A 223,407-nucleotide genomic window follows, 5' to 3' on the forward strand; every position below is an offset into this window, starting at 1 on the left:
TTTTTATTTCCTCCTTGATTTCATCTCGGACCCACTGGTTATTGAGCATGAGGCTGTTTAACTTCCAGGTGTTAAAGTGTTTCTTCTGAGTCCCTTTGGAGTTCACAAATAATTTCAGAGCCTTGTGGTCAGCGAAGGTAGTCTGCAAAATTTCTATCCTCTTGATCTTATGGAGGTATGTTTTATGTGCCAGCATGTAGTCTATCCTGGAGAATGTCCCATGTACATTGGAGAAGAATGTGTATCCAGGTTTCTGGGGATGGAGTGTCCTATATATATCCACTAGGCCTCTTTCTTCCATTTCTCTCCTCAGGTCTAGTATATTCTTGTTGGGTTTCAGTCTGGTTGACCTGTCAAGTGTTGACAAAGCCGTGTTAAGGTCCCCCACAATTATTGTGTTGTTGTTGATGTTATTTTTCAGATTTGTCAACAGTTGTATTAAATATTTTGCTGGCCCCTCATTCGGTGCATATATGTTTAGGAGAGTGAATTCTTCCTGCTCTACGTACCCCTTGATTAATATAAAATGTCCGTCTTTGTCCCTTACAACCTTCCTGAGTATAAAGTTTGCATTATCTGATATTAGTATGGCCACTCCAGCTTTTTTATGGGTGTTGTTTGCTTGGATAACTTTTCTCCAGCCTTTTATTTTGAGTCTATGTTTGTTCTGACTATTCAGGTGCGTTTCTTGTAGGCAGCAGAAGGTTGGATTGAGTTTTTTGATCCATTTAGCCACTCTGTGTCTCTTCACTGGTGCATTTAGTCCATTGACGTTGAGAGAAAGAATTGTCCTGGGATTTAACGCCATCTTTATTTCAAAATTTGGTGTGTCTTTTGGGTAGTCTTGTCTTAGATTAGGTCTTTCAGTTTTTCTCTTAAGACTGGTTTTGTGTCTGTGAAGTTTCTGAGCTGTTTTTTGTCTGTGAAACCATGTATTCTTCCATCAAACCGGAAAGTGAGTTTTGCTGGGTATAGTATTCTGGGTGAAGCATTCATTTCATTCAGTCTTGTCACAATATCCCACCACTGCTTTCTGGCATTGAGCGTTTCTGGTGACAGGTCTGCTGTAAATCTCAGGGAAGCTTGCTTGAACATGATTTCCCCTTTTGATCTTGCTGTTTTCAGAATTCTGTCTCTATCTGTGGGATTTGTCATTGTGACTAGGATGTGTCTTGGGGTGGTTTTTCTGGGGTCTCTTTTGGTTGGTACTCTTCGGGCATGCAGGATTTGATCACATATATTCTTTAGCTCTGGAAGTTTCTCTTTAATGATGTTCTTGACCATTGATTCTTCCTGGAAATTTTCTTCCTGGGTCTCTGGGACTCCAATGATTCTTAAGTTGTTTCTGTTGATCTTATCATAGACTTCTATTTTCATCTGTTCCCATTCTTTGACTAATTTTTCCATTGTCTGCTCATTTGCTTTAAGTTTTTTGTCCAATCTCTCCTGCTGTATGGAATTGTTATGTATCTCATCTTCCACAGCACCAAGTCTATTCTCAGCTTCTGATACCCTGTCCCAGAGCTTATCCATTTTGTCATTCACTTCGTTTACTGACTTTTTCAGTCCTGTTAGTTGACATGTTATTTCAGTTTGGAGTTTTGTCATTTCTGCCTTCATATTTTCTTGGTTCTTATTAGTGTTCTGTTCAACTCGATCCATGGTTTCTTGGAGTCTGTTGAGCACCTTCCATATTGCTAGTCTAAAGTCCTTATCTGAGAGGTTGATTAGTTGTTCAGTCATTATCTGGTCCTCAGAATTGTCATCTTCATTCTCTATGTCTGATGCTGGCCTGCGTTGTTTCCCCATTGTCACACTTGTATTGTGGGTTTTTCTACGTGTTGTGGTGGTATTCATTGTCTATATGATGTAGGCAGCACACTCCTCTGGCTCCTCCCTTTCTGGATGGGCTGACTTGCCTCTAAGGGAGGGGAGTCCTCCGTGGATGAAGCCTCACACTGGGTCAAATCTTAGGCCCGAGCATGCAACAGAGAAGACAGTCCAGAGAGAAATGTTTGCTTCTGTGATATAGCGCCGTTCTTAGTGTGATTTTTCCTTCTTGTTGCAATGGAGTTCTTTCCTTAGAAAGAGTGCACGGCCGCGTAGCGAAGCGGAGCGGCCGTGCTCCTCTGAGCCTCTTTTTGCCCCACTCGCAAGAGTTTCACGCAAGAGGACAGTAGACAGACATAGACAGGTCACACTCACAGTCTTTCACAGCTGAGCCCCACTGGGCTGGTGTACTTTCGCGGATTTTCCCCGCCTGGTGTCACACACAGGGAGCCAGCTTTTGCAACAGAGCATATATTTTCATTCAGGGCTCCGGGAGCACTATGGGACCCTGATGGGTTTCTTAGCACAGCTTCACAGAAATGTCAGGCCCACACTGCTCACCACTGGGAGATGGGAACACATATTTGGTAATGTAATTAGGCCTTTTACCCTGAACATTGGCATAATGATTTGGCTTAGGCCTCAGAAGAATGGGCATCTCTCACACACACCTGAACAATGGATACCATCTATGGAAACAACCACAATTGTCTATAACATTACCAGGATCCAAGCCTCTACCAGGGAAGACCTAACACTGCTTTGGCATTGACTTACTCCAAAGAGTGCTCCCAACACCTAGACTACTCAGCAACAGTCTGCATGCAGGGCAGATCGCTCTGCATTTAATGGTAGGCTGAAACTAGAGGATGCTCCACATCAGCCTGACATCGATGAAAGAAATGCACAGAATCCAGAGTCTTTAAATATAAGAATCTGATACCAACAATAGCTAAAGTGTGAAAAAGTTTCACCGGGACCTTGAGAATGACTCGAGTTGGAAGGACTGGTATGCCTGGAACCCAGAGTCTGTCTTATGCCAATAAACTTCTGGGGTGAGGCCTTTTTGTAAATCAGGTCAAGGAATTTTTTTTCCATTTTTCCCATTTTTCTGGACCTATGCAAACAATGGCGATTGCCACTACCACACCTTTACTATATTTTTTTTTTACTCTTATCCTTTAAGAAAAAAAAATACAACTAACTGAACTTAAAAACAAATAACTGTAGTAGAATGCCTGTCTCGAATACAGATAGGGGATAGGAAGGGGGGAGGGGGTAATGTTACACTGGTGAAGGGGGGTGTTCTGGTTATGACTGTAACCCAACTATGATCATGTTACTTAAATAAAAATATATTAAAAAGCAAAACAAAACAAAAAACTTAGAAGATAAATGCTTTTATAAAGCACAACATGCCCACACACAAAAAAGACGTGTTTGTTTTTTATTCCTAAGGTTGTATTACAAAGATGAGGCTGCAAAAACATAAATGTAGGGACCAAAGCATTAGTATAGCAGCAGGTAGTGTTTGCCTTGTATGCGATCAACTTGCGTTTGATCCCTGACATTCCATATGGTCCCTGAGCACTACCAGGAGTGATTCCTGAGAGCAGAGCCAGGAGTATCCCCTGAGCACTGTCAGGTGTGTCCAAATCAAAAAATTAAAATAAAATAAAATAAAGTAAAATACAACTTAAGCAAATAGCAATAGCTCATTCTGTTCATCAAAAATGGTGGAGTTTTGTTTTCTGGAGTATGAGATGACAGATAGGATGACAGACAGGGGCACCAGTGAGCATTTCCCACCCTGTGGTGGGAAACCTTATGGTGTTTGGGGGGTCCTTGTGGATCTGTACTCAGTGGATTCTCCTGGAGCTATCCAGGGATTGAATAGTGGGTCAGGTGCTAGCAAGGCAGCACCTTCATCCCTGTGTGATCTTTTCAGCCTTGCAAATGTGTCTCTTATAATCATATTCCCCATTGGCTCTTATCCCACCTTCCAATCTTCAAAAATATTCCCCATGTACTGTGTGTTTAATGCTGAACCATATTCAATGAAGGATGTAAGGGAAAATCAAAGAGGACTGAGAAGCTGCCTGGAGTTTATCAGGCCCCAGGGCTCCCCTCTTGCACTTGGAGAAGAGCCAGAACTCAGCTCTCTGAGAAAATTCCAGAAGCGTATCAGACCACTTTCTCCTGCTGACCCACTTTCCACAATTTTCCCCTAATTTTTTTCTACTCACCCCTCTCTAAGTCACTCATCTCAGGCTGAGAGTACAATGGTTTATTCACAAAGCAAATACACCATCTTTTCTGGTTGCCAGCACCTGACAAAATTTGGTTTTCTCCCACCAACTCTTGAATTTTGGCTTTCAGGAGGCCAGCTGAACTTGGGTTTGGTAACACAAATACCCATTATATCAAGTATAAGAACATATTGAAATACTTTGGCTACACTAATAGCATTATGCTGTGATGCCACAACAATGAACATGTAAATGAGCCCAAAGAAAGGTGTTCTCTCTTTTTGTTCATTTCATTTGATCTTTATGACAAATTAAAGTTTAAAATTTTATTTAGGCACCATGGTTTGCAATACTATTAATGGCAGGGTCTCCTTCAATACTGCACCCTCCACTACAGTACCCACTTTCCTCCACTATTGTCCGGTGTTCCTCTGTATTGAGCCCACTCCCATTCCCTACCAAGGTGAGCTTTGGGTATCATTAAAGGTCATCAGAGTGTAATACTAAGATGTCTTAGGCTCAAAGTACTTGTCTAAGTTAAATAGAAAATTAATTGTAGAATTTGGTCCTGATACTTTTTTTCCCAGCAATTTCCCCATCAAATGATGTTGCCTCCTGGGTCAACCTTCCCATATTGGTTGGCTGTTTTTTGAGCCAAGGCAAGCATTCAAAGAGCAAAGTATACAAGAGCAATTCAAGAGGAAGCCTCCCAAAATAGTAGTCCCAACTCCAACAAAATTATAATAAACCCTTTTTAAGGTATCTGATTGATTCATTAAATCTTTTAAAGATTTTCAAATATATTAAATCTTTGGCTTTCTAGAGACTTAATAGGATCCTGGGGCCTTCAGCAGAATTGAACTGAAAATCTTAGGGAAATAGGAATTGGGAGAACTTGAAAGCATAAAGACATTGGTAGAAAGCTATAGGACAATTACATCTCAGCATGGTTGCCTGGAAGGAGCATTCACTAAGTCAGTGTATGAACTCATCTCAAATCATAGTCAGATGATCTAACTTTGGCAAGCTTTGAAGATTTTCTAATCGGAATCTGTAACTATATTTAGAATGGCATACACTAATGCTATCTCAGGAGATTAATAATAATAATGATGATAAATATTCTGGGATTATCACTAGCAGCTAGATGTAAGGAATAAATGTAAATATGGGCTGAAAATAAAAAATTTAACGTGTTTCCTTGAGTTTTTCTTTACTTAGTAAACAATTAACTTACTGGGCTCACTGTAGGTGGAATCTTTAAAGTTTTATTTAAGGATGAAATGCTTTTTGTTGGTGGTGGTGGTGGTGGTGGGGTAAGGTGGGGGTCCTACATCTATGTTGGGATTGGAAACTACTCCTGGCTTGGTGTTCAGGGGCTAGTCACAGCAGTGCTTACTGTGACCATGTGGTGACAGGAACTAAACTCAAGGCCTTACACACACAAAGAAAATGATATTTGCTCCACTGAAACATCTTCCTTGTCCTGAATAAAATACTTTTTTTTTTTTTTGTTTTTGTTTTTTTGGGTCACACCCGGCGGTGCTCAGGGGTTACTCCTGGCTGTCTGCTCAGAAATGGCTCCTGGCAGGCACGGGGGACCATATGGGACACCAGGATTCAAACCAACCACCTTTGGTCCTGGATTGGCTGCTTGCAAGGCAAACGCCGCTGTGCTATCTCTCCGGGCCCTGAATGAAATACTTTTAAAGCTACTGTGAGACACTGAATCAGGCTTCTGCAAAGTGTTACTCGGGCAGTGAAGAGACATGCAAAATATGACAGTTCCTGACCTTGATGAAAATTCAATCTAACTTAATAGGCAAAACATAAAGATTCTGAGGCTGCAATGAAATCAGAAGTAGTATCTTCTCACTCAATTTTTTTTTTGTTCAAATGCAGTCTCTCAAAATTGAGCCCTCCTTCTGAGCAACAACGAGCTTGCTCCACTTCCAGATCATCCTTCTAGCCCTTACTCCTTTCGAGCATTCATCACAACCTAAAACTAAATTGTTTAATTATGCTACACATCTTCTAGATATAAAAATAAACTTAGTTTTCATCTTTACTGTATTTTTAGCACCAAAAACAATGTTGGGCATAAGTATTTGCTCACTAAAAATTGTTAACATTATTATTGTTAACATTAAAATGAATAAAGTACACATATTAATCAACTGATAATGAACTGAGAAAACTTGGTAAGTATATTATTTCCCATATTTTCCTATAAGACATTCCTAGGCACCTGCCAAAACTTTTCCCTGGAGATTTTTATTCAATAAGTCTGGAATAGGGCCCAGGAATAACAATTTTTTTAACAAATATTGCATATAATACTTTTATTTATTACCTGGGGAGGAGTCTTGTCCCACATTTGGCTGTGCTCAGAGGTTACTCTTTTTTTTTTTGGGGGGGGGGGGTGTCACACCGGCAGCACTCGGGTAGTTACTCCTGGATTTATGCTCAGAAATCACTCCTGGCAGGTTTGGGGGACCATATGGGATGCCGGGGTTTGAACCACTGTCCTTCTGCGTCTAAGGCAAACGCCTTACCGCTGTGCTATCTCTCCGGCCCCATTCTCAGAGGTTACTCTTGGTGGCTCTGCACTTACAGGGTCACTACTGACTGTGCTCCAGGGACCATATGTAGTACTAAGAATTTAATCAGGATTGGCACGTGTAAGGCAAGTTTCCAAACCCTGGTACTACTTCCATGGTCCAGATGATTCTTTTTAAAAACAAATTTGGGGCCTAGAGAGATATTACAGGACACTTGTCTTGGATACAATGGACCAATTCAATCCCATGTACCACACATGTACCAAGCACTACTAGAAATGATTCTTGAGCACAGAGCCAGGAGTAAACCCTGTGGCTCAAAACAAACAGAAAATGTGGGCCTCTTAAGCAGTGCTCAGGGAGATAGTGGTAGAGTTCAAGGATGTGGTAATGCTTGAACCGTGTGCTGCCATGGTCCACCAGAATCACCCTGGCAGTGCTCAGAGGTCTTCAGGCCTCCAGAAAATTCTTAGGAGACCACATGTTATTGGAGCTCAAATCTAGATGGATGCAGATAAGGCATTACCTCTAACCACTGTACTATCTGCCTGCACCATCGTGGGGGATTCTTTTGATGACAAAGTTTGGGATACACAGGATTGCTACAGGAAATAATGATGGGTTGAGAGAACAGTAAGGGATGAAAGCAGGTTGCAGAGATTCTATGCATAGAATCATCTGGAAAAGTTAAAAAACATACAAACACAGACACTCCACATCAATGAAACTATGTAATGGGGCTCATGCTTTGGCTCCATTTTAAAGTTCACTGGGTGATTCATATGAAGAGCCAAGACTACAAATTCTTTAAGATCTGCAGAAATACATTTTTATCAAAACACAGAGCACACTGTCAGGCCATGCTCCAGTATCTAGCTTCCTGATACTTTGTTTAGTTTTGACTTTAATAATATGCTAAATTTATTTCACAATTATATGTTTTGTGTTTCTTTTTGGATTATATATCCTGCAGTGCTCAGGACTTACTCCTAGCTTTGTGCTCATGGATCAGTCCTAGTGGTGCTCAGGGGAACAATGTGTAGTGCTGTGGATAGAACTGGCACTGGCCAGGTGCAAGGTAAGTGTCTTAACCCTGGTACCTCACAAGTAGATTGTTTCCCATTTCTAGGTTTCTGACTATCGTTGTTCCATCATAACATTCCTTACATACTTTAAATCAGCAAACGATAGGGTGCTTTTTATTTTATTTTATTGTTTTGACCACACTCGGTGATGCTCAGGGGTTACTCCTGGCTATGCATTCAGAAATCACTCCTGGCTTGGGGGACCATATGGGACGCCTAGAAATTGAACCACACTCTGTCCTGGGTCAGCTGCATGCAAGTCAAATGCCCTACCGCTGTCCCATCACTCTGGTCCCAGGTTCTATCTTTAAAAACTAAACAAGAGGGCCCGGAGGGATAGCACAGTGGCGTTTGCCTTGCAAGCAGCCGATCCAGGACCAAAGGTGGTTGGTTCAAATCCCGGTGTCCCATATGGTCCCCCGTGCCTGCCAGGAGCTCTTTCTGAGCAGACAGCCAGGAGTAACTCCTGAGCACTGCCGGGTGTGGCCCAAAAAACTAAAAACAAAAACAAAACAAAAAAAAAACTAAACAAGATAATACATTTGAGGTCACACCTGGCTCTGTGCTCAGGGCTCACTCCTGAAGGGCTAACGGGCCATATGTGGTATTGGGAATGGAACCTGGGTCAGTCGGGTGCAAGGCGTAGCTGGAGATTTAGAGAGAAAGACGAACCTTGAACTTACTCCTCCTAAAACATCATTCTTCCCTGAGGATCAAGCAGTAACTGTGCTCCAGTTACAAGGATGTCTGCCTTGCACCATTGATTTAATGTCTTCCTTACAAAAACCTAGAAAGGAGGAATGTTGGCAGCTTCTCTTGCAGACACGGGTTAGAATTGAGGAAGGGCCACCAAGATTTTGTAACTCAGAAGCAACGGAGCCAAGGTGCAGCCTAGGAACAATGCCCAACTCTGCAGTGACCCACTAAGGCAGAATCTGCTGAGAAAATTCTGGGGACTCTCCTGCAGGACAATGGCTTTAAGCATTGCTGAAATGGCTCCAGAGCAGCTGGGGTAGGTGGTCTCTGGAAAAAGGACAGGCTAGGGTGATGAACTTGTAGTTGAAGAATATGGGAGACAGTTACAGTCCCTGAAAGCTTGGCCCATGCACTAGGCTGACCATTGGGTTGCTGCAGATAGGAAAGTGGCCACAAATGGAGAATGTAAACCCTTCTGGGGTAAACATACCTTAATCCATCCTTTTGTCCTCTGAGGCACTGAGATGTTAATCTAAGTGGCTTCTGACAGAAAGGAGGGTCAATTTTAGACAGTGAGGCCCATCTGTGTTTGCATAACCACATTAAAACGTCTCCCATTCTCACTTGTACATACCTTGGCTACCTGCCTTTTCCCTTTTTTTTTTTTGGGAGGGGAGGGGTAAGAGTTAACATTTTCTTAACTCAGGGGTCCTCAAACTTTTTAAACAGGGGGCCAATTCACTGTCCCTCAGACAGTTGGAAGACCAGTCTATAGTTGGTTTGTTTTTTAAAAGAAATTATGAACAAATTTCTATGCACTCTGCACATATCTTATTTTGAAGTAAAAAAACAAAATGGGAACAAATAAAATATTTAAAATAAAGAATAGGGGCGAGAGATAGCACAGCATTAAGGCATTTGCCTTGCACACAGTTGATCCAGAATGGATGATGGTTCGATTTTCGGCATCCCACATAGTCCCCCATGCCTGCCAGGAGTGATTTCTGAGCGCAGAGCCAAGAGTAATTCCTGAGTGCTACCAGGTGTGAACCAAACCCAAATAAAATAAAATAAAATAAAATAAAATAAAGAACAAGTAAAGTTAAATCAACAAACTTACCAGTATTTCAGTGGGAACTATGGGCCAGCTTTTGATGAACTATAGCTTGAGGACCTATTTCTGAGACTGAGAGACAGAGAGGAGGGGAGTTGGAAGTGTGGCACACATCCCACACATGCACATTGCAGGCCCAGAACAAGTTGGATGCTAGCAGGATAAGAGACAGCGAAAATACTCAGCAGGCCAGATAAACGTCCTTAGTGAATCACATCTGGCCCACAGGCTATAGTTTGAGGACCCCTGTCTTAAAGCTTTCCAGTTCCATCACCAGATTTCTTTGGGAGCCATTTTTTTTACATGAAGAAACATTGTTTGGGGCCTTCCCTACTTTTTCCTCTCATTTCATGAAGCTGGTGAGGAGGCAACAACAAAGAGAAATGCAGAGTTCAGATAGTTACAGCTCACCCCTCAGCCGTAAACTCATCTCTGTTTTAAGGATGGGACCCAAGCTCCTATCCCAGCCAAAGTGTGAGATGTCATGAACTTTGAGGTGACGTGTTAGCCTTGAAAACAGAAACTACCTAGCTTTGATAAACACCACTACTTATACTGGAGTTTCAAATGTTTACATCTGCTGTTTCTACTTTAAAGACCCTGGTAAGCAACTTCGTGAACTTGACAGAGGTTCAAGGAATTTAGATATTACTCTTGCTTACACGTGGGGCTTCAGACAGTGGTGAGTTGGTTTGATTAGGCCTAGTATTTTGTTCCTTTTAAAAAGGTGGTGAAAGGGAGACAGACCCAAGAACCACGATTGTTTAACAAGAAACATACCATATTCTGGGTTTCCTACATTTAAGAAGGCATGAGATAAGCAAAAATATAAGGAAATATGGGACTGAATGTGGGCTCCCTTGCCCTGCAGGAAAACCACAAATGTGGGTTAATTTCTCGGAGGGAATATGGGTTTATAACATATAAACAAAGAACACACACAGACAAAGGAAATGAGAAAACTAGTGAGAATCAGCTGGCAGATCATTATATATCATTCATGGTGGGGGAACAAAGAGCAGTAAAAAAAGTGTAGAGCAAAATACTTTGTTTGAACTACTTCTCAAGGCTTGTGGTTACACAAATAACAGCATAAGTTTTTTTTCCTAAGATTCCTCACGTCGCTACGTAATAAGCAATGATCCCCTAAAATAACTCCTCCTAGCACCTGGCTACATAGATAACAAATATCGCTTCTCCCAACCTACTGGATGTGTCTAGAATATGTTCTGTCTAAAATATGTTTTTCTCCCAAGGCTACTGGGTCAGTGTTCCCTTTGGCTTGGATGTGTCTAGAATAGGCCCTGTCTAAAATATGTTTTTCTCTCAAGGTTACTGGCCTCAGTGTTCCCCTTGGCTTGTCACAATGCCTCACATAGCCTTTTAGATTGACCTTAGTAAAGGCAGGCTGCACCCTTGTTCAGGCCTCATGAGAGACTGCTAGAGACTGTTAGGTTTCAGGCATCTGCTAGAGACTTACTAGGCCTTAGCTCCCCACAACTGAAGAGACAGTACAGCAAGTAGGTTACTTGTCTTGCACACAGAAGATCCAGGTTCAATTCTTGGCATCTAATATGGCTTCCAGAGCCCTACCAGAAGTAATCTCCAAGTGCAGAGCCAGGAGTCAGATCTGATGGGTGTCCCCATCATCAAAAGGGAGACATATGTCAAACTTGCATGAACCCTGATGAGCACCTTAGTGGAGCGTGTGAGCCATGCAACTGTGGATGTATGTATGCTTCTGGTCATCATAACAATAACAACAGCACAGGCTGTTTTGAAGTAAAAACATATGGGAACAAACAAAGTATTTAAAATAAAGAACAGGGGCCAGAGAGATAGCACAGCAATAGGGCATTTGCTTTGCACTCAGCCAATTCAGGATAGATGGTGGTTTGAATTCCGGCATCCCAAATGGTCCCCCATGCCTGCCAGGAGTGGTTTCTGAGCGCATAGAAGGTAGGTCGTTTGCTTTGCACACGGCAAAGGTTTAATCTCCAGCATCCTATATGGTCCCAGCGCCTGCCAAGCATGGTTTCTGAGGACAGAGCCACGAATAACCCCTGAGCACTGCTGGGTGGGTATGGCCCTAAAGCAAAGCAAAACAAAACAAACAAAAAAAAATAGTAGCAATAGCAGCAAAAATGGGAAGGGCAGAAAAATTAAAAAGAAGACAACTACTATCACACCAATGGATCAACTTCATCACTTTTTCACAAATCTCTGTAGAGACTCCCAGCAGCCAAAAAAAATCCAGGCATGCCAGTTTTGTGACTGACATCTCCAGGGACAGTTGGAGCTTGGGCGGGGCATCTCCACTCACGCCTCTGTCCTTTCAGAAGTCCCTGCAGCCACGCATATGTCACTGTATGAGCTCACCAGCCCATTTCCACAGATCCTCAATGTCCTGGAAACCCCCATAATTTTAGTACTCTTTTCCCAGAAGGAATACATCAAATTAGATGAGAAATGATCATAGAAGACACATACCAACCAACCACAGAAAACTCAATTAGCAATACAAAACTTAGTAAACCCTCAGACAATGGCATAACAACCCCATATATAGATATGCCAATTTTCACAAATTTTCTTTTAATGAAGCTTTTTTTCCCAACAAATCCATGAACATTTAATTGTATAATAGCATACCTGCTAAGGGGCAGACTTCAGGGAGGTTGGGAAATGGTGAAAAGGGAAGAGGGAATGTTACACTGGATGGGTTTGGTATTGAAACATTAAATGCCATAATAACTTTTATGAACAACTCTGTAAACCACAGTGTTTAAAATAAAAATTGTGCTTAAAATAAAATTAATTAAAAACAACACCACCAATCACCACAACAAAACCAATGGGCTAGTTCTTCCTCCCAATTGAATTTGGGCAGCATCTCAGATAGATTTATTTGTAGTAACTGGAACTCTCTTGGGAGAGAGCAGATCTTTCAAGATAGCAGCATGTTCAGGCAGAAACTTACCAGTCAGGCTCCTGAATTCCATTTGCACTGCTGTACATCTCCATCAGTCTCTGGGTGAGCCAACATAGATGTCCTGAGAGTATAGTGGAGGGAGTCAGTAAGGACATCATAACTTAGGATTGTCTGCGCTGCACGAATCATTGAACATATTTGTACTCAGGCATATCCTCTGGTAGGAAGAGAGGAGCTCTAAGGTATTTCACTACATGAATGTTGTAGCCAGATGTTCAGGTTTGAATTTTGTTTGGCTTTTGGCCAAGTTACTTCATCCTGTACCATAGTTTCCTCATCTTTGATATGAGGTAATATTTCCACTGTAAAAGTGAGTGAATGAAGAGACCTTACAACATTCCTAGTATGAATTAAGTGCTCAATTAATATTAGCTTTTTCCTTACTCCTCTCAAGCTCTCAGGTTTATGGGGGGAGGGTCGTGGGGCCACACTCAGTGGTGCTCAGGGCCCTCTCCTGACTCAGCCCAAGGGTCAATCCAAGGTGCCTTTTATAGGACTTGAACCAACTGCGTACAAGGCAAACATCTATCTACTGCTATACTGTCCCTCCAGCTCAACAAATAGTTTTCTAACTGGCTGTCTGAAAATCTTCAGTGGCCTGTGCTTCCACACAGAGGTGTGTATTTTCTTCTCTCAGCTAAGCAAAAGAATCCTACTTCCCTGGGCAGTGACTGATTTGGAAACAAAGAAGGATATTGCTTGCCAATTAGATGTAATTTCCTTAGGGGAGGGAATGATATCCAGGGGTTTCTTCCTGAAAAGTGACTGGAAAATTTTTCTGGTGACATTTCTATGTGAACACCTAATTCCTGAGCCATCTTAGCACTGTAACAGAGCTAGAAGCTGGAAATTATACTGAATTAATCTTTTTTTTCCAACTCTAAAGCCCTTCTTTCTGGTCTTGTTTTAAGAAATAAATATTCTTATTGGTTTTGTTTGGGCCACACCTTGAAGTTCTCAGGAACTCCTCCTGGTTCAGTGCTTAGGGCTGCCCCTTAATGGGCAGGGTGGGAGGGTATGTGCCAGGGATTAAACCTGGTTTCCTGCATGAACTCAATCTACCAAATTATTACTCCAATCATATCTTCACTATTAAAACAATTTGTGAACCTGTCTGTTTGTGCTACACCCAGCTGTGTTCAGTGTTTCCTCCAAGTTCTGTGCTCAGAGATCACTCCTTGAAGGTTATTGGGGAGTTGATTGCATATAGTACCAGGGATTGAATCCAGGTTGGCTGAATGCAAGGCACTCACTGTATTATTGCTTCTGCCTTCTGTTAATTCTATATTGTGTGCTCGATAGTGAGTGGACATGAATCATGAAATCAATTGATATTTCTTGAACATTTTCTAATCTGAAGTATTTTATAGAAAATCAAAGTATAAAACCCTGTACCAGATATAGAAAAGTCTTGTAGCTAAAGAACCTGGGTGAGAAAAGTGATGGAAAGGGAAGTTATTACTGTCAAGTAGTCAATACCAACTGTTTGGATGGGAGCTGCAAAGCTGCACAGGAAGTCATTTATGAGGGGAGGATTCCAAGAAGAAGGAAAACGCATATGGACAAAGTAGGAAACACTAGGTAGGGGAGCATCTCAGGCAAAATGTAGACTACTGTATGAGAGAATTATGGGTTTCATTCACTTTCTAGGGGTGCCTTAATGAAATACCACAACTTCCATGGCTGAGGCCACAGAAAGGCAGATCCATAGATATCGATGCAAGACCAGGGACGGCAGCGTGGATTTTCGGCTGAGGACTCTTCTCCCTTGGTTTCTAGGAAACTGCCTTTTCTCTATGTCCTCAAAAGATCATTTTTCTGATCATGTGCATCCTAGAGATCTCTTTGTGGGTCCCAATTTCTTCATATAAAGACCACAGTGAGATAGGGCAAGGTTCAACTCTACAGAACTGTTTGCATGTGATTGTTGCCCTTTACACAGCCTGTCTTTAAATCACCAAACTCTGAGGTATTGGGAGGTTAAAGCTTTAATGTATGAATTTTGTAGTGACATAATTCAGCACACAATGGAGGGAGTTTAAGAGTTAAGGTTAGCAATGATTAACAAATGAGGCTGAAGTAACTTTAGGATGACTAAGGATGTTGACTTGGATGTTAGCCTTTGTGCTTACTCTTAAAACTGTGTGTGTGTGTGTGGGGGGGGTAACCTAGATCTTTAAGAAATTTGGGGATGAAGGGATAGTATAGGGACAAAGACACCTGCCTTTCACACTGCTGACACTGCTTCCAACTCTATACTACCTAGGGTCCACCCAGCACTGCCTGGAATGATCTCTGAGCAGAGTCAGGAGTAAGCCCTGAGCACAGCTAACTGGGTGTGGCCCCAAAACAACTACAAAAAGTATAGTAATTTGGCACCATGTATAACATACTTGTGTAAGTGGAAAAGAACTGGAGTGAGAGAAATGGGATAGGATTACTACTACACAGTTTAGACTTGGGCTGAACTCAGAAGAAGAGAGAAAATGAAAGAGAGAAAAAACTGGGTATAGAAAATCCTGGGGGTGTTCAAGAAGTTTTCTAGGTAGCAGAAAGTTACTAGGTAGAAGTTATCAGGTCGAATCAGCATTAGTATATATTATTGAAGGTTTATTCTACATCATAGAATCTGAAGCTTGATGTTTTCACTTAAAACCCAGAGTAGGCAAAACTTTCATCCACCATTTGAAATCACCCATCTTATCAGGAGGGTGTGTGGTAAGGGGCTCTGGGCCCCAGCCCTGGCTGGGGCAAACCCTTTGGTTGCTCTGTTTTGGTGATTCTAGCTGGTAATAAAATTTTTTAAGTAGACTTGGAAAAATAAAATTTACTAAGATGAGCAATAGGTTGGGAGCTAGAACATCATTTGGGGCATACATGTGAGGCATGTTCCCAACATGTTGGGATTAATCCCCAACACCTGGTGATCCTCAGCAGCTCTGGGTGCAGCCCTGGATGCTCTCTGTGTTGAGGTAGACCAGAGATTCCCTGAGACTGCATCCTCAGGTCCTGCCATACGTAAGTCTAGTTAACTAAGAATTGCCAGTTTGGGGGCCCCAGAACCTCCTGATAACCATTTTGAAACTATAAAAATAATCCGAGCAATAAATTAAAATTTGGATTACAAAATACCTTTTACTATAACTTATAATGTATGCTTGAACATACTTGAAAAGTAAACTAGACAAATTCTGATTTTTGAAAAGTAAACTAAACAAATTCTGATTTTTCTGTCAAACTAAACAAATTCTGATTTTTCTGTCAGTTTTTTTTTTTTAGGACCTTCACCTATTCAAGTGTTTCATCACTTAACTATATCCACAAATCTAAAATGTCTTAAATTACAAGAGAAAGGCATGTTGTTTTATTGTAAAATTTAAAAAAGTTCATTTTTGTAGGACTACTCATAAAATCTAGGGGTAAATCCTGGTGATACTTGGACAAACAAACCAAACAGATCAATGCTGAATTCCAGTGTCAGTTCTCAGGCTGTATGTCTTTATACATAGTTTTATAGGGGCTACCCCTAACAGTGCACAGGGGTCTGAACCAATGATGTTTATTTGTATCTTGTTTTCCCTAAGAGAACACTGTACTTTACGTAAAGTACAGATGTGGCACTACATACGTATGTGTATTTATCTGTGTGTATAGTGGTATAATGCTAAACCCCCAAATTCTATTACGATGGAAACTAATAAGTGGGGAGAAAAGGTAGAATTGTGACTTTAAAATTTGACATTCTATTGGTAAAAAAAAAAGCCAGAGTCAATATGGTTTATGTCCAAAATGCATTTATTTTAATGATAAAAAATTATTAATACAACAGTTGAAGTTACCTTTTTCCAACAATAAACAAAACATGCTGCATGCACCACCAGTGGCTAACACTTATATAAGTCATATTGGACAGACTATACCAGTAGAAATGGTTTCTACTGCCAACATTTGTTGTTGTCTTTTTAGTTCATTGATATTTATTAGTTTGGCATTGAGAAATGTAATTGGAAAGCAATGCAATAATGAATTAGTTCTCCATTGCAATTAGTACATCATTGTAACAGTCATTAAAACATTTATTATTAAAGCAGGTACTGCTAACATTTCATTAAAACATTTATTATTAAAGCAGGTACTGCTAACATTTCATATAATACTTTAGTTCTGTGCAGCCTAGTGAAGCAGACATTCATGAAGTCTCCAAATGAAAGAAACACAAACTGCAGTACTGGTATTAATGTGTTAAACAATAACCAAAAAAGTTTTATGGTCAAGTAGGTCTAGCATACATAGAAGAAAATTATGAATGTTGGTTAACAATGTGAGAAAACACTAACTATCAAGAAATGAGGATGCTAGAATGGTAGTTCATCACATTCCACATAGGACTTCCAATACTTATCCATTATATGATGTGGGAGAAATTCCTGATCGCTGTTGAGTAATATTTCATTGAATTGTAGATAATGTGGAATGCTTTGCATTGATTCTCTGGAAACTCCTGTTCAAAGAAATATATCATATTAAAACTACCTTTTACAATTTGTGATGACAATTTATTTGTTGTATATTCTAGACCTGCGTGGCGAACCTATGGCACGCGCACCAGCGATGGAGCTGGCACACAGGAAGGTCCGCAATTAAGATTTGCGGTACGTGCCACATAGTTTTTAGATACTAAAATCTTGTTATTAAGGTTTAATTGACATGCTGGCACTTCTGAGGAAATTCTTTGGTTTTGTGCGGCAGTTTGGGCACTCGGGCTCAAAAAGATTAGCCATCACTGCTCTAGAGATTGAATCCAGACTTACTGCATGCAAAACTAGCACTGCAGCCCCTTCAGTAACCTCTCTGGTTCCAAATTGTAGACTGTAAGGGTTCTAAGAAACAAACGGTAATCTAAAACTATTGAGTTTAGGGACATGGTTGGAAAATTAAGAATCTCTCCTGTGGTTTCTCACCTGGATTCATGCTGCAGAATTCTGGGCTTTCTTTTGTTGTTTCAGAGCTTTAATAGCAGAGTTGTGCTCTTTGCCACACCCTCCCAGGATGGCCTGTATGTATGACTGACCTACTACTACTCCCTCTCTAGGCTTCAGTTCCCCTCTTGTCCAGCAACCAAAGATAATATTGATAACAATGAGCAATCTTCTGTAATCTTATATTGTGTGCCAATATTGTCACATTAGTTCAGTCCTTTTTAATACATTAATCCTCATACAGGAGCTAACAAAGAAGAGAATCCACGCAATTAGGAAACAGATGCACATTTTATTTCCTTCATTTCATAATTGTTGGTTGTGTTCAATATATACTGAACTTAGCAGGCTGTAAGAATAAAAGCAATTAAGTATTTAAAAAATGGAGGCAACTACTTTTTACTTTATTTGTTTTCTTTTCAGTTTTGGACTAAAAAATGAAGAAAAAAAAAGTCCCTACCAATCCAGTGAACTCTTACTTAAACCCCAACCTTCCCAACAATCTTTGGGTCAATGAGGAGAAATGGAAATAATCTGAGAGAGCTGTGAGAAGGACGCACTTAAAAGTGTCGCCTCACCAGGTTGATGTCCAGCATAGTAGGGAGCTTCTCCTCAGCACAGCTGGATATGCCTCCCCCAAACAAGATTTGTCTCTAAGTTTAAAATTCTCATATCTGGGTGTTTGTTTTTAACCTCCATTTTAGTCCTGATATTCATGTAGGTGGGCAGGGAGCTAAGAGAGAATGAAACAGCAATATTCATCATCACATGTAAAATGCTTAAGCTGGATAGCCTTTATATGACTGTATTCTGGATTAACTAGTGATTATTACACACGTGGGTGGGGTGATAGCAGTAGGGCATTTGCCTTGCACGTGGCCAACCCCAGATGAACCCCAGTTTGATTCCCAGGATCCCATATGGTCCCCCAAGCCTGCCAGGAGTGATTTCTGAGCGCAGAGCCAGAAGTAACCCTTGAGAACCACCAGGTGTAATCCAAAAACAAAAAACAGAAAACAAAAAAAAAGAAAGGAAGGAAGGAAGGAAGGAAGGAAGGAAGGAAGGAAGGAAGGAAGGAAGGAAGGAAGGAAGGAAGGAAGGAAGGAAGGAAGGTAGCAGAGCCAGAAGTAACCCTTGAGAACCACCAGGTGTAATCCAAAAACAAAAAACAGAAAACAAAAAAAAAGAAAGGAAGGAAGGAAGGAAGGAAGGAAGGAAGGAAGGAAGGAAGGAAGGAAGGAAGGAAGGAAGGAAGGAAGGTAGGTAGGTACACATAGACACTGTTCAGCTCCCCGTTCTCATTGTGGAGAGGAGCAGAGTAGAACAAGGCTCTCTTCCAGCTCATTCAGCAGAAGGTCCAGTTCAGCTTACAAGGCTCAGCTCACACTGAGCTTTCAAGACTAACAAAGTGAGGACGACCAGGATTTACAGAACAGGAGGGAACTTTTGAGACTCAAGAGGGAAAAATTGGAACCCTGAGAAGCAGTAACCTACTTCCATTTTTGGCTAAGTGAACAGCATCCTTGTGATGCTATCCCTGTAGTTGTGGCAAAGACATTCTCCATCACGAACTGTAGACCACCAATCGCCCTCATGGTTTAGCTGGGGAGTGGAAAGCCTTCAATTTCAGTTCTATTTGAGGCAGATGCCCTAGGCAAAATCAGTGACCTTCTGAGATATACAAGCAAAACTTCTGATAAGGAACATCTATACAGCCCCATGCAGCTAAGAAAATGGTTAATGACACAGGTGGCTTGTCTCTGGAAAGAACCACACAGGCAAGGAATCATCCTGCTCATGTGGAAGTAGAGAAACATACATCTCCCATAAGAAGTATCAACAGATATTAAATTATGCACCAATTTACTGAAACTGTATTGTTAGATTCCTTACTGGGCGAAAGAAGGTGCCCCTGCAACCATTCAAGTTGTTGACTTGTCTAAATTAGCACTTCAAAGTGAAATATAGTTACTAATTAGCTAATTACTTAGATTAATACTAATTTTAACTTTTACCCTTCTTTTCCCTCTGATTTAAAAGATTTTCCTTAATAGAAGAGTAAAATTAGTAAGGTTTGTTATTTAACTGATGGTTCCCTTTAAAAACCTCACTAACCTATCTATAAATGTTTCTCATTGTTCCCCCTCAGATCCCTGGTGCTTAGTTCGTCTCTGTAAAATGTGACCAAGACGTGTGACTCTACAGAGTTCACGTCTAACCAAAATATTACTGAATTCAAACTCGCAGAACTTATTCTAACAAATAAAGCTTTTACATTTCACTAGGATTTCAATACAAAACATTTCTTTTTATTTTTGTTTTTTGAGTCACACCCACAGCGCTCAGGTGTTACTCCTGGCTAAGAGCTCAGAAATCGTCCCCAGCAGGCTCAGGGGACCATATGGGATGCCGGGATTCAGACCACTGTCCTTATGTGTGCAAGGCAAACACCTTACCCCTATGCTATCTCTCTGGCCCCAGTATAAAACATTTCTGACTCTGATAATAAACATAAACATGCTTATGCATACATCCTCATTCTGAATAATCTGAAATATGATTCTAATCAAAGACAAATGACTAACAACAATTTTAAAATTTTATAAAATACATTTGCTCTATTTTGTTTTGTTTTTCAGGCCACACCCAGTGATGCTCAGGAGTTAACCCTGGCTATGTGCTCAGAAATGGCTCCTGGCTTGGGGGACCATATGGGATGCTGGGGGATCGAACCGCTGCAGTCCATCCTAGGCTAGTGATTATAAGGCAGACGCCTTGCCTCTATCACCACCACTCTGGCCCCACATTTGCTCTATTTATTCTATTATAAAATACATATGCTCTAGTTATTCTGGGGGTGATTTTCTATTATGGTTATTTATATGTAAATTTTATGCCTTTTAAAAATAAAAGGATCCTAATGTATGGTGTAAAGTATCCTGGAGTATCCTAAACTATGGTGGTAAAGCATTATAAAATTTAGTATTTCAGTTATTAAGCAAGTTGATATAGATATATTGTTAATATTAAAGCTGCATAGTAAAATTTAATAAAATTAAGAAACATTACACATACAGCTTAAAACTACTTAGGTCCTTACTCTTTGGAAAATTGAAATTGAATAAATGTCTCCTTATAGTGAACTGGGTTTGAAGTACTTGATTTTAGATGTAAAGTGCCCCTATTTTTTCTCTTTGTTATATACACATAAATTCTGGAGTTCAAATAAAAGAACCTCCCAAGTGGCATAACACAGGTAAATATGGCAGAGAACCTGGTGCTGGTGCTCAACAAAAACTTTGCTTGCTTTTTTCTTTTTCTCTTAGTAGATTCATCCTCTATGAGTTAGGTCCAAGGAATAATGATTAGAATACTTGGATGAAAAACTTACTAGTGAAAAGAGAAAATAACCAAGAGCATACACCCTCTTCAAGAGCAGGCACATCTTCCTCAGATGTCTAATGGTCCAGGAGTTGGAGAGATATACCACAGGTATGGTGTTTGACTTGTATTAGGAGACATGAATTCAATCCCTAACATCCCATATGGTCCCCCAAGTACTGCTAGGAGTGATTCCTGAGTACACAGCCAGGAGTTAACTCCTCAGCATCACCAGCTGTGCCTTTCCTCTCAAATCCCAACAAACCAATAACAATAATAAATGTATGATTAAATTTATTTGATATATTCCCAACAGGCAAATCCATACAAAATTAGAGTGGCTTCCAGGGGCTGAGAAGAATATAATAGGTGGGGTAGGGACAACTGCTGAATGGGTACACAGTTTCTTTAGAGGATGAAATACATTGGAACTGCATAGAGGGTACCCATACAATTCTATGAATGTATGGGGGTCTTTGTCTACTACTTCACTGACTTATGCTGGAGCACAGTTGTAGGAAGATTGAAAACTGGGTCATAACTGCTGGTCTAGACCTGTATTGCAGACCAAGTACTAGAGTATAGTGTGAAAAGGAGATTGTGGTATAAATGCTACAAAATTGTTCTCATTAATTGTATGCTATGCAAATTTCAAGTCAATGAAAAACAAAACAAAAAAAAAAAAAACAAAGATAAATAAAGCCTTTTTTAGTAGGTCTGGATACCCCAATCCCTGAGAAAGGGTATCAATCTGCACATACCTGGAAGACAAAGCTGGTGCTGCTGAGCTTCAGAGTCTGCATCTGGCAGCGTGGGCACTTCATCAGAAATGTACTTTATAAGTTCCTTCCCCAGGTATGTTACCTGTACATAATGAGGCACAGAATATAGAAATTATGCACTGGTGGAGGATCCAATTGGTAAAGTTTACATTGGTATTGCAAATTAAAATTCTTAGGTTCAAAACAACTCTGAACAACCTTGTAAATCATGGTTCTTTGATAAAATTTAAAGTGAAAATAATACATTTTAAGTCAGAACACATCAATGTAGAATTTTATGACTATTAAAATGATTTTAAGACATTTTAAGGTTAGAGTAAAACACATTAAATACAGAAAAATCATTGGGGCCGGAGAGATAGCATGGAGGTAAGGCATTTGCCTTGCATGCAAAAAGACAGTGGTTCAAATCCCAGCATCCTATATGGTCCCCCAAGCCTGCCAGGAGCGATTTCTGAGCGTAAAGTCAGGAATGACCCCTGAGCGCTGTCTGTCGGGTGTGACCGAAACCAAAAAAAAAAAAAAAAAAAGAAAGAAAGAAAAAGAAAAATCATACATTTTATAAGAAGCAAATACACCTGTCTCTTGAAAGTTTGAATTCTTCAAGTCAGTACTGATTGTTATATTGTGAAGTGGCAGATTATATATAACCCATGACCAAATCTGGCTTGCCAGCGCTTTTTCTTTTCCTTTTTGTTTTTGTTTTTGAGTCACGCCAGCAGTGCTCAGAGGTTACACCTGGATCTACACTCAGAAATCACCCCTGGCAGGCTTGGGGGACCATATGGGATGCCAGGATTCGAACCACCGTCCTTCTGCATGCAAGACAAATGCTTTACCTCCATGCTATCTCTTCGGCCCGTTTTTTTTTTTAAAGGAAGTAAACTTTCATTAGAACACAGTGGTATTCACTTGCTTACTATTCCTACTATTGTATATAACAGAACTTAACTGCTGTGATAACTAATGCATATCCAGAAAGTTCAAAATATTTGTGTCTGGTCTTCTATAGAAAACATATTGATACTTTTTGTATACCTTTAGTCATCCACTTAGTTATTCAATAACCATCAATCTTTGAAATTTAAAAAGATGAAAGTTTCATTAAAAACTAAGCCTTAAGATTTATTTTTATTTTTATTTGCCAGGTCCATTTTTTTTTTCCAGTTTTCTTTTCTTTTTTATCTCTTGCTCCTTTTCTTGGTAGTTGTCACCAAATTTTTTCTCCCCTTTTTCTTATCCTTTTTTTATCTTCAATGATGGTGGAATAAATGCTCAATCTACAACAAGCTGTAAAGTGGAGAACAGTTGCACTAGCATTCTGGGGGGTAGAGGAGGGAGATATGGGATGCATACTGGGAACAGGGGCGGAGGGAGGACAGCACTGGTGGTGGGAATGCCCCTCATTCATTGTCACTATGTACCATAAATGATGTAGTGAAATATTTGTAATGCACTTTGGTCACAATAAAAATTAAAAAAAAAACTAAGCCTTAAATGGTACTTTTCAAAAAGTCAGACATTTAACTGATTATATTAACAATATTTTAGGTCTATGCATACAAGCTTTCTTGGAGTTTTTTTGTTCATGAACTTAGATATTAATTATCAGTCTAATAGGCCAGAGGTTAGAAATACCTACAACAAGCAGGTTGATGCCGGAGTATTGCCAGAAATGTTCTGGACCCAAGGGTCTTAGAGTTTCTTCTCTTAGTTCTAGAGCAGTATAATAATATACCCCCCAGAAATTAGGTTCACGATGGCTATAAAGTCTCAGATCTCAGCACCCCTCCCTCCAGAATGTTTCCTATGACCTCTAAGTTCAAGATTTCTGATACAGGCAAGTTATGTATCAAATTTTCTACTTCTATTAATATATAAGCTAACTGAAGACAAGGTCTGTGGGGTTCATTTTTGTACCAGCAGCATTTTTATAGTGTGCCTAGTAATGCTGAGAAGATGAATATCATGACTCTTAAATTCTTAAATTCCCTGTGCATCAGGTATGTACTCATAAAATAAATATAGCTTATGAAGTTGTTGTATTGGAAGATATAAAAAATGAAAAGTGGGCTGAAGAGATGGTAATTACAGTAGGGCTCTTGTCCTGCATGCTACTGGCCCAGATTTGATTCTTGGTATCCCATATGGCCCCATAAGTACCACCAAGAGTGATCCATGAGCACAGAGCCAGGAGTAAGCCCTGACTACCTATCCAAAACCTATAAATATATGAAACACTCGGCATATTTTCTGGAGCACCCTAAGTGCTCAATAAAAGCTTACCAAATTTGGGTACAGCTGGTAGGGCATTCACCTTTCATGGGACTAACCTAGGCTTGATCCGGGCATTTAATGTGGTCTTCCAAGTACCATCAGGAGTGATCCCTGAGTGCAGAGCCAGAAGTAACACCTGAGCACTGTTGAGTATGGTCCAAAATCAAAACCTTATTACATTGAACAAAATAGTAAGGTTTATGGGATCTGAAAGATAGAGGTATTCTTTGAGTCAATTCTATGACCAAATAGAGCTTTAAGAATGGAAATGGAAGAGATTTAGCTTTCCCAGTGTGGTGAATGCTCATTTTCCATGGCAGGAGAGGAAGCCCCCTGAACACCAGGGAGGTAGGCTCTGTCAGGATATCTGCAGGTGGCTCTATGCTTACTTTCCTAAAAGGTAGAACTGCAGGGGTGTTCATTCTAAATCACTGAGGCCTTATAACATCCTAATCCCTGATCCCTTATAACACAAAGCTCTTATTTCTCAGAAACTAGTCTCTGAGCTAATTTTTTAATAATTTATCCTATTTATAGTGAGATGTGAGAGGAGTATGTCAACAGGTCTGGAAGGGATGATTTCAGTCAGTCATAATCCTGAAAATGTAGTTAATGAGCCAAATAAATCATCAATGGAAATTAAATTATATATAGTTTCTGAAGAAATAAAGTCCAGTATTCATTATTATTCATTCTAGTAATTATCAGACCTTATGCTCTAACAAATTAATCAAGAAATACAAAACATAACCTTCCTGGAATATTGAAGAAGTTCAGAATTTGTTTCCCTGTTGGGGCTCCATTATATTTGAAAGTATTAATCCACTTTAATATGTCTTCAGAAAAACAATTTGTTGTTATTATAAATGGAAATCTCACAGATGATCAAGTGATTGTTCTGATTCCATTTCAAGTTTAAGAAGTCTCAAGCACTTTTCAGTATCCCAAGGAGAAGAAAAAAGAAAGTATAATTGTTGTTTTTAATTTTAGGTAGGCCAAAAAAAAGTGGATATGGAATAATAAAACAAAAAACCTGTGGGTGATCTTTTCAAGTTAATTGTAACAAAAACACATTGATAAAAAAAAAACATTTCTTAAATGTATTTCAAGGAATTCAAAAGACATGGTAGAAAAAGGCACTATACAATGTAATCATTATAAAAGTGAAGCTAACCTGAGGTATAATGAATCTGGGGAAATGAGACTGCAAATGAAGTTTATCTTCATCCTATCCCCCTCCTCCCAATCCCAAACCTTATGCCTCCCCTTCCCTACAATCATCTCCTCCTGTGTAAAATCCTAGTATCACAGAAAAGACATGTGGAGGTTGTGACTGACTGCCTGAATAAGACAGGTCATCGCTTGGGAACAATGAGCTCTACCAGGGCCGGCGAGGTGGCGCTAGAGGTAAGATGTCTGCCTTGCAAGCGCTAGCCAAGGAAAGATCGCGACCGCGGTTCGATCCCCCCGGCATCCCATAGGGTCCCTCCAAGCCAGGGCCAATTTCTGTGCACTTAGCCAGGAGTAACCCCTGAGCATCAAATGGGTGTGGCCCAAAAAACAGAAAAAAAAAAAAAAGAAAGAAAAACCAATGAGCTCTATTCTACCACTTTTATTATATTCTGACCTCAAATTTCTCTATTTTGATATTCTTTTTGTCTTTGTTTTGGGGCCACAGTGCACAGGAGTTATTCCTGGCTCTGTGCTCAGGAGTGCAGGCTCAAAGGATCATAAGGGGTGGCAGATGTAGGACACAGGTTGGCATACATGTAAGGCAGGCAGGCGCCCTATCCACGTACTATCACTCGAGCCCTCTACCTTGATATTCTTAACCCTGGTGGAGGGAGTAATTTTTCAAAAGTATGAGGATGGAATGGTAGAGAAACAGTAATACTAAGTCCAAATAGGTGAATGAATTAACTTGGGTGGGATTCACATGGGAATTATATTTACACAAGAGATCTATCAGTATTGTGTCAATGCTCATGCTGGGTGTCTCCTCATCTATATAAATTCAGTTGTGCATATTCACAAAATATGAACTAGCACTGCCATTATGATTTTCATGATTCAGATGAGTCATAAAAAAGTAACCCTTCCCTGTACAAACAGAAAAGTTTTTGCTACATAGTGACTGTCTTAAATTGCCAAGGCCTCAGATTGTATGATGTATCTTCTTTTATAGTTCAAGGCAAACTGCTTCCAATGAAAGAAATGTGATAAATGTGAAAAACAGCAAAGAGGAACCCAGAACATTAGGTTCTAAACCATGTTTTAGCATATGCTGATCTTGATGATAAATAAGTCACTTAACTTCCAGTAACCCTTCTTCCATATCCAGAGACAGATGACAGAAGCCTTCTTTACAGAAGTGGTGCCACACAACACAGGGAAAACACATGTGTGCTGTGAAAATCTTGATTCTCTTAAGTTGGAGCTATCTTTATAGATCTTATAGCACACTTCTTATTTTACACAGGTTCAGAAAGGTAAAATCACTAGATTGACTTAGAGCAGTGATTCTGCTGTAGCTATTGTTTTGTTTTGGTTTTGGAACACACCTGGCGGTGTTCAGGCCTTACTTGTGCTCAGGGATCACTCCAAATTCTTAAATAAATACATGCTGGCCAACTGGTTCTAAAACATATCTAACATAGGTTAAAAACTACTGCCCAGGTTCATACAACTTATCAAGCATGAAAGCAGGAATTATCCTGAGTATGATTCCGACCTAGAGATCACACTGTCACATCAAGATGACACATTAACAAGGGTCAATCAATAGGAGACTGCAGAAACAGGAGGAGTGAGGCCATGGGCGAGAGCATCAGGATTCCCTTGGCAGAGCTGTGCAGCAGTTCAGCTGGTTGGGTTAGGAGATGTGAGTCATATCTGAGTCTCGTGTTGCTGTCACTCTATCTGATGCAGGGCAAGACCTAGTTTCCTGTCATAACTTAGTAACTGCCAAGTTCTACTGACTTCATAGTTCTACCACTCACCATTCTCAAGAATTAATATATTCACATTTAGCATCTAGCAAAAAAAAAACAAAAAACAAAAAACAAAAAACAAAAAAACCTCTCCAACTAGTAAAAAGGGGCTGTGAATACAGGAAGCACCCCAGGACAAAGGAGGCAGAGGTTTTTATAATAAAAATTTTTAATGACTGAGATATTGTAAAGAAACTCATGAGGTAGTGTTTGTCAGCCTAGGGTATTTACTAGAAGTACAGAAGTCTGCATTTCAAGCTTTGTGCTTTAAATAGCAGTTTAAAATATTAAACTATTTATTTTTAGAAGAAATTTTTCTTTAAAAATCTAAGCATTTACCCTCCCATTAACAATAACACAAAACACAGTATCAAAAAGGAAAGATAAGAGAGTGAGAGAGAGGAGCAAACTGCCTGCTGCAGAACCAGGCAGGGGTGGGTGGGAAACGGGAGACATCAGTGGAGGGAAGGGTGCACTGGTGAAAGGTGGTGTACATTCAATGAATGAAACCCAACAATGAATAATTTTGTAATCATGGTGCTTAAATAGAGCAAGTAATAAAAAAAAAAACCAACAACAATGAAGCTTTTTAGATAACCTATATGAACATCTTACAATCAAGAATTACCCTGATTTTATTATCACATTTGCCTTCAGGAGTACATAGATGCTAGAGTTTGATTCTAACTGAAAGGCTAATGAGGAAGAGCCAAAGTAATGCTATGTAATTATGTACACAGCAAATGGGCCAAATAATGTCAGCTATTCAAATACATTAATTCCAGCAGAGAAAAAGAGTGGGAGCTTTGAGAGTCATCTGGGGCACACTGCAGGGGAGCACTGAGATCAAAAGAACCTGAGCTACAGCAATCAGTACCATATTCATGCAAGGAACACAGATTGTTTCAGCAACATGATATAATCTATCATAAGCCTTAGGAACATTATAGTAAAAAGGGTTTCACTGGTAACATTTTTTTAATAATAATTTTTATTGTCATCAAAAAGTGAGTAACAAATCTTTCCCAGTAACATTACACTGGTAAAATTTTAAGTACCAAAGTGCAAATATGATTTCTAAATCCACACAAAAAAAATCAGACTAATTGGTAAACTGAAAGTAGATAGTGACTTTAAGAGTCAGAAATGAAACAAACAAATCAAACATTAGAACAAAAGACAGTGAATAAATGGTAAAGAAAATATAAAATATATTGAAGTCCTGCAAGCCTCCGGTGTGCCTGGGTCTGGGGTGACCCTGCGCATTCCTACAGCGCTTGCTAGAACAAAATGGAAAGATTTGAGACCTTGTCCTACTTCCTCCAGGGCAAGGTTATAGAAATTTAAGACAATTGCGAAAAAAAAAAAAAAAGGCAAAAAAACAAACAAAAAAAATGTATTGAAGTGAAAAGACTGAAACACAGTTTGGGAAGAACCTGTTATAAATATCTTGAAGACCAGAATGTAGAGTTTGGGGACCCAAGCCAGGAACAGAAAGATGGAGGGTTAAGCTGGAACAAAAGACTTGGAACAAAAGAAGAAAGGGGCTGGTCTTCCCATAAGTAGGACTCCAGGGTTCAGTGCAAAGGGAAGTGGAAGTGGGTGGGTCTCTGATGAGTCACACCTTTCTGGGTCTGTCATTAAAACACTGTTGGTAAAGGGACAACCTGAACATTACAGGTAGAGCCTCACAGGACCTCAAAGATGTCAGTCATGAACTGTTTCCAAAATGGTGAGCTTTTAGCTCAGAAGTCAGAACAGCCAGAAAGCTATTAAGTATGAGAAGTCTGAATGAAAAATACTCCTTTGTGGTCAGCAGTGATTGATGGGTCAGGTGATGCTCAAACATAAAAAAGTATGTTTATTGTGGCTATGGGTTTTGGGCCCTTAGTCGTTTTATTTCTAGGAAAGATTTGGCTTTATTAATCTAATAGCTATTAACACATTTACTAAGTCATCAGCACACCAGTGAGGAGTAGGAGGGAGAGAAATAGGCAATCTGCTACAGGGAATTCCAAAAGGAGTGTGTGAGAAAGTCAGCAGCTATCACACAAAAGGGGTACCGGGATAAAATCTGGTAAATAAAACTTTCCAGACTTCCTTCAAAGAGCAAATAATTTTACAACTTAAAGACTATGCTTCATTTGAATATGAAGTTAAAGATAAATTGAAAGACTACCTAACCTACCTTACTCCAAGCATAATTCCAGGTCACATAACTGTTGCTGCCTAGAAGATCCTTGAGCCAGGTGACCGGATTTTGGTAAATCTGACCACTTTCTACTTTAATTTTTCCACTCATTAAAATACTGGCTTTGTGAATACTCTCCTAATATAAAAAAAAGGAAACAAAAATTAGGATTAAAAGATAGCTGAAGAATACAAATAATGCTCTGGCTGCCAAGTACAGGGAGCAAGTTTACTTGAACAGCCTAATACAACTGCAAACTAGACATTTGAATCAGTGGTTTGAAAGATGCCAAACATCAAACAACATAGTATAGTGATCCCTAAGAGGTGAGAAATCAATGAGATGCCATTTCTAATTTTTCCTGTTCACTGCTTTGGGAGAGCTTCTGAGTCACAGTGCTGTGGGAAGGAATCCAGGCAAAACTGATGGACTCCAAGTGGAAGAGACAGAGCTCAAAGTCTAAGGAGACAAGGAAATTACCCATAGTACAGGGGTAAAGGAAAATAAAAAACAATGAGAGAATTTTTCAGGTCTTCATGGGGCCCTCTCTAAGTATTAGTGGAGTTATGACTTGATAATGAGTATGAGGAAAATTACCCAGGGCCAAGGAAGACACACAAAAGGATCAATAGTCAGAGCACCAGACATTCTTAAAGGATGGAGAAGTGGCTATCACTCTAGTAACCCAGAGAAGCTTGGAAACTGATGGAAGATTAGAGAAGATAGAAGTGTGATGTTTCAGTAGAGGAAAATAATTAGCTCTATACTCAACCCTGCTCAAAAACACCATAACAAATTTCAGAAGCAAGACCCAAAAGGCTCGAACTGTTTGCAAGTTTCTTAATTATCCTAGAACAAATTTATAGGAATACAAAAAATATTTAAAACTCAATATATAATATTTACAATGTCTGGAATCCAGTAAGAAAAAAAAAACAACAAAATATCAGAACTGGAAATAAGCAAAATACAACCCACATGGATAAGATGAATCAACCAATTGAAAAAGTGAGAATGATAAAGATGTTAAGAATCAGCACTGAGGGCCTGGAGAGATAGCACAGCAGCGTTTGCCTTGCAAGCAGCAGATCCAGGACCAAAGGTGGTTGGTTCAAATCCCAGTGTCCCATATGGTCCCCAGTGCCTGCCAGGAGCTATTTCTGAGCAGACAGCCAGGAGTAACCCCTGAGCACCGCTAGGTGTGGCCCAAAAACAAAAAAAAAAAAAAAAAAAAAAAAAAAAAAAGAAAAGCAGCACTAAGTATTGTTAATATGTCCCAAATGTTCAACAGTTATTTGGTGACAGAGAGCAAAGGCCCAAATTAAATGAGAATCATGAGTGAGATGAGAAATATTCTCAATGGCTTCAGCAATAGAAGTACACAAAAAAAGAAGCAAAATAATAATAATTAATAATAATGACTAACAAGTCATTAATGACTCTGGAATAACCTCAAGCAATACAGTATAGATTTAACTAGTGCTTAAAAAGGTGGTGGTGGGAGCCAAGAAGCCAGTCTGGAGGTTAAGACCTGGTTTACTCTGGGGCATCCCATGATCGTCTGAGGTCCTCAGAGGCCCTTGAGTAGTACTGGATGTGTCCAGGTGGTTCCCGGCATCATATGCTCTTAGCAGAACTGTAACACCTTGGTCCCAGTCACTGAAACACTCAGACCAGTAGGAGTGGCTTTTGGCCACCTAAGCACTGTTCGGAAGGTCAAAACATTTAATTAAAGTAAAAGGAGGGAAGTGAATAAAAATATAATGACAGGAAGTTTTCCTAATTTGAGAAAATTATACACCCAAGATACACCTGAGATCCATAAAGTTCAACCACTTCTAAGCAAAAGAACAGAGAAAAATAGTAAACTTGGTGTTACCAATATTGTTTAAAGCCAGAAAATGATAACTGAAATATATCCATAAGGGGTATCTAAACAGACATTGTTTAGAAAGGAACCAAATTAAAGACAATAATAATACAGGCCTGGAAAGTGAGCTCAATGCACTAAGCACTTGCTCTGCATGCAGGAGGTCCAGGTTCCATCTCTGACACCACATGGTCCCCCAGCACATCCAGAACTAACCCCTAAACATAGAGCTGGGAAATAGCCTCTAAGAATCCTGGGGTGTGGCCCAAACAAAAGAGAAGGAGATGCACTTCTTGTTGGTAATGTCACAACCTAGAATCCATTATAGCAAAAGAATCTTTCCAAAATAAAAATACAATAAAAATTTTCAGACATGCAAAAGTCAAAAGGATTCAGCAGAATTCCAAGACAATATATGTTCATTATTCTCCAGACAAGGAAAATCATAACAAATTGTAGCGATGACAAATAAAGAAATAACTATCTGGAAAAATAATTTCCCATGCAAAAGTATATATATATATATATATATATATATATACTTTATATATATACATATATATATATATAAAATACAAAGGTCAAGCCTGAAGAAATTTAAAAAATGATTATTTTGAAGTTTTATAGTATAGATATAGCATGTTATTAAAGTTTGATAATGAGAAAATAAAAATATCTATTATAAACTCTAAAGCAACAGCTAAGAAAATAAAGGCTACAACATTAAACAAAGATAATACAGTAGGTGAGAAAAAGAACAAACAGCAAGAGAACTGAGAACCAAAAGCAAGACCACATGATAAATTTAAACTGAATGCCACCATTTTATGACCAATTTCTGTCCTGGAACTTCACTATGAGGGCCTACTTACAAGAGAAAACTGTTAAACATGTTTTTTTGTTTGTTTGTTTGTTTGTTTGTTTGTTTTTGAGCCACACACAGAAGTGTCACATATTACTCCTGGCTCTGTGCTCAGGAATCACTCCTGGCAGTGCTGGGGATCATATGTGGTGCTGAAGATTGAACCTGGTTTGGTCAAGTGCAAAACAAATGCCCTACCTGCTGTATTATATTGCTCCTGTCCTATTAAACCTCCTTTTAAAAAAAAAGTCTTCAGAATTGATCAGAAGGGAAAATATCTATTCAACAAAATATATAAACATGTTTAAAAGAAATTGAGCCTTTAGTGAATCTGAAGTGAGACTACTTCCTCCCTCATCCCAGTTCTGGGAGACGGGGAGTCTACTCAAGACTGCTGCAGTCACTGGGCCAGCTCCCAGGTACAGGGTATTTTCATGGAAGGGAGAGGAAGTCAGTATTTCTCATCCTGTCCTCAGTTCTCTTTAGCTGAATCTAACTGAACCACGAGTAGAAGCCCCTTTTATGCCTAAGTCCTCATTTGTACCTACAGGTAGGACTCCACTCATTCTGTTCTAAATAGACTTATCAGAAGAGGCAGGCTGAAAGGTACAAAATCTCCTCCCATAAAATACTCAGCTTTTCTCTCATTTGTCTTGTTCAGAAGTTCCATATGTCCATCTCCAGACTGTGGGCATGGCTGAGATAGTTTTCCCTAGAAAAATCCTTCAAAAAGCATCTAATACTACTAACCCCATGACTTCACTTGCAACAGAACTCAGAGAAATTCAAACTCAAGGGTTCAAACTAGGAAAAGGCACTGGAAGATGGTGCCAGAGCAACATCGCAGGAGGAATGCCATTTGCCTGACATCCCAGGTGGTCTCCTGAGCACTATCAGGAGTGATCCCTGAGTACTGATCCAGGACTAACCCTTGAGCATTGCCAGGTATGGCCCCAAACAAACAAACAACAACAAAGACCCCTGGAAAAAAGGGTAAAATTAATTGCTGGCAATACAGGCTCCTGTAAACTACAGGTACTCAAAAGAGTTGGTGAAAGACATCATCGAAAACATCCCTATTGTCAGAACAAATTTCAAGCACTGTTTGAGAGCCTAGCTTCTTAAAACAGCAATAGTGAAAGGCTTCTGAATGTGCAACCACAAAAAATAATTTCAAAATCAATGACATAATAAAACTGAGGTACTTCTGGAAGCCTAGCCCATATTGTGATTTTCTGAGCTAAAAGGGGCTGTGAATGGGACAAGTTTAATAAATCCTGATTTAAAGAACCTTGCCTTCAAAGATGCAATATTTGAATGAATTAGTCTACAGAAGAATTTAAATTACAAAAATTTTGGTACCAAAACCAAAATTGTTCTTTAAATAGTCCCTGATGCCCTATCATCAAATAATTCTATAGTTGAACTACAAAGGAGCTCATGACCAACATATCAAGGCAACTCTAGAAAGATAATATAGTGTCTAACAAGAGAATGGTCATACCCCCTTCAAAAACCCAAGCAAACACCATTTTGCTCATTACAGTCATTATGTGGAACTAATATTTACTGATATGTAAAATTCACATGATTTTGGAGAGGAATAGAATACCTGAGTCTTGAATTCTAGGATGTTCTTCCCTGGGTTAATTTTCCCTAGTAAAATGAGATCCTTTATCTGCATACACTTCTTTTTTGGAACTGTGCTGTACTTTGAAGACTTTCTGCTGGTGTGGAGAGTGTCAGACACAGACAAGCAGCAGTCCTGGTTGTCATTTGCATGGGGAGCAGCAAAAGCTAATTTCTGATGTGGTTTCATTATCTGATGTCTGGCCTTACTGCCAAAGAGAGCAAATGTTTGTGCCTGGGATTCTGATGACCCCTGACATGGTTGCTGGGAAACAATTTTCCTGCTTCCATTTTTTGGATCACGATTGCACAAAGTCTGATCTGAGAAGGTAGTTGATGGAAAGGGCTTGTTTGTGGTTTGTGAAATATTTAATGTGCCATTTTCTGTGGAAGGACTAAAGGAGTCAGGCCCTTTGGCTATAGTTTCATTATTATAGTTATCCTGTGAATATTCTTCTAGAGTAATAGAAGTACAAGGTTTGGAGAATAACTTTGTGCCATCTGACTGTCCACATTCTGATGACCCAGCTAAGGAATATGTATTAACATTTGGTTTAGCATTCATCTCATTTACAGAAATGTCTTCCCTTCTTGTCTCTGCAACTGAATATGTGTTGGTATCCTGGCTGTTATTCCATATGTCCAAAGACAACCTTGTACCTTGTGAAGTTCCACAAATAGGACTGACAGGAAAAAGTACCCGTGACTGAGAAGGCACAGCATTTCCCAGACTAGTACACTCTTGACTACTCTTGCATCTAGAGATTTTGGAGGTGGGTGGCTGCTTCTTCAAATTAAGACCCACATTCTTATAGTTTTGAATTTTCAGGCTTATTTCTTCCTGGTTTTTGACTACAATTAAAAGTTTCTTTTGTCTTGTGGCCAAGTTAGCCAGTTGTTCTCTCAGGACTCCATGTTTAAATGATTCTATAGACACCCTACAAAAAGAAAGAAAAAAAAATACAGCAGAAAACATTTATAGCAATCATTTAGATTTTAAAGGTATGGTGTTTTCATTTCTACAGTTCAAAAAACACAAATTTGAAAATCTGGGTCCCTGAAACTCAGGAACTTTACAAATTTACTTTCTTCTGAGAAGATGAACTTTAAATAATGTACTTTTGCCTTTTTAGAGGACATAATAGCCTGTCTATTCATTCATATACCTATCACTAATCATAGCTATTAATCAACCCTAAAAGACAGACAATACTTAGATTATCTATCAAAATAGTATCAATGGATCCGCTAGTTGAAAAATATGAACTGATGGTCGATGAAGAAAACTATTCTTTGGAGTTCACTTCTCTGTAATAGCAGAAAAGTGTAACAAAAAATAAAATTTGGGAGTAAGCTTCACTCAAATTCTCTTAGTATACTGAAATGAATTTGTACTTAATCACCCCATATTTAATTATTAAAAGGCCACTCACTTAATATTGAGAGGACAATAGAAACTTATGATATTTGTTCACAAAAAAAAGATAAGGATAAATGGTAGTATTTACAGCTAAAATTTAGGAAAATTATTTTTAAATAAATTGAATGTAAAATAGATACAACTGATTATAATAAAATATAAAAGTGAATAAAAAATAGAGAGCATAGGGCTGGAGCAATAGTGCAGTGGCAAGGTGTTTGCCTTGCACATGGCTGACCCAGGACGGGCCTGGGTTTGATCCCTGGCATCTCATATGGTCCTCCAAGCCAGGAGCAATTTCTGAGTGTCACTGGGTGTGTCCCGCCCCCCCCCCCCCCAAAAAAAACCCCAAATATAGAGAGCATATGGGGCAGGAGTTTAATACAGTAGGTAAGGTACTTGACTTGCATACAGCCAGCCAAGGTTTGGTCTCTGGCAAACCAGTACTGTTTTCTGATGCAGAGCCAGAAGTAAGTCCTGAGCACTACTGGCTGTGCCCACCCCACCCCCCAAAAAAAGAATACAGGGCATATATATGCAAATATATAATTTCCAGTGAAAAACAATAAAAATTATACCCAAACAGGGAAAATATCCATTATATCTTTCTCAAAAATGTTTTAAAAAGAGGTATATATCCAATTACAACAATTCCTTAAGCACCTGAGAGTTTAAAAGTACACAGAAATATGAACTATCAAATTAAATATTTTAAGCCAACACTTCTGAAAGCACAAAGAAGAGTGTCTGCTTCTATGGTTCCCTCCCCCAACTCCTCTTGCTCATTGTTGTCAGCACCTATTGCTATTGTGATGCCCAGTGGTAGAAGACCCAGCTGTGCTGCTCAACTGGGGTCACATAACACACAGATGGCTGCACACCTGGTGCAGGGCTCAACAAGGTTTGACTTCCTTTAGCTGCAGTCCCTGCATACTTGCATGCTCTCTAGGGCTCACAGAGACATGGTCATGGTGGCACTGGGGGTTGCTGCAATGTTCAAATATGTGCTTGCAAGAGATTATAATTCCTAAATGTGGTGCTTGTATACCATTTTAGTTATGGTGCTCTCTACAGGGGTGTCACATCTCTTCTTGGGATGCTTACAGATGCCAGGTATGGTGTGACCAAAACCACAAATAGCTGAGCTCCCAGCCTTACACAACTGAGCTGCTATTCAGCACCCATGGGACACCAGGGACTTGGACTCTTGACCATAGCTTGCAAGGCACTATGCTGTTTTCTTGAAGACCTGGAAAACTTTTAATGTAATAAAACGAGTTTACTAAGAGAGTAGGTGTGGCATTTAATTCATGATCAAAAAGGTTTTCATAATATTATTCTATTTTGTTTTGGGACATACCTGGCAGTGTTCAGGGATCACTCCTGGCAGGTTTCAGAAAACTATGTGATCCCAGGGATCAAACCAAGTCAATTGCATACAAAGCAGATGCCCACTGTACTATTACTCTGGCGATTTCTAAAATTTCTGGCCATAGACAAGTTTTTATATTTATATGACCTTTTCTGAATATTTAAAGTAGTAAAGAGCCATATCTCTCTGGATTGAGGAGGTAACAGATTAGATGACCTCACAAAGTCAAATTTTGTTTCTAAACATTTGTTCTTTTAAGATATTCTAAACTAAAAAGGTAGGTAATAATAATAAATTCTGAAAAAAAAATAGAATTTTTTCACTCACCTGTATTTTTTGGCTATATCATCCCTTTCTGCCTTTTGTTTTGCATCCACACTATCCATAACTTCTTTTATTGCTGACATCTTTTCAATGTAGTCCACTAGGAACAATTGTCATAAAAATAAAAGTCAGGGACTGGAGTGGTGACACAAGTGGTAAGGCATCTGCCTTGTCTGCGCTAGCCTAGGATGGATCACAGTTCGATCCCCCAGCATCCCTGATGGTCCCCCAAGCCAGGAGGAATTTCTGAGCGCATAGCTAGGAGTAACCCCTGAATGTCATTGGGTGTGGCCCATAAGATAAAGTAAAATAAAGTCAGTTGATAATAAAGCAAGTATTACATTCAGACACAGAAGACATTCACACCTCACCATGATTTAAAAAAAAGTCAGCCTAGAAGCCAGAGACATAGCATGGAGGTAAGGCATTTGCCTTGCATGCAGAATGACGGTGGTTCGAATCCCGGCATCCCATATGGTCCCCCGTGCCTTCCAGGGGCGATTTCTGAGTGCAGAGCCAGGAGTAACCCCTGAGCAAAGCCGGGTGTGACTCAAAAGCCAAAAAAAAAACACAAAAACAAACAAAAAAAATCATAATAAAAAAATAAAAAAGTCAGCCTATACACTTCTCCAGCTATCAGTGATCCAGATATACAGGATTATTTAACTGTGTCCTATGGAGATAACCTGAAGTGTAGATATTAAGAACATGACAACAATAAAAAATATAATTTATATATATATATCACTAATTTCTGTGAACTGAGAAGAGTTTCATAACTTAATCATCTTTCTGATCTGTGAAATAATTTTTTGTTGTTGTTGGTTTTGGGCCATACCTGGCAATGTTCAGGGCATACTCCTGACTCTGCACTCAGGGATCACTTCTGGCAGGTTCTGGAGACTATAAAAAATGCTGGGTATATAACTTGGGTTGGCTATTTGCAAGACAAGCACTCTACCCAATTGTATTATCACACTGAACTCAAAATGATAATTTCTTGGCCTTACTAGTAGAACCATTGTCAGTTACACCCAGGCATGCTCAAACTTGAAGATATATCTAGAGCAAGGCATCCAGTACTATGAATTCCCTAGATACTGCCAGGCTTGCTTCAATCTGAATATCTAACCCTTGTCCAGACCCTTATGGAGAACTAGATATAGTACTAAGGAGTTGGAGAAACTCACAATGTAAGATCAAGACCACAACCCAGGGTGGTACACAAAACTTACTTTCCAAGCATGCCTGAGAGTCTGGGTTTAATCCCTCAGCATATGAAAAACAAGACAAAAGATCACAACCTGGAAAAGAACTCCAAAAAAGAACACAACTGTGCAAGTTAGACAGAAAGGCTTCAAACAATCCTAATGATGCTCAATAAAATGAGAATATTCAAAGAGAAATTCAACAGAGAACATATAAGAAAATTCCATATAGAAACTTAAAAACTAGAGATCACGATAGCTGAACTAAAAATACAATGGAGGAGAATCAACAGTAGAAAATAAAGTGTGCCTACTGGGAAGGTAACTGTCTAAATCTAAAATGTCTAAATCTAAAACTATCTAAATCAGAATGCCTCAATAGCTAATAAAAATTTAATTAAAAAATAAATAAAAGAAGAGTAAAATAAAATTTTAAAAAGGGTGTTCAAATTGAATTAGTGAGCTTAAAGGTAAAGCACTGAAAACCCATCCAAAAGATCAGCAAAGGAAGAAAAAATTAACAATAATGAAACATATAAGCTGTATGGGAAACTATCAAGAGGAAAACCATTTATATCATAGGAACAGCCTTAGGAAAAAATATGCTGTTAACAATTTTACTGAGTTTTAATTATGTAAAATATGTATTTTTCAAAAAGAAGACAAAACACCAAAATGTGTCGTGGAAGAGCAATTACAACATAGAAATAACATTTATAATATTTTTAAGATTCAAAATCTTACGTTATTTTTATTTATTTAAGCACCACAATTACAAACATGTTCGTAGTTGGGTTTCAGTCATGAAAAAGTGCAACCTTCCCACCATGAATGCACCAAATTCCTTCCTCCCCCACGCCCTCCTCTCTTGAGATAGGCCTTCTATTTCTCTGATTCACTACCATTATCATGATAGTTGTTGGTGTAGTTATTTCTCTAACTATGCTCACCAATCTTTGTGGTAAACTTCATATCAGGGGCTGCTCTTTTTAACCCTCATATCTATCGTCTCTGGGTATTATTACCATACTGTCTTTTATTTTTCTTAAATCCCACAGATGAGTGAGACTATTCTATGTCTATCTCTCTCCCTCTGACTTATTTCACTCAGCATAAAAGTTTCCATGTCCATTCATGTATAGGAAAATTTCATGACTTCATTTTTCCTGGCAGCTAAATAGTATTCCATTGTGCATATGTACCACAGTTTCTTTAGCCTCTCATCTATTGTTGGGCATCTGAGTTGTTTCCAGATTCTGGCTATCATAAATTGCATTGCAATGAACATAGGCATGCAAAGGGCAATTCTGTATTGTGTTTTTGTGTTCTTAGGGTATGTACTCCTAGGAGTGGTACAGCTGTATCATATTGGAATTTCTAGTTTCTTTTTTATTAAGAATATACATATTATTTTCCAGAAAGGCTGGACTAGATGGCATTCCCACCAGTAGTGAATGACAATTCCTTTCTCCTGACATCCCCGCTAGCATTGTTCTTAGTGATGTGTGCCAGTCTCTGTAGCAATAGATGGTACCTCATTGTTGTTCTGATTTGCATCTCCCTGATGATTAGTGATGTGGAGCATTTTTCATGTGCCTTTTAGCCATGTGTATTTCTTCTCTCCATTTTTGATGGTGTTAGATGTTTGATGTTTTGTTTCTTTCTTAAGTTCTGTCAAGTACCTTACATATTTTAAAAAACTCATCTTAGATAATTTAAAATGTTATCTTCAGGGGCAGTGGGGCTTTTGCTTTGCATGTGGCTGACCCATTAGGGAGGGCCGGAGAGACAGCATGAAGGTAAGGCCTTTGACTCACATGCAGAAGGTCAGTGGTTCGATCCCCAGTGTCCCATATGGTCCCCCAAGCCAGGACCAGGAGTGATTTCTGGGCACATTGACAGGAGCAACCTCCTGATCATCACTGAGTGTGGCCCAAAAAAAACAAAAGAAAAAATTCATTCTCAGGGCCAGAGCAATAGGGTGCTTGCTTGCCTTGTACATAGCCAAACTGGGTCTGATCCTCCTCACCACACATTTTCTCCAGATCCCACCAGAAATTATTCCTGAGAGCATAAACAGGAGTAACTCTTGAGCACTGCCTGGTTTGGACAAAGATAAATTCCTTATCATTTTCAGGTTACTTTTTGCCCTGAAAATCATAACCCAAGAAAACATAGACATCTAGCAATTGTAAATATTCATCAAAGTTTTGAGAAATTGAGACTCTAAGATCAGGAATCAGGGTCTAGCTAATTTACTATTTTGAAGAACTAGTTGTCTGGAAACAGGAAGGTATCAATGCAGTAAGATTGGGGAGTTAAGAGAACCTGCTAAACTTGTACCACCACTGAACATGCATCTTCTATTTTTTTTTGTTTTTGTTTGTTTTGGGGTCATACCCTGCATCGCTCAGGGGTTACTCCTGGCTCTATGCTCAGAAATCACTCCTGGCAGGCTCAGGGGATCTATGGGACAATGGGATATAAACTACTGACCTTCTGCATGTGAGGCAAACGCCTTACTTCCATGCTATCTCGCCAGTCCTTCATCTTCTATTTTTTAAGGAATACCAGTCTGGGTGAAATTGGAAGACCTAAATGGCAGCATAATCTCACTTTAGTCATATCTAATGCTTTCTGTCACATCTTCATCTAAACAACACCAGATATAGCTTATTTCTAATCCAGATTCTACACTTCTCTCAAATTAATTTAGACCGAGACTACTCCTTAAGTCTGGAAGTATTTTCTGCTTGTTTGGGGTGACACCTGGCAGCAATCAGGCATCAGTCTTGGCTCTGTGCTCAGAAATTACTCCTGGCAAGCTTGGGGGACCATGTAAGATGCCGGGGATCAAACCCAGGTTGGCTGTGTTCCCTACTCAATGTGCTATCAATCTGACCCTAGAAATATCTATATCAACAATAAACTACTGGCTTGCACCACTAATTTCTAAGAATCATTCCTAACATTTTAAATTTACTCACTTAAAAAGATAAAGGATCAGACCATCAAGGGTGGCTATAGGTGGCCGGCAGAGTTTGGACTTAAAAAATGGCAGTTTGAGTAAAGCTGAGGTACATGAACCCAGCCACAGCTGCCTGTCAATTGTGTGTAGAGTCTGGGGGAAAAATGCCCCAGTTTGAATCGAGCTGAGGTATGTGAGACTAGAAAGAGCACAACTACTACACTCTGAGGCTGTGCATTTCTTCCAGTCAAGGAGCTGCATCACAAAACATAATAACAGTACCATTCAACAAAGGTCACAATGGGAAAATACACAGAACCCAACCATATCTTGTGACTGAAGATGCTAGTTCTGGAGACCCAACCAACACCATCCACTACATAACCTCTCTTATCAGGACTTCAGAGAGAATATGTTAAGGATGTTCAAAAAAACTTAAAAAAAAAAAGGAATGGACAGCCTATAAGAATCAAGAGGGTATGAGAATAAAAATAAGAAAAATTCAACAGAAATATCAGCACTGAAAAACATGGGAAATGAAATGAAAGCCTCACTGGAAAAACTCACCAGCAGAGTAATGGCTGCTGATGACAGAATCAGATGTAGAAGATGAGCTGCACAACATCTCCATAGAACAGAAAAGGCTAGAAAGACAGAATCCAAGACAAAGAGCCAGTGGAGCACTGCTGCTCCATTCCACCCTAGGGCTCGCAAACTCCTCCTAGTCAAGGAACATCAGCACAAGACATAGAAAATATCACACTACAACCACAACAATGGGAAAACAACACAGGCTTCCACCATGATGAGAGAATGAAAATGGTAGTTCCAATAACCCCAAAACTACCAAACACCTATTTAGCCACTCAGCTAAGACTTTAGAGAAGACATATGGAGGATGTAGAGTAGGACCAAGTAGAATTCATTCTGGAGATGCAAGGATGGTTCAATATACACAAATCAATCAACATAATACACCAGATCAAAAAAAGAAAAATAAAAACCATATGATCATATCAATAGATACAGACAGAGAGCATTTGATAAGTCCCAACATCATTTATAATAAAATAATTTTTTTTATTGCCTAGCGGTAGGGTGTTTGCCTTTCACAGGGCTGATCCAGGATGAACCTTGGTTCAATCCCTGGAATCTCATATGGTCCCCCAAGCCAGGAGCAATTTCTGAGTGCACAGTCAGGAGTAACCCCTGAGCATCACAAGGTGTGGCCCAAAAAAACAAACAAACAAAAAAAAACAAAAAAAAAGAAATCTCAACAAGATAGGAATGAAAGGAACTTTTCTAAAAATAATCAAGGCCATTTACCACAAGCTATGGCAAATATTATACTCAATGGACATAAACTGAAAGCCTTTCTCTAAAATCTGCCACAAGACAATGCTGTCCCTCTTGCCACTCCTTTTCAACATAGTACTGGAAGTGCCTGCCATAGCAATCAAGCAAAAAAAAAAAAAAAAAAAAAAAAGATATCCAGGGCATCCAATTAGAAAAGAAGTCAAGCCAATATAGGATTCCGTAATGCCGCAAAACATGTCTCAAACTCAACTATCACCTGTTGTCTTCAAATACCCTTGTTTTCTTTTTAAAACATAAAAGGGTCACATGTATCTCTTTTTTATATCTCAGATGTATTCCCTTAACATCTATAACTCTTTTCAAATATCCTCATATAGAGACAATTTTGCCCACTAGATTAGTTATTTGATTGTTTGATTTTCCCCCTGTGAGATCTGTTTTATAAGCAATACTGGTATAAGAGTAACTCTGTATAGATTTCACGTTTATACCAAGTTACGGGAAATGTTGGACTTTATTCTTCGGCCCCCAGATGCACCAACAATATCTTGTGGCATTGCTTCTCTTTTGCATAGGCACATTAAAATGGGAAAATAATACATATGCAAACAAGTTCTTATCTAATAGAGATGGGAACACAAATTTGGTAATGTAATTAGGCCTTTTACCCTGAACATTGCCATAATGATTTGAATGGGCATCTCCCACACACACCTGAACAATGGATATCATCTATGGAAACAACCACAATTGTCTTTAACATTACCAGGATCCAAGCCTCTACCAGAGAAGATCTACCACTGCTTTGCATTGACTCACTCCAGAGTGCTCCCAACACCCAGGCAACTCAGCAACAGTCTGCATGCAGGGCAGATTGCTCTGCATTTAATGATATGCTGAAACTAGAGGATGCTCCACATCAGCCTGACATCGATGAAAGAAATACACAGAATCCAGAGTCTTTAAATTTAAGAACCTGATACCAACAATAGCTAAAGTGTGAAAGTTTCACCGGGACCTTGAGAATGACTGGAGTTAGATAGACTGGTATGCCTGGAACACAGAGTCTGTCTTATGCCAATAAACTTCTGAGGTGAGGTCTTTTTGTAATCAGGTCAAGGACTTTTTTTCCATTTTCTCCATTTTTCTGGAACTATGCAAACATTGGCGATTGCCACTATCACACCTTTACTGTCTGTCTTATGCCAATAAACTTCTGAGGTGAGGCCTTTTTGTAATCAGGTCAAGGACTTTTTTTCCATTTTCTCTATTTTTCTGGAACTATGCAAACATTGGCGATTGCCACTATCACACCTTTACTGTATTTTTTTTACTCTTATCCTTTAAGGAAAAAATACAACTTACTGAACTTAAAAACAAATTACTGTAGTAGAATGCCTGTCTCGAATACAGGCAGGGGATGGGAAGGGGGGAGGGGGTAATGTTGCACTGGTGAAGGGGGGTGTTCTGGTTATGACTGTAACCCAAATATGATTATATTACTTAAATAAAAAAATATATTAAAAAAAGAAAAAAATTAGAAAAAAAAAGAAAAAAGTCAAGCTCTCATTGTTTGCAAGATGACATGATACTATATTTAGAAAACCCAAAAGACTACCAAAAAGCTTCTAGAAACAATAGATTCATACAGCAAAGTGGTAGACTACAAAATTAACATGCGAAAATCTATGGCCTTCTTTTTTTTCCATTTTTTAAAATTTTATTTAAAGGAAATATATCACATAGTTGACACATTTGATCATAATACATTTGTTTCAGAAAGAACAAAGGCAAAATTATTTAAAAAATTTTTTTAAAAATTAACAAGATGAAAGAGGAAGAAAAGGTTCAGTAGCAAGTATATTTTTGAAAATCAATGAATCACCAATTAACTCATTAAATGCCTAGCAGAAGGTTTAATAAGCTTTACTACTTTTTTTTTTAAGGATAAGAGTTAAAGAAGTACAGCAAAAACACTGTTAGAGTGGCAATTGTTGTTTGCAAAGGCACAGCAAAATATAGGGGACAGGGAAAGGAAAAGCTTTGATCTAAATACAAGACCTTATCCCTGAAGTTTTCTGGCATAAGATCATTTCTAGGTTCCAGGCATACTAGGTTGTCCAACCCAAATCATTGTATGTAGTGCCAATAAACCTTTTTTTTTTTTCTTCTACCCGGTCGCTGTTGTTGGTATCAGATTTCTGTAAAGATCCTGAAATTTGTGCATATCCTACATCGAAGTCAGTATGATGTGGAGTGTCCTCTAGTTTCATCTCACAATTAGAGGGCAATGTGGATAGCCCTGCCCTGAAAGCAGATTGTTGTTGTTATGTCTTCTCAGCATTACGGGACCTCTCTTTGGAGTACGTCTATGGAGGGGGGCATCGGTAGTGTCTTCTGTGGTAGAGGATTGCTCCCAGGTGATATTATAGACAACTGTGGTTGTTTCGTAGATGGCATCCTGGTTCAGGGGTGAATGGACAATGCCCAATCTTCTGAAGCCTGAGCCAGGTCATTATGACAATGTTCAGGCTGTAAGATCCCACTGCATTACAAAATTTGTGTGTTCCTATCTCTATTACATAAGAACTTGCCTGTATGTATAGTATTTTCCCAATCAATGGCCTTCTTATACACAAATAATAGAGAAGAAAATGACATTTAAAAAAAATATCACTCACAATAGCACCACAGAAATTCAAATACCTTGAAGTCAATTTACCTAAAGAGGTGAAAGACCTATACAAAACAAACAAACAAACAAACAACAACCTATAAAACACTGCATCATTAAATAAAAGAGGACACAAGGAAATGGAGACATATATCCTGTTCGTGGATTATGCCGAGTAACATTATTAAAATGGCAATACTCCCCAAAGCAATATACATATTAATGCAATCCCTCTCAGGATATTCACAGAAATATATTTCAAATAAGTGAATCCCCACCCAACCCCCCGCCTGTATTCTAGACAGGCTTTCTATTTCCCTCGTACATTCTCATTATTAGGATAGTTCGAAATGTAGTTATTTCTCTAAACTCATCCCTGTTTGTGGTGAGCTTCATGAGGTGAGCTGTTACTTCCAGCTCTTTTCCTTTTGTGTCTGAAAGTTGTTATTGCAAGAAAGTCTTTCATTTTTCTTAAAACCCATAGATGAGTGAGACCATTCCGCATCTTTCTCTATCTCCCTGACTTATTTCACTCAGCATAATAGATTCCATGTACATCCATGTATAGGAAAATTTCATGACTTCATCTCTCCTGACAGCTGCATAATATTCCATTGTGTATATGTACCACAATTTCTTTAGCCATTCATCTGTTGAAGGGTATCTTGGCTGTTTCCAGAGTCTCGCTATGGTAAATAGTGCTGCAATGAATATAGGTGTAAGGAAGGGATTTTTGTATTATATTTTTGTGTTCCTAGGGTATATTCCTAGGAGTGGTATAGCTGGGTCGTATGGGAGCTCGATTTCCAGTTTTTGGAGGAATCTCCACATTGCTTTCCATAAAGGTTGAACTAGATGGCATTCCCACCAGCAGTGGATAAGAGTTCCTTTTTCTCCACATCCCCGCCAACACTGCTTGTTCTCATTCTTTGTGATGTGTGCCAATCTCTGGGGTGTGAGGTGGTACCTCATAGTTGTTTTGATTTGCATCTTCCTGATGATTAGTGATATGGAGCATTTTTTCATGTGCCTTTTGGCCATTTGTATTTCATCTTTGTCAAAGTGTCTGTCCATTTCTTCTCCCCATTTTTTATGGGATTAGATGTTTTTTTCTTGTAAATTTCTGTCAGTGCCTTGTATCTTTTGGATATTAGCCCCTTGTCTGATGGGTATTGAGGGAATAGTTTCTCCCACTCAGTGGGGGGCTCTTGTATCCTGGGTGCTATTTCTTTTGAGGTGCAGAGCTTCTCAGTTCAATATATTCCCATCTGTTAATTTCTGCTTTCACTTGCTTGGAGAGTGCAGTTAAAGAACTGATATTAGATCTGAAACTATAAAGTATACAGAAGAAAACAGAGGTAAAACACTCCATGACATTGAAACTAAAGTCATCTTCAAGGAAGAAACACTATTGTCCAAACAAGTGGAAGCAGAGATCAACAAATTAAACTGAGAAGCTTCTGCACTTCAAAGGAAATAATGACTAGCGTAAAAAGCTCATCCACAAAATTAAAGAAACTATTTACCCAATACCCATCAGATAAGAAGTTACTAACTAAGATATACAATGCATTGACAGAACTTTAAAAATCTAGCCCCATCAATATATGGGGAGAAGAAATGAACAGACATTTCTGCAAATAAATAACAGATGACCAAAAGGCACATGAAAAAATGCTACACATCACTAATCATCAGTGAGATGCAAAACAACAATGGAATATCATCTCACAACACAGAGAATGGTATAAATCACAAAAAACAACTGTTGCTGGTGTGGATACGGGGAGAAAGGGACTCTCATTCATTGTGCTGGTGGGAATGCCTAATCCAGCCTTTCTGGAAAATAATATGGATATTCTCCCCCCCCCCCAAAAAAAAAACCCCAACAACTAGAAATTGAGCTCCCATATGACACAGCTGTACCACTCCTAGGGATATATACTCTAGGAACACAAAAACACAATACAGAAATGCCCTCTGTACTCCTCTGTTCATTGCACCACTATTTACAATAGCCTGAATCTGGAAGCAACCCAGGTGTCCGACAACATATAAGGGGCTAAAGAAACTATGGTACATCTACACAATGGAAAACTATGCGGCTGTTAGAAAAAAATAAAGTGGGGGCCGGAGAGATAGCATGGGGGTAGGGCATTTGCCTTGCATGTGGAAGGACGGCAGTTAGAATCCCGGCATCCCATATGGTCCCCCAAGCCTGCCAGGAGTGATTTCTGAGCGTAGAGCCAGGAGTAATCCGTGAGCACTGCCTGATGTGACCCCAAAACAAAAATAAAACAAATAAAATAATGAAATTTGCTTATATATGGATGGACATGGAGCTTATTATGTTGAGTGTAATGAGTTAGAAAGAGAGGGATAAATATAGAATAATCTCTTACTCATCTGTGATCCCTCAGATATAAGGAAAATAAAAGACTGGAGATGATGTCTGAGGATAATAGAGATAAGGATTAGGAGGACCAGTTCATGGTAGGACCAGTTCATGTACTTGCCACAAAGAGTGGCGAGTACAGTTACAGTAGAGAAGTGCCAACTATGAAAAGTGCCCACTCTTAACAGTTGAAACTTATCTCTCTAGACAAAACTGGGTGCTGAAAGGAGCTAAAATGACATGCATGGCATCTTTTCATTAACAGCAGTGCAGTCCATAACTTCAAAAAATAAAAGAGTAAAAAGAGAGTGAGTGAAGTAAAATGCCTGTCCCAGAAGTAGGTGGGAGAGAAAATGGTATCAGGGAGAATGAGAGAAAAATTGGGGACATTGGTGGCAGGAAATATATACTGGTGAAGGTTGTTGTACATTGTATCACTGTAGCTCAATCATGAACAACTTTGTAGGCAAAAACCTTGTAACCATGCTGTTTAAACAAAAAGAAGTAAAAAAAAAAAGATAAAGGGCTTGGGGGAGGGTTTAAGGAGCATACAAGATCCCCAGTTTGACAGTTGATATATATGACCCACTGAGCACTGCCAGATGTAGTTCTTCAGGTTCCTGAGCCTCTCAAGTTAGTCCTAGTGGTCCTCAGCACTGCAAAGTTCAATCAGCACCATACCCTAGGTACTTACATTTCAATAAGCATCACTAGTAGTGGCTTCCTTCACACTGTGGGAGCCTCCTCCCCGGCCCCCAAAAAAGAAAAAGAGAGAATAGAAAACCTGTATAACCTTTGTGGGCTTTGAAATAAACAAGTACTTTAAGAGGAAAATAAATTAACAATGACCTTGGATGTCTGAAATAAAATTTTACTACAAAGTCCAATTACCTGCATCTTCAGGGGTTTTTATTTCAAACTTTAATAAATTTTCTTGCTTTTCTTCTATATCTTGTAGGACAGCACTGATTGTATGATGCTATCAGGTAAAAAATATTTTCAAACTTTATTATAAGAGGTTAGATGTTTCTATGACACACTGTATAGTAAAAGAAAATATTTCTAAAAATGTTAATTTCCCTTTATGCAAAATTTCATACATGCCTCATTTAACTATAATGAGATAAACGTTGCATATTTAAAAATAAATATGTATTGATTTATGTAGTAGATCTACTGCTGGAAAATATGAAGTAAGAATAGTTACCATGTAAATAACTATATTTACCATATAAATAATTTCTCACTGATTTCTGTTACTGATACATGTAACAAAACCTTAGACATAACATTTAGAGATCACACACATTATATTTAGTAACTTTATGCCTATGTGAATATAGTTGCAAACTATTAAACTAATTGTATAATTTTATATATGAAAACATCACTCTTTCAAACTCACCAAAGGGAAATAAGACTGCCTCTTTTATATCTTTGTCAATAATAAGTTTTCTGCCTGGAATGTGTTCAATTAATTCTGCACAGGTTCATACTTTGTGGAATTCTAGTATAAAATCAAACAGCCTGAATGTGAACCTACCTCTACCGCACCAAAGCTGGACAACTCTAGCAAGTTACTTCTTCTCTTCTTGCCTGACACCAGTAATATGTAAAATGCTTATGACAATATAGCACAGAATAAGGCTCTACAAATATTCCTAATTATTATACAAACCTTTATTAATCAAATCCAGATTGATATTATACTCTCAGAATTACTTGATCATACTGAGATATTATCAACAATCAATACAGATTAATACTTAATTTGTTAAATGTCTTAATACTCAATTTAGTATTAAGATAAAATGTCTCATATCATAATTCAAAATAATTATGTGGTAGAATCATGGCTTTTATCTATGTACATAGTTTCTATACTGCTGGATATAATTATTGCTTAATAAAGAGCAGTTGCTTGTATGCAACTGAACCCATTTCAATTTCAACAATGAATATGTTCCCTTGAGTACAATCAGGAGTGAATCCTGAACACAGAGCCAAAAGTACTTCTGGGTGTGGCCCAATAATCGCTGGTTAGCAATAAATGTTAACAGATGGATTGATTCATTATCTATACTATTATTATATATATAATATATATACTATACTATTATATACTATAATTCATTATCTATACTATATATATAGTCCCAATACATATTAAGTTTTTTAATGTGTAGGTTTGTGCAGCCAGGGTAATAGCACAGCAGTAGAGCATTTGCTTTGTTTGCGGCCAACCCAGGTCCAATCCCTGGAATCCCATACAGTCCCCTTGAACCTGCCAGGAATAATTTCTGAGTACATAGCCAGGAGTCACCCCCCAGTACTGTGTGTTGCTTAAAAACAAAAAAAGTGCAGATTTTAAACTATGTTTAAACTTTTAAACTATGTTTTATCTGAAATATGGAAACACATACAATAAACCCATCCTATTTGTGGAAAAGCAACATCACTACTTCTTTTACCTTATACATCAAAGTGAAACTACTATAAAATATCAATATGCCAAACAAGTGAAATTAATTTTTTTAGGGTGAATGACAATGGTTAATAAATCAAACTAAGGTCAGAATTTGTGCCCTGGCTCGGCATCTATCTCCAGATTAAAGAAAAGAAAACCTTTCTTGGTAATAACAGTCCCTTTTGTTCATGTCAATATAGCTAGTCCCTGGTCTCAGATACCATGAAATACACCTTTCATTTCATACCAGTTCCACATTCCACCAACAAGTCACCAGCATAAGGTACAGCAAAAGTACTTCATGACAGCCTGTTGGCAAAAGACATAACCTAGAATATCTCTGGAACAGTTAGCTTATTTTGCCTCTGACAGCTTGTTTGCAATTTTATTTTATGATATAGCATAGTGTTATTATGTAGTGTTATGTGATCTCTAAATTGGGATTAAGAATTTTTTAAGCCTCTCTTAATGTAACTAAGACAATAATGACAAATTTTTAGATTTTTCTTTTTCTTTCTTTCTTTCTTTCTCTTTTTGGGTGGTGGGTGAGTGCTGAGAATCCAAACCTAGGATTTAACGCATACAGGGAGAAAGTACTACACCCTGGTCCTGAAGGTGGTGGCAGTGGTGGTGGTGGTGATAGTAGTAGTAGTAGTAGTAGTAGTAGTTGTAGTAGTAGTAGTTGTAGTAGTAGTAGTAGTAGTAGTAGTAGTAGTAGTAGTAGTAGTTGTAGTAGTAGTAACAATAATAATAAGCCACAAACAAGGGAACTCTGAGAGGGCAGAGAATACCATCTAAGTATTTAGTGAATGCCAATATCAGTATTGCTGCTACTTCTATAGTAATATATCTACCTGGCCACTAGGAAGATTGTCTCCAAGGTCTCCTTTGTATGAGTTATAGGCAGCACCAAACTGAAACCATCTTATTTCCTTTGTATCTGGTCACAGAATCATCCCTCATCCATTTGATTTAAAATTTACAACAGTCAAAAGCAATTTACATCTAGCAAAAACAAAATTTAATTATGTTTAAGTCCTCATTTCTCTTGAGTTTTCCTTTTCAAAAAGTTGGTTTTCCTATTTCATCCTTTCTCCTTCTGTTAGCTCTATCTATATACTTTATTACTGAAAAACATTTGAAATTCAATGAGAGAATGCATGCCTTGAATTTATGAGATGCTGGGCTCAATTTGTCACCCTTCTCTTCCTGCAAAAACCCATTAGAAACATTTGAACAATAAACCTTTTCTTTTTTTTTTTCTTTTGGTTTTTGGGTCATACCGCAGTGCTCAGGGGTTACTCCTGGCTCCATGCTCAGAAATAGCTCCTGGCAGGCTCGGGGGACCATATGGGATGCTGGGATTTGAACCACCATCCTTCTGCACCTAAGGCAAACGCCTTACCACTCTGCTATCTCTCCAGCCCCAATAAACCTTTTCTAAAAAATATATATATATATATAAACCAACCAACCAATTAGAAGGAGCCATATGGAATGACTGAACCTGGATAGACCATATGTAAGGCAAACACCCTACTGCTGTGCTATTGTTCCTGCCCACAATTTACTGGTTTTCAAAATGAAGCTCTCAGAGGCTTATTGAGGATTTGGGACAAACAAAAGCTAGATATTTAATGTCCACACAGAAAAGTAGATACAGGGATATAATTCTGTGGTACCCAGTAAAAAACAAACATACAAAAACAAAATAACAAAGAATGGAGTCCTGCACAAAGAAGTGGGTGCTTTGTAAGTTACTATGAAAACTCTATTTGTCATCTACCCAAAGTTTTGGTTAGAAAATTATAAAGCCATACCAAAGTCGCACACATGTACATAAATAATTAAATGTTCACTATTTGTATGCTTTGGGAATTTAAACTGAAAAGAAATCAGACAAGAACTGGGTACTGAAAGGAGGTAACGTTATGTCCATGATACCCCCTTCAGTAACCACATTGCAAACCAGTTTATAAAAAGGGAACAAAGGGAAGAGCGAAAAGGAGGAGGGAAGAGAGAGGGATAGTGAGGCAGAGAGAGGCAGAGAGCTAGAGCAGCAGAAAGGGGAGTAAAAAAATATCTGCCCCAAAGGCAAGCAGGCAGGCAGGAGGGGAGGAAGCAAACTGGGACACTGCTGGAGGGAAATGTGCACCAGTGAAGGGATGGGTGTTAGACATTGTACAATTGAAACTCAGTCATGAACAACTTTGTAACTGTATCTCACAATGATTCAAAAAAAATTTTTAAATAAAAATATAAAACAGGAAATCAGCATTGAAACTTAAAAACCTCTAGGGATCCAGCAGAGGAAAATACTAAATACAAAATCAAGGCACAGCAAAATTCCCAGAGTTGGGCCCGAGTGATAGTGCAGAGGCAAGGATATAAATATTTGCTATACGCAATAGACCAGGGTTCAATCCCTGGTACCACCTATTGTTCATTGCCCCCTCCCCCCAAGCATCACCAGGAGTGATCCCTGAGCACAGAGATAGGAGTAAGCTCTAAGAGCTGCTGGTGTGGTTCAAAAACACAAGCTCATAATAAAATATTTTCAGAGTAAACAATCTTTTCTTAGAGTAAATCATCTTCCATAAAATGAGATTATAATAAAGATTATAAATCCAAAATATTTAAAAAGATATCACTTTGATCTTATTGAATTCTATAAGGCAACATTAAAATGTTATTGTTTTATTATTATCATTATTGTTATTGTTATTATTTGGATATTGGGATTCAAACTCAGAATTTCATATGTGAAGCAGGCACCTTGAGATATATTATTAAACCACTTTTTAAAAGTTAGGAAAAATAACATGGACTTACTAGCAAAAAACAGTAATGGAAATTAAACACAGTGTATGGGTCAACAGTTTTTCACTTTGTAGATCTCCAAATGCTTAAAATTAAGAGCAATCTACCAATAAGCAATTGGCTAGGCCTCAGAATAATATTAACTAAGCTGAAGAATGGAAAAATTTTAACTTCACTCACCACAGGATGGATTTCTTCTGTCTGTCCTTGGTGTGTTAGAAAGGGTGGATCAATAGTCTTGTGGTCATCACAAAAATACTGCTTATGTCTTTTTGTCCGAACTAAAGGAATTTGAAGTTTGAAAATAAAATTAAAAACATAATTAAAATGTATAACAACTTAGTTTATATCAATTGTAATGGTGAAAGGAATAGAAATAGTCTACAATTATAAAATACCAATTTGTCAACACCTCAGTTTTACTATCAATTGATTATAGTTAACATTTACTGATTTCTCACAACATTCCAAGAATCAAACTCTTATCCCTGGGTCATCTTATTCATCACATGAACCCTGTGCAACAATTTATATTCATTTACAGAAAAGGAAATGAAGCTTCAAAAGATTTAAAAAAATGGTCTAATGTCACACTGCTAGTATTGAAAACAGATTGGAAATAATTCACTCTGTCTGCAAAGTTCTCTCTATAATCCTACTGAGATTATTCTCATTCTTTTTTTTGCCATGTAATTTTTCATCATACTTTCATCCTTTTTATGTGTGGAGTATCTAACAATACCTCTCTTGTGACTGTATTTGTATTTTTCTCATTGTCTAAAACATTAAAAATTTTGTAGATATATTTATTAATCTTTTAAAAAAACTTTGCTCATTTTTACCCCCTGCTGTACCAGGGATCAAATTGGGGTTGGCAACATGCAAGGCAAGCACTTTAATACCTTTACTCTCTCTGGCGCAGGTAATTTGTTTTATTTTATTATTTAGAGGAAGGCTTCTTCAGGATATTCTTTTTTTTTTTTTTTTTTTTCTTTTGGAGGTGACAGGCCACACCAGGCTGCACTCAAGGGTTACTCCTGGCTCTGTGCTCAGAAATCGCTCCTGGTAGGTTCACGGGACCATGTGGGATACCGGAGATCAAACATGGGTCCATCCTGGGTTGGCTGCGTGCAAGGCAAATGCCTTACACCTGTGCTATCACTCCGGCCCCATTTCTTCAAGTTATTCATTAATCTTTTGGGACAGAGAAAGGAGCCCCTTCTGCCATGTTGGTGTTGTTTTCTAATTATTTAATGCAATATAAAATTTATCTAAATGTGAAAATTAGCTAGTATAGTTTAGCTGTATATTCTCTAAATATCCTTTCACTATATTTACATATATTATTCATATACTTTGTTAACAAATATTAGAATATTAGAGTCTTTAAAAGTTGGCATCAATTCTGATTTTGCTTAATCATTACTAAAATCTTAGTTGTAGAGATATTAAAGTAATGTTTTCCTTTCCGGTCCCAGGACAACTAATCTGTATAAGTTTAATACACATTTATCTAAGTCCCAATGTTAGGAAAATTAAAGTTTGTTTATTAAATAATTGAGATTAATTCCATTATGTAGTTACAATTCAACAAGATTATAAAATTTATAAATCACACAAAGCTTGGAAATGCTAATATATAAAAATAAACGCTTTTGAAAAGTTTAATAAACTTAAAGTATCTATCCAGTTATAAAATTACTTACATCATAAATATAGATATTTAGTTTTTCTGAGCAGAAGGATATACCTATTTATAATAGGTATCAATACTGGCATACATACCAGTGTCCACAGAATTACTTTCATCTCTGTCATCAGTCTCAATAGCACCATAAGATTTTCGTGGTTCTTTCATTGTCTTATCACCTGTTTCATCCAAAGCAGCCTTACGTTTTTTATTATTTGTTCTGTGTTTCAGTAGAATATCAGCTGCCTAAAGGTATTTTACAAAATAATTACTATTATTACTGGTACCAAGGATCACACATGCCAGGGAAGTATTACTGCTGAGTTATATCCCAGGCCCCAAAGTATCTACTTTTTTTTTTTTTAGATTTTGGGTCACACCCATCTGTGCTCTGTGGTTACTCCTGGATGTGCACTCAGAAATCACTCCTGGAGGGTCTTGGGAGACCAGATGGGATGCTTAGGATGGAACCCGAGTTGAGGCGTGCAAGGCAACCACTATGCTGGTGCTCTGGTTTCAAAAAGTATCTGCTCTGTAGACAATTAGGATGATAAAAATTCTGCTTTCGTTACAAGAACAACTAACTACCAATAATCAAAAGTTACTCCAAAAATAGTTTTCAAAGAAAGTCTGACTAAGAAAACCTTTATTAAATTTGATGTAACAGCTGTAAACTGAACCACTGATTAGGCCTAATTTGTCCTCACAGACTAGATACAAAGACATGAAATAACTAGGTATGGCCCCTGTTCATTAAAATAAACAGGTATGACTTATATGCAGGATTTAGTCTATCTCTTTAACAGTCTTTAGTCTACTCCAAAGATACTAGACATTAATGTTAAGAAGAAAATAACAATAATTTCATAACTAAATGACAATCATCAGACACAATTGAATACAGTTGTATTTGGGCTATAATTTAGGTATATTAGTAGTTCAGAAGATTTCTCGTGGAAGCCTGGGAACCCAATATCTATATAATAATGTCTATGGAAATTACATGAGACAGTTCAATGGGTAGTGATAACATTTCATACTCAGCTGCTTAGGTCACACCCAGCAGCACTCAGGGGTTACTCATCGTTCTAAGCTCAGAAATCGCTCCTGGCAGGCTTGGGGGACCATATGGGATGCTGGGATTCGAATCACTGACCTTCTGCATGCAAGGCAACGCCTTACCTCCATACTCTCTCTCTGGCCCCAACATTCCCAAAATATAAAAGACAAAAGAAAACTTGAAAGTCATCTATTCTTAGGCCATATTTCTAATAATGTAAGAGGAAAAAATATAAAGTTTATGGAAAGGGAAGTTTAAGTGATTCCTAAAAGTTTATTTTTAAGAATTACAAAGTTATGAGGCCAGAGTGAGGACACACAGCGGGTGCAGAGTTTGCTTTGCATGTGACTGACCCAGGTTCAATCCCCAGCATATGGTCACCTGAGCCTGCCAGGAATAATTTCTGAGTACAGAACCAGGAATCACTCCTAAACATGAAAGGTATGGCCCCCAAACTAATAACAATTACAAAGTTAGAGTTATTTATGACTGAAAAATTCTTAAAATTTTCTTATTCTATGAATAATGACTGTTTGGCTTTTGTGTTAAAAACAGGCTTTTCCTGAGCATGTCGGGAATAACCAAACCCATTAAAAAAAATGGGGTCTGGTGGTATGAAAGGCACTCTCATCCACTGCTGGTGGGAATGCCCCCTAGTCCAACCCCTATGAAGAACAGTCTGGAGAGTGCTCAAGGAACTCAGAATTGAGCTGCCATTTGACCCAGCAATTGCTCTCCTGGGTATCTACTCCCAAGCTGGAAGGACATTCATCCCCAAATATGTGTGCACCCCACTATTTATCGCAGCACTCAGTATAATAGCCAAGTCCTGGAACCAACCTCGATGCCCAACAATAGATGAGTGGATCATTAAGATGTGGTATCTATACACAATGGAATACTACATGGCAGTAAGAAATGATTCAATCAGACTTTGCAGCAACATGGATCGACCTTGAACATATTATGTTAAACGAAGTAAGTCAGAAGATGAAAGATAAACACAGAATGATAGCACTATTCTGAATCAACTAGAAACTACACCATATATACAACTAATATTCAAAGATCAAATAACAGGACTTAACAGGGTAGAAACTCCGAACACTGAAATACTACACGTATACTGGGCAAAAGTGCCCAGAACACATGAAAGAGGAACATCATAAACTCTTGACCATACATTAAACCATAAAGAAACCAACATCTGCAGAAACAGCAGCGTAGAGTGAACAGGTATGTAATCAGCCTGATACTGCAAAGGCTCATAATAACCTCTTAGGGATCTTATACAAGATTAGAGGTAAAGAATACCACGGGAAATCACTGACTACAACTGAAGTATTTCAAAATAATAGGTATTAATGCCTTAAGCTTAATATATTCAAAATAACCTCTCAGCTTTTCTGTTCACAGGTGTTCTTGGATACAAAGGATGGACAACCTAAGATGGCATCTCAGAGCTAAGCCACACAAGATACCATACCCAGGTTGCGTTACAAAATTGTCCGGACAAAACTTTTTTTTTTTTTTTTGTTTTTTGGGCCACACCCGGTAACGCTCAGGGGTTACTCCTGGCTATGTGCTCAGAAGTTGCTCCTGGCTTGGGGGACCATATGGGACACCGGGGGATCGAACCGCGGTCCGTCCAAGGCTAGCGCAGGCAAGGCAGGCACCTTACCTTAGCGCCACCGCCCAGCCCCCGGACAAAACTTTTTAACACACCCTTTATCTCTAGGGCATACCTTCTTTTAGGACCTGAAGCATGTGACCAGCCAGACCACCAAAGCAGCAACGGTGACCTGCAGACTTATACTAAGGGGCCCACTCATCGTACATATTCAAGCAAAATGACATGCACCCGCTCTTTTCACCTCTCTTCTCACTACTCTCTTCCTTTTATTTTTTATTCCCTATTTAATCTTATTTTCCCCTTTCTTCCTTTCTGCCCCTTCCAAATACTCTCCCCTATACCCCTTCCAGGAATCCCACTACCCCTTCATCCCTCAATCCCATCCAGATTTTCCAATTTATTAAAACTCTTCACCCTCAGTTCTTAATCTATTAGGCATCAAGACTGACCTCCTACCCCAATGAACCAGTACCCAGCATCTGAGCGAAAGGACATCCACTCAAACCCACACCTCTTCCCCGGCAGGAAAAGACAACCAACACCCGTACTGACTCATGCTGTGTGACTCTCCTACCAATTTATCCTAACTGTTGTGGACTGTATATGGACTGTTGCTGGATACCAGACTTAGCCCTAAAAGAACTCCCATTGCAAGAACTTTACACAAGACCACCCCTCAAATCTTTTACCAATCTCAGGAAGGGCAGGGTGTGCGATGAAAAGGTGCCTGGGAACCCACACCCCACAAGAAAATCTCAAAAGGCAATGGGGAAACATATACTTCCATCATAAGTATAAGACCTGCTAATACGCATGTATATGGAAATGTAAGAAAATACTATGCCTGTAATGTTTAAGGAGTTATGTAAGTTTTATGGCTTTAGATTGCCTTGTGTACTGTTAAGAAATATTATAATGTGTTACAATCTGGGGACTTGAGGGACAAAGTAATTGTACATGGATTCTGTCTTATTTATCTTAATGTTCTTTGGCTGAAATTTCAAAGTTAAGATATCAGCAAGGGGACTTCTGAGAATTATGTTATGGGTGATTGTCCTTCCACTGTAACTTTACCTTGTCCTCTTTCTTTGCACCCTTGTTCTCATAATTAAAAATAAAAATTAAAAAAAAAGACCTGTGTAACACTAGCTCTTTATTTTTTATTTTATTTTACTTACAATCATTTTTCACTATACATATGTGAGCAAATATATATTTTTTATTTCTATTTTTATGTTTTTTGGGTGTGTGACTTGTTTCTCTGTTCTTTTCACCCCCAAATGCACCGGCAATATAATGAAGCACCATTTCTTCCTGCAAAGGCACACTAAAAAAGGGGAAATCCCACGAATATAAACAAGCTCTTATCTACTAGAGATAAGAACTCATACTTATTTACAATACAGGGGAATCTCCCACCTTGAAAATATGTCATGTAGACCCATCTTAGACGCCAGGAGATTATACACCAACCATCCAGACTTCAATCCTGAACCCCAGACAGAATCAACACAGTTCTTCACAACAGCTACAGGAACCAAAGACCACCTGGGACATCCTGAATACTACTCGATCTCCAACATGTGCCAGTTCTAATATGAGATCCCGACAACGAGGAAATTGGGAACAAATGGACATAAGAACAGGTTATCCTACCTTACCAACTAATGATAAAACAAAATTGGAAGACTTACCACACTATGGGCTGTGCAAAAGCCAAGAACGTGATCTACTGATGACTGGCTGATAGAACCATGACCGGGCAGTATGTATTCTGGGACCAACAAGAAAGCCCTAGTCTAGGGTCTGGTCTACGTCCTGGATAACAAATATGACCTCCAATGCCAGAATCCTGACTGAGGCAATTGCAACTGAACGGGTCTTCTGGAATCATAATGAAAGACGATATCCCAGACTCCATCCGAGCTTCAGCGCAAGGGCCAAGACTACTAACCACAGAAGACAGATTAAAATGACATCGAGGAAACAGTACTTCTAAAATCACAAAGAAAGTCATCATCATAAGTTCCACTCCTTGACCTGTGCACAGACTGAGACCCCTAGATTTAGAGGTCTGTCTTTATCATCCAGATCAGAGCAGAAGTCTCCCATACGGCACAAAAACACCAAGGGGAGAGTAAATGAACGTGAAAGGAGTCTATAGATAATCCCATGACAATATATTCCAAGGGTAGGGAAACCCTGTATCTCTTAGGCCAAGGGAATTCCCGTTTCGGATGACCCCAACATTTACTGTGCCTATGCAGGGAGTGGGGAGAGACAAAAAACACTAAATAATCCTTTTTTTTTTTAATTTTTTATTATTTTTTTATCTAGTTTTGATCGAATTCTTTGTTTTGGGGTAAATATTGAAGTAGTTGTCCATTTTTAATTATATATTTACTTTTTCTTTCTTCTTTTCTCTTCTTCCTTCTTGTGCCTTGTCATATTTCCTATCTCAAGACCATAGCAACTATGTGGTGCGTATTTTTATGGCTGCAGTGCTCACTGAATATTTTATTTGATTCCTCTTTTTGAACTGCTGTGGTGTTTCACCACCTTCTTTTCCCCATCGTCCCTCAAACCAAGGATGAGAGCCTCTAGAATGACTCTGCTCATAGTCGGCATAGTTGATTTTTATCCCATTATATTATCTTTCTCTTCCTCAAACAAATCCACATAACTTGATCTTTCTAGTTCCACCTCCCAACTAGAGGGGGCAATAATGGAGGCACCAAGACCAAACAGTTATAAGCCTACTAAGTAATTAACTAGACACAGAGGGGACTACGCATTCTAGCAGCCTCTGGGGGGAAGAGTGGAGGATATGGGAGGCAGGATGGGAGTGGTTGTGGGAGGACAATTCAGTGGTGGAAATTCCCCTGATTCAATGTAAATATGTACCTGGAATATTACTGTGAACGATATGTAAGCCACTACAATTAAAATAAAAATTATGTTAAAAATGGGGTCTGGTCACAGAAACTGGATTTATAATAAACTTTTATTTGGAGGTTTTGGGGGAGGCTTTTGGACCATTCCTGGTGATGTTCGGGGTTTACTCCTGAATCAGAACTCAGGAATTCCTCCTGGTGGTGCTTGGAGGACCATAATGGATGCCAAGTTGGCTGCATGCAAGTCAAATACCCTACCTGCTGGACTATGCTCTGGCCTTTAACTTCATTCGAAAATCTTATATTGCCTGTTATTTACTATATATTGGGGTATTTGATTAATAGTCACTCAAAGTCCAAGTTCTGTCCCTTTCTGTGTTGTTCTTTCTTAGATCCTATATAACCGACATCATCTTCTATTTGTCTTCATCCTCTGGTTTCATTCATTTTGCAATATTATTTCAAGTTCCATTCCAGGTGCTGGTAAAACATGGTCTATTCTTTATTTTAATAGCTGAATAATATTTCACTGTATATACAGATAACCTGTCATAACGATTTTGGATTATTCCCGTATCTGTGAGTATACAAATAGATACATATACACACGTTTGTTATTGTACCTTTTACATACATTTCCAAGTATTCAGGGAGTCATGTGGTACTCAGGGCCTCACAGTGTAATGTGTTCTACCACTTTAAGTCACATCCCTGGATTTTCATATTCTGGGCTACTGTAAATATGCAGTATGTACTTAGGTGTGCTTATATTATTTTCTATTTAAATGTTTTATTCTTCACATACCTAGGAGAGGAACTGCTGGATCAGTGGCAGAGGAGGGTTTCCTTCTATGCACCCTGCTAGTACTTGTCTCTGTCCTTTTTTGAAATAGATTAATCTCACAGGAATATAGTGGTATCTCATTGTTGTTTTATTATTGGATTGGTGGGAGGTGCTAACAAGCATTGCTAAGGAGACTGAGGAATCTCACCTTGGTCAACCAACCTAGTAGTTCAAAGAGGATGAGGATGTGAAACTGCTTGGGCCCTGCAGTGCCAGGGATTATCGAGGTCACCCCAGGGGTGCTTGGGAATTTCAGAGATGATCAGGGACCGTGTAGTTAGTGCTAGGAAAGAACTAGACTCATGCATCCTAACTGCTATACTTTCTCCTCACCATTAACTGTTTTAATTTGCACTTTTTTGAGAAAATTAGCATTTTTTCCATGTGATGGTAAACCATCTGTATGTCTCCTTTGGTGAACACTCTCCTTAGACTTCAGGGTTTGCTTTATTTTTTTTTCCAGTGCTGAGGATTGCACCCAGGGGTGCCCTTACATTACGAGGCAAGTGCTCATTGCTATCTCATTACAAGTCCCTGTTGTTCTGAATTTCTTCTGTATCATACATATTAGCCTTCTGTCAGATATATGCTGTAAGAATTATTTTCTCTTGTTCTGTATGATATCTTTTTGCTTTATTAATAGTTTATTTGCCTTTTCAGTTTGAGATCATTTCATTTGTTTGCATCTCACTTGCCACTGAGAGTCAATCTCTGAAGACAACATAAAAATCAATTATCAGGTAGAAGTATAATATAGTGGACAGAGTGCTTGTCTTACAAGTGGCTGATCTGGGTTTGATTCCAAACATCCCGTATTGATCTCTGAGCACCACCAGGAGCGATTCCTGAATGCAGACTCAGGAGCAAATCCTAAGCATTACCAGGTGTGGCCTCAAAACCAAATTTAAAAAGCAAACAATGGGCGGAAGTGTCGGGGAGGAGGGTCGGTAAAAAAAAAAAAAAAAGCAAACAATGACCATCAAGTGTTTTCTATATATTTTTTCATGCTTTTGTGGTTTTGTGGTTCAAGGTCGAACATCTAGATTTTTACTACATTTTGAGTTAACTTGGTTTTGTGCCCAAAATATGGTCTATCCTTGAGAATGTTCCATGTGTGCTTGAGAAGAATGTGTTTTCAGTTTTCTGGAAGTAGAGAATGCTAAAAATATCTATTAAGTCCATCTGATCCAACTTCTTATTTCAGGGTGTTCTTTCTTTGCTGACTTTCTGGCTGGATGATCTTGTTGTTCTTCCTGTTTATGGTCTTTTCCCAGGCTAATTTATAGTTAGTTGCTTTGTATATTTTGATGCTCCTTCATTAGGTGCATATCTGTTAATTAGAAAAAACTGCAGATGGATCAATGTCCTAATCTAAGGACATAAATTCCTCCTTGTCTCTTGATGAAGTTTTTTGTTAGAACTCTATGTTAACTGATATAACAGTCCCTGTCTTGTTAAAGCTACCATGTGCCTGCATGATTGTTTTAGTCTTTTTCCTTTTTTTTTTTCTTTTTCCGTTTTTAAAAAAAAAAACTTTTTTTCTTTAAACATCTTGATTACAAATATGATTGTGTTAGGCTTCAGTCATGTAAAGAACACTCCCCCCCTTCACCAGTGCAACATTCCCAACACCAATGTCCCAAATCTCCCTCTATCCCACCCCACCCCCTCCTGTACTCTAGACAGGCTTTCCAGTTCCCTCATTCATTCACATGACTATGGTAGTTCTCAGCGTAGTTATTTCTATAACTGCACTCACCCCTCTTTGTGGTGAGCTTCATGAAGTGAGATGGAATTTCCAGCCCTCCTCTCACTGTCTCTGAGGATTGTTGCAAAAATGACTTTTATTTTTCTTAAAACTCATAGATGAGTGAGACTATTCTGTGTGTGTCTCTCTCTCCGACTTATTTCACTCAGCATGATAGACTCCATGTACATCCATGTATAGGAAAATTTTATGACTTCATCTCCCCTGACGGCTGCATAATATTCCATTGTGTATATGTACCACAGTTTCTTAAGCCATTCATCTGTTGAAGGGCATCTTGGTTGTTTCCAGAGCATGGCTATTGTGAATAGTGCTGCAATAAATATAGGTGTGAGGAAGGGGTTTTTGTACTGTATTCTTGTGTCCCTAGGAGTGGAATAGGTCGAATGGGAGCTCAATTTCCAATTTTTGGAGGAATCTCCATATCAGTTTCCGTAGACGTTAGACTAGACGGCATTCCCACCAGCAGTGGATAAAAGTTCCTTTCTCTCCACATCCCTGCCAGCACTGATTGTTCTCATTCTTTGTGATGTGTGCCAATCTCTGTGGTGTGAGATGGTATCTCATTATTGTTTTGATTTGCATCTCCCTGATGGTCAGTGATGAGGAGCATTTTTTCATTGCCTTTTGGCCATTTGTATTTCTTTTTTATCAAAGTGTCTATTCATTTCTTCTTCCCATTTTTTGATGGGATTAGATTTTTTTTCTTGTAAAGTTCTGTCAGTGCCCTGTATATTTTGGATATTAGCCCCTTATCTAATGGGTATTGGGTGAATAGTTTCTCCCACACGGTGGGTGGCTCTTGTATTCTGGGCACTATTTCTTTTGAGGTGCAGAAGCTTCTCAGCTTAATGTATTCCCATCTGTTTATCTCTGCTTCCACTTGTTTGGAAAGTGCAGTTTCCTCCTTGAAGAAGCCTTTAGTTTAAATGTCATGGAGTGTTTTACCTACGTGTTGTTCTATATACCTTATGGTATCAGGCCTTTTTATACACCAATAATGATAGGGAAGAGATGGACATCAAGAAGGCAATCCCATTCACATTAGTGCCACACAAACTCAAATATCTTGGAGTCAACTTGACCAAAGACGTGAAGGACCTATACAAAGAAAACTATAAAGTCCTGCTCCAAGAAATAAGAGAGGACACAGAGAAATGGAAACACATACCCTGCTCATGGATTAGCAGGATTAACATCATTAAAATGGCAATACTTCCCAAAGCATTGTACAGATTTAATGTGATCCCTCTAAAGATACCCATGACATTCTTCAAAGAAGTGGATAAAACACTTATAAAGTTCATCTAAAACAATAAACACCCTCGAATAGCTAAAGCAATCATTGGGAAAAAGAATATGGGAGGAATTACTTTCCCCAACTTTAAACTGTACTACAAAGCGATAGTTATCAAAACAGCATGGTATTGGAATAAAGACAGACCCTCAGATCAGTGGAATAGGCTTGAATGCTCAGAAAATGTTCCCCAGACATACAATCACCTAATTTTTGACAAAGGAGCAAGAAATCCTAAGTGGAGCAGGGAAAACCTCCTTAACAAGTGGTGCTGGCAGCACTGGTTAGCTACTTGCAAAAAAGCATAAACAGACCCCCAGTTAACATCATGTACAAAGGTAAAATCCAAATGGATTGAAGGTCTTTTTCCTTTTCTTGAGAGAATTTCTTTTTTTTCTTAAATAATATCTTTAAGTGCCATGATTATAAACATGATTATAGTTGGGTTTCAGTGATAAAAAGAATACCCCCCTTCACCAGTGCAATATTCCCATCACCAGTGCCACCCATTTCCCACCTTCCCCACCCCTGGCCTGTATTTGACAAAGGCATTCTACTTCTCTCACTCATTAACAGTTATCATGTTAGTTGTTAGTGTGGTTATCTCTCTCACTGCACTCTTTGTGATGAGCTTCATATCATGAGCTGGTCCTTCCAGCCCTCATCTCTATTGTCTCTGGGCATTATTACAATAATGTCTTTTATTTTTCTTAAAATCCATAGATGAGACTATTCTGCATCTATTTCTCTCTGTCTTATTTCACTCAGCATAATAGTTTCCATATCCATTCATGTAAAGGGAAATTTCATGACTTCATCTCTCCTGACGGCTGCATAATGTTCCATTGTGTATATGTACCACGGTTCCTTTAGCCATTCATCTGTTGAAGGGCATCTGGATTGTTCCAGAATCTGACTATTGTAAATAGAGCTGCGATGAATATAGGTGTGAGGAAGACATTTTGTATTGTGTTTTTGTGTTCCTAGGTTATATCCCTAGGAGTGGTATAGCTTGATCATATGGGAGCTCAATTTCCAGGTTTTTGAGGAATCTCCATATTGTTTTTCACAAGGGCTGGACTAGATGGCATTCCCACCAGCAGTGAATAAGAGTTCCTTTCTCCCCACATCCCTGCCAGCCCTGCTTGTTCTCATTCTTTGTGACTGTTCCAATCTCTGTGGTGTGAGGTGGTATTTCATAGTTGTTTTGATTTTCATCTCCCTGATAATTAATGATGTAGAACATTTTTTCATGTGCCTTTTAGCCATTTGTATTTCTTCTTTGACAAAATGTCTGTTCATTTCTTCTCCCCATTTTTTGATAGGGTTAGATATTTTTTCTTGTAAAGTTCCATCAGTGCCTTGTATATCTTGGATATTAGCCCATTATCTGATGGGTATTGGGTGAATAGTTTCTCCCACACAGTGGGTGGCTCTTGTATCCTATTCACTATTTCCTTTGAGGTGCAGAAGCTTCTCAGCCTAATATATTCCCATTTGTTAATCTCTGCTTCCACTTGTTTGGAGAGTGCTATTTTCTCCTTGAAGAAGCCTTTAGTCTCAATGTCATGCAGTGTTTTACCTACATGCTGTTCTATATACCTTATGGTTTCGGGTCTGATATCAAGGTCTTTACTCCATTTGGATTTTACCTTTGTGCATGGTGTATATCCTTTATTCTTTGAATCTATGTTTATCACTGGAGCTCAAGTGGGTTTCCTGTAGATGGCAGTTTAGATTCAGTTTTCTGATTCATCCCCACTCCTGTCTTTTGACTGGTAAATTTACTGGCCTACTGAAATATAATGAGGTCATCAATGATCTATCCCAACTACTGTCTTTTGACTGGTGAATTTACTGGTCTACTGAAATATAAAGAGGTCATCATTGCCATTTTCTCTGTGGGTTCTGGGTGTCACTCTAATCTAACACTGCTACTTTGTATTTTCCTAATTCTCTTCCCTTATATTTTGATATCCAAAAGCAGGCCCATAGTTCCCATTGAAATACTGTTAAGTTTGTGGGTTTCATTTTATTTGTTATTCATTTTAAATACGGCATTTGTTCTTGTTTTATTTACTTTAAAATAAGATATGTGCAGTGTGTATAGGAATTTGTTCATAGTTTTTTTTTAAAGACTATAGGCCAGCTCTCAAACTTTTTCAGAAACAGTGAACTGGCTCACTGTTTAAATAAGCTGAGAACCCCTGGCTTAGTATATCATTGTCCTCATGGCTAAAATTATCATGTCACTATTGATGGGATAATGTCTGGATCAGGAAAAAAAATGTTTAAATCTCAGTATTTCTTTTCCTTTTTTGTTTTTTTTTTTTTTTTTTGATTTTTGGATCATACCTGGCAGCGTTCAGGGGTTCCTCCTGGCTCTACACTCAGAAATCTCTCCTAGCAGGCTCGGGGGACCATATGTGATGCCAGGATTCAAACCACCAACCTTCTGCATGCAAGGCAAATGCTTTACCTCCATGCTATCTCTCCAGCCCCCTTTTTTCCTCTTTTTTAAATATGGAACGCTTCACAATTTTGCGTGTCATTCTTGTGCAGGGCCATGCTAATATTCTCTGTATGGTTCCAATTTTAGTATATGTGCTGCCAAAGAGAGCACAAATCTCAGTATTTCTGTGCGAAGGCTTTCTTATACTTTTTTGTAAGAGGACACACAGAGCTTTTTCTCTAAGCAACAAAAATATAGCAAAACTTAAAAATATAGACACATTGAATGTTTCTGTTCTGAAAAGCTCCTCAGAAGCTTCATGTCCAATATTTGTATTGGAAGCATGCCATGTTTATGCCCTCTGTCTAATAATTACATATGGAGATTCCAAACTCATGAAGCATATGCTTATATTAGAAGTTTAAGCACATCTAATAATGAGGGAAAGTTTTATATAAATATAGGGCATTATTTTACCAATTTAACTCATGGATTCCAGTGAAAGAAGATCTTCGAGCACTTTATCTGGATCAATAGGTCTCAGGCCCCTGTGTTAACTCTTTTTAAAAACAACACTGCATTTAGATTATAGATCAAACATATACATAAAGTTTTTAGAATGAAAATGACTAAATTGGGGCTGGAATGATAGAACAGTGGGTATGGAGTTTGCTTTGCACGGGGCCAAACAGGGCTTGATCCTTGGCATCCTTTATGGTCTCCTGAGGCTGCTGAAATGATTTTGGAGTGCAGAACCAAAAGTAACTCCTGAGTACTGCCAGGTGTGGCCCAAAAACAGCAACAAAATCAAACAAACAAAAAAGACTAAATACAACTATCTTTCATTATATTTTCCTGGTAGTATTGTCTGAAGGCACACAAGACGCCCTTTAATTCACAGTTAATTTTTCTACCAGGATCTCAAAAGGACCTTTCCCCCAAATTTTTGAAAGATAGCAAAAATTTCTCCTAGGACTTCTATTAACTCATATCCAAATTCCCATAATTTTTCTTTTTGAAGCTAACTGTTTTGTGTTTGTTTCTAATTTATCAGTTAATTCATAGGTGCTTCAAACATTTCTCCAATGTTGTATAAATATAAGGCATCAGAAATAATGCATCTGTGCCTTTTTTTATTTTATTTCTTTTTGCATCTGTGCCTTTTGATGTGATATCAGTTCACAATATATTTTCAGTTTATTATTAATTATTTATAGCATCAGTGACCAGTGGCAAATTGACCAATAATCAAGAGAAAGCTGCTGATTTTTTGACTGATTGGAAAGATATCATGTTAATGAACAGGGAGAGATGTTTGATGAATTAAATTTTGTAAGTAATCATGAATAAAAGGTGTCATATTTTAAAGATTAACTTTTTTCAGAGCAATATGGTCATTTTAAAAGATGGGGAAATGATTAAAGAGTTTCCTCAGTTAATATAAACAGTCTAAAATTAGCCATACTACTCTTAGAACTCAATATTTACGTAGCTTCCATTTGAACTTATCTATAAACTTAAACTTAGAACTCATGGGACTAGAGCAGGGGTCCTCAAACTTTTTAGACAGGGGACCAGTTCACTGTCCCTCAGTCCATTGAAGGGCTGGACTATAGTTTTTTAAAAAAAAAACTATATGTTTATAGTTTTAAACAATAGCTGTCTGTGGTCTGTAGTTTGAGGACCCCTGCTGGACCAAGACTGAGAGGAGTCGAGAGACAGAGAGCTGGGGAGTTGGAGAGTGCATGCACATCCCACACATATGCACTGCAGACCTGGGACAAGTCGGCTGCTAAGCAGGACAGGCCCTGGCAGCAAAAACACCAAAATGCTAGATAAATGTTTCTTGGTGGGTCGCATGTGGCCCAAGAGCCATAGTTTAAGGACCCCTGTATTAAGTTATGTAAATACTTTGAACAAATTTCCAAATTAGAACTGGTAACTTCCTATAATATCTTTTAATATTTCATTTTTCAGATATGGTCCCCAACTAAATTTTTGAATTATGAAATCCTGGCCTTTAAGTGGTTTCATTTTAGGTAGCCTTTTACTGTGCAGTTAGTAAATCACTTTAATGAATCCTCATGTTTGCTTTCTTTCACTTCATGAACCACATTAATCCAGAGACTAAATTTATATATATATATATATATGTATATATATATATGTATATATATATGTATATATGTATTTATATAAATGTGAAGGAATCTGGGTGGACAGGGGAGGAAAAATATATATATGTGTACATATGTATATACATATTTTTTAGTTGTATTCAGAAGTGCTCAGGGGTTCCTCTGCTGGTTCTGTGCTCAGGGATCACTCCTGGCAGGGCTCAGTGGATCATATAAGGTGCTGGGAATAGTCCTTAGGTAGGGCACATACAAGGCAAATGCCCTGCCTGCTACACTATTATTCCAGCCCTTCATTTAAATATCTTAAGACCAAATAACTTCCTTACTCAAATGAAGTCACATTATGAGTCTGGGAGATAGACCATACTTTGCTGAACTATATCCTGAATTCAATCTCCATATTTCTATATTTAATATGGCATGGTGCCCAGATTTCTGCCAGTTATAGCTGGGGGACCCCCAGTCCCACTGAGCATGAGCCGTAGCAGTTCTGGACTGAAGCAGTGGACTGTCAGGCCTGCATCACTAGGAGTGAGGAGACTGAGCACTCTGTAGGAGAAGACCCACCAATAAACCACACATTATCCAGTCATGTTACTTTTCTTACCATTTATATCGCTCTTCTCTGCAAATCCTAATAATAATATTCTTTCAAATGAGCATATTTGGCTTAAAAACAGCTTATACATAATTGTACAAAACTGAATAAAATCACTAGGCTTTAAATATAGGTTTTAAATATAAATCTGATCACTTTTTTGACCTTTTGGCTAAAATCAAATATCAAGATAGGGAACTGGGGATAACTCCGTGGTAGTTATAAGTGCCTGATGGGCCAAAAACTGTCTGACATATGCTGAGTATGAAACTGGCAACACTACTATTAGTGGAGACTGGCATGACAGTTCCAAACATGACTTCCAGCACAATTCAGTGAGGTATATACCAACCAAGGACATAACTCCTGGTAAGTGTTGTAACCAAAGAGTGCATAAACACTACAACGAATGAGCAAGAGCACCATGGCTAAATCTATGGGCACCATAATAAAGTATGTGGTCCTGGCAAGCTCCACAACCAAGAGTCCAAGCACCAATAATTTTTTACTAATGTAAAATGCCCAGTCAGGACAAGAACAGTATAAACTACAAAGAGTGAGAAAGACGAACCTTTTTATTATCGTTGTTGTTGCTGCTGTTGTTGTTGTTACTATTATTGTTATTATTATCATTTAAGTATTGTTTTGTTTCTGGGCCAGCAGTGCTCAGGGGTTAATCCTAGCTCTGTGCTCAGGAATCAGTCCTTGGGCTTAGAGGACCATATGGAATGCTAGGGATCAAACCTAGGTTGGCCACATGCAAGGAAAATGCCCTAGTCACTATATTATTGATCCAGCCCAACATACTGTTATTTTTTGCTTGTTTTTAGACTATACCCAGAAATTCTCAGGGGGTAATTTCTAGCTCTGTGCTCAGGGATTACTCTTGTTGATGCTCAGGAGACCCATATGGGGTGCCAGAGATCAAACCAGATCAGCTGCAAGGCAAGTGCTTCAGCTCCTATACTATGTCTCCAGTCCCAGGAAAGAGAGACAAATGAAATGCCTGGTTGGCTGCGATCTGCAAGAGAATTTGCTAGGTCTCCTGAGCATCTCAGGATAGCGCCCACCCCACAACAACTGCAAAACAAAGAAAGTGAGGCCGACAGATGTTAGCCAGATAGGCAGGGATTTTAAAAATATGAATCCTGATTCATTTATTGCTGTTAGCTTACCAATTTTTCAAAGCAGGTAATTATTCTTGAACTTTATTTGATCTAGTTTTGGGGGTTTTTTTGTTTTGTTTTGTTTGGTTTTGGTTTTTGGGTCACACAGCAGCGCTCAGGGGTTAATCCTGGCTCCACACTCAGAAATTGCTCTTGGCAGGCTCAAGGAACCATATGGTATGCCAGGATTCAAACCAATGACCTTCTGCATGAAAGGCAAACACCTTACCTCCATGCTATCTCTCCAGCCCTATTTGATCTAGTTTAACAAGATAAAGTTTCTTCCAAGGTCTGAGTTTTAAAACTCATCTAAACAAAAAGCTGAGCTTTAAAATCGAAAGAATTTTAAGCTCTATATTTGAAGTATGTTATTAAAGTAATGACCTTAATGATTCTTCTCTTGTGATACTTTTTTTACATTTTCATGATTAAGAAAAATAAAGGTGAAAAAGATAACAAATCCCTAGAAAAATCATTTGTTATGAATAATAATCATAATAATAATTTTTTTTTTTTTGCTTTTTGGGGCCTCACCCAGTTACGCTCAGGGATTACTCCTGGCTATGCACTCAGAAATTGCTCCTGGATGAGGGACCATATGGGACGCCAGGGGATCGAACCATCCTAGGTTAGCGCATGCAAGGCAAACACCCTACTGCTTGCGCCATCACTCTGGCCCCTAAAGCAGGAGAATTTTTTAAAAATCTAATGTAACTTTATCATTCACTAGACTTTTATAAAATATGAACCTCAAAAAAACTGATTTTTGAGTTTTCTCATCAACTGTCAAAAGGCCAATTGAAATGGACATCAGATTTACAGCCTTTACTTACTTGAGTCCTTTCGTTTTAATGACTTACATAATTATATGATGAATAGAGAAATAAATTTATTTTTCAACCTCGGTACAACATAATCTCACTTGTAACAATTTCAAGTTGCTAGTTTTTTTTCTAATATAATTTTTATTTTGATCATAGTGGCTTACATATTGTTGACAATAATATTTTAGGTACATATTTACATAAAATCAGGGGGGATTCCCATCCCCAAATTGTCCTCCCTACACCTGTTTTTGTCCTACCTCCCATTTCCTCTTCCCTCACCCCCAGGGCGGCTAGAATATGTGGTCCCCTCTCTATCTAACCTACTACTTAGTAGTCTTGCATCTGTTTGGTCTTGATGCCTTCCTTATTTCCCCCTCTAAGTGGAGGCAGGGCTAGCTAGTTCAAGTTGCGTGGTTTTGCCTGAAAAAGAGAAAATAAACTGGGGTAAGAGTCTAAAACCCTAAAAATGGGCAGAATCCTTCTAGAGGCTCTCATCATCGATTTGGGAAATGAAGGAGGAAAAGAAGGTGAAACACTCCACCAGTACCAAAAGAAGTGTCAAATATCCAGTGAGGACTCCAGCTATATCGATAAGCACCACAAAAAAACAGATAAAAAAACAAAACAAACAAAAAACAAACAAAAACAAACAAACAAAAAAACACACGCCGTGGTCTTGAAATAAGAAACATGGCGTAGCTAGTTTTAAGAACACACTTTCGTTTTCATTTTAAAATATTTTCACATTCTTCTTTCATTTTTCCAAGATAAAAACTAGTATTGTAATTGGTATACCATACCTTTAAATGATTGTTTGCAACAGCACCAGGTAAAGGCAGAATTCTATCTACATTTTCACAATTAACATTAGCACCAGCTTTTAACAACTCTTCAGTTCCATCTTTGATTCCCTCATTCACTGCCTCATGAAGTGGTGTTGAACCTATAGACAATAAAAAAGAAATGACAAAACAAGCTGCTGCTTACAAATCAACATTCATACAATATATTCATAAGTTTGTTTGCACTCATGAAATTAATAGTATATTGGTTGAAGTACATTCAAAGATTTGAAGAAGAAATATTATAAAATTTGAAAAAATTTTTATTTCTGAAAACAAACTGAACTCATCAAAAAATTGTTATACAAGTATTAAAAGACTTACAATATAACAGGGCTATGGGGAAAGAGCAAAAGTAAAGCAGGTAAGGACTTGTTTTACATTCAGCCAACCCAGTTTAATATATGGCATCCCCTCTGTATGCCAGGAGTGATCTATGAGTTCAGAGCCAGGAGTAAGTCCTGACCATGGACAGGTGTGGCAAAAACAAACAAACAAAAAATACACAATAGGAACTGTCACTGCATCAGATGTTAATCATCAATTTATTTCAATGTAGTTATTTAAAGAATAAAATCAGGTGATTTTTTTAATCTTGCATTTTTAAATCTTGCATTATCACATTCTTTATTAAATGGCATATGATTGAATCAGTCTTTGAGGCTTTCCTTTGACATTTCTCATACAAGATTATTTTGTTCTTGAGTAAAATGTTGGATTAATATTACTTTCCTCTGTGTTGTTTGGCTTTGAGCCACACCCAGTGTTGCTTTAGGGCCAAAACAGCTCTTCAGACTTAACCTGGGTCTTGCAATGCAGAGCATACTCTTGGTTTGATGAACTATCGTTTTGGCCCCAACAATGAAGGTTTAAAATAAAAATACAGAAATGGAGAAAAAAAAAAGAAGAATCAGGTAAATGGGAAATGTTTTTACTTCTCTCTAAAGTTAATCAACGACATTAATAACATTAATAACATAATGGCCTAAATAAGTTCTTATTTCCATCTCTTACACGCCCTTTAAATGTTCCCAAAAGAATATTAGAAACTGTTGCAAAGGAAGAGATTATTTTAGCAAGTGACGGGAGCCAAAATAAGCCTTACTATTCAACTAAAAATATTATCCAGGTTACAAGAGACAATTCAAAGTTAGCAGTTACATATTAGCCAGAACCAAAATCAAGGATGAAATATGCATTTCAGGGTTCAAATTATAAAGGCAATTAAAATTGAAAGAATCCAAACCTGCATTATCTTTTAAATTCACAGCTGCTCCAGATTCTATTAAAGCTTTCACCAGAGACAAATTTCCTCTTCTGGCAACTGAATGAAGCTGGCTTTCCCCTGTGGCATTCTGCTTATTGACCCCAGCTGTTTTCATTTCTGTAAATTTGCCAAGCAAAACTTTTCTGCCAAATGCTGATTATTATACTGAGAATATACACAACTCCTCAAAGTATCTTATATAGGATGCACTATACAAAAACATATCGATTAATAATGAATTATTGTCTGTACAGCACCTAAGTATATCACTTCAAATTGATTATAGTAGATGAGTGATTCTACATATGCTTAGTTAAAACAAACTTGCTTCAATTCAATGTTCATTTCACTTTTAGTAGTCCTTAGTAATGAGTAATGTTTTTTTAAAGCCTAGCTTACATCACATTATATTATATTTTGGGTATACGACAACTAAAACAAAATTCATTTATATTACCTTCCCCCTCCCTCTTTTCCTTCCTTCCTTCATTCCTCCCTTCTTTCCTCCTTTCTTTCTTTCCTCCCCCTTCCCTCCCTCCCTCCCTCCCTTCCTTCCACCCTTCTTTCCTTCCTTCCTCCCTCCCTTCCCTCTTTCCCTTCCTTCCTCCCTTCTTTCCTTCCTTCCTCCCCCTTCACTCCCTCCCTTCCTTCTTTCCTTTTCTTTTTTTTCCTTCCATCCATTGCTCCACTGGTATTTAGGGACTTCTCCCTAACCCTCCCTCCATCCCTCCCTTACTCTCTTTCCTCCTTCCCTCCCTAAGCAGTGAAAAAAAGAAAAAGGAAAAAAAAAGGAAAAAATTCATTTATATTAAGAGAAGATGGTCACAATAATTCTAGCTAAATTACATCAACCCATTAATAACAAATTATTTTTATCTTCTGAAGACAGTTATCATTTACATATTAATTGTGAGAGGGAGCTAGCCTCACTCAGTGGTGTTCAATGCTTGGTCAGAGGTCATTTCCAGTGGTTCTAGGAATAGAACCAGGGTCAGCATCTTTACTACTGGCATCCAGCCTGTGATGAGGATTTTTTTATTAAAAAAAAAACTCTTTGGGGGCCAATGCACAGCAGGTAGCACATTTGCCTTGCACATAGCCTACAGGGTTTGATCTCCAGCATCCCATATGGTCCCTTGAACCTACCAGGAGTGATTCCTGAGCTCAAAGTCAGGCATAACTCCTGAACACCACTGGATGTATGCCCCACTCCCAAATATATATTTTTTTTTTTAAAAAAAAAAGTGCTTGAAGCAAATTTTAAAGAGGAAAAAATTTTGGAGGGTTTATACCCAGTGGTACTCATGGGCTATTCCTGACTGCACTCAAAAATTATTCCTGGTGGTGTTCAGGGGACCATATGGAATGCTCGGGATAGTACCCAAGTCAGTCTCATGCAAAAAGGAAATCTTTAAAGGGAAATTCTTTAAGGGACAATACAGTTTTATTTTCAGTTTTTAAAAATTTTCATTATTGGTTCTTCTAATTTCCAATCCTACCAACAAAACATAAAAGTTCCCTTTTTCTTCACATTGTCAATATCACTTATTTCTTGTTGCTATCTTTATATTTCTTGTCTTTATCTCACAATAACCTATTGTTCTGTATTTTCTGGAGAGTTATTCTAGCAGACATGAGGTGACTTCTCATTGGGTTTTTAGATCTGCATTATCTGATTAGTGGTATTAAGATTTTCTTAATACAATTTTTGATTTTATCTAAATCTTCTTTCTTGATATCACTGGGTGTTTTCCAAATGCCAAAAACAAAACTTTGATCAAATATTTAAAGCTTTTTTTAATACTCTCAATTTTTTTCTTCATAAAAAATTCAGTATTATTATCCAGATTCTTTTAAAAAATCTTTTATATGGAACTCAAATTAGAGACTTCAGTTGCAGCTAAAATATAACAAAATAATCATATATTTTTCTATTTCTTGTCGCAAACATGCTAAATGATAGTAAAAGAGTTTTTTTTTTTTTTTTTTTTTTGGTTTTTGGGCCACACCCGGTAATGCTCAGGGGTTACTCCTGGCTATGCGCTCAGAAGTCGCTCCTGGCTTGGGGGACCATATGGGACGCCGGGGGATCGAACTGCGGTCCGTCCGAGGCTAGCGCAGGCAAGGCAGGCACCTTACCTTTAGCGCCACCGCCCGGCCCCAGTAAAAGAGTTTTTTAAAGTATGCAAAGAAACTTGGAGAATAAGTAATGGAAGGTAAAGACTGTAGGAGAGCTAGCTAACTGATATGATGAAGTGAATATTCTAACCTACTAACCTATGTGCCTGCATAAAGAACTTGAGAGAGACCATCCGAATTCAGTCATTCAACATCAAGAACTATGAAAGGCAGCATGTGAGCAACAGAGCTGGAAACAGTCACTCTCTATGTAGATGGTTGGGACTTAAAATTTCCTTAACTGATCCTGGATATCTGTAAAAAAGTCTTCTGGTCAATGGTCACAGTCCTAAACCAGGAGTTTGGTATTTATTTTCTCTAAAAATCTGCAGCAGGTAAAGTCCACAACAAGATGTAAGGGAAATAAATTGGGGAAATGAAACAAAAAAAAATCATTAAATCACTAGCTGTCAAAGTCAACTCCTAGATAACCACTATCAGAATGCTCTGAGAAACATGTTAGAAATGCAAATTCTCTGACCTACCCCAAGCACATGTCTAAGGGCAGCATTACTGCCAATCCTGAAGAGCAAACTTTAAGATGGCTTCTTAGTAACTTGGTACTTCTATCATCTGTTGTTCTGATCATTTTCTTTAATCAATAAAACTTCATGTGGGTATTTTACTTCATGAATTAGGTTTTTAAAAATTAACATTTTCTCTTCTAGGAAGCTTGACTACATTTAGCTCATTTTGATGGAGCAAGTGGCTACATTGGAAACATGCAACAGCATGACCCTCAAGAAGCTTAACTCTGCCAGAAACCACATGAGCCTCAAAGCAAATACTTCCTTTCTTCACCCTTCAGGTGAGATTCATATTGGTCAACACCCTCATTTGATGCTATTTTTCTTGGGGTTGGGGGACCCATACCCAGCATTGCTCAGGGCTTAGTCCTGATATTGTGCTCCAGGAGCAGTCACTCCTGGAAGTGCCTATTAGACCAAACCTGGGTCAGACACATGCAGGACAAGTACCTTACCTACTGTACTCTCTCAGTTATCTTATCACAATCTCTGACATACTTTTAAGTATAAAACCCAGATTATAGGAGTTGGCTAAATCATGCCCAATCCTGATAGTTAATGTACCCACTGAAACAGTCTGTGAACAGCCTTTCCGAGTGATTATGGTGTGCTACATAGGCCCCTTTTCCTACCTTACTTCCTAATGCCATCAGCCAGGCATAGAATTCAACAGAAAAGAAAAAAAAGGTAAAGGATTCTTAACTAAAATATAGTTTATTTGGATAGGTGAATAATAAGGATGATGAATAGATTCATGATTATCTTACACTGACATACAAAACCAATGTTTTTAGAAATAGGAGCTGCCAAATTCTTTAATGAATAACAATATATCTATGCCATATTAAGTGATATGATATACACAAAAGAAATGTATTTTAAATAAAATATTCAGGCTTGCAGACCTATTGATTACAATTTGAATCAAAAGTCTTAATTAATAATTGTTACTGTGAATGAGTACTTCTCATTTCACTCCAGATGTGTTTGTAGCAAAGACAAAAGCACATTATAAACATTTGTAAGAGAAAATTATTCAACATAACTGTCATAAATTCAGCATTCAGCTGAAATTTTAAAATAAAAAAATCAGACAGAAACTGTAAAAGCAGCAAACAGTACTCAAACTAAGCTCACACAAGAGTTCATGAAGTCTATTTAATTCAAGCAAAGCATTATAATGTATTAATGTGTAATTCACCTATACTCTATTTAATAAATAGTAAGACTATCAAGAATAGTATTATTCTTGATTATAATGCTATTTGGGACATTGGTGATGGGAATGTTCTTTACATGACTGAAACCCAACTACAATCATATTTTTAATCAAAGTGTTTAAATAAAGATATTAATAAAAAATATTTTATTCCTTTGTATGTAATGTTTTTTACTTTAAGGAAGCTTTTCCTTCTCTTCATAATCTGAACTTTCATAATGAGATGCTTATTCATTCTTCATAATTCTTGATTATTAATATACTTATTTAAATAATGTATATACTTACATATATAATTTATGTATTATATATAATTTATATATTTATATAATCTTTATATATTATTAATATAAAGTTTCTGGCCTTTGTTTTTTGCATTATTTTTTAAATTCTTTTTTTTTTGTTTTTGGGTCACATCCAGCAGTGCTCGCTCCTGGCAGGCTCGGGGGACCATATGGGATGCCAGGATTCTAACCACCATCATTCTGCATACAAGGCAAATGCCTTACCTCCATGCTAGCTCTCTGGCCCCAAATTATTTCTTCTATTTTCATTTTTTTGTCTGTATATTCCAGAACAATGTTCCGATATTCTTTTCTCCAGTTTTCCCTTTTTTTTTCTCTTGATAAGAGCCTAGTAAAATTTTAAGGATTGTACTCTAGATAAAAAGAGGCAAAAAGACACCCTACTTCTGCTTCAAGCAATTTATAATTTCTTAGGGGGGTAATAGCCATTTAAAATATATATGAAAACAAAAGTAAGTGCTACAGAGGAAACATATTTCCTATGGCAATTAGAAACAACTTATCACAAACTGAATGGTTTAACAAAAGAAAAATCTGTTACTATCTCAAGTAATAATATTTCGGTCACATTTGGTACCAGAAGTCCAAAACCAAGTTGTCAGAAAGGCTCTACCCTTTGGAAAACCTGAAGAAGAAACCTCCCTAGTCTTTTCTTTGTTGGGTCAAACCGGGTACAAACATAACAAGAATATATCTGAAGATTGATAGACTTTGAAATGATGCTTTAGAGTAAAACCAATTAATTGTTTGATTATGATGATAACTTAATTCATTAATAAAGCTAATTAATTAAGCTAACTAATGTAGATGAAACTATTTTTTTAGTGAATGACCAAATAAACCATATATCTGAAAGTTCAAAATTTCCCTAAGTACAGTTGGGTTGAATCATGTAAATATTTACCTGTACAAATAAAGGAATACAAACCTTGACTGCAGATATCTTTAAAATGATTTTGGTTTGGGCTGAAATTCTGACCATTTTTGTGTTCTTGAACATAACAAGTAGGCATGTGAATTTCTAAACCTGTTCTTACTTCTTCCACCTCACAATTTCTTACAGTGATTTTATTTTCTATTATATTATTAGTTGATTCCTTATCTGAAAAAAGAACATTTTGCCATGTCAATGTTCCTTACTAGTTACATTAATAGAAAAACATCTAATTATACAAGTGTCCCAAGTTTCTGTTACCATTTTGATTATTTCAAGGAAATGGAAACCTTCATAAATTTCTTTAAAAAAAAAAAAACAACATTTTAGGGGCCCAGAGTGATAGCCCAGTGGGTAAGGCATTTACCTTGCTCACGCCTGACCTGGGTTCAATCCCCTGCATACCATATGGTTCCCTGAGCCTGCTAGGAGTGATTTCTGGGCGCAGAGTCAGGAGAAACCCCTTGAGTGCCACCAGGTGTGATTCTCTCCCCCCAAAAAAGACATTTTATTTAAGTGTGTACATAATCTATGGGAATGTAGTGAACTGAAACTGGTGGAGTTAATGTTTTACAGCTGTGATGGTGATATCATTAACTCTTCTGTTGCAGAGTACTTTATAAAGTGACATATTAAGAAAAAAACAAGGGTCAGAAAATAGCATAGGACCTGGTTTGATCTCCAAACCCGCAGGCTCCCAGAGCAATGCATGCTCTCCACCAGGTATGGCCTTGGTGGTCCCTGGCATCTTGGAGCTGAAGCAGAACATCCTTGGGCTCTAGGAAAGATCCATTGGGTCCAGCTGGATAAGTAGTGCCAAGAGTGGCCTCTGTATCTCTGGGACATTGCTTGAAGCCTACTTCTCCCCAAAGGAGAAACTGAAAAATTTATAAAAATATTGTTTAACTATCTTCTGTCCATAAGAGTTTAACAAACACCCTTGATATTCATGATTTGAATGTTAATCATTATTATTCAATGAACAGTACCTCCAAATTATAGTCATATATTTTCACTGTTGTCAGCTTTAGACTGAGTAGAACTCTGTTATTAGTCTGAGTGGAAAAAAATTTGGGGTGGAGGCCACACCCAGTGGTGCTCAGGGATTACTCTTGGCGGGCTCAGGGGACTATATGAGATGCCAGGGATGGAACCTAGGTCTGCCACATGCAAGGCAAGCACCCTACCCACTGTGCTATCACTCAGTCTGTAAGTGGAAATTTCTATAAAATAAATAAGTATATAGAAAACGTATACAAATGCAGCAATACTACCAATACCTGTTTTGTGAGACGCTTTCCTCTCTTCTCTTTGACTAAATTGGGAGATGTTGGCTGAATCTTTATTCGTATAGTCAGTGGAATGAAATTTTATATTGTGCATGACTGCACTCTCTGGAAGGTCTTGTTTCCTTTGTTCACCTGTCATTGTTGCTTTTTCTTGAACTGTATGCAACGGCGTATTTGAAGAATCTGGATTTTGGCTTTTGTCAGAGATACTTCTTTCAGTCTCTCTGTACTGATCCAATCTTTCTGTAACACGTGCATCTATTTGATTCATTAAAGGAGCTGGCCATGTGGGACTATCCTGACTCTTTTCAAGTAGCTCCACCTGACTAGGTAACTCTGAAATTTCCTGTGTTGACAGTGTTCTTGTATGATCAAAGGAAGTATGCTCAAGATTGCTATGTGAGTGATGAAAAGAAGTTTCGTACATGCATTGGTCATAACTTGTGACATGTTGTCCAGAAACTATTGTATTGTCTGAGTCAGAAAAATGAACAGCTTCCTGTTGTGAGAGTATGGTTAAGGTATCTTCTTTAAACTCATTTCCTTGTGAAAAATGATCTTCAGAAAGTAAACGTGACTGAAAATCCATTTCACCTCTGTATGTCATATTCTCTTCATAATCACAGTGGGTTTTGCCATCTACAGAACTCATTACCGTTTTAGATACTACAATCTTCTGAGAAGTGCAGTGATCAAACTCATCATTCAGTTTTTTCTCTATAAAAACTCGGAAAGAATTTTCCCATTTATTAATGCTCACACCTTTTTGCTTCAAGATGGTGCCTTCACAAGACTTAGAAGAACTATTTTGTTCTTGTTCTTTGTGACTATGAGATGGCTGTTCTGTAGTAACAAATGGCAACTCAACTTCTTTATGTAAAGAAAGTCCTGAGAAAGAAATAGCTTCGGTTTGGTTAGTGGATAGTAACTCCAACATTTTTATTTCTTGACTATTAGATGAACTCAGGTCCTTGTTATATGTCTCTTGGGTAATTGAGTAAGCCTCAATAGTGTTACCGAAGTCACTTTTTGGTCTTGATAGAGCTGGGCTGGTTGGTATACAAGACTCTTCAGGAAAATTTTCTAAGTTTTGAGGACTTTGTTGTTGAGCAATAACCAACCTCCTTATTTTGCCATGAGAAGAGACTGCTACAGTCTTTCTTGGAAGGTCTTCTTGGATCATATCATCCAACTGAGTTTGATTATGTTGTATTTTTCTTATTCCTTTATCTTTATTTGAGCTATGCTCTTTGACATAATGGAGACTCTCTTTCCTGAGTCCTGTAGAATTAGTCTGGCTAAGAATTAAATGCTTATGCTTAGATTTACCATGTCTTCTATTTTTAGAACCTTTTTGGCAATCCTCATATACATCATCTTCATTTATAAGTAAGTATTCTTTGCTTTCTCTATCTATATTAACATGTTCTGGATTCTCTCTTTTGGAATTACCATCAGAAGTAAATCCAGTGCATTTTCTGGAATGGAATTTGGTTTTCTATAGAAACAAAATTTATAGTTAGCTTTAATTTTTAGTTGCAGTGTAGGATCATTGTATTTCTGAAATACGAACACTCATGTAAATCAGGTGGCCAAATTTTTAAATTAAGAAAATTTTAAGAGTAAAACTTTTTAGTTGTAATTCTGTCAATTCATTATTGTTGATGAATGATGTTTTTCATTCAGTTTTATAACTTTTTCTAGCTCAGGACTTACTGATAGATATATATTATATACACATTATATATAAAATATAAAAATATAAAAATACATTTTTCTGTTTCATAAAAAAACAAACAAGGCAAATGCAATAAATTTAGTATGCACACTGACATTTTTTGCTGGATACTCTAATTCTCTTTCGCTATATGAGTACTGTTAATTCACAAAACATAATAAAAATTTATTTGATGTTTTTACTTTTAAAATAATTAAATAATAATTTTATTAAAAGAAAGAACACTTTAGGGACCAGGAAGGTGGCGCTAGAAGTAAGGTGTCTGCCTTGCAAGCGCTAGCGTAGGACGGACTTTGGTTCGATCCCCCGGCGTCCCATATGGTCCCCCCAAGCCAGGGGCGATTTCTGAGCGCATAGCCAGAAGTAACCCCTGAGCGTCAAACGGGTGTGCCCCCCCAAAAAAAAAGAACACTTTAGTAAGCACTCCCTTCTCCCAGTTGTTACACAGATAGAACATTAGAAGTTTCTTCCTCTACTATCTTTGATATACTATAAGTAGGGCAGAAGGAAATATCTAAAAATAAGAAGACAAATGCTCCCAAAATAAAGATTTTATAGGTGGATGAGATTTAAACAGATACCTGCTTCCTTTCACTTAGCACAATCCAAACACCAGACGAAGAGTAGGTGCCCCCAGGTAAAGTTTGAAGGCATTAAGATATCTTTAACTATTGATGTGAATGATAAACTTCACAGTACCAAAAGAGGAGGGTTATATCAGGTTTATACCAATATATTAAAGTAACCACATATGTATGCTACTTTTACTCAACTGCTTCATCCCAGAACCCTGAGATTCTTATTTCAAAGAATCTAAAAAGATGAATATTTTAGAAATCTTTCTTTCCCATCAAATAGTATATAAAATAAACAGTGATTACTCTCTATGAAAATGTTATTTGTAAAACTAGAGGCATACCTTGTCATGCTGCATATCTTCTACATTGACTGGCATAATTCTATTCTGGGCTGTGAAGAGAAAGAAAATAAAATAAAACCTGTTGTCAAACTGGAGACATAAAACTTATAAGAAGCCATGCATTTGATAAAATTAAGAAAGCATAGTCTATTAAAATTGACACATGTTCCTATAAACTATAAACTCATATATATTAAAAGCCAGATACTATTTGAGCTGAAATATTTAGGAAAGAAAAAAATACCCAACAAAATAATACTAAGGAAGGGCACTAAACTCAGTGTTGCTTTATGTTTCCTGTAGATAAACCCAGATATAAAGCTACTTGCGAGCCACTTTCATAGGGTAAAATTTTTTCAATGAATTGAATTTTCATAATTTATTGTGTCTGTTTAATAAACTTCTAGTTTGAATGCTTCATCCTCTGAAAACATAGAGTCTACTAGTACTGCAAGTAGGTCACTTGCACACAGCCAACTGGATTCACAACACAGAGTACTAACCACTATACGATCATGGCTGCCAACCTGGATTCAATCTCTAGCACCCCATAAAGTTCCCTGAGCCCCACCAGGAGTGATCCCTTAGTGCAGAGCTTGGAGTAAGTACTGAGCACCATTGGCTTGCACCCCAAACAAAATATAGAGTGTAGATTCCCTTCAGGGGTCTCAAACTCAATTTACCTGGGGGCTGCAGGAGGCAAAGTCGGGGTAATCCTTGAGTGCAAAGTCAGTATAAGCCTTGAACATTGGGGGGGGGGGGTGACCCAAACAACTAAAACAAAACAAAAATAGATTCCTCTAGGGCAGGGCCACAGAATGTTGTACGGAGGACCACAAATGGCCCGTGGGCCGCAAGTTTGAGACCCCTACGCTTAAATACATTATGAGCCAAATTAAGAAAAAAGTTTAACATGAATATAAGTGAGGAAAAATAACAAGTTATTTTTTGGGTTTTATTTTGTGGTATCAATAAGATTATAGTGCTCATGAGGTGTGGCATTATTCACCTCCATCAGTAATAGGAGGTACAGAGACCGTCCCTCACTCAAACAAAGGGGCTGGGAGCACAGAATCTGGAGTACCACACAAGAGTTCCAGGCCTGACTTACTAATTTGCCAGCTGAGTGACTCTACTTACCTTTCTCAATGTCTTTGCCTCAGATTCTCCAAATTAAGGTGGGAACAGTGCTTTCATTTAGAATTTAGTCCCATAAAAACTCATGAAGATTATAGTCAGATTATCTATGTAAGGGAGTTAGAGAAGCTCTTGGCTCATAGAAAAGTTATGCATTTTTATTACTGTCATTATTACAGAAAATATTGGACACGTATTCTCTGAACTTTGGTATTTAAATAAAAGAACATAAAATATATGTGACACAAACCACCATAATAAGAATATTTATAAAAATAAACTGTAAGCTGGGAAGAGCAGTAGCAAAAAATTTGGAAGCAATAAGAAAATATACTTTATAACTGAGTATCTCATGGTGATTAAAATTTTAATTAAAATAATTTTAAGGGGTTTTGTTTCCTCTTAATCTTAAGGTTCTACATGCTTTAGTATCCTTTGGGGTAAAAGCAACACAAATTCTGAGGTGATAAATTTTGATGAAGTGTATTATTTTCATTCTATTACTCTGAAATCCTGTCATGTCCAGGCACTATGTAGAAGTATTTAATAGATATAAGCTCTAATACTCACAATAAAATTTCATAGATGTATAGACAGACAAGTAGTTATTATAATTCCAATTAAATAGATGAGAAAATTAAAGACTATAAAGTTAGTGTACAGATGTTATTTTACACTATAGTAGGTAAGTTTTACTCTAAGACACAAAGGCAGCAAACATTTTGCAAAAGGAAAACTATCAGTGCCATGGTTAAAAGCTCTCTGTCCAACAGGAGTTTAAAACTATAAATGTCTTTGGAAGTGGGGAGGCACACATGATTTACTCAGTACTTATTCCTTGCTTTGTCATCAGGCATCACACTTGGGGGTGAGAGGGCTCAGGGAACTATATGGGATGCCAACGATCAAATCTGGGTCAATTTTGTTCTAGGAAAATGTCCTGGATACTGGAATATTGCTCTGACTGCAGAGAATTCTTATTTTGACTTGGGGCTACACCTGGTAATACTCAGAGGTTACTCTTGGCTTTGTACTCAGGAATTTCTCCTGGCAGGTTCCAGCGACCATTTGGTGTGTCTGGGATCAAACCTGGTCAGCTGTGTATAAGGCAAACACCCTACTCAATATTCTATTGCTCTGGCCCCTAGACAACCTTTGCTTAAGTAGAATAATCATGATGGAATTTGAAAGTTCAAATCTAAATGTTTAAACTATCTGGTAAAGGAACTGGAACAATAGAATATTGCACAAGTGGTATGGCGTTTGCCTTGCACGCGGCTAGCCTAGCACGGACTGCAGTTCAATCCCCCTCCACCCAAGCCAGGAACAATTTCTGAGCATATAGCCAGGAGTAACCGCTGAGCATCACTGGGTGTGGCCCAAAAACAAACAAAACCAAAAAAACCAACCTATTTGGTGAAGCAATATATACAATACAGACCAGTTTTTATTTTATTTTATTTTGGTTTTGGGGTCACACCCAGGAACGTTCAGGGGTTACTCCTGGCTTTATGCTCATAAATCACTCCAGGCAGGCTCAGGGGACTATATAGGATGCCGGGATTCAAATCACCAACCTTCTGCATGCAAGGCAAATGCCATGTCTCCATGCTATCTCTCTGGCCCCTTTATTTTTTAAATAATTTCTTTATTTAAACACCGTGATTACAAACATGATTGTAGTTGGGTTTCAGTTATAACAAGAACATCCCCCTTCACCCATGCAACCTTCCCATCACCAATGCTCCCATCTCTTCCCTTCCCCACCCTGTGCCTGAATTCAAGACAGACTTTCTACATCCCTCACTCACTGACATTGTTATGATAATTCTCAGTATAGTTATTTCTCTAACTGTACTCACCACTCTCACAAAGGAAGAGTGGAACCTAAATTCTAAAAAGAACGTTGTAAGATTACTTTCCATTGATGAAATTCCCTTGGGTAAGTTCAGGTCAGAAGTCGGTACTCGTGAATGGGTGATTCCAAGAAAGTGTGAGAATACAATAATATAATAATCAATACAATACACAAAGTATTCCCAGAATACGAACTACAAGAAAACAGGGAAAATCATCGGAACAGAAGTTTAAAAATATTCATACTTTAGTCTCCAGGGATTATTTGAAAATTTTTGTGTAATCTGAAATGCAAATATGAGTGATTTTTTGCTTGCTTGCTTGTTTTTGTTTTGTTCTGTGGTCATGTGCAGCCAGGATCAAGTCCTATGCCTGGCTCTGAGTTTAGAACTGATTTTTTTTTGTTTGTTTGTTTTTTGGGTCACACCCGGCTGTGCTCAGGGGTTACTCCTGGCTGTCTGCTCAGAAATAGCTACTGGCAGGCACGGGGGACCATATGGGACACCGGGATTCGAACCAACCACCTTTGGTCCTGGGTTGGCTGCTTGCAAGGCAAACGCCGCTGTGCTATCTCTCCGGGCACTAGAACTGATTTTTGTCCAGACTCAGGTACCATGTAGGTACTCTGTCATTTGGGGACAACATCTGGCAGGCTCTGTGTTCAGGGTTCACTCTTGGCAGGGTTTGGAGAACCATCTGGGATTACAGAGATCTCAAATCTACACATAATATTATCCCTCCAGCCCCCCAAAAGGTTTTCTATTTTTACAATTCATGTCCTGGAGAAAAAGTCTGTTTGTATTCAATAATACCATCTTTCTTGCTGATTTCTTCCATTATAAGAATCTGAAAATAAATCAGTTTGGTTTCAAAATTTAAAAAATATTTTCATTTCTATAATTCTAAATGCACTTTGTTTAATTCTCATAATATAATGAGCAGACAACATAGGGTGGTTGAATCTCACCTGATTCGAGAGGTTTCTGCTGTTTAGAAACATATCTCTCAAAGAGATGCTTCATCTGGGAATTTTTGGCTTCATCCAGTGCACACTTTCCATTATCACTTCTAAGGAATGGATCAGCTCCATTTGAAAGAAGTAACTCTGCCACCTAGAGGAAGATTGTGTGTGGGAGCCCCGATAAAAGGTATATTATTATATGTGCTTGCACATGTACAACTTTAAAGAGTAGTATCAAATACATTTCTTGACAGTAACAGTTTAAATTTGACTACAATTCTGTCCAATAATTCTTAAAAAATAGTTTGTTGAAATCAGGAGACAGTAGAGCTGTTAGGGCACATGTTTAGCATGTGTCTGACCAGGGTTTGAATTTCAGCACCTATGAAATTTCAGGTCCTCTCTCTGAGTATCACCAGGTACAGCCCTGAGGAGCCCCCTTGAGCGCCTCTGGATGTGGTTTAGTGGCCCCCAGCATCACAGGAGTTCCCAACTTTAAGTTTTCTGAGAGTGGGACTCTATTTTTCATTTTAAATAAATTGTTTTTAATAGAAATATAAAGGAAGTCATTTAAATACAGATGTCTCAGGAAAGTAAACAGTAAAAAACTAAATATTCCTGAGTGCAGTCAAGATTGAGCCTGGACCATAGCTGCATGTGGCCCAACCCCGCTCCGCAAAAGGTACACAGACACACCCATACACATGCAGAAAGAAAAATCTCAGTCATCACATTCCCTTACTCTTAAGTACTAGAGCCTACATATCCACAGATAAGATATTTTTTCCTCATCCACAATATCACTTCACCTCATAAAGTTTCTTAGCCACTCAATATCTAGTCCGTATTTATGTTTATTAGCTTATCAAAAAATTTAAGTATTTAGCTCTTTTTGTTTAAATCAGGATTCACTATGGTTTATATACTGCATATGCCTTTTACATCCCTTTTTCGTTGATATTTCTTTTTTTCTAATAATTTTTTATTGTGACCAATGTGAATTACAAATCTTTTACAGTTATAATTTAAAGTACATAGTGACAGTGAAATAGGGCCATTCCCTTCATTGGTGTTTCTTTAGGGATGACACCGAGTGATGTTCAGGACTGTTCTTGGAGGTGTTCAAGGATCTCCCATAAGCTCCCATTTGCAAAGCATTTGCTCCAGTCTTCTGAGCCATTTCCATGGTTCGTTTATTGTGTCTCTTTAAGTATGTGTTCTTATGTCTTTCACAAACTTAATCCTATTTCTTATCTTCTAAAACCTGTGATTTGATCTGTTGAAATTTCTAAACTAAACTTGGATAATTTTGTTGGCATGGTATTGTACAGTTTAGTCCTTTGTAATAATCTTAATAAATGTTTTATTGGTTAATCTATTTAAAAACTATAATTTCAAAAAATATTAATAAAATTAAAAATAAAGGCCACTGGGACCGGAGAGATAGCATGGAGGTAAGGTGTTTGCCTTTCATGCAGGAGGTCATCGGTTCGAATCCCGGCATCCCATATGGTCCCCTGTACCTGCCAGGAGCAATTTCTGAGCGTGGAGACAGGAATAACCCCTGAGCACTGCCAGGTGTGACCCAAAAACCACAAAAAAATAAAAAATAAACAAAAACAAAGGCCACTATTTGAGTGGAGAAGTACTTTACTGCTTTGAGATGGCATTGCTTTTAGTAATTTTCCATGAAATAATACAGACTTTTTAAAAAGATAAGTCATACCTAGCTGACCTTTTCTGGGATCATAAAGACTTTATTCTAGGCTTCGCCCTAGGATCTATGCAAAAACCAAGATCTTTAATTACAGAAGACTGACTTTGACAATAGTGACTGAGCAGAACTTTTCCTGGGACCATAAAGAAAGACATTGGAGTCTGACAACTAACATGCCTGTAGCCTGTAGTCAGTCTCAGACAGTATGCTTCAAGGGTGGAGACCCTGTGCCTTTTAGGTCAAGGTTAATTTCCCCAAGGTTGACTGCATCTATGAAAAAAAACAAACACAAAAAACAAAAACAAAAAACTTGCCACATCTGCCCCCCTTTTCTTCTTTTATTATGCCTTCTAGATAGGGGCTCCCAGAGATTTTTACAGAAACATAGAATATAAATAACCATGTTCTGCCTCATATTTCTGTCTTTCTACAAACTGAAAAAAGCAGAAGAAAAACGTGGATGGGACCCAGGGGCTAACTGGTCTCAGGAGCAGGTCAGACCTAAATACCCAAACCAAAGTCAACAACTAGAATCAAGAGACCCAAACTGTAACAATCTACACACAAAAGTGAGCCTGTTACAATAGCAGTCCAGGGGGCTAAAGGTGGAGATATGGGATGTATGCTGGGAACTATGGTGGAGGGAGGTCAACACTGGTGGTAGGAATGGCCCTAATCCACTGTCACTATGTGCCCAAAATACAACTGTGAAAGAATTGCAATTCACATTGGTCTCAATAAAAAAATCAAATTAAAAAATAAAGATAAGTCACAGGTCAGAGAGATAGTACAGCCTTACATACAATCAACCTGGATTTGAACCCTTACATCCCATATGGTCCCCCTGAGCCTCCCTAGGAGTAAGCCCTGCAGGTTTGATTCCATTGTGCCAAACCTGGCATCTTTTCCCCAGGTTTGGTAAACATTTTTTTTCTCTGCGAGTAGTCTATAGGTCCTCATTTGATGTTCCCACCAACCCTATAAATCTCCAAAGCAATGTTCCCTCTTGCTTTGATCTTCAAGGCTTTGTTGGTTTAAGTATATCCAGAACTGACCTGGATTTCTGCAGATTTCTCTTGGACTAGGTGAAAGTACATATTAGCAACACTCAGATAAACAAAAGAAAAAGGGAAAAAAAAAAAACAAAATTATTTCACCCCATCTTGTGGATATGTGTACTGGCCTGGAGTCACAAGTCCAGGCGGCTCGGGGTCCAGCCTGAAGAGGATGTGGTGTGAGGAGTCATGTGTTACTGGGAATATTACCCAGGGCCTCAGACATGCTAAGAAATGTGTTCTATATTTTGAGATATGTCACTGTTCCAGAGGCATTTCTTCTGGAATGTGTAAAACAGATCGTCTAAGTCAGCTGACTACCCCCCTTTTCTACTGTGTAGAATCCAGAAGCAACTTTCAGTACCTGAAATAAAAGCCAATGTATTTTCATCAAGTGCCTTAGTCATATAATAGAACTTGGACCATAAAAATGTCTTGGAACTTCAGTGCAGTTATGACTTCTGAGAGAAACCCTATATATTATAATTTACCATCTTAATTACCATTAACCAAGTCATACAGAATTGCATAACTATGTGGGAAGATAATCATTGACACATCTGTGCAAATGTGTACTGGTTAATAGTTACACCTAGGAAATTCTCATGTCTTAAGCTGATTCTCAAAGGGAAATTGTATTACTGTATTTCATAAAGCTATCTGTCTCGTGTAAGGATTAGTGCTGTTGCTTAACACTCTATAAGAAGGAAGTAATTCACTTCTTTAATAGCATATGTCAAATTATATCCTTACTATTTCAATATGCACCTTGATACATGACTACATTATGACAGAGTAGTCAGTCATCAAATAGTGAAGATATTATTATAAAATTAATTGGCTGAATAATTTTTTAAAAAAATATATAATTTATTTACAGTATATTTTTGTATGTATTAGGTTAAAGGACTGATATATTAATGCAAATGTAAGAATATATATTAGCATCACTAATATTCCTGTACCTTATTTAGAGTAGTTCAACAATAATTTTATTTGACTCACTAAGGAAATATTTACTACAGGCATATAAAGTGTTTGTCCTTGTGATAAAATGACATAGATTTCAAATAAACGTACTTAGAAAATTGGGGCTGGAGAGATAGCATGAAGGTAGCGCATTTGGTGGTTCAAATCCCAGCATCCCATATGGTCCCCCAAGCCTGCCAGGAGCGATTTCTGAGCATAGAGCCAGAAGTAACCCCTGAGCGCTGCCGGATGTGACCCCCCCCCAAAAAATAAAATCAGTCATCATAAATGTACTTAGAAAATAAAATATTATTTATAATGTCCAAAAAGCTCAAATATATGTCTTACCTTTCATGTATTTAAATATTAGTATTCTGAAGCATTTTTCTTAAATATCAGTGAAAGATATTTATAGAATTTAATATTCTTTCTCTAAAATTGTGATTAAAAATTAAATCAGCTTTAAAAAAAAAAAGAAGGAAGTAATTCAAGTTTCACAACACAATTTAGAAAGACACTGGCAGCTGAATTATTCCAGGTAGGCCAGACTGCCACCAGGCCCAGATCTCTAAAGCCTTACTGGAATATGGGCTGACCAAGTTTCCACCCTGCCGAAGGCACAGCATTCCACCCACCTAACTCTGGTTGCCACTGTCACCAAAGAAATGGCTTAACTTCACAATTCATCTCACAGACAACTGCTTATCCCAGTGCACATGATCCTACATGTGGCCTTGCCACATCTCTGAACTGCACAGGGGGGACAACCCAGTAGAAGCATAAAAATGGTGGGAAAGTTGCATATATACTAAAATCTGAGAGTGAAACCAGTAACTAGCACCTAACAGCTTAGAAAAATCATAAGACAATGATTTTAGTAATACCATCCTGCTGGTGTTACTATATATTGCTGTTGTAACAAGCAGTATAAAGTAATATAAAGTAAATTATTTTGTGCTTGCTATGGGAGCAGTCTTGCGGGGGTAGGAAACTGGAATATTGCTGAAGGGAAGATTTCATTGATGGTGGAACTGTGGTTGGAACACTGAATACCTGAAAAAGCTGTATTATGAACAACTTGGTAAATCATGGTGTTTAAATAAAAGTTCACAAAATATTTTTATAGAGAAAAGTTATTCTCCTGAAAGATATAAAATGCCAAAGGAGTTTTAAAGAAGTGCAATTTAAAAAAAAGCACTAGCTAACATGTTACTAGCTAACACGTTTTAAAGAAGTGTGATTTACGAAAACACTGTGTAGGGGCCAGAGTGATGGTGCAGTGGTAGGGCTTTGCCTTGCATGCAGCTGACCCAGGATGGACCTCGATCCCCCACCATCCCATAAGGTCCCCCAAGCCAGGAGCGATTACTGAGCACATAGCCAAAAGTAACCCCTGAGCATCACCAGGTGATCACCAAAAATAGAAAAATTAATAATAAAAAATTAAAAAACACTATGTAACTAAAACATATTCTACAGTTTTTAAAAGGACTGGGTAAGATGACATCTAATATATTACATATAACAATCACGCTGTAAATTGTACTACAAATTCTGAGTTTTGATTAATCAACTAAACAATTATTTTATTTTTGAGCCATATCTGGCTGTGCTCAGGGCTTACTCCTGGCTCTGTGCTCAATAATTACTCCTTGTGGGCTTGGAGGAACAAATGAATGCTGGGGATCAAATGTGGGTGGACTACATGCATGGCAAAAGCTCTGTTTGCTGTATTATCTCTGACCCCATAAACTAAAACAGTTCTTGTGTTTTTCTATTGCTTGGCTTCTGAAATGTATTTTCCATTAAGAAAAAAAAGTCACAGTACCTTATAATGCCCATTCATCACTGCATCATGAAGGGGAGTGATCTGATATTTTCCTTTGATATTTACATCTGCTCCACCTTTTATTAGTTCACTTGCAGTCTGATAAAATCCCCCTACGCAAGCTTCATGAAGTGCTGTCCAACCTATTATAAGAAAAATGAAACCTGTTTATATTCCACTTTTTTTTTTTTGGTGCAGCGCTGAGGGGTTACTCCTGGCTCTATGCTCAAAAATCACTCCTGGCAGGCACAGGGGACCATATGGAATGCCGGGATTCGAACAACTGACCTTCTGCATGCAAGACAAACGCCTAACCTCCATGCTATCTCTCCGGACCCTATATTCCACATCTTAATGTTTGCATTTGTCCTTACAATATGAGGGACAAATCAAATTTCTCCTCCAAGTTATGAAAAACATAACAAGTAAAATACTTGAAATCATTTCTACCCTCATCAAAATTTCTATCCTCATTCATGAAGAATGTTGACCGTTGGTTACTATTCTGCAGAGCAAGAGAGAAAAAAGGTTTCCCCCCCAAAATTCAAGGGATTTTTCATTACATTAATCAAGATGATAGTTTACAGAAAAGTCCATTAAAAAGTATGTATTTCTGGGTGCCAGCCCAGGTGGCTAGAAAAGATAGGTGTCGGGTGGTCCCTCCTGGAGGGGCTCCCAAGCTTTCCCCACCCCTTCCTCAGCACTAGGGTGGGAAGGGCACAGGGAGGAGGGCAGGCAGATCCTGGCTTCTGGTTCTCTACCAAATCCTTTCTTGATCTGGAGGCTAGCTCTAGCTGGCATGGGGTTTGGGGAGACCCCAGGTCGAAGGCCTTCTCCTTAGCTTGGGGGTGTTGGGAGCCTTGGTAGGCCCCCAGCCTCCGGGCCTTCCCTGGGTGCCAGCCCAGGAGGCCAGAAATGGTGGGTCCTAACTTGGGGTGTGCTGAGAGTTGCTCAGTTGCACTAAGGCAGTGGTTAGCAACCTTTTTTTTCAACTGAGCCAAATCTCGCCAAAACCACGATTGAAATTTATTTTGAGAGTCACACAGGGCGTGCACTGACAGAGGCTAGGAGTAGAGTCCTGACTCCTGGAGCGGCAGCCCAGCACACAGAAGAGCCAAATTAAAAGTGTAAAGAGCCATATGTGGCTCGCGAGCCGCAGGTTGCCAACCACTGCTCTAAGGCAGTCATTGGAAATTTCTTACCAGTCAGTCTACCTGTTCAAAACCACGCGGGGGCACAGTATATATTAATAGTATTCCCTATCCTTAAGGTATGTTTTGTGTATGCAGAATGTCCATCTTGTATTCTGCCCTTTCACACACCCCTACAAAGCTCATTTTTACTCCTTAACTCTCTCACCCCCAACCATCAGTACCTCTCATATACCCTTTTTAACTTCACTACTGCACAGGCCTGGTCACAGACCAAAGTGGTGCACTGGATTTAATACCCCCCAACTACTTCAAAAGACATAAAATGGATATGTATGTCTTTTGAATATTTTACGTGTATTTTCTTTGATAACTATAACTCTTACTACATATTCTCTTATACAGTGACGATTTTCCCCACTTTTTATCTTTTCTTCTCTTTGTGAGCTGTTTAATAAGGAATTTTGGTGAAAGAGTCCCTCAGTTTAGTGCTTATGTTTGAACCAAGTCATAGGGATTGTTGGACTTGTTCTTGTGGCCCCCATATGTGCCGATAATGCCACGTGGCATTGTTCCTTGTTTGCATAGGCACATTAAAATACAAATAAGTTCTTATCTAATAGAGATAGGAACAAACAAATCTTGTAGTGCAATGGGACCTTATACCCTGAACATTGACATAATGACCTGGCACAGGCCTCAGAAGAATGGGTATTCTCCATTCACCCCTGAACCAGGGAAGCCATCTACGAAACATCCAAGGTTGTTTATAACATCACCTGGAAGCATTCCTCTACCGGGATGACCCTACCGCTACTCTGACATCGACGTGCTCAAAAGACGCTTCCCTTAACACTGTTAAGGGATTTAAGAACAACAACGATCTGCTTACAGGGCAGGGCTCTCTGAATTGCCCTTTAATTGTGAGGTGAAACTAGAGGATGCTCCATACCATCCTGACTTCAATGTAGGATATGCAGTTTCAGGATCTTTAATACAGAAACCTAATACAAACAACAGAGACTGTGTGAAAAATAAGTGTATTGGAAAAAAAAAAGTATATATTTCTGGGCCAGAGAGATGGTACAATAGGTTGGAACACATCTTTCTATTCAGAAGGTCCATGTTTTTTCTTTTTATATTTATTAGGATACTTCATAGGTAATATTCTGGAGTTTTTGGAGTATTGCTGGGGCTAGGAGGGTTACAGTAATTTTGTGCACCAATACTATAAACTTAAACACTATTGTAGCCATGATACTAAAATTATAATACAAAGTTAATGAATAATTGCCAGTAGATCATAACTGATTTAATATAACCTAAAAGTTACACGTTAAAAATGCACTAATTCTTTTTTTAGAAGTATTTCTATAAACCAGGTTTCTCAATCTGAATCCTATAAATCTAGATGATAATTTTTTACTGTCTGCACACAACTGGATATCTGGCAGTATTTCTGGTCTTAATCCAACAGATGGAACAGTACCCTCTTATCCTACTCTAATAATTACAAATATTTCTGGAAACTTCCGAATGTTACCTCGTTAAGGATCACTACCATAAAATATCATAGAAATAATTCTGCCTTTTGGTTTAATTAAGAGTCTTGAGGAAAAAGTTAAGTGCTTCCTAAATATAAGTGCAGTTAATAGGGTTTTTTCTATAAAATTTCTAGAAGTACATGTCTATCTAGAGTAAAAATCATGATGTACTTTTGAATTTTAAATGTATATAAATACTTGCTGCAGTAATTGCATACAGAAAAGGAGACAATAATGAATGTGCTATTCTTATTTTAATAAAATATGATGAGCTCAAGTATAAGGTGTATTGAAATCGGTACAGTAACCACTACAAAATAATGTAAAGATAAGAAAGAATACATAAAAAGATGAAGAACAGAGAATAAATAGTGAATTATTTACATTAAATAAAATATGACTAATCATTCCCCCCAAAAAAGGCAGAGATTGTTAAAATATGTACTAGGGGTGTGTTAGGAGTCATACCCAGCAGTGTTCAAGGCTTACTTTTGGCCCAGGATTACTCTTAAAGAGGCTCAGGAACCATGTGGTACAGGGTTAGCTGTCTGTGTACTATCTCTCCAGCCCTAATCATTCTGTTGTAAAACCATGGTTAAAAAAAAAAAAAAAAGAGTGAACATATCTTATAATCATAGTACTTTTATTATATCCTAAGTCAGCAGGTAGTAAAACACCTTAGTAACATTTTTTTCTTTTTTAAAAATGTAACCAGGGATGTTAAAGTGGGTAAGGTGCTTGCTTTGTCTGTTTGTAGCCAACCCAAGTTCAATCCTCAGCACTGCATTTAGTTCCCTGAGCACTCCCAGAAGTGATCCCTGAGCAAGGCTGGATCTGGCCTCCAAAGAAACAAAATAAGCAAATAAAATTTAAAAATAAAAATATGACTATGACTATCTTAAAACAAGGCTAAGAACATTAAAAGGCTGAAAAGCATGCTTTTAGGAGCATCAAATTTGATACCCAATACAGCATATTCCCCTGTGCACTCTTAGGACTGATTCTGGAGCACCATGCTGTGAATAAATCTAAAACAAACCATAAGATATACCCACCTTGGAAGAAATTTATTTTAAAGCTTATAAGCTAGTAAATTCCTATAAAGAGAATATAATTAACACATTTATAAAGATTTAATGTCAGATACAGTTCTAATGCAGTAATTATTAACACCTACAAAGAAATGAGGTATAATCTGTTCTGTATTATATAGACCTCAATAATTTTGCCTCTCATTTTTTTCTGTTGGCTTAAACTTTGAATAACATTATCCTGGCCTGTATCCACCTTTCTTTTCAGTTCTCATGTGTCTCAGGCTTAGACATCAGAATTCTATATAAAATAACACTCAAGGTTTTTGTTTTGTATTGTTTTGTTTTATTTTTTAACTCCAAGAGGGTTTTATCAGAGATGTCTTTTGACCTCTATTTTTTAAGAACATTTTTGGGGGGTATACCTTGCAGAGCTCAAGGGTTACTCCTGGATCTGTGCACAGATAGCACTCCTGGCAGGCTTTGGGGACCATATGGGATGCTATGATTCGAACCACCATCTGTTCTAGATTGGCTGTGTGCAAAGCAAACACCCTACTGCTGTGCTATCTATCCGGTTCCAAGAGCTTATTTTAATGCCTATTTTCAAGTTGTCAACTTTGTTTTTGATAAGTAAAGAATGACTACATTGTTTTTATTTTTAATTTATTAATTTTGGGTCACACCTGGAGGTGCTCAGGGCTTACTCCTGACTTTACACCCAGGTTTCACTTCTGGAGAGTATAAAGGACCTTATAGGGGTGTCAGGGATCAAACCTGAATTGGCTGTGTGCAAAGCAAGCACCTTACCCACTATACTATCTCTCTACTGCAAATGTTTTTTAAATAAAAGGTACAAAATATACCATTGCATTAGTTTCAGGCAAACAACAATGATTTCATATTTATTATTACAATATAATCACTCTAAATCTAATTCACATCCTTCATCACATGTAATTTTTTTCAGGTCAGGGACATATTTCAAGTAACAGAGCATATACCTAGTATGTGCAAAGTTCTTAGTTTGATCCCTGGCACTGTATGTCCTTCCCCACAATGAGCATATGGTGATATGCAGACCTGAGAGATGATGGTGACAATTACTTAAAGCCTGAGTAGTAAATTAGATGTAATAGTGCAAAAATTGGTAATATACCTTTCACATATTATCTATTCATTTATTTTAAAAGTGCTTATCAAACATATGGCTACTATGTCATTTATATTTTGTATAAAATTATGCTGATATTAATATATTATATAATTATAAAAATATCTGGAAACTTTGAGGTGACTTCCCTTAAGTCCATGATGTCATATTTTTATAGGATTCACTCATCTGAAACTACAAAATCTCAGGTAACTCTGGGTAGTAACCCCATAACTTACCAGCATAACATTGTTGATTAACATTTCCACCCTTTTTTAAACAGTGAATAACAAGATCTGTGTCATCACGCAGAGCAGCCCTATATAGTAAGTTCTCTCCAAACTTATTTTTCCGGTTAATAGTAGCCAATAAAATATTATTGAACTTTTTTTTATCTGAAATGTGAGAATTGATAAAAGAAAAATAAGCAAATCCAGAAGTAACATAGGTAACAGAGTAAAACCAAAAAAATATTCTGGAATAACTGTATATTATTAAAGTGTGCATCATTCAACTATATATGGCATCTGAAGATTAAAAGTCTAGAGAAATAATTGTAGCTTTAAAGTGTTAGCATTGACAAATAATTTTGTGATACAAGACAGTTTTTATTGAAATTTACTTAGATGTGAAAGAAGACAAAGGGAGGAAGTATGTGTTAAAGATAGAACATGGACTTTCCAAAGTGGAAAAGGCAAAAAGAGAAAGAAAAAAGCAAGTACAGTACATGCTCAAGGAGAATACAGGCTTGAAGAACAAGCCTATTCAAAATATGCTCACCATATTTTTCTGCATTTTTTTTGCTTTTCCTGATCTGTTCTCTACTCCTGAGCCTGGATGAATGTATAGTCTTACGTTAGTTTCAATGATTAATGCTCTATTTCGTGTTCTTGAAAAGTAAAATGTTTTAAAAATAAAATTACTATCAGCAGTGCTGGCGAGAGTAAAAAGGGCCCTTGTGTTGCATACAGCCGATACAGGCTTGAGCCTCAGGATGCCATATGGTCCCCAAACCACACCAGGAGTGATCCCTGAGTGTAGAACAAGGAATAAGCTGGAGCATCACTGGGTGTGGTCCAAAAAAAAAAGAACAGAAAGAAAAAGAAAGAAAAATCAACTTCTAATTGGAATACAAAAAATATTCCACTTCTGATTTAAACTATTTTAATTGTAAGGGCTGAGGAACTAGTTTAAAGTGTTGGAGCACATGCGTCGAGTTCAATCCCTGTCACATGACTCCACAAGAACTACCAGGTTGGGCCCTTTTACTAACCATGGGAACAGATATTGCCCACAAGTTCTCAAAAAAGTTTAGGAGACTCCATCCCTAAGCTGTAAAACCAAAAATATATAATGAATAAAAACAAATGAATAAAACAACAGTATAAACTAAAATTCTTTTTTTAGGATTGACTATATACTGACTCCATTTCTCAAGCAATACATTTTCCATAACAAAGTATACTAAGAGGGAAAGATGTAAATTAATAGCATACCTGAGATTCTTATTTGAGGAATTACGATTTGTCTGAACCTCACAGGCAAGTATTTTTTGTAAAATCTTTTTTGGCACTGTATACAAGTCATCACTGTACTTTTCACATGTAGTTATTTTCAATCTAGATGACCTCCTTAACACACCAGGAGTATCCTTATCAGAGTTATTTTCCAGGGGCTTTGAATTCCCCTCATTATTTAATGGATCACAAAAAGTGACATTTTGATGCACCAAAGCTTGTGATCCAAATGGAATTTGGTCTTCTACAGGCTATAATAAAAAGTAAATATACACTATATAAATATTGCAAAACTTAAACAAGAAGAAATTAAGTGTTACCTTGTCTTTGGATCACATTTCATATGGTAAGATATAAAAACAGACATGTAAACATAATAAAAATATATTAATAAAATTCATTAATAAATAATCAAATATGAAGGCCTAAGAACAAAAGTACAAATTGTTATTAATAGTCATCAAAATTCAAAGGTCACTTTGGATATTTTAACAGAAAATGGGTAATATAGAATAATGAGAAACACATAAAAATCTTTAAAAATATCATTCTTAGAGGCAATAGCACAGCAGTTAAAGCATCTATGTGCTTTGCATGTGGCTGACCCAGGACAGACCTCAGTTTGATCTCTGGTCCCCCTAGCCATGAGCGATTTCTGAGCACGTAGATGGGACTAACTCCTGAGCATCACAGGGTATGGCCCAAAACAACAATAATAACAACAAAAATCATTTTAAGCCAGATCAATGGTCTGTTCTGACTTGTAACTCATTATTTGTAATTGACTTGTAATTGACTTGTAATTCATTATTATTTGCAGCAATGCAAATTTTTAACAGATTGCACTGACTTTATAAGGATTATAATTCATAAACTTATCTAATGCCCCTTAAAATTCCATTACAGATTTATTTTCATAAAGATGTATTTTTATACATACAATGTATAATTTTTGAATATAATTTTTAATATAATTATCTAGCTTGCAAAGTTCCTCAATGTCACAAACTCTATTAATTGTATTAACTAATTAAAAATAGTGAATTTGATTTGTTCTAAATAAGTCTACTTTTTTTTTTTTTTTACAGGGGAGAGCGTGCACGCAGTCCCCCACTACCACAAATTACGCAGTCGAGTTTCCTACATTTGGGGAAATCGCAGGGGTCAGCACGCCCGCAGTGCAATGGGCGAGCCTCACCCTGGGGAAACCACCTTCGTGATCATGGAATCGCCCCTGCCAGGTAAGTATATAAAGAAGTCTACTTTTAAGGGTTTCCTTTTTTCCCTGAAGACTTGCTAAGTTTGTGCTCACTCTATTCATACCAATTATAATTTCCTTCACTGTATAGTCATAATATCTATTTTTAGATTAAAATTCTCCCTGTGATAGTTTCTCTTTTTCTGGATCATTTTTAATTCTATTATATCTGTTGGAGATATTGTAACCAGAATTAAATTAATCAGAAGTAATGCCCGAGAATTGCTGGTTGAAGCCCCTAAACCCAAAACAAAAAATATGTATGGCTAAAGCATAAATATTAATATCAAAAATATCATAGATTCACACTTACTTGCACTGGAAGATGTTCATCCTGCAGCTCGGCTAACTTGGAATCTTGTTCACATCGTGAAATAAGACCATGAGCATCAAAACTTGCCTCTGCTATTTGTGTACAATCTTCCTGAGTCTGAGACAGAATAGGCTCCCCCTCTAAATGCTTACTTCCAGCACCAACATTGCTGCCTTCCTCTTCTTCTCTACAGTAGATGGGGTCCACCTGGGCTTCTGACATTGTGTTTATGGCTGATAACAACTCAGGTGGCATTGCATTATCATTTGTGTTTTTTAGTAAATCTCTGTGGCATGTCAAAAGCATTGGCATAGAAAATGACGAATGACTCAATGGGGTCTTCAGTTCTGTAGGCTCAAAATCACTTATTATTTCTAATAGTCTATCCTCCTCAATAATTTCTTGGGCAGAGACAAAAGTTTCAAGCGAGTCTTCTTCATTCTTTGCTTTTTCAGAAGTCATGTCCAATGGAAGTTCCATTCTAGGTTCAGAATATACATGTGATCCTGATAACATCTTCTGTGGCTCTATTAACAATTTATCCTTGACAAGAGCATTATTTTCAGATACTGTGATACGAGTACCTGAAAGGAGGCTAAATTCAGCAGAATCACTGTCTTCACTCAGTTCCTGTGTATTTTAAATAGAAATTCCATTACTTTTTTTTATAAAAGACATTTTTGTGCAATAATTCTCAGAGACAAAAGAGAGGAGTGCTGGAATGTCCAGCTCATGACATGAAGCTCACCACAAAGAGTGATGAGTGCAGTTAGAGAAAGTTAGTTAAAGAAAGTTAAAAATGTGAATGAATGAGGGAAGTAGAAAGCCTGTCAGAATACAGGTGGGGGAGGTGTGGGGAGGAAGAGATTTGGGACCTGGTGAAGGGGGCTGTTCTTAATCTGACTAAAATCATACAACTACAATCATATGTGTAATCAAGGTGTTTAAATAAAGATATTAATAAAACATTCCATTACCAAGATATATCTCAAAATTATCTTTCAAATAAAAAGTCAGAATTTTAATTTCATATAAACTAAACTATCAAATTATAATCTTATATTTTTTCATATTGATAAGTTATAACCTGTTTTACCAACTTTCCTCCCTTACTATAAATTAAAATACTTTACTGTTCTCTACCTAATCACTCTTAACTATGTATTATGAATAATAACTATAAACAGCAGAGCACAAAGTAAAATTGGCTGGAAAATAATAACATGACAAATATCTATTCTGTTGAAGTTTGATTACTTATATTAAGAAAAGAGCCCTAAAAGTATCTCCTAGGGACCCAAAAAACACAATGCAGAAAAGGCATCATGTTCATTGCAACACTATTCACAACAGTGTTTTCAGAATCTGGAAACAATCCAATCTGGAAACAACCCAAGCAGAGATAAGTAGATAAAGAAACTATGATACATCTATATAATGGGATAGTATGCAGCTGTTAGGAAAAATGAAGTTGTGAAATTTGCTTACACATGGATGAACTCAAAAACAATAGAAACAAGGGCCAGAAGGACTGGACTAAGGAGGGAACTTGCCACAAGGGAGAGAAAAGGGGAGTGCAGTGAGGACAGAGAAAGGACCACTATGACAACGATAGTTAGAATTGATCACTCTGTACAAGAACTAGTGCTGAAAAGAGATAGTGATACCCTGGCTGTAACAGACTGCAAATTACAGAGCCTAAAAGGAAAAATGGAAAAGTATCTGCCACTGGGGTTTAGGCTGGGGTGGAAACTAGGAAATCAGTGTCAGGTAATGTACAGTGGTAAAGGGATGGGTGTTGGAGACTTCATGACTGAAATTCAATCATGAACAACTTTATAACTGTGTATCTCATGGCAATTCAAATAATATTTTTAAAAGCAGTTTATTGATTAATTGATTTGTTTTGGGGGCACACCTGGTGATACTCAGGGGTTATTCCTGACTCTATGCTCAGAAATCGCTCAAGGCAAGCTTGGGGTCTACAAGGTAAATGTCCCACCACTGTGCAATCTCTCCAGCCCCTCAATTATTTTTTTAACTTTTTAAACAAAAAAAGATTATCATAATTATGGTAAATTATTATTAAAAAAAAAAGAGCCAAAGATGGCATAGGTAGTTTATCAGTTTATCTGAAAACCTCACAGAAGGTAAAACTTGTAACATTCTTCCTTGCAAAAAAAAAATTCTATTGAGTTTTACAAAAATAAACAAACAAGAGCTGAAGCGGTGGTGCAAGCGGTAGGGCATCTGCCTTTGCACACATTAACCTAGGACGGACCGCAAGCCAGGAGTGATTTCTGAATACAGAGCCTGGAGTCACCGGGTGAGGCCCCAAAGCAAAAAATAAGTAAATAAATATACAAAAATAAACAAACACATTAAGCAGGAAAATATTGGTAATTTCACCTTTCAATTCCTGAATTCTGTGTGAATATGCAAATGTACAATATAAAAGATCAAAGGTGAACAGAGAAGATAGGAAAAATAAAGACACATTTCTTTTTTTTTTGGGGGGGGGGGGCCATACCCGTTTGACGCTCAGGGGTTACTCCTGGCTATGTGCTCAGAAATCGCCCCTGGCTTGGGGGAACCATATGGGACGCCGGGGGATCAAACCGCGGTCCGTTCCTTGGCTAGCGCTTGTAAGGCAAACACCTTACCTCTAGCGCCACCTTCCCGGCCCCATAAAGACACATTTCTATGTCAATATTATGAGTCATTACTATAACCCAGTAATTCAGGGTTGAAAGAATTTTAAACATATAGGAATAAAATTCCCATATGACTCAGTAGCACTGCTCCTTGGCATCTATTCCCCAAACACAAAAATAATAATTCTAAAGGAGACAGGCATATTCACAACAGTGTTTAGTACAATAGCCAGGATATAAAAAAAAAACCTGCTAATCACAGTAACTCAAACTAATAAAGATAAGTTTGATATAGATTTGATCTCTTAGACTTTTCAGAGAATGTGGAACATAAATACAGTATTCTCCAAACTTCACAAATGAAAAATATCCTTTTTCTCAAATTTATTAATGGCAGAGCATGTAAGTGATTGGAAAAGGTATATAACCAGTAAACAATGAATATTAAAAAGGGAAAATAGGGGCCAGAAAAATAGCATGGAGGTAAGGCGCTTGCCTTCCATCCAGAAGGATGGTGGTTCGAATCCCGGCATCCCATATGGTCCTCCATGCCTGCCAGGGGCGATTTCTGAGCAAAGAGCCAGGAGTAACCCCTGAGTGCTGCTGGGTGTGACCCAAAAACAAAAAACAAAAAAAAAAAAAAAGGAAAAATTGCTCCAAATAAGATTCACTGAGTCAAATCTACAGAGAAGGGATCTGAAGCAGAAAAAATATTAATTTTGATATTTAATTTATTTTTGGAGGTTCTAATATTTTTTTAAATACCATGGTTACAAGGTTGTTCACAATACAGTTTTTGCCACAGATAAAGTTGTTCACGATTGAGTTACAATCATACAATGTACAACAACCTTCATCAGTGCACATTCCCCACCACCAATGTCCCCAGTTTCCCTCTCACCCTCCTTGATGATCTCTCCCTTTGATGCAGAAATTTAAAACATAAAAAAAGAGTGAAACAAAGATCAGAAAGATAGAGCTGGGTTTAAGGCACTTCCCTTTCATTGCATGCCACCAATACTAGTTTGATCCTAGGCACCACATATAATTGCTTTGAGCACAGAGCCTGGTATAAGCCCTGAGCACTGTCAAGTATGGTGAAAAAAAAAAGTCCCAAATAAAAATTAAAAGAAAAACTATTTCATTAGGATAAGAAACATAAATAAGAAAAATGCTGGGCCAGAGTTATAGTACAGCAGGAAGGAGGCTTGCCTTGAACATGGCCAACCTGGGCTTAATTCCCAGCATCCTATATGGTCCAATGAGCCCTGTTATGAAAGATCCCAGAGTACAGAGCCAGGACTAACCCCTGAGTACTGCTGGGTATTGACACCACAACCACCACCAAAAGAAGAATAAAACTAGAAAGGTTTTTAACTAAGAAAAATTTCTATTTCTTGAAAGGATTGAGTTATATTCCTGCTTAGGCAAAGAGCCTAAATGGAACTGATATATAAATGTATAAACTTATATATAAATCAATATAAATTAAAAAAATTAAGCCCATGATCTGCATAGTTCTGCTTTACAAACTGACCTTTCCTGGATGTGGAAAAACTTCAGATTTATCATCAGACTCAGGTACTGGAAAAAAAAATAAATGTTTTAAATCAGGTATCTCTAAGACACTAAACACATTTCTTCTTACTCAGTTTCAATGATAAAGCTAGACATGACTGGAAATTCATATGACATAGCAAGTATTTTATAAATATTTTTTGATTTATATGATAGTATTATTATGTTATTGGTAAAGAAATTATAAAAGGCAACCTTACATGTCTTAAAATAATGTTCTATATGAATCAGGTAACATGATTATTTGGAATTAATTTAACTAAATTCTTTTTAGGCTTAGTTATTCTAAGTATTTTTAATTACATGAGAAAAAAATCTTATCTGCTTCTCAATACCATTATTTTGTGTTAAATGAAGAGGAAAACTCTATAAAGAGATCAAAAAAATTTAAAATTGTCCTGAATATGACCCCACCTTTACCATTCATCCCTCACCAGGGGGCCATATGGTCATTCACATGAAGTGAAGTTGCAGGAGGAATAGCAAAAAATTATTTCTTACTTCATTCCTTCTTGCCTCATATGGTCCAGGCACTCCAGCATATAAAAACATTCAGGGCTTACAGATGCTTCACTCTGTTTGGTAAGTCTTTAGACTAGACAAATCTAGAGCTAGGGGATAAGCAAGCAATTAAAACTCAACTTATTTTGAGTCCTGACAAGTAAGACAGGTTTTCAAAGGGAAAATGTAAGTATAAATATGCTTGCTATATGTAGAGTATAAAGAAACATAGAAAGGGAATAAACAACAGGCATTTACAACAGACCTTAAGAGTCTGCCAAAGGAACTGTGTTTATTAAGTGATGAGGTGGGATGAGGGTTGTAAAGAGATCATGGATAGCAGTGGAAGGATGTTGGCACCTTGGATGAATGTTGTAGAGTGATACTGTATTTCAAATTAATAGTATTACAAAACACATCTATATATGTTCATGATGCAAGAAAGATCATCTATCCTTTAAGGATCCCTGATTTAGCATTTGTATATACATAAGACTCATACACTTGACACTTATGATTAATATTTCTTAAAATAGAAAAATTAAAATGATAGACCAAGACCTATACAAAATCAGTAGTGCACACTGGAGTTTATAGTAGTCATCATCAGTACTGCTGTTGTGTAGCAGCAGAAGATCATGCTTTCAAAATGTAACTTTTTCAGCTTTAATACATAGTTTTTTAATACAAGGGTTAAGACACTTGCCTTTCGCACAGCCAACCCCAGTTTGATTCCTGGCACACACCTGGTCTCCTGAACACTGCCAGGAGTAATCTCTAAGCACAGAGTCAGGACTAAGCCCTGAGTACCATGTGGACTCCATTTCCCCTAAACATTTTAATTTGTTTTAAGCCACACCCAGCTACGCTCAGGAGTTATTTGTGTCCTTTTCTTGAAATATGTTCCATTATCACTAAGAATGAGTTAAACTATCATACTATATACAGTATTAAATCTCAAGTCATCATTGGAAGGCATCTTAAATAAGTAGACAGCCAACCTTTAATATAGCTGAACCCAAGCAACATAGTGTCTGTGACTATCAGTCATGACAGACATGACATCCATATTACTGATAGTATGATCACAGAAAGCAATTTTCAAATTCGAGCTACCAAATTATGAGTCAAAGAGCAGGTTTCTGGAATAACGTGTTGAAACTACCAAATCAGCATCTCGTACAGGCAGTTTTACAAAGTACATTCCAAGGTCCACAGTAACACTTATTTTCTATATCAATTATGGTTGTAAAGTATAGAAGGCCAGACTAATTAAAATAAATCCATTTCTAACAAAGCCTTTATTTTAGGCAAAGACAAATTTATGTGAACTTTATATAACTATATAAGAAAACATACCTTGTATGCTTTGTTGGTTCAGTAAAAGTTCAGCCTGGGGAAGTGACTCAGTAAACATTGGACAATTTTGTGTAGTTCTAAAATAAAAGTGTCAGTTAATAAAGAAAAATGTTAAATAGGAAGAAAAAGCACTACTTCTCATTCAAATTCAACTTAAACTTTTATTTATTTAAAGTAATTTTTCAGGTAGAATATCATTTGTTACAACATGATCATTAGTTTCTTTATTTGGGGGGTCACACCCAGTGGCGCTCAGGAGTTACCCCTGGCTCTGCGGTTAGAAATTGTTCCTGGCAGGCCTGGGGAAAATATGGGATTCTGGGATTTGAACCACCATCTGTCCTTGATTGGCTGCATGCAAGGCAAATGCCCTATGGCTGTGTTATCTCTCTGGCCCCACATTACCACTAGTTTTATAATTATTGCCAAGTTGCTACTATTAAATAAGTGAAAAGGAAAATATTATGGAGAGCTGAAAATTAATGGGTGAATTTTGGGAGTACAAATGAACTATAAGGTCTCAAAGTAATTTTGAATATCACTGTCAAAAATGGAAGAGGGTGAAGTCAAGGAGAAAAATTAGTCCTGTAATATCTAGTTTGACTATCTATATTATCTGGTATACTGAAAGTTTGTAATTACAGTATCAAATGTAAGTGAAGGCCACTCATGAGAAAATTTCCGGACATTATTCATTATTCTTTTTCATAACAAATAAGGAAAAGTATTAAAGAAGTCGAAAACACATAAGGGTCATACCTAATCTACAATCCTGATTATATACCATGAGATAATTGAAAGTTGGAAGAAAAGCAATCAGTTAACTATTTTTTAAATCTAATTTACTAAACAAATGTAATCAAGATAGCTTCAAGACAAGCTTTTTGCATGTCTCTTGTTTCAGTTGTTTTCAAATCAGGTGTTAATGCAGCAGGCATAGCTATTTGAATCCTAAGCACAATAATAAATTGAGCGTTCTTTCACATCTAAAAACAGAAGTGATCAATATAAGATATCTTGAAAACCGAAATGAAATTGCTCCGAGTGATAATTTCTATAAGGAAATGGAAAAGCATAATTTCCCCTAAAATCTAATTCTTTCATATTTAAAATAAGTTGAACACAATCTTTCCCCAAACATAAAACATAAAATGTAAGGTATGGCTAAATAGAGCAGTGGTCACCTATATTACTAAAAGATAATTATTTATAGAGGCAAGAATATACCCTCAGTGTCCAATGATAACAGGGAATGATCAAACAAATTAAGTTGCTATATAGTAGAATATATGACCATTAAAATCCATGTTTTATGTAAAGTGAGAAAATAATTATGGTAAACTCTGACTTAAATCTAAAATTGGGATACAATAATTATCTACAAACTATGAACAGAAACAAAAACAAAAGTACACTAAAATTCTGCTCCCTCCAGAAAAGTACACTGAAAGTCTAAAACAAAATTAGCAAATATTAACAATAAATCTCTGTTAGTCTTCTAGTAAGAGTTATCCCTAGTATTTTTTACCTTTGTTGAATGCATTTTATTTCATATTAAAGAAATAACAGCTAAGATCAGTATCATGACATTTCCTCCTATTTTACTCCTAGAATTATTTTATTAATTTTTATATTTAATTATTTGATACATCTTGATTATTTCTGTGTGTGTAATATAAGATAAGCCATAAATTTCAGGTGAATTTAAATGTGAAATTTACAGGTAAAATTCATTATACCAAAATTTGTAGAACATGAGCCGGAGTGATAGCATAGCAGCAGGGTATTTGCCTTGCACGCAGCCAACCCTGGACAGACTTGGGTTCAACTCCTGGCATCCCATATGGTCACCCCAGCTTGCCAGGTGCGATTTCTGAGCACAGAGCCAGGAGTAGCGCCTGAGCACTGCCGGGTTTGACCCAAAAACGAAAGAATAAAAACAATTGTGGAACATATTATTATTTTCCTATCGTGTTTTTTAGAACTTTTTAAATTTTATTCTAGCACCTTACTAAAAATTAGTTAATATTACATGCATGAATACATACATAAGCTACCTACTCTGTTTCACTGCTGTCTATGTCTATCTTTATGCCTCTGTCATACTACTTTATAGTTTTAGAATATGATTTGCAATTATAAAGTGAAAATTAAATTACTCGTCCTTTTCATGATTTTTATTAAGATAATTTCTATTTTGAGGTGTCTTGTTCTCCAGATAAAATTTGGGGTTTTCTGTCTGTCTTCCTTCTAAAAGTATGCCATTAAAATTTTACAGAAATTACAATGTATCCATTAACTGTTTTGGGTAATGGATATTTTCACAATATTAAATTTATCAACCCAAGAAATGAAATGAAATGTCTTTTAGTTTATGGATATGTCCCTTAATTGTGTTCATTTATATTTTAGTAGTTTTTATTTTAAGACTTATATAAATCCAAGATTAACATAATTCCTATGTTTTTTATTTTATTTTATTTTGGTTTTTGTTGTTTGGGCTACCCTCAGTAACACTCAGAAATAGCTCCTGCCTCAGGGGACTATATGGGACACTGGGGATTGAACCCAGGTCTATCCTGGGTCAGCTGTGTGCAAGGCAAACACCCTACCGCTCTGCTATCACACCAGCCCCAAATTCTTTTGATATATTAGAAATGAATATGGTCCCTGAATTTTCAGCTGGCTTATTATTATCAATATTATTATTTTTTTTAATTTTAGTCTACAATTTAACAAAATGTGTTTAATTCTCTTTTGTTGTTGTTGTTTAATTCTCAAATACTTTGCACTCATTGTGTTTTCAACATTTAAGATAATGTCACCTATGAATAAAAATCCTTTAGCCCCTTAAAAAAATAAGAATTAGTTCTGAGGGAGGGACTTCAGAGCATAAAAACCGGCTAACCTTTGCAAAAGCTGGCTCCCTGTGTGTGACACCAGGCGGGGAAAATCCGCGAAAGTACACCGGCCCAGTGGGGCTCAGCTGTGAAAGACTGTGAGTGTGACCTGTCTATGTCTGTCTACTGTCCTCTTGCGTGAAACTCTTGCGAGTGGGGCAAAAAGAGCCTCCAGAAACCTCGCTCGCCCAGACGCCATTTTCAGGGAGGGACTTCAGAGCATAAAAACCGGCTAACCTTTGCAAAAGCTGGCTCCCTGTGTGTGACACCAGGCGGGGAAAATCCGCGAAAGTACACCGGCCCAGTGGGGCTCAGCTGTGAAAGACTGTGAGTGTGACCTGTCTATGTCTGTCTACTGTCCTCTTGCGTGAAACTCTTGCGAGTGGGGCAAAAAGAGCCTCCAGAAACCTCGCTCGCCCAGACGCCATTTTCAGGGAGGGACTTCAGAGCATAAAAACCGGCTAACCTTTGCAAAAGCTGGCTCCCTGTGTGTGACACCAGGCGGGGAAAATCCGCGAAAGTACACCGGCCCAGTGGGGCTCAGCTGTGAAAGACTGTGAGAGTGACCTGTCTATGTCTGTCTACTGTCCTCTTGCGTGAAACTCTTGCGAGTGGGGCAAAAAGAGGCTCAGAGGAGCATGGCTGCGTAGCGAAGCTACGCGGCCGTGCACTCTTTCTAAGGAAAGAACTCCATTGCAACAAGAAGGAAAAATCACACTAAGAACGGCGCTATATCACAGAAGCAAACATTTCTCTCTGGACTGTCTTCTCTGTTGCATGCTCGGGCCTAAGATTTGACCCAGTGTGAGGCTTCATCCACGGAGGACTCCCCTCCCTTAGAGGCAAGTCAGCCCATCCAGAAAGGGAGGAGCCAGAGGAGTGTGCTGCCTACATCATATAGACAATGAATACCACTACAACACGTAGAAAAACCCACAATACAAGTGTGACAATGGGGAAACAACGCAGGCCAGCATCAGACATAGAGAATGAAGATGACAATTCTGAGGACCAGATAATGACCAACCAACTAATCAACCTCTCAGATAAGGACTTTAGACTAGCAATATGGAAGGTGCTCAACAGACTCCAAGAAACCATGGATCGAGTTGAACAGAACACTAATAAGAACCAAGAAAATATGAAGGCAGAAATGACAAAACTCCAAACTGAAATAACATGTCAACTAACAGGACTGAAAAAGTCAGTAAACGAAGTGAATGACAAAATGGATAAGCTCTGGGACAGGGTATCAGAAGCTGAGAATAGACTTGGTGCTGTGGAAGATGAGATACATAACAATTCCATACAGCAGGAGAGATTGGACAAAAAACTTAAAGCAAATGAGCAGACAATGGAAAAATTAGTCAAAGAATGGGAACAGACGAAAATAGAAGTCTATGATAAGATCAACAAAAACAACTTAAGAATCATTGGAGTCCCAGAGACCCAGGAAGAAAATTTCCAGGAAGAATCAATGGTCAAGAACATCATTAAAGAGAAACTTCCAGAACTAAAGAATATATGTGATCAAATCCTGCATGCCCGAAGAGTACCAACCAAAAGAGACCCCAGAAAAACCACCCCAAGACACATCCTAGTCACAATGACAAATCCCACAGATAGAGACAGAATTCTGAAAACAGCAAGATCAAAAGGGGAAATCATGTTCAAGCAAGCTTCCCTGAGATTTACAGCAGACCTGTCACCAGAAACGCTCAATGCCAGAAAGCAGTGGTGGGATATTGTGACAAGACTGAATGAAATGAATGCTTCACCCAGAATACTATACCCAGCAAAACTCACTTTCCGGTTTGATGGAAGAATACATGGTTTCACAGACAAAAAACAGCTCAGAAACTTCACAGACACAAAACCAGTCTTAAGAGAAAAACTGAAAGACCTAATCTAAGACAAGACTACCCAAAAGACACACCAAATTTTGAAATAAAGATGGCGTTAAATCCCAGGACAATTCTTTCTCTCAACGTCAATGGACTAAATGCACCAGTTAAGAGACACAGAGTGGCTAAATGGATCAAAAAACTCAATCCAACCTTCTGCTGCCTACAAGAAACGCACCTGAATAGTCAGAACAAACATAGACTCAAAATAAAAGGCTGGAGAAAAGTTATCCAAGCAAACAACACCCATAAAAAAGCTGGAGTGGCCATACTAATATCAGATAATGCAAACTTTATACTCAGGAAGGTTGTAAGGGACAAAGACGGACATTTTATATTAATCAAGGGGTACGTAGAGCAGGAAGAATTCACTCTCCTAAACATATATGCACCGAATGAGGGGCCAGCAAAATATTTAATACAACTGTTGACAAATCTGAAAAATAATATCAACAACAACACAATAATTGTGGGGGACCTTAACACGGCTTTGTCAACACTGGACAGGTCAACCAGACTGAAACCCAACAAGAATATACTAGACCTGAGGAGAGAAATGGAAGAAAGAGGCCTAGTGGATATATATAGGACACTCCATCCCCAGAAACCTGGATACACATTCTTCTCCAAAGTACATGGGACATTCTCCAGGATAGACTACATGCTGGCACATAAAACATACCTCCATAAGATCAAGAGGATAGAAATTTTGCAGACTACCTTCGCTGACCACAAGGCTCTGAAATTATTTGTGAACTCCAAAGGGACTCAGAAGAAACACTTTAACACCTGGAAGTTAAACAGCCTCATGCTCAATAACCAGTGGGTCCGAGATGAAATCAAGGAGGAAATAAAAAGGTTCCTGGAAACAAATGACAATAAAGACACAAACTCTCAGAACTTATGGGACACTGCAAAAGCAGTACTGAGAGGAAAATTTATAGCTTTGCAAGCACACATCAGGAAGGAAGAAGGAGCTTACCTGAGTAGCTTAATGACACAGCTAATAGAACTAGAAAATGCTCAACAAAAGGACCCAAGAATAGGAAGACAGAAGGAAATAACAAAGCTGAGAGCAGAAATCAACGAAGTGGAAACTCAAAAAACAATCCGAAAGATCAACGAAAGCAGAAGTTGGTTCTTTGAAAAAATAAACAAGATTGATAGACCACTGGCAAACCTAACAAAGAAAGAGAGAGAGAGAAACTTGATAACTCGTATCAGGAATGAAAAAGGAGAGATCACTACTGATATGACAGAGATTCAAAGGGTAATCAGAAACTACTTTGAAAAACTCTACGCCACTAAAAATGAGAACCTGGAAGAAATGGATAAATTCTTGGACTCTTATAATCTTCCACGGTTGAAGGAAGAGGATGTAGCATATCTAAACACCCCCATCACCATTGATGAAATTAAAACAGTAATCAAATGTCTGCCGAAAAACAAAAGCCCAGGTCCAGATGGATTCACTAATGAATTCTATCAAACTTTCCAAGAGGAACTACTGCCAATCTTGGCAAGACTCTTTCATGAAATTGAACAAACAGAAACACTTCCAAATAGCTTTTATGAAGCCAACATCACCTTGATACCTAAACCAGACAGAGACGCTACCAAAAAAGAAAATTACAGACCAATATCACTGATGAATGCAGATGCAAAGATCCTCAACAAAATACTGGCAAATAGGATTCAATGCCTCGTTAAGAAGATCATCCACTACGATCAAGTAGGTTTCATCCCAGGAATGCAAGGCTGGTTTAACATCCGTAAATCTATCAACATAATACACAACATCAATAACAAGAAAAATAAAAACCACATGATCATATCAATAGATGCAGAGAAAGCATTTGATAAGGTCCAACACCCATTCTTGATCAAAACTCTCAGCAAGATGGGAATGGAGGGAACCTTTCTCAATATAGTGAAGGCCATCTACCACAAGCCAGTGGCAAATATTATCCTCAATGGAGAAAAACTGAAAGCCTTCCCTCTAAATTCTGGCACAAGACAAGGCTGTCCTCTCTCACCACTCCTATTCAACATAGCACTGGAAGTACTTGCTATAGCGATTAGGCAAGAAAAGGATATCAAGGGAATCCAGATAGGAAAGGAAGAAGTCAAGCTCTCACTGTTTGCAGATGACATGATACTCTACTTAGAAAACCCTAAAGACTCTATCAAAAAGCTTCTAGAAACAATAGACTCATATAGCAAGGTGGCAGGCTACAAAATTAACACACAAAAATCAATGGCCTTTCTATATACCAATAGTAATAAGGATGAAATGGACATTAAGAAAACAACCCCATTCACAATAGTACCACACAAACTCAAATATCTTGGAATCAACTTGACTAAATATGTGAAGGACCTATACAAAGAAAACTATAAAACTCTGCTCCAAGAAATAAGAGAGGACACACGGAAATGGAAACACATACCCTGCTCATGGATTGGCAGGATTAACATCATCAAAATGTCAATACTCCCCAAGGCATTATACAGATTTAATGCCATCCCTCTAAAGATACCCATGACATTCTTCAAAGAAGTGGATCAGACACTTTTGAAATTCATTTGGAACAATAAACACCCTCGAATAGCTAAAGCAATCATTGGGAAAAAGAATATGGGAGGAATTACTTTTCCCAACTTTAAACTGTACTACAAAGCAACAGTTATCAAAACAGCATGGTATTGGAATAAGGATAGGTCCTCAGATCAGTGGAATAGGCTTGAATACTCAGAAAATGTTCCCCAGAGATACAACCATCTAATTTTTGATAAAGGAGCAGGAAATCCTAAATGGAGCAGGGAAAGCCTCTTCAACAAGTGGTGTTGGCACAATTGGATAGCCACTTGCAAAAAATTAAACTTAGACCCCCAGCTAACATCATGTACAAAGGTAAAATCCAAATGGATTAAAGACCTCGATATTAGCCCCAAAACCATAAGATATATAGAACAGCACATAGGCAAAACACTACAGGACATTACAGGCATCTTCAAGGAGGAAACTGCACTCTCCAAGCAAGTGAAAGCAGAGATTAACAGATGGGAATATATTAAGCTGAGAAGCTTCTGCACCTCAAAGGAAATAGTGCCCAGGATACAAGAGCCACCCACTGAGTGGGAGAAACTATTCACCCAATACCCATCAGATAAGGGGCTAATCTCCAAAATATACAAGGCACTGACAGAACTTTACAAGAAAAAAAACATCTAACCCCATCAAAAAATGGGGAGAAGAAATGGACACTTTGACAAAGAAGAAATACGCATGGCCAAAAGACACATGAAAAAATGTTCCACATCACTAATCATCAGGGAGATGCAAATCAAAACAACGATGAGATACCACCTCACACCCCAGAGAATGGCACACAGCACAAAGAATGAGAATAAACAGTGTTGGCGGGGATGTGGAGAGAAAGGAACTCTTATCCACTGCTGGTGGGAATGCTGTCTAGTTCAACCTTTATGGAAAGCGATATGGAGATTCCTCCAAAAACTGGAAATCGAGCTCCCATACGATCCAGCTATACCACTCCTAGGAATATACCCTAGGAACACAAAAATACAATACAAAAACCCCTTCCTTACACCTATATTCATTGCAGCTCTATTTACCATAGCAAGACTCTGGAAACAACCAAGATGCCCTTCAACAGACGAATGGCTAAAGAAACTGTGGTACATATACACAATGGAATATTATGCAGCTGTCAGGAGAGATGAAGTCATGAAATTTTCCTATACATGGATGTACATGGAATCTATTATGCTGAGTGAAATAAGTCAGAGAGAGAGAGAAAAACGCAGAATGGTCTCACTCATCTATGGGTTTTAAGAAAAATGAAAGACACCCTTGTAATAATAATTTTCAGACACAAAAGAGAAAAGAGCTGGAAGTTCCAGCTCACCTCAGGAAGCTCACCACAAAGAGTGATGAGTTTAGTTAGAGAAATAACTACATTTTGAACTGTCCTAATATTGAGAATGTATGAGGGAAATGTAGAGCCTGTTTAGGGTACAGGCGGGGGTTGGGTGGGGAGGAGGGGGATTTGGGACTTGGGTGATGGGAATGTTGCACTGGTGATGGGTGGTGTTCCTTTTATGACTGAAACCCAAACACAATCATGTATGTAATCAAGGTGTTTAAATAAAAAAAAAATTTTAAAAAAAAAAGTAGCAGAGAGAGTGCTTGCTTCGGCAGCACATATACTAAAATTGGAAAGATACAGAGAAGATTAGCATGGCCCCTGCACAAGGATGACACATAAATTTGTGAAGTGTTCCATAAAAAAAAAAAAGTAGTAGAGAGTGGTCGGAGAGATAGCACAGCTGTAGGGCGTTTGCCTTGCATGCAGCCAATCTAGGACAGACGGTGGTTCAAATTCCAGCATCCCATATGGTCCCCCGAGCCTGCCAGGAGCAATTTCTGAGCACAGAGCCAGGAGTAACCCCTGAGCATCACGGGGTGTGACCCCACCAAAAAAAAAAAGTGGCAGAGAGAGTTCAGCACAGAGCACTTGCTTTGCCTGTGAGACATCTTGGGTTTTATTTCAGCCATCACAGCGCAAGAGCAGCCAAATACCAAGAAGTAGCAACTTGCAGAACAGCTTTGTGCTTTGACAAGCTGCTGCATATTTTAGCTGAAGAGGGAGAAGAGGAGAAAGGTACCTAGGTACCACTGTAACTCTGCTCTTGATCCTAGCCTGGGTTGCTGAGTTGAGTGGAACTGCCTATTCCCCCCATTCCCTCTTCTGATGTTGCAATGAGAGGGGGGGGCAGATTCTTATTTGTAGTGTGCACCAAGGGTCATGCTCTTCCTTTTGTTCTTTGTTTTTGGGTCACACCCAGCTGTGCTCGGGGCTTACTCCTAGCTCTGTGCTCAGGATCACTATTGAGATCACTCCTGTAGTTTGGGGATGATAGGGGGTGCCATGGGTGGATCCCTAGTTAGCTGCATGCAAGGCAAATGCCATCCCTGATGTACTATCACTCTGGCCCCAGAGGGACATACTCTTTAGTTGTGGTGCTTGCACATGACCTTACTGGGGATCACATTCCTGATGAGGTGCTTTGCACACCCCGGCCTCAGGGAGACTGGAATCACCTATAGCATCAGGATCTCAGACAGCAGAGCAGCCAGAATCAGGCCTAGCCTGTGCAGCTGCACAAAAGAAAAAAAAAAAAAAAAAGAATTAGTTCTATTACTTACTGTAATAGAAACTGACTTTGTTCCACTTCATCTTGAGGTTTCTAGGGAAAAAAACAGCGCATCAATTCAATATAATTAGTTAGAAATTTAACATTCAAAATTTCGATACTGTGATAAAAAACTGAAGCTTCATGCTCATTCCCACTTATGCTCCCATTTCCACTGCTCTCCCAGATCCTGAAATCTGACCTTCCTCTTTCTGCTTCTTTGACTAGTATTTTCCATTTTCTAATTGGCTGCTTATTTTAGTTTATATAATTTCTTAAAGGAAAACCCATTTTGTAGCATATATCAAAGCTTTTAAAAGCTCAATAATATTACACTGCATGTATATATCATATTGCATTTATATATACTCATCTACTGATAGATTCCCGGGTTCCTTCCACCTTTGGGCCATACAGTAAGTAATAGTTCTAGAAATGTGGGTATTCAAATTTATTCTTGAGTCCCTGGTATCCTTTTTTCTTTTCTTTCTGTTTACCATTTTCAATTTTTGTATATATCTTTATTTAAACACCTTAATTACAAACATGATTGTAGTTGGGTTTCAGTCATAAAGAAAACCAACCTTCACCAGTAAAATATTCTCATCATCAATTCCCAAAATCTCCCTCTTTCCCCCACCCCACTTGTATTTGAGACAGGCTTTCTACTTCCCTCATTCATTCACATTGTATTGATATTTGTCAGTGTAGTTATTTTTCTAACTGCACTCACCACTCCATGGAGAGCTTCATATCATAAGCTGAACCTTCTAGCCCTCATCTCTATTGTATCTGAGAATTATTACAATAATGTCTTTTAGGGCTGGAGAATAGCAAGAGGTAGGGCATTTGCCTTGCATGCAGAAGGATGGTAGTTCGAATCGAGGCAACCCATATGGTTCCCCTGAGCCTGCCAGAAGCGATTTCTGTTCGTTTTTTGATTTTTGTTTTTGTTTGTTTTTGTTTTGGGGCCACACCCAGCAGTGCTCAGGGGTCACTCCTGGCCGTCTGCTCAGAAATAGGTCCTGGCAGGCACGGGGGACCATATGGGACACCAGGATTCGAACCAACAACCTTTGGTCCTGGATCGGCTGCTTGCAAGGCAAATGCCGCTGTGCTATCTCTCTGGGCCCCAGAAGTGATTTCTGAGTGTGGAGCCAGGAGTAACCCCTGAGCACTGCCAGGTGTGACCCAAAAACCAAAAAAAAAATAGTCTTTCATTTTTCTTAAAGACCTTAGATGAGGGCTGTGTCTGTATCTCTCCCTCTGACTTATTTCACTCAGCATAATAGATTCCATGTACATCCATGTATAGGAAAATTTCATGACCATCTCTTCTGATGGCTGCATAATATTCCATTGTGTATATGTACCACCGTTTCTTTGGCCATTTATCTGTTGAAGGGCATCTTGGTTGTTTCAAGTCTGGCTACTGTAAATAGCACTGCACTGAATATGAGTGTGAGGAAGGGATTTTTGAATTGATTTTTGTGTTCCTACGGTATATCCCTAAGAGTGGTATAGCTGGATCATATGGGAGCTCAATTTCCAGTTTTTTTGAGGAATCTCCATATTGTTTTCCATAAAGGCTAGACTAGACAGCATTCCCACCAACAGTGAATGAGAGCTCCTTTCTCTCCACATCCCTTCCAGTACCGACTGTTCTTGTTTTTTGTGATATGTGCTAGACTCTGTGGTATGAGATAGTACCTCATTGCAGTTTTGATCTGCATCTCCCTAATGATTAGTGATGTGGAGCATTTTTTCATGTGCCCTTTGGCCATTTCTATTTGTATTTCTTCTTTGAGAAATTGTTCATTTCTTCTCCCCATTGTTTAAGTTCTGTCAGTACCTTGTATATCTTTTATATTAACCCCTTATCTGATGGATATTGAGTGAATAGCTTCTTCCATTCTGTGTGGGTGGGTTTCGTATCCTAGGCATTATTTCCTTTGAGGTACAGAATCATCTCAGCTTAATATAGTCCCATCTGTTTATCTCTGCTTCCTGTCATTTGGAGAGTGCTGCTTCCTCCTTAAAGATGCCTTTAGTCTCAATGTCATGAATGTCATACCTACATGTTGTTCTATATACCTTATAACTTTTCTTTCTTTTCATGTGTGTGTGTGTGTGTGTGTGTGTGTGTGTGTGTGTGTGTGTGTGTTTTGGGCCACTCCCACCAGTGCTCTATGGTTACTACTGTCTCTATACAAAGAAATCACTCTTGTCAGGCTCAGGAGACCATATGGGATAACAGGGATCAAACTCAAGTCAGCTGCATACAAGGCAAACACCCTACCCACTGTGCTATTGCTGAGGTCCACCCCTTTTTAGGTATATAAACAAACATCAAATTTCTGTATCATTTGGCAATGATATGTTAAGTTTTTTTAAAGAACAGCCAAATCATTTTCTAAAGTGCCTGCAACATTCTACATTCTAATTAGCACTAAACAAGAATTCCAGTATCCCCACATTCTCATCAATACTTGATACTCTACTTTAATGATAATAGCCACTGCGATCACACATTTAACAAGTAGATTTTACTTTTTAAATTTTAAATGTTATTTTATTGAGGTTTTATTTGCATTTCTTGAAAAATAAATGATGTTATATATCTTTTCATGTGTTTATTGGCCATATGTCTATCTTTTGGGGTGAAATGTCAGGTCTTTTGTTCTTATTGACATGCAAGAGTTTTTGTATAATTGCTGGCTTTCACTACACAAAAGAATGACCAACAAAAAGGAAATAGAAGAAAAAAAGAAAGAAAGAAGAAATAGATAAATGATGAAAGCCGCAACAAAATATTTTAAAAATGGGTTTTTACCATTTGTAACTTATTCTGAGAGATATCATTTCCAGTTTTTAATATGTACTTAATCAATTGTAGCATACCTGTAAAATGTCATCCTCACTAAGAAGAGTTATTTTATTTGTACTCAATTGCTTTTGTGGATCTTCTCTGAGTTTAAACCCAAGTTGAATCTCAGGAGAAAGTACACCTAGAATAAAATACAACAATAAATCATTTATAACACTCTGCTTTGAAATGACTGAAGGATTAAAAATAACCTTACTAGGAGCTGGACAGAGTAGAGAGGTCTTAAGAATATAACTTGCGGGGCCGGGTAGGTGGCGCTGGAGGTAAGGTGTCTGCCTTGCAAGTGCTAGCCAAGGAAGGACCGCGGTTCGATCCCCCGGCGTCCCATATGGTCCCCCCAAGCCAGGGGCGATTTCTGAGCACATAGCCAGGAGTAACCCCTGAGCGTCAAACGGGTGTGGCCCAAAAACCAAAAAAAAAAAAAAAAAAAAGAATATAACTTGCATATAGCTAACCCTACTTTGAACCCACAGGGTCCCCCAAGTATCATCAAGTGTACTCTTGGAAACACCACTGGGGTAATCTAGGTAACATCCTCGGGCCTTTAAAAGTGCTGGTCCAGCTGGCACAAACATATTTCAAAGACTGATATGTAATGTAAAAGCTACATAATTGTTAAATAAATGAAAAGTCAAAATATTTTATGGTCATGATATAAGCAAATATATCTAAACAAAACCATACACACAAGCAAGAAACTTGATAAACTGACAGAGATTTTCCTATATAAAACTTAAGAGTTCTGTGAGGCCAGAAAGACAGTACAACAAGTAGGGAGCTTGCCTTGCAAAAGGTTGATCCTGGCTCACCAGGCTCAATTCTCAGAATCCCAAGCACTGCCAGGAGTGATTCCTGAGTACAGAGCCAGGAGTTACCCCTGAACATCTAAACAGGTGTGGTTCAAAAAAACAAATAATAATTAAAGATTTTTGTACTAAAAATATCATGAATACTATTCATAAATAAAAAGTTAAAGAACAACAAAAACTACACTTTATAGAAAAGGCCTCAATCACTCAGTCTACCTGGTCTGTGTGAAATGCATTTCTATATTTTATATATGTGGTTTGGGAACACACCCTGTGATCTACAGGAACCACTCCTAGTGCTGTGCTCCAAGGTTGAGCTCAAATGTTTTATACAAGTGGCTGTGAGAGCAGGGACCACAAACGGCCCTCCATACAAAATTTTGTGGCCCTGCCCTAGAGGAATCTTTTTTTGTTTTGTTTTGTTTTAGTTGTTTGGGTCACACACACCCAATGTTCAAGGCTTACTACTGACTTTGCACTCAAGGATCACCCCGACTCTGCCTCCTGCGGCCCCCAGGAAAATTGAGTTTGAGACCTCTGCTTAGGGAATAGTTTAACTAGGGAGTGTGGGGGGTGGGGATAGGGGGCTGAGACTGTCTGAAAGACTGCAGATAATTAAAAGGGGTGATTAGGGGCCGGAGAGATAGCATGGAGGTAAGGCGTTTGCCTCACATGCAGAAGGTTGGTGGTTCGAATCCTGGCGTCCCATATGGTTCCCTGGATGCCAGGAGCGATTTCTGAGTGTAGAGCCAGGAGTAACCCCTGAGCACTGCCGGGTGTGACCAAAAACAAACAAAATTTAAAAAATTAAAAAAAAAAAAAAGGGGGGGGGGTGATTACAGAAGCAGAGAAGCAAATGAAGCTCTTACTCAGAACTGTTCCCCTCCCACCCACATCTGTAATACAGTGAAGATTAAATGACCTGGTCTCATCACAGACAAAAATAAAATAATTCCAATACTAAAGCCACAGCGCCACCTGCAGAAAGTCAAAGTAAGTCAACCCAAATGCAGAAACTGCTAGCAGTTGTAAAAATAAGATGGACACCATCAAAGGAAATCAATCTCCACAAGTCAAATGCAAAACCAAAGCATTGTTAATCAATATGTATCCACGTAGGGGAATGAAAATATGTAAAACAATTAGCACAGCTCAAGGAATACACTTAGAGCAACACAAATATTGCACACCTAACCTCTAGAGTGCTGATAGATGATCTAGGAAAAAAAGGAATGGTAATACATAAAAGAATGGTATTAAATAACCAAAGAGATGGACTTAATATACATAGAAATTTGGATTTCAAAAACATGGATACACATTTTTTTCCAATGTGCATTCTCAAGAATTGATCATGTATTGAAACACAAAAGAAGTCTTATTAAATGAGTGAAGACTGGAACATCTTTTTTAAATCATAATTGTTTGTAGAAATCGCAACTACAAGAAAAGGGAAATATCTCAAATATGTGGAGAAATACAGTATAATTCTGAATAACTCTGGGTCTAAGAACTCAAAGGAGAAATAAAACCTTACCTTGAGAAGAACAAAAATAAAGTGATGAGTCATTAAACACTATGGAATACAGCAAAAGTCTGCATTAAGAGAGAAATTTATTGCTATACAGGCCATATCAATAAACTCCAATGGGTTTTGAAAAAGATCTAAAAACAAAGAAGATGGAAGATTTAAAAGAGTACTCAGCAAAGACATTACCAAAAGAATAAAAAGACAATCTGTAAATAGGAGATAATATTTGCATATCATGTATTTGACAAGAGATGATATTCAAATTACATATAAAGACCACAGAACCTCAACAACAACAAAATTTAGCAACTCAACAGAAAAAAAATGGACAAAATTCTTCAATAGTCACTGCTCTACAGAAAACCTACAGACACATGAAAAAAATTATCAGTGTTACCTACTATAAGTGAACCAAAACTCAAAACCAGGAGGAAATACTACTTCCAATCAGTGAGAATGACCGAGATAAAAACAAACAAAACAGAACTAAAAACAGGGCTTGTCAAGAGAAACTAAATAAAAAGATATGAAAGCTGCATTGGTAGAAAGTGTCAGCGGCTGGAGCGACTGCACAGCAGCAGTGTGTTTACTTTACACGATGTTCACCCAGAATGGACCTGGATTCGATTGCCAGTGTCACCAACCCAGGAGCAATTTCTGAGCACATAGCCAGGAGTAACCCCTGAGCATCACCGGGTGTGGCAAAAAAAAAAAAAAAAAGAAAAGAAAAGATAAAAGTACAATACCTGGCAAGTACATGAGTAATACTGCAGAAACTACTAGTAAGTCCCACAACCATCATATGTGTATCTCAACTCAGAGTACAGCCCTCAGTATGTGCAAGCATTGCAGCCTACTATGAGAACCTCCCCTGGCATGAGCACATTTAAAAATGCAGATGACCCACAACTGGGCATAAATGGAATCCCCAGTCACTTCAACAACAACATAAACAACAAGGGCCAGAACTCGCGGCCAGCAGGCCTCAAACGGCCCTCCATACAACATTTTGTGGCCCTGCCCTAGAGGAATCTTGTTTTGTTTTAGTTGTTTGGGTCACACCCCCCAATGTTCAAGGCTTACTACTGACTTTGCACTCAAGGATCACCCCGACTTTGCCTCCTGCGGCCCCCAGGTAAATTGAGTTTGAGATCCCTTGCCTTGCCTTGCCTAAGGCTGACCCAGGTTCTAATCCCAGAATCTCATATGGTCCCCCAAGTCTGCCAAGAATAATTTTTGAGCATAAAGCCAGGAATAACCTCAAAGTGCCAACAGAAGTGGCCTCAAAAAAACAAACAAACAAAAATAACAAACAACAAAGGAAAGAGAGGAGAGGAGAGAATTGCTATTTTTTAAGTCTGAAAATGACAAGTATTGACAAGAAATTAGAGATTAACAAACTTTGGTATAATGTTGGTAAAAATTAAAATTGGTGCAGATCATAAAAATGTAGATTCCTCTTAAAAAATAAAATTAGAAAAATTAAAATGGAGGGGTAGAAGTTGGAAAGATCATACAGTGGGGAGGCCATTTGTCTTGCATGAGGCCAGCCTAGGTTTGATCACCAGTATTCTATAATGTGCCCTAAGCCTGTCAGAAGTAATTCCTGGGTGCAGAAACAGTAAGTAGCCCTACTAATTCTGGGTGTGACCATAAAAAAAAGCGGAGGTGTAGTTCTGGTAAACCCCAGTCCAATGGGGACTGAGAAACAATGCATCCTCAGTCCTTTAACCCATTTATATAATACCACCAGTAGTGGTCCTCTGAGAACCCCTAGAGAATAAACAAATAAATAAAAATAAGTAAAGTGTAGGGGCTGTTTTGCATGCAAGAGGCACAAACTCAGTTGGTAGCGCCACACGTTCCCCAATACAGCTGGGAAAGACCCCTGAGCATGGAGTCAAGAGCAATTCATGAGCACTGCTGTGTATAGCTGAAAAAATGACTAAATAAGGGGCCAGATAGATAGCGTGGAGGTAAGGCTATTTGCTTTGCATGCAGAAGGATGGTGGTTCGAATCCCGGCATCCCAGATAGTCTCCCATGCCTGCCAGGAGCAATTTCTGAGCATAGAGCCAGGAGTAACTCCTGAGTGTTACCGGGTGTGACCCAAAAACCAAAATAAATAAATAAATAAATAAATAAATAAATAAATAAATAAATAAATAAATAAATAAGTCAATTAAAATGTAAATATGGATAACCCGGAAGTACCATTCATAGGTAGTTATCCAAAGGATATGAAGACACTAATTCATAGATATTCACACTCCTATGTTCTCAACAGCTTTATTCAGAAATAACTGAAACATGGAATCAACCTAAAAGCCCATCAAAAGACAACTGGGAAAGAAACTTGATAGAAATACTGCTCCACTTCTAAAAAACAAGGTAGAACTAGAACTGGAAATGATTAAGCTAAATGAAACAAAGAAGTGAAAGATAATTATTGAATACTTTTATTCATATGTGGAATATGAATTACTAACATGAAGCAGGGCCAGAGGTAGAGTACATGCTATGTATAAGACTCTGAGTCTGACACACATAACCAAACCAAACACCTGACAAATAAAATTCCTAGACTAAATAAAAATTACAGAGGTTACCAAAAGGTAAGGGGTGAGTAAGGGGGAAGAAAATAGGGTGGCAGGAAGGCATGGAACTTTGGTGTTAGGAATGGTAAGTTACACACATAAAGGTATGAAGGAATTTAATGTATTTTAAGTTAATATATTTAATTTAATAAATTAAATTTATTTTAATGAAATTTAGTGTATACTAATAAAATATTTTAATATGACAGAAAAAATAGGAAATGGAGTAAACTACTTGCAACATAAATATATACAACTGTTTTACTATATTTAATATGTAAAATGCTCTTAAATCAATAATGAAATGAGATTACACACAATACAATTCAGACACAAAAGGAAATTGTGAATAATCAACATTAAAATAAGTATAGCCTTATTTCTATTCAAAAATGCAAATTAAAATTAACAGATACTTTTCATTTGGCAAAGACCACAAAATGTGTAAGTTGGATCTAGAGAGAAAAAAGTCAAAAGAAAAATATGTCAAGTTCTGATTTCTGTACAGAAGCAAATCCAGGGGCCATGGCTCAGCCATAGGGCGCAATGTTGGTATGTGCGAGGCCCTAGAGGACAAGCAATGTACAGTAAAATGACTCTATGACCAATGAAGATAATATAGAAATCCTTCAATGTTATTCGGGAATTTTTTTAATATTCTCTACTATTTCTGATATCCTCCAAAATAAAAGTAGCTTACATAAGGAAGTCATAAAATGAAATAACCTATCACTTAAATATGTTGTGAATTGATTCTTTTCAACTATGAAAATCAGTGAAGGTGGGGTGTGGTGGGACATCCAGTGGTGCTCAGAACTGGCTCTGCGTTCAAGGATCACTACAAGTGGTGTAGAGGACTATATTTGGTGATGTAGATTAAAACTATGATGGCCACATATAACTCCTTTATTATCTTCTTGGCTCCACACACAGATTTTAATTTTTATCTGGATGAAACATATTGGTTATTAAAAAAAAAGTACTACTTATTTTCACAAGCAGGTAGGTCCTAAGGCTAAGCTGGAGAACTAGGAGCTGGAGTAGGAAGAAAAAAACAGAAACCACTTTCATATTTTTCTAGTCCTTTCTAGACATTGTAAATGTCTTCCAAGAAATTAAGATCAGGCCTGAGAGATTGCTAAAAGGCTAAGTGCATGTTTTGCATGCAGGAGGCTCAGGTTCCCTTCCTGAGACTGTATAGTCCTCTGAACACCAAAAGAGGAAATCCTCAAGCAAAGGGCCAGGAATAGACCTCAAGCACTGCAAGACGCTGCTACTTAATCCAGTGACACTAAACACAAAAACAAATCAAAAAGGAAAATACATGCTATAATTAGTACTATGGTCCTTAAAGTAATAAACCATATCAGATCTTAGAATTTATTACAGTTGTCTATTAGAAACAAACTGTATAAATTAAATAATAGTACTAAGTATAAAAGGAGAAAAGAATTTTTAGAATAATAATAGTTAGGAAATAATAGTTAGGAAATTAAATTAACTTAACAAAAAGAATAATTTCTCACCTTTCCCTGTTGCATTTATATCAGGATGGAGACTGTACAGAGATCTAAGAGATGCATCTTGATCAAAGAGCAACCTTTACAATACAAAAAGAGTGTTATGCATCATAAATAAAAACATTATAATCACTTTATTATATCTAAATTTATAAAAATTCTTATTTATATCACTATTAATATTTCTACTTCAAAAACTGATTTCAGGAAGGTACCTTTCTTAGTAAAGATGAAAAATAAATTCAAAACCAAAATAAAAGGGGACTGGACTAATAGTATTGCAGGTAAGACACTTGCCTGGCACATAATCAACCTGAGTTTAATTCTAGGCACTTTCAGGAGTGACCCCTCAGTTAAGAGTCAGGTGTTAAGCCTTGAGAGTCACTGGGTATGGCACCAAAAAAAGAAAAAGAAAAAATAAAAGAAGCATAAGAAAATTAAAAAGACATATTCATGTGGTCAAGTTAATTTTTAGAAATATCCTGTCATTTTGGATATTTAGAAATAAAGGGAAATATAAAGTGTTTGAACAGAGAGGAAATGAGCAGCTGATGTAAGGGAACAGCACTGGGGGACCTTTTCCTTCACATTTTTCTAAAACCACAGAAAATTAGATTAGAACTGCGGGGTTATATGTGAGTATTTTCATAGTATACAATGACAGAGTTTTTTTAATTGGAGGCTTCACTACTTTAGCACTGAGGTAGAAAAAGTCCTTAACCTGAGGAAGGTGAGGGGGTCCAAATGTAGTAAGGGACACCAACTGACAGAATGGTAGTAGAAGCATAGCGGTTGCTGACTGGAAAGAGTTAGGTGTCATTTTTCTTTAAAAGAATTATTAATCAGAATTTTAAAGTGAGAAAACAGTTAAGTAGATTCTTGCAGAAGGTATATAAATGTTCTAAGCACTGAGGGCCTTGCATGTGGCCAATCCAGGTTTGATCCCCAGCACCCCATGTGGTCCCCAGAGCCCATTAGAGTGATCCCTGAGTGCAGAGCCAGGAAAACCCTGATCATATCCATAGGGACAAATGCAAAAATTAACAACTACATAAACCTAAAATGCTTTTAAGGAACAAAAGCAACTACTACCAAAAAAAGGTGACTTACCAAGCAGGAAAAGATATATGTTTGCATATAACATGTCTAATATGAGGTGGATAAGCAAACTCTACACTGAAATCACATTACTTTACAGCAATCTTAGCATTTTCTTTTGTTTCTCACTTTTTAATTTTCTACTACTTCTGTTATATTATCAAAAAAATAGTGCTATCACCTATGGCAACATGGACACTTACAATCCAAAAGAAAAAAAAATGTCTCTATAACCACATAAGCCATTCTTTGAGAACATAGAGGGTAAGTCTTTTATTTCCTTCTCTCTTGACTATAATAGCTTCAACGGTGGCCCTAGTTGTAGGGACGTGCCCCAGATCAAGAAAGCCAACATTCTGAGATAAACTTTTCTGATCTTATGAACCAGCAGGTGGAAATGGGAAGGGAAGAGTGCTTGAGTATCCTGAAAGAAAGAAGCTTAAAAAAAGGAACCACTTCACTTGTTCTGATTCAACACAAGCCCTGAACTGACTGCTTGCAGAGCTCAAAGAAGCTTAACATGCTTTTAAACCTGGACATTAATATTAAGCACTGCTTAAGTTCTAAATTAACCTTGAGTAATATGCAAATCAGATACAAACAAACAACCCAGCAAAAGCTCTGAAAATTGACCTGAAGTCATCAAAACCCACTCCAGGAAAATAAAATAATGTGCATATATTATTCTTGGCAATGATATGAGACACCTTATTGTGTTGCTCTTATATCAATCAGGGGCAAAATAGTCCTTTGTTCATCTTAGCTTGATGCCAAGGTTGGTAGCCAGAGTTGTTTCAGGCGCGAGGTTTTGGAGGAAGAAAATAGGGAAAGAGAGGACATTAAAAAGGGAAAAAAATAAGAAATATTTAACCTAATTAAAATTAAAAAAGATTTCATTGTCAAAAGGATGTGCATCCAAAGATCTAGTCAGATTGACCAACTGTAGAAAAAAAGGAAAATCAACCCTTTGAATTCTAATAAGATTAAGAATCTAGAGCATTGTATATGAAATATGCAGGATATAATCCAAAAATTCTCAACATAAAAAAAATTAACTGTTGAGAGAAAAAAACTGACACATGCCAACTACCTTACATGACCCAGATGTTGTAAAATTAAGACAAAGTGTTAAAACAGTTATTGGAATCATATGTGTAATAAAGGTTATCAAGTGGATTTATCAAGTGAATTAAAACTGATTTTCAGGCTGGAGAGATAGCACAGCAGTGTTTGCCTTGCAAGCAGCCAATCCAGGACCTAAAGTGGTTGGTTCGAATCCCGGTGTCCCATATGGTCCCCCATGCCTGCCAGGAGCTATTTCTGAGCAGACAGCCAGGAGTAACCCCTGAGCACAGCCGGGTGTGACCCAAAAAAATTTAAATTAAAAAAAAAACCTGATTCTCACAGAAAAATGAAAGAGAATTAGATGAAAAATCTCTGAAACTCTGTTTTATATAAAACGTACTATTTCCCCAGATGGAATCAATAAAAAGAAAAGATGACAATACCAAGAAAACATGAAGAAAGAACAAAAGTTTTGTTTTCCAAAGAAATCTGGAGAGATAAGAAGAAGAAAGAAAAAAAATTAAATCAGGACTGCAGATATCTAAAGGACGGGATGATGGTCCAACAACCTCACTCCATACTGCTTTGCAGACAGTACCCCAGTTCTAACAGTAATGACTGTAAACTGCCTGTTAAACATGCAGAGTCTCAGATTCCATCCCACAACTCTAGAAAAAAAGCTGAGATTCTTAGTTTATAAATTCTTTGACAACTCTAGAACATGCCAGGACTGAGTGAATAAAGTACTAATTTATTTGGTTAATTCCCTATCAGCCAAACATCCAAGACTTTACTCAAAAGTCAAGCTCCTGAAACCCAAAATATAAAGAACTCATACTTCCCAACCAAAAATTCCAGCAACCCAATCTAAAAATGGACAGAAGGTCTGAATAGGTATTTTCCACAGTACTTACAGATAGTCAGAGGCACATAAGAAAATGATCAGCAGCCCTTATTGTCAAAGATATGCAAGTCAAAACCGCAGAAATCTCATCTCTCACAGTTAAGAATAGTCTATGTACAGACTGGAAACCAAGATTGGCAAAGGAGAAAAGGCACTCTGATGTACTATTTGTTGGTGGCTGTATAAAGTGATAATAGCTCAGTGAAAAACAGTGAAGCCATTGTAATAAAGGGTCTTTAAAAAAAATGAAATGTAACTCAGCCTTGTCTTTGCATGTAAAGTCCTGAGTTCTGTTTCAGTACCACACACACATAAGGAAATATCCAATAACCCAGATTATCACTCCAAGGCATTTATTTATTCTAAAGGAAAGTAAAGACAGAGAGATGGTACAGTGAGTAGGACACTTGCTTTGCACATAATCAACTTGAATTTGATCCCCTACATCCATATGGTCCCAGAGCATGCCAGGATAATTTCTGAATGCAGAGCCAAGAGTAACCCCTCAGTACCACTTAATGTGGACAAAAAAATAGTAATTCATAAAGATTTAAACTCCTGTTCAAAGTAAAGAAATTTATAATAGACAAAACATGGAGTCAATCTAAATTCTTCAACAGATGATAAACTAGGGGTTTTGTGTGTGTGTGTGTGTGTGTGTGTGTGTGTATATATATATATATATATATATATATATATATATATATATATACTCAATGGACTATTACCCTATTGTTAAAAAAGGAGGGGAAATATGGGATACATGCTGGGAACAGGGGTGAGGAAGGACAACATTGGTGGTGGGAATGCCCCTGATTCAATGTCACTATATACCTAAAATACTACTGTGAATGATTTGTAATCTACTTTGGTCAAAATAAAAATTATTAATAAAAAAGATATGAAATCATCTTTAGGACAAAATGGATGATTTTGAGGAAAGTAAGCTAAGTTAAATAAATTAGTTGAAAAATTTACTGGATGGTTTCACTCATAAGAAGCATATGAATAACTAAGGCAAATGAACTGACAATATCCAATAAACACCTAGACTCAATGAATCTTACTCCAGAGAAAAGAGTCAAAGGGGTTGGGAGATGGGTAGAGGGATAATTTGACAACTGAATGACACTGAAGCTTTGGTGATGGGTGCAGTATGATACTATCAATTAAACTTTTAATTCTAAAATATATTAAAGTCAGCTTTAGCAAACTCTAATGACTACTGAGGCTAACTAAGGTCACCCTGGCCTCCCAAGTTCTATGCATACTGCCACTCCCTGATCATTACACATTTTCTGAAACCAACAATGAGTTTCTTTTAGACTTGTCCAAAAGTAGTGTCCCCGGTTTAACTCTTGTGCCTATACCAAGCAAGATAGAGAAATAGCTAGAGAAGTTCAAAATTCACTTCAGGGGGAAGATTGTAAATAAACATTATTTGTAGGGGCTGGAGAGATAGCACAGCGGTAGGGCGTTTGTCTTAGAGGCTGAAGGATGGTGGTTTGAATCCCGGCATCCCATATGGTCCCCAAGCCAGGTGCGATTTCTGAGCGTAGAGCCATGAGTAACCCCTGAGTGCTGCCAGGTGTGACCCAAAAGCCAAAAATAAATAAATAAATATTATTTGTTTCTTGGGTTTGGGGGTTACAATAAACAGTGCCCACAGCTTATTCCTGGCTCTGCATTCAGGGATCACTCCTGGAAGTATTAGCTGCGGGGTTTGAATCCAGGTCAGGTGAGTTCAAGGGAAGCTTCCTGGATTTTGTTCTTATATTTGGGAGGCATATTGGCAGTACTTTGGACTTACCCCTGAGTCAGGGATCACTCAGGGGACCATCTGGGGTGTCACAAATGGATCCAGGTTCACTGTGTATAAGGTAAGAATCCTACCTGCTATTCTATCGCTTCAACCTCACAAGGGTAGCTTCTTAATCTCTGTACTATAACTCCAGCCTATATATATATATGTATATATGTGTATGTATGTATATATATGTATGTATATATACATATATACATACACACATATATACATACATACACATATATAGGCTCAGGGGCATTGCTCAGCTCAAGGGTATTGCTATCTATCCTGTTAACTCTCCAGGACACCAGAAGATTTTCAAGAACTGAACTACCCTCTTGAAAATTTTATTTTTAGCTGAAACCCAACTATGAACATTTCTGTAACAACAGTGCTTAAATAAAGGCATTATTTTTATTAAATAAATAAATAAAAATGTAGAGGCCAGAATGACAGCACAGTGGTAGGGCATTTGCCTTGCACGCGGCTGACCCAGGACAGACCTAGTTTTGATCCCGGTGTCCCATATGGTCCCCAAACCAGGAGCGATTTCCGTGGTCCCCCAAGCCTGCCAGGGGCGATTTCTAAGCGTGGAGCCAGGAGTAAACCCTGAGCACCACCGGGTGTAGCCCAAAATCCAAAAAGTAATTTTATTTTTATAAAAGTATGCTAGTTGGGGCCAGGGAAATGGCTAGTTTGGGTTAGTGTGGGTTTTGTATGCAGGAAACCCAAAATCCAGAGTGGACTCTCAGCCCTTTATAAAGTTGAATAAAAATTTTTTTAATAAAAACAAACAAGTTTTTATTATTCTAGTCCATTTGGTTGTAACCTATCTCCCCATCACACTTCCCCCACCCCCCTAAGGAAAACACCTGATACCACTTTCTAAAGTTGAGCTACATGAGTTGTTTGGAACAAAACCAAACCACCAGGGAAAAATGGTTAGCTTTGGGATGCTGAACCCAAAGTAAGAAAGATTTTTAGTAGGTATTTTTTCCTGGTGTTTCTTGGTGATTTTTCGCTTGTTTGTTTGTTTGTTTGTTTCATAGCCACATCCAGCAGTGCTCAGGAGTTACTCCTGGTTCTACACTCAAGAAATCACTCCTGCCAGGCTAAGGGAGCCACCTGGGATGCTGAGGATCAAACCCAGGTCTGTCCAGGTCGGCTACATGCGAGACAAATGCTCTTACCCACTGTGCTATGGCTCCAGCCCCAAAGGTTTTGTTGCATTTTTTGCTTTGAGGTCACACCTGGTTGAAAAACTCCTGGTATCCTTGGGGGACCATCTGGGGTGTTGGGAAAACAAACCTGGGCAAGCTCTCTGCTCGCTGTACTATCATCTCTGGTCCCTTCCAGCTATTGCTTTGGAGTCACAACCAGAGGTGCCAGGGGGCTCCATCAGCCTCGAGCAAGCAAAACTTTAATACCCTATTTCAGAGGGTTGGGGGTGCAGCTCAATGCTTAGAGCACATGCTCGTCTCAATAAGTGCAAAGTTCTGAAATGAACCCCAGGCACTACGTAGGATCCACCAGGTTAAGATTTAGCTAAGCCTGGTCTAAGTTCTACAGGGAGCACCTGCTGCTGGATGGAGGAGGCCCGAATAAAAAAGGTCACTTTCTCATCTCTGAGAAAGTGTGCGGTTGGTTACCTTCTGCCGGGCAGTTCGTCTTCCTCCAGGTCACTAATCACCGACCCTTCAATCACCGTCTCGTCGCTGTCCCAATCCTCCTCCATCTTCGCTTCTGACGCACAATCTCTCTTCTCAGTCTCCTCTAACCTGCTCTGCACCCCTCATTCTTCGAAAGGCACCACCTATGGCCAGGGCCGGTGGGGAGTCAAACTCCCAAAACTTGCGGCCAAAGCTGGCCTCCTGCAAGGGAACCCTGTGGCGTTTCGTCTTCGTCTTTCAGATGGAGGCGACTTGGCTGCACACACCACCAGCAGGAGGATGCCCCACCGGAAGTGCCCCCCGAGTGGGCGGGGACACCCGCTCAGCCCACACTTCTGATTGGTTCCCTGGAGGAGGCGGGCTTTAGAGAGGTGGCCATTAGAACGCGAAGGCATCTCCCTCTGCACGTGGATCGCCTCTGAGTGCCATTGGCAGGAGAGACCCTGGAGTCCCCTGCAAGACGCTTCTCTGCCTGCGCTTTCCTGCACCACCCAGCCTTGGGGGGCCTTCCATCTTAACATTGGGAAGCCAGATATGGCTGTTGGGCCCTCCACCTTGCCCCCCTAGAGGAGCTTTGCAGCCCAGGCCCTTTCCACAGATCCCCTCCAGATAGGCCTTGGTTGATCTAAAGTTTTTTTAGATGATGAACAATTGATACCTTTTTTTTTTTTTTTTGACATCAACAGCAACACAATTGTAGTTAGAGACTTCAACACTCCTCTGTCACCTCTCAATAGATCACCAGGCTAAAACTCAACAACATACTGACTTTAAGGACGAAATTGAGAGGGCATTAGTAGAAATATATTTCACTCACCAAAAGTTAAATATACATTCTTCTGCTATGTACATGGAACATTCTCAAGATAGACCATATGCTGGGCCACAAGATTCATATCCAATTCCAAATGATGCCTCTTCTTTTTGTATTTTTTCCCCCTCTCTGGTTTCCCTAAAACATTTTCTGTATGAAAGGCAGGGCCAGTGCTTTTATTTCCTAAATAAATCAAAGCTTTTGGAATGTCCCTCGTGGTACTCAGTATCCAGGCCACCTGCATTTGGCTCCATGGCAGCTTCTGAAGATGAGGTACTGGATGAGCCTGGTGGGGTTTGGGGACCTCCAAGATCACACCCGGAATTATTCAGGGGATGGGGTAGTCCAGGGAAGCGAACAGAGTCGACCTTATAGTCTAAACTGTAATACTCTGACTTCTGAATGCTTTATCCATCCCCCGCCCCTTATTTTAGAATAATACCTCCCCCAAAGTAGTCAATTATTTTTTTTTATGAAATACTGGATTTTTCTGTTTGTTTTTTTAAAAATGTGTTGATTCAAACTAATTACAACAACCAAGTGAGAGAATCCCCCCTCTCTGTCATAAATGTTTGGTGTTGTCTTTAGTATTCATTTCCACAGCATCTAACTCGGAGTGGGGCTTTAAATGTTTGTTCACAGGCCAGAGGTAGGACGTTTACCTTGCACAGTCGACCCTGGTTGGGTCCTATATGGTCTCCCAAGTAATTCCTGAGTACAGAGCCAGGAGTAATCCCTGCGAATCGCCAGTTGCGGCTTAAGATCAAAAGAAAAGGTTTGTTCAGTCAAAGGAAAAAAGAGGGCTTTCTGGCTTCCAATTCGTTGTTCTCTGCACTACATGGGTAAGGCTTGCTATTATTATTTTATGTTCAGAGCAGATTTAGGCACTGTGGTGCTTCTCTTTTAAATTTATTTGTGCCCCCTCCACTTTGGAAATTAGCAGAGTGGTAGTAAATAAGCAAAAACCCAGACCGTCTCCGCCTACTATCTTTCACCTTTAAACCAGTTTGAAAATTCCTATCCAGTTTCCTGCTCACTCACTTCTTTATCTGGCTGTTTTCACTTTCTTTTTTTTTTTAAATGGGTAGTTTTAAATGTCTTCGAAGGAAAGGTAACTAACTACTCACTATTAATAAAATTTGTATCATATATCTGGGAACTTTATATAAATATAGAAAATTTCTAAGCCTAAAATTCAAATTCCTGTTTAAGGTGTGTTTTGAATGTAAATAGATTTCACATCTTCATTTTTTTTTTTTTTGAGAGTGGCCAATCTTCAAAGCATTAAAATATGTTGCAGGAAAGTCACAGAGATAGTAGAACAGGAAAGTTACCTGCCTTGTACACCGTCAACAACAGTTCCATCACCAACACCCCATAGCAGGGGGAAAAATGTGGCTATGACCTTCATAGGTCCCATTGTGATTTTAAATAATTGTTGACCTACATGGAAACATGGACAAGCCTGTATTTGGTATTAAGTGACCAAAATGCTATTCAAACTGTTTTAAGCAGCTAAAAGGAGCTTAGTTCTGAAACTGCATACTCCAAAATTCAAGTATGACAGATTCAGGTAGTCAATGTTGAAAGGAAATATGGCTAAGAATTCTTTTGAATTTGTTAAATTTAAAAAGTTTCTAATAGATTAAACACATCACATTCATGTAGAAGTCCAGGCTTGCTTTTTTAAGCCCATGTTCTTTCTTGAACATCTTTCTCTGTCTCTCTCTCTCTCTTTTATTTTCTCTCATTCATTCTCACTCACTCACTCTGGAATAACCTGTGGCCTCTCCTGAACATGTATTCCTCCTTTTCTCCCCACCCTATATTTTTCTTTTTGGGGGGTTTTGGGTCACATCTGGTGGTGCTCAGGGCTTAATCCTGGTTCTGTACTCAGAAATTGTTCCTGCCAGGCTCAGTTAGACCACATGGAATGCGGGGATTCAAACCTCTGCCATCTGTCCTGAATCGGCTGTGTGCAAGGCAAATGCCCTACGGCATGCTATCTTGCCAGCTCCCCTCCCACAACTTTCTAAATAAATTTCATTTCATAAGAACTATCTGGACCAGAGCTATAGCATAGTGGGTAGAGGCTTTGCCTTGCACTCAGTCAATCTGGGTTCGATCCCTGGCATCCCATCTATTCCCCAAGATTGCCAAGAGTAATTTTTGAGTGCAGATCCAAGAGTAACCCCTGAAAGCTGCAGGGTGTGGCCCCAAAATCAAAATATTAACAATTAAAAACTACTTGCTTCACAACATACTATGTATAGATGTATAATACTTCATTAAAGACAAAAATTGACAATTTTTGAAGGTTGCTAGATGTTTTATTCTCAATTGTATTTTACAAATTATTCTGAAAATTAATATTCAGGGAAAATAAAGCTTTTTCCCTGATTTTTCTATATAATCTATATTAGTATAGTAAGTAGAAGAGGAAAAAATTTACAGAAAATCACTAGAACCAGTGGTAGAGTATGAACTTTACATGTGTAAGGTTCTTTTGTAATCCAAAAGGGAGGAGGAAGGAAAAGACAGCAGATTGAAAGGAAGAGAAAAAAGGAAAAACATCTAATTTTAACAAATCCAGGCAGTGTGATAGAATTAGAAGACCACTTTTGCAACCAGTAAAATAAAAAGTGTAGGCAAATGCCATCAATAGTTTTTTTTAAATATATCTAGTAGACCTCTATTTTTCACACCTCTATATTCATCTGCCATGTTTGTACAAATCCTAAATTCTTAGATTAAAGTCTGTTAGGAAATTTTACAGTAGATATATCAGATTTGGGTTTTGTGTGTGTGTGTGTGTGTGTGTGTGTGTGTGTGTGGTTTTTGGGTCACACCCGGCAGTGCTCAGGGGTTATTCCTGGCTCCATGCTCAGAAATTGCTCCTGGCAGGCACGGGGCACCATATGGGATGCCGGGATTTGAACCGATGACTTCCTGCATGAAAGCCAAACGCCTTACCTCCATGCTATCTCTCCGGCCCCGATATATCAGATTTGTAATACTTAAGTTCACTTAACACCACTGAAAGTGAGACAATCAAAAATGTTAGTCCTGGCATAATAGAGTAAGAATAATGGCAGTTTCTAACCAAGATGCTAGACCTAACTATCAGTTACTTACATGAAGGGAAGAGAGGAATATTTGATACCACCACGGTAAAATAAAACAAATATAAAATATGGGAAATCCTATTGGGCAGGTGAACAGTTTTTTTTTATAATAATCAAAAATCATGGAACAAATAAAGAAGGACCAAGAATCTGGGTAGATTAAAAGGGATATTTTAATAGGGAGGAGAAAGTCAAGTAGTTGATTTTTAATATATTTACTAATACAGAATGAATAATGCAGAAAACTTTGAGAAGAGCTTTATCTTTTTGCGTTCCCCCCTTTTTTTGAAGTGCTTTCTATTTTTAAACTAATATTTGTGAATGACATTATAGTGTAGAATAAAATTAAATTATATTATATAAAATTTGTATCTGAGGAATACTATATACTAAATTTAATAAATTAAAATAAAAAACTGACCAATTACTGGAGGGGGTTGAGGATGGGGGGGATAGCTCAGCAATTAAGAAACATGTCTTGTCCCAATATTTACTGTGCCTATGCAGAAGGAAAGAAAGAAAAAAAAAAGGAACCAGCACAAATTTTAGTTTTGTCTTTGGTTTTGTTTGTTTTGTTTTGTTGTGTTTTTTTTTTGCTTTTGCTTTTTTGGTTTTGTTATTGTCATTGCTGTTTCTTTTCTTCTTCTGTGCTCCGTTTTGACTTTATTTTCAGAAGCGTGATTAATGTGTGGTGCATATGTCTAGTGCTGTAGTGCTCATTGGATTTCTTGTTTGATTTTTCTTTTTGTATTATTGTGGTGATCCTCATCCTCTTTTCCTTTCTTCTCTCAAAACTTATGTATAGATCCTCAAGAAGGACTCTGCCCACTTTTGGCCTGTGGCATTTTTACCCCATTCTATTTCTTTTCTTTTTTTTTCCAAACAGAACCACATAACTGGAACCATCTTGCTCTGACCTCAAATTGAGAGGGAAATAACAGAGGGTACCAAGTCCAAATAACTGTATGATCATTAAATAGTAATAAAAATGATCAGACTTAATCACCAAATCCAAAGCCAACAACAGAATCGATACTCAACCTACAAAAAGCTAGATACAGAGGGGATCACATATATTAGCAGCCCGGGGGATAAGGCAGGGGGGTATTGGATGAATATTGGGAATAGGGGGGGAGGGAAGTCAACTTCGGTGGTGGGAATTCCCCCATTTCAATGTTAATATGTACCTAAAATATTACTATGAAAGATATGTAATCCACTTTGATCAAAAATAAAATATAAAAAAAAAGAAAGAAAGAAACATGTCTTGAAAACATCTCACCCTGATTTGACCTGGCACCATATATGGTCCCCTGACCATATGTTATGAATTATGAGTTATCATAAGTATTATAAGAATTATGAGCTATGAGTATTGGGTGTTATGAGTAAGTCCTGATTGTTGGGTGTAACCCAAAAGCCAAAAAAATTTTAAAATACAATTAAATATTCACTTCTTGGTTCATTCCAACTATAGACTTCCAATTTTTATTTTGTTTTGGAGACACACCTGAAAGCTCTCAGGGTTACTCCTGGCTCTGCACTCAGAAATCACTCTTGGCAAGCTTGGAAGACCAAGTGATGCTGTGGATCAAACATGGGAAGGCCGCACGCAAGGCAAACACTATACCCACTGTGTTACTGCTCAGGCCCCATCAATTTTTTAAGACTATTTGATGTGCCTGGAGAGATAGTACAAAGATTAAAGACTTGTCTTGTATGTGGCCAACCTCAATACTACATATGGCCTCTTGAGCACAGAGCCAGGAGTAACTCTAGAGAGCAATGATGGATGTGGTCTTAATGCCAAACCAAACCAAGAACAATAAAAATAAGAACACATCGCTATTTTGAATTCTTCACACATTTTGAAGGTGAATTAAAAGTGAAATGTCAGTTTCATTACTTCAGATTTTTATTTAGAATAAATACTCTTAAAATCTTATCCAATATTATGTATGCAAAACTGTAAGAAGTACCTTGTTGAGAAGGTTCAGTACCTGCAGGGCAAAGAATGAAGGTCATTCTCTTACTGGCTTTGCCCTCTAGAAGTTGAGGCAGACAGAAAATAAACAAGTACATTAATAAATGAGATCATTAAGAGAATGAAGTGTGCCTGAAAGTAATAAATAGTCGAGACAGAGAACATAGTCAGAGATGCTTCTCTGAGAATGTGACATTTGACCTAATATCCAAAGTATCATTATAAATGCAAAGGCTCTGAGATATCGTAGAAAACTAAGAGGGAGACCTATGTCTCAGAAACTAGAGTATTCAATGGGAAATGGTATTGGATGAGGCTGAGGATCGAGTAGGAAATAGCTTATATACAAGGTGAAATGTGTAAGATTGTAAGTGTGTATTTTTAAAAATTATCATTGCTAAGGGTTTATACACATAGATTTCATTATTAAAATTCTTTCCATCTTGTAGTTTAGTATTAGTTACTTTTATTTTAAATTACTTGGAATAGGGACTGGAGGGATGGTGCAAGTGATAAGGCGTCTGCCTTGCATACGCTAGCCTAGGACAGATCATGGTTCGATCCCCCAGCTTCCCATATGGTCCCCCAAGCCAGGAGTGATTTCTGAGTGCATAGCCAGGAGTAACCCCTGAGCATCACCGGGTGTGTGGCCCAAAAAACAAAAAAAAATTACTTTAGATACTAGAACTGTAAAAGAAAAAAGATAACGCTTTTGTGAAAGATATACTTTATCAATAGTTTAACATGCCTGACACTAAAGATCTCTTCTCAACTTTATAGTTCAGTAATTCCCTACAAATAAATCATAATATTCTACAATAGGCATTTAAAAATATATTTTCCCAAAAAGTCTTCCTTTTCTAAGTCTTAGACTTTTAAAAAAATGTGTTTGTTTGTTTGTTTGTTTGTTTGGGGACCAACCCAGGTATGCTCTGCTCACTCCTGGAAGGGCTTGAAGGGGTAGAGGATATCATATGAGGTACCAGGAATCAAATTCAGGTTAGTTGCATGCAGGCACTAACTGCTGTACCATCACTCCAGATCAACTTGACATTTTTTAAAAGTACTAAACCATTAAACTAAGCACTTAAATATTTTTAAAGTACAAATTAGAAGTTTTATAAGTGAAAAAAATTTTTGTGGGGCCGGAAAAATAGCATGGAGGTAAGGCGTTTGCCTTTTATGCAGAAGGACATTGGTTCTAATCCTGGTATCCGATATGGCACCCCGAGCCTGCCAGGAGCGATTTCTGAGCATAGAGTCAAAAGCAACCCCTGAGCGATGCCGGGTGTGACCCAAAAACCAAAGAAAAATAATTCTTTTGTGTGTAAATCTGTAAATTTAAAAATTAGTATATATGGAGCCAGAGCAGTAACACAGTTGTAGGTCGTTTGCCTTGCACGCGGCTAACCCTGGAAGGACTCTGTTTCTATCCCCTGGCATCTCATATGGTCCCTCAAGCCTGCCAGGAGTGACTTCTGATTGCAGAGCCAGGAGTAACCCCTGAGCATGGATAGATGTGACCCAAAAACAAAAGAACAACCAAAAAAAATTAGTATATATGAGACCGTTTCTCAAAATTGGAAAAATGTGGACACATACAATAGCAAATTGACATAAAATTGATGTTGGATCATCACTTATATTTTGTTAATCAATACCATTGATCCATATGTGTAATAGTATGATGACCACAATTCCTACAGGCTTTATCTTTTCTTGGTGCCAAACTTGGCACAGAAACTCTTTTATTTTAAAATGGCATAAGAAGAGCCAGAAGAGATAGTACAGTGGGTAAGGTACTGAACTGCATGCCACTGACTTAAATTCCACCTCGACACTATAAGTGGTGTCCCCAAGCACTGCCAGGAGTAGGACCTGATCACAATTGGTTATGGCCACCAAATCAAAACACCTAGACATTTTAAAATTGATATAAAACAGATATGAAAAACACTTTAAAAAGTTAAAAGTGGGGCCGGCGAGGTGGCGCTACAGGTAAGGTGTCTGCCTTGCAAGCGCTAGCCAAGGAAAGGACCACGGTTCGATCCCCCGGCGTCCCATATGGTCCCCCTAAGCCAGGGGCAATTTCTGAGCGCGTAGCCAGGAGTAACCCCTGAGCATCTAACGGGTGTGGCCCGAAAAACCAAAAAAAAAAAAAAAAAAAAAAAAAAAAGTTAAAAGTGGGGGGCCGGGAAGGTGGCGCTAGAGGTAAGGTGTCTGCCTTACAAGCGCTAGCGTAGGACGGACCACGGTTCGATCCCCCGGCGTCCCATATGGTCTCCCCAAGCCAGGGGCGATTTCTGAGCTCATAGCCAGGAGTAACCCCTGAGCGTCAAATGGGTGTGGCCCAAAAACCAAAAAAAAAAAAAAAAAGTTAAAAGTGCTATGAAGTTTAATATAGAAGTCTAAGTACATAATTAGTATTTCATGATGAGAAATTCCCCTCTAAAGAATAACTAATAGCATGTAATTATGGTAATTGACAAAAAAAGGACATAATGAAGCCCATGAAATCAGCAGAGAATGACTGAAAAAACATTCCTCATTTCAAATAAGAGTCAGAGGTCTACAGGGCCAGAGAGATAGCATGAAGGTAAGGCGTTTGCCTTTCATGCTGAAGGTCATTCGTTCGAATCCTGGCATCCATTATGGTCCCCCAAGCCTGCCAGGAGCGATTTCTTAGCATGGAGCCAGGAGTAACCCCTAGGTGCTGCAGGGTGTGACCCAAAAACAAAACAAACAAACAAACAAAAAAACAAGCAAGCAGGGGCCGGGCGGTGGCGCTAGAGGTAAGGTGCCTGCCTTGCCTGCGCTAGCCTAGGACGGACAGTGGTTCGATCCCCCGGCGTCCCATATGGTCCCCCAAGCCTGGCGCAACTTCTGAGCGCATAGCCAGGAGTAACCCCTGAGCATCACCGGGTGTGACCCAAAAACAAAAACAAAAAAACAAAACAAAAAAAAAAACAAGCAAGCAAACAAACAAAAAAGAGTCAGAGGTCTATACACTTTTTGTGGTAAATTATAACAATCCTCCCCAACCTCCCAGGAGGCCTGTAAAATGTTGTTGGTATTCCTCATGAGCTCCACTATTAAAATTATTCATATTAAATTCTGTTAGACTGAGAATAATATATTTCTTTTTTTTTTTTTTTTTTTTTTTTTTTTTTTTTTGGTTTTTGGGCCACACCCTGTGACGCTCAGGGGTTACTCCTGGCTATGCGCTCAGAAGTTGCTCCTGGCTTCTTGGGGGACCATATGGGACGCCGGGGGATCGAACCGCGGTCCGTCTCCTAGGCTAGCGCAGGTAAGGCAGGCACCTTACCTCGAGCGCCACCGCCCGGCCCCAGAATAATATATTTCTTTGGAAGTGAAAATACAAAATGTTTTAATAGAGGGACAATTGTTTTATACAATGAACGTCTGTCTCAGTGGAGAAATACATAAATAGTGGGATTGGCCTTATATCTTAACACCCCAAAATATGGGTCTCACCAAGTACCTCAGATGGACACTGAATGGACAATGAACCACTTTGGTCCATTTACATGTAAAATAGACTGGAATTAGAACCCAACGTGTGAGTTAGAGGAACATAGGACAAAGTTCCAATCAGCCTACAGAGCTAATTTTACTCTAAAAACTGTCCTTTTTTTTTTTTTTTTTTTTTTTTTTGGTTTTTGGGCCACACCTGGTAACGCTCAGGGGTTACTCCTGGCTATGCGCTCAGAAGTTGCTCCTGGCTTGGGGGACCATATGGGACGCCGGGGGATCCAGGCAAGGCAGGCACCTTAACTCAGCCACCGCCCAGCCCCATACCCATATCTATTTTATTCCTGCCACCTAGATGGGGCAAAATAACAGCTGGAGCAAATTAACCCATCAACTGTGTGTGTGTGTGTGTGTGTGTGTGTGTGTGTGTGTGTGTGTGTGTGCGTGTGCGTGCACAGTGGCCATCTTTATGTTTGTAGTCAATTCATGTCTATCTTGTTGAAAAAGCAAAGCCTTTTCTATCCCCCTCACTTCCCTTCTTGACCACTGCCAATATCCCAATGGAACTCATTGCCTAGAAGAAATGCATGGCCATAGAGCAAAACAAAGCAGCTACTTTCTTTTCTTGGTGTTCTAGCCTGAGTTAACAATGCCCTTTTTTGTTTGTTTGTTTGTTTGTTTGTTTGTTTTGTTTTTGTTTTGGGGCCACACCCGGTAATGCTCAGGGCTCCGAAATCTCTCCTGGCTTGGGGGACCCCACAGCTGCTGATCTATGATCTTGCCTTTTTTTTTGTTTTGTTTTGTTTGTTTTTTTTTATAGGCCACACCTGTTTGATGCTCAGGGGTTACTCCTGGCTAAACGCTCAGAAATTACCCCTGGCTTGGGGGGACCATATGGGACGCTGGGGGATCTAACCGCGATCCTTCCTTGGCTAGCGCTTGCAAGGCAGGCAGACACCTTACCTCTAGCGCCACCTCGCCAGCCCCTGATCTTGCCTTTTTTAATGCCAAGTTTTTCTTTGAGTGCAGGAACCTTTAGTTCAAAATGCAGGCTGGGCCTTAGGCACCAGGGAATTGAGGCCAGAGACAGATGAAAGGATGTCCATGAGCAGAGAGGCTTCCTGGTCTCACTGTCACTGCTGGCTGTCTCAGAGCCTGTAGTCTCACAGGCATGCCACAGTGCTCATGTGGCCAAATAATGTGCCTCTTGCTTCGATTAGCCTTGTCCCTGCTGCACTCCCTTAGCACTTATATCTGTATCCCATGAGTTTATCAGTGCAGGTGGGTCTGCACCATTCTCCACAGCTCCAAATCCTACTGCAACATTGGACCAAGTAGGGAACCACTCCGACAGTCTCCTGGCAATGACATCACCACTGCCCAGCCTCACTTCCACTGCTCACTGTCTTGTAGCTCTATTGTCTTTTTCTTAATTGTTATTTGTTTAATTATAAATTTATGTGAATTAAATTTATATAGTTTATACATAATAATGGACTTGGAAAATTAACATTTGGTACTTACAAACTAGTGGAAACTAGCTCTTTTGCAATATGCTCAACTACAATTTAGTGAAACATTCCTACCTTCCTGTGGTCCACCAGGGACCCCGACCAGCAGGTAAAGCTGGGGACCACGTCAGTAATTCGCAGTTCTCGAAGAAGAATCCAGCCTGAAACAGAGGGACTGGGAAGTAAAGAGACTCGAGACGAAGGGTTCCGATCAGGAGTCCATTTAATAAAGGAAAAAATAGACCTTTTATAGACAATGCAAAACAAAGAGAGTAGGGGCAAGGCACAGTAGGAATTGCTGTAACTTTCCATGGGAACATCTTGATTTTCCAAGGTTAATAAGATTATCATCAGTCAAGAGATTCACATTATCTTTGAGCAACAAAATACAAAATCTAATCTCCGCTTGGGCCTTTTGACCCCTGTCTTTACAAGGACATCTTGGAGCCTAGTGACTCCCTAGCTCTAGGCTATTTCTATTTCTTTGGGTCCAAGGGCAAAAAAGGCCACATGCAGCTTGTAAGCACTTTGGCTAAGACTTTCAGAGACTCCATTTTGATTAGTGAGAGGGCTTTTTAATTATTCCAAACAGTCCCTAACACCTTCCTCTGCCCATTTCTCTGTCATTCTCACGCTCCAATTCTGGATAGCTCACAACTTAGGTTTAGCTAACAAGATAAAGAAAACCAAGAAAGAAACAATAATGCATAGACTAAGGACTGGAAATTTCCATTCTCTGGGATTTTACTTGGGAGAAAATGAATGTATTCCTTATTCAGCAATATAGACTTTTTATAGTAAATCCAAGTGAAAGAAGATGTTCTAGCTTTAGGGAATCCTAGGCCTGAGCCATTACTTTTTTTCTACCTACAATGTCTGTTTCCTTTTTTTTGGTCTGGGAAATTGCTTAAATTTTCCTTATCTTGTTTTCATCTTGTGTAATGTTTTACCCTACTGAGTCTTGCAATACTATGCATAATAATTGTTCACAGTGGCATATTTAAAACTGCAGGATACACATTCACAAATTTTATATTGATGTTTGGAGAAGAGATGAAGACTAAATTTATAGTCTAATCATAAATATCAATATTCAACTATTCATGAATATTAATGTTCTATTCAGCTCAGGCAGTTGTCATATATATGAACTATCTATGACTGTCTTCAAAGTAAGAGGAAGTGCTAAAACAATTAAAAGAGGAAACATACAAGAGCCAGAGAGATAGAACAGCAAGGGGGAGTTTACCTTGCATGCGGCCGCCCCGGAAGGATTCGGATTCAATCCCTGGCATCCCATATGGTCCCCTTAGCTCAGAGCCAGAAGTAACTCCTGAGTATTTCCAGGTGGTCCAAAAACTAAAAAAAAAAAAAAAAAGAGGAAACAATAATCTTACATACAAGTAGCTGAAGCAACTGCTTATCCATGAGGTTGTGGGGCCACTAATGAACTTTATTTTCCACCTTATTCCACAGACACAGAGTAATCTGAGATATATCATAGAAGACGCAACTTATTATTTTAGTGTTTCTAGTCTTAGAAAAATTTCAGCACATTAGTATCAGGACATACATACAATTATTGTTCATAACAGCCACAAGTATAAATAACTCAATTAACTTCCCAGAGTAGAACAGGGCTAAATGTTCATTAAGAAAAGAATGGATAAGTAGTCTGTGGTATTTTGTATTCTGGGTTATTTTGTGGCTGAGAAAAGAAATATCAACCTGAGTACATTTTAGAAATCATTTTACAAAGTTTAAAAAAAAATCTGGGAGTGGGCTGAGCTCCTCCTGTCCCACACTCATCTCACGACAGGAAAACACAGCAGTCACTACCCACAGCTGCTATCTTCTGCAGAAAAACAGTCCCACTGCTTCACTAAGTTCCAGAAGAAAATAATGGCCACCAATACATCCCAGATGGTCTGGTCAAAGATGATATGCCTCTGTAGCATTATCATAAAGAGAGTGTGTGTGTATAGATTCCCCTTTCTGCATGAACTACAACAGCTGAGTAGCACACCTTGACACCCTCCAACAGAAACAGACCAGTACACAACGCAACCTTATCAAACTTCCAAGCCACCAAATTTGTTTCATATCTATAAATCCTAAGCCATGTGGCAATGGGACACTTCAATATCTTATAGTAGTTTCAGCCCAGTAATATCATAGGAAATCTGATGAGAAAGTTATGTAGTAATCATGTAACCAACCTCAGTATTGCTAAACAGTAACACAAAAGGTTCAACTAGTACCAAACACAACGTCCTGTACGCAGACCTTAGCAATACCATGGATATAACAATTATTTCAAATTGACCCTCCATAGAGGAGGCTATGGTGGTGGTTGGGAAATTGGGACACTAGTATTGGGACTGGTGTTTGAACATTTAATCCCTGAAATGACTGTATTAAAATAATTTAGTAAATCATAGTGATATGATAAAATTAATGAGAAATATGGGGTTACAAATGTAGCTACATAGTAAAGCTACTAATTTATGAGGTCCTGGTTTTAATTCCCAGTTCAAAAAAAATTCTTAATAAAAATAATAAAATATTCCTGCTAAGGATACCCATGACATTCTTTAAAGAAGTGAGTCAAACACTCCTGAAATTCATCTGAAACAATAAATGCCTAAGAATAGCTAAAGCAACCCTGAGGACAAAAGAAGATGAGAGGCATCACTTTCAATAACTTTAAATTGCACTACAAAGCAACAATCATTAAAACAACATTGTTCTGAAATAAAGACAGACCCTCAAATAATGGAGTAGACTTAAATATTCAGAGAATGGCCCTCAGATATTCGACCAATTCATCTTTGATAAAGGGGCAAAAAACACAAAATGGAGCAAGGAAAGCCTCTTCAACAAGTGGTGTTGGGACAATTGGTCAGCCACATGCAAAACAGTGAACCTGGACCTTTATCTAACACCATGCACAAAGGTAAAAAAATGGATTAAAGACAGAAAGAAAGAAAGAAAGAAAGAAAGAAAGAAAGAAAGAAAGGAAGGAAGGAAGGAAGGAAGGAAGGAAGGAAGGAAGGAAGGAAGGAAGGAAGGAAGGAAGGAAGGAAGGAAGGAAGGAAGGAAGGAAGGAAGGAAGGAAGGAAGGAAGGAAGGAAAGAAAGAAAGAAAGAAAGAAAGAAAGAAAGAAAGAAAGAAAGAAAGAAAGAAAGAAAGAAAGAAAGAAAGAAGAAAGGAAGAAAGAAAGAAAGAAAGAAAGAAAGAAAGAAAGAAAGAAAGAAAGAAAGAAAGAAAGAAAGAAAGAAAGAAAGAAAGAAAGAAAGAAAGAAGGAAGGAAGAAAGAAAGAAAGAAAGAAAGAAAGAAAGAAAGAAGAAAGAAAGAAAGAAAGAAAGAAAGAAAGAAAGAAAGAAAGAAAGAAAGAAAGAAAGAAAGAAAGAAAGAAAGAAAGAAAGAAAGAAAGAGCAATTTTGATGACAACTCTAACAGCAAAAAATCTTAAATCCTCAAAACAAATGCAATTGTTCCTGTATAAAGACTGAATAACTTTATACACATGATATGTCTATCAATGCAAGATAGTTGAGATTTTCTCACCTAGTGTTCTATGATCATCAACAGTATGTGTTCCTTTTATGATGAATATTATCTTGAAGGACTCAATGAGCAAGAGCAGTAGAACAATATGAAGATTCTCCAAAAGCTAAAGAGAAACACTTCTATGGAATAGTATCAGGAAGGCATAGAAATTTCCAAGATTAAAAGCAGAGTAAGATAAAGAGAACAAAAAGGAAGAGTTAGGGAGGAAACATAGGAAGAAGAAAAAAGAAAGTCATCAAAGTGGTAGAATTATAGAACCTAGATTTTTTGTTTTGTTTTGGGGCCACACCTGGTGACGCTCATGGGTTACTCCTGGCTATGTGCTCAGAAATCGCTCCTGGCTTGGGGGACCATATGGGACATGGGGGGATCAAACTGCGGTCCCCCTTAGGCTAGCATGGGCAAGGCAGATACCTTACCCCTTGTCCCACCACTCCAGCCCCTGAACCCAGATTTCTTATCCTAAAAATAATGCATATTGGGCCGGAAAGATAGCACAGCGGTAGGGCATTTGCCTTGCATGCAGACGAACGGGGGTTCAATCCCGGCATTCCATATGGTCCCCCGAGTCTGCCAGGGGTGATTTCTGAGCACAGAGCCAGGAGTAACCCCTGAGCGCTGCCAGGTGTGGCCCAAAAAACCTAATAATAATAATAATAATAATAATAATAATAATAGTAATAATAATGCATATTAAAAGAGGGAAGGAAATACTTGCCTGTGAACCTGATTATTTCCCCAAACTTGAATCTTCACAAAGGCAGATCTCCCATGGTAGCAATCCTAAATATAATTTGCATTCTGATCTTTAAATATAAGGAGATATGCTCTCAACTTTATTCACTATTGAGGAGGACGTGATCTAAGAGCCAATTAATAATCCAGGGATCTTCTGCATTTTTACTTTATTTGTTGGAGGAGGGGATACATCCAACAATGCTCAGGGATTATTTCTGGTTTTACACTCAGGAATTATTCCTGGTGGTGCGTGAGTGACTATATAGGATTCTGGCGATCCGATCCAGGTCTGGCACATACAACACCCTACACTACCCACTGTACTATTGTCCATCCTTATAAGTATTTTTAATTTTTTTCTTTGGTGGGGGCAACTTACATCTGGTGGCACCCAGTGGTTATATTGACTCTGTGCTAAGTTCAGGGGACCATATGTTCAGGGGAATCGAACCTGGGTGGGCCTCGTGCAAATACCCTACCTGCTGTGCTCTCTCTCTCTCTCTCTCTCTCTCTCTCTCTCTCTCTCTCTCTCTCTCTCTCTCTCTCTCTCTCTCTCTCTCTCTCTCTCTCTCTCTCTCTCTCTCTCTCCCTTAATTTTGCTTTTTGATTTTATCCCTTCTCTAATCTTTCTCTGACCTAGAAGAAAAATCTAATTTAAGTTACAGAATAAAAATACACTAATTCAGGCCGGAGCTGTGGCTCAAGCAGTAAGGCGTCTGTCTGCCTTGCCCGCCCTAGCTTAGGATGGAGCATGGTTTGATTCCCCCATCCCCCGCCATCCCATATGGTCCCCCAAGCCAAGAGTGATTTCTGATCACATAGCCAGGAGCAACCACTGAGTGTCACTGGGTGTGGCCCCAAAACAAAACAAAAAACACCACTAAGTCAAGGGGCCTGAGCAATAGCACATCAAGTAGGGTGTTTGCCTTGCACAAGGCCGGCCCGGGTTCAATTGCTGTCCCCTGAGACTGACAGAAGCAATTTCTGAGCACACAGCTAGGAGTAAACCCTGAGCGCCGCCGGGTGTGGCTCCAAAACTAAACAAAGAACCCTAATTCAGTCTGCAATTTTTGTAGATAATTCTCCAGAATCAATGATTAGTTATGAGGATTTTTTTACATACCTCCCCCACCAAATTCTTAAAGCAGACAGGAATGTGGTTCAAGTGGTAAAGTCAGTCCATGAGTTCAGTCCAATTATGCAATGGCTCCTAGCATCACCAAATCTGGTTTTGGTGGCTCTTAGGACCACTGGGGCAAAAGAAAAACAAATCCTTATAATACTTAGATGATAGTATTTGCTCATGTAAAACCAGGTAACACATGTTTATTTATGACTATCAACATCTAGAGCCAAAATAAACTCGATAAAAACTAGTTTTGAAATCTGGGCCTTTTTTGTTCGAATTCAATTTGTGAGAGAAAGAAATAAAGCGGAAGACATTGTAAAGTTCTTGAGGTGGTGTGGGTGATAAGGCATCAATATGAGGTCTTAGGCATGCCAGCTCCCAGAGTCATTGTGGTTCCTTATCTGTGAAAGGAGTTACATGGGACTATGGTCTTATTCTTTTTGATGAGATCTATTGTTCCTTCCCACTATGTCACCTGGTGTATTTTTTAATGCAAATTACTCAGATCTCTTCCTAAAGCTGGGAAAGCAGCATTTGAAGCACAGCTTAGAAATTCTGTATATTAAATAACTCTCCTTCAGCATATTCTTGGTACATAAATATTTTATCACCTTAAATCCTGTTATTTAAAACTAGGACCACACCATAAAACTCTCTGTGGAGTGTGGTTCTGTAACAATCAAGTGGCTCAAATCTGGAATATGTAGTTTTAAAAAACAATGTAGAAATGCAATTCATTTTTTTAAACATTTTTTAATTTAATTTAATTTTATTTTGTTTTTGTTTATTTTGGGTCACACCTGGCAGCACTCAGGGCTTACTCCTGGCTCTGCACTCAGAAATAGCTCCTGACAAGCTGGGAGGAACATGTGGATGCCAGAGATCCAACTATTATTGGATTCATACAAGGCAAACACCTTACCACTGTGCTATTGCTCTGGCCTCATGGCAATTCATTTTTTTGGTTATGTTGGCTAAGGAAAGATGTACTGGGGCTGGGGAGGGAGATCAAAGGGCTCTTTAGCACATGGTTTGCATAAAGAATCGATGAGTTCAATTATTGGCACTGCATGGACCATGCATTGCACGGTCAGTTCATAGGATCACTTCTGGGAATATTCTTTCCCCTACTCCCACTAAAAAGAAGGGGGGAAAAGATGTGAAGAAGAGTGAAACTTCTAGTACTGGAACAAATTGGAATAAAAGCTATTCTTCTTTCCCTTCTTCCTATGTAAAATTCACAGAGATGAATACAATTTTGAATCTGAGCAGAGAGGGTGGTATTTTTTGGAATCCAAAACTGGAGTTCTGGTGCTTGCATCAGAGCATCTTCTATAAGCCACCTCAGTTAATTACATTTTACGTATTACAGCACATACTCAAGTTTTTAACAAATACTTAAAACTGTAAAATTAGCTCCTATAAGCCAATTAATAAAACTTAATCATGGAAAGGGACTCAGTAATTCATGTCATGTTATTTTCCATAAAACTAACTTAAATAGGGGAGAGCTACTGAAAATTATATATGTATGTATATGTAATTTCAATATTTATTCAGGTCAAAGTGACGCCAGGTATCAAACCACTGTTGCAACACTGATTTACACAATTTGTGTGCAAGACAAATTTATTGCATGATAAAGGAGGTGGTTGTAATAGTCATATTTATATTTGGTGCCAGCTAATGATGAAAATCTTCTCCAAATCAGTCCTGATCCAAGAGCCAGCTAGGATCAGGACTAAAATAATTTCAAATATAATTTCTCTGCTCAGTTGCCTCTGGCAAATTGGATAAATCTGCCCTTCCCAAACCCATTTGGATCATCCAAAAAGTCTTCAGAGGTATCCATGGTTCTCTTAACTGAAAAGTGCCATTGGCTGAAGAATCATGAGCCATTATTTGAAATTGCCTGCCCCTTTGTGGTTCCAGTACTGGTTCTCCATTCTTCCAACCATGAAGATATTTTCTCTGTCAATTGAAAAAATAAACCTTTGCCCATTGTATTACTGCCACCTCTGCTGGTCTTTGTGGGTCGAATTTTGAGTCCAGAGCTAACAGAGTGGACCATTCTTCCAACCATGCTGACATTTTCTCTATCTTCAACACTCATTCTACTTATTTTATCTACATTCCAGAGTATTAGCAAGGTGACAGCAGCATTTTTTCTCTCTCCTTTTTTCTTCAATTCCTCTATCTCCATAAGGTAAGCACATACCTACTAACTTCAGAATTACCATTCCTAGGAAGCCTAGTCCTCTTAATTCAGTCTTGGTGCTCTCATTCCTTAGGTTGAACATGAATTTTGTTATTAGGAATTCATACATTTCTTAAGGACTTCACTTCTACCACATTAAAACTCGTTTGGCCCTACAATGTACGTACAGTTTGGGTGACCATTCTGGTAACTCACTCTGGGTCACCACAGTTTAGACTATTCTGAAGTTATGTAAGTACAGATTGGGTTACAACTCTGGTAACTCACTCTGGGTTATCACAGTTTGGACTATTCTAAAGTTAAGCAACAAATAAAAGCAGGTTTTTTAAAAAAATGCTGTTCAATGACTAGATTGTAGAAAATTCAGAATACATGTTTTGGGAATATCTACAGGTATACTTAGAATATTATTTTATTGAATGATAAAATGCTAATTATTATGAATCCGTGCAAACATACAACAGCTATGCAAATTAAATCATCTGACTTTACAGGTGAGGATAGGGTTTTATTTTATTTTATTTTTAAATTACAGTTTAGGTAACTTGGTTACAATAGTGATAAAGTTTTTTATTTTGATATGCAAAATTACTGTACCACACACATAGCCTAACAGAGCACAAATTCTATTTTTCTCCCTATAAAGAGCAAATATCCTGTTTTATTCCCTAGACAGAACAGTCTCTTTTCCCCTTAAACTGAGTCCATGTCCTGGTTTTCCTTTAACAGAGTACTTATTCCATTTTTCTCCTTTTTCTGTTTTCCTTTTAACTTGATTAGCTGTGACACATTATAAATATCTATACCCTCCTAAAATAAAGAGTTATTGGAGTTATTCTCTTTGAAATGGCTTGTGGATTTTTTTGAATCAATAAGCTCTTCACATGCCTGGAGACTTCACCAGACTCACAACACCCACGGCTACTAGCCTCCCTCTTCATTTCCACCCCAACTCTCCCTTATCTCTTGGTAATATGAATGCTGTATTCCAACACAAGAGTTTGCCATCATTTGATACTATCTATTTCCTTGTTTTGTTGCTCTATGTACCATGAGTGAACAGGATATTATAATATTTGTTCATCTTCCTCTGATCTATTTCACCCTAAAAAGTTGTAATTTGCTACAACTTGGATGGAATATTCCTCAATTCTATCCAAAATCACAAATGTTCATCTTTTCTTAGCTGCATAGTATATCATTGTTTGTATATATTTTCTAAATTTTTGTTTGATTGAAACCATTGTGATTTACAAAGTCCTTCAAGTTGGGCTTCAGACATACAATGAATCATGCTCAATAGCTGTGTCTACCTCCCTCCACTTATGTTCCCAAGTGCATACTGTACTACTTCTTGACTTCTCCTACCCACCCACCAGCCTGCCAGTATAAAAGTCCCATTTTAAGTTTAGATTCTTAAAGTTTGGGTTTCTTGATTTCATTGTTGTTGCCTTTGGCTTGGATATTTAGTTTTTTCCTTTTGTTTTTTAACACTACCAATGCACCTGAGACCACTTGGTTGCTGTCCCCTGTCCTTTTATATTTGTGTTCCTCCTCTTCCACTATTTCTTTCCTTCTCCTTATGTTTCTCCATGTAGTTATTCTAAATACCACATGTAACTACTGATATATTTCTGTATTTATCCTTCTGATTTACTTAATTTCACATAATATCTTCCAGTTCCATTCATGTTTCAGAAAATTGTATGATTGCATCATTCCTTATGTAGCATCCCATTGTATATATATCTTCATGATCCATTTGTATGTTGTTGGATATCTAGGTTGATTCCCAGTCTTACGTATAGAAGTGCAATGAATAGCAGTGTGCATACATCCCTTTGGAGTTGAATGTTTTTCTGTCCTGGGGATAGATACCCCAAAGAGAGATTGCTGGGTTGAAAAGCAGCTCAATTTTTAATTTACTAAGAACCCTCTATACTGTTTTCCATAGGGGTTGGATTAGGCATCATTCCCACCAGCAGTGGATAAGAGTTTCTTTCTCACCACATCCCTGCCAAAAGATATTGTTCACATTACTTTTGATATGTGCCATCCTCACTAGTATAAGATGATATCTCATTGTTCTCTTCATTTGGATTTCCCTAAAGATAAGTGATGATGAGCAATTTTTCATGTGTCTGATGGCCATCTGTTGGTCTTTCTCAGAGAAGTCTCTGTTCATTTCATCTCCTTATTTTTATGGGGGGTTTTTAGGTTTTTATGGAGTTAATCTTTGTGATTACTTTGTGTATCCTAGATATCAAATATTTATCTCATTGTTGGTGCAAAATTTTTCTCCCATTTGTCCCATTAACTCATCTAATTTTAGCCCATTTTTCTTTACCATACAGAAAGTTTAGTTTGATGTAGGCCCGTATATTCACATATGATGCTATAGCCCTTGCAATTGGCATCCTATCATCGAACACTTCTTTGAGGTTTAAGTCTTGGCATGTTCTGCTTATGTTTTCCTCAAATAAATCTTTATGAAGCTGGGTCTAATCTAAAGATCTTTAATCTACTTTGAATTAAATTTTGTGTAAGGTGTGAGATATGAATCAGTCTTTAATTTCTTACACGTGGTTATCCAATTGTTCAAACACCATTTGTTGAAGAGTCTCTCTTTATTCCATTTCAAGTTCTTGGCTCCTTTGTCAAAGATTAATTGACCATATATTTGAGGATTTGTCACTTGACATTTTATTCTGACCTTTTGGTCTGAAAGTCTGTCTTTGTTATAATACCATGATGTTTTGATCATTATGTCTTTGTACAAGAGCTTCAAATTAGGTAAGGAGATGCTTTCCATTTTCTTGCTTTTAAATATGGAACATTTATCCTAGGTATTTTATGGTCCCACATAAATGTTATAGTTATTTTTTCTAAGTCCATAAAGAATGTTGTTTGAATTTGAATAGAGATTGCATTGAATCTATATAGTAGTTTAGATAAGATGGTCATTTTGATGGTATTGATTCTTCCAATCCATGAGCATGGATTCTTCTTCCATTTCTTTAGGTCTACTTCAATTTATTTCTTAAGTGTTTTGAAATTTGCATGGTGTTGGTCTCTCGTCTTTCTTGTTAAGTTGGTTTCTAGGTGCTTGATAGTTCTAGACACTATTTTATTTTATTTTATTTGTTTGTTTTGGCCACACTTAGGGAAATCGGGAGTTACTCCTGACTCTGCACTCAGAAATTGCTCTTGACAGGCTTGGGATACCAGGGATTGAACCTGGGTCCATCCCAGGTCAGCTGTGCGCAAGGTAAATCCCCTACAGCTGTGCTATTGCCCGGGCCCCTTATTTTTTTCTCTTATTTTTTTCTTCTTTATTTTTAAGGAGGGAGGGAGGGAGGGAGGGAGGGAGGGAGGGAGGGAGGGAGGGAGGAAGGAAGGAAGGAAGGAAGGAAGGAAGGAAGGAAGGAAGGAAGGAAGGAAGGAAGGAAGGAAGGAAGGTACTTTTTATTTTTAAATAATTTATTTAAGCACTGTGGCTACAGACGTGTTCAAAGTTAAATTTCAGTCATAAAATGTAACCCCCTTCACCAGTACAACCTTTCCACCACCAATGTCTACCATTTTCCTCCTCCCTCACCCCCTAGTTGTCTTCAGGACAGGCATTCTATTTCACTCTTTCTCAGTATCATTGTCATAATAGTTGTTAGTGTAATATTTTTTAATTCCAATCACCAATATTTGTGGTAAGCTTCATATCATGGGCTGATCCTTCTGACCCTCACTTCTAGTGTCTATGGGTATTATTACCATACTATCTTTTATTTTTCTTAAATTCTACAGATGAGTGAGACTATTGTATATATATATACATATATATATATATCTTGTTCATTTAACTCAGCATAATAGTCTCCATGTCCACCCATAAATAGGAAAATGTCATGACTTCATTTAGCCTAACAGATACATAGTATTCCAATGTATAGATGTACCATGGTTTCTTTAGGCACTCATCTCTTATTGGGAGCCTGGGTTACTTCCATATTCTGGATATTGTAAATAGAGCTGCAATAATCATAGGAGTGCAGAGGGTATTTCTGTATTGTGTTTTTGTGTCCCTATGGTATATCCCTAGGAATGGTATTGCTGGATCATATGGGAACTCAATTTCCAGGGTTTTTTGTTTTTTTTTTTGAGAACTATCCATGTTGTTTTTCAGAAAGGCTGGACTAGATAGAATTCCCATCAGCAGTGAATGAGATTTCCTTTCTCCCCATATTAACACAAGCACTGGTTGTTCTTGGTTTTTTTTTTTTTGTTTGTTTGTTTGTTTGATTTTGTGATGTGTGGCATCTGTGGCATGAGATGATATCTCATTGTTGTTTTTCTTTGCATCTCTCTAATGATTAGTGATGTGGAACATTTTTCATGTGTTTTTTGGCCATCTGTTTCTCTTTTTTGAGAAACTTTCTATTTATTATTTCTATTCTTTGATGGGGTTAGATTCTTTTCTTGTTAAGTTCTGTCAGTACCTTGTATATCTTAGATATTAGCCTCTTATCTGATGGGTATTGGGTGAATAGTTTCTCCCATTCTGTGGGTGGCCTTTGTATCCTACTCACTATTTTATTTGAGGTGTAGAATCTTCTCAGTTTAATATAGCCCCATTTGTTTATGTCTGATTCCACTTGTTTGGACAGTGATATTTTCTCCTTGAAGATGCCTTTAGTCTCAATGTTATGAAGTGTTTTACCTATGTGTTCTATATACCTTATGTTTCCAGGTCTAATATCAAAGTCTTTAATCCATTTTGAATTGACCTTTGTGCATGTTGTTAGATAGAGGTCTGAATTTGCTTTTTTGCATGTGGCTGACAAGTTGTTCTATACCACTTGTGAAGAGGATTTCTTTGCTCCATTTTGTGCTTCTTTACCCTTTATAAAAGATTGATTTTATGTCTGGGGAACATTCTCTGAATACTCAAGTCTATTCCATTGATCTGAGGGTCTGTCTTTATTCCAGTACGACTGTTTTAATTACTATTGCTTTGTATTACAATTTAAATTTGGGGAAATTGATGCCTTCCATTTTCTTTTTCCTCAGGGTTGCTTAGCTATTCGTGGGTATTTATTGTTCCAAATGAATTTCAGGAGTGTTTGATCCACTTCTTTGAAGAATGTCTTGGGTATCCTTAGAGGAATTTCATTAAATCAGTACAATGCTTTGGGTAGTATTTTCATTTTAATGATGTTAATCTTTCCAATCCATGAACAGGTTATGTTTTTTCTATTTTCTTGTGTCCTATTTCTTGAAACAGTGTTTTGTAGGGTTTCTTTGTATAGATCCTTCACTCTCTTTAGTTAAGTTGACTCCAAAGTATTTGAGTTTCTATGGTGCTATTGTGAATGGAATTGTTTTTTTTTTCTTTTTTAATATGAATTTTATTTTGATCATAGTGTCTTACATATTGTTGACAATAACATTTTAGGTACATATTTACATAAAATCAGGGGGATTCCCATCACCAAATTGTCCTCCCTACACCTCCATTTTTGTCCTACCTCCCATTTCCTCTTCCCTCACCCCCAGGGCGGCTAGAATATGTGGTCCCCTCTGTATCCAACCCACTACTTAGTAGTCTTGCACCTGTTTGGTCTTGATGCCTCCCTTATCTCCCCCTCTAACTGTAGGCAGGACTAGCTAGTTCAAGTTGCGTGGTTTTGCCGGAAAAAGAGAAGATATATAAACTGGGGTAAGAGTCTAATACTCCAAAAATGGGTGGAATCCTTCTAGAGGCTCTCATCATCGATTTGGGAGATGAAGGAGAAAAAGAAGGTGAAACACTCCACCAGTACCAAAAAAAGTGTCAATTATCCAGTGAGGACTCCAGCTATATCGATAAGCACCACAAAAAATAGACGAAAAACAAAACAAAACAAAAAAAGACAAACAAAAACAAACAAACAAACCAAAAACACGCCATGGTCTTGAAATAAGAAACATGGCATAGCACATAACGAAAAAAGATAAAAGAAGAGAAAAAAATGGGACAACGATTTCAATAATCACACCCAAACAGAGAAATCGACCAAAATAGATAGGTAAATAAAAATAATAATAACAATAATAAATGAAGGTAAAAAAAATATATATATGTGTATATATATATATATATATATATATATATAATAACCAAGGTTTTGTGCTTTTTGTATTTTTGTTTTTTCCCCTCCTGCCCTGGCACAGTAAATATTGGGGTCATTCGAAAAGGAATTCACTTGGCCTAAGAAATAAGGGGTTTCTCCGTCCTTGGAGTATACTGTCATGGGATCAGCTCTAGACTTTGCTCAGGATCATTTATTCTCCCGGTGGTGTTTTTTTTTTTGGTGTGTGGAAGACTACTGCTCTGTCCAGGGTGATCCAATCAGAGCTCTGTGTTTAGAGGTCTCAGTATCTGCACAGATCCTGAGGTGGGACTTATGATGAAGTCAGTCTTTGTGGTTCTAGAGGTTCTGTTACCTCAGTGTCATTTTAATCCATCTTCTGTGGTTGGTGATCTTGGTCTTTGCACTGAACCTAGGATGGCACCTAGGATAGCGTCTTTCTTTGTGCTTCCAGAAGCCCCATTCTGTTGCAGTTGTCTCTGTCAGACCTTTGGGACTGGGGATCATGATTATTGTGCAAGTCATAGTTCAAACCCTAAACTAGGGCTTTTTTATTGGTCCCAAGATGTATACTGTTTGGTCGTGGTTCTAGTAGCCAGTCATCTGTAAGTCACGATCTTGGCTTTTGGACCTACCAAAGGGTGCCGAGTCTTCTGGTTTTGTCTTGTTGTTAGCTGGTAAGGTATGCTATTCTGCTCTCAGGTCAAGTTGTTCACATTTTCCTCAATGTCAGGATATCATGTTAGAGCTGGCCCTTGTTGTTGACCCCGCAATATTAAGGCTGTCCCAGATGGAGTTTGTTTCCTGCAGCTGTTGTGAAGAGCTGTGCCAATTCTATGTCTGGGATCCAGGGTTCAAGGCTGGATGAATGGTATCTAATCACCTGAGGTCTAAGTTGATTCCACATGACATATTTTCAAGGTAGGAGATATCCCTGTATTGTAAACAACTATGAGTTCCTATCTCTAGTAGATAAGAGCTCTTTTTTTATATGTAAGATTTCCCCTTTATTTAGTGTGTCTTTGCAGGGGGAAGTGGTGCTACATTATATTGTCGGTGTAGTTGGGGGTGGACAGAGAGGATAACAGACACAGGTCACATACCCAAAAATGATAAAATAAATAAATAAATAAATAAAAATGTATGTGCTCGCAAATGTATATGTAGGACCAACATTTAAAAAAACATAAATAAATTTAAGAAAAGAAAAAAAAAGAAATAAAATGAGTTAGCGAAGTTTTTAAAGGACCAAAGTGGTGCAAAAGACTACCTTACATTTAGGGGAGAGCAGGTAACGAGATGGTGTATTACAGGTCCTATGCCTATGTTGGAAGTACAGTTTTTCCCATTGTCTTTTGGGTTTTTCTTGTGATGTGTGGGTTCCCAGGCATCTTCCTATCACACCCCCTGACCTTCTTCAGGTTGGTAAAAGTTTGCGGCAAGGAGGTCTTGGAAGAGTTCTTGCATTGGGGATACTTTTGGACCTAGGTCCGGTTTCAAGAAACAGTCCACGTTAGGGGGAGTTGGTAGGGAGGGCCTCGCAGCATGAGTCCGCAGGGGAGTTGGCTGTCATTTCTTGCCCGGGACGAGGTGTGGGTTTGACTGGGTGTCCATTCTCTTGGGTGCTGGGTACTGGTTCGTTGGGGTAGGAGGTCGATCTTGTTGCCTAATAGATTAAGGACTGAGGGTGAAGTGTTTTAATATAGAGGGAGGTCTGGATGGGATTGAGGGGTGGAGGGATAGTTGGATTTCCAGAGGGGGGAAAGGGTAAGGTGTATGGAAGGGGTAGGGAGGGAGAAAAGAGAAAAATACATTAGAAAGAAAGGGAGAAGAGGAAGGATAGAAAGTAAAGAACAGAATAGAAAAGAAAAAAGTAAAAAAGTGGTGAGAAGAGAGGAGAGAATAGCAAGGGAATGCTAGTTTGCTTGAATGTGTTCAGTGAATAGAGCATCTAGTTTGAGTCTGTACGTCGCTGTTACTGCTTCGGTGGTCTGACTGGTCACGTGCTTGAAACCCTAAAAGAAGGTAAACCTAGAGAGAAAGTGTATGTTACAGAGTTTTCTCGGGGTCATCTCGTAGTGCAAACTAGGTATGGTATCTCGTGTGATATCCCGAGCTGCCATCTTAGCTTGTCCGCCCTTTGTATCCAAGAACGCCTGTGGACAGAAAAGCTGAGAGGTTATTTTAAATATAGTAAGATAGAGGCATTAATACGTAGTGTTATGGGATGTTTCCATTGGAGTCAGTGGTTTGCCGTGGTATTCTTTACCTGTGTTCCTGTATACGATCTCTACAGGATTATTATGGGCCATTATTGTAGAAGGTTGATTACGTACCTGTTCTCTCTATGCTGCTGTTCTGGTGTTGCTGTTTTCTTTGTGGTATAATGTGTAGTTGAGAGTTTGTGTTGTTCCTTTTTCATGTGTTTTGGGTACTGTTCCCAGGTATATGTTGACTATTAGAGTGTTTGGAGTTTCTACCCTGTTAGACCCTGTTATTTGATTGTTAAGTATTAGTTGTGATTGAGATGTATGTTCTATGTGCTTCAGAATAGTGCTACCATTCTGTGTTTATCTTTTGTCTTCTGACTTACTTCGTTTAACATAACATGATCTAGGTCCATCCACGTTGCTGCAAAATCTGTGATTGTATCGTTTCTGACTGCCATGTAATATTCCATTGTGTATAGATACCACATCTTAATGATCCATTCATACTTTGCTGGACATCGCGGTTGGTTCCAAGATTTGGCTATTATACTGAGTGCTGCGATAAATAGTGGGGTGCACACGTATTTTGGAATGAATGTTCTTCCAGCTTGGGAGTATATACCTAGAAGTGCAATTGCTGGGTCAAAAGGAAGTTTAATTCTGAGTTCTTTGAGCACTCTCCAGACTGTTCTCCATAGATGTTGGACTAGGGGGCATTCCCACCAGCAGTGGATGAGAGTTCCCTTCATACCGCATCCCCGCCAACAAAGATTGTTCTCAGTATTTTTGATGTGAGCCATCCTCACTGGTTTAAGGTGGTATCTCATTGTTGTCTTGATTTGGATCTCTCTGATGATGAGAGAAGGTGAGCATGTTTTCATGTGTTTGTTAGCCGTCCTTCTGTCTTCCTCAGAGAAGTGTCTATTCACTTCCTCTCCCCATTTTTTTATGGCTTTATTTGGTTTTGAGGGGCTCAGTTTTCTGAGTGCTTTGTAAGTTCTAGATATCAGCCCTTTATCTGATATGTCTAGTGAAAATATTTTTTCCCATTCTGTTAACTGTCTTCTTGCATTAAGTAAGGTTTCTTTTGCCATGCAGAAGCTTTTTAGTTTGATGTAGTCCCATTTGTTTATGTTTGCTACTAAGGTTCTTGCCATTGGTGCTCCATTCTCGAAGACCTTTTTGATATATAGGTCTTCGAGTGTTCTCCCTATTTTATTCTCGATAAACTTTATAGATTCGGGTCTGATTTCAAGGTCTTTGATCCATTTTGAGTTGACTTTTGTATAAGGAGTGAGGTATGGGTTGATTTTCAGTTTCGTACATGCGGTTTTCCAGTTGTGCCAACACCATTTGTTGAATAGGCTTTCTTTGTTCCATTTCAGATTCTTGCCTCTTTTATCAAATATTAGTTGGCTGTATGTCTGGGGGTTTATGTCTGGGAATTCTGTTCTAACCCACTGGTCTGAGGTCCTGTCTCTGTTCCAGTACCATGCTGTTTTGATTACTATGGCTTTATAGTATAGTTTCAAGTTAGGTAAGGAGATTCCACCCAGCTTCTTGTTTTTCAGTATGTGTTTGGCTATCCTGGCTCTTCTGTGGTTCCAGATGAATTTTGTTATTGATTGTTCTATTTCTTTAAAGAATTGTGTCTGGATTTGGATAGGGATTGCATTAAATCTATATAGAAGTTTGGGTAGGATAATCATTTTGACTATGTTAATTCTACCTATCCATGAGCATGGGATGTTCTTCCATTTCTTTAGATCGTCTTCAATTTCTTTCTGAAGCGTTTTGAAGTTTCCCTGGTATAGGTCTTTCACTTCTCTTGTAAGGTTGATTCCTAGATACTTGATATTTTTTCATACTATCTTAAATGGAATTGTATTTTTAATCTCTCTCTCCTCAACTTCATTGTTTGTATATAGAAACGCTACTGTCTTTTGTGTATTGACTTTGTATCCAGCCACTTTGCTGTATTGGCTGATTGTTTCTAGGAGTTTTACTGTGGACTCTTTAGGGTTTTTAATGTATATCATCATATCGTCGGCAAATAGAGATAGCTTGTGTTCCTCTTTCCCTATTTGAATTCCTTTGATTCCCTTCTCTTGTTGGAATGCTATTGCTAGGACTTCTAAGTTTATATTGAATAAGAGTGGAGAGAGTGGACAGCCTTGTCTACTTCCTGACCTTAGTGGGAATGCTTCTAGTTTCTCGCCATTAAGTATAATGTTGGCTGTAGGCTTTTCATATATAGCTGTAACTATCTTGAGGAAAGTTCCTTCTAACCCTATTTTGCTGAGTGTCTTTAACATGAAAGGATGTTGGATTTTGTCAAATGCCTTCTCTGCATCGATTGATATGATCATGTGGTTTTTGTCTTTCATGTTGTTGATGTGATGTATCAAATTGATTGATTTGCGTATGTTGAACCAACCTTGCATTCCTGGTATGAATCCCACTTGGTCGTGATGTATGATCTTTTTGATGAAGTGTTGGATTCGGTTTGCTAAGATTTTGTTAAGTATCTTTGCATCTATGTTCATTAGTGAGATTGGTCTGTAGTTTTCTTTTTTGGTGGTGTCTTTGCCTTCTTTGGGAATGAGTGTGATATTAGCCTCATAAAAGGAGTTGGGGAGGATTCCTGTTTTTTCTATAGTTTGGAAAAGCCTATAGAAAAGTGGTAGTAAGTCTTCTTGAAATGTTTGATAGAATTCACCTGTAAATCCATCTGGGCCTGGGCTTTTGTTCTTAGGGAGTTTTTTAATTACATCTTCAATTTCCTCTGAGGTGATTGGTCTGTTTAGGTTTTCTAGATCTTCCTTTTCCAGTCTTGGAAGAGGGTGTTTGTCCAAGAATCTGTCAATTTCTACTGGGTTCTCTAACCTAATTGAGTATAGTTGTTCATAATATGGTCTCATGATATGTTGTATTTCTTGGGGTTCTGTTGTAATCTCTCCCCTTTCATTTGTGATCCTACTGATTTGGGTGTTATCCCTCTTTTTTTTTTGGTGAGTTTTGCCAATGGTTTGTCTATCTTGTTTATTTTTTCGAAAAACCAACTCCTGGTCTCATTGATTTTTTGTATTGTTTTCTTGGTTTCAATGTTGTTTATTTCTGCTCTGGTTTTTATTATTTCTTGCCTTCTGGTTGTGGTTGGATTTCTCTGTTGGTGTTGTTCCAATTCTTTGAGGTGATCTTTTAAACTGTTGGTTTTGTTATTTTCCTGTTTCTTGACATAGGCCTGTATTGCTATGAGTTTCCCCCTAATTACTGCTTTTGCTGTGTCCCATAAATTTTGACATGTTGTCTCTTCATTGTCATTTGTCTCAAGGAATCTTTTTATTTCTTCCTTGAGTTGTTCTTTGATCCAGCTGTTGTTGAGCAGCATGTAGTTTAATCTCCAGGTATTAATTTTTCTCCATTGCTTCTTCTTGACATCAATTTTAACCTCTGTTGCATAGTGATCTGAAAGGGTACTTCTTATGATCTTTACCTTTGTGGTCTTATATAGGTTGGCTTTGTATCCTAAGACATGGTCTATTCTAGAGAAGGTTCCATGTGGGTTTGAGAAGAATGTGTATTCTGCTTTTTGGGGATGGAGGGCTCTATATAAATATATTAGCCCTAAATCTTCTAATTTTTCATTTAGAGCTCTTATTTCTTTGCTATTTTTCTGTTTGGTGGATCTGTCCAGTGGTGATAGTGGAGTATTGAGGTCCCCTACTATTATCACATTTCCCTTCATGTGTTTCTCCAGGTTTGCCAGTAGTTGCCTCACATATTTTGCTGACTCTACATTAGGTGCATAGATATTGACCAGGGTTAGTGTTTCTTGATCTAATGTTCCCCTGATCAGTAAGTAGTGACCCTCTTTGTCTCTGATCACTTTCTTGAGGTTGAATACAATTTGGTCTGATATAAGAATGGCTGTCCCTGCTCTTTTTTGTTTTCCATTGGCCTGAATAATTACTTTCCATCCTTTTATTCTAAGCCTGTGCTTATCCTGTAACTGTAGGTGTGTTTCTTGCAGACAGCAGAAGTCCGGTTTATTTTTCCTAACCCAGTTCTCTACTATGTGTCTTTTAATTGGAGAATTTAGTCCATTCACATTTAGGGAAATTATTGATAGAGAGGACTGTTGTGCAGTTGTATTGTGTGAAGTGGTTGTTGTTACAATCGGGGGTTTGGATTGTGTAATTCATCTCTGAGTAAGTCGCTTAGGATCGGCTTGGTTTGCACAAATAGTTCAAGTTCGTTCATGTTTGAGAATGTTTTTAGTCTGCCCTCCCATATGAATTATAGTTTTGCTGGGTATTAAACCCTGGGTTGGAAATTTCTTTCATTCAGTCGTGTAAATATGTCATTCCACTGTCTTCTTGCTTGAATTATTTCAAATGGGAGATCCGGTATGATTCTTATGTCCTTTCCTTTGTACTTGAGGGTTTTTTTCTCCCTTATTGCTTTCAGTAATTCCTCTTTCTCTTTGTTTTTTGCCATTTGGATTATTATGTGTCTTGGTGTTGGCTTATTAGGGTCTATTTTATTAGGGACCCTCTTGACTTTCTGGATTTGTCCTGAAGTGTCTTTCCAGAGGGTGGGGAAGTTCTCTGTTATTATCTCCCTGACAACCTGTTCTTCCCCCTTCCCTATTTCCTCCCCTTCTGGTATACCCACAATTCTTAGATTGTTTCTTTTGTCTTTGTTCATTAGATATTGAATTTTTCCTTCCAGTGCTTTGCCTTTTATTTCTTTGTTGGTTTCTTGATCTTTTTTTGATTGTAGTTTTCCTTCGAGCTCTTCGATGTGCTTCTCCAACTCTGTGTTTCTGCTCGTAAGGCTTGTTACTTTGTCTTTTAAGTCCTTCACTTCTTTTTGTATGGACTCTCTCATGTTCTTTGACATTTCTTCTTTAATTTGGCTGATTCGTTCTTCCATGGATTTCTTATATTCGGTAGCTAAGGTTTCTTTCAATTCTTTTAGTAATTCTTGCATTTCCTTCCTCATTACCGTTTTTAAGTCTTCTTCCCCTGGATCTGTGCGTTTTGCTGGACTTGGGAACTTGCTAGGATTTGTCATGGTGTCTCCAGTTATTAGGGATCTCCTTGATTTACGCATGGTTCTTTGTATTTAATGGTGTGTTTTTGAGTGCTGTGGCTTCTATTTTCGGCCTGCTTTGGTCCCCTTCCTGAAGGTGGTTCTAGAGGGGCTTGGCCGCTTCTGCCTGTGGGGACGGCGCAGGGGAGCCGGGACTCACTTGGCCGCTTCTTGGAATTGTTTTTTAATGTCCATTTCTTCTCTATCATTATTGATGCATAAGAAGACCATTGATTTATGTGTGTTTACTTTATAGTCTGCCACTTTTCTATATGAATCTATTGTTTCTAGAAGCTTTTTGGTAGAGTCTTCAGTTTAATGTCCATTTCTTTCTCTATCATTATTGATGCATAAGTAGGCCATTGATTTCTGTCTGTTTACTTTATAGTCTGCCACTTTTCTATATGAATCTATTGTTTCTAGAAGCTTTTTGGTAGAGTCTTTAGGGTTTTCTAAATATTGTATTATGCCATCTGCAAACAGTGAGAGCTTGACTTCTTCCTTTCCTATCTGGATGCCCTTGATATCTTTTTCTTGCCTAATTGCTTTTGCAAGTACTTCCAATACTATGCTAAATAGGAATGGTGAGAGGGGGCAGCCTTGTCTTGTACCATATTTTAGAGGGAAGACTTTTAGTTTATATCCACTGAGTATAATACTTGTCATTGGCTTGTGGTAAATGGCCTTGAGATACTAAGAAAAATTTATTCTATTCCCAACTTGTTGAGAGTTTTCATCATGAACAGGTGCTGAACCTTATCAAATGCCTTTTCTGCATCTATTGATATGATCATATGACTTTTATTTTTCCTTTTGTTCATATGGTGTATTTTATTGATTGATTTGTATATATCATCCTTTCATCTCTGGAATGAAACCTACTTGGTCATGATGTATGACCTATTAGATGAAGCATTAGATCCTATTTGCTAGGATTTTGTTGAAGATCTTTGCATCTGTGTTCATCAGAGATATTGGTCTGTTGTTCGGTGTGTGTGTGTGTGTGTGTGTGTGTGTGTGTGTGTGTGTGTGTGTGTGTGTGTGTGATCTCTGTCTGCTTTTGGTATCAAGGTAATGTTAGTAAAAACTATTTGGGAGTGTTTCTGTTTCTTTTGTAGTTCTTCTGTAGTTCTCTTTTTTGGGGGGTATCTCTATCTGCTTTTGATATCAGGGTGATGTTAGTTAGTAAAAGCTATTTAGGAGCTTTTTTGTTTCTTCAGCTTCCTGGAGGAGCCTGAAAAAGATTGGTAATAGGTCCTCTTGAAGGAATTCACTAATGAATCCATTTGGGCCTGGATTTTGTATTTGGGAAACCTTTTGATTACCATTTAAATTTCCACAATATTGAGGGGTCTGTTCAAATATGCTAGATCTTCTTGGTTCAACATTGGGAGGTTATTAGAATCAAAGAATTTATCTATTTCTTCCAGGTTCTCTTGTTTTGTGGCATAGAGTTTTCAAAGTAGTCTCTGATTACCCTTTGAATTTCTGTAGTATCTGGAGTAATCTTCCTTTTTTTCATGTTTAATCCCGTTTATTAAGTTTATCTCTCCTTTTTTTGTGAGATTTCATTGATTTCTGCTCTAAGCTTTATTATTTCCTTCTGTCTTCCTATTTTTAGTTCATTTTGTTGATCACTTTACAATTTTATAAGCTGTTTTATTAAGTTGTTTATCTAGGCCCCTTCTTCCTTACTGATGAGTGCTTGCAAAGTTATAAATTTTCCTTTTAGTGCTGCTTTTGTTGTGTCCCACAAATTCTGATAATTTGTGTCTTTGTTCTCATTTGTTTCCAGGAATATTTTGATTTCCTCTTTGATTTAACCGCTGGCCCACTGATTGTTCAGTAGTGAGTTGTTTAATTTCCAAGGGTCAAAGATTTACTTCTGTGTCTGTTTGTAACTTGTTTCTAATTTCAATGCATTATGATCTGAGACAACAATTTGTACAACTTCTCTACTCCTAATTTTATGGAGCTATATTTTATGGGCCAGTATGTGGTCTATCCTGGAGAATGACCCATGTGTATTGAAGAAAAATGTATATCAAGTTTTCTGGAATGAGGAGCCCTTTATATATCTACTAACCCACTCTCTTTCATTTCTCCCTTCAGATCCAGAATATTCTTGTTAGTTTTTAGCCTAGTTAACCTATCAATGTATAAATATGTTTAAGTCTCCAAACTATTATTGTGTTTCTATTAATATAATATTTCCTCAAACTTGTCAACAATTGTTTAAAATATTTTGCTGGTCCCTCATTGTGTGCATACATGTTAGGAGTATGATTTCTTCCTGTTGTACATATTCCTTAATTATTAATAAATATCCATTTCTGTTACTTATAAATTTTTAAAGTCTAAAGTCTGTATCATATATTAGTATAGTCACTCCAGCCTTTTTAAGGGAGTTTTTTGCTTGAATTATTGTCTTCCAACCTTTGAGTGTGAGTCTGTGTTTGTTCTGTCTATTTAAATGTGTTTCTTGTAGGGGCCGGAGAGATAGCACAGCGGCATTTGCCTTGCAAACAGCCAACCCAGGACCTAAGGTGGTTGGTTCGAATCCCGGTGTCCCATATGGTCCCCCGTGCCTGCCAGGAGCTATTTCTGAGCAGATAGCCAGGAGTAACCCCTGAGCACTGCCGGGTGTGGCCCAAAAACAAAAACATGTGTAGTCAGAAAAATGTTGAATTCAGCTTTTTTTATTTCTTTTGACACTCTGGCACACTATTTCAAATGGAATAGACTCTTTTTTGGGGGGTTTTACCTGGCAGCACTCACGGGTTACTCCTGTCTCTGCACTCAGAAATAGCCCCTGGCAAGGTCAGGGGACAATACAGGATGCTGGGAATCAAACCATCATCTGTCCTGGGTTGGTGCAGTGTGTAAGACAAATGCCCTACCACTATGCTATTTATCTAGTCCCATGGAATAGACTCTTTATCTTTTTTGTCTTCTGAGTGGTTTTTATATAAAGAAATACAACTGTGTGTGTGTGTGTGTGTGTGTGTGTGTGTGTACTGACTTTGTATCAAGCCAATTTACTTTATTTTAGGAGCTGTTTTGTGGACTCTTTGGAGTCTGCAATGTATATCATCATGTCAGCTACAAAAAAAGATAGTCTGAATTCCTTTTCTTCAATTTGGATTCCTCTTATTTCTTTCTTTTCTCTGATTGCTATTGCTAGGACTTTTAATATTATGTGGAATAAGAGTGGAGATAGTGGGCATCCTTACCTAGTGCCTGACCTAAGTGGAAATGCTTTCAGTTTTTCACCATTGAGAATAATGTTAGAAAAAATGGGGGGGGGGCAAAAAGAAGATTAATGTTGGCTGTGGGATTTTTATAGATAGTTCTTACTATCTTGAGGCAGGTTCCTTCTACCTTTATTTTGCTGAGGGTTTTAATCATTAAAGGCTGTTGGATTTTGTCAAATGCTTTCTCTGCCTTGATTGATATAATCATGTCGTTTTTATCCTTCTTTTTTTACTGATGTTAAACCACACTTTTTAGTTCACTAATCTGTTGTTGAACATCTTTTTTTTGTTTGTTTGTTTTTGTTTTTTTTGTTTTTGTTTTTGGGCCACACCCGGCGGTGCTCAGAAATAGCTCCTGGCAGGCATGGGGGACCATATGGGACACCGGGATTTGAACCAACCACCTTTGGTCCTGGATTGGCTGCTTGCAAGGCAAACGCCACTGTGCTATCTCTCCGGGCCCTGTTGTTGAACATCTTGTTGTTCCCAGATTGCAGTTATTGTACTTTGTCCTGTAATGAACATACTGTTTATGTAGCTTTCCAAATTAATGTTTATTTTCTCTTGGTAGATGCCAAGAAGTAATTATTGGGTCATATGGAACCTCTATTCTCACTTCTTTGAGACATCTCTTTACTAATTTCCATAAAGCCTGAAGCAAATAACATTGTCAACAATAGTGAATGCAACTCCTTTTTCATAACACCTCCACCAACACTCGCTTTTATGCTTTTCTCGTTGGTGTGAGATGATAAGCATCATTGTAATTTTAATATTTATTTCCTTGAAGACAAGTGATGATGAACACTTTTTCATATTCTTATTGACAACCCATATATCTTCATCAAGGAAGCATTTGATTTCTCCCCTCCCCCCCTTTTTTTTTGGTTTTGGGTCACACCCGGCAGTGTTCAGGGGTTACTCCTGGCTCTACGCTCAGAAATTGCTCCTGGCAGGCTTGGGGGGCCTTATGGGATGCCGGGATTTGAACCAATGACCTTCTTCATGAAAGGCAAACGCCTTGCCTCCATGCTATCTCTCCGGCCTCTCAAGGGTTATTCTTGACTCCACTCAGGAATCACTCCTGGCAGTGCTCAGGGGACCATATGAGATGCTGGGTATCAAACCTGAGTCAGCTGCATTCAAGTCAAGCACCCTACCCACTTACTATTGCTCCTCTTATGGTAGACAAACGTTTAAGATATCCTTTTAATGCCTCCACCTCCAATTACCCATGTATTTGTGAATTCCCTCTGAATGTTGGGCTAAAGTCTAGTGACTTGTTTTCTAATAGATAAAATTCCAAAATATTGCACTTCTGTGATTATACTTTTATCCATTAGATTTGCAGATCACTTTTTCTCCTACTGGCATTTTCTTGCCCTCTTGCATGCTCACTCAAATGACATGAAAGCCATATTGGGAAATGTTTATAGAGAAGTCCATATGGCAAGGGACCAAGGGAAGTCTATAGTCAATAGTTTGTGGAAATTCAGGCCATTATTCAACTACCAGAAGCACCAAATCTTGCCAACAATCACAAAAGTGAGCTTTAAAAGAATTCCACTGTGAAAGAAACAGAAGCAGAGGTCACAACATGACACTGGATATCACACAGTCTTGGATGGGTTTCACTGGGTCTTGTCCTGTCTACTTAAACTAAAATGCCATTTGGAAAAAAATCTTGTTAAGTTTCAGAGTTATAATAATATGAGAAGTGGTAAACTTTAATTTGAAAAATAAATATGCAATAATGTTTTCTGAAATATTAAAGATTCAAACAGATCAGGTCAGTGAGATTCAATTTAGAGATAAGGCATGTGAAAATGAGAGTTTTGCAACTTTATAAAATCCAGGGGTTCATATTATCCAGTATAAACAAATAGTCACATTAAAGAAGCATTATAAAGAAGCCAAACAGAATTATAAAGGGATTCCATTCACTACTTCAGATGCTTGATGAACAAAAATAGGACCTAAGAGATAATCTACATCAACTTTGTCAACCTCTTCCTTTCTGCAAATTTTTGCACCTTGGGAAAGTTCCTGAACATCTCACACATTTAATTTCCTAACACTTTCTTTTCACAAATAACTTATTTTCTCTCTTAATTGTATTTGCTTTCTTTCCTTATTATTTAAAAACTGTCTGCTCATTTGCCAATAAGAAATTATCTCACCTTATTTTAAAATAATTCCCTTTAAAGTAGGTAATATTGTTTTATACTATAAATTATAGCAATACAGATTCAAGTGTATGTTATCACCATGATGGATATCAAGATATCAATATCCCTCAATCATCTTCTGAGTTTCCTTCATGCTTTGCTCCCACCCCTTTCTGATTACTTCAATTCTCTAGTCAGAATTTACGGGTTTGTTTTGGTTTGGTTTTGTCTGTTCCTTTGCTTTGTATCTTTATATCCTATATATGAATAAAATTATATGATAACAGATTTTTCCTGAATTATTTCACATAGCATGCCTACTTCCAATTTTATCTATGTTCTCACAAATGGCAAGATGAGTCATATTTTCATTATTTTTTTCTTGAGTTTGGCACCATACTCAAAGATGTTTAGGGATTATTCCTGGCTCTGTGTTCAAGAATAACTCCTGCAAGGCTTGATGGTATACCCTATGAGATTCCAGGAATCAAACCTGGGTCTGTTATATGCAAGGCAAACCTCCTACATGCTGTACTATCACTCTGGCCCTTGAATAGTATTAAATTTTGTATAGGTCACCTCTGTATTCACTCATTCAGTACTGGGGACTGGATTGTTTCCAAATTTTGATTATTATTAACTGAATTGTAATAACCATGAAACTGTATATACCTTTTCAAGTTAGTGTCTTTATAATATTTGGATGATACTTATTTATAGAAATTGCTAACTTTTATAGTAAATATGTTGTTAATATTTTGAGAACCCTTCATACTGTTTACCCAAGAGGCCAGATCAGTTTACATTCCCAGCTACAATAAATGAGGGAATCCTGTTTCTCCACAGGATACTACCCCAGAACTTGTTTTTGATCTTTTTTTGTTTAGCATATTCTCATATACTTTGTTGTCTTTCTAATTTGCATTTTCCTGGAAATAGTGTTCATAAGTTTTCTTTGTGTTTGCTGGTCATATAGATGCTTGTTTTGAAGTAGTGTTTATCTAAACCTTCTGCCCACTATAAGTGGGGGTGTCTGCTTTGTTTTACTAAGTATTGTGAGTTCTTTATATATTAACCCTTTGTCAGATTGTAAAATGTATAACTCCTAAGAATAAAAATGAAAGGATGCAAGATTTTATACTACCTTTTCATTTTGTAGATATATTCTGTACTCTGCACCAAAATCTTTGTCCTAACCAAAAAATTTTGGAAAATTGTAGACTCCTTGTTTAAGATGGGTTTGGCTTTTCCCGCATTCAATGTGCCACCTTTGAGAGTTTATACTACAGAAGACACTGTTAAGGCTGAGCGGCCTGCTTGCTTTAGCAGCACATACACTTTAGTTTTACTGTTGCTAGTTTTGCTTTACTTTTACTTAAATAAAGTTCCTGATCTTAAAGGCAGGGGTCAAAAAAAAAAAACTTAAAAAGACTAAGGGGCTAAACTCAATATTGAGCTGTCATACAACCCAGTAACCCTTCTTTTGGATATCTATCCCCAGGACATAAAAACATTCATTCAAAAGGATGTATGCACACTGCTATTCATTACATAATTCAATATAATAGCTAAGACTTGGAATCATGATGTCCAAAAACAGACAAGTGAATCATGAAGACAAGGTTCATATATACAATGGAATATTACATAAATATAAGGAATTATGCCATCATGCAATTTGCTGCAATATGGATGGAACTGGAAAAAATTATGTTAAATGAAGTAAACCAGATGAAGGATAAATATAGAATTATATCACTTATATGTGGTATTTAGAATAACTGCATGAAGAAATACAATGGTCTAAATAGGAATTGTCTTAAACACCCTTGGCCCCAGAGAATAGTGAGGAGAAGGAAAGAAACTGAGTAGAGGAGGATAAATACAAATATGAAAGCATAAGGGCCAGGGTTCAAGCAGTCTCAGGTGCATTGGTGGTGTTAAAAAAAAAAAGACAGAACTAAACATACAATCCAAAGGCAACAATAGAATCAAGAGACCCAAACTTGAACAAACTAAACTTAAAATGGACCTGTTAATACTGGCAGACTGGGGCATAGGACATATTGGTATGGGATGCACTCTGGGAACATTGGTGGTGGGATTGACCCTGATTTATTGAATGTCTGAACTCAACTATGAAGGACTTTACAAATCAAAATGAGTTCAATAAAAATAAAATTAAAAATACTGAAGGGATAAAGTGAAATGCTAATGATGAACAAATAAGATAAAGTTCCTGTCCTCTAAGAATACAGAATTCAGTTGCAGAGGCAAGAATCAGATGTATACTAGACATATGCCCTAAATACTGTGTTCTCTTTTGCCTCCACATGTCTTTCATTTCATCAAATGAGTTATATATATAACTCATAAGAATAATAGAATAAGAGAGAATACTGGGATAATAAGAGAAAATACTGGGAATAAGAGAGAATAAGAGAGAATATTGGAAGAACTTTTTCTCCTGATTTGTTGTTCATCAGCCTTTCTTCTTTATTTTTGCCTTAGTAAGTATTAGATTATTTGATAATTTGTTTAGTTTAATGAAGGAATGTAACTTTATCAGGAATGTGACTGGGGCAAAATCCAGAGAGCAATACATTAGATGTCCTAAACTAATATGTCTTCATGTTTTAATAGAGAAACAATCCAATCACCACAAAATTAATTGGCAAAATAAGGTTTATTAAATATTTAATCAGAAAGATGAGTTTTATTGCATAGTCTACATAATTTTAGAAAAATACTCATTAGGACCCAGAGAGATAGCACAGAGGCGTTTGCCTTGCAAGCAGCCGATCCAGGACCAAAGGTGGTTGGTTCGAATCCCGGTGTCCCATATGGTCCCCCGTGCCTGCCAGGAGCTATTTTTGAGCAGACAGCCAGGAGTAACCCCGGAGCAATGCCGAGTGTGGCCCAAAAACCAAAAAAAAGAAAAGAAAAGAAAAAAAATACTCATTAGACTATTCCTTTTTCCCCAATCATCAACCAACAATATCCCTCTAGTATAACTCTCCCTAGCACATCTGTTTTACTGTCTTCAGTTTGAGAAGAGTCATCACATTGAGAATAACATGTCAAAGACCTTTTTTAAGTGACACTGAGGGATTATTTACATTAAAGGGAAAAGGTTTCTCTTTCATTGATTTTATTTTCCTTTTATTGGGGGGGCACTCAGGGGTTACTTCTGGCTCTGTGCTCAGAAATTGCTCCTGGCTCCAGGGACCATTTGGGATGCCAGGGATTGAGCCCACGTCTGTCCGGGGTCATCTGGGTGCAAGGCAAATGCCCTACCACTGTGCTACCACTCCAGCCCTACCTTCTTTTCTTTTCTTTTCTTTTTTTTTTTTTTAAATTAAACCTTGGTGGCCTGAATTTTTACATAACACCAGAAAAACTTTCATCTCCATGTCAAAATCACCAAATGTCAAAAAAAAAAAAAATCCACTTGTCAGCTTGCATAAAACAAATCATACTAAAATAAACCAAAATATGTTTAATTTTAAAAAAAATTTTAATACTCTACCCAAATCACTACTATACACACAGAGTGTACCTATTTTCTGGCAATCTAGTTGAACACGGACTTTTTCTCTTCCAATCTGCACAATCTTGGTTAGTTGCCCTATCCACCAGCATGGACAGAGATGCGTGCTTTTTAACAATGCTTTGAAATTGTTCCCCCAACCTGACACTTCATTTATAAAATGCTAACTTACACTCTGATGCTCTAAGAATCTTGTATTTTTCTTTTAAAACTGGCAGTTCAGAAAACTGACCTGGGTTAAGTTTAGAGTTACATAGGGAGATACAGACAGATAGATTGAATTTAACTGAGAGAACACTCTTAATTTTGGGTATTACTGTTTAACATTATCCTTTTTAAAATTAAAAATATAGGCATGCGAGGTGTTTCCTGAATACCATGGTTTTGAAATTGCTATTGTCTTGAGCAACCCAACCATTAATTACTGGTTGAGTAATGAAGGCTACAATCCTAGGCACTTAGTGTCCCTCTCATCTGTGTTAACTACTTTTTTTGTTTGTTTTGGAGCCACACCCAGCAATGCTCAGGGGTTATTCCTGGCTTCTGTGCTCAGGAGTAATTCCTGGTAGTGCTTGGGGGACCATAAGGGATGGAACTCAGACTGGCTACATGCAAGGCAAATGCCTTACCAACTATGTTATTACTCCAGCCCAAGATTAATATGCACAGAAATGGTAGTTTGCCTCAGTCCTAGTTTCCTGTTCCTTGTTTTATTCTTCTCACAACAGAAAAGAAAACCAATTATTACAAGGCTTATATCAATCAAGAGACATTTAACTCAGGAGTAGGAAGTACTTAGGAATTTTTTCCATTTTTATGGTCTTGGATAATAAAAGGAGAGGACATCAAAATATGAAGAAACATTTTGTTCACAATTGAATTATAATCATGTTATTTTATACTATATTATGAATTTTTATAAATGTCTGATGGGAGTTGTTACATTTATATTTGTATTCTTGTTCTCTTTCTAAATCTTTAATTACTATATAGCTTTATGATACTATAGTATCTGGGAGGTCTTATCCCCTTAAATGATCTCATCTCAAGATTCTTACCAATTCTTTCACATAAATTATTTTATCACATAAAATTATTTTATTGCCAATTCCTTTTGGGAAGCTAATAGGGGTTAATAAAATTCACATAAGTAATGTGAATTGAATTGGTGTTAAAAAGTCCTCTTATACAAGAATGTCAATAGAATCTGTTTATAAGGAACAAATATTTATTCATTTATCTTAAAAAGTATGTTTAGAAGTAATGGAGACATACATTTGCATTCCTTTGAAGTTTGTTTATTCTGATGGCACCTATCTTTTTAAAAGTTAGTTATCACCGGGCGGTGGCGCTAGAGGTAAGGTGCCTGCCTTGCCTGCGCTAGCCTAGGACGGACCGTGGTTCGATCCCCCGGTGTCCCATATGGTCCCCCAAGCCAGGAGCGACTTCTGAGTGCATAGCCAGGAGTAACCCCTGAGCGTCACCGGGTGTGGCCCAAAAACCAAAAAAAAAAAAAAAAAATAGTTAGTTATCGAGGCTGGTGAGGTGGCGCTAGAGGTAAGGTGTCTGCCTTCCAAGCACTAGCCAAGGAAGGACCGCGGTTCGATCCCCCGGTGTCCCATATGGTCCCCCCAAGCCAGGGGCAATAAAGGAGTAACCCCTGAGCATCAAACAGGTGTGCCCCCCCCAAAAAAGTTAGTTATTATATTTTAGATACTTTGGTTGCATTTATGGCTAGGATTACTTTTCCTGTATATGTCCCAATAGATTAATCTTAATTTTTAATGCTTTTGTATATTCTGCTATTTTACCAAGACTTTTCTTTGTAAGTTTGTATGTTACATGAATTATTTTAAAATTTCTTTTTTTATACAGCTGATTCTACTTGCCTTTTCTTTTTATTATTTTCTTTATTATTATTATTATTATTATTATTATTATTATTATTATTTTGGTTTTGAGGCACACCCGGCAGTGCTAGGGGTTACTTCTGGCTTTGTGCTCAGAAATCACTCCTGACAGGCTCAGGGGACTACATGGGATGCTAGGGAATCAAACCCAGGTCTATCCTGGGTTGGCCACATGCAAGGCAAACCTACCTCTGTGTAATCCCTCCTGCCCCTATTTGAGAATTTCTATATAAAAATTATTTTCGGAGACCAGAGCAATAGCACAGTGAGTAAGGCATTTGCCTTGCACATTGCTGACACAGATTTGACCCCGAGAATCCCATATGGTTTCCCCAACCTCGCAGGAGCAATTTCTGAATGCAGAGCCAAAAATATCCCTTGAGCACTACTAGATGTGGTCCAAATTTTTTAAAATATATTTTTTCAAATAATGTCTAGTTAAGACTTCTTTATTGATTTAATTTTTAACCAATCACTGTGAAGACAGCATAAAAGTGAGGCTAAAGGCATTGAAATGAGTTGATAAGTTATCAAATTTGAAGTAGGTTAATAAGGATTGGAGAGAATGAATGAAGATTCTGATTTGAAATGAGACAACAGGAGGAATACAATTTTTAGACATTAGCTCATGACTCCTTAGAAAATTAGGTAGACAATTAAAAAAATGGCACTCAGGGTACAAGTAAAGGATTTACAGTATAATTTACCTTATTTGTTTGTTTGTGTTTTTGGTTTTTGGGTCACACCTGGCAGCGCTCAGGGGTTACTCCTTGCTCTATGCTCAGAAATCGCTCCTGGCAGTCTCGGGGGACCATATGAGATGCCGGGATTTGAACCACCGTCCTTCTGCATGTAAGGCAAACAGCTTATCTCCATGCTATCTCTTCGGCCCCTAATTTATCTTATTTATGATATAATTTATTGTGTATTCATGAGAAAAAATAGGACACTGGAATTACTTGGTTGCAGAATTTGGAGCACAGTTTGGAAATAGAATATTAAGGGTTCAAAGCCAAAGGTCTCTTGTTCTGTTTTGTTTTGGGGCCACACCCAGTCATTCTCAGAGTGACTCCTGGCTCTGCACTCAGGAATCATTCCTGGCAGTGCTTGGGAGACCATATAGGATTCCATGCATTCACAGATAAAAGGCCGGTGTCATACTAGTTGTACTAGTGCCTCAGGACTCTTGATTTTATATCATCTTGAAAGAACCTTACAATTGTGATAACAGGCTCTCTTGGTCTTCGTCTTATGACAAGCAATCAACAATTTTAAGTTGTACCTCAGGTCTACTGCTTACTCATAGTTTCTGCTTACTCATAGCTTCTGTGTATTTTATTCTGAGTAGATTTTGGCTTATGTTTTTTCCACCAACTCTTTGACTTCCAGTTTTGATTTTCTAGAAAGAAAATAAACCTTGACAAATATCTTCCCTATTGGAAGATATATCTTCTCTACTGGAAACGATTTTCCAATTGGAGTTCTAAGTAGGTAGTTGGTCAGCATTTGAAATGGTTCTTTTATTCAATTGGTTGAGTCAACCTAAAGATAACAGAAACAATTAGGATTTCTGTCACTGAGACCTCTGGGAAAGAAAGTTCATTATCATAACTTTTAGAAGATTCTGAGGATATAGCCATGGGTTGTGATTTGAATGCTGGCATTACAACACTAAAGGAACTAGGGTTAATGGTTAAGGAAGTGGGGAAGAAGGGAAAGTTACAAGTTAGTTTTGGTTGTTTTTCATTATAGTTTCCTATAGTCTGTTTCCATTGGCATATCCTGCCAAATGTGTGAAATTCTGGTTTGGAGGTTGGAAGTTTCTGCAGTATTTTTCAGGTCCCTTTTATAATCACTATTATAATAAACAATTTTATCTTTTTAAAACACAAGTCAATGTGGTAGCCTTTCCTAGGAAATCATTTTTGGGGGGTACACCTGGCCATGCTCAGGGGTTGCTCATAGCCCTGTGCCCTGAAATTACTCCTGGCATGCTCAAGGGATCATATGGGATATGGGGATAGAATCTGGTTGGCCCTATGCAAGGAAAATGCCCTACCTGTATTATCTATCACTCCAGCCCTAATTTACTATCTCTTTTTATTTGTTTTTGGGCCACACCCAGTAGTGTTCAGGGGTCCTCCTGGTTCTAAACTCGAAGAACCATATGCAATGCCAGGAATCATACTCAAATCAGATACATAGAAGACAAGCACCTTATTCACTATACTATCTCTCTGAACCCAATTTACTCTCTTTTTATATCTTTGGTTCTGGGTATTTATCCTGATTATCTATTTTCCTTGGTCTGTTTCCCCTTGTATTTTGACATCTGCCTTCTTTGGAGTGATCAGGTTCCATTTGGCTATTCTTGTTTGTTTCAACTCAATTTTTTTTTTTGAACAAGTGCAAGTTATTTCTTAAACTAACATGATCATAGTTGGGTTACAGTCACAAACGGAACACCCCTCTTCACCAGTGTAACATTCTCCCCTCCCCACTTCCCATCCCCTGCCTGTATTCGAGACAGGCATTCTACTACAGTTATTTGTTTTTAAGTTCAGTAAATTGTTTTTTTTTCCTTAAAGGATAAGAGTAAAAAAAAATATAGTAAAGGTGTGATAGTGGCAATCGCCGTTGTTTGCATAGGTTCAGAAAAATATGGGGAAAATAGAAAAAAAAATCCTTGGCCTGATTACAAAAAGGCCTCACCCCAGAAGTTTATTGGCATAAGACCGACTCTGGGTTCCAGGCGTACCAGTCTGTCCAACCCGAGTCATTCTCCATGGTCCCAGTGAAACTTTTTCACACTTTAACTATTGTTAGTATCAAGTTCTTATATTTAAAGATTCTGGATTCTGTGCACTTCTTTCATTGATGTTTATTTGTTTCAACTCAATTTTTTATTTTAACTATATTTTTTGGCTTCATATTACTGTAACATTTACATAGAAAGGGATGGGGGGTACAGATCCAGCAGTGCTTAGAAATTACTCCTAGTGACCTGTATTGCTGTACTGTTGTGAAAAACTTTTTACTTTTCTTTGAGTTTGAGTGATAACCTAATTGAAGAATATTATTGGCTGAGTCTTTTTTATTCAGCTTTACATATAATACCACTTCTTCCTGGCCTATAGAGTTTCAGTTGGTCAGTCTGCCGAATCTAATGGGGAAATTCCCTGTATACAAGTCTTTTCCTTTACCTTCCTTATTTTAAAATTTCATCTCTACATTTGGCTCTTACCATTTTAATTGCTATGTGTTCTGGTATACATCTGCTTCAGTTTCTTTTGTCTAGAACTCTTTCAGCTTCCTGGATTTTCTTCCTCAGTTTGGCAAAGTTTAAACCTACTATTTCTTGAGGCCAGAGAGATAGCATGGAGGTAAAGCGTTTGCCTTGCATGCAGAAGGATGATGGTTCAAATCCCAGCATCCCATATGGTCCCCTGAGCCTGGCAGGGGTGATTCCTGAGCGAAGAGCCAGGAGTAACCCCTGAGCACTGCTGGGTGTGAACCACCCCCCAAAAAAAAACCATTATTTCTTCAAATAATAATTCTCTCTTCAAGTAATAATTTTCTCATTTTCTCTCCTTCTAAAGCCTTTATTATGAGAATATTGTTCATTTTGATGCTGTCCCACATATCTCAATTTATTTTTCAAAGTATTTTTTTTTTGTCTTGTGTATGTGTCCTCATAAGCAGTGCTTGGGAGTAAGATGGCTACTACAGTGATTGTAAGCTCTGCTGTACATATTAGAATCAATGCTTAGGGGACACCAAAGGCTGCACACAACAGTGCCTGAAGACCTATATAGTGTCAAGAATGGAACTCATGGCTTCACCTGTAACATCTGATCTATCACCCCAATTTCTTTTCTTTTTTTGATTCCTCAACCGTATCTTTGTGCTCATTGATTTGATCTTAAATTCAAGTTATTCTGCTGTTGAATCCTTCTATTGTTTTTTTAATTCAACTATTGTGTTTCTTAGGTCAAAAATGTCTATTTGGATTTTATTGTATTTTTCTGCTCATTTTTAAGTTTCCTTCCATTAATTTTCTCATTCCTATGAGCATCATTAGAATTGTTGTTTTGAAGTCTTCATCAGGAGATTGAGTAAATTCAGATATTAATGTTCCTTTGTCTTCATCAATTAGTGAATTTGAATTCCTGTTTCTTTATAATACCTATTCCTACATGAAAGCCAGGGCAGGAATCTGTGTTTCAAACAGGGTTGTGCAGCTATTGGAAGTTCATGATCACACATTACAAAGAGTGACTATGGCTCTTGTTTTTGGTGACCTGATGACCACTAGTGCTTTGCAATCATGAGTTTCTGTAGCACCTAAAACACTTGAGATCAAGTAGGCTTGTGCTATGATTCAGAGCTCACATTTGCTAGTATCCAGAAGCAGTTATGGTGTCAAGTTCAACAGGAACTGGGCAGTGTCTGAGGGCTCATGATCACAAGTGACCATGGGCCTCACTAACAGTAAGTAGATGGGCAGAAGTACCAGGGCATTTGTATTTGCCAACACCTAATACCACTATAGTCCCAAGTTCAAGCAGACCTGTATAACATCCTATGTTGTAAGGCTCTGAGTATTTGGCAAGGTCAATGGTACCAAGTTTGAGCAGGCCTGGGATGCAACTAAATGTTCAAAATCAAAGGTGCCAGTATGCACTTGTGTGCCAAATTTGAGCAGAACTGGGTGGGAAGTGACAAGCAGTTTGAGCTGTGAGTGCCCAGGAGTATGTGGATATCTAGTTCAAACAGGCCTGTGGGACAACGTGGGGTACAAGAATGCAGTGCCTTGGATTTTGTGCACTAAGTTCCAAGAACCTGAGCATCAGAAATTGGGAGCTTAAGAGTTTGTGAGTGCCCCTGGGCCAGTTGTGTGTCAAGTTTCAACAGACCTGGGGAACAACTTAAGGTTTGAAGTCCTGAATGCCTTGAGGTAACCATGGACCAAGATCAAAAGACCTGAGCAGCAACCAGGGGTTCACAGTTGTCATTACTTGGCAGCTACCAAACTACCCTGTGGTCACATAGCCCCTAATGTAGCAGAGAACCTGTAGAAGCTTGGAAGGATAAAGAAGCGTGGGGCGTCAGTCCCAGATCATGTTCTCCTAGGGCTGAGCGAGAGTCCAGCAGGCTGGGGTGCACTCAGCTAACTATGTTTTTGGATGTCCACAGGGTGCTTTCTGATTGTAAGCAAGTATCTAGATTGCTAGCAGCCAGATATGGATAGGAAAGGGTCAGGTTGCTGATCTAGGAAGGACTGTGGTTTGATTCCCGGCGTCCCATATGGTCCCCCAAGCCAGGAGTGATTTCTGAGCACATATCCAGGAGTATCCCCTGAGCATCAGCAGATGTGGCCAAAAACAAAACCCAACAAACAAAACTAAGCCACAGAAACATCACTATCCTCCCTCTAAGTGCTAAGACTGAGTGAGATAGAGCAAAGAACCATGCTTAAGTGTCCACAGGCAGGAATATGTCAGCTGTAAGTGCTATCTTGATCCTTTAAACAGTTATTGATCATGAGAGAACACAAAGCTTGCCTAAAGCAGGTGGTAGAAATGTCTGGAAATGTAGGCTTAGGAAGCAGAAGACAGAGAGGCAGGAAATGCATCAGTACTTTGCTCCCCAATCACCTCCCAAACACTTTCATTCACATAAGTTTCCAAAAATGCCAAAAGGTTCTGTGAATTTCTCCATCTGTTTAATTCACATGGCTATATACAGTACCATCAACTTACTGGATAAATAATTAGGCAATTATGTGCTTCCTGGTATATGACTATTGTGGGCCCCCAAATTGGGATAAGCTGAGATTTGACTTGCTCAGTCAGTCTCACAGTTTCTTGCGAGTATGCTTCTAGTATAGAATTGGGGATACTGTGGAAAACTCCTTAGGGAATTTTATGGTTTTCAACAAACTGCAATTAGCAACTGACTTGTAAAGAAATCATTCTTAGAGCCCTAATTTGGTCCTCTTCTTTCATAGACCCTGACCTGGCACCCTGTTCCAGCCCTTTAGTATGTTACATATTCCATCTTTGACTCCGCTAGCCCATTCCAGTTTCTAGACCACTTCTTTACCTCACAGTCATGAATTATCTTGCCTACTTGACTTTAAATCCTTCCAAATTCTTTTAATCCACAATCAACGAATCATTTTAATCTTTCTGAATTTGTCTCTTTCTGATTTGTTGTTGTTGTTCTTGGCCTATAGCAGGCAGTGCTCAGACTCTCTTACTCCTGGCTCTGTGCTCAGGGGTCACTCCAGGCAATGTTCAGGGGACCATGTAATGCTGGGGATCAAACCAGGGTCAGATGTATATAAAACAAGTGTACTATCTGTAGTACCCACTGTACTAATCCTTGTTTCTTTCTTTGTTAAATTTAACTGTTAACACTAGTGTCCTCTGTCTTTCTGACTCACTATTCTAATAGGCTGCTACTTCTTACTATGCTAACTCTTTTAGTGGAAGTCTCCAGAGTTATTCATCTCCACTTTTACAATCTGTTGGATCTGTGTTCATTGACTTCAACACTTCTTTTTTGAGGGATGAAGGTAGGAATGGTATTGAGACACATCTGGAGAATGGAGCCACATATAAAGGTTCTCCTCGGTTATTTCTAACTCTGTACTCAAGAATGATCCTTAGAAGTGCTGGGGATTGAACTAGAATTGGTTGCATTCAAGATAAGAGCCTTTACCCTTGTGCTATCTCTCTGGCCCCACCCACACACACTGATGCCAAATGTGTGATATTTTATCTACTGCTATTTCTCAAACTCTCTTATTCTAACTGGATATTCCATTGTTCTGACACAATCTAACTTAGAGGCAGGCTCTGAGTTCAGAATTCAGTCCAACAAAACTGCCCTCACTTTCAGGGGTCTCAAACTCAATTTACCTGGGGGCCGCAGGAGGCAAAGTCAGGGTGATCCTTGAGTGCAAAGTCAGTAGTAAGCCTTGAACATTGGGGGGTGTGACCCAAACAACTAAAACAAAACAAAACAAAACAAAACAAGATTCCTCTAGGGCAGGGCCACAAAATATTGTATGGTGGCCGCAAATGGCCTGCAGGCCGCGAGTTTGAGGCCCCTGCTAGATGCTAGTTTCAAGTCCCAGATTATCTAAGTCCCCTAAACATTTCCCTCAGATTGGATAAGGCACTAAATGTGCTCACAGAGCTTAGGAAAACACTTCACTTATACTTAATTGTTTATTAAAAAGACACAATGCAGGAATGACCAAAAGGCAGCAAAAGAGGACAAGGTATGAGATGGAGCTTTCATGATATCTCTAAGCTTCCTTCTCATATTTTCATGAATTAAGCAACTCCAAAGGTTTTATTATTTTGATAGAGTTGGATTCAGCATAGTGCCTTACCTTTATATGACCTCTTTGTATTATCTCCCTCACCCTTATATATGACCATGAAGAAATGAAATACATAATGGTGAGGGAGATAATATAAAGAGGTCATACAAAGGTAAGGCACTTGCTCTGCATGTAGGTGATGCCAGTTCAATCCCTGGCATCATGATATATAGGCTCCAAAAGCATCATCAGTTTGAAATTATGAGCACAACGACAGGAATAAGCCTTGTGCACTGTAGCATGTGTCCCACCCCCCCCCAAATAAAGTACAATAAAATATAAAGGGGCTAAAAAATATATGGGTTATTTCAATCAGATCTATTGGAATAGGATTCTCTGAACCTTAACACTCATCTCTGGTGATGAGAGATGGCACAGGGAAATCATCTTTCACCAGAGAGTTTCAATGTCTTCCTTCAGGGACAAAAGGTTGACTGTCCTACTGAAATCTTCAAATTTTCACATTCCCTTAATCAAAAATCACTCTTATGCCAAAGAGGCATATTTGAGGGTGGCAAGTTCTACTTCTCTTCAGAACTCAAACTAAGCACCTGGCGCTTCAGCAGCCACCTAGGAGTCAAGTGTCAAATAAAGACTAGCAGAATTGTAGAGGTGCTGGCCTTGACTTAATTGAGCTGCTGAAACAGTGCTAGTAAACACCTACCTACAGATTTCCTGATAGGGGCCCTACGGTAGTACAAGGGTTAAGATACTTGCCTAGCATGCCAGCAGTTCTGGTTCACCCAAGGGTCACTCCTGAACATATAGAGCTAGGAACAGCTCCTGAGTATTGCTGGGGAAGCAAGGGCCCTCTTCAATATTTTTTTTTTTTAAAAAAACAGATCTTATATATAGGAGAAAGAAAAATATTACTTAGGTCTCTGTTGTTAGGTTCTCCATTACCTACAAGAAAAATGAATAATTTAAAAGCTATTCCTTCATAAAGAATGACTCCTCTAATGTAGAAAAATAGTTCTTGGTACTTCTGTACCAAGCATGCAAATTTCACTAGATTTATGTGTCCTTCAATTGTCTTCTAAATCATTCCACTCATACTCCAACAAGTTGAATTCTTGGTTTGGGAACCATATACCTATTTTATTTGAATTTTTTCAATTTTGAGAAGAACTTGATAATCAAAAGTGATTTTTTCAAAATACAATGTGCTTTCATGAGTTATCAGGGCTTCAGTTAAAGTACTTCCTTAGAATCTGTAAATTAAAAAAAAAACAAACAGTACCCTTTGAAACCAAATAAAAACTAAATTGATTCACTATAGGAATGCGTGACTCATCCAAAGGAGAGTTATAGATGTCCACAGAGAACACATCTCATATATAATAAAATAAGTAAATAGTACCTTGGCATAAGATATAATTGGATCTATATCATGCAGTACACAGCATATATTTCAGGGTCAGGAGACATCTCAAAGGGCTGGAGTATATGCTTTTCATGTGGAAGTTTCTGGACCAATCACCAACCACATGCCGTAGTTTCCAAGCATCACTGAGAGCAACTCATGAACCAGTAATATCTCCCCAGCAATGCAGATGAACCTCCTCCAAAGGAAAATTCTAAAGCAATCAGAAACTATAATGGAAAAGGTAACATGTAAGCACTTTAGAAAATAGAACAGATTCATTCCTTTATAACATGAGGATGGAAAAAGTATTTTTCACTATAATTCAAAATCCAAATACAAGGAAAAACTACATTAAAAACTCTTTTTTTGAGTTTGTTTTTGTTTTGAAGCCACATCCAGAGGCATTCAGATTATTCCTGGCTCTGTGCTCAGAAATTACTCCTAGCAGGCTCCGGAGTTCATATGGGATGCCAGGAATCAAAACCAGGTCAGTGCATGCAAGGCAAATGCCTTACTTGCTATATTATTGCTCCAGCCCTTAAAAAATGTCTTTTGTGTGACAAGAATCATCATAATCAATGCCAAAAAATAAATGACAACTTAGAAGCAAATACTTGTAAAATATATCACAAGTAAGAAAATATGATGTTATGCTAATCTCAAATACAGTAGCATATAAAAGAATAATAGTAACAATCAGACAGCAAATAGGAACACAGGATTAATTTCCTACATCCCATTCGTTTTAGGGATTACTAATTAAATCTTATAGACAGGAAAGTTGAAATGATTAACTTTCTATGGATAGACTCTTCCAATTTTCAGGGGAATTTCAAACCTAGTTGTTTAAGATCTTTTTTAATAAAAAAAATTTCTAGGTTTGGGTTTTCAGCCATATTTGACACTGTTCAGGGTTTACTTCTGGTTCTCTTTCAGGGATCTCCGATGGCAGAGCTCAGAATCCACGTATAGCACTAGGAATTAAAAACCAGGGCATCTGCATGAAAGGCAAGTTGTTGAACTACCTCTCTGGCCCTTGTCAAATCTATAAGAACAAAATATGAAAATTATGCTTTATTAAATATAAAATTAAAGAATATGTTAGGCATTTTCTTTTTAATTAAAAAAAAAATAACAGGGGCCAGAGAGATAGCATGGAGGTAGGGAGTTTGCCTGGAATGGAGAAGGACAGTGGTTAGAATCCCGGCATCCCATATGGTCCTCCGAGCCTGCCAGGAGTGATTTCTGAAGCGTAGAGTCAGGAGTAATCCCTGAGCGCTGCCAGTGTGACCCAAAAACCAAAATAAATAAATACATAAATACATAAATAAATAACAGCAGAAAAAAACTTGAGATAATGCTAATTCTGATTTTTGCCTTAATTATAGACTCTCACAAATAATATGCCTACTCTGTTTGACAAAGATGAAATTTAAAACACTGGAAATATAGTTTCTCCATCTATTTTTAGAAACTTTATGAATTACTCATCAGCCCTCGGTCCTTTGTATGTTTTAAGAAATCGACTTCACATCATAACAAGAGTCAGAGTTTCACGTTAGACTCAGAAACAAATATTTATCAATCACTTTCTATGCTAGAGTGCACATAAGCTTAAAGTTGTTGACAGTGCTCTTCATGGGGAAACAAGCCTATCAAGTGTTACCTCTCCCCAGGCCATATGCTAATTTTTTTATTTATTTTTATTTTTAATTTTTGGGTCACACCTGGCAGCGCTCAGAGGTTACTCCTGGCTCTACGCTCAGAAATTGCTCCTGGCAGCTCGTGAAACCATATGGGATGCCGGGGTTCGAACCACCGTCCTTCTGCATCCAAGGCTATTTCTCCGGTCCCGTCATATGCTAATCTTACCTGATGGTCAGACCAGCCCACTGCTAGGTGGGGTCTGCGGTTGGTAATTAAGGCCTGGGGCGGGGTGAAAGAGAGGCTCAGCAGGAGAGGGAGGAGGAGGAAGAAGCATGATGGAGAGATGAGAGGACAAGTTGGGTGCAGAATCCTTTGCCAGCCTGCTAGTAGCTCCAAAAAGCCAGAGCCCGCCAGCTCACTGCCCTAACGATCCTGACCTCCTAGTTCGACACCTGTTTATTCGGATCTCAACAGCGCCCTCCACCTGGAAAGTCGTAGGTGAGAAAGCAGGCAGGGAAACATTGAAGAGAAATATTATAAAAACCGCCATATACCTAACATCAAGGACATCAGATTGAGAAAAAAAGAGGTCTTTAGGATATAGTTTGTGGGGCGGGAGCGATAGCACAGCAGTAAGGTATTTGCCTTGCAGGCAGCCAAACAGGACAGACTCCGGTTCAACTCCCGACATCCCATATGGTCTCCGGAGCCTGCCAAGAGTGACTTCTGAGCACAGAGCCAGGAGTAACCCCTACGCACCGCCGGATGTGACCCAAAAACGAAAAAAAAAAATTTTGTGAATGGAATATTATTACATACACATTAGAAAGTAATTATCCCAGAACCAAAGGTGGTTGGTTCGAATCCTGGTGTCCCATATGGTCCCCCGTGTGTGCCAGGAGCTATTTCTGAGCAGACAGCCAGGAGTAACCCCTGAGCACCGCCGGGTGTGGCCCAAAAACCAAAAAAAAAAAAAAAAAAGATAATTATCCAAATTTCAAGTAGAACTGACATCTAAAATAGCTTAGAGGGTAAAGGCCATCTAAAATACCTTAGGGCTGGGGCTGGTGTGAAAGTGTAGTGGAGTCACTAGCTTTGTATACAACTGACCTAGGTTGATCCCTGGCATCCTCTATGGTTCCCCCAAGTACCGCCAGGAGTAATTCCTGAGAGCAGAACCAGAAGTAACTATTGAACAACTGACCGCCTGGTGTGTCCCCCTCCAGTTGTTTTCTCCAAAAAATAAATAAAAATAAAATAGCTTAGAGTTCTTATTCAAAAGAGGGCAAGTGTAAATAAAGAAGGCATGGGTAGGCTTTCATGATAACATAGTATAGTTCCTGGGTAGTCACAGCTTTTTTTTTTTTTTTGGTTTTTGGTCACACCCGGCAGCGTTCAGGGGTTCCTCCTGGCTCTACGCTCAGAAATTGCTCCTGGTAGGCTCAGGGGACCATATGAGATGCCAGGATTTGAACCACTGTCCTTCTGCATGCAAGGCAAACACCTTACCTGCATGCTATCTCTCTGGCGCCCCCCCCCCCTTTTTTTGGTTGTTCCCAGATTCTTTAATTACTTTATTAGAGGCACACATCTGTTAGTGATGTTAGAGGTCATTTTCTTAACTTACCTTGACCTACATAGGTCAAATTTCTATTATGGGATGCAGGATGGGAATGGGGGTGGAGGGAGGACAAACTTGGTGATGGGAATTCCCCTGATTCAATGTTAATATGTACCTAAAATACTATTGTGAAAGATATGTAAGCCAATATGGTCAAAATAAAAATTATATATAATAAAAAAAGAAAAATGTAATGTTAAGAATAATAGTTACATTATAAAAAAAGAAGAACCAGTATGTGAAAAATTTAAAAAGACATTGGGTAGAGACAGGGTGTCAGGAAATTACATGCTAAACTAAGCATGTAATCTACCACTTTGAACTAGCTTTCAGGCCCAGCAAAAGCATCCTTGAAAATAGTGGGTAGTTTTCTAATCCCATTTATTTTCCATGAGAAGAAAAAGAAAAAAAAAGTGTTTCAGGATGCTCAGCTATAGCTACAAAAAGATTAATTCAAGAACATACTGTCTTGATTTTATCAAGAGCATTTGAGATAGCACACATTACTAAATCTGGAAAGTACAAAATGAAGCGGAAAATATAAATATTTTAGTAGATAAGCTGAGACCAGAAAAGGTCAGTATTCCCTGGGGCCTTAAATACATGGACTTGGAAAGGATCAACAATTGTAACTTTAGGGCTGGAGAGATTTCACAGAGGTTAAGACATTTGCTTTAGCACGTGGCTGACTCTGGTTTCATCCCAGATACCACTTATGGTTCCCAAGAATCTCCAGAGAAGAATTTTAGGATTACATAAATCTTTAGTAAACCAGTTGTAGCCCCAAATCTCTCTCCTTTCTCCCCAAGTAATTGTAGCTTTAATTCAGCCCAGTGGAGACAAATAATTAAGGATTCAAATAACTCTCTAAGAAGTAGAATTCACTCTGGTGCAGAGATAAGGCAGCACGAAGATGCTGATGAGCATTTTGATGATGAGAAAATGAAAACCACAAACTATTCAGAAAGTTGTTTTACTAGCTCACTTATCAATGTAATGAATGCTCGAATTAGAGCAAAGAATAATACCGGTAATGTCTTTTATTATAAAAAGAGAGTCCACGTGGCTATTTTCCCAGAATATGTCTTTATGTTCAACCATTTGTAATACTATGCATTTTTGATTGGATTTAACTAAAAGTCAAATGTATGTCTAATGGAATTCTATCAACATTTTAAGCTAATGTTTATAGTATAACTTATGTCATTTCCTATATTCTCCAAATCTTTGGTGAAATTTTTTTCCAGGTTTTTAGATAAATGACCAGCAATTGGAATTACTTTATGCTCATCCAGTATGGAGATTCCATGAGGAAACAGAAATGGTTTTGAGCTAGGCATATTGTTGATAGAAATAAGGACTGCATTTCCAGTACCCTGCAACTAGTATAAAACTTCTACTTCTAATCATTGAGTTACAAACTTTGAAAAATTACTGACTCAGCTGGACTACTTTATTCTCTTATGGAAATATTAGAATGCAGATTTAGAAAATGGCTGAAGCTCTAGTTCCATCTGGGAGGACAAGGTGATCCTGAAGATGGAAGTTACAAGCCAAGGATGGTTGAGCAGAGATAGAAGGGCCCATAAAAACACCATTCTGGACAGGGGCCTATCTCCAGTTTCCTTTAGTCAAGAACAAAATGTTTATCTTGCTTAAGCCACTTTTAGTTTAAGTTCACTATTACTGAGAGCCAAAACTATTGCAATTTGTTACAGATGTGAGAGGGGTCCTATATATTATTTAGATCACTTTTAATTATGAGTGACAGTAATCAAAGATTGTAGTTCTGGGAAGCCCTGGGCAATTTCTCTTTGGCTTCTCCTTTAGGAGAATTGCTCAAGAAAGTTGAAGAGGAGAGCCCCAGGTATGACCTAGTAGCAGAGCAAAAGTCTAACTTGTGGGGCCGGTGAGGTGGCACTAGAGGTAAGGTGTCTGCCTTGCAAGCACTAGCCAAGGAAGGACTGCGGTTCCATCCCCCATTGTCCCATATGGTCCCCCCAAGCCAGGGGCAATTTCTGATCGCTTAGCCAGGAGTAACCCCTGAGCATCAAACGTGTGTGGCCGAAAAACCAAAAAAAAAGTCTACCTTGTCTAGCCCCAGTACCGAGACACACAAAGTTCAAGCCCTCATTATATCATTATCCTTTTGGATCATTACTCTTTGTTTTCTTTATTTGTCTAGTAAGATACTATCTAACTCTTCCTCTCCCCTGACCCCATTACAATTTCATTCTCGTCCCTCTCAACGTAGAGGTAACAAAGCTTTCTTTCTGGCTGAGCTAGCTAGAGAGAAATGCTGAGATTGGGAGACTATAGAAGAAAGACAATTAAGATGTGGTAACTGAGTTGGATGTAGCACTTATTAGGAAATAGTCTACTTCAGGAGTCATCAAACTTTTTAAATGGAGGCCAGTTCACTGTCTCTCAGACCTATAATTATTTTTCCAGTGTTAAATCTGAGAATTTCTATTTCCTTTCTTCTTAAATTAGAATCACCATAAATTAAAAACTTACAAAGTTGTTTATGATTGAATCTCAGGCATACAATGTTCCACATCCATTGCTTCAGCAGTGTCCAATTCCCTCACAATGTACCTGTTTTCCTCCCACCCTCAAGCCTGCCTCATGGCAAGTACTTTTAAAAAGTACTATGAATAATAGTGGCCCAGAGGCCATATTTTGTGTACCTCTCCTGGAGTCAAACAAAGAGAAGAAAGGGAGTCAGAGAGTGCAGCACACAGGCCACAAATGCACACATGAGAACTGCGGAGCTGCTTGCTAAACAGGATAAATAGTGGAGCTGCAAAAACACTAGGTGGGCCAGATAAATGTCCTCGGATGGTAGTAGACCCTTGGTTTACTGCTCTCTTATCAACTGAGATTAGGACCAGATTTGCTATTGAAGAAGAAACTGTTCACATTGGAGTTTTTCTCCTTTCCCTCCTTTTTTTTTTTTTTTTTAAGTCTTTCTTTATCGATTCCTTTTCAAAACTTGTCTCCTTAGCTAAGACTTCCCAAGACTCTCAGGGATAAACTCACATTCCTCATTATAGATAGGCTGTTTCTACATTGTATGAACATTCTTTTTCTCCTAATGAAAGTAAATTCCTTTCAAAGAAAACAAAGTTCGGGCCCAGAGAGATAGCACAGAGGCGTTTGCCTTGCAAGCAGCCAATCCAGGACCAAAGGTTGTTGGTTCGAATCCTGGCATCCCATATGGTCCCCCATGCCTGCCAGGAGCTATTTCTGAGCAGACAGCCTGAGCACTGCTGGGTGTGGCCCAAAAACAAAAACAAACAAACAAAGAAAACAAAGTTCTAAGATGCTTATACTTCCCAATGCCTCATACAAATTGAGAGAAAGCCTACAAAGGAGACCGGGGAAGTAGGAGGAAACAAACAAAGTGAAGCAGGATCAGCTGCAGATGAAAGTTTCGTATACACCCTTTCACTTGCACTTAATTTTAAGAAAGGCTGATGATACTGATTTCACTTTAAAAGATTTTAAAAGCAAAAAAACAGAATTTTAAGTTTTGGTCCTGAAGAAGTACAGCTATAATTTTTACTACATGTGAGATTATGAGAGAGCACCAATAGGAACTTGGGTTCTTAGTCAACTTGCTCATAACTATCTATCTGAAGTCACCTTCAGCCTCATGCTCACTGGTTCTACTGGCAGGAACAGCCTCCATTAAAGCCTTTTCCTCTTCTTATTCCACAACTCACTGCACAGGAAACTTGATATTCTCTTTTCTCAGTGACCCTCTGCTTACTTAACTTAGAATTCTCATCATGCTATCTGGAAAGCATCTATTTGTCTGTTTGATTTTCCTCATTAGTTTAAAAACCTAGGCTTTTGACGAACACAGAATATGTCTTTGGTGAAATAATTCCACTTTTTCCCTCTCCTCTCCTCAGTGAAGGTTCTTGAACTTTCTCAGATATACTGATCAATTACAGGGTTTGTCAAAAGCTAGCTGACAAATTGCACTTATTTGGTTTTTGAGGCCACACCTAGCAACGCTCAACAGTTATTCCAGGATCTGAGCTCAGGAGTTACTCCTGGTGGTGTTCAAGGGACCACATGGGATTCTATGTATCCACCTGGGTTGATCTGTATGCAAGATGCTATCACTTGCATTTTATAATTTTAGAAAGTTACCCCTGGGCTAGAGTGATAGTAAAGGATTAAAATGTTTGCCTTGCATACAACAGACTCTACTTTGATTTTCAAATATGCATATGGTCATTCTGAGCAGTACCATAAAGTAGAACTGAGCATAGAGCCTGAGAAATTACTGACCACAGTGTCTGAGGAAATTCTAAGCAGAGATGGATGTGGCCTTAAACCACTCCCCAACAAATCATCCTTGAAATTTCCAAAAAATAAAAAAATCATTCAAGGGAAAGGGAATCCTGTCCAAGGTTAAATGTGATCTATAAATAGGAAGGTCAGAAACAGATAAGAACAATTCTTTGATATTTTAAAAGATCTTTTACAATGAGCATCAGAAGCTTAAATAATCACACTATGTGCTAATACAAAGACAAAGAATTGTATATTCTGTTAATGAGAAAAATAGGAGACTATAGTGGTTTAGAGCTTGTGCCTGGGAGTCAAATTTCAAAGTTTCTCTTTGAACTCTGCCACCAATTCCTATCTGTTTCTATACTTTCACCATTTGTAAAATGTAAATTTTAAAATGTAAATTCTACTAAAGCTTTCCTCTTGGGAAATTAAAGTGGTTAAATTAAATTAAAGTGATGAAAATTAAAGGATTAATAAAAATAATTCACTTAGAAGTGTCTGATAAGAGTAATATATGCATTATTGTTATTGCTGTTGTTGCTGTTATAATTTTCCCCTCTTAAGGTACTCAACAACCAAAAGAAAGAAAAGTGAAGAGTAGAATCTAACACACACACACAGGTCAATACTAAGAGAAGAAGACACAATGTGGTTCTTTAATATTTTTAAGAAAAAGATCTTTAACTTTCACAAGTTCTTTGCTCTAAGTAAAACCACAAAGATTCCTCTATCTCAGCTCCCTCCCATAGCTTTCTCATGAATATTGTTCTCTTGAACATTGTGCTCATGTCAAATTTTGTGCTTTACTCTTTGAAATGTATTTTGGGAGTTAAATATAAATTGTTTTAAAAAGATGAAACCAATGACAATATCTTTATTGCTTGCTTTTGAGTTCATATACCCAGCGAAGGCTTTTTTGTTTGTTTTGTTTTGGGGCCATACCCTGCTGATGCTCAGGGGTTACTCCTGATTCAGTGTGACAGTGAGCTCGGAAGACCATAAGAGATGTTAGGGAACAAAGCTGGGTCGGCTTGTGTGCAAAGCAAAGCTTATATTATTGCTCTGGCTTATGTAGTGAAGTATTTAATTAAGAGTTTGACCATGAGCAATTCTAAATCTTGGTCTAAAATGCCTTCTGTGGATGAATCTTACTAATACGTCATTGAATTTATAGTAGCACTCATTTGTATAATCTGAAATGTCTAATTCTAAAATATCTAGCCCTTTGGATGTCTAAACACATTAGAGAAATAACAGTTTCTAGGCTATTAGTGTTTACAGAGCCTTTCTGTTTTCTTTATTTACTTCTAGTATAGAATAGTGTAATCTTTGGTTATTTTACCTCAGTTTCCAATGTTTAACTTTCATTCTACTATGTTCCACATAAAGTTCTCTTTTAGTTCCTCTATAGTTGATTCAATGACTGTGTAATAATCATGTAAGCAAGGCTTAGAATGATGGTTTTCATGTCTGTCATGTTGGTTGCAGATTCTCCAGTGCAGATTCTGCAGTGTATTCTACATCATGGATGTTCCCAAAGTGTTTTGTGAAAAGATGTAAAGAAAAGTCTTATCTTGAGGCAGTAAGTATAGAACTACTTTTTGATCTGAGTTAAAAATCCTGTTATCTAATAGACACTCTGTCAAAGAAGAAACACATATGGCCAAAAGACAGATGATAAAATGCTCCACATCACTAGTCATCAGGGAGATACAAATCAAAACAACAGTGAGGTACCATCTCATGCCACAGAGACTGGAACACATCACAAAGAACAAGAATCAGTGTTGGTGGGGCTGTGGAAAGAAAGGAACTCTTGTTCACTGCTGGTGGGAATGCCATCTAGTCCAGCCTTTATGGAAAACAATATGGAGATTCCTCAAAAAACTGGAAATTAAGCTCCCATATGATCTAGCTATGCCACTCCTAGGGACATACCCTAGGAACACAAAATTACAATTCAAAAATCCCTTTCTCACACCTACATTCATTGCAGCGCTATTTACAATAGCCCGACTCTGGAAACAACCCAGATGCCCTTCAACAGATGAATGGCTAAAGAAACTGTGGTACATATACACAATGGAATATTATGCAACTGCCAGGAGAGATGAAGTCATGAAATTTTCCTATATATGGATGCACATGGAATCTATTATGTTCAGTGAAATAAGTCAGAGGGAGAGAGACAGACACAGAATAGTCTCACTCATCTATGGGTTTTAAGAAAAATTAAGGACATTATTGTAATAATGTTTAGAGACAATAGAGATGAAGGCTGGAAGGACTGGCTCACAATATGAAGCTCATCATAAAGAGTGGTGAGTGCAGTTAGGGGAAATAACTACACTAACAACTATCATTAATGAGTGAGAGAAGTAAAATGCCTGTCTCAAATACAGGCAGTGGTTGGGAAGGAGGGAGGGAGGATTTTGGTGGTGAAAATGTTGCACTGGTGAAGGGGGTGTTCTGTTTATGACTGAAATCCAACTACAATCATGCTTGTAATGGTGCTTAAATAAAGATTTCATGTATATATGTAAAAATAATCTCATCGTCTATTCTGTTATCTATGTGATGCACAGTAAATTGCTTAACTTTTTTAAAGAGTACATTTTTTTCTTTGAAGTATAAAAACTTACAAGGAGTTGAATTCCAACTGCATGTATAATATGTTCCTTGCATTTTAAAATATAGGGATTTAAAATTTGAGTGAAAAATAATTCTTCCTCTTTTGAATAAATTTTCACAGAAAATAATAAGTGAGTTCTACGGTATTTGCCTCTATAGTTTACTTGAGCTGCCGGGTTTCATATCCAGTACTGTAAAATCCTCCTCATTAAAAACATTAAAGAATTGAACAAGTCACACATGGTGTTCAAAAAAAATAACACGTGTTCGAGAATCAGGCAAGGAGTTGACTTATGTAAAGATCCCTGAAATAGTATTTCAATAGTTAAAACCGTAGGCACATAAAGATAGAACAAAGAGAACCTACGTAGGGAAGAGGAAAAAAAAGTACAAAATATGAAAAATTGCCAACTACTGTTTTGACTGAAATGTCGGAATGACGCAGGGAAGCCATGGGGGGGTGGTGCCTCTTGGTGGTGCCAGGTTTCTAAACCAGTAGGCAAAGAGCGATTCTTGAGGGTTTGGGAGCAGGCCTGATGCTTTGGAATAATTGGCTTTGAAGGTGGGAAGGCTGAGTGGAGAGACCAGTTAGGAGAGGCTATTTATTGCAAGATCCAGGTAAGAGACCAAGATCGTAAAACCAAGGGAGGCAGAGGGAAATGCAGAGAAGATAGAAGATCCCTTTGAGAGAGAACCGGTACTGGGGTGCTAGTGCTCAACCCAGGAGGAAGCCATTGATAAGAATGGGTAAGTCATAGGAAAGTGCCAGTTTATGCTTCAGATTTGAGATCAGCTTGAGGTGTGTGTTGTATGCAACTAACTCCTAACTAACTACCTTCCCTTGTCCATGTCCCTCTTTGTGATTTCTCAGAGCCAGGGCCATTCCCTCCATCTTCCTTCACTCACAAAGTGGGCTTTTTTTTTTCATCCTCATCCTAACCCTATGCTTAGTCTCATTTTTTCTCATTACTCTCATATGCTTATTCTCATCAATGAGAATCTCATCTCATTGGATTCTCATCCAATCTGTTTCCCCTGGCACTCCCTTTCTCCTACAGCCAGGCTGACCCCAGAGCAGGTCGTGTGGGCCTGCAATGCATTCCACACCCTCCACCATCCCCTTCGCCCTCGCCCTAAGCCACGCTTCCACGCTGGCACGCCCCCCACGGGCTCGGCGACCAATAGGAAGGCTCCGTGGCTGGAACGCGGCACGCTATTGGTTGGCCGAGCCGTGGTGAGAGATGGTGCGGTGCCCGTTCTCGGCCACCGGCGAGAGCAGTGGGTGGTTGTTAAGGTGACCGGCTCGTGACGTACCGCAGCCCTCGCCGCTGATTGGCTGGACGATCGGACGATCCTCTCTGATTGGTGGCCGGCTCGGCCGGCTTCGGCGCGTGCGTCACGCGAAGGAAGGGTTCCTTCCGCTCCGCGTCTCCGTTGACTGGAGACGGGCCGGAGCGCCGGCTCCCAGCTTCGGCGGCCTCTAGTGAGATCCAGAGGGTGAGACGGGTGATGGCCGTGATGGGGGGGCTCCGGGAAGTGGGGAGAAAGCAGGGCGGCCGAGAGCGGGGACGTGCCAAGGGCGTTTGCGCGATTCTTTGGGATTCAGGGCAAGGATTCCTTTGGATTCAGGGAAGGTCCCGCGAAGCTGTGGACCTGTGGAGAAGACGTCCATGCGTCTCCCGCCTAGTTGAGCGGAGCCGGGTGGGGGGCAGGCCAGGCCTGAGTCAGGGCCGGGACCCAAGTGGTCTGTGGTGGTGGCCGCGCTGTCGTCCATGGGCGGGGCCCAGGCTGACCTGGGCGGCCCCCCCCCACACCCCTGAGTGGAGAAATGCTGCTGAGCTGCAGCAGCACTGGAGTTTCTGGTCCTCGGATGTGAGCTGTCTGTCTGTCGCCTCCCTGCTAGGCTCTGCCGTGGCTCAGGCCCGCCCAGGCCGCGCGTTTCTTGCGAGTGACTGATTGACAGCCCGACCGACTGACTCAGCTGTCAAAGGGGCCGGTGTCAAACCGCACCTGGTCCGGCTGGTTTCCCGGAGGAAAAAGGTGGAGGGAGACCAGTCGATTCTCCACCCAAGAATGTAGAGGCTGAGCCCCCCGCCTTTCTCAAATTGTCTTTTTTTTTTTTTCCTCAATGGAGGCGGTGGGATGAAGGGCGTTGTCTCCTGTTTCTGCTCTGGAAGCCAGATATGTAGGTTCCCCCCCCCCCCCCCCTTCCTGTACCTCAGATTATGTAGTTTGGTTTGGGTACTTGCTTGGAAAAAAAATCTTCCCTTTTGGAGGTTCCCATCCAGGACAGTCAGTCGCTTGCTTTCTGCTGTGGGAAGTCGATTTGCTTCCAGCTTTTAAGTGCTCCTTTGAGATATTTCAGGGCATGGCCTAAGGCTAAGTAAAATTTGGTCTTGAAAAATCCAGAAAGCATATGTGCTGGGCCATATTGAAAAACCGTACATCTCAAAAAACGTAGAATGATGTTTCTCTTCCCCCATCCCCCAGTGAGACTTACTTCCTCTTTAGTCCAGTGAAAGACATTTTATTTTATGATTTAGAGGTAAAGTACAAAAAAGCCTTAAGAGCGTGTTCTGGGAATAGCTTGCTTTTTTTGGAGGACCTGCTTTGTTGTAGTGTCTGTCTGGAATTGATTCATGATAACCCTTGGCAGTAAGGAGGATGAAGGTTGGAGAAAGTGTGCAAAGATCACAACAGTAACAGGAAATGGTAGTATGAGGCATGAGCATTTAGGGTTATGTGTGAGCTGCCACTGATGTCTTTTTTTACTGCACGATCTAATGTCGAGGCCTTACGGAGAAAATCATATTTACATAATATCTATTTAAGTTAAGCCATATGAAGTGATGTTTGAAATTCAACTGTTCTTTTACCTACAAAAAGGGCGATTTCATGTGGTTTCACTACTTGCCTTTATCAAAAAATTTTGCAACTCTCTTCCTAAGTGAATGATGAGATTATTAGCTAGTAAAAAAAAGTAGCAAGAAACATAGTTGGGTGTAGAATCCAGGTTTTTTGATTTCTCATACAGGATTTTACTTTTGCCTTCATCCATACTAGGTTGTCTGGAAGCTCATGCTAGATCCTATTTGGATTAAAAAGATCAGTATAAGACATAGTTCTTGCCTTCAAAGAGACAAAACATACACAGCAATTAATTTCAGACTAGTGTAAGATAGTCTATAGTCAGGTGCTGGACTCTAGCTCTGGAGAGTGCAGAGTGGGAGGAAAGAATTAGATTGATGCCAAAGCATCTTTTCTGCCATAGTATGTGGTTTCTGGAGCAAATGGGATTCCAGTTTGAGGATTCCATTGAATTTGAATTATCCATTATTTAGACTTCTGTGAAACATTTGCTACATATTTAGCTCCGAGTTTTTTTTTTTTTTTTTTACCAGTGTAATGCCACATAATGAAATTTAACTTTTTAAAGTTTTTTTAAATTTTTATTGCAGAATGGTATACATTTTTGTATATAATTACCTGCTGGTATCACTTGCAAGTGCTGGTGAATATGTAAGATTGGATTCTTTGGCATTTATTTAAATGTTTTGTGTAATCATAGGGAAATGGGAGGTGTGTGTGAGAAAGGAGATTGTGTACAATCAGAGTTAGTTTTGACATAGGTTTGTCCAAATATTTTCAAGTATGATGAAATTCAAGATGTTTGCAAAGGATCACAAGATAATGTGTGATTCTTTTCCTAAATGTTGCTTTTATACCCAAGAAAGAAATGTAGTAGAATTTACATTCTGATTGTAAAATCTTTTTGAGGGAAAATAGAATGTATCTAACATGCAGTTAGAAGTTAATGATTCTAAACTGATTTGTGGCCAGATTAGGATTCCTGCTGGTAACTCAAGTTTTAATTCAACTACATTTTGGGAGAGCGTGGGGGACTCACTCAGAAAACTGAAGCTGGAGAGTTTTGAGAGAAAACGCTAATTATCATTTTGACCTAGTAATTATGAAATGTATGTTTAATTCATTAACTATCTGGGACATTGATACTAGTTGAAATTTTGGTACTTTTGGTACAGTTGCTTGATTTTTGTCTATATAATATCAGAAGGAAGTTATATGCTAGGGGATGATCTGAAAATCTAGCCTCTTGTGAATCTCTCGGTTATAATGAAGTGGGTTTCAAATCTAAGATAGATTGTCGAAGACCCTTGCTAATTTAATAGAAATATAGCCTTTTCCCTGTCCCATTCCTATTTGAAAGTTTGCCCTGTGCACTCTGCATTTAACATTTTTCTTCTAACTTTGGTGTTCTGTTTTTTTTTTTTTTTTTGGTTTTTGGGCCACACCCGGTGACGCTCAGGGGTTACTCCTGGCTATGCGTACAGAAGTCGCTCCTGGCCTGGGGGACCATATGGGAAACCGGGCGATCGAACCGCTGTCCATCCAAGGCTAGCGCAGGCAAGGCAGGCACCTTACCTCTAGCACCACCGCCCGGCCCCTAACTTTGGTGTTCTGGACTACACCCTTTACTGCTCAGGCTTACTCTGACTCTGCTTACTCAGGAACCATTCCTGGGAGGCCTGGGTGGAACCACGGTGGTGCCTGAGTAAGTGTCTACTGAGTGCAGGGCAAGTGTATTACCTCTTTGACCCTCTGTCTCCATTTACCTGTTTGACTTTAAATCATCTTAGGACTGTTTCAAAATGAAATGCATGCTAGGTACCTCAAAGGATTTGCTTTTAATCAAGCAAGTAGCTGTTTAGCAGTTGCTACATTTAAATCTTTGAAATGCTAAAGAATAAAATGAAGGAAAGATTCAGGATGGAATACACTATGACCTGTTGTTTCAAGAAATAGTATCCACATATACTGTATTCTTAAATCTATTTGTATTAATTTATTTTAAATGTAATTCTGACTCACAAAATAGGTTTCGTTATCTAATTGTGCCAACATGGGTTGCAATCCATAATTTGGAAACCAGTGGATCAAGCTAGTGACCTGGTATGCTTCATATGTAGGGAACTGGGATAAATGCCGTGGGAGGTGACGCTTAATAATTAATTGATTTGGTTTCTGAAAACTGCTCTTAAACTGTTCCCTCTCCTTTTTAGTATCTAAATACTTTATTTAATTTGTTCCTTTTTTCACTCGTCTTCAGTAAATGAATCATTTTCTTTGTTTCTGGGGCACACCCATTGAGTGATGCTTATGGCTTACTCCTGTCTCTGCACTAAGGAATTACTCCTGGCAGTGCTTAGGGGACCATATATAATGCTGGGGAGCAGACCTAGGTCAGCAATATGCAAAAGAAGTAGTACAATCTCCTAGCCATAGTACTATCTCTCAGGTCCTCATTTTCTTAGTTTTAATCATGAAAGTGAGGTTCATTTGATTTCTTGCTGGTGTCTATTAAATCTTAATTTTTAAAATTTAGATTTCTATCTTTGGTCAAATATGCCTTATTTTTATAGCACTATTTTAGGGTAAAAATCGCATATTTCTACATTTTTACAATAATTATGTCAAAATTGTTTTGTTTTGTTTTGATTTTGGGCCCCACAGTGCTGCTCAGGGGTTACTTCTGTCTCTGTGCTCAGGAATTACTCCTGGCATTGCTCAGGGGACCTTATGGGATATGTCGGGGTTCAAACCTGGGTTGGCTACTTTAAGTAAAACCCTTCTAGTTGTACTGGTCCTTATATCAGAGTTTTAAGAAATAAGAATATTATGGGGACCAAAGCAAAAGCACAGCAGAAGGTGGCTTGCAGTTGCCTTGTAGGTGGGTGACCCAGGATGGACCAGGGTTTAATTCCCAGCATCCCATATGGTCCCCTGAGCCTGCTAGGAGTGATTTCTGAGCGCACAGCCAGGAGTAACTCCTGAGTGGGCCAAGTGTGGCCCTACAACAGAAACAAAACAAAAAATGAAATAATGTTAGAATTATTATTTAACAAGCAAATGGAGATATTTAGTTATGTCTGCTATTTATTCAAAATTTACCTAATTTTGTGTGTCCTTCCTGTTGGAATCTATCTATGGAATGCTGTAAGCATCTGCTTTGGCCAGACATCATTTAATGCTATTCTTTTTTTTTTTTTTTTTGGTTTTTGGGTCACACCTGGCAGTGCTCAGGGGTTATTCCTGGCTCCAGGCTCAGAAATTGCTCCTGGCAGGCACAGGGGACCATATGGGGCGCCGGGATTCGAACCGATGACCTCCTGCATGAAAGGCAAACGCCTTACCTCCATGCTATCTCTCCGGCCCCATTTAATGCTATTCTTGTATTGTGATTAACAAGTTCTGAAAAAAAGTTCTTTTGTGTCTGCAACAGTAGAAGAAAGTTCACTAAATATCAGTTTGCTGCTGACACTATGGCTAGCATTTGTTGAATGGAATGAAAAACATGTAATAGGTTCTTGCCCTTGAATAGCCCTATAAATTAATTAACAGAAGGACACACCACAGAAAAAATTTTAAGTATTTACCCTTTTTATGACCAGAATATGGACGAAGTTGCTATCGATGCATTTTACCAGTTTAATTAGGAAATAAACTGTTGTTTCTTACTTTCGATTTCTGTTTTATTGCTCTCCTTGACTCAGGTAATATAAAGTACTGAGATATTTGCTGGCTTGATCTTAAATGTTTGAACTTGTACAACTTACAGGAAATTGCCGTTGTTGTTTTTTACTTCATTACTAAAGACTAGTAAGAGGCTCTAAATGTTGTGAGTAAAGAAATAATGCAAGTCTTGGGGCCTGAGCAATAGTACAGTGGGTAGACATTTGCTTTGCATGAGGTGGATCCGGGTTATATCTCCTGTCTCTCATATTATCCTCCAGATTCCCCCTCCCTCCCGCTCTCACACAGCACCGCTAGGAGTAATCCCTGAGCATTGCTGTGTGTGGCCCAAAAAAACAAAACAAAACAAAACAAAACAAATAATAAGAGTCTTCTCATGTTAATTTTAACATTTTTCAGAATTACAAGGAAAAATGTGATATAGTTTTATTCATATATACAAGATCCTGTGCTTCCAAAATAGAGTTCACATCATACATTTTCCTTAAATCCTTTTTCTTTTTTTTTTTTTTTTTTGGGCCACACCCTGTGACGCTCAGGGGTTACTCCTGGCTATGCGCTCAGAAGTTGCTCCTGGCTTCTTGGGGGACCATATGGGACGCCGGGGGATCGAACCGCGGTCCGTCCTAGGCTAGCGCAGGCAAGGCAGGCACCTTACCTCCAGCGCCACCGCCCGGCCCCTAAATCCTTTTTCTTAAAGTACAAAGAACTATTAACATGAAGTATCCTTATTTGATATTCCTTCCAGGGTCCAAGGATTCCGTAGCAACAATGCTGTCGAGGCTTTTCCGAATGCATGGCCTCTTTGTGGCCTCCCATCCCTGGGAAGTCATAGTGGGCACAGTGACACTGACCATCTGTATGATGTCCATGAACATGTTTACCGGTAATGATAAGATCTGTGGATGGAATTATGAGTGCCCAAAGTTTGAAGAGGTTTGTGAAATTTAATTTGATTTTGAATACCAAGGAACTGAGACACTTTCAGTTTCTAGAGTGTTTCCTTTTAAAGATCATATAATCAAAAACTTAAGATCCTTTTTTTCATAATCATGGATTTACCTCAGATGTATATTTGGCTTACATAGTATCGAAGTTCACAAAATCCTTGCTTTTTTTCTACCCAATAATAAAGTCCTACTAGGTTTAATAATAAATCCAAAATAAGTCTTAGTGACTTATACTTAAAAAATAAGGTTTTGATAATTGAAAAATGGCGAGTAATGATTGACTGAAGTAGTGAATTGTTTAGAAAATAGATTATAAAATAAAAATAAAAGATTGTTTCAGTTTTGCTTGCCTACACTTATATATGGTAATATATAAACTCATGATACATACAAAATAGAAATTCTTATTTTACATTACTTAAATGAAAATTCTTATTTTTTACATTGCTTCTTTTCAAAAACTCATGCAATGGGTTTTTTTTCTTCTATTTCTCCCAATAGGATGTTTTGAGCAGTGACATTATAATTCTAACAATAACACGGTGCATAGCTATCCTGTATATTTACTTCCAATTCCAGAACTTACGTCAACTTGGATCAAAATATATTTTAGGTAATTGTTTTATTTTTTGTATACTTCTGAATTATAACTCTCTATTCAAATCTTGTATTGAAATATATATATTACTAAAGTGTGCTTCACTAATTTCCCTTTTGTGAAAGTTAGAGATTCTGATATTTGACTTGAATGGCCTACCGAAAATGGTATTTAAAAATATTGCGCCGCTGGGTGTGGCCCCAAAACCAAAATATATATATATATATTATATGGGACTGTTTGCTAATTTGTGTAATGAAGGATGAATTTTTTTCACTTTGTTGGATTTTTATTGTTTTAGGTATTGCTGGCCTTTTCACAATTTTCTCAAGCTTTGTATTCAGTACAGTTGTTATTCATTTCCTAGATAAAGAATTGACAGGCTTGAAGTAAGTATTTTAAGTCTAAATAATTTTTCCAAAATATATTATTTTACATAGATTTTTTTGTATATCATGTCACTTTTTGTACTTAAAACATTTGAACTCATAGTGATACTGTATGCCAGTAATGATAGTTTACTAATATTTTACATGTCCTCACTGTTAAACTAAATTATTTGTAATTTAACTAGTATCCCTCTATAGTATAGAATTCATTTACTTACTCAGTTGTATGGATTGAATATAAATTTTTTTGGTTTCCCCAGTGATCTAGGGGTGCAGGGCCACTTGATGATAGTCAGCCAATCAGGCTGGTGGATCAGGTCAGCACCAAAGAATATGTTGCTGCCCAGATCCTGTGGTGCTAGGGACCAACCCCATCCTCACCCCCCTGTGCTGTCTTACTAGGTTTAGATTTTTAGTTATTTTGTTTTCTCTTACTACCAATATATGATAAATTTACAGTAGTAACTAAGTTTTTGTTCCTTATTTTCTTAGAATACATTCTATAAATGAGATTCAGAGTCCTATCTCTACCAACTTTAGGGAAGTTTTTTTTGTTTTTACTAAGTCCTTGTTTTATTTGGGGGCCAGATCAAGCTGTGCTCAAGGCTTACTTCTGGCTTTTCACTCAGGGATCACTCCTGGTGAGGCTAGTGTACCCTATGCAGTGTTGAGATTGAAACTGGGTGGCCACTTGGAAGGCAAGTGCCTAAATTCCCTATGCTATCTTACCTGCCTGTCTGGCCAATTTACTGACCAGAAAGATTATTTACTTAATCTCCCCATAAATATAAATGACTGATGAAAAAACTACATATATTTTCACTTCCTCTCTGCTAATTCAAGAAAGTATTTTTGTTATTCTGTATTTTGCGATAAAATGATAGGTTTTCCCTTGTAAATACATTTACATTTTAGCATTAAAATATTTTGAGTGGTCAGTGTTTATCTTTGAGGGCAATGTTATAATAGAGTCCACCTTTAGGTTTGCAAAAGAGATTGAGATGCTAGATTATTTCCTATATGCAGGGAAATGTTCTGTTTTAGAGGGAAATATTTTCCCTTCTGGGGCTGGAGAGATAGCACAGTGGTGGGGCAGTTGTCTTGCATGTAGGGCAGTTGTTTTGCATGTGGCTGACCTAGGTGGGACCCAGTTAGATTCCCGGCATTCCATATGGTCCCCCAGCTTGCCAGACTCAATATCTGAGTACAGAGCCTGGAGTGACCCCTGAGCACCGATGGGTGTGGCCCCAAAACCAGTCAATTAATCAATCAATAAAATGTTTAAAAAAAAACATTTTTTTCCCTCTGTTAAATGTACCTAGTAACCTTTATTTTTTTTTTCCAGTGAAGCATTGCCTTTTTTCCTGCTTTTGATTGACCTTTCCAGAGCAAGTGCACTAGCAAAGTTTGCCCTCAGTTCCAACTCACAGGTAATTATTTATAAGGCATGAATGATAGTGGTATTTCTCTTTTTCATTTTATTTATAATAACAGTATACTAAGTTAAAGTTTCTTCATGACTAAGATCTAGGAATTGCCCACAATTTTAAGCTTACTTATCAAGTCTCACGGATGTTTCCTAAGTGTCTAAGAAATGTCTCAATTGTCTTAATAAGTCAAATAAAATTCTGGAGCTTAGATTATTGTCCCTTTTTCTTTCGAAGGTTTTATACGTTATGATAAGAAATGCCATAGGTAAATAAGAGCGTAATTTAGTTAATGAAACATATCAGAGAGCAGAACAGATCTAATGGAATAGTCTCAGGATAAATTTAGAGAAGTTTAGAAAACTTGAATAACCAATAAACATTTTATGCTGTAGTTTTAACAGTCTTGCATCAGAATATATGAATATAAATTGTGTTTACTCTTGATTTTTTATAATTGGTAAATATTGATTATTATTAGAGCATATAATTTAGATTTCATAGTACTAATTGATCTCAACAAATTCACCCTAAGTATTTTTCTATTAGTAGTAACCAAAATACAGAGGGTAATGAGAGAGAGAGAGTGAGAGAGAGAGGGGAGGGGAGGGGAGAGAGGGAGAGAGAAAGAATAGGCAGAGGTAGGCAGGGAAGGGTGGGAAACTGAGACATTGGTGGTGGCAAATGTGCACTGGTGAAGGGTGGTGTATATTTTGTGACTAACTGGAACTCAACCATGAACAATTTGTAACCACAGTGCTTAAATAAGGTAATTATTGTTTGTTCTGTTTTAGGATGAAGTAAGGGAAAACATTGCTCGTGGAATGGCAATTTTAGGTCCTACGTTCACCCTTGATGCTCTGGTAGAATGTCTTGTGATTGGAGTTGGAACCATATCAGGTTGTGAGCAATTTTTAATACATTTAAGAATTAGTTTGTAGGTAAAAAGAATGCAACATATTATATTACACGATTAATCTTAAATTATTTTTTTAAGTCTCTAGAAGTCTTTGCTGTTACTCTATAAATTCTTGATTGTATATCTCACAGTATGTCTCTGGTTTAGGGATTAATTAGTTAGTTGGTTACTTTTTTTTTTTCTTTCCACTTTCATTATCCAGGGTTTTGTGTTATTTGTTCATTGGTTGTTTTAGATAGTTTTAAACCAATGTTACATAGTTCTTTTAGTTGTTTCTTCTGTTTTTCTTTTTTGTTCATTGTTGTTTCTTCTGTTTGTTCATTGGTTGTTTCAGATGTTTATAGATGGTTTTAAACCAAGGTTTTATATTTCTTCTGGAATGCATTATTTAGCCTTCCTGTTGCCTATACTAAGTTAGTTCCTTTGTTTTAATTGTCATATAGGAGACAAGAACAAGAGTCAAGAAAGAGTTGCTCAGACTATATGAATTGTGTTAACCAGTAACCGAGTATTAACCCAACTCATAGATTTCTTCATCTTTAATTGGATAGTACAGAATTAGATGTTAAATTTCAAGCATAGACTCCATTACACAAGATAATTATGGTCTGCTATGGAAATTTGCCCAAATGAATATGTTATTGAGGTTTCATAATGGGACTAGATTTTATGGCTCTCTTGGAAAACCACAGTAAACTCTTATTCTGGCATATTTCCTGGTACCATAGAGCCCTCAATAAGGAATGTTATTGTTTCTGAAGTAAATTATCTAAATGTTAAAAGTATAGTTGCATATCCTTAAGAGTTATGGTCTCTCCAATGGGCAGTCTATTAAATATATATCTTCTAGTTTTTTGAGGTTAAGTTGATTATTCACATATATCATTCAGGCCAGAGCGATAGCATTTGCTTTGCATGCGGCCAACACAGGACAGACCCTGGTTCTAAATCTGGCATCCCATATGGTCCCCGAGCCTGCCAGCAGCAACTTCTGAGCACAGAGCTAGGAGAAACTCCTGAGTTTGTCAGGTGTGATCTAAAAAACAAAAAACAACCCCCCCCAAAAAAATCCCCCCAAACAAATATATCATTCAACAAATATTTTATTTAGCAATGTTGTTTTGTGAGGGATGTATGAGGGTAGCTTATCCCAGCATTACTTGGGAAAATTATGTGGTGCCAAGGATAAAACCTAGGGCTCCTTCCTACACACAAAACCCGTATTTCACCCTTTTGAGCCATCTCCCCTGGTAATTTTTTTTTTAAGTTAAATGCTCTGAAATATGTTCTAGTGGGGCACAATTTTATGAGTATTGACAAAGAGCTATGTAACCACCACCACAGTTCTAGAAAGTTGTTTTTGATCAGGTAAACCCATAATTATTCTTTTACTAGAGCAACAAAACATATGATTGTGCAGTTTTAGTGTTGGATAAGGAAATCAAGGGCTGCTTGTGTGAAATTGATTGGAAAGCAGTAGTGTGATATATTTTTGCCTTTATAGAAGAGTGAACCAGGGATATTAATTTTCAGTTAGGGTTTGGTTTAGGGTGAAAAATAGTCTTTTTTGGTTTACTTTGGGGTTGGTGGCATATGTGGTGCACCATAGATGTTGGAGTTCCTGCTTTGCTAGTATATACTCATGACCTCAAATCCCTGGAAAAGTACTTGCTTTACTAATATACTAATACTTTTATGTGTTATATCTTTTGAAAATCTATGCATGCAACAATAAAAAACACATGTACTTTACTAATAGTTTTTCTTTTTTTTCTGATCAGGAGTGCGTCAACTGGAAATTATGTGCTGCTTTGGCTGCATGTCAGTTCTTGCCAACTACTTTGTATTCATGACTTTCTTCCCAGCTTGTGTGTCCTTGGTTTTAGAGGTAAGAATAGTTTTAATTGGGGTTGAGTAGTATTTCTCATTTTATCACTTGACCTAAATGAAATCATATCTTCAAAGGTAAAATGCTTACTTTTGTTTTGTAGCTCTCTCGGGAAAGCCGTGAAGGGCGGCCAATTTGGCAGCTCAGCCATTTTGCCAGAGTTTTAGAAGAAGAAGAAAATAAACCAAATCCTGTTACTCAGAGGGTTAAGATGATTATGGTAATTAAAGTTTTCTTCTTTTAATACCCTTAGTTCCATTGTTAAATTTTGCTTTTCACTTTGTAGTTTTTCTTCCTTCTCCTTGTCTTTTATAAGATTGACTCATTGGTTTTTTTTCTTAATTTCTTTATTTCTTTGAGTTTCCTATTTTTTTGTCTCTCCTTTAAACATCTTCGTGTTATTTTCAGTAGTTCAGTGAAGATATTACTTTTGTATCTGTCACATAAGATCTTGGGACTTTCTTTTTCTCTAAAGAAATGTTTAATTCCCTTTCCTGTCTTCTCTTCCCTTTATTGTTGGTGTTGCTCTGAAAACTGGGGTGTGGTTCTTGCAAAGTTGGCGCTCTGTTAGCTGTGCTTGCACTCTTAGTCAAGAAAACTAGTTATTCGGGCCGGAGCACAGTGGTGTAAGTGGTAAGGCACCTAGTACGAACCTCGGTTCGATCCCCAGTGTCCCATATGGTCCCCCAAGCCAGGAGCGATTTCTAAACACATAGCCAGGAGTAATCACCGGGTGTGGCCCAAAAATAAAAACAAAACAAATAAAAAGAAGAAGATGGAAACTAGTTTTAATTGGGGCTGGAGAGATTGCATGCCTTGCATGCAGAAGGACAGTGGTTCAGATCCCGGCATCCCATATGGTCCCTGAGCCTGCTTGGAGCAATTTCTGAGCGAGCCTGGAGTAACCCCTGAGCGCTGCCCATGTGACCCAAAAACTAAAAAAACACATTCACACACACACAAAAACTAGTTATAATTGTTATTCTTATGGGGAGGGGGTTGAAGTGGGGAGACGCTGCCATGTTCACCAGTGCTCACACTTCATGTCTGGTGCTTGCTTGTGTGTGAGTTTAGCACATGCACATGGGCACGTGCGCGAAATCACTGACAGCAGAGTTGCCTGAATCACATCAAGACATGTGTGACTGATACCAGGGATGTGCTCATGATAATATTGCTGACAAAGCAATATTAAAAAAACAGGGTTTTTTTTTTTGTTTTTTTTTTTGTTTTTTAGGGGGAGAGGGTTCCTTTCCTTGTCATACCTGGTAGTGCTCAGGGCTGACTCTTCACTCAGGATCACTCCTGGTGGGATTCAGGGGACCAGATGTTGTCAGAGGAATCAAACCTCTGGATTGGCTGTGTGCAAGGCAAGTGCCTTACCTGCCGAACTATTGCTCTGGTTCCTCCAAGGCTCTTCCCCCCCCCCCCCCCCCCCCCCCCCCCCGACCCACCCAGCCACCCACCCACCTCCCGGGTCCAAGGCTCTTTTTTAACATAAGGGAAGGGTGTAGAAAATAGTGCCTGATAGCCACTTGCCTAAGGTAAGGGAAAGAAGTTTAGGTTCTATGTATATGCAGATGATACATGAGTTTATCATTTTTGTTTCAGTCTCTAGGTCTGGTCCTTGTTCATGCTCATAGTCGTTGGATAGCTGATCCTTCTCCTCAGAATAGTACAGCTGAAAACTCGAAGGTTTCTTTAGGATTGGATGAAAATGTGTCCAAAAGAATTGAACCTAGTGTTTCCCTCTGGCAATTTTATCTCTCAAAGTAAGTGCTTTTTTGTGTTGATGCAAAGTGCTCTTTGCTATTAAGTGTATAGCTTGTGCCTTTTATATTTCAGAATACTAACTCTTTAAATATGCTTTCTTATTTAGAATGATCAGCATGGATATTGAACAAGTCATTACCCTAAGTTTAGCTCTCCTTCTGGCTGTCAAGTACATCTTTTTTGAACAAGCCGAGACAGAGTCTACACTTTCATTAAAAAACCCTATCACATCTCCAGTACTAACTCAGAAGAAAGTTCCAGAAAATTGTTGTAGACGTGATCCTGTACTTGTCAGAAATCACCAGACCTTCCACTCATCGGAGGAGACCAGAGTAAGCAATGAAAGAAAAGGTGATTTTTTTTTTTAATTCTCTTATTCTCTGTTCTTCCTGTGCATCCAGTGTCAAGAAGTTGAGTTTGTTTTAAAACTTATATTCAGTGTGCTAAAGTTTTCTTTTGATCTCTTGAACAGTTGAGGTTATAAAACCCTTATTGGCAGAAACTGACACCTCAAACAAAGCTACATTTGTGGTCGGCCACCCCTCACATGATTCTTCACTGGAACCAGAGACACAACAGGAACCTGAAATTGAACTTCCAGCAGAGCCTCGGCCTAATGAAGAATGTCTGCAGATACTTGAGAATGCAGAGGTGAGGAAAGTAGAAATAAGCATTTTTTAAATTTTTGGGTCAAACCCTACATTGCTACCAGCATGATACTCTGAGGCCATGTGGATTCAAACCTGAAAGTCCGGGGCTGGAGCGATAGCATAGTGGTAAGGCATTTGCCTTGCACGCTGCTGATGTGGGACAGACCTGGGTTCGATTTCTGGCATCCCATATGGACCCATGAGCCTGCCAGGTGTGACTTTTGAGCACAGAGCCCCTGAGTGCGGCTCAAAAAAAACAAAAACAAAAACAAAAAAATCTGAAAGTCCATTATGTAAAATGTTTCCTTGAACCCTTTGAATTCTCTCCTGGATCCAAGTTTGGTGTCTTTTTTTGTTGTTGTAAGGAGCTCTTTGTTGTTAACTTAAAGAAAGAAACCATAGTGACTTTTACAAAGTTCTAGTCTACATGCTGTATTGCATGGTTATGAGCACTGATACTTACTTCTCATAACTATGAGGTGTAAGTGAAATCATCGCCATTTTTCAGATGAGAGCTTCAGGCTCCAGGACATTTAAGTAATTCCCCAAAGGTAATAATACATTAGGAAATGATGAGACTTAGAGTATCATGATTTATTGACACTTGATCCAGTCCTTTCTTACTACTTTTTGTTTTTGTTTTTTGGGTCACACCTTGTGTCGCTCAGGGGTTACCTTTGGCTCTGCGCTCAGAAATCACTCCTGGCTCGGGGACAATATGGGATGCTGGGAATAGAACCAGGGTCTGTCCTGTGTTGACTGCATGCAAGGCAAATGCCCTACTGCTGTGCTATCACTCTAGCCCCCTTTCTTACTACTTTTTAACATAGAGATGGGTAATTGTACTCTCAGTTATATGAGAGCCTAGAAAGGGTTTTTTTATTTCAGGTTTTTTTTGGTTTTAGATTTTGGGCCATACCTATCTGTGCTCAGGGAACTATGTGGTGCTGGGATTTGAACATGGCAGCAGTTCTACAATCATGCTAGATAAGCACCTTAATCTTTGTAATTATCTCTCTGGCTTCTAACGAGTTTTAGCACAGAATTGAGCTCCCAAGATTAAGGAAAATTGGGGCTGGAGAGATAGCATGGAGGTAGGGCGTTTGCCTTGCATGTAGAAGAACAGTGGTTTGAATCCCGGCATTCCATATGGTCTCCTGAACCTGCCAGGAGCGCCTTCTGAGGATAGTACCAGGAGTAGCCCCTGAATGCTGCCGGGCATGACCCAAAAACCAAAAAAATAAAAAAAAAATAAAGATTAAGGAAAATTGTGGCTTTATTTATTGTTACTGGAGTCACTCCCAGTAATGCTCAGAGGCTATCAGGACTGTACCTGCTTGGGGGCCATGCATTATCAGAGCCTGAACCCTGGGTCTCATTGCCAGGCATATGTTCTACCATTTTGAGCTTTCGCCAAAGTGGCAGAATTTTTTTGTTTATTTGTTTAAATAACCTGAAGTTCATAGGAACAGGTACTTTTCTTTGTGATTTGAGCTAGCTCTCCATGGTCATGTGCTGAAGATAAATGCTGTGTCCCATCTAATCTACTTAGTAAGAGTCATCCTGTATCTATACATGAATGAGTATAGAGTTTTTGTTTGTGTTTGTGTTTGTCATGCTCCCTGCTAGAGTTTGTTTTTATCATTTTCCTTATTCCTGTTCAAATGTCTATGTGCACATGTATACAATATGAGGGATGCTTGCTATGTGTAAGATGAGTGAAATTCATAGATTGAATATCAGAATCTTAATTATGAGTTTCTGTGAACTTCACTTGCAATATTTGATGTTTTGGTCGGAATATTTAATTTGAGAATTTTTGAAAAAAATGATCTTCTTAATCTTCTTTGAACTCTGATCCTTCAAGTGCTACTCTTCAATACTTGTTTTAACTCTATTAAGAACATTGTTTTAAATAGCTTATTTCTTATAAATAATTGAATAATATGAATTACGGTTCTTGGCATTTTTTGTCATTTCTCACCCTGAATTGTCTTCCATTTTTATACTTTTATTTAGCAAGGTGCAAAATTCCTCACTGATCTTGAGATCATTCAGTTGGTCAATGCCAAGCTTATTCCATCTTATAAACTGGAAACTTTGATGGAAACCCATGAGCGAGGTGTATCTATTCGCAGACAGATGCTTTCACAGAAACTTCCAGAGCCTTCTTCGCTACAGTATCTTCCTTACAGGAACTATAATTATTCCTTGGTAAGTTTTGTTTTAATTGGAGAAGGCTTACTTTGTAGTAGGAGCTGTGTATTTTCAGTGTAGAGTTTCACTTGGTACCTGACTTGAACTTTCAGGTGATGGGTGCTTGTTGTGAGAATGTCATTGGGTATATGCCCATCCCCGTTGGAGTGGCAGGACCTCTGTTCTTGGACGGAAAAGAATTTCAGGTTCCAATGGCAACCACAGAAGGTTGTCTTGTGGCCAGTACGAACAGAGGCTGCAGAGCTATATGTGTAAGTTGACATTTTATATTTGCCTTTCTTTAAGATACGCTCGAGGCCAGGAAACAAGAATTGGGGGGACAATCAAGGACACCTTTGGACCAAATGGAAGCATTTCCGATATTAATAAGTACTTGTTTAACCTTCTCTGAATAGCTTGGTGGAGGTGCTAGCAGCCGAGTCCTTGCAGACGGAATGACTCGTGGCCCGGTGGTGCGTCTTCCCCGTGCTTGTGACTCTGCAGAGGTGAAGGCTTGGCTTGAGACCCCTGAAGGGTTCGCGGTGATAAAGGAGGCATTTGACAGTACTAGCAGGTGGGTGTGGAATTACTTCAGAATCAATGCTGTCTGTAATAATCACTAAAATAACTTCACATATTTTGGCTGCTGCTGATGACAATAAAAAATGCTAACTTTAAATATAATTATTAATGTTTCATTTAGAGATGAAAAGAATGTTGATCTGAATGATTATATTTTTACAGGAAAATTGGGGAATAAAAGTCAGAACTAGGGACTAGAGTGATAGCATAGAGGGTAGGGCATTTGCTTTGCATGTGGTCAACCCTGGTTCAATCCCCGGCATCCCATATGGTCCCCAAAGCCTGCCAGGAATGATTCCTAAGTATAGAGCCAGGTAACCCCTGAGCACTACTGGGTGTGGCCCTCAAACCCAAAAACAGTCTGAATTAGTAATTTGTATGTTAGAAGGCTTACTATAATTAATTCTCCTTAGAGGGCTGGAGTTATAGCACAGTGGTAAGGCATTTGCCTTGCATGCAGCTGACCCGGGACAGAACCCAGCTTCTATTCCCAGCATTTCATATGATCCCCCATCCTGGCAGGGGTGATTTCTGAGTGCAGAGCCAGAAGTAATCTCTGTGCACCATTGGGTGTGGCCCAAAAACCAAAAAATAAAAATTAGTTCCCCTTTGAAGACCTTTGAGTTAGTTTTGCTATAGGTCAGACTCATTGACTTAGAATTTCTGGGAACAGAGAGATAATACAATGGATAAGATTCTTATCGTACATGCAGCTGACGCAAGTTTAATCCCTGGCATCCAAGCACTGCCAGGAGTGATTCCTGAATACAGAATAACCCTTGTGCTTCATCAGATGTGGCCCTATATGATTTTCCAAGCAGGATAGAATTAATATTAGTATTGTAGATTTACTTTGAAGACAGTTACATTTATAAAGAATCATATTCAGTACATCTTTATAAACTGATACACCTGGATACTTAAAATGTTTGCTTATTTTCATTTGGTCTTATAAATTTATCTATTATAAAATTACCATAACTCTTTTTTTTAGAGCACATCAGAATGACAGGGGCCAGGGAGATAGGTCAAAGAGTTAGGTGTCCTAAATTTGGTGCCTTCACTGCATACTTAACTTCCTAAGAAATTCTGGGTATGACCCACGTGGTAAGCCCCAGGCAGGGCCAAGTAGCCTGGTCTGGTAGGGATACTTGAAGCAGACTCTGGTAGCACAACCAAAGAGAACCCTGCCATTGCCCCCCCAAAAGAAAGAGAAACATAGAAATTATAATTGAAATAGATTTTTAGACAGTATTTAAGGAGAATGCATTTAATAAGTGATCTCCATAACTTTTATATATTAAACAAACTAAGTATAATTGAAAATGACTTCCATCTTTTTTTTTTTTTTTGCAGATTTGCACGTCTACAGAGACTTCAAATGAGTATGGCGGGGCGCAATCTTTATATTCGTTTCCAGTCCCGGTCTGGTGATGCCATGGGCATGAACATGATCTCAAAGGTGGGCCTGGCTATCCTGTGTTAGAACTTGTGCATGGGATTGTCTCAGGAGAGGGAGCTCAGGTGTAGAGCAGACTTGCTTTGGACTTCATCTGCTCCTTTACTTTTGAAAAAAAATTTTTAATATATATCTTTATTTAAGCACCATGATTACAAGCATGTTTATAGTTGGGTTTCAATCATAAACAGAATAACCCCCTTTAAGCTATATATATTTAAGGACTTCATCAGGGTTTATTGAAAAATTTTGCACATGGTCGACCTGGGTTTGGTCCTTGACATCCCATGGGGTACCTCAAGCCTTCCAAGAATGATACTTGAATGCAGAGCCAGGAGTAACCCCTGCATGGTGCTGGGTGTGGCCAAAAACCAGGAAAAAGTTTGTTGAGAGTAAATATTGATTTACATAAGTTCTATAAGTCAGGTATTTGTTAATGGCGTTTTCTATTTGATATGTTTAGACTTGGTATAATATAATCTAGCCTGAAGATTAGGAAGAATCTTGGCGTTAGCATTTCTAAATGTCCTGTAAACCCTAAAAACTGACTTTTATGGACTTAAGAACTTGTATAGTAAGGTCAAATAGCAGTTCTTATGTATAGCCCATTTCTCTTAAGCAACTACAACTTTTGTTATTTTAATTTTTTTGTGAATTACTAGACAAAAGTAAAATGTTAACCTTTACTTGGCTAGCAAAATTAATTTTGTATTTTTTTATTTGTAAAAACTATTCTGAAAGAAGTTAGTGATCAAAAGGATAAGCTATCAAAACTGTCATATGAGGCAAATTCTTGGCCCAGAGTATAGAAATGAGGATGCCACAGAAGGAGGGAAATGGGAGCAAAGATAGGGGTGTCAGGGTGAGGAGGAGGCCTGGCAATAGCATTAAGCTCCAGAGTCATTCCCTAGAGTGATGTTTGGGGACACGCGCAGTGCTAGGGATTGAATCAGAGTTGGTCACTTTCAAGGCAAGTGCCTTCATCCCTCTATTTATCTGCATTCCCCTGTCAATGAATGCTTTTAACTCATTTTTCTCTGCATTCAGTGAGTGAGTGTATCAGTACTACAAAGAACTTTGTTTCATGTCTGTAAAAAAGCAGTAGTTAGGAATCTATATCTGAAGAGAGATTAACTACTTGGATAGTTAATAAAATAGTTGGTACTTGTGTAGTCAGTTTCTTGAAAAATAGATATATTTTGAAGTGTTAAAATTATAGTTAGAATTATACTAATTGTTAGATACAGCTAAGGCCTTCTGATACATAAATAACTGCATTACAATGTAATTTTGCTTTATCGTTAACAGGGTACCGAGAAAGCACTTTTGAAACTTAATGAGTATTTTCCTGAAATGCAAGTTTTAGCCGTCAGTGGTAACTATTGTACAGACAAGAAACCTGCTGCTATAAACTGGATAGAGGGAAGAGGAAAATCTGTTGTTTGTGAAGCAATCATTCCTGCCAAAGTTGTCAGAGAAGTGAGTCATTAGATGGATATTTTATGACATTAATCTTTAATTCAGGGATCAGAGAGATAGCATAGCAATAGGGTGTTTGCCTTGCATGCTGCTGACCTGGGACAGACCCAGGTCGATTCATAGCATCCCATATGGTTCCCTGAGCTTGCCAAGAGCGATTTCTGAGTGCAGAACCAGGAGTAACCCCTGAGTGCTGCTAGGTATGGCCCCCCCAAAAAAACAAAAAATTTTTGATTGAACCACATATTGAGGGAAAGGAGTTATAAGCTGGTAAATAAGGTTTAATAAATGGGTCATGTTTTACAAAAAAGGTGGCTGTTTTGCTGCATCTTTCCTGTCTGAATGTGTGTGATAGTAACAGCACATTTCCTTTTGTTTTATTGGGAACAAGACTTAATGGGATCGTAGTTTAAAAACTCCCTTGTTTTCTGGGATACCCAAAAGGTTGATATTGGTGAATGAGGTTGAAGCTTAAGCTGTGCACAACTCTGTTTGTAGGTGTTAAAGACAACTACAGAAGCTCTGATTGAGGTCAACATTAATAAGAATCTTGTGGGCTCAGCAATGGCTGGGAGCATTGGAGGCTACAATGCACATGCGGCCAATATCGTTACTGCCATCTACATTGCCTGTGGGCAGGTGAGGACCCTGCAGCAGCTTCTCTTCTCTGTAATGCTTTCAGCACTGGTTATCGTTTTTTTCCTATTTTTCTTTTTTCTTGTTCACAGGATGCAGCGCAGAACGTTGGTAGTTCAAACTGCATTACCTTAATGGAAGCAACTGGCCCCAGAAATGAAGATCTGTACATCAGCTGCACCATGCCATCCATAGAAATAGGAACTGTTGGGGGCGGCACCAACCTGCTCCCTCAGCAAGCCTGTTTGCAGGTACGATGCACTGGGCAGAGACCAGCTACCTTGAGCCTCCTTGAACTTAGAGGTACTCTCTAAGTGAACAGCGCATCTCTGGATGGCAGCTTGTTCACTTCCCTTTCTTATTTTCCTTCCACTGAATGCAATGTGTCCTTGCATTGTCTATACTTAGGAAGTAGGTAAAAGAACAAATGGGGTTTACTTGTACTGTGCAGGGCCTGCTGCCCTTGTACATTGGCAAGAGCTCTTAAATTACATGGGGTTTCTACATTGTCAGTATGGGCAGTCAGATCTTTGTGCTTTGGGGCGAACCTTATTCTAGGTCTTTGAAATTACCCTTATTTTAGTAGGAAATTGTTGTGCAGATATAAGAATGAGCTCAGTTTTCTCCTGTGCCTGCAGATGCTGGGTGTTCAGGGTGCTTGCCAGGATAATCCTGGGGAAAATGCCCGGCAGCTTGCCCGAATCGTGTGTGGTACAGTCATGGCTGGGGAATTGTCACTGATGGCAGCATTGGCAGCAGGACATCTTGTTAAAAGTCACATGATTCACAACAGGTAAGACCAAAAAAAAAATACCTTTTTTTCCTCTCTTTTCTCATGTTTTCTTTTTTTTCCCTCATGTTTTTTCTTTTCTTTTTCTTTTCCTTTTTTCCCTCTTTTTCTTCTTCTTCTTCTTCTTCTTTTTCTTAATCATGTTTTCTCTTGATGTACCTGCACTACAGAAACTTGCTACTTGGTTACATTAAGGTTTACCATACATAATCGCGTATAAATAAGCCAAACCCCCCGCCCCCCCAAATTTTACCCTAAAAACTGGGAAACCTCAGTGACTGAGTATAAGTCAAGGTAGAAAATGCAGCAGCCACTGGTAGATTTCAGAATTAAAAGTTTTGCCTAAAACAATTACAGTAATTGAGGAATCAGTAGGTTAAATGTTTTTCAATATCTATTGCTAAAGAAAAATTATAAATTAGCAACAATAACTTTAAAACTTTAAAGTGCAGAAGACCATAGCTTAGCAGGTAATCAAGCTAAATCACAAAGGTTAAAATCCTTCAAAACTGGATTCCTCCTCCTCCTCATCTGTATGTCCAAACAGAGCTTTAGTTATATCTGACGTGAGGGTATCAGCATAGACATTGTCATCATCACTGAGTTCACAGATATCATCATCACTGCTGTTGATCTCATATAAAGTACAGAATCTTGTGGGTTAAATAGTTCAGTGGCATCCAGTTCAGCAGCCTGCTTCTTCAGTTCAGCCGCGCACCAAATCAAATAACCTGTATGACCCGAATATAAACTTATACTTGAGTGTATAAGATATTTAAAATTCCACTTTCCTGATAACATATGTCCCTACTTTGTCTTTTTTCTGCTATAGGTCAAAGGTAAATTTACAAGATCTCCAAGGAACCTGCACCAAGAAGGCATCTTGAATAACGTGACTTCTGAACTGCACCGTGGGCATTGGGTTCGGAAGGACTAAACATGAAATCTGTGAATTAAAAAGCTCAATGCACGGTCTTATTGAGGATGAATAGACATGATCATTGAGATGACCCCTCTGTTTCTGGCTCTTTGAGAAGGGTCTAAGACCCTTTCCATGCCATGCCAATCAGATCTGAGCCGTGTAGTGCTTCATACATTGCTCATTGGGAAGATCTCAGCTTCAATATACACTTTAAATCATCACAGATGGGAATCTATAACCCACTTCTAAAAGGGATTACAAGCCAGAAAAAATGTGCTTTCTTTTGATGAAATTTTCTTTTAATGAAACTGGTTTGTGGTGATAAGTGCGAGTTTGCCCTTCCTCCCAGGGCAAAATAAGTCTGGGTTGTAAAACTTGAAATAAGAGCTAATCTTACTTTTTTTTAATGTAAACTAATACTTCATTTGGTGCTGGTCTATTTTTATTTCTTTTGGGTTTAGCCAACAATTACTCTTCACCCAGGGACCTGTTTTCCTCATGGGAATAATTTCTCTTATTCTCAAACTCAGAGTAATGTGCAGAGCAGTGTGAAATAGTTCTCTATCAAGAAAACAAATCACTGCATTTATCTCGTAGGTTCTTTGTGCAGAGAGGCTTCTTGTCTAAATATAAATGTTTGATTCACCTGTACTATTTTTCTGCATAAGGCTTTAAGAAAAGAGAGTTTTTGTCCTCTTTATTAAACATGGAAGAGTAATGATGCTTGAACAAAAGTGATTCTATTGATCAAGAACATACATGTCTGTAATCTCTCAGAATAAGAGTGTAAAAGGTTGGAAAGGTAAATACCATTTCTCTAAGCCAATTTTAAGTTTTGAAAGGACACTTTAATAGACTTAGCCAAAAACCTAGATAGTTTTTCTTTTGGTAAAGAACTGTATCAGACTGTATATGTTGTAATAAAGCTTCATATGCTAGCAATTTACTGAAAGTGTTCAAGAGAGAAAGAAAACCAATTCGTATACCGGTTTAAGTAACACTTGAATCTTGGACCAGAGAAGCTAGTGTTCTTTCGTGAGAACCCTGGCTTGCTACTTGAGCCTAATAAAAGGGAAAGTCAGCATTTGGAGCCAGGGAAGGTGCCACGTGAATGGCCCTGAAGGAATGTGCCTTGTTCCTGTGGCCAGGAGGTGGGTGACTGAACCACGTACACAGGGCTCTTTGATGGACCCATAAGAGCTCATAGCTTCCTCAGGGGGTCAGCAGAGTTGTTGAATTTTCCTTTTTTTTAATGTACAAGTTTTGTATAAATAAAGAACTCCTTATTTTGTATTACATGTAATGCTTCAAGTGTTGGTCTTGGAGAACTAATGTCTCATGTAGAATACGGACTATAAAAACATTCCAGTACTGCCCTGGCAGCATGGAGAGCCTCTGAATGGTTGTATTTGCAGTGTTACCGTTGAAGACTGACCTTTTCTGTTGTATGTAAAGTGGAAATGGCTTCTGTTATGACTTCTCAGCCAGTGACATATTTACCAGATGATCTTTTCATGAAAGTGGCAGTGAAAAGTATGTTGAGTGTTCGCTTCGGTAAGACTAACCAGTGTGACTATAACTTGCTAAGTCAATGTTTTGTACAATTACTAAATTGTATACATTTGTTACACTTTTATTTCCAGTACTAGTAAATTATGAAAAGGAAGTTAATACTAAGTGTAAGCAGTGACTTTTTTTTAAAATTTTGATTAACCCTAGTCCTGAAGCCAAGAAATTTGTCAAGTCTAGCCAGAACGGTAAACTATTATTCAGACAAGGCATTTCAAGACCAGTTAGCATCTCCACAATATTCTTTTCATTGCCAACTTCAGCACGAAAGAGCCGGTGTTATATCTACATAAAATCGTCTTTCTTCAAAAAACTTCAGAGGTTTTTGTTGGCTTAGAATTATCATCTCAGGGCCAGAGAGATAGCACAGTGATAGGGCATTTGCCTTGCACCCGGCTGACCCCGGACATACCCAGGTTTGACTTTTGGCATTCCATATGGTCCCCTGAGTCTTCCAGGAGCAACTTTTTAAGGTCAGAGGCAGGAGTAACCCCTGGGTTACTGGCCCAAAGACCCCTCCCTGCCCCCCCAAAAAAGAATAAAAAGAATGATCTCAACTGGACTGCTTTCTGTTTTTGTTTTGGGGCCACATCCAACAGTGCTCAGGATTTTCTCCTGACTTTGCAATCAGGATCACTCCTGAGGGTGCTCAGTGGACCACCTTGATTGGTAGGGATTGAACCTGGACTGGCCGGCCATGTGCAAGGCAGGCACCTTACTCTGTAGCTCCAGGGCTTTTTGAATATGGGATTGGTGAGTGGGTATGAGGTTCTTTGAGTAAAGGGATATAAGAATTGAGAAAGTATGCCTTTAAACTATCTGCTGAATTAGAGAGAACAGTTTAGTAGAGCTACAGTTGAGCTCTTTGAGAACAATTAGTTCCCATTTATGTACAAGTATTAGAAACACTTGTTTTTGAAGATGAGATGGTATATATGAATTAAAAGCCATGGCTAAAGAATCATTTTGATGATTGAGCATCTATGTGGTCAGCCACTTTGGAGTAGGCCAATCAGAATGCAGTGAAGGGTTTTCTTTCTTTTCTTTTTTTGGTTTGAATGATTCAGTGAGCAGTGAAGTGAGATGCATGTAGCAGACAGGAGTTTTTCAGTTGAGTGGAGAGACTAAAACCCAAGGGAACATAAAGGGTCTATGATCAAAATGAGGCTACAGGAGAGCAAAACTCATCAATAGAAAGCCACTGTGTAACAGGGTAAAGTAAGAAATTTTTCTAGGGACTGGAGAAATAGCATGGAGGTAAGGCGTTTGCCTTGCATACAGAAGGTCGGTGCTTCGAATCCCAGCAACCCATATGGTTCCCTGAGCCTGCCAGGAGCAATTTCAGAGCATAGAGCCAGGAATAACCCCTGAGCGCTGCTGGGTGTAAGCCACCCTCCCCACCCCCCAAAAAAAGAAAAGAAATTTCACTGTCCTAGTCACGTTTGAATTTCTAAAACTTTGCCCAATTAGCAAAAAGGTTTACATTAGGAGCTAGAAGAAATACAGCAAATGACTCTGTTTTCGAGGTTTTAATATTTTTTATATAGGCATATCTGGAATACCTTCTGCCCCCTACCGCTTTTGAGGGTGGCTGAGAGCTAAACACTCGTTAGAAATTTCAGTCCACTCTAAGGCCATTTTGTGCTAGCAGCTGGTTAGGAAGTAGAAAGTGAGAGTGGTTCCTTTTTATATTGTAACTCATACTGGAGCCTGTCTAAAAAGATTGCTGGCCTCATTCCTCCAGTTTCCTGATTTATTTGGCCTAGACAATGAATCCAGGACTTGGGGTCTTGCAGCTGATACTTCTAGATTTCAGTATGAGGTGTTTGTTAGGAACATGTATGATGACATTTCGAAGCACATAGATGGAAAGCACCCATGGAGACCAAGTGTTGGCTAATAAGGATTAGGATAGATCCTAGAAAGATGATTAACTCAAAAATAGATCTTTTGGGGCTGAGGCAATTTCTGAGTGGGGAGGGCATTTGCCTTGCATGGGGCCAACCCAGGTTCGATCCTGATCCCATATGGTTCCCTGAGCCTGCCAGGAGTGATTTCTGAGGACAGCCAGGAATAACCCCTGAGCACTGCTGGGTGAGTCCAAAACAAACAAATAAAAAATAGATTTGGATTTAGTGTTTATCTCTTCTTAAACCTGTGTTCCCCTAACACCACAAAAAGTCTTGACATCTTCCTCTTCAGCCAAGAGAATTTCTCTTGGCTCTCCTTTTCCCTTGGTTTCTTTCTGCTTTCTCTCCTAATGGTCCAAATAAGACAGGGTGAAAAAAACAAACAAATTTGTCCTTTTGCCTGCTTTTGGATCATACCTAATACCATGCAGGACATTATCCTAACAGTGCTGGGATAAGAGGGGGCATATGTGGCCCAGGGTTGCAGCCAAAAGGGCCAGCATGTAAGGAAAATGTCCTCCCTACCTTCTATCATCTTTCATGCCAAAATCACAGTTCCTGTGCAGATACTCCTCACTCAACGACCAAATTACATTTAGTTGTTAAGTGCGGAGCTACATGTACTGTATACAGTAGTACAGTATATGCATAGTACTTGACACTACGGTATTCTGAATAAGTAAAATAACGAGAAAGATCAAACTGAAAATTTCCACTTGTTTTAATTTGCATAGGTTGTGTAATTTACATACAGTGCTGTAATGTATTACAGAACATAAAGTTAGTAAAGTAGGTACATGAAAGCACCAAAAACCACAGTATTGTACTGTAGAGTTTACAAGATGGAAAAAGGATATTTGAAATAAAATAATGGTGAAGAGATGGTCGTGTGAGCGGTGCTAAACAGGTGGGTCATTAAGTGAGGAGTATCTGTGTAGTAACACTGTCCCCTCAGCATCCTCACCCTCTACAACCTGCTTCAAGATTTGGCTCCCTTAACTTTCTGGATTCAAGCACTGGAGTAAGAAACTAATTCAATAGGGCATTCCAGATCTTTTTATGTTCTGAAAGCTGTTTGGAAGGACTTTATACTAAACTTATTATTTAATGTTTAACAGGGAACCTCATAGTACCTTGAGCTTTGTCAGAAGTAATCCCTTAGTGCAGAGCCAGGAGTAAGCTTGACAAAAGCTCTGAGCACTATTCTGTGGCTCAAAACAACAAAACAAAATTTAAGTTTTTTGGGTTGCACTTAGTGATGCTTAAGGATTACCCCCTGGCTTTGTAAGATGATTGGGATATTACACTCAAGCCAAGGATTATTTAATCCTGAGAACAGGGTAGGTTAAATTTATTTAACAGAGCCAGAGAGGTAGTACAAAGGATTGAGTGCTTGCCTTGCACACATTGGGACTGGGTTTGATGCCTGGCACCTCATATGGTCCCCTGAACCCTGCCAGGAGTGACCTCTGAGTGTAGAGCCAAGAGTAAGCCCTGAGCACTGCTCTGTGGCTTCCAAACAAAATAACAGAAATGTAAAGGGGGCCAGAACGATAGTGTTTGCTTTGCATGCAGATGACCTTGGTTCCATCCCCAGCATTCCATAGGTTCCCCGCCCCCTCCCCTCAGCCTGCCAGGAGTGATTTCAGAGCGAAGAGCCAGGAGTAGCCCCGAAGTACCGCTGGATGTGCCCAAAAACCAAAACAAAGTAAGAGCTGCAGAGGTAGTATAGGTTGACACTAGTTTTCTCTGAGGCTACAACTCTGGCTCAAATTTAGCACAGCATGTAGTCTTCTGAGCATAGAAGAGTTCTACTCTGCCCTCACATTGACCACCAAATTTAACAAGGGGCATTACAAGGATACACTGATAGGGGCTGGATGAGGAAGGGAATAAGAAAGGGAAGCTAATTTAGGAAACTCATCTCTTCAGATTTTATAAACAAGGCAGCTACTCCAGTGTGAGTCACAATCCCCCCCCCCCATTTCTCAAGTTCAAAAATGGGCACCCCAATATCTGACATTATAAGTAAAAAGTTTTTTCCATGCAAGTCAGGCACTAAGCTTCACCCAATTTTTCTTCTGATACAAAATAAAGATCAAGCGAACCCATCAATGACTCTCAAACGAAAATCTAACCATTACCCAGCCTTCACATTTCATAGAACTGCCTCAATCGCCTTCAATTTGGCCCCAAGTCCCCAAACCCTGTTCTTATTACTTGTTAAAACTCATCTCTCCAGCACTCATGTCAGGATTTAGCACGTATTTATGTAGCCATGGAAGGCAATTGTGTATTATTTTGTAGAATTCTATAAGTGAAATGGCTTGTTCAAACAAAAGCTAGAAATATTCTAAACCTGTAGCTTTGTCAGTTCCTTTTACACCACTAAATACTTAATAGTCAAAAACATGCAGATAAATCCACTTAGAAGAAACAAAATTTTCCGGGTGTTATTAAAAAAAAAATAGGGGCCGGAGCGATAGCGCAGCAGTAGGGCATTTGCCTTGCACACAGCTGACCCAGGACAGACCTCGGTTCTATTCCCCGAGTCTCATATGGTCCCCCAAACCAGGAGCGATTTCTGAGCGCATAGCCAGGAGTAATTCCTGAGTGTCACTGTGTGGTCCCAAAACAATCACGAACCACGGCAAAATTACCATTTAAAAATTATTAGGGGCCGGAGCTATAGCACAATAAGTAGGGCGATTGCCTTGCATGCTACCAACCTGGGTTCAATCTCCAGCATCTCTTGTGGTTCCGATCACCACCAGGAATGACCCTTGAGTGCAGTCAGGACTAACCCCTAAGCATAGCTGAGTGTGTCCCGCAAACAAAATTATCAGAGGCTGGATAGTACAGTGGTAGGATTTTTGCCTTGCATACTGCTTACATGTATTTGATCTCATATGGTCCTTCCAGGAGTGGTCCCTGAGCAGAGCAAGAATTTACCAATGACCAAAACTGGATGTGGCCCCAAACAAAAAATTATCTGCAGAGATAAATAGCTTACCAATTTTGTTACCAACATGTATGGAAGTTGGGGATCTTGTTAAAACAACAAATCATCTTACTCTTTGAGACTAAAACTGAGAAACTAGAATATAAAAACATTTTTGGACATCTCATATGTGGCTAATCCTATCACTCAATATACCTTTTTCCAATGCTGTCTTCAGTAACTTGAAAAACAAAATTCAGAAGAAAACGTAGCTTAAAGAGCTTAAGCTTGCTATTAGAACATTCAAAATATAGACAAAAGTATCCACAGACCATTTTAATGGTTAGAAAATGCAAATGTCCAGGTGCAATCAA

At 38.3% G+C, this 223,407-nt stretch overlaps 2 protein-coding genes and 4 non-coding genes across 6 annotated transcripts; 3 read left to right on the top strand and 3 right to left on the bottom strand.

Annotated features, from left to right (window-relative positions):
- Positions 1-16,882: 16,882 nt before the first annotated feature.
- ANKRD31 (ankyrin repeat domain 31) lies at positions 16,883-131,597 on the bottom strand. The gene is made up of 25 exons (XM_049769077.1): positions 131,512-131,597; positions 124,995-125,068; positions 118,547-118,653; positions 115,659-115,699; positions 105,622-105,698; positions 103,721-103,767; positions 99,617-100,159; positions 97,886-98,209; positions 97,222-97,291; positions 96,681-96,836; positions 91,563-91,705; positions 86,000-86,144; positions 82,039-82,088; positions 79,373-80,879; positions 78,087-78,260; positions 72,909-73,046; positions 71,621-71,763; positions 54,236-54,389; positions 52,634-52,746; positions 48,058-48,145; positions 36,608-36,704; positions 33,472-34,426; positions 29,125-29,265; positions 21,649-21,751; positions 16,883-17,028 (listed from the first exon to the last, which is right to left on the bottom strand). The coding sequence occupies exons 1-25, from the start codon at positions 131,595-131,597 to the stop codon at positions 16,883-16,885; spliced, it is 5,622 nt and encodes a 1,873-aa protein (XP_049625034.1).
- Positions 28,159-28,290, top strand: LOC126002482 (small nucleolar RNA SNORA9). Its single transcript, XR_007493177.1, has one exon. It is a non-coding gene; the product is annotated as a small nucleolar RNA SNORA9 (small nucleolar RNA).
- Positions 66,157-66,262, bottom strand: LOC126002174 (U6 spliceosomal RNA). Its single transcript, XR_007492945.1, has one exon. It is a non-coding gene; the product is annotated as a U6 spliceosomal RNA (small nuclear RNA).
- LOC126002428 (U1 spliceosomal RNA) lies at positions 99,044-99,207 on the bottom strand. The gene has a single exon (XR_007493136.1). It is a non-coding gene; the product is annotated as a U1 spliceosomal RNA (small nuclear RNA).
- LOC126003174 (U6 spliceosomal RNA) lies at positions 114,635-114,741 on the top strand. Its single transcript, XR_007493710.1, has one exon. It is a non-coding gene; the product is annotated as a U6 spliceosomal RNA (small nuclear RNA).
- A 63,239-nt stretch (positions 131,598-194,836) lies between the features above and the next one.
- Positions 194,837-218,284, top strand: HMGCR (3-hydroxy-3-methylglutaryl-CoA reductase). Its single transcript, XM_049768752.1, has 20 exons — positions 194,837-194,900; positions 200,704-200,891; positions 201,407-201,518; positions 201,805-201,892; positions 203,238-203,322; positions 204,114-204,219; positions 206,020-206,126; positions 206,230-206,346; positions 207,738-207,898; positions 208,006-208,250; positions 208,372-208,550; positions 210,569-210,763; positions 210,859-211,017; positions 211,162-211,319; positions 212,684-212,789; positions 214,095-214,265; positions 214,764-214,904; positions 214,994-215,152; positions 215,540-215,694; positions 216,524-218,284. The coding sequence occupies exons 2-20, from the start codon at positions 200,727-200,729 to the stop codon at positions 216,576-216,578; spliced, it is 2,664 nt and encodes an 887-aa protein (XP_049624709.1). The 5' UTR covers positions 194,837-194,900; positions 200,704-200,726; the 3' UTR covers positions 216,579-218,284.
- Positions 218,285-223,407: the final 5,123 nt, after the last annotated feature.

This window comes from Suncus etruscus, chromosome 2 (genome assembly GCF_024139225.1).
Source record: "Suncus etruscus isolate mSunEtr1 chromosome 2, mSunEtr1.pri.cur, whole genome shotgun sequence".
Taxonomy (NCBI): Eukaryota; Metazoa; Chordata; class Mammalia; order Eulipotyphla; family Soricidae; genus Suncus; species Suncus etruscus.

Excerpts from the sequence above, each read along its gene's own strand:
- ANKRD31 (XM_049769077.1), bottom strand. The coding sequence starts at position 131,597 with ATGGAGGAGGATTGGGACAGCGACGAGACGGTGATTGAAGGGTCGGTG. Across the intron at positions 103,768-105,621 it reads GAACCAACAAAGCATACAAG|TACCTGAGTCTGATGATAAA; the intron begins GTATGTTTTCTT and ends TTTTTTTTCCAG. Across the intron at positions 71,764-72,908 it reads GAATTTAAAAGATAATGCAG|GTTCAACACCACTTCATGAG; the intron begins GTTTGGATTCTT and ends TATTGTCTATAG.
- HMGCR (XM_049768752.1), top strand. The coding sequence starts at position 200,727 with ATGCTGTCGAGGCTTTTCCGAATGCATGGCCTCTTTGTGGCCTCCCAT. Across the intron at positions 203,323-204,113 it reads CCCTCAGTTCCAACTCACAG|GATGAAGTAAGGGAAAACAT; the intron begins GTAATTATTTAT and ends GTTCTGTTTTAG. Across the intron at positions 214,266-214,763 it reads CTGCCAAAGTTGTCAGAGAA|GTGTTAAAGACAACTACAGA; the intron begins GTGAGTCATTAG and ends CTCTGTTTGTAG.